The sequence below is a fragment of the Diabrotica virgifera genome, chromosome 8 (genome assembly GCF_917563875.1).
Source record: "Diabrotica virgifera virgifera chromosome 8, PGI_DIABVI_V3a".
Taxonomy (NCBI): Eukaryota; Metazoa; Arthropoda; class Insecta; order Coleoptera; family Chrysomelidae; genus Diabrotica; species Diabrotica virgifera.
The window spans coordinates 60,150,645-60,439,002 of record NC_065450.1 but is presented as its reverse complement, the minus strand read 5'-3'; the positions used below and the strand labels follow the sequence as shown (position 1 = coordinate 60,439,002).

General features: G+C 33.2%; 4 protein-coding genes across 5 annotated transcripts; 2 read left to right on the top strand and 2 right to left on the bottom strand.

Annotated features, from left to right (window-relative positions):
- The first annotated feature begins 103,904 nt into the window (after positions 1-103,904).
- LOC126890164 (protein GVQW3-like) lies at positions 103,905-105,008 on the top strand. The gene is made up of 2 exons (XM_050659017.1): positions 103,905-104,258; positions 104,998-105,008. The coding sequence occupies exons 1-2, from the start codon at positions 103,916-103,918 to the stop codon at positions 105,006-105,008; spliced, it is 354 nt and encodes a 117-aa protein (XP_050514974.1). The 5' UTR covers positions 103,905-103,915.
- Positions 105,009-109,828: 4,820 nt separating this feature from the next.
- On the bottom strand, positions 109,829-271,063 carry LOC126890389 (uncharacterized). 2 transcript variants are annotated; one of them, XM_050659284.1, is made up of 5 exons: positions 270,782-271,063; positions 163,218-163,273; positions 120,766-121,030; positions 116,535-116,841; positions 109,829-110,913 (listed from the first exon to the last, which is right to left on the bottom strand). In XM_050659284.1, the coding sequence occupies exons 1-5, from the start codon at positions 270,821-270,823 to the stop codon at positions 110,084-110,086; spliced, it is 1,500 nt and encodes a 499-aa protein (XP_050515241.1). In that variant the 5' UTR covers positions 270,824-271,063; the 3' UTR covers positions 109,829-110,083. The 2 variants fall into 2 exon arrangements, with proteins under 2 accessions (XP_050515241.1, XP_050515240.1); XM_050659283.1 differs by lacking the exon at positions 270,782-271,063 and adding an exon at positions 244,033-244,343.
- Positions 189,563-191,700, top strand: LOC126890390 (uncharacterized). Its single transcript, XM_050659285.1, has 2 exons — positions 189,563-189,703; positions 190,666-191,700. The coding sequence occupies exon 2, from the start codon at positions 190,936-190,938 to the stop codon at positions 191,485-191,487; it is 552 nt and encodes a 183-aa protein (XP_050515242.1). The 5' UTR covers positions 189,563-189,703; positions 190,666-190,935; the 3' UTR covers positions 191,488-191,700.
- LOC126890388 (uncharacterized) lies at positions 193,441-196,857 on the bottom strand. Its single transcript, XM_050659282.1, has 2 exons — positions 196,626-196,857; positions 193,441-195,940 (listed from the first exon to the last, which is right to left on the bottom strand). The coding sequence occupies exon 2, from the start codon at positions 195,919-195,921 to the stop codon at positions 193,528-193,530; it is 2,394 nt and encodes a 797-aa protein (XP_050515239.1). The 5' UTR covers positions 195,922-195,940; positions 196,626-196,857; the 3' UTR covers positions 193,441-193,527.
- Positions 271,064-288,358: the final 17,295 nt, after the last annotated feature.

Sequence of the window (288,358 nt, the reverse complement as noted above, 5' to 3'; positions counted from 1 at the left end):
GGCGCGCCACGAAATGCTACGTACTCTCTACGCTACTTTACGGAGTAGAAGGGTGGACGTTAACAGCAGCATAAAGAAGTAAGCTGCTCTAGAAATGTGGCTGTATCGACGCATACTGAGAATACCTTGGACAGAGAGAGTGACCTCAGGCACCAGGTGACAGTGAACACAGAGGTATTGAGACGAATGGGTAAAGAGGTGGAATTGTTAACAACTGTTAAAAGGAGGAAAGCGTCATACCTGGGCCATGTGTTCCGTAATGATAAGTACAGTCTGCTACAGCTTATCGTGGAAGGCAAGATTGAAGGTAGAAGAGGTTTGGGCAGAAAGAATAAATCCTGGCTGAGAAACTTGAGAGAATGGTTTCAAATACCAGAAGCTGCGAACATAATACATGCGGCACAAAACAGAGAAACTTATCGTTTGAAGGTCGCCAACCTTCGGTAGAAGACGGCACATAAAGAAGAAGAAGATGCAATCAATGGTCACAATTATTTATTGAATCTTGCGAAGAGAAAAGGATTAGCAAGCACGTTATTATACACTGACCAGCAAAAAAGTGGCCACCTTATAAATTTCCGAAAATAAAAATTCATTGGAAGTTTTATGAACTGTTTCATATTGTATACTCAACATCTTTCATTTTTAAAACAAAAAATGGCCATTACTGCTTGATTCCTTAATATAGATTATTTAATTAGAAAGGTACAAAAGAAAACAGTGTAACATCGAATCAAATTACAAACAATAAAAATTACGAGTGAACTTAAATTGTCTAATATCGGGTGTTATGCACTAACTAAAACATCAATAACCGTTTGCATACGATTTGAAAAGGAGAGGAGCTAATTTAAAAAAAAACTTCAGGAATACGTTAAGATTCTTCACGAAGCATGTTTTGAAGTTCTGCAAGACTTTCTGGCAGGCCTGGTTGACTTCTAAACTTCTAACCCTAGGATGAAGTTCATCCCAAAGACGTTCGATGGTATTCAGATCAGGGCTGCAGGCTGGCCATTCTAGACTAGAGAATAGACGAAGCAACGAAGCACTAAAAAGCCCAAAACCTAGGAATTTTGTGCAGTAAGATGAATCGTCATGCAACTTTTTGCATTCGATTCGAGAGAGTGTCAATTTGCAATTTTGTGAACTAAATTGATCTCCGGCAAAAAAATTTGTGCATGAGAAAATGCATGTTCAAACTGCATCTCGAAGAGATGGAAAATGAAAAATTTAGAACTCAGGAAATATTGAGCAAGCAAGCAAGCAATTTGATTCAACCCGACCTGTGGGAGATGTCCACCCTATCGAAAAAGTACATTCGGGTGTAACAATTCATTGGGGCGAGGTGTTTTGACCCGACAGGGATCACCCCACCTCGCTCCAATGCCCCAGGCCATCCCTTTCCCCCCCATAGCACGCTGATGCGCGATGGTGGCACAACTATCGTAGCCAAATGCTCTTCACAATGGAATCCTGGGTAATAAGATTCCATGTGGTACCCTAATCGAATGCAAAAAACTAGGCCAGCGTGAAGCGCTCTTTGCCTTTATCTTCTTAATTACTTATCCGCGGAAATAAAATTGCTTGCTTGGGCCCCAAGTCATTGTACCAAGCCCCACTGAGCTCAGTCCAATGGCTTGGAACTTAAGAATTTTATGATTTTTTTTGTTTTTGTGATTTTTTTTTGGTGGCTTACGCCATTTTAAAAATTTTTTTATATCTGACTTACCTTAAAGGTGATCGTGGTATTGGACCTACGTGTGTTACGTTTTCTTCGGTACTTGTTTTCGAGCTACGAACCGTTCACTGTTTACACTATTTTATTTATTTATCCCACTTTACAATATTTGTTGTTTTAGACGTTTGTACTTCCACCGGTGGAAAGCGTCGTACCTTAGCATCTCTCGCAGTATTGGGCTTGGGTGGTGCTCCAGTTCTGCAAATTTTACCCTGGCCTTGTCTGTCATCATCTCCGTGACTCTTACTTGCTGTAGTTCTCTGAAGAGGAATCGTTCGGCTACGTATTTTGGTACTTTGGCTGCTTCTCTTAGGCTGTTGTTGTGGACTACCTGTATCTTCTTTTTTGTTGTACTACACACGTGTCCCCATGCGAGAGATGCGTACGTTAGTATCGGAAGTATTATGCTATTTATGAGCCTTATTTTAGTCTTCAGTCCTAGTTTACTTCTCTTTCCTGTTAGTCCTCTTAGTGTTGCTCTTGCCATGTTGGTTTTTTGGACTGTGGCTTCTACGTGTTTCTTGAAGGTTAATCCTTTGTCCATGATGACTCCTAGATATTTGGCTTCGTCTTTCCACTCGATGGGGGTGTTCTGCACCGTCAGTTGTTCTTCTGGCTGTTGTCTTCTTTTCTTATATAGTACCGCTTGCGTTTTTTGGAGTTGATGGCTATCTTCCACTTTATACTCCATTCTTCTATGTCTTCTAACGCTGTTTGCAGATTGGTCACTGCTATGTCTACGTTTCTATGTTTGGCCGCTATCGCCGTGTCGTCTGCGTAGAGGCTCATAATGGTACCCGGAGTTCAGGAAATATTGAAGGAAATGAGTTCAATTTTTATATCTGGGGGTTTTGGAGGTCAGTAAACACGAATTTTATGACGGCGATGGTCTCCGAGATACCTGGTGCCCAGGGTGGAGCTCGTCGCCTGAGACGATCGAATAATTCGCGGGACGATCGAATAATTCGCGAAATGAAAATTTTATCGAAAAACTGAAAAATACGTGTTCAATATTTTTCAAAAATCTATCGAATGACACTAAAGACGACCCCCCACTCCATCCCCAGGAGGTGGGGTGGGGGTAAATTTAAAATCTTAAACTGAAACGCTCATTTGGTATTACAGATTTGGATTGCTTACGTGAAAATAAGCAACTTTTACTTTAGAATTTTTTTCGAATTGTGGATAGATGGCGCTATAATCGGAAAAACGATTTATTGTGATACCATAGGTAAATTATAGAAAGGGTCTAATATCTCGAGAAATACACTTCCAAATAAAAGACCAAAAAATACGTATTTAATATTTTTCAAGAACATATTTTTCGAATAACATCAAACACGACTTTCCACTCCACCCCTGGAGGTGGGATGAGGGTTAACTTTAAAATCTTAAATGGGAATACCCATGTTTTATTGCAGATTTGGATTTCTCATGAAGAAATAAGTAAAATTTATTCGAAACATTGTTTAGAATTGTTAATAGATGGCGCAAATAAATACCTAGTGTTTTTCTGATTATAGCACCATGCGTCCATAATTCGAAAAAATGTCTCGAATAAAAGTTACTTATTTTTACGTAAGGAAGCCAAATCTGCAATAAAAAATGGGGCTCCTATTTAAGATTTTAAAATTACAGCCCACCCCACCTCCAGGGGTGGAGTGGAGGGTCGTGTTTTATGTTATTCGATAGGCTCTTAAAAAATATAAAAGACGTATTTTTTGGTATTTTATTTGGTGTATTTCTCGAGATATTTGACCGTTTCTATAATTTACCTATGATATCACGAAAAAATCGTTTTTTCCGATTATAGCACCATCTATCCACAATTCTAAAAAATGTTCCGAATAAGAGTTGTTACTTTTACGTAAGTAATCCAAATCTGCAATAACAAATGGGGATTCTATTTAAGATTTTAAAGTTACCCCCACCACACCTCCAGGGGTGGTCTTGTTTAGTGTCATTCTATAGATTTTTGAAAAATATTCAATACGTATTTTTCAATTTTTCGATTCAATTTTAGTGATGAAAACTTTTTTGTAAAAACTTACAGTTTTTGAGTTATTTATGAACAATCGCTTTAAAGCATGCATTTTCTTTCACAAAAATTTAAATATTTGATCTTTAATAACTCAAAAATAATTGATTTATTTTAATAAGATTATATAACAAATTTTGCTTAGAATTTGTCCCTCTCTCGATTTGTGGGGTTATTTTTAATAAAGTAATTTTCACCCCCGAGAAGGGGTGACATATACCCCAGGCTAAAACCGCAAGTTGTTATTGTCAATTCGTGAAAATGAATGGAGATTTACCGAAATCGAAGGTAATAGTTGATTTTTACCTTCAGTGACTGCACTATAGAAAGAAAATGACAATTCAATAATTGAGATGCGTATATTTTGCGAGCTCATAAATTATTAAACGATATCTAGTCGCCAAATAATTAATTTAAATTATTTTAAGTACAACTCTCTCTTAAGCCGGGAATATGGGATGGTTTTCTTGCGAAGAGGTTGTAGCTCAATAATCGAAAGGCGCCTGATTTAAGAGTTTATTCTTAGAATATAAGCTATACGAATTAAACTACTATTAACTTTTTTGTAAAAACTTACAGTTGTTCAGTGATTTACGAAAAACCGCTTTAAAACATGCATTTTTTCACGAATAATTAAAATTTTTGATGTTTAATAACTTAAAAAGTATTGACTTATTTTAATAACTTTATATAATAAATTTTGCTTATAATTTGTTCTTTTATAGATTTGTGCAGTTATTTTTTATAAAATAATTTTCACCCACGAGAAGGGGCGGTATCCACTCTCAGAGTAAAGGCGCAAGGTGGTACCATGTCACCTTTGTTTCTTGAAGTATCCTCTAACCACTGACCAATTTTCGTGAAAATCGATGAAGGTTCACCGAAATTGAAGGTAATCGTTGATTTTTACCTTCAGTGACTGCACTATACAAAATAAATTGCAATTTACTGATCTAAATGCGCTTAATTTGGAAGCTTATAAATTATTAAATGCTATGTAAAATTATTAAATGATATGTAGTCGCCAAATAATTAATTTAATGCATTTTAAGTACAACTTTCTCTTAAGCCGGGAAGATAGGGTGGTTTTCTTGCGAAGGGGTTGTAGCTCAATAATCGAAATGCACGTGATTTAATAGTTTATTCTAAGAGTATATAAGCTATAGGAATTATATACGCAATACGATATATTTTAAGTTTTCTCAGCATTTTTCTCTTAAGTTAAATCAATTAAAGGGTTGTTTGGGGGTGAAGGGGATGAGCTCAAAAATCGAAACTATATAATTTCAAGAGCTCATAAATAGCTCGTACTTCTGCCGCAAAAACCGATTCAATATTCCTATTTTTAAGTAGTTGGGGGGCTGCCCCCCCACTAAAGTATTAAATTCCTGCTCAGTGGAACGAGCTCAAAAATTTTTAGTTTGCGGAATATGAAAGCTCATAAATAGCTCATAAATCAGGGCTATTTGTTTTTTAATTTTTGCAAGTGGGGGGGGGGCAGCTCAACACGGGTGGAAATTTTTAGGGTGGGCACTTTTTTGCCGATCAGTATAGTTAATTTTTTATTTGCAATTTCTCTCGTATCAACTACATATTATAGCATAGTATACCAGACATTAAGGCTGCGTATGATCATGTGAACATTTGTCTATTTTATAAATCATACAATAATTTAACATTCCCACAGATTTCATAAATCTAACGTTCAAATTCATAAACAACAGAACCATCTTCATCAAAGACGACGAAGGAATGTAAAACAAAAGACCAAAGAAAATAATTATACACTACTTTCTAAAAACACGTATCTATTCACCAAAGTGCACGTTAAAAAAAGAACCGAAATCATATCAAAAACACTTTTGTACTAATCATGGCATTACCGACGCAATAAGGTTTATATGTAAGAAGTGAGTTTCTAACTTTGTTTTAAACACTTGCAAGATTTACTCATGGGAACCAAATGTTCAAAACTTCGCACATTACACAAATTTCATTTATCTAGTTTAAACACCTCGAAGGCATTGTTACAATGCTAATTTAATTTAAAATTATTGATTGTTTACTATTCAGTTCAGCGAAGTTGTAGTGAACTTGCTTTTAATGAAAATTCAACTACTATAGGTAATGAAACGAAAACAACATATTGTAATATTATAGTGGTAGACATGAAGATGGTTGCTTATTTTATACTTCAATCTGGAAGTTCTATGAAGTGACTAATACATATTTTGGAAAACTGTTTCGTCCAAACAGTATTAAAGTACGGTTTATTATGTCGAATTTCTTCTATAATACTAGTTCAGTCATTTAGTCAAAAAAAGATACCTGGAAAAAGGTTACCTGGAAATTTTCACCGGAGTTTTAAAAATTAATAATTATTTACTGAATAATAACAGTTTTTTGGGAATATCTTCTTTCCTACGCATTTTGTTATTTTGCGTATTTTTAAAAAAACATTAATCACAAAATCAAACTAGAAAACATTTATGTACTAAAATTTATGTATTTATAATTTTTTCTATAAAATCAATAGTATTCGCGTACCGGCTTGAGAAAGTATTATTCATCTACACCAGGGGTCACCAATTGGCGGACCGAGGTCCGCATCTGGACCATAGGCTAGTTTTGTGCGGACCGCAATTAAATTGAGAATAAAGTGTTTTGAAATTTTAAAAATGTTTTTCCATGAAATTGTGTACTATGTTTTGCTCAAAGTGTATGTACAAAGCCGGTTTTTCAAAAATGAACTTTATTAAAAATCTGTACAGATCTCAGCTAACAGATGAATATCTCAACTTCCTAATGAGAATCAGTTGCACCAAACTCATTCCAAACTTCAGACAGGTTGTACATTTTTTTACATAGGTAAGAAACAATTTTTTTAAACAAATTCAAAATTACCTTTTTGCTCCAAAAAATGTATTATTAGGTTTTTTTGGGTGATTTTAAACAAAAAAGGTCTCTTGTTATTTTTCTCAAAAGGAGCATCTAGATAGTCCATTATTTCTTTTTCTTCTGCGGTGGATTTCTCAGAAGGAAATTGTTTAAATACATTTTTTAGATATTCCGCGATGATATCGGCTTCTTCTTTATTACTTCTGGCCGATGTATTTTGAATGACTTACTTGATTGTTTAACTAGAAGTTTATAAAAGAAATCAATTATTTGCACATTAAAGTTCGTGTCTTTTAATTTCTAAAACGATATCGACAGATAGATATAGACAAAAAGAAAGTACCTAGTCTTCAGGTATAGCTTTTCAAAGCACTTTTTGTAATTTATTTTTACTTCTTTTTTTTTAACAACCTTCTTCCAATTTCTATTAATCAATTTTATTTTTGTTGTATTTCCTTGGCTCGTATTACAAAGAAAATAATTGCGAGCTTGGAAAGTATGCAGAAATTACAAATCGAAAGCACGAAATTCGAGCTTAATTAAAGCTCATTCCAATCTATAGCTGTTGACGCCACCTAATAATAAAATTATAAATGGCGGCATTTTATAATCAACTCTACATCCATTCAAATATTCAAATGGTTAATAACCGGGACGTGAATTATTTGCTAATTATGATTTGTCAATAAATAACACATACTCTGGTTAAATCTGGACAATATTATTTATAGTAGAAATAATATAAGTAGTATCTATGAATTCGACGTCAATATTTCAAATTTAATAAAACGTTTTTCTATTAAAAACCGTATAAGAAATACATTCACTATTAAAAAGGAATCATTAAAAACGCCAAAATAATGATAGATAAACTGAACTCATTGTAGGCCAATAGAAAAAGAAAAAAAGCAGTTGAAAAAATCTATATTTATTTAAAAGTTTAGGGCCAGTTGTTCGAAAGCTAATCAAAAATGATCATTATCAAATATTTAATTACTGTCACAACTGTTAATGTCAACTTTGATTCGGTTGCTGAAAACATAATTATTGATTACAATTATGAAATTAGTTAATCAATTATGTTAATAATTGTTATGGTAATTGATTAACTAATCTCATATTTATAATCAATTACGCTTTCAGCAACCCAACCAAAGTTGACATTGACAGTTGTGACAGTAATTAAATATTTGATACTGATCATTGTTGATTAGCGTTCGAACAACCGGCCCTTAATTGGTGTATGAGGGATACCTGATAACAAATCATTGAAAAAGTACAGATGATTTTGCTTCGACTTTTTTTAAGCAAGCATAAAAAGTAAAAAGTAATAATTTGCCTGTAAAACATTTCTTATACAGACATTTTAGAGAAAATGGTTCAAACAGAAGTCGTAGATCTTCATAATTGTTATTTATGATATAAGTGTTAAAAGTACACGTTTAAGGCACGCATGTGAAAGTATGCAGAATTAGCGATAGCGAGTTCTGCAATTCACATGAGTGCCTTAAAAATGTACTTTTTAACACGCATATCATACAATATTTTTTTTCTACAACCGTGTTAAAAATGCAATTTTTAGCACTCCATACGAGCGTTAAAAATGCTACTTTAAGGCACTAGTGCTTTAAAAATTAAGGCACTGCAGTTCGTAATGACTGTATATGCAATTTTGATGTAATGTCAAAAAAATATAAAATTGGAATGTCAGTCAAGTTCAAGTAAAAGTTTTTATAGATATTGTCCTCTAATTACGTTTGTAGAAAAAATATTGTATAATATGCGTGTTAAAAAGTACATTTTTAAGGCACACGTGAATTGCAGAATGAGCGATAGCGAAACTTTCACATGCGTGCCTTAAAGGTGTACTTTTAACACTTATATCATAATTACCTATTCTACAATAGTTATTTATGATATAAGTGTTAAAAGTACACGTTTAAGGCACGCATGTGAAAGTTTGCAGAATGAGCGATAGCGAGTTCTGAAATTCAGATGAGTGCCTTAAAAATGTACTTTTTAACACGCATATCATACAATATTTTTTCTAGAAACGTAATTACAGGACAATATCCACAAAAACTTTTACTTGAACTTTACTGACATTCCATTTTTATATTTTTTTGACATTACATCAAAATTGTCTATACGGTCAATACGAACTGCAGTGCCTTAAAAATATTTTAAAGAACTAGTGCTTTAAAGTAGCATTTTTAACGTACGTATGGAGTGCTAAAAATTGCATTTTTAACACTGTTGTAGAAAAACGTAATTACAGAACAATATCTACAAAAACTTTTACTTGAACTTGACTGACATTTCATTTTTATATTTTTTTGACATTACCTATACGGTCAATACCAACTGCAGTGCCTTAAAAATTTTAAAGCACTAGTGCCTTAAAGTAGTATTTTTACTCTCAAGAGTTTCAAGTTCAGGCACTAAAGTGTAAAATATTATAACATTTATTATATAAAATATTATAACACTCCTCTCCTGTGTGTATTTCTGACCACTCACTTATTACTGCTCACATTCAATTTAATCTAACACCACTTTGCAAAAATAATCTCGTAACGTATGCCACTACTGATTTCTTTACTGTTAATTTTGTTTTTTCCCAGATAGACTGGCAATCTATTTTTCTTAATCACCCAGATCCATCGTCAATGTGGTACTCTTTTCTTCATACTGCTATTAAAACAATTTCTGATAATACAACTGAACGACAAATATACAAAAATCGATTAAAACCTTGGATTAACCTCTCAGCTATCCGCTTAATTCGACATAAACGAAAGCTTTGGCGAACGTATAAACTTACTGGTTCCCTGTATGATTTTCTCGCTCACCCTAATTTTTCTAACAGAGTCAAACAATCGTTGCTAAAACTAAGAACAGAATATGAAGAATCTATCATATCTAGTGGTAACAGTGAAACAATTTATCGGTACATTCGCACATCTTTATCTTCTAAAGTCTCCATACCATTACTTCAAAAAGATGATGGGTCCATATGTTCTTCTAATAATGAATCTTCGGAATGTTTATCCTTATTTTTTTCTCAGGTTTTTACAGACGAACCAAATGACACCATTCCTCAAATAATGAGTCCACGTCTCCTTACAACTCTTGATAATATCTCTTTCACTCCAGATGTTATTAAACAACATTTGTCGAAACTACGCAATAATTCATCACCTGGATTAGATGGACTAACTTCTTTTTTCCTTAAACAGTGTGCAGAGTCTGTAGCCATACCTATATCCTTTATAATGAATACTTCTTTTAATCAGGGTTCTCTTCCCTCGTCATGGAAATTGGCTTCGGTTACTCCTATATTCAAGAAAGGAAATAAACTTGACTGCAATAATTATCGTCCAATCAGCCTAGTTCCTATTGTCGGCAAGGTCATGGAATCCATTATTTCTGAAGCTATGTCTGAATTCCTCCTTCAAGAAAATGTCATCCCTCACCAGCAGCATGGTTTTATCAAGGGTCGTTCAACGATCACAAACTTACTTCATTGTATAAGTGACTGGTCTTCATCTTTAAACAATCGACATCCTGTTGATGTAGTCTATTTAGATTTCTCCAAAGCTTTCGATCGTGTTCCCAAACGTCGATTACTAGCTAAATTGGATCACTATGGTATCCGCGGAAAGTTAAACTTTTGGATTCAAAATTTTCTATCAGACAGGTACTTCCGAGTTCGTGTTGGGGAAGCTTATTCACTGGACAAACCAGTCAAGAGTGGAGTTCCACAAGGATCAGTACTTGGACCACTACTATTTTGTATATACACTAGTGATCTTCCTCTTGTTGTATCCAGTAAGGTTTCCATTTACGCAGATGATACTAAATTATATGTGAATCCAGTTATTGACCAACATGTTCTTCAAACCGACCTTGACGCAATATTCAAATGGTCCTCAGAGTGGTTACTTCCACTGAATATTGAAAAATGCGTCTTACTACATATTGGCAAAAATAACCCATTACTACCGTACTTTATTAATGGGCATCCCATAGAGTCAGTAACCTCCCACAAAGATCTTGGAGTGATAGTTAACAGTAACTTAAATTGGTCTGACCATATAGTGTCCGTGTGTAAACGTGCAAATTCTAAACTGTTTCTAATCCGCAAATGTTTTACACGAATATCTCTAACCTCAATGAGTAAACTTTACTCTATATACGTCAGACCTATTCTTGAGTTTGCAGGACCAGTGTGGAGTCCAGATCTTAACCGTGATAAAGTCTTACTTGAAAATGTTCAACGTAAAGCCACAAGACTGGCATTTGGCCGTGTAAGACCTAATTATGAAGACAGACTATCCTTGGCTCATCTAACAACATTTGAACATCGACGTCTTCGAGGTGACCTAATTATATCCTTCCGTATTTTAAAATATAATTTTGGAAACCTTAACACAATATTTACGCTAAATCTAGACGAAGATTAAGAGGTCATCGATATAAATTAAAGAGGGAACAGACGACAACAAGATCCAGAATGAACTTTTTACCAAACAGAATATGTAACATCTGGAATAACTTAGATGAAGACACCATATCGGCAACTAGTGTTAACATTTTTAAAAATAGACTTGATAATTCTTTATTTTCTTTGCAAGACTAAATAATTTTAGGACGGCATTATTTATTGTTTCAAAATTTTGTTTGAAATTGTAATCTTTAAAATTTTTATTAGTTTTATAACGATATTTTTCTTTGTTTTGAACATTATGGGAGCTTTACAGGATTGAATTGTTTTAGGGCGACATTGTTTTATTGTTTCAATATTTTTATTTGATGTTTGTTAATTTTTAACTTTATTCTTAATTTGTATTAGTTGTAAAATGATATTTCTCTTTGTTTTTGGGCATAATAGGAGCTCGCTCCTCTGCCCTTATTTGATTTATAATAATAATAATAATAATAACAGTTGATGCTTGGGTTGCAGATCACTTAATATTTTTATGTAAATAATTATGATCTAAATACCTATTCCACAAAATATAATCAAACAACTGTAGAGTTTTATTTTTTTTTTCTCGATATCGATATTTTCAATAATATCGAGGCAAGCGTATCGACAATACAAGAGTATTCTATTGATTTCAGATAATGAGTATCGTATCGACATTAATATTGCTAAGGTATGTATTGTATCGGTATGGTATTGGTTTTTGATACGATATCAATATAATGTCGATATGTATTTTTTATCGAATATCGTGAAGCTCTACTCAAAATGGAAGGAGCAAAAGAGTAAGTGGCGCAGTCGTTCTGACTTTGAGTTCTTTATATGGTACCGGAAGCAGATCCCAAATAGACATAGCATGTAATCAAGCGAGAAGAATATGCAACAGTCAGAAAAGTTTTAAATCGAATAAAAACGAAAAGTATCGGAAATAAAGGGTGGAGAATAGTAGCCGAAGACACATTAGATTGTAGGATTCTTTAAAGACGGCTTCGTCCTCTGTTACTTATCGGAAAATTTCTAATTAATAAAGACGTAAATGCCTTAGTGCTTTACTCATGCTGACAGTCATTAAAGAGAAAGCAGTAAATGGGACAATCTGAATAAACAATTAGATTCTGTTTAATCTGCATTGCAGCGTTTTAAGTAAAAATAAAATAATTTTGGGTCAGTTGATTACCAATAGTAATCGAGTGAAATAATTTATTAAACTACCAGTTCTATGTAAATTCTATAGGGCCTCATGAATAGAGTGTCCCAATACTTAGTAACGTAGTCCACGTAGGCAAGTTTTAATGTACATATATATTCCACGCGTCAACCCACATGGTAATTGAAAACAGTGCCAAGTTAATACAATTATTATTTCTTTGTTTGAAGTATCAATAGAGAAAGCCGAGAACCTGTTGTTGGCATTTCCCAACAAACCATTTGACTGCAGCTTGTGGAAACTGAATAGAAAACAATCAATAGCTAATCCCAAGTTTAATTAGCAGGTAAACAAAGTTTCCGAGGCGTGAAAACTAGCATCATTGTCGAACGAAACTCATGTAAAGCTCTATTTTTATTTCTTCTTTATGGGTGGTGGAATTGAAATTGGTAAATTTCTTAACAGTTTGATTGTACATTGTTGCATAAAATCAAGTAGGTAGGTGAGATATATTTATCAAAACCGTAAATAATTAAACAAATTCTCGATGTATTTAATTTGTTAAAGAGAACTTAGTATATAAAACTATAAATCAATCAAAAACAAAAACAGAACAAGATAGCAGAACTCACAAACTCACTGTTTAAGGATTAAGCAACTTTAAAGCTGAAAATCGCCCCCACCTATACTTCCGGAATGCAGACGCTTCGAGGGGAAGCTACTCGTCACAACCATAGAAGAGTGGGTGGTCACAACTCTTAACTTGTTCCTGGTCTTCTGAAGAAGACAGTCGTGTCTTCGCTACGCAGTAATACGCGCTATCCTTATGCAACGTGGAGAGTTAAGGTTTGATTGACACACATTATTTGTTGCCAAATTACATTGTTGCTGTTATATATCAAATACGTTTACTTACAAAACACTGTTATATATACTATTTGTTGGGAATTCTTATCGTTTGTGCCGAACTGTATTTAATCTTCTGTCGCGTGGTGAACATTTTAAGCAGTGAGAACATTTTTCGATTGTTTAAACATTATTCACTTTATCGTATAGTTGCATTTTTATCACTAATTCAATTTCATTTGTTTTTGTTAATGATTAAGTATTAATTAATAATATTTCGTTAATATTATTTAATGAATGACTATTATTGCGTACAATTTACTTGTTGATTATAATAATATTGGTATCAATTCCATTATGTTATGTATTTTATTACTGATTTTAATTTTCAATTTTCTTTATTAACATACTAAGTCCAATATAATGCATAGTGTCTGGTTGCATTTTGTATGCTGTTATTTTCTCTCATACTCAACCATAGCAATCGGAATTTCAAATTTCTTGAATCATAGTGTGTTTTCACACCTTCGAGTGCCTTCGATCATAGGCAGGTACATAAACGTTTGCTTTGTATTGTTCTTGTATACCTGATGATTAATTTATTCACGACCTGTGATGGTTGGTATCGGGTAAGAACCTATTACATCTTCCTAAATTTAGTGTCCGATATTTAGAACGTCCTGAATTCAGGATAGTGTAATCGCATTTAGTCAGTTAGCATCCTAATTAGGATGGTTTTCGACATTGTGAACGTTGGTGTTATTGTCGCTTTGTATAATCAAAAATAATTATCCTCAACCTTAGATAAATATTTTTGTATCTTTTGTAACGTACCATATTTTAGTTTTGTAGATCTTACTGATTTAAAATTAAATGTGTATATGGTGTTCTGTTTAATTTCACTTGTTTTAAATAGGGCTTACTATAGTCTACTTCCTAATTTCTTTGCGTGTTTCAATATAGATACTCCATTTCCCAACAAATCATTGGAGTGCAACTTGTGGAAACTGAATTAAAAACAATCAATAGCTAATCCCAAGTTTAATTAGCTGGTAAACAAAGTTTCCGAGGCGTGAAAACTAGCATCATTGTTAAACGAAACTCATGAGCTCTATCATTATTTCTTCTTTATGGGTGATGGAATTAAAAATGGTAATTTCTTAACACATTGATTGTAGATACATTGGTGCATAAAATCAAGTAGGTGACAAATATTTATCAAAACTGGAAATAATAAAACCAATTTTCGACATGTAGTATGATAAAATTGATCCAAATAATGGCATAACCCAGACATCCAAAGTGAAAGTTATCCTCTAACACCAAATTGTTCTATATGGTCCACATATTATTCAGAAAAAAGTCACACCATTTTGAGCGTCGGGTTTGGGGGGAGAGGGGGGAGAAATCGGTAAATTCGTAGTTTTTTACGTTTTTCGTCAATATTTCTAAAGCGATGCGGTATAGCATGAACCACCTTCTATTCAAAAATGTTCTACATTAAATTTGAAATAAAAAAGTCCTGTGCATAATCCTTCTAAAATGAACGGTTCCAAAGTTACGGAGGTAGTATAGTGTAATTGGTCCAAAAAAACGCCTAATCCAGACATCCAAAGTAAAAGTTTTCCTCCAACACCAAATTGTTCTATATGGTCCACATATTGTTCAGTAAAAAGTTACATAATTTTGAGCGTCCGGTTTGGGGGGAAGATGAGAGAGAAATAGGTAAATTAGTAGTTTTTTTAAGTTTTACGTCAATAGTTCTAAAACTATGCTTTAGCGTAAACAATGTTCTATACAAAAATGTTCTACATAGAATTTAAAACAAAAAAGGTCCTATACATAATTGTTATAAAATCAACGGTTCCAGAGTTACGGAGGGTGAAAAGTGGAGGTTTTCGATACTTTTTATATTATTTGGACAATTGATGATTTTGGGTGGTGAGGTTGACGTTTCTTCAAGGGCTTATCACTAACTTACCATCGGCCATTGAGATAGCAAATTTTATTTACAAAAAAATTTCTTTCATCAGTAAAAATATTATAAATTGCCCAAAAATATAAAAAGTATCGAAAACCTCCACTTTTCACCCTCCAACTCTGCAACCGTTGATTTGATAACAATTATGTATTGGACTTTTTTGTTTTAAATTTTATGTAGAAAATTTAATTATAGAACATAATTTATGCAAAAGCATAGTTTTAGCAATATTGACGAGAAACGTAAAACAACTACAAATTTACCGAACCGACTTCTCCCCCATCTCCCCCCCAAACCGGACGCTCAAATTGGTGTAACTTTTTACTGAACAATATGTGGACCATATAGAACAATTTTGTGTTGGAGGAAATCTTTTACTTTGGATGTCTGGGTTAGGCCTTTTTTTGGACCAATTATAATATACTATTAGTCTGGGCTGATTATCGGAGAATAGGCCATTTTTGGGAAAAGTTATTTACCAGCAATTTTATTGCTGGAATCGAATCTTATGATTGTGTATATTAATAATATAGGTATGCAAAGTCTGCAGATAGTGTGCTACTTTTTTTATAAACAAAATGGCGCCCGAAAATCGTGTTTTTTTCAATTTTTGCTCTATAACTCCAAAGATTTTAACTTTACACCAAAAACACTCAAATAAAAATTCACCACAATTAAATTCTGCATAGAGATGTGTTTTTCCGATTTACTTCGACGAAAACTTTCCCGGGAAAAAGCGGGTTTTTCCAACAAAATCTTTAATTTTCAACTAAACTTTTAGATAAGTAATTGTTAATCAATAATTAAATAACTTGGTAATGTAAAAGCCCTTTTTGTATAGATTATAATTCCAGAAGCCGATGGAAATTACATAAACAGTTTAGCAACAATTTAATTGTTAATTAAAAATTTACGGTCACTATAATAACGACAATAATTATCATGCATAAGAATAACTATGATTTTTTCATAAAAAGACACTATACCTATCTAATGTACTTTACAGAATTGAAATTGGACTATTTAAGTGGCCTCAGGAATATTTTAAAATTATAAAGAATTTTTTGGCTTAAAAACAAATAGAATATCTCGGGAAATATTAAACTAAATTAAATTCTAAAAACGGTATTCGAAAAACAGCGGTAGGATCCTTCTTTTAAAAGAAAAAACGTTTAATTCCTAGTTCCTAGATAGTAATTCCTAGTAGTTCCTAGATAGTTCCTAGATAGGTAGTTCCTACCTATAGCTAGGAACCTAGTAGTAGTTCCTACTAGGAATAGTAGGAACTACTATCCTAAATAAACTTTACTAACTAAATATCTAAACTTTATATAATATACGAAAAATGCTTGTCCGACAAATATGTTGAGCATTTTAATAAGCCCGACACGTAGAACATGTTAAATGACAGGAATTATGTTGGTGGTAATAGCAGTCTGATTTTTGCATGTGAGTTTAATGAAAGGTTAATAAATCAATTTGAAGTTATGTCCGACAAAATACATGGGATGTTTTCGTAGTCTGACGTTCGAAACCTGTACCTTGTTCCACAATTAAAACTTCCCCTCTTCCAGTGTTCCCGTACATGAAAGTTTGTCCGACTAGACACCGTTAAGCTATTAACAAATTTTTTGGTTTTTGGATTTGGTCGATCTAGCTGAGATAAGCACGATTTAATAACTCATTAATTGTCATAACTTAAAGTAGTTATATTTCATGTCATTATGCAAAATAACGAAGTTTTTTTAAACATTTATAAATTACTGCAAATATTAAGGTATTTTAGAATTATCTCGGCACGTTGTTTATGTATTTTATGAAGATCTACGACTTCTGTTTGAACCATTTTCTCTAAAATGTGTTTTACAGGCAAATAATTACTTTTCACTTTTTATGATTGTTTAAAAAAAGTCGAAGCAAAATCAGCTGTATTTTTTCAAGGATTTGTCATCAAGTATCCCTCGTATACCATTTAAAACTTTTAAATAAATATAGAAAAATTTTTCAGCTGCTTTTTTTGTCTATTGGCCTACAATGAGTTCAGTTTATCTATCATTTTTTTGGCGTTTTTAATGATTCCTTTTTAATATTGAATGTATTTTTTACACAGTTTTTAACAGAAATACGTTTTATTCAATATGAAATATTGACGTCGAACTCATAGATACTACTTATTATATCACTTCTATAATATTGTTTGATTTAACCCGAGTATGTTATTTATTGACAAATCATAATTAGCAAATAATTCACGTCCCGGTTATTAATCATTTGAATATTTGAATGGATGTAGAGTTGATTATAAAATGCCGCCATTTATAATTTTATTATTAGGTGGCGTCAACAGCTATAGATTGGAATGAGCTTTAATTAAGCTCCGATTTCGTGCTTTCGATTTGTAATTTCTGCATACTTTCCAAGCTCGCAATTATTTTCTTTGTAATACGAGCCAAGGAAATACAACAAAAATCAAATTGATTACTAGAAATAGGAAGAAGGTTGTTAAAAAAAAAAGAAGTAAAAATAAATTACGAAAAGTGCTTTGAAAAGCTATACCTGAAGATTATTTTCCTTTTTTCTAAATCTATCGTTATCGTAGAAATTTAAGAAAGGTAGTTTTTTGTACAAATAAGTGATTTTATTTAAATACGTCGTTATTAAATTATAAAAATTTGTAATTTTTATTTTAAACAATTACATACAAAAGCGATCACAATATTAAAGAAAGTTTTGCTTATTTAAATATAATGATTAGAGAATAAATAACAAATTTTATAGCCAGAGGTAAATATAAACAGATAGCAATAAGACCAAAGGAAGAAATAAACAAGAGAATAATCATGACGGGAAACATAGAGAAGGAATTGGAACGAATACAAATAGCCGTGATAGAAGCGGCAGCCAAGGCATTGGTAAAGCAGAAAACGAGAAGAAAAAACATTGGTTTGATGAACAAAAACACAAGAACGAATGAGAGAGTATAATTTTGAGTAGGTAACAGAATTAGGGCAGGGTAATAAGAGAAAAATACACCCTGTTCGTGACACTTCAGCAACCAGGGTACTGAAGCGTTTTTTCGACAAGTAATACCTATAGGAGCAAATTGTAACTATTTCCTGCTTAGGATCTGGCAGCCATTTTTATTTATAAACAATTAACTGTCAAAAAATGGCATTTTTCCCTTTTTTTTTCAAATCAATGGAAAACAGTGAAACTTATGATTTTTTTAGTACAAATATCTTTGAGGTTATGGAAAAGTTTTAAAATGACATATTACAAAGTTTGATATACTCATTTATTGTTAATATAATTGCGAAAAAAACCGGAATTTCAAAAAAAATTATTTTCGCAATATCTATTGTAAAAATTAGTGTACAGCTTTGAAATTTTTGTCAAATGAGGGTTCTTTGGTGCTTAATATGTGATAAAAATTTCAAAGCGAATCATTCAATTGTTTAAATTTTATTCAAATTGTTTATCCCAGAGAGCATTTTTTTGCAATAACATAAGTCAGAAAAAAATGACGTTAGAACCGTTCCACAGGTGTAAAATGAAAAAGCATGAGCTATATTTTCAACCTGGTTTAAAAAAGTGAATAAAAAATGCATTTATTAGTAATAAATAATTATGCAAAAGTATCGTAAATCTTTCCTTATAAACTTTTTGAATAACTTTTTTCAAAAAAATTAACTTTTTTTCCCTGTTTTAAATGCACAACTACCAAGTAATGTTATTTTTATCATAATTGATAAAAACTTGTAATAAATATATATAATTTGTTATATAACAAATTAAAAAGTTTATAAGGAAAGATTTACGATACCTTTGCATAATTATTTATTACTAATAAATGCATTTTTTTATTCACTTTTTTTAAACCAATTTGAAAACATAGCTCAAACTGTTTCATTTGGCACCTGTGGTATGGTTATAACGTCATTTTTTTCTGACTTATGTTATTGCAAAAAAAATGCTCTCTGGGAAAAACAATTTGAATAAAATTTAAACAATTGAATGAATCACTTTGAAATTTTTATCACATATTAAGCACCAAAGAGCCCTTATATGACAAAAGTTTCAAAGCTGTACACTAATTTTTGCAATAGATATTGAGAAATTAATTTTTTTTTGCAATTCCGACTTTTTCCGCAATAATATTAACAATAAATGCGCAGGAAATAGTTACAATTTGCTCTTATAGGTATTACCTGTCGAAAAAACGCTTCAGTACCCTGGCTGCTCGAGTGTCATGGAGAAACCCTTATTACCCTGGACTAAATTTGAGTAACAGAGAAATAGATCTGTTGTTGAAAGGTAACAAAGCAGCAGGATCATTAAAGACACCGTTAAGGGCAAAAAACGTGTCTGAGAAACTTGAAAAATGAACCAGAAAGAAGAAGAAATCTAGATATTTGGGAGAGAAAAATCTTAAGAGACGTTTTTGGTGGTATTAAGGACAATGTGCTAATGTAGACGTATAAGGGATTCAAATTAAGACAGAATATCATGGCACAGAGAATTAGATGGTTGAGACATGTTTCACGAATGCCACAAGAAAGCAAGCAGGATAACAGGGGAAGAAAAGAAGATGGAGGCGAAGGAAGTAGTTTGATGCCGTCCGTACTGACATAGAAGAAATGGGAACAAGGAACTGCAGAAAAAAATGGAATAATAAAAGGGAAAATAGGGAAAAATCTTGTCAAAACTATTAAATCCAAGCCCTCAAAGACCAGTAATGCTGTTATGGATAAAGGTATATATTATTATATATTATATTACTATGTTATTATATTGGAATAAGCTTTCATTAAGCTTGGATTTCGTGCTTTCGATTTGTAATTTCTGCACACTTTCCAAGCTCGCAATTATTTTCTTTGTAATACGAGCCAAGGAAATACAACAAAAATCAAACTAATTACTAGAAATAGGAAGAAGGTTGTTAGAAAAAAAAGAAGTAAAAATTAATTACTAGAAGTGCTTTGAAAAGCTATACCTGAAGAGTATTTCTATTTTGTCTATATCTATGTGTCGCTATCGTTTTAGAAATTAATAGGGAAGGGAAGAACAGGAAGTTTAATGTGCAAATAATTGATTTATTTTATAAACTTCTGGTTAAGTAAACAAGCAATTCATTCAAAACACATGGGCCAGAACTAATAAAGAGAAATCCGATGTCATCGCGGAACATTTAAAAAATGTATTTAAAAAATTTCCTTCCGAGAAATCCACCTTCTTCTTCAGGTGCCATATCCGCTACGGAGGTTGGCAATCATCATAGCTATTTTAATTTTTGACGAAGTAGCTTTAAATAGTTGTTTTGAGCTGCATCCAAACCATTCTCTCAGGTTCTTCAACCATGAAATTCGTCTTCTTCCGATGCTTCTTCTGCCATATATCTTTCCCTGCATTATGAGTGGTAGGATACCATACTTCTCGCCCCGCATCACATGTCCGAGATACTGTAGAAATCCACCGCAGAAGAAAAAGAAATAATGGACTATCTAGATGCTCCATTTTAAACGGACTTGCCTATACATAAATTTACTGTAAAAGAAGTCAAACACACTGTAAAACATGAAATGAATATAAAAAAGGCACCTGGATTTGACTAATTTCTGGAAAAATCATACAAGAATTACCTGGAAAACGTTAAAAGCTCATAAATTTAATACTCAACGCAATGCTACGGAAGAGTTACTTCCCCTGCACCTAAAAGGTTGCACCAATCATCATGATCCCCACCTGAAAAAAAAACCGAAGGTCGTCTCCTCATACAGGTCAATAAGCCTGTTCCCAATCTTGTCTGAACTTTTCCAAAAGCTCTACGTCAAGAGGTGATAAAGCTGGTTCCAGATCACCAATTTGGATTTCAAAAAAGCACGAAACAATAATTGAGAAGGTACACAGATTAGTTAACCAAATCTACATGGATTTGACAGGTAAAAGATATTGTTCTGCAGCCTTCTTGGATATATCACAGGCATTTGACAAAGTGTGGCATAGGGCCTACAATTTAAATTGAAAGCCCCCTTACCCTATCCCCACTATCTACTACTAGAATCTTACCTATCAGACAGAGATTTCTTCGAGAAACAAGGGAGTCAACTTAGTGCATTACATCCAATATATTCTAGAGTTCCTCAAGATAGCGTCTTGGGTCCTATATTGTTCTCCTTTGTACAACTGATCTGCCAAGACCAATAACCATCTGTATCAACATTCGATGATGACGTGGCTGTCTTGGACTCTCACACCGATCCGGCCTCAGCCTTAAAGAACCTCCAGACAAACCTTAACAAAATCCAAAAGAGGCTAAAAACATGGCGTATATGAAATAAAATCTATACAAGTGACATTTACTTTACACAGAGAAACATGTCTCCAATAGCAAAAATTAACAACTGCAGTCTCACAAGCTGATTGTGCTAAATATCTTGACATGAAATTGGACTACAGCTGGGCCTTAAATTTAGCAAAATATATTGGAGCATTGAACGCAAATGTAAATGATTATTTGACAATAAATTGGTGTTATCTAAGACCGTTCTCAAACCTGTATGGCCCTATGATATACAACTTTGGGGAACCGCCAGTAACTCCAACATTGACATCCTTTGATAGAATATTTTTTGATAAACACCAGAAAATATTATTATTCTGGTTTTTGTAATTTTGTAGCATTTAGTTTTACTGTAACTCTAACCTGAAGATGCTGTACCAATTTTAGACAGCGAAACTGGTCGTTGGAGTATTACAATAAATTATTGAGAGTACGTCTCTCTTTTTTATTCAGTTACCTACCATGAACTTGCGGAAGGCAGTTCAATGAGGCTGGAATGAAGAAATCACCCTATTATTGTTTAAAAAAGTAGACAAAAAAGATCTGAAAAATTATAGACCGATTACCTTGCTTAATGTTATAGTCCAGAAAGACACTGCGCATCCGCTAGGAAAAATATTCTGATTCGGATTTTTTGCACAATCTTACTCAAAAAGGGCTCCTTTTAACAAATTTGCATGTTGCCAGCACAAAAAGGTGATCAAAAATTTTTTAAAAGTTTTTTTTTGTTTTTTCCTAAAATTATTTTGCTTGCATGGAAAAAAGTTTTTTTAGGTTTTGTAAACCATTCCAAACAGAAAAGGTCCTTAGTGACTTTTCTCTAAACATGATAGTTTTTGACATATAAGCGATTAAAAATTGAAAAATTGCGAAATCGGCGATTTTTAACCCTTAAAAACTATTAACGTAAAATTATTTTATAGAACACTGAAAAACCTAAGAAGCAACAAAGAAACGAAACTGAAACAAATAATGAACAAGGAAGGAATAATAATAAATGACGATAAAACAATAATGGAAAGATGGAGGGAACATTTCCAGCTGTTACTGAATGGAAATCAAGTGAACACAATGGAGAAGGAAAGCCACATAAAGAGAGTATCCATAAGAAACACGGAAAATCCAGAAACTATAGAAAAAGAAGAACTAGAAGAAGCAATAAGAAAGATAAAGATTGGAAAAGCACCAGGAAGCGATGAAGTAGCACCAGAAATGATGAAATATATAGGAATAAAAGCAAAAGAAAAATTGTTATACATATATAACCTAATATGGAAGAGAAAAGTAATACCCAGAGAATGGACAAATGCAGTAATTATACCTATATACAAAAAAGGAAACACAAGAGACTGTAAGAACTATAGAGGTATATCACTACTATGTGTAGCAGCAAAAGTATACGAAACCATAATAGAAAGGAAAATCAGAAAAGAAATAGAACATAAATTAGAGGACGTACAAAGTGGATTCAGGAAAGGACACAACACACAAGACCATATATTTACCATGCAACAAGTAATAGAAAAAGCATTAAAGAAAAATAGAGAAATATACCTGAGCTTTATAGACATGGAAAAAGCCTTCGACTCAGTCAAAAGAAAAGATATATGGGAAAGTCTAAAGAAGAAGGAAGTGAGCGAAGAACTGATAGAAGCAACAAAGAGTATATACATGAAAACAACAAATACAGTAAGAATGTTAAATATACAGTCAGAACCATTTGAAACAACTCAAGGAGTTAGACAAGGGGGAAGTCTCAGCCCAGTGCTATTCATAAATGTAATAGATGAGATAGTGAAAGAATGTAAGAAAACTTTCAAGAAATACTGCATCGGTTGGAACAGAATGCAAATGATAAACGCTGAGATGTGTATATTTGCAGACGACATAGTATTAATTGCGGAAACAGCAGAAAAACTGAAATACAACTTAGAGAAATGGAATCTAGAAGCAAGCAAATACAACTTAAACGTAAACAAAGAGAAGACTCAGATAATGAAAATATCAAGGAAACAAGGGACGGAAGATCAAATAGAAATAATGATAGACCAACATCAATTAATACAGACAAATTCATACAAATACTTAGGAACAGTAATCAACAACAAAGGAGACATAGAGGACGATATTAACAACAGAATGGAAAACACAGGAAAACTATTCCAAGCACTAAATAGAGGATTCCTTAATAACAAAGAAATATCAACAAAGACCAAGATGACAATATACAAAACAATATATAGACCTACGGTGACATATGGAGCAGAAAATTGGATATTAAACAAAAGACACCAGAGCAGAATACAGGCAGCAGAGATGAAATACCTCAGAAGAACGATAGGAGTAAAAAGAACAGATAGAATCAGAAATGAAGAAATAAGAGAAAGACTCAAAATCAAGCCGATACTCGACTCAATCAAGAAGAAAAAATTGGCATGGTTCGGACATCTAACCCGGATGGACAATGATAGACAAGTGAAAAGAGTGTGGGAAGCCAAACCAATAGGTAAGAATAGAAGAGGAAGGCCCATCAAAGAATGGAACAGTGACATTTCGCAGATACTGCAGAGTAAGGGTAAGACTTGGCAGGAAGCAACACAGATGGCATCCAATAGGAAGGAATGGAGAAAGTTCGTTAAGAGCTAGGACAATTCAGAAGATTGTAAAATATTGTAATTTATTGAATTGTAATTTAATGAATTGTATTATAAATGGCCCTACACCGAAAGGTACTAATGGGTCTACTGATTAAGTAAAGTAAAGTAAAGTAAAAAACTATGTGAAAAACTGAAAATTTGAATGTTGCCAAGATAGGTAGATATTCTTTAAACATCGATTGATGAAATCCCGAAGAGTTTTTTGTAATACAATATTCAAAACTCCTTTGTTTTTTAATTGCTAATCAAGCGTGCGCGACACTATTTTCCATCGACAGTATGGTGCAAATGAAAGGAATAAATTCGTTATTTCGTAAACCGGCGACTTTAAGTAAAATCCCGAAACAGGTGGATTTTTATTTTTAAGTTGTGATATTGTGGCATATATGGTATACTAGTGACGTCATCCATCTGGACGTGATGATGTAATCGATGATTTTTTTAAATGAGAATAGGGGTCGTGTGCTAGCTCATTTGAAAGGTTCTGAAATAAAAATTTTTTATTAAATTAAATTATTTGCCAAAAAAGAAGTAGAAGGACACCCTGTATAAATAATTATGTAAATGTTTACATTACTGAATAGAGAATTGAAGAACCTTTCAAATGAGTTACCACAAGACCCCTATTCTCATTTAAAAAAATCATCGATTTCTCATCACGTCCAGATGGATGACGTCACTAGTATACCATATATGCCACAATATCACAACTTAAAAATAAAAATCCACCTGTTTCGGGATTTTACTTAAAGTCGCCGGTTTACGAAATAACGAATTTATTCCTTTCATTTGCACCATACTGTCGGTGGAAAATAGTGTCGCACACGCTTGATTAGCAATTAAAAAATAAAGGAGTTTTGAATATTGTATTGCAAAAAACTCTTCGGGATTTCATCAATCGATGTTTAAAGAATATCTACCTACCTTGGTAACATTCAAATTTTCAGTTTTTCACATAGTTTTTGAGGGTTAAAAATGGCCGATTTCGCAATTTTTCAATTTTTAATCGCTTATATGTCAAACACTATCATTTTTAGAGAAAAGTCAATAAAGACCTTTTCTGTTTGGAATGATCCAAAAAACCTAAAAAAACTTTTTTGGATGTAAAAAAAATATTTTTAGGAAAAAAACAAAAGAAAACGTTTAAAAAATTTTTGATCATCTTTTGGTCCTAGCAACATGCAAATTTGTTAAAAGGAGCCCTGTTTGAGTAAGATTGTGCAAAAAATCCGAATCAGAATATTTTCCTAGCGAATGCGCAGTGGCTTTCTGGACTATTATGTATAAATTGTTAACTAAAATATTAACCAACAGACTAACTCCTAAATTCGACAATTATCAAACCAAAGAACATGCAGGATTCAGAAAAGGCTACAGTACATGTGATCACCTAATGACAATGAAGTTACTTATTGAGAAAATAAATGAATACCAAATACCCACATGTACGTCATTTAAAAATTTTGAAAAGGCATTCGACTCCATGGAACACGGGGCAGTGAAGCAATCACTACACAATAGCAGAGTAGATTACAAGTATACAGAACTAATCTGTAATATATACAGTAAGGCCACAACTACGATCCAACTTGAACAGAATACACACCCCATACCTATCAAAAGGGGCGTTAGAGAGGGAGATACGATTTCGCCGAAACTCTTCAACCAAGCACTAGAAGACATTTTCAAGAGATTGTAATGGGAAGAATATGGAATCATCATTAACGGCCAATACTTAAATCACCTAAGATACGCTGACGACATCGTCCTTATCGCTATAGACAAGGAATAACTACAAATAATGATACAACAACTAGACCAAGAATCCAGTAAAGTTGGATTAAATATGAATTACAGCAAAACAAAAGTACAAAAGTGATAACAAATCAAGAAGATGAGTTAAGAATCGTAGTTAAACAAAACCAAATAGAGGAAGTGAATAAATACATATGCTTGAGACAAATAATAAAATTGAACACAGACAACCAAACAGCAGAAATTAAGAAACGAACGAAGTTAGCGTGGGCTTCGTTTGGCAAGCTCAGCTTCATATTAAAGAATAAAAAAATACCCTCAATATCTTAAAACGAAAATCTACGACCAATGTATTCTTCCGGTCCTTACATATCGATGTCGAACATGGACGTTCACAAAAGCGAATATGGACAGAATTGCGAAAACACAAAAAACAATGGAAAGACAAATGATCAACGTAAGACTGTCAGATAGAAAAAGGAATTCCTGGGTACGAAATATCACAAAAGTTAAAGATGCTACTCGTCAAACAGCTAAACTAAAATGGAAATTCGCCGGTCATACGATTAGAAAAAAAGACGAAAGATGGAATATAATTATTACATAGTGGAGACCATGGACATATAAACGAAAGAGATGGAGACCACAGATGAGATGGGTAGATAACCTAAAACACCAAGCCGGCTCAAAATGGATAGAGAAAGATGGAGAAGCGAAGGGGAGGCTTATGTCCAATATTAGATGTCGCAAGGCTAATAGAGACCATGAACTCACATTTGCGACCCATTCAACATTTGACGAAAAATTATTTTTATAAAAAAATTGTTTTGTTTTTGTTCTATTATGCAATGAACTTCATATACAACTCGTATACTATGGCTACTTTTAGGCTAAATAATTTTGATGTAATTATAATATGCACTATGTTATTTACACTAAACGTGTTTGGAATTTTCGTACTCATTTGTTTGGATTATATAAATACTAAATCTACATATTTACTTTGGTTTAATCAGTTGTTAACTAAAACAGATTTTGCTCTCAATGGACTGTAATTTGCACAAAAATATAGGTAAACCTACTCCTAAATGCAATATTATGTTATTATATACGAGATATTCAATAGTAAATTCACAATATTATTCAATTTCCAACACATTTGTCAACTGAAATATTTATGAATAAGTTATGAACAGTTTAAAAAAGAAATAGAAATTAAGTTCAACTGTGAAAAATAGATATAGAAAGTCTATAGAGAAATCTAGAAACAATAAATATCCAAAAGATTATAAGCAGGCGTTGAGAGCAAAAAATTTCCGAATTATGCCAATAAAAGCGATAATGGCACTAAGTTGCCTTCAACATGCATACCTCTCCCCATCCGTAATTAAACATAGCTCGCTCAGGTAGACCCCGAGTTACCAATGAGCAGCAGAATAGATATATCGGAGAAATTCTTCTATATTTGTACCAGCCCTACAAAGAGACTTCAGATATGCTACAGGAGCCACATTATCGTTGGTTATAATAAGAACAATTTTAGAGTCAGGTTTGAGTAGTCGTCGACCAATAAGAGTTTCTCAGCTACAACCTAGACATGCTTTGCAACGCCTGCAGTAGCTTTATAACACATACAGCTTCCTCAACAATTTTGGAATTTTGTGATTTTTTCAACCGAGACCAGAATCTGTTTAAATAGTGATAGCCAGCGAATTCGTGTTTTGCGACAGCCAATAAGACCACCCGTGTTGAGCTGCCGCCCCCCCCCCCCCACTTGCAAAAATTAAAAAACAAATAGCCCTGATTTATGAGGTATTTATGAACTTTCATATTCCGCAAACTAAAAATTTTGAGCTCGTTCCACTGAGCAGGAATTTAATACTTTAGTGGGGGGATGAGTCAGGCAGAATTACGAGCTATTTATGAGCTCTTGAAATTATATAGTTTCGATTTTTGAGCTCATCCCCTTCACCCCCAAACAACCTTTTAACTGATTTAACTTAAGATAAAAATGCTGAGAAAACTTAAAATATATCGTATTGCGGATATAATTCCTATAGCGTATATACTCTAAGAATAAACTATTAAATCACGTGCATTTCGATTATTGAGCTACAACCCCTTCGCAAGAAAACCACCCTATCTTCCCGGCTTAAGAGAAAGTTGTACTTAAAATGCATTAAATAATTATTTGGCGACTACATATCATTTAATAATTTATAAGCTTCCAAATTACGCGCATTTAAATCAGTAAATTGCAATTTATTTTGTATAGTGCAGTCACTGAAAGTAAAAATCAACGATTACCTTCAATTTCGGTGAACCTTCATCGATTTTCACCAAAATTGGTCAGTGGTTAGAGGATACCTCAAGAAACAAAGGTGATATGGTACCACCTTGCGCCTTTACCCTGAGGGTGGATACCGGGGTGAAAATTATTTTATAAAAAATAACTGCACAAATCTATAAAAGAACAAATTATAAGCAAAATTTATTATATAAAGTTATTAAAATAAGTTAATACTTTTTAAGTTATTAAAGATCAAAAATTTTAATTATTCGTGAAAAAAATGCATGTTTTGAAGCGGTTTTTCGTAAATCACTGAAAAACTGTAAGTTTTTACAAAAAAGTTAATAGTAGTTTAATTCGTATAGCTTATATTCTAAGAATAAACTCTTAAATCACGCGTCTTTTGATTATAGAGCTACAACCCCTTCGCAAGAAAACCATCCCATATTCCCGGCTTAAGAGAGAGTTGTACTTAAAATAATTTAAATTAATTATTTGGCGACTACATATCGTTTAATAATTTATGAGCTTGCAAAATATACGCATCTCAATTATTGAATTGCCATTTTCTTTCTATAGTGCAGTCACTGAAGGTAAAAATCAACTATGACCTTCGATTTCGGTAAATCTCCATTCATTTTCACGAAAATTGGTGAGCGGATTTTGATGCTATCAACTTTTTATGGAGCTCATTTTTGATAGGTATTTCTAAGTACTTTGACAAGTATTTAGTACCTAAGTGTTATAAAATGCATCTCTTTCCCGTTATTTAAGCTTGAAACCTTAGATTTGAACAGTCGCAGAAAAAAATATAGGTACATTTAATTACCAATAACTTACTTTAAATTAACATTAAAGGGTTTTTCAAGAAAGCAATTTATTATATTTTTTATTAGCTTTAATTTTAGTGATAAAAACTTTTTCGTAAAAACTTACAGATTTGAGTTATTTATGAAAAATCGCTTTAAAGCATGCATTTTCTTTCACAAAAATTAAAATATTTGATCTTTAATAACTCAAAAAGTATTGATTTATTTTAATCACATTATATAACAAATGTTGCTTACAATTTGTCCCTCTCTCGATTTGTGGGGTTATTTTTAATAAAGTAATTTTCACCCCCGAGAAGGGGTGACATATACCCCAGGTTAAAACCCCAAGTTGTTATTGTCAATTCGTGAAAATGAATGGATATTTACCGAAATCGAAGGTCATAGTTGATTTTTACCTTCAGTGACTGCACTAGAAAGAAAATGGCAATTCAATAATTGAGATGCGTATATTTTGCAAGCTCATAAATTATTAAACGATATATAGTCGCCAAATAATTAATTTAAATTATTTTAAGTACAACTCTCTCTTAAGCCAAGAATATGGGATGGTTTTCTTGCGAAGGGGTTGTAGCTCTATAATCGAAAGGCGCGTGATTTAAGAGTTTATTCTTAGAATATAAGCTATACGAATTAAACTACTATTAACTTTTTTGTAAAAACTTACAGTTTTTCAGTGATTTACGAAAAACCACTTCATAACATGCATTTTTTTCACGAATAATTAAAATCTTTGATCTTTAATAACTTAAAAAGTATTGACTTATTTTATTAACTTTATATAATAAATTTTGCTTTTTAATTTGTTCCTTTATTGATTTGTGCAGTTATTTTTCATAAAATAATTTTCACCCCCGAGAAGGGGCGGTATCCACCCTCAGGGTAAAGGCGCAAGGTGGTACCATGTCACCTTTGTTTCTTGACGTATCCTCTAACCACTGACCAATTTTCGTGAAAATCGATGAAGGTTCACCGAAATTGAAGGTAATCGTTGATTTTTAATTTTAATTTACTGATTTAAATGCGCGTAATTTGGAAGCTTATAAATTATTAAATGATATGTAGTCGCCAAATAATTAGTTTAATGCATTTTAAGTACAACTTTCTCTTAAGCCGGGAAGATAGGGTGGTTTTCTTGCGAAGGGGTTGTAGCTCAATAATCGAAATGCACGTGATTTAATAGTTTATTCTTAGAGTATATAAGCTATAGGAATTATATCCGCAATACGATATATTTTAAGTTTTCTCAGCATTTTTCTCTTAAGTTAAATCAATTAAAGGGTTGTTTGGGGGTGAAGGGGATGAGCTCAAAAATCGAAACTATATAATTTCAAGAGCTCATAAATAGCTCGTAATTCTGCCGCAAAAACCGATTCAATATTCCTATTTTTAAGTAGTGGGGGGGCTGACTCAGCCCCCCCCACTAAATTATTAAATTCCTGCTCAGTGGAACGAGCTCAAAATTTTTAGTTGGCGGAATATAAGAGCTCATAAATAGCTCATAAATCAGAGCTATTTGTTTTTTGATTTTTGCAAGTGGGGGGTCAGCTCAACACGGATAATAAGACCTGCACAACTAGCACATACGCGTCCCATACATTCTTTCGATGGTGGCAGTGTTATTTTTGGGCAGGTTTTATGGAAGCTGGACACACAGAATTACTAGGTGGACTCAAGCGGTTAATACACTACTATGAGACAGAAGGTATTCGCCGTTTGCTCAAATTATTCTCATACCTAAGCCATGGAAAGGCACTCAGGTGCCTTAATACAGGCCAATAAGTCTGCTTCCGGTTTTATCAAAAATATTTAAAAAACTTATTCTTAAGCAATTGTCCCCAATAATAGAATAAAGAAAACTAATATCCCCCCAATGCCAGTTTGGGTTCAGAATACAACAGGGAACAATAGAACAAGTGCATAGACGAGTAAAACACATGAGAAGTGATCTAGAGAATAAATGGTGATGTACTGCAGCATTACAACATACAATACAACATACCAGAGGTCGATACAGGTTATAATTGCCTTATATACTAGTCCAGTGTAGTGGGATGGTCACTGATGTCAAAATGGGCAGTGACACCGCGCGAAATACGAATAACCTAAACCTAGTGTATAACACTGGACATTAGTCAGGTCTTCGACAAGGTATGGCGTACTGGTATCCTATTTAAGCTAAAGAAAAGCCTTTCTCATCCTTTCCACCAAATCCTAAAAATCTATATTTCTAACCGACACTTTCTTGTCAAGCAGGATAATGAATACACAAGCCTAAGACCAATAAAAGACGAAGTAGTAAAGGAAGTTTCCTGAGACCAGTTTTGTATGTACTTGCTCTATACTTCTAACTTACTGAGAAGTAACATACAATGTGTGCAACTTTTTCTGATGACACCGCAGTACGAGCTTCTCACCATGATCCAATCACAGCGTCCAGAGTCTTATAAAAAGACCTGAACAATATCCAAGTATGTCTTCATCATCTTCATCCAGCCTTCTTCATCCAAAGTTGAACATAGACCTCCCCTAATTTCTTCCAGTTCTGTCGGTCTTGGGCTTTCTGCAACCAATTCCCAGCAATCCTTTTGACGTCGTCTGTCCATCGTGTAGGTGGTCTACCTCTACTTCTTCTGTCTTCTCTTGGTCTCCACACTGTAATTTTTTGAGTCCACCTCCCGTCATTCATTCTGGCTACATTGCCCGCCCAATTCCACTTCAGCGATGCTACTCGCTCTATGACATCTGTAACGCCAGTCCAAGTAGTGACCGTTCCATTCTTCTTTTGGCCACTCTAAGTTTCGTTGCTGTGGCCTGGGTTAACGGTAATGTTTCGGCGCCGTAAGTCATGACTGGAAGCACACATTGGTTGAACGTCTTCCTTTTCAAATAATTTGGCAAGTTGCTCTTGAAGATGTCTGATAAAGCTCCATATGCGGCCCATGCTAAGGTGATCCTTCTCTGTAATTTGGCAGTTTGATTGTCCCTGGCAATTTGGATTTCATGCCCTAAGTATTTATATTTATGGACCAATGCTATTTCGTTGACGTCGACTTTTGGATTTTCGTTTGGTACCAGGTTTGTCATGTATTGTGTCTTTCCAAAATTTATGTTTAAACCAACTTTTTTACAGGCGGCATCTAACTCAGTAAGCATAGTTCTAATCTATTTTAAGTTGTCTGTTATAAGAACTATGTCGTCTGAGAATCTTAGGTGGGAGAGCCTTTCACCGTCGTCATTTATTCCTTTGACTTCCCACTCCAATTGTTTGACAGCATGTTCAAGTACTGCCGTAAAGAGTTTGGGAGATAACGTGTCTCCCTGTCTAATTCCTTGTTCGATTTTTATAGATTTGGTATCTTTGTGAAGTCGGACGGTCATGGTTGCATTATTGTATATGTTCGCTATCAGTTTGGAGTACCGATAATCTATACGACTTTCCTCCAATGCTCTCATTATGTTGTTAATTTCTATCGTATCAAATGCTTTGCGAAAGTCTACGAAAGCCAGGACCAATGGTCGGTTGTATTAGATTTTTCTATAATTCCTTTTATGCAGTGTAGGTGGTCGTTAGTGCCAAAGGTTTTCCTAAAACACTCCTGTTCTTTAGATTGGAAAAAATCCATTTTTGTTTCCAGTCTATTTGTTATTATTCTTGTGAATAACTTGTAGAGGTGGTCTAATAGGCTTATGGGCCGGTAATTCTCGAGGTCTGTTGGATCGCCTATTTTGTGTAATAAGATGGTAAGTGCACTGTGCCATCTTGTAGGTGTTTCACTTTGGTGCAGACGTAAGTTGAACAATTCCTGTATGTTGTTTAAAAGTCTGTCTCCTCCAATCTTTTGCGGCTTCTATAACGATATTGTCTTCTCCCGGAGCTTTATTTTTTTTCATTTTTCTCAATGCCTTCCTGATTTCGTCTGTTGATATATCAGGCATCAAACCACTTTCATATATCCATAACATACATATAAATTACTGATATCATCATCCACAGACATCCACATTATATAAATTTTCATCTACATACAACCCACCACCATATTTCTACATATGACTATTCTCACCCTACCTATTCAATCTGTGATTACCAACAGATAACACTCATCTATAGTAAAACCAAATCAAAAGTCTAATGTTCTTTCTGAGTCCCGTTCATGTTCCTTTCTCATTAATTTCCTCACAGACCGGGCAGCCTGCGAGGTCTTTATGAATTAGTCGCATAAGTTTGAGCTTGTGCTTTCTTAATGATACATCCCCCTAAATTATTTAAGACATTTTTACACCTTAGTCACCCACATTGTAATTTCTTTTTTTTTTTAACTAACACAAATTCCAACAGCTACCAATAAGTTAAATAAATTCGATAACTTTAAATCAACACAAAATTGCTTTTTTAAATTTTAGGTCTCTTGACAACAAGATTTGATTACTGACTTTAGTTCTCGAATACAAACATTTATGCAATGTGGTTTACCTAACCACCTTCACTGACATTATACGTTAATATATTTTTAACTACAACATCTAGTTTACTAAATTTTTTCTACAGCCGTGTTAAAAATGCAATTTTTAGCACTCATAGGAGCGTTAAAAATGCTACTTTAGAAAAAAAATTTAAAATGTTTGTAGAAAAAATATTGTATGATATACGTGTTAAAAAGTACATTTTTAAGACACTCATGTGAATTGCAGAATTCGCTTCGCTCATTTTGCAAACTTTCACATGCGTGCCTTAAAATTGTACTTTTAACACTTATATCATAAATAACTATTAAATGATTATTTTTCACAATAGAGTGTGTTGTTGCATCATTTCTAACTTTAACTGTACACCATAGCTGTATTACCATCATTTCTAATTACATCATTGCTAAATTTAACTGTACACCATAAATTTTAGCTGTACACCATAGTCTTTAAATATCATAGGTTAATTTTTTAACTTTCTGTGGAACTGTTATTTCTGTCATATCATCGTTCGGAAGTCTATATCCATTTCATTGTCACATGCTGCCATAATTTCACCATGTGAACAAGTTAAACCACAGCTCAGATGTTACCTGGGGCATATTAGTAAAATACTAATCCATGCTTAAGTTAGCATTTTCAACCGATGTTTCCTTGACGGATTACTTGTACAGGGCTTTGACCCACATATTTTTGTAAAATCATATCTTGGTGTTTAGCATGTAAATTTCACGTGAGTATAACCTACAACTTTTCTTAACCTTAGTCAAAATTTCAAAATCTTTGCATTATTTTACCAGGCCAGGTTATATTCATTTTAGGTAAGCAGTGATGATGATTGGTAAACCAATCGAAAACTAGTTTTTTGATTGTGATGTAACCCTTTTTAGGGATTTTAAATACCATCATCATCACTCTCTTTGCCTTATCCCTATGCGGGCTCGGCTTCCCTAATTGCATTTCTCCACACAATTCTATCTTGGGTCATATCAATGTTAATCCCCTTTACCAACATGTCCTGCCTTATCGTCTCCCCCCAGGTCTTCTTTGGTCTTCCTCTCCTACTCCTTCCAGGAATCTTCACTTCAACTATTCTTCGTATTGGATGATTAACGTCTCGACGTTGAACATGACCAAACCATCTTAACCTATGCTCTCTCATTTTGGCATCAATTGGTGCCACACCTTGACTTCCCCTAATATACTCATTTCTAATTTTATCCTTCTTTGTCACTCCACTCATCCATCTAAGCATTCTCATTTCCGCCACATGCATTCGTTGTTCCTCTTTCTTTTTCACTGCCCAACATTCAGTTCCGTACATCATAGCCGGTCTTATGGCTGTTTTATAGAATTTTCCCTTCAGCTTCATTGGAATTTTTGTGTCACACAACACACCACTCGCTTCTTTCCACTTCATCCATCCAGCCCTAATTCTACTGCATGCATCTCCATCTATTTCTCCATTACTCTGTAATAACGATCCTAGGTACTTAAAACTATTGCTTTTCACAATCATTTCACTATCCAAAGATACCATTTTATTTGTAGTAGCTCCATCTTTAAATGAACATTCCAAATACTCTGTTTTTGTCCTACTAAGTTTTAAACCTTTTTCCTCCAGAACTTGTCTCCACTGTTCCAGTTTTTGTTCCAAGTCTCTTTCACTATTTCCTACTAACACGACATCATCAGCATACATTAAGCACCATGGAATGTTACGCTGTTATCTGGTCCAAAACTAATGAGAATAAATACGGACTAAGCACAGAGCCTTGGTGCAATCCTACTTTCACATGAAATTTATCAGTCTCTCCCACACCTGTCCTAACACTAGTCGTTACTCCCTCATACATATCCCTCACAATCTTTACATATTTACCAGGGACTCCTTTCTTATTGAGTGCCCACCACAGAATCTCTCGAGGAACTCTATCATATGCTTTCTCAAGATCAATGAATACCATATGAGCGTTTGTTTTTTTACTCCTGTATTTTTCCATCAACTGCCCTATAATGAAAATTGCATCTGTTGTTGATCTACCCTGCATAAAGCCAAATTGATTCTCGGATATTTCGGTCTCTTCACGTATCCGTCTATCAATTACTCTTTCCCATATTTTCATGGTGTGGCTAAGCAGTTCTATAGCCCTGTAGTTTGTACATTGTTGTATATATGTCCCTTGTTTTTGTAAACAGGTACCAGTTTACTGCTTCTCCATTCGTCTGGCATTTGTCCAACTTCCATAATTCTGTTAAATAAGGGATTTTAAATATATGCGTTTTATAAAGGATTTTACTGATTTTGTATTACATGGTAGGTATACAGACAACTACAGGAAAACTTTTTCCTTGTGGATTTTTATAAAATTATGTACGACGATTGAAGAGATTCAAAATAGTGGACTTAGCAACAAGATCCGAATAGTCTATAAGAATTGAACTTGTTTTAAATTGTTTTGATTTAATTTAATTAAAGAGAATGACCAATGACTCTCCCTCCACTGGTTAAATTTTTAATTTTCAGTCAATAAATTTACCTATTGTTCTTTAGTCCAGAAAGCCACTGCGCATCCGCTAGGAAAAATATTCTGATTCGGATTTTTTGCACAATCTTCCTCAAAAAGGACTCCTTTTAACAAATTTGCATGTTGCCAGGATCAAAAGGTGGTCAAAAATTTCCGTTTTTTTTTTGTTTTTTTCCTAAAATTATTTTCTTTGTATGGAAAAAAGTATTTTTAGGTTTTTTGGATCATTCCAAACAGAACAGATCTTTAGTGACTTTTCTCTAAAAATGATAGTTTTTGACAAATAAGCGATTAAAAATTGAAAAATTGCGAAATCGGCCATTTTTAACCCTCAAAAACTATGTGAAAAACTCAAAATTTGAATGTTGCCAAGGTAGGTAGATATTCTTTAAACATCGATTGATGAAATCCCGAAGAGTTTTTTGCAATACAATATTCAAACTTCATGGTGCAAATGAAAGGAATAAATTCGTTATTTCGTAAACCTGGACTTTAAGGAAAAATCCCGAAACAGGTCGATTTTTATTTTTAAGTTATGATATTGTGGCATATATAGTATACTAGTGACGTTATCCGTCGGGGCGTGATGACGTAATCGATGATTTTTTTAAATGAGAATAAGGGTCGTGTGGTAGCTAATTTGAAAGGTTCTTCAATTCTCTATTCAGTAATGTAAACATTTACATAATTATTTATACAGGGTGTCCTTCTACTTCTTTTTTTGTCAAATAATTTAATTTAATAAAAAATTTTTGGACACCCTGTATAAATAATTATGTAAATGTTTATATCACTGAATAGATAATTGCAGAACCTTTCAAATGAGCTAGCACACGACCCCTATTCTTATTTAAAAAAATCATCGATTACGTCATCACGTCCAGATGGATGACGTCACTAGTATACCATATATGCCACAATATTATAACTTAAAAATAAAAATCGACCTGTTTCGGGATTTTTCCATAAAGTCGCCGGTTTACGAAATAACGAATTTATTCCTTTCATTTGCACCATTGTCGGTGGAAAATAGTGTCGCGCACGCTTGATAAGCAATTAAAAAACAAAGGAGTTTTGAATATTGTATACAAAGAATATCTGTCTACCTTGGCGACATTCAAATTTTCAGTTTTTCACATAGTTTTTGAGGATTAAAAATGGCCGATTTCGCAATTTTTCAATTTTTAATAGCTTATTTGTCAAAAACTATCATTTTTAGAGAAAAGTCACTAAAGACCTTTTCTGTTTGGAATGATCCAAAAAATCTAAAAAAACTTTTTTCCATGCAAAAAAAATAATTTTAGAAAAAAAAAACAAAAAAAAAACGTTTAAAAAATTTTTGACCACCTTTTGGTCCTGGCAACATGCAAATTTGTTAAAAGGAGTCCTTTTTGAGTAAGGTTGTGCAAAAAATCCGAATAGAGAACTTGTATAAAATTTTAAATTCGAAAAAACTGTTATAAATCACAACAGAACATAATTTAAAGCATGTATCAAATATTAAAAAGTTTTGTTTGGCTTTCGTTTGGCCCCTAAAGATGATTAAAAATTCAAATTAAAACAGGTGGTCCAAAACGCGTCGTGACGTCATTCGTTTAAATTATGTTTACATTCTTCCAAAAAATAAACAGAATTTAAAATTAGACATTATAAACGTCAGTAGAAAATACAATGTAACCTCACAAGTGTTTTTGATCGTTTGAACTATTTTAAATGTCATTTAATAGTGTCAGTGTCAAAACGAATGCCAAACCTAATAGGGAACTTGCACATTTTTTTATTGCATAATAATATTCAGTTTCCTTTAAAAATAAGATTTCCAAAATTTCACGCCTTAAAACCTCATAATAACAGAAGTACAAATTTAAAATCTATATATTTTTTTTGTTTTCTGGCCTTGGGTTAGAGAACATTTAGTCAATTTAAAATAGTTCAAAGGATCATTCACTTGTGAGGTTACATAACTGTATTTTCTACTGACGTTTATAATGTCTAATTTTAAATTCTGTTTACTTTTTTGGAAGAAGGTAAACATAATTTAAACGAATGACATCACGATGCGTTTTGGACCACCTGTTTTAATTTGAATTTTTAATCATCTTTAGGGGCCAAACGAAAGCCAAACAAAACTTTTTAATCTTTGATACATGTTTTAAATTATGTTCTGTTGTGATTTATAACATTTTTTTTTAATTTAAAATTTTATGCAAGTTCCCTATTAGAATATTTTTCCTAGCGGATGCGCAGTGGCTTTCTGGACTACTTAGTTAAGGACAAATTGTAAAACATATGACAAAAAATAAAATTAAAACGTTTTTTCTATAATATTTCAATATTGAATGGCAAAATCAAGTCGAAAATACGAAACTTAAATAATATATAATCACAAAGCCTGTATATTATCTTCCGTTTTGTCTCGGTGGCCTCTTACCAATTATAGCATAGCTGCTGTAAGCTAGGTCTTGAGCATTTACCAAAATTAGCCGCCACTTAAAAGTTCTAGTTCCAAGTGGCACTTGGTTTTATCTGTTGTACCCGAACTTTTGTCGTCTCGTTGTTGCTTTGCAAATGAAAACTCGTTTTGTCGACAGAATAACATTTGAGTAGATATTAAAGAAAGATTTTCTTCTGTACACTCAAAAAACAAAATTTTCGTATGGGTATATAAACTTCTTTCGCCAACACTTGCAAATTTAAATTTACATTTATTTTAGTATACGATAATGTATTTATGTATATGTATTAGTCCAGGAACCGAAGCTTTTCACCTCGCAATTTTTACGGAATTGATCGATTTGCTTGAAGATTTGAGAACAAGTAGTGGATAGTCCAAGGATCAAAATCTATATCATGCCAAAAGGCGCTTTTATCATGGGGGTGGTCGCCACCCCATCTCGGGGGTGGAAATTTTTTATTATATTTTGACCGCAAAAGTTCATAAAAACGTTCATTTTAAGTAAAAAATGTTTTATACATTTTTTTGATAAAATTAATAGTTTTCGATTTATTCGCTATCGAAAGTATTAGTTTTCTATCGAAAAAATCAATGTTTCTCGATATTATACTCATTTGCGATTCACTCAATTTTTGCCGCAGAAAACATTTTTTCAAACGAAGTTCTTGAGAATTAGATAACCTGCCATTTCATAGTTAAACATTTTTTCGTATCTCTGAATCTTTCTATTCTGAAGAAAATGGCATATTTTACAAAACTACAAAAATTCGTTATTTGTTTTAACTCCAGTTTTTTAAAAACTAATCATTCTAAGCCAGGTAAACTTCTGGAATCTATTAATAATACATAAATAAAAAAGAATGAATAGGGCCAATGACTAAAAACACTGCTAACTTACATTGTTATGCTTCCAATTGGATTTCTCCTTTTTTTTTCAAAAAAATATTGATTTTTTAACCGTAACTTCTTTATTTTTTACTCTAAAAAGTTTGTTAAAAAATAATTTTGTAGGTTTTTACAAGATCTATAAGGCTATTAATACTAATTCCTTTTAAAATCATCAGCCGCAAAAAGAGGTGACTTTGAATGTGTTGGTAAAGGTGGTTTTTGCATGTTATTACAAGTTTTAATTGTCAATAGCTCACTCAATTTTTGCCGTGGAAAAAATTTTTGCAAACCAATATCTTGGTAATTAAATAAGTTACAATTTTATTTTAAATATGTTTTCCTGTCTCTGAAACTAATCTTTCTATTCTGAAGAAAAGGACATTTTTTACCAAACTACAAAAATTCGTTATTCGCTTTTAACTCCATTTTTTAAAAACTAACTAATCATTCTAAGCCTGACATTCTTTTTATTATACGTCACTTAATTTTTAAGCTAGAGACTACTTTTTATTTCTGAAGATAGATATTTTTTAATACCTTAAATTAGTTTAAACAAGTTATCCAGGCAAAATGCATAGTTTTCCCGTCTTTTGACTTACAAGAAATGTGTGAAACTACAGTATTTAGCATTTGACGAAGAAGAGCTAATATAATAAACTATAGCTCGATTACTATTAGTCTTAAAGAAAATTGAAAAAACGGTTTTGTTTATTTTTTCGAAAGGTACATATTTGTTAAGCAAAGTTGTTTTGATAAAACGAAAAGTTTTTGAGTTATTAGCAGAAAACTGATTAAAATCATTGATTTTTTCGATATAAAACTAACACTTTCGATGGCAAATAAATCGAAAACTATTAATTTTATCAAAAAAATGTATAGAATGTTTTTTGCTTAGAATGAACGTTTTTACCAACTTTTGCGGTCAAAATATAATAAAAAATTTACCCCCGAGACGGGGTGGCAACCACCCCCATGGTAAAAGCGCCTTTCGGCCCATATAGATTTTGATCCTTGGACTATCCGCTGCTTATTCTCAAATTTTCAAGCAAATCGATCCGTTCTGTAAAAATTGCGAAGTTTTGACCTATTTTAAGCTTCATTACTTGGACTATATAATTTACTGTCCTAACAGGCGAAGAGCACATCTCAAAAAACGCTTATTTCTCGAGATACTGATCACGGATGGTGTATGGCTAATTTTGGTCTTACTTTATGGTTTTGATGGAGCTGAAAACGAAACTGAAGTTTATTTAGAATTTTAAATGGATGAACATTGTCAAAAACCCAATTTTATCCTAAAACTAAAAGAAGGAATCACGTTTCTTGCGTTTAATTCATTACAACTCTGTTCGGATTTAACATTTTTTCTGAAATTTTTATAGCATATGTTTTCCATCTTTCTAAAGACACCTATTGCAAGCCTTCAGTCTTATTCTAATAAAATTTATGATTTTTTTAAAGTAAAAGGTGCATATTCGTGAATTGCAAGATTAAATCGCAAAAGTTGAGTGACAAAATTTTAAATTTAGCTTTTTAGCGTAAAATTGCGATTTTAACAATGTTCCCCTACTTAAAATTCATTTTCGTTTTCAGCACCATCAAAAGTATAAAGTGCAAACCACCAAAAGTCAGTATCTCGAGAAATAAGCGTTATTTTGGGGGTGTATAACGTCGGCACTAAATGTTGCACCAATTTTTGTCTATAAAACAATTTAATCAAAAACTCCCCAGAAAACTTCTTTGTACACAATATTTTAACACGAACGTTTTTAAGTAGCTAAATTTCAAATTTTGTCGCTTAACTTTTGTGATTTAAATTTTGCAGCTTAACTTTTGTGATTTAAATTTTGCAATTTTTACAATTTACGAATCTCTACCTTTTATTTTAAAAAAATCATAACTTTTATAAAAGTAAGACTAAAAGCTTACAGCAGGTCACATATTCTTCAGAAAGGTGAGAAATGTATACTATAAAAATTTAGAAAAAATATTAAAACCGAACAGAGTTGTAATGAGTTAAACACATAATAAAATTTGATTTCTTCTTTTTTTCCAATTATAATTCAAAATAACCTTATTTTCGTTTTTATCACCATCAAAAACATAAGGTATGACCAAAATTAGCCATTTACCACATTGTGGTGGAATAAAAGCCATTGCACTAAATTATCTATGACTCAAATGCTTTTTGCCTTCAGTGCCCAGTCAGCTATCCTAATACTGTCATAGTCATAATATTATTCTTGCTTGTCATCCTTCTCGTTGCCCCGGTATGCAGAATAGGGTCATCATATTTCGGCTTCATGTTCAATGTACAACATAAAGATATAATAATCCTATTCGGTTAAAGTTACTTTTATTCATTGACAGATAAAGCCAGACACTTTTTTTTCTAAGGCTTCGATTATGATCGCGACCTATTAAAACTACAGGATGTAACAAAAATACAGGTCCTAAATGTAATCACATATTCTGGAACCAAAAATAGTTCGACTAAACCTTAGTACTTACCTTAGTACAAATGTGCACACACAAAAACTTACAGCCCTTTAAAATTACAAAATGAAAATTGAATTTTGCCAATATATCGAAAACTATTGGAGATTTTTTATTGAAAATGGACATGAGGCACTCGTATGGCAGGTAGTATATTAAGAAAAAATTATAGAGAAATTTTGTGGGGGTTTTGTTCCTTTAACCCCCCCCCCCCCAAACTTTTGTGCACGTTCCAATTTAATTATTATTGCAGTGCCATTAGTTAAACACAATGTTTTAAAAACTTTTTTTGCCTCTTAGTACTTTTTCGAAAAGACAGTTTTTATCGAGATATTTTGAATATTTGTCAAATCCACCACATATTTGTATATGGTTAAGTACTATTATGGAGACTTGGTAATAATATGAAAATTTATTTATGATTTACATTTTTAGGTATATTTTAAACAAAATTAAAAAAGAAGCCACATGACGATAAAAGGTGCCTTATCGAAAAAATACAAAGAGGCAAAAAAGTTTTAAAAACACTGTGTTTAACTAATGGCACCGCAGTAATAGGTTAATAAGAACGTACACAAACATTTGAAGGGTTTAAAGGAACAGCACCCCCATAAAATTTTTGTGTAAACATATTTAAAAAGAAGCCGCAACTCGACAAAAACCATATTATCTAAAAAATATAAAAAAGCAAAAAAGTTTTAAAAATATTGAATTTAACTACTAATGGTACTACAATAATAATTTAATTGGAACGTACACAAAGGTTTGGGGGGTTTAAGGGAACAAAACCCACATAAAATTTTTATGGGGTGCACAGATTTCACTATATTTTTTTAAGATGTTCCTGCCATAATAATTCCATATGTCCATTTTCAATAAAAAATCTCTAATAGTTTTCGATATATTCGAAAAAATCGATTTTCATTTTGTAACTTCAAAGGGCTGTAACTTTTTTTATGTGCATATTTGTACTAAGATAAGCTAGGTTCATTCGATCTATTTTTGGTCCCAGAATATGTGATTTAATTTATGACCTGTATTTTTGTTACACCCTGTATAAATAAACTATGTACCTTTATATTTTGCCATTTAAAAGACAACAATGTTTTAACTGTTATGGCGACAAGCATACGGGTGAAAATATTTGATTCATTTTCGACAAAAATTTTTACTGAGAAGTTGGACATTTTAATCATCCGAAGTTTATGGAGTAACATTGGAGAACAGAGTCAGATCTATACAAAAAGAAGATGATGAATTATTTCCTTTAAAGTTATGTATACGCTCTGAGCTTCGCTGGTGTCGCTCCTAGCGATTACTAATTCAACTTTCACCGGTAATTTTTAAATTTATTATTTAATTGTTATCGCTTAATATTTACAACGCTAAAAAGTAATTAAATTGTAATAGATTTTTTTAAGATTTTGCTAATCATTTTGACGTTCTATTGATGAAATGTTAATTTCTTACTTCGGATACTTTCACAATTATCGTGTAGATGGCGCCAAGATTAATGGAATAATTTATAATTACATATTACAAAACATTAAAAAAACGTAAATTCAGTATTTTAAACGTAAGTATATTTAAGGTAAAAATATATACCACAGCTTTGATCAACTAATATTTTTTATAATCAATGTTTTTAATTTTAATTTTGAAATTAATCACTTTGACATTTATGTAAAATTTCCGGTAAACGTTTACAGACTTGCCACTACTGGCGCTCGCGAATTTATAAATATCCCCTCTACGTACGAGCTCACAGCGTATAGCTTCTAAATAATAATAAAAATAGTCTCCCGTTTTATACCGCTAACGCATTATATAGGCCTACGGTATAGAAGGCAGGTAACAGAGGGCCAGTGCTGCAACGCTTTAACCGCCTATTATTACCCCTGGTTTTACCCAAGGTACTCAGTTTTATTCAGGACCTGGGGCATATATACATTTTAAAAATTTCTATTCTGCGTTCCGCAATCACTTTGCAGTGTGGGCAGCATATACCAATATAAAACTTATGGAACCTTGCAGCTCAGTGTTGCCGGTTTTAAGAGGACGAACTTAAAGTCCGTCTAAATAGAATATTCCAGAAGTCCAAAACATCTTGATTTGAAAATCTGTGGGTTTTATTATTTTTAAATAATTCATAGATAGGTACTATGAAAGATATTTATACGATATTATAGTATATTGTACAACAAGAGAGAAAAAAGACATATTTCTCAAGAGCGCAGAAGTTTCTCTGCCGCAAATCAAGCGAGAGAGAAATAATATGTCATTTTCTCTCGTGTTGTACACTGTACTTTTTCGATGGATGCGTTTTTGTCAAGAGTTCAAACTTCAAAATTAAATAATTTAGGTGCTTTTAGGTATATTATAATATGCCTAAATTGAAATAAAATACATATATACACATAGGTATTTAATATTCTTAATATTTATATATTTATTTATTTAAAATTATAATTCACAGTTGAAGAGTCTTAAAAGGTAATTTTTGATAAGTTTTGACAAGTTTGAACACATTTTGTTTGACAGAAATAATTATTGTGTTTGCATTGTGCATGTTACCATGGAAATGGCGATCATATGTATGTAAACCGGCGGTGAACCCGTGAGAAAAAATATTTCTCACTGCAATGGCCGACTTTTCTCACTGCCTGAGAAATTGTTCGTTTTGAATGTATGTAAGTAGTGAGAGAAGTTGCACATTGTATAGCATCCATAGAAAAAAGATATATCATTTGAATATTAATTATAATCAGCCTGTGATTAATATTATATTTAATAGTTATTTATGATATAAGTGTTAAAATTACAATTTTACGGCACGCATGTGAAAGTTTGCAGAATGAGCGAAGCGAATTCTGCAATTCACATGAGTGGCTTAAAAATGTACTTTTTAACACGTGTACTTTGTACACACGTAAGAAGTTATATTTCTATTATATGATTTCAACGAAATAAATATACTTTCAACAGGTTATTTGTATTTAAAGATTAAATTAATTTTTACTTACAACTTTCCAAAAAATTTTATTAAAACAATACTAAAAATAAAAAAAGTTAGATAACACACGGATTCGAACCAGGGACCTCTCGATCTCCGGTCGAACGCTCTACCACCGAGCTAAACTCCCTTTGCTTTGAAAGGTTACAAGATTTCTCATACATACTGACAAATTTAATAGACCAAGTGAGGTATAAAAATACTTTAAAATTTATTTAATATAAATATTAATATCTCTTGGCAACACTGTTGTTCATAAGAGTCTGTACTGAAAGGTGACCGTGGAACGCAGTATAGATGTTCTCGCCGGGGCTGGGTTTCGAACCCCGACCTACCTGCATGGAAGTCGGACATACTACCGTCTGAGTTATCGGGGCTCAACCTAAATAGCTTCTAAATTTGTTCTAAAAATAAAATAATACATAATAATATGTATTTAAAAATAGCTGTGATATTTTACAAATAAATATTTTTAATGATTGTCTTAAAACCATAAGAACAGACCCTGATAAGAAGAAATGATCTTTACTCATGGTTTTTGGTTCAATAATAATATTTGAATAATAGTCACTATCTATACGTCTTGGTAGATGTAGCTATGTTTTACATGATCTTGAGGTCTTTGAGCCTTTGTTTGCAAATCAATAGTTTGTTATCTACGAAGAAAATTCTTTCATGACATTTAGTTCAATTTTTGTGTCCTAATTCATCAAGTTCTCCCTATATACAGTTTATAAAAATTTATTTCTCTTTTATTTTTGTTGTACTTTTTTAAACACCACTAAGTTTTTTTTTCAAACTAGTTTACTGAGTATTATCTATGAATATTAAACGGAAGTTTAAAAAACATATTATTTCAGAAAAACCATAATCAGCATTTGGTCCAATATTTAGTTTATTAATAATACAGAAGACATTACACTATAAAATCAAATAATAAGTAAGTAATATTTAATTATACCCTTTATATTACTTATAATATAATATATGAAGTATATTGTTTTCTTGGTGTATTTGTTCGCAGTATATTTAATATATATTTTAATAGTAACATCAAAACTGTGCATGTGTTGGTATTACGTTGGAATATTAAAAATTTGGGATGTAAAAATGCAGTTTTACAATTTTAATAAAACAGGTAATAAACGCCGATATAAAAATGTACTTTAAAAACAAAAACAACAGTAATGTATTAATAAAACAAATCATCTTTTTTTATTATTGCGATAATCAAAATAAATAATATATATTTAACCTTTCACCGAATACATGTGAAAATCATGCGTGGAGTGGGGCAAGGCTGCATTTTGCCCCCCCCCCCTAATTTTCAATCTTTACTCTGAAAGAATATGTATCGAAGCTTTGAACGAAACTGAGAAACTGAAAAAGGTATTCTATTAACCCTTATCCGGGCAAGGTGGGTCCAACAGGCCCGAGACGGCAATTCTTTTATCATAAACTGATAAAAAAAATTTATTGAATTTTATGCATCACTGAATTTATTTAGAAGTATGTTTCCTTCAACATAGTCATGAGCTATTCAAAATATTTATTATCATTTTTGAAATTATTGCATCCAAAGAATTTTGTCACGTAAAGGGGCAACACGGGCCCGTCGGACCCTATTTGTGTTTATACCTAAAGTCTAAATCTTTGTTACAGAAGTTAATCTGGCAGTCAGGTAATGTTTTCGGGGATTACCTAAACGACTTTTATGATTCCGGAAATCCAATAATAAAGTCTAAACCTGTAACAAACAATGTAAACATCTCTTTGATGTGAACATCAAAGAGATGCTTACAATAGGTGTTGGTGTTATATCTATTCTAAATGAATTTTAAAAACTGTTAATCATTGTTGGAATGCAATAATATTGTTAGGTAGGTACCTATACATATTTTGAAATAAATAATGCATCTGCTATCAATCGTTTGATATCGATGTTAGTGTCGACAACTAAGTTCCTAAAATTAGATTGAATTACAGTGAAAGTAGATAGTGCGAATAAAATGTCCCGAAAAGCACTATCAGCTGCAGAACTGCAAGATATTGCTAATAATTTATGGGATTTCAATGATGAAGAATCTCCTGAAGTCGGTGGTATTGAAAGTGGCTCTGAAATTCAAGATCATTTTTCGGAAGCAAGTGAAGAGGATGATCAGCAAGTATAATTGAGTGATAATGAAAAAGAATGTGTAGCTACAAGTTCCCAGATTTCAGAGTGTGTAATTTTTGAAACTAAGGATGCAATTAACTGCAAGAGTCAACCACAACCGACAGGACGTATGCAATCTTGCGACATAATAAAAAGCAAAACGCACTAAGTAATGTTAGCCCCTGGTCAAAGTGTAGATGATTCTGTTGATTCCTTTTGTTTGTTTGTGAACGAAATTGTGAACGAAATTTGTGTGAAGTGTACAAATGAAGAAGCCGAAAAAGTTCTGGGGATAGAGAACTGGAAATATTGCGACTCTACAGAGCTATATGCCTTTAGGACTACTACTAACTGCAGGGCACCTGAGTGCCAACATCCATAATGTAGATATACTTTGGAGTAAGTCTTATGGACCTACTATATTTAAAGCTACCATGGGGTTAAAACGATTCAAAATTTGCTAAGATTTGTTCGATTTGACGATAAGGACACGAGGTCTGAACGAAGAAGGAACGACAAATTAGCAGCAATAAGCGATGTGTGGAAACAAGTCAAACAAATCTTTCAGAAATACTATTTACCATGAAAAAACATAACGGTAGATGAGCAACTTGTTACGTATCGAGGTACTTGTCGTTTCAAGCAGTATATACATACCTTCAAAGCCAGATAAGTATGGCATGAAAATATGGCAAATCCTTCAGGTAGATCGCACCCTCAAGATCAGGGGTGGGCAAAAGCCGGCCCGCGGGCCGGATCCGGCCCTTTTGCTTACTCTATCCGGCCCGTTGAAAAATTCTTTTCATCAAAGTTCTTTGTCTAAATGCTTTAAAATGATATTTATAGCATTTGTGTCAAAAATGTTTTGGACAGTGTAGGGAAATAACTCCACCAAAAAGATTGGCGGGTACACAGCGTTCGTTCACAGTATAGTCTTCCGGCCCGGGAGACATTTTGAAAATGTAATTTTGGCCCGCACTTAAAAGTATTTACCCACTCCTGCTCAAGATAGACCGCATACTATAGTAGCACCTTTTATTAATCTAGACAATTTAAATTTAACTTTAGTAAAAAATGAAAAAATAATATTAGAAATATAGGGGTAAATATGAATAGTACATTCACCGAACTGTGGTGGGCCCAACGGACCCAAGTTGCCCGGTTACGAAAGTAAAATGTATTGCCCGGATAAGGGTTAAACGGGTACCGGCTAAATAACATCACGTATGCAGATGACGTCGTCGGTCAGATTAGCCAAGCGGACCGAGGCGCTCAGTCGAAAAATCTAGAGGAAATGCGATCTAAGTTCGAGCCCCAGCCCGGTGAATAGAAAAATAAAAAGGCTGACATCTTCTTCTTCAAGTGCCGTCTCCTAATCGGATGTTGGATATCATCATCACTATCTTTACTCTATCCACCGCTGCTCTAAAGAGTTCTATAGAACTGCATCTACGTGTCCCTTAAATTCTTTAACCATGACACTTTCCTTCTTCCTATACTCCTTCCGCCTCTTATCTTTCCCTGTATTATCAGTCTTAGCATTTCATATCGCGGTCCCCTCATTACGTGTCCCAGATATTGTAACTTTCTCGCAATACTTCCGTGTTCGTTTTCTTCTGTGTCCATGCTATTCTAAGCATCTTTCTGTAACACCACATTTCAAATGACTGTAGCTTATTTATGTGTTCTTGCTTTAATGTCCAGCTTTCAAGTCCATATTGTAGTATTGAGAACACGTAGCATCTCAAAGCTCTTACTCTCAGTTCTAAGCTAAGGTCTTTGTTGCAGAGAACTGTTTTCATTTTTACAAACGCATTTCTTGCTATTTCTATCCTGGTCCTTATTTCTGTTGTTTGATCACTTTTCTCTGAAATCCAGGTTCCTAGGTATTTGTATTTATCAACCCTTTCTATCAGTAAATTTCCCAAATGTATGCTTGTTTGTACGTTTGTTTTCTTAGTTATTATCGTGTATTTGGTTTTTTTTTATATTCATTTTTAGTCCATATTCTTCACAGAAATTGTTTGTTTTGTTTAGTAGTAGTTGGAGTTGTTCAGCAGAGCTTGCCATAATCACGGTGTCATCTGCATATCTTATGTTGTTAATAGATCTTCCGTTAAAAATTATTCCTTCACTTTGAGATAGCAATGCTTCTTCAAAAATGGCTTCACTATATGCATTAAAGAGTAATGGAGACATAATACATCCCTGCCGAACTCCTCTCCTGATTTTAATGTCTGGACTGGGTTCGTTATCTATTACAATTTGTGCTCTTTGATTCCAGTAAATGTTTGTTATTATTCGTAAGTCCCTTTTTTCTATGTTTTTTGTCTTTAGAATTTGGACTAATTTTTCATGTCTTACTTTGTCAAAAGCTTTCTCAAAATCAACGTAACAAACATGCACATCCACATTCATGTCCATGCATCTTTGAGCTAACACATTAAAAGCAAATAACGCCTCTCTGGTTCCTAGTCCGTTTCTGAACCCAAACTGACTATCATCTATTCCTTCTTCTAGTTTTTTGTTTATACGACCATGTATTATTTTCAAGAATAATTTGAGAATGTGACTTATTAATGATATTGTTCTGTATTCACTGCAATCTTTAGCGTTTGTATTTTTAGGAATAGCACAAGAGGTTGAGAGTAACCATTGTTTTGGTATGTGTCCTGTTTTGTACACTGTGTTAAACAAGTCTACGATAATGTCTAAGGTTTCATCATTTATGCATTTTAAGCTTTCTACTGGGATTTGGTCTGGACCTACTGCTTTACCATTTTTGCTGTTTTTTAATGCCGATTTAATTTCTTCTTTTAATATTTTCAAAACCGTATCATCTTCTACTTCGACTTCCATCTGCTCTGTTCCATTGGCTTTGAACAATTCATTTATGTATTCTGTCCATCTCTTTAATTTTTCGTTAGTACCCAACACAAGTTTCCCATCTGTATCTTTTAGTATTCCCGGTTTTCTTTTTCTGTTGTTCTGAGTTAATTCCTTAATTTGTTTATGTGTGTTAAAATTATCATGTCTTTTCTGGTGTTCTTCAATTTCTGCGCATTGTTCTTCTAACCATTGTTCTTTAGTCTGCTTAATTTTGGATTTTATTTGTTTATCCACATTTTTGTACATCTGATTATCTTTGTTTTTATGCTGACGTCTTTCTTCCATTAAATCTAAGATTTCCTCCTTCATCCATTGTTTCTTTTTGTATCTGGTTGGTGTAAGAATTTCTTTTTGACATTTATCTATTTCTGTCTTTATTAATAACCATTTTGTCTCTGTTTCAGTATTTTGCTGGATTTGTTCTTTAACATTCATTAAACGGTTATTCATTTCATCTGTCAGGCGTTGTTTTATGAGTGGGTTTCTTAGTTTATTTGTATCGATTTTTACCTCTGTTGTTCTGCGTTTTATTATTTTCATTTTGAGCGTCATTTTGGTCACTACTGGGTTGTGATCTGATCCTATGTCGGCACCTGGATAGGTTTTTGAAAATATAATTGCGTTATTGTATCTTTGTCTAATCAATACATAATCTACATGGTTTCTTACAATTCTCCCTTCTTGATCTGCTGGTGACTTCCAGGTATATAGTCTTCTCTTTGGCATTTTAAACAATGTATTAGTTATGATAAATTAATGTTTTGGCAAAATTCGATAAGCCTGTCGCCTCTTTCGTTTATGTTGCCCAGATCATATCCTCCTGTACATTCTTCTACTTTTTCGTCTCCAACTTACTTACTTACTTAGTCCTAAGCCTTTCTACCTTTAGGTGTAAGGCTGTCGTCTCCAACTTTTCCGTTAAAATCTCCCATTATAACTGTAACATCCTGCGTTTTAATGGATTTTAAAATATTGTCTAGGTCTTCGTAGAAAGTTCGCAGTCGGAGCATAAACTTGTATTATGTTTAATTTGGGTTTATTCTGATTTAATTGTAAGAGGATAATTCTGTTGGAGTATGGAATGAAATTTACTACAGCTTTATCAATGTGTTTGTTTAGTATTATCCCGACATCATATCTGTGTTAACCGTTTTGACTTCCTGAATAGTATATTGTTTTTTTGTTGATTTTCATCTTTCCTGAGTCGGGCCATTGGACATCGTTGATTCCTAAAATGTCTATATTCAGCCTTTCCATTTCTTTGACGGCATTATTTACTTTTCCAGCTTGATCTAGACTTCTAACATTCCAAGTCGCTACTTTGCAAGGTTTTCGCATGTTGACGACCGGGGAGGCCTTGCAGTCTTGTGAGTTTCCTCCTCTGTCGGATCTTGTTTTCCGAGTTTCATGATCAGTAGAGTGTTTGGTTATGTTGTTAGTCATGATGATTAACTAGGGATGCTCTATGAGCCTTTAATGCATTGATTTCCCGTTGCCTTATGCATCTCTACGCCGTTGACCATGCCTGGTTCGTCCGCCTTTAGAAATTATTTCTCATTTCTAGGACAAGAAGGTGCCCTTCCACTTACCGACTCTTTCACCCTAAGCTGTTGGTCAGTAAGTGGGGGATTGCTTATACCGGCAATCACTCGGACGTCAGCGCCTCGTTTGTTATCTAGCAGGATGTACCGGATGATCATGATCGAGATCATCTCACGGGCAGGTGAGGTTGAATTTGAATAGGAGAGGCTATGTATTGTGCATCACTATCCCTTACATTCCGACGTCATAGGCTGACGTTATAGTCTAAAATTCTAAAAGAATCTACGACTTGGTTTGGAATGACCTGGTGACTGATTGGCCTATGGAGGAGCTGTACGGCAAGGGATAAGGGCTTGCGGCTCGGTGACACTTCTCTATAGATCATTACCAGAAGAAAGTTGACACCTAAAAGCGGTGTATATATAGGCAGATGACACCATATTCTTACGGACAACCTAGAAGACCTACAAATCGTCATGAACAAAATCACGTATTTCAGTCGACAATATGGACTCAATGTAAACGTGTACAGAGGACAAAGCTTATAATCATAACAAAAGGTTAACTCTATATCAACCAGACCCCTGTAGAAAAAGTCAGGCACTACAACTACCTCGGCACCAAAATATAAGTGAAGAATGGGCCAAAAACCAAGAGATAAGAGCGCGGATCGGAAAAGCTGGCAGCTTCAACCGTATGGGGGCCATTTTCAAGAGCCACAACCTTTCTGTTGGTATAAAAGTAAGAATGCTGAGGTGCTACGTCTTCTCTGTCATTTTTATGGTGTTGAAGCATGGACCTTGAATGAAGATATGTGCCGAAAATCGGCTCACAAGTGAGGAGGTCCTTAGAAGAATGGGGAAGAACCTAGAGGTACTAACTACCATCAAATCTCGAAAGTTGAAATACTTTGGACACATTATGCGAAATGAATTCAGATATGACCTCGTACAAGCTATCCTGCAAGGAAAAATATTTGGAAAGCGAGGTCCAGGAAGAAAAAGAACATCCTGGTTAAAGAACCTCAGAACCTGGTTCAACACAACATCTATGCAGCTGTTCCGCGTTGTTGCAGACAAAGTGAAGATTGTCATGATGATTGCCAACATTCGTCACGGTTAGGCACATCAAAAAGAAGAAGCCTTATTTGATTACACCAATTCACGCTGATTTTTACCGACATTTTGAACCATTGTTAACTACAACTTTTTCTGTTATTATCAACATATCGTTTTTTATTAGAATCTCCTTATAGTTGTTAATAAGCACATTTCCTCATTCAAGTAACTCGTAGTATTCTTTACGGAGCATTTATTTCACTTGATAGGAATAACAAAAAAATACCAGTTTAGTCTTTCCTAAGTTATTCTTGATAGACAAAATGTTGATGTGCAATAGTGGCACAAGTCAAAATAAGGGTTGGATTTAAAAGGTATGTGTTAGAATTCATTAAAAGCTACCTAACGCTCTCCCACATACACCAAAATGTATGTTTTTCAAAAATCCACACCCATGGAGTAAAAGATAATTATAAAACAAAATTATTGCCACTCAAACTTTAAATACCTTCTTTGGAAAATTACCAGTTTTGTGTTATGCCACTGTTGTATAAAGCCAACGTCTATGGACTCACAGAATATAATAGATTATTGTGGCATGTTTTATAAACTATTGTATCGCTTATTCAATGAACTGGTGATTTAGTTTAACTTCTTAATGTGGTTGTATAACTAAAGACCTAACTGAACCTCTCTTAACGTCTGTATTGATTATAACAGTGTGACTCAATTAATTCCAGTTTGTTGAAAGGCGGGTCGCGTTATGTAAACTTGCACCAACCCTAATAACTTATACGACTGTTTATAGTCGGCAGTTTGTTATTGTTATTATGTCGCAACTCACTGCTGAGAGTTACAGCATCCATAGAATGGTACCAGGGAAGTAGGGATGGGAAAAATCTACCGGTTATAGCCTAAAACCGGTTTTTACATTCCGCAATAATTGGTTTTTCTGGTGGTTTTTTTGTCCCGGTTATAACCGATTTTTTCTTTTTAAAGTAATAAAAAATCTTCACCCACCGTGCGCGAATGAGAAATTTTAAGCTAAACAAAACCGAAACCGATTTGACAAAACTGATGACTGATTTATAATTTCGATCCAAATTGGCTAGTTCCAATCAGTCCCCTTTTCCATCTCACTACGCAGTCTTCTTCTTCTTCTTCTTCGTCTAGCCATTCACCAGGGGCGTAACAGAGGGCCCCGTAGCATGAAGCTTGCGGGTGGGCCCCAATCGCTTAAGGGCCCCATATTGTCATCTGATATTATGTAAAAATCTGTTATTGTTATATTATTTTTACGTTGTCTGTTTAAATTTAAAAACGTAAAAATTTCTAACTAGACGTATTTGCTAAGTGAATCATCTCATAATATCTAGAATCTAGAAACTTAATCCCTTCCGGCCTACCGAAATTTTATGGCAGCGACAATAAACTATATAATGCTTTGTACGTGACTATTGAAAGATATTAGAATTGTAGAATTGCAATTTGACGAATTTAAGAACAATATTTTTAAAGTAATTTCATATTGGTTGTTTGCATTGAATGTTATTTATGTTTGTGTTGTTTTACGGTTATAGTTCCATCAGTTTGGTACGCATTTATTTAACAATTTATTTAACAATAATTATTATTGACGACTTTTCTTGTGTAATCATTGGACAATCTCTCAACAGATAAACGGTAAGATAAGGAAATTATAACACTTACGCTTTAGGGAAGTCAATGTAGAAAAACTTGCATTGTTTCGGTTTCGGAAAAAATCAAACAAGCTTATATTTTTCTAAAACATTTTCTGTTAGTTTATATATCTTATCTTAAAGTGAAAAGTTCTACTCACAGATGCCTCTAATTGTTTATTAATTCTTTAAACAATAAAACTGTTTTATATTAAATAATTTTAAAAGATATCGGTGAATTCATCATTTTATTTTGTTCAAAAATGTTTCTATTTGCTTTTTGATTATGCTGAATTCGAATATGTCATTAAATCAGGGCCATAAGTACGATGTTGGGGGCCCCGGGGCAAACGTAATCTGGGGGCCCCCTACCGGGGGTCTGGGGTTATTCACCTAGCAGAATAAGTCCGGGAAAATTGATATTTAACCACTTAAAAACGCATTTTAATGTACTCCATGACTGAAGTTTTCTGTACCTACCTACATATTGCTATTTTAGTTGACCAACACAAAAAAAATTGAAATCACATTATTTTAAGCTAAATATTTACCATCAATATAACATCTTTTCTGTTTTATTTAAAAAATATACAACATATAATGTTACTTACATTCTTCGGCTATAATGTAGGTTTTTAATCGCGTTATATTGCCTATAGGCAGTATAACGCCATTACAATCGCGGTGCCCCCTTCGTCGGGGACCCCGAGGCACTGCCCCGGTTGCCCCAATGGTAGTTACGGCCCTGTCAGACATTACAATTTGAAAATTCAAAATAAATTTTTTTGAGCAGTTATACAGTATGTCTGCGTGGCTTCGAACCATATGGGAAACATTTTTATTAGCAATTTTACGAAAAAAGTTATTCTTCATGAAATGCTCTGAATGGTCTTAATCTGAGATTCTTTATAAAATTCTTATCAGATTCTTTATAAAAAGCTCTGCATTATCTCAAAACGAAGATTCAATCGTAATATATCACATTTTACCAACTTTATACGAGGTATGTCGAAAAATATGAATTTCTCTCTAAGAGTTTAACCTTTATAGTTCACAATATTTCAACTAGAATGATATAATTGCATATCTAAACATATATAATAATTTTTAATTGCGAACAACTTTTTATAATAAAATTTTTCAATATTATTGTAAAATATAAAGGTGGTATAGGTACTATTGAGCGAAATTAATATTTTTTGATATACCTCGTATAAAACGTTCGATAATGCGAACAATAAAGGTAACCATGAGACCACTTCAAAGCAGTGTCTGATGCTGTATAAGCGTAATCAAAATGAATGTATACGTTGTTTCATAACCGTCGACGAAACATGGTTCCACTGGTATCCACCAGAGACCAAGGAACAGTCGATACAGTGGACGTCATCCCGCGAACGTGCTCCGAGGGTGGCGAAGACTGTCCAATCGGCTGGAAAGGTGATGGCCATAATTTTCTTAGATTCACAAGTTGTGATCTATATCCACTTCCTGGAAAAGGGCAAAAGGATCACAGGGCTTTACCAGTGCCGGATTTACCACTAGGCCGACTAGGCCGCGGCCTAGGGCCGCAAGCAAAAGGGGGCCGCAGCGTTTTGTAAAAAAAAACTTGTTTGGTAAAAAATTTTTACCAATTGAATTGAACTCAGTAAACAATTTTTCAAATAAGAGACTGGCAATTCTACTAAACACGTGGTACGGTATTTTACAACGTTTTGACAAGAGTAGCAAAACATTAACTGCTACAGACTTGAATGTGACTTGCAACATACAAATCTCTAAAGGAGTATGCATTGAGTCTGAGAGACAACTTTGATTCCTATGAAAAAAGAGGAAAAGAGTTGTCTAAAAATGAAACCTATATTCTTGAAATAAAAAGACGCCCGAAAAGAAAAGCTCTCCCTGGCTAAGACAAAGAAGATAAATCCACTGAACCCCACTTTAATGGCAAAGAAAACTTAAAGATTCAATGTTGTAATTGACACGCTTTATTCAGAATTGAATGAAAGGTCCGAAGTTTATTTCAGTCTTAATGAAGATAATGGATTTAAAACAACTTTTCATCAATTTCCAATGAAGAAATCGGGGTAAACGTTTCTATTTTGTCTAAAAAGTATCAAATCGACATAGATGGCGACTTTGGAGAAGAGTGTGTACAGTTCAAAGGCTTTGTTAAAGGTATATTTGATGAAGAAAGAGAACCTCATGACAACAAGATTACCAAGCCTCCGAGAAATACACTTTTGGAGTATCTGAAAATCATTCATGAAAAACAGTTAACAACATTTCCGAATATGAACACGGCTTTGTGAATTCTACTATGAATGATGATATCTAATGCATCTGGAGAAGGATCATTCAGCGTGTTGAAAAGAATCAAAAACTACTTGAGTAACTCGACTTTTGACGAAGATTCTAGATTGTCTAGTTCGGCCAGTTTTGTTTCAAATGCTGAGCTTTTTCAAGCCTTAGCCAAGCCGCACACCAAAGAAACATGAAACGAAAAACATGAAACATGAAACGAAAAACAGGTTTCATGAAACTAAAACACTGCTAAACAAATCTCAAAGTCCGCCTACCAATGAAACGAGTGTGATTCATGCTCATGACACATTTTTATTTTCGGAGAGTTTCATAAATGGCCGGACGTATATTTGTTTAGCAGTGGTTTATTTCCATGAAACTTAATTTACGTTTCATGTTTCTTTGATGTGCCTTAGACTTTAAAAATTCGATCAAAGATTTTGCAGCCAAAAAAGCTAGTAGCTAAGTGAGTTTTCGGAGTTTTTTTTTTAGTGAATTTGATGGCCTTGGCCGAGCCAATTAGCCAGACATTTTGTTATTTTAAAAATAAACAAATTTGATTTTTCAATCAGAGGAATTTTTTCTGTATTTCTAACTCTAAATACATAACAAACTAACATTATTATCTACAATTATTATCTAAATAATACTCTATTTTGGTTGTTCATTTTTTTTGTAAATTTTTATTTTTTTTTGTATTTTTTTTGCATTTTTTTTGCATTTTTTTATATTGTTAATTTGTTTTTTTTTATTAATTTTTTTATTGTTATTTTTTATAAATTGTTTTTTTTTTGTACTACGCTAAGACGTAAACCCGATTCATCCTCGCGGAGGTTTACATCTTCTTAGTTTTTTTTTGCTTTTTTTTTCTTTTTTTATTTTTTCTGTTTTTTTTTTTTTTTTTTCTTTTTTTTTTCGTTTCTTTTTCTCCTTTTTTTTGTTCTTTTCTTTTTTCAATTATAATATACAATAATTACTTAAATCTACAGGATTATTTAAAACAAAATAACAACAAAACAATCATGTTTGTTTTGTTTTAACAAACATGCCTGCTTTGTTTTAACAAAATTTCTTAAATACAGGGTAAATTTTATTGCTACAATCTATATTTACAATTTTTGATATGTTCGTTTTTAAATTGTTTTTAATATATTAATATCTTCAGAAAATATCAAATTGTTCAGGTAGACGGGAAGTGGAATTTTTAATATATTAAGATTATCATAAAATTTGTTTATATTTACTGATTGATGTGAACATTCGAGGAGAATATGTAGTAGATTACCTTCTTTTCCACATTCACAGTTAGGTGACTCTGTGAGACCCAGACTGTACATATGAAGGGGGGTAAGAGCATGATTACATCTCAATCTATTTATAACTCTTATAAAATGGCGATTTGATACAGAATGAAACCATCTTTTAATGGGAATTTCAGGTCGCATTTGTTTGTAATTACTACCAGTTCTCGTGTTTCGATAATATCTTTGCCAATTTTCTTTTTGGTGTCGTCTACTAATAATATCAATATCCGAAATGGGTAGTAAGTTCATGGGAAGTTCTTCGCCTATTTCTAGGGCGGATTTGGCTAGCCTGTCTACTATTTCGTTACCCCTAATGTCTGCGTGTCCCTTTATCCATGATATAATGATGTTTTTTCCTAAATTTGCAATTTTATTATAAAGAGTCATAATTTCCAGTTCTATATGATTGAGTTGTTGGTACTTATGTACGTTAGTTAGTCTATCAACGACACTCTTACTGTCTGTAAATATTATGCAGCTATAGGGTTCGTTACTAAATATGTGTCTTAAAGCAAAAAGTATCGCTATCATTTCAGCGGTGTATATCGATGATTCACAAGGCAATTTGAATAATTTTTTAAATCTACTTTGAATATTGATTATTGCACATCCTACTTTGTTTTGTACTTTGGATCCATCTGTATAGTAAAACTGATAATGTGGCCATTTATGAAGTATAAATGATTGAAAAACGGCTGGATTTAAATTAATATCCATAAAAAAAGTATTAATTTGTTTTGAGAAAATTTCTTCTAATACATGGGAATACATAGGTGAAACTTGATTTTCATAAGTATAGAAAGTACTTCGGTATTGAGATATTTTCAAGTAACTATCTACAAGAAGGGGACATTTTTTCTTTGTCCAATATTTATGAGTTAGATCTAAAATTGATAACTTATGTATATCCTGCAGATAGTTTGTATTTTTTCCTATGGTTCTAGTAATAAATTTATCACTTAAAAACTGTCGTCGAAATTCCAGGGGTGGTTCTATCGCCTCAACTTCCATTATATTAACGGGTGTAGACTTCAAATATCCAAGATAAAGTCGAAGACATTTATTTTTTTGTATTTCTAATTTATTCAAATGTGTGTTTGCAGCAGTTCCATATAGATGACAACTGTAATCGAAAATAGGACGAATCATAGTACGGTAAAATAAAAGTGCTATATTTGGATCGGCACCCCAATTAGTTCTACAAAAGGCTCGTAGAATATTCATTGCATTTTCAGACTTTTTTATGATATGATGCATGTGATCCTTCCATAGAAGTTTTCTATCCAAATAAGTACCGAGATATTTTATACAATTTTTAATAGGATATTGAATTTGACCTACTGCCAAATGACCTTGTGGAATTTGACGATTTCTGGAGAAAATGCAAATTTCTGTTTTAGATTCTGATATTGCTAAACCAATATTTTGATAGTGATTAAGAACAGCCTTAATTGAGACAGTAAAATTATTTTTACATATTATATTTTCTAAATCAATATTATATAAAATATATAACATTGGACTTAATATGCTACCCTGTGGTAGTCCTATATTTGTAAGACGTGAAGTGGAGATGGAATTGTTGATTTTTAAAACCGTCCATCTATTAGTGTACAGTGTCCTCAGAAATCTAGCTAAGTTGATGGGAAAACCAATGTCTACTAGTTTTTTATACATAATGTCCAAATTAACGGTATCGAATGCAGAAGAGACATCTAGAAAACCAGCCATAGTATACGCATTATCAGTAAAGTTTATTAGTATAGATGAGACTAAGGAAGTTATCGCATCTTGAGTTGATTTTGATTTTCGAAATCCATACTGCGATTTTGGGAAAATATCTTCTTGCTCTAACCAGTGTTCAATTCTATTTTTTATTAATCTTTCTAACGTCTTTAGGAAGCAAGAAGCTAGCGATATTGGTCTATATGAACTATAAAAATTTTCTGGTTTTCCAGGTTTTTTAATAGGTATTAGAATATATTCCTTCCAACTCTCTGGAATTTGTGACGTGTCATTCCAAATTTCATTAAAAATATGTAATAATGATATTTTATATTGAAGTGGTATATGGTATATCATGGAATATGAAATATTGTCTTTACCTGGAGCACTGCTATTTTGTTGACTAAGTACTCGATCTAACTCCCACAATTTAAATGGTTGTTCTAAGCCAAACTTATCCCTTGAAACTGTTTCGCTGTATTCTGGAAAATATTGGGAAGGTACCCACTGAGGAGATATTTTATTATGAAATTCATCTAGCCAGCTTGAATTTGGATTTATTGGAAACTTGTTGGACTGTTTGCGGTTTTTAAAGGCGTTTACTTTCTTCCATACTTCACTGATTTTTGTTTTGGAGTTAAGGCTTTCGCAGTACTCTATCCAATTCTGTTTTCTCTTTTGCTTGAAGAGTTTTTTTGCGACAGCATCAAGTCTCTTAAATTCAAATAAATTATTCCTTGTAGGGTTTTGTTTATATTTTCCGTATGCAATTTTACGGTTATCAGCAGCAGTTTTACAACTTTCGCACCACCATTGGTTTGAAATTTGTCTCTTATGTATGACGTTAGATGAAAACTTCGGTATTGCTAAATTGGCTGCTTTATTGATGTTTGCTATTAACTGTTGATAATTACCGGGAGAATTTTCAGCTTCTAGTACAGATGTGTATAAGTCCCAATCGGCCTTGTTAAGATTCCAGATCTTGTGAAAGTTTTCAGTTGGAGATGAAGTTGTATTATCTGTTTCCATGTTTATAATAATCGGAAGATGATTGGATCCATGAGGATCTTGTAAGACACTCCACGTTAAAAAATTTGAAATATCTTGAGTACAAAATGTTAAGTCAATAGCAGATGGACTGTTACTAGTTGCTAATGTGGGCGACCCATCATTCAGACATATCAAATTACAATGATCAATACTTTCTAAAAGTTTTTTACCATAATTGTCTTCAATTTTACAGCCCCATGCGATACTGTGGGCATTAAAATCGCCACCAATAATAAAAGGTTTAGGAATATCTGTAAAGAATTCCAACCATTGTCTTTCAGATATCTGGGTTTTTGGTTCAATGTATACTGAGACAATAGTAATAGGATTTTTGTTTCGAAAAATTTGAACTGATATACATTTATGAGTGAAAGGATGTCTAATTTTAAGATTTATTTCTTCATATCTTATGTTTGATTTTAATAAAATGGCAGTTCCACCATACCCATCTGCACGATCTGATCTAAAGCAATTATAACCTTTAAAATTATAATAGTATTTTGATTTAAACCAGGTTTCTGAGAGTAATGCTATGGAAATTTGATTTTGATATAGCAGATATTCTAAATTTACTTTATTAGCTACTGCTGAACGACAATTCCATTGCAGCATATTCATATTTGTGATGTCTGCGAATTTGAAGACAAGGGTTGGTTTACATGATTACTAATTAATTGAACTATTTCTGACTCTGATACATTAAAATTGTTTGTATGTTTTATATTATTTATAATATTGAGAACTACTTCTAAAACTAAACTTATTGTTGAATTTAATTCCTCTGATTGTGATTTTACTCCAACTGAGTTTTTTAAATAATGTTGACTATTAAAAATTCCTCCCGAGACAAAAGATGAGTTTGGGTGAGAAAGAATTTCTTGTCTTGAAATTTCAATGGGATTAGGGCTAATTGGCCTGTGCCTTTTGTTTGGGCTTGAAGATGTAGGAGAAGAAAACATGTAATTAGTAAAATTATTTTTATACGATTTGGGTTGTAAATTCTGGGTCTACGAAAATTGGGGTTGAGAAGAATGAGCCTGTATTATGCTATATGGGGTAAGTCCAGATTGAATCCGTTGGGGATAATTTGTCGAGGAAATTACACTATTTTCCATGGCAGAGGTATTAAGAGCGACTATGTTGGCGTATGTATTTTTTGGGACCTGTTTATTTGCATCAAAGAAATTAACATTGGAAGAGCTCATGGTTTCCTTCACAATTTTTTGCCTTTTAAATTCTGGACAAGAAGATAAATTAGTTGTAAGGTGATTTCCTTGACAGCTAAAGCAACGTGGTAGGTAGTCAGTACTAGTACAATCTTTTGTGGTGTGGGATTCCTGACATTTACTACATCTCGGTCTACTTCTACACTGACCACCTAGGTGGCCGAAACGGAGGCAGTTATAACACAATAATACCTTTTGTTTGTAGGGTTCTACTTCCTTAATAACCTTATTAATAGAAACATATTTTGGCAAAATCTGAGATTTAAAAGTGACAATGCAATACTTAGTGGCTACATATTCTATTGACTTACCTTCACCTGTAATTTTTTCTACTTTACGGTTTATTCTTTTGACGTTAGAAACTTCAAAATTGCAATGTTGATCAAATGGTTTTATTTTATCTTTTATATACGCATCCGAAAAGTCTTGTTCAATATCTCTAATGACGCCCTGTCTATGAAGAATAAATTTTGGAATGTACAATACAAAGTTATTTTTAACAAAAATGTTATCATTTTTATGAGTTATTAGAAAATTCGCTGATTTATAATCTTTTAATTTGATTCTAATCCTATTCCGACCTATAGAATCAATACTAATAATTTTGTTATCTATTTGCGGGAAGTTAGAGAGAATTATATCTCCGATTTTGAGAGCATTTAATTTGCCTTTGAATTCAGCTGTATTATTTTCAACATAAATATGGTATGGCCCTAAATCAGTACTTACATACAAAAATTCCTCTCGTTCTTTTGACATAATATTGTCGATTTTATCATTTGTTGACGAATTTTGATTAATTAATAAATTATTATCAGTACTTACCGGATTATTTTCATTGCAAATATTATTTTTATTAAAGGTTGTCACCTGTCCGACTGGATAAATATCCATACTTACATCTTTAATTAAACTTATCTTTTTTTTGAGGTATATCTGGGGGTACAGGGTCAGGGGGTTTCCCCCCGACTTGCAGGTCCATTTAATTGGTTTTGAACACTCTATCCAAACTTCCTTATATACCACCAAATTTGAACAACTATTTTAAGACACAATTTTAATCGGATACTGTTTAATTTGGTTTTACTCTTGCCGATAAACACGTCTGAATCGTAGGTGAACTACAGTAGAACTTTGATGAAAAAAAAACGCTAAAAACTAATATTTTCTTCGGAGAAATTTAAAATATTGGTTTTCACTTTTGACGTTTTTTTGACATTCCTTTTTAGAGTTTAGATATGATATTTATTATAAGAGAATAATGAATAATGAACTGTAGTCCAGAAAGCCACTGCGCATCCGCTAGGAAAAATATTCTAATTCGGATTTTTTGCACAACCTTACTCAAAAAGGACTCCTTTTAACAAATTTGAATGTTGCCAGGACCAAAAGGTGGTCAAAAATTTTTTAAACGTTTTGTTTTTGTTTTTTTTTTAAAATTATTTTTTTTGCATGGAACAAAGTTTTTTTAGGTTTTCCGGATCATTCCAAACAGAAAAGGTCTTTAGTGATTTTTCGCTAAAAATGATAGTTTTTGACATATAAGCGATTAAAAATTGAAAAATTGCGAAATCGGCCATTTTTAACCCTCAAAAACTATGTGAAAAACTCAAAATTTGAATGTTGCCAAGGTAGGTAGATATTCTTTAAACATCGATTGATGAAATCCGGAAGAGTTTTTTGCAATATAATATTCAAAACTTCTTTGTTTTTAATTTCTAATCACGCGTGCGCGACACTATTTTCCACCGTTGCATGTGTATACAGTATGGTGCAAATGAAAGGAATAAATTCGTTATTTCGCAAACCGGCTACTTTAAGAAAAAAACCCAAAACAGGTCGATTTTTATTTTTAAGTTATGATATTGTGGCATGTATGGTATACTAGTGACGTCATCTGTCTGGGCGTGATGACGTAATCGATTATTTTTTTAAATCAGAATAGGGGTCGTGTGGTAGCTCATTTGAAAGGTTCTTCAATTCTCTATTCAGTAGTGTAAACATTTACATAATTATTTATACAGGGTGTCCAAAAAATGTTTATTAAATTAAATTATTTGATAAAAAAGAATTAGAAGGACACCCTGTATAAATAATTATATAAATGTTTATATTACTAAATAGAGAATTGAAGAACCTTTCAAATGAGCTAGCACACGACCCCTATTCTCATTTAAAAAAATCATCGATTACGTCATCACGGCCAGATGGATGACGTCACTAGTATATCATGTATGCCATAATATCGTAACTTAAAAATACAAATCGACCTGTTTCGGGATTTTTCCTTAAAGTCGCCGGTTTACGAAATAACGAATTTATTCCTTTTATTTGCACCATACTGTCGGTGGAAAATAGTGTCTCGCACGCTTGATTATCAATTAAAAAACAAAGGAGTTTTGAATATTGTATTGCAAAAAACTCTTCGGGATTTCATGAATCGATGTTTAAAGAATATCTACTTACTTTGGCAACATTCAAATTTTAATTTTTTCACATAGTTTTTGAGGGTTAAAAATGGCCGATTTCGCAATTTTTCAATTTTTAATCGCTTATATGTCAAAAACTATCATTTTTAGAGAAAAGTCACTAAAGACCTTTTCTGTTTGGAATGATCCAAAAAATCTAAAAAAGCTTTGTTCCATACAAAAAAAATAATTTTAGAAAAAAAAACAAAAAAAAACGAAAATTTTTGACCACCTTTTGGTCCTGGCAACATGCAAATTTGTTAAAAGGGGTCCTTTTTGAGTAAGATTGTGCAAAAAATCCGAATTAGAATATTTTTCCTAGCGGATGCGCAGTGGCTTTCTGGAATACTGAACGATCTAGAAGTTTATTTGTTTTATTCTTATGCCTGGTTACACCAACATATCTTAAGCTTAAGGCGTGCATTGACGAAACATATGCGTTGCACCATTGAGTCTTAAATCAATGTTCAGCTTGCCACAATGGATTGTCATGTGGATTGCATTGGTAAAAATTGAAAATTATGGTGCAACATACGTGTCACTTAAATCGGCCCTATCTATAAGATGAGCTGGGTTAAGCTGGAGCTTAAGATTTTTTGGTGCAACCAGGCATTAATATTTTTATTTTTCAGTATCGTAGCCTATTACTAGTACATTTCATATTGTTTTGCTTGTTCTTTTACTTATAATGTCATTTCAACTCGGCTTTTTTTAGTTTTTTGTTGTCATCTGTACTTTTCCCTCCGAATGAAACAAATGGTATTTAATTTTAACAATTAACTACAATACTAATTTTTATAATATTATAATCATTTTAGCAATATTATTAATTTTACAAATAACTGTTGTTTGCTAACATTTTGAATTATATAGTTTCTATCTTCTTCTTAAGGTGCCTTCTCCATTACTGAAGGTTGGCTATTACTACAGCAATTTATTGTTCTCTATCTTGAGCGGTTCTTAGTATTGAATGTGTGTCCATGCCTGTCCAGTCTCTCACGTTCTTCAGCCAGGAGCATTTTCTTCTTCCTGTACCTCTTCTTCCTTCCACTTTCCCTTCCATTATGAGTCGTAAAAAGTTGTATCTTTCTTCTATGTAAATTATTTCCTAGATAACTCGTTTTTATGTTTTTTACAATATTTAGGAAGTCTCTCTCAGTCTCCATTCTTCTCAGTACCTCGTTTTTGGTCACCTGATATGTCCAAGAGATCTTCAGTATACTTCGAAAAACCAACATCTCAAAGGCTTCTATAAATATAGAATTCTTTCTATAAATTTTCTTTTTCGAAATTTCTGTAAATATAGAAATTATTTGAAAATTATTTGAAATTTAGCCAAATTTGCAAACCAAGATTATTTAATTAGTAAATACATTTCAACATATTTATGTCCGTATTCAAATAAAACATTAAAGGCATTTCTATTCATTTATGTTATACTTTGTATTACGATTACGAGTTTTAAAAAAGAAAATTAAAATAAACATTTTAATTATTATTATTATTAAGTCTTTATGCTTTAATCACATAATCATGAAGTTATCGGGGACCGCTCGGGGTAATTTGGCCTAGGGCCGCAAATACCCTAAATCCGGCACTGGGCTTTACTATGCCGCATTATTGGCCCGATTCAACGCAGAATTTCAGAACAATAGCCCGAATTGGGGAAGAAAAATTACTGTTCCACCATGACGACACGGTTCGACTCACTCCTTCGCTATCGCTATGACAAAATTGGTCGAATTGGTGTTTCATCCAACGTATTCTCCAGATTTGGGCATGTACTATTTATTTTTGTTTCCAAACTTAAAAAAGTCACTAGAGCAATAAATTACATAAATGCCACAAACAAATAGCTTCAGAACAATATTAAGACTCTAAGTAACAGAACAAATATGAACCTATAAGACCTTAATAAGACCTGTTGTTACATGTGGGATGGAAACAACGACGATTAACAAGAAAGAGGAATATAGCCTTCGGAAATTTGAAAGTAAAATAATGATATCAATACTGGGCCACAATGTAACAAGAGAGGGAGAAATAAGAATGAAAACAAATGCGGAAATTGAAGAAACAAAAGAAACAAAATATAGTCAGATAAATAAAATCTCTTTGCTTAGAATGTATAGGACATATACAGAGACGCCCACAATCAGATATGTTGAGAAGAATAACTAGCTGGACACCTCTATGGACCAGATGTAGTGGAAGACCTAGAAGCTGGATGGTGTAGAAGAAGGCATAAGAGCAATGAATGTGAAAGACTGGATCGTTCAATATAGGGACAGAAAGAAATGGAAAATATTCACTACAGCAGCAAAGATACACAGCAAGCTATAAATAAGAGGAGTAATCCACCTCACCCAAGAACAGGATTTTGAACGCCAGGGCGTTATCTATAATCCCTAGGGATTGTAATGCTTAATTTTCTTGTTCTTCTTCTTTTTGTGTAGACATGGCTCTGTCTGTTTTTTCAATCTGCCTCTAGTAAGTTGTCGTTCCATCGTTTTCGTGGTCTTCCTACTGATCGTCTTCCCATTGGGGAACCGTCTCTCGCTGTCCTTACTAATCTATTTGTTGTCATTCGGCTTATGTGGTCATTCTCTTCTATTCTTCTGTTTCTTACCCAGTTATTAATGTTGTCCACCTTGCACCTCCGTCCTATATCTGTACTTCTACCTCTGTCCCATAGAGTCTTACCATCGATTTTTCGAAGGGTTTTCATCTCTGCTGTTTCGAGCAATATTTTTGTCGTCTCTGTGTCGGGTTGTGTTTCTGCCGCGTATGTCATTATTGGCCTGATGACTGTTTTGTAAATTCTGCCTTTACTCTATTCACTTGATCTTTCACTTCTGTTTCGAGCCTTCCGTAGCTGTGATGTCTAGATATTTAAACTCCATCACTAGAGATGCATCAAGTCAAACTAGGTTTGATTTTATTCAACAAACTGTACTTGACTTGAAAACCAAACTTTTTTTGTAAAAAAGTTTGACTTGACTTGATTTCGATATCTTTAGGTTTGACTTGAAATCAAACTTCTTCAAACAGTTTCAAGTTTGAAGATCATATTGCGCAACGTGTCTATTTTCAATTCTAATTGAGAGCGTACCGACTTTTGATTCTTGACTTGAAAGTAAGTCAAACTCAAGTCAATTTCAAACATTCAAGTCAAACTTCTGCAACTCTATCCATCACTTGTTCTATTATCTGACTTTCCAGTTCCAATTTACATCTTATTAGATTTGCTATTATAACCATGCATTTTGTCTTAATGCTTAATAAATGAATGAATTTATCAAATTACAATAGGTATAGACAAGAAAGATATTTTAAATTTTCTTCTGCTTTCATAATATGAAAAGTACGCTGTCACTGGTAAGATTTGCATGTCGAATTCAAACGTTTACCCTTCGCATATTCCCCAAGATTAGGCAACAAACAAATTAGTAACCGTTTATCCCTCTTACTCTTAGACCAAAAAGCACACATTGTGTAACAATGTGAACGGCCTCCTTTGTAAGAAAGAAACTTGGAGAGGAGATTTCTTACCTTTTCTTAAGATTACTGCTTTCGAGAATATTTTATCTTTGTAAAAGATAGACTGAAAATCCTTTTATTTAATATTTTAAAAGCCCTTAATGCTTAAACTGCATGATATTATTTTGAAAACCATTAAATTAGAATAAAGTACATAGCCAAAATATTTTATTATTATTATAAGATAGTTTCCTTTTGATAATAGAATTTAATATACAGGGTGATTGATTAGTAGGGTAAATCTCAATAGCTCCGCTATACTAATAGATAGCAATAAAAGTTAAAAACAAAAATTTTAGCCACCTTTGAGCTTCACATTACAAAATTAGTTAGAATGTTACAGGGTGTTCGACAACACAGTGGCAGACCAAACTTATGTTTTTTTAAATGGAACACCCTATATTTTATTTTAAATTCGAAATTCTGTTAACTTCTCCATCACAAAAATATAAAGGTTTGTTATGTTATACAGGGTATTTACAAAGTTATAACCAATTTTATATGAAAATCGTAACAAGTTCAACTCCCTGTATAAATAAAAATAAGCAAAACAACAATGGTTTATTAATGCCATATTTTTTAACGTATTGTCAAAACTTTCAAGAATGGTCGATATTGCTAATTTTCTTTACATCAAATACAGGGTGAGTCAAAACGCAAGTACATTATTTTCTCAGTAATTTTAAATGGAACACCCTGTATTTTATATCACTATTAAAAAGTACCATTACCGTACTTTAATTTTTAGATAACATTCCCCATGTCTAAATGTATTAGTTTTCGAGATATTTTCATTTTTCAATGGACCAGTAGCGTGGCCACCCAAATCACCAGAATTTAATAAACTGGACTGATTTTTTTGGGGTTGCGTTAATAATGAAGTTTATAAAATACCTCCAACAACAAAGGATGAGATGAAAAATAGAATACAAAGTGTATTTCGATGTGTTAATTTACAAATGCGCCGTAGAGTAAGTAGCTCATTCAATGATCGTTTTTAGGCGTACATAAATGTGTTAGGAGATAATTTTGAGCACCTTATGTAATTAAATATTAAAAATATTTTATTAAAAGTAGCTTCTAATGTTTTCAAACAAGTTTTTTTTTGCAAAATGTATTACTGATAAATTATGTTTCGTTCTTTATTTGTTACATTGTTACATTTACATACAAAAGTAGTGTTTAATTGTCTTCACAAAATATTGTATTTTGTGTTTGTGTGTTTTTTTGTAAAATTTATTACTAATTTTCTTTGTTTATTTGTTGCATTTACATAAAAAGATAGTTTTTAATTGTTTCAAAAATGTTGCATGTTGGGGTTGTGTTTTTGTTTGTAAAATGTATTACTAATGAATTATTTTTATTTCTTTATTTGCTACAGTGTTACATTGATTACCGGATTGATAATCGGTAATCTTTAATTGTCAATTCACTCATGGCTTACTTAAAATTTAGATAAATTTAAACACCTAAAATAATTTGCTCTGAAAAATGAAAATATCTCGAAAACTAATAAATTTGGGCATAGGGAATGTTATATAAAAATTAAAGTACGTTAATGTTACTTTTTAATAATGATATAAAATACAGGGTGTTCTATTTAACATTACTGAGAAAATATTGTACTTGCGTTTTGACTCACCCTGTATTTGATATAAAGAAAATTAGCAATATCAATAATTCTTAAAAATTTTGACAATAAATAAAAAAGTATGGCATTAATAAACCATTGCTGTTGTGCTTATATTTATTTATACAGGGAGTTGAACTTGTTACGATTTTCATACAAAATTGGTTATAACTTTGTAAATACCCTGTATAATATTACAAATTATTTATATTTTTGTGATGCAGAAGTTAACAGGATTTCGAATATAAAATAAAATATAGGATGTTCCATTTAATAAAACATAAGTTAGGTTAACACTGTGTTATCGAACACCCTGTAACATTCTAACTAATTTTGTAATGTGAAACTCAAAGGTGGCTAAAATTTTTGTTATTAACTTTTATTGCTGTCTATTACTATAGCGGAGCTATTGAGCTTTACCCTACTAATCAATCACCCTGTAGAATTATTTTTCTTTAACCCGGCACCTGCCACGTGGCTTTACAAGGCGCCAACTGCCACGTGGGGTGCTCAAAGCACCCCTTAAAAATTCTCTGTGATCTACTTGTTTAAAAAAACAAAATAATGCGTTGAGTAACACAAGAATATAAAAAAAAACATGTTTTGTTAACTTATTAGCCACTAATACGTTATAAAAGTTAAAAATTAAAATAAAAAAAATTTTATCAGCAAATTAGCAAGTACCAATCCATAATAAATGAAGTCAAGTAAAATATCTAAAAAAATTAAGATTTAGTGAGTATAGAGTCTATATTAATAATTTAAATCAGTTAGTTCAATAAAAAATGTAAATTTGACCTGTTTATCAAAAATACAAAAAAAATAAAACTTAAAGTGCCCGATGATGACACCCCAATTCGACTTTAGAGCTATAAGTTCGGAATGACACTAAATAACCACTTCAACACTAACACATCTATATGCTATATAATATTATGGAAAGCTACTATGACACACAGCTCGGTTACCAAACTTGAAATACCAAATATTTAATAAAAATGTGTTATGGGGTGCTGGTAGCACCCAACGTGGCAGGTGCCGGGTTAAGTAAGTATAAATTAGATAGATAGGTAACAAACAAATTATATTATATACTAAGAATTTTCACAGTTTTCACTGTGTTTTTTCACTCAACCGTTCTCTCTACTTCTTTCTGTTCTGCCAGTACCCTTCGATCTTCGGGGTCTGCTTCTCTTCCTTCTTCTTATCGGGCTCCACTCTGTTATTCTATTTATTCAACGTTTTTTGTCTTTTCTGACTTGTCTGTACCAGGTTCTCTTTTATTCTATGTAGTCTATTATATCTGAGGTAAAAACGGCAAACAGGTGTATGTTTTCAAAAAAACTTTTGATAGTGTGTAAAAAATATTTTATTATCAGCTAAGTACTTTCGACCCATAACGTGTCATCATCAGAGCTTCCTAAAAGGACATATTTAAGATAAGATTTTTTAATATAAAAAATAAGTGAAAAACTTACGTCCTCTTATAAAACCTTCATAGAATAGCAATTGCTAAACAACACAATAAAAAACATGGATACCGGGCAAAAGCCACAGATATAGGGTATAATAACCCTTTAAAGTGAATAAAACCACATCTAAATTCTTTTATTAATTAGTGAGACAACATGGCTGAGTCAAACCATTTTGAGCCCACGTGAACAGCAGATCAGCTGAGGAAGACTGTCATTTATTAAAATGATAAAGAAGGAACTACAATCTGATGCGACCTCTATGTTCATAAATATTAATTAAAAATTGAAAATGACTAAAAAGCCATGTATAGGTTAAATGAAATTAAAGTTAAGATACTAAATTTTAAAGTTAAATTTTCAAAAAAATTTTCTATTATTACTGTTGAAGTGAAATGTTAACGTGTATATTAAAAGTTATCAAAATTCTTCCAAAAAACAAAACTGTTATAGTTTGACCAAGTGTATAAGAAGTTAGATGAAATCATACCTAGGAGAAATATCATTTGATCAGCTCAGAGTTCGAAAGCTGTTATTAAAATTAAAAATCTTCTTGATTAATTCAGACAAATAACAAATATTTACTTGTTTACAAATATGTAAAAAATGAACGAGAACTCAAGAATACCTAAAAGTAATGTTCAAAAAACTTTCATAAATTGTTGGGTATACTTGGGTATACAAACTTACAATTTAATTGAATCTGGGTGTTAACACAGTTTTGGGGGTTTCTTTTCATTTCTCTACTTATTTCTAGATCTTCTAGTAGATTCATTTTGGTATAGTTATTATAAGGTATGTTGTGTAAGATCCTACTATCTCTTTGTGGACTAAAGCTATGTTTCGATGCATGTAAATGATGACCAAAGCTAGATTTATCGATATTTGACATATGCTCTTTGATAGGAGTATCCAAAGGTCGCATCGTTCTACCCACGCCACGTAGGTCACAGGGCATTCACCACATGACAATTTATAAATGCCACTTTTTGAAGTTTTTTTAATTTTGTCTTTAGTATGAGAAAAAATTGACTTGATGTTATCTTTGCATTTAAATGAAAGTTTTAAGTTAGGAATGTTATTTAAGATTTTTGCTATATTGTCTGAAGGATAACCTATGTATGATATAGATCTATACATAAAGTCGCGTTTACACGATGGCAATTGGCGAGACAATTGTCAGAAGACAACTGACCGGCATGAAATTATTGTCTTCGTGTAAACACTTCAGGCCAATTGCCTTGTTAACTGCCCTCACAATTGGCCCAAAATTCAGTTGTCTCCGGGAGTAGACTGAGGACAATGAGCTGCGCTCAGTGAGCCCCCCACCACTCGAAATCTCAATTGTCGCGACAATTGGCGCCGTGTGAACGGTGTTGGCCAGTAGTGCTGTCTTGTTTTTTGCCAGTTCCCTCTAGATGACGAGCAGTCGGCCATGTTTTAGCTGTCTACTGCCATGGCAATAGTTGGCCCCGTGTAAACATCTTCTCTTTCAACTGGACTGGCCTCCGACAATCCGCAACCACGTGATGACAATTGTCCAATGACAATTGTCTCGCCAATTGCCATCGTGAAAACGCGACTTAACTGCTGAGTTGGAGTTGTCGGGGGTCGCAATATAAGCTAGAGATCTGTTTCTTTTATTTCTTAATTTGTTGAGAATGTTATCAACCAAAGTAGATGAGTAACCGTTACTGTCTGCAAGTTGTTTAATAATATCCAATTCAGAAGTAAAATTTGTATCTGATAATGGTAAGCTAAGTAAACGATGGATATAGCAATAAAAAGAAGACATCTTCTGTTGAAAAGGATGATTCGAAGATCTAGGGATAGTATGGCCAGTCTGAGTTGGTTTTCTAAAGACTGAAAAACTTAAATTGTTCTCTACTCTAGTTAATGTTAAGTCTAGAAATTAATAGAATTGTTAGACTCCGTTTCTAAAATGAAAGTTATGGCTGGATGAAAATTATTGAGTGAAACTAGAATATTTTCTGCATCTGAGGAATTTCCATCTATAATAGCTAACACATCATCCACATATCTAAACCAATACAAGATTTTTTGTAAAGGATTGTGATTTGAAGAATTATTATCAAAGATATTAATCTCAAGGTTGTTAAGGAACAGATCTGCTAGAAAAGGTGATAATGGATTTCCCATTGCAAGGCCTTGTGCCTGTCTATAAATAATGTTGTTAAAAGAAAAGAAATCTTGTGATTTTAAGAAATAACAACTTTGATATTTTAGATAGAAGCCCTTTAAATAAATTAGTTACCAACTTAAAAGCTACCTTATCTAAACATAAAAATTTCCTTCTTTTACATAAGATGAAAGTAAAAACCTTCATTTTGTCAAATCCTCAAATACCAAGACTATATGGTTTGCCAAAGATTCGTAAACCAAATGTTCCTATGAGACCAGTGGTTAGTTTTTATAACACTCCAGTTGTGACACTGTCTAAATTCATTAATACCATTTTACAATCTTCAATATCTTTGCAACCTAACTATTCTGTTAAAAATTCTACTGATCAAGTTAATAAATTGTCAGTTATAAATTTACCCAGAGATTTCTTTCTAGTTTCATTTGATGTTAGTAATTTGTTTACGAACGTACCAAGAGATGAAACCATTCCTATAGTGTAGAATTTACTTATTAACAATAACATTAATAAAGATACAATTTCCCACTTATTGGGTTTACTTAAATTTGTTTATCACAAGATTTCTTTTCTTTTAACAACATTATTTATAGACAGGCACAAGGCCTTGCAATGGGAAATCCATTATCACCTTTTCTAGCAGATCTGTTCCTTAACAACCTTGAGATTAATATCTTTGATAATAATTCTTCAAATCAAAATCCTTTACAAAAAATCTTGTATTGGATTATATATGTGGATGATGTGTTAGCTATTATAGATGGAAATACCTCAGATGCGGAAAATATTCTAGTTTCACTCAATAATTTACATCCAGCCATAACTTTCACTTTAGAAACAGAGTCTAACAATTCTATTAATTTTCTAGACTTAACATTAACTAGAATAGAGAACAATTTAAGTTTTTCAGTCTTTAGAAAACCAACTCAGACTGACCATAATATCCCTAGATCTTCGAATCATCCTTTTCAACAGAAGATGTCTTCTTTTTATTACTATATCCATCGTTTACTTAGCTTACCATTATCAGATACAAATTTTACTTCTGAATTGGATATTATTAAACAACTTGCACATAGTAACGGTTACTCCCCTACTTTGGTTGATAACATTCTCAACAAATTAAGGAATAAAAGAAACAGATTTCTAGCTTATATTGCGACCCCGGACAACTCCAACTCAGCAGTTATGTATAGATCTATACCATACATAGGTTATCCTTCAGACAATGTAGCAAAAATCTTAAATAACATTACTAACTTAAAACTTTCATTTAAATGCAAAGATAACATCAAGTCAATTTTTTCTCATACTAAAGACAAAATTAAAAAAACTTCAAAAAGTGGCATTTATAAATTGTCATGTGGTGAATGCCTTGTGACCTACGTGGCGTGGGTAGAACGATGCGACCTTTGGATACTCGTATCAAGGAGCATATGTCAAAGATCGATAAATCTAGCTTTGGTCATCATTTACATGCATCGAAACATAGCTTTAGTCCACAAAGAGATAGTAGGATCTTACACAACATACCTTATAATAACTATACCAAAATGAATCTACTAGAAGATCTAGAAATAAGTAGAGAAATGAAAAGAAACCCTCAAAACTGTGTTAACACCCAGATTCAATTAAATTGTAAATTTGATCCTATTTTTAAGAAATTTCTTTAGTAATTTTGGTTTAGTATACAGTATACCCAACAATTTATGAAAGTTTTTTGAACATTACTTTTAGGTATTCTTGAGTTTTCGTTCATTGTTTACATATTTGTAAACAAGTAAATATTTGTTATTTGTCTGAATTAATCAATAAGATTTTTAATTTTAATAACAGCTTTCGAACTCTGAGCTTATCAAATGATATTTCTCCTAGGTATGATTTCATCTAACTTCTTCTACACTTGGTCAAACTATAACAGTTTTGTTTTTTGGAAGAATTTTGATAACTTTTAATATACACGTTAACATTTCACTTCAACAGTAATAATAGAAAAAATTTTTGAAAATTTAACTTTAAAATTTAGTATCTTAACTTTAATTTCATTTAACCTGTACATGGCTTTTTAGTCATTTTCAATTTTTAATTAATATTTATGAACATAGAGGTCGCATAAGATTGTAGTTCCTTCTTTATCATTTTAATAAATGACAGTCTTCCTCAGCTGATCTGCTGTTCACGTGGGCTCAAAATGGTTTGACTCAGCCATGTTGTCTCACTAATTAATAAAAGAATTTAGATGTGATTTTATTCACTTTAAAGGGTTATCATACGCTATATCTGTGGCTTTTGCCCAGTATCCATGTTTTTTATTGTGTTGTTTAGCAATTGCTCTTCTATGAAAGTTTTATAAGAGGACGTAAGTTTTTCACTTATTTTTTATATTAAAAAATCTTATCTTAAATATGTCCTTTTAGGAAGCTCTGATGATGACACGTTATGTGTCAAAAGTACTTAGCTGATAATAAAATATTTTTTACACACTATCAAAAGTTTTTTTGAAAACATACACCTGTTTGCCGTTTTGACCTATTTAGAAGTGTGTACAAGTCTTGCAGTCTTTTCCAATTTGTTATATCTGAGTTCATACTCATTCTTTTCTTAATCTCTATGTTATTTATTTTATCTCTTCTTGCTTCTCTGGAGCTTCTCCTTAAAAATTTCATTTTTGTTGCTCTTATTTTGTTTTTGGTTTTCTTATTTGTTATCCAATTTTTACACCTATAATTGAGGATACTTCTTGTTTTTGTGTTATATATTCTTCTATTTGTTTTTATACTGATGTTTTCATCCCACAGTACAGGGTTCAATAATTTTCGTATGCAGTCTATTGTTTGTCCTAGTCCATTTTCTATGCATCTTCTTCAGTTGTTGCTTTGTTCGATATTATGAAACCTAAACACTTGTACTTGTCTGTTCCTTTGACTTGTTTACCTGGATCTATCTCTAGCTGTTTTATTTCTGTATTCTCTGTTATTAGGTATTCAGTTTCCTTTCCGGTTTATCTCCATTCAATTCTTTGTGTATTCCTGTTCCAGTTTCCTCATCATAAAGCTGAGGACTTCGTCTTGTACGATTACTATTTGGTCGTCAGCAAATCTTAGGGTACATATCTGGACCTCGGAGGTTAACTACACTATGTTGAGATGGTGTTGTTTTGTTTTTATTCCTTTAACTCAGCTCTCCAAGAGCTTTCTAGAGGTATGCTACACTTGGTACTAATGACCACGAAAACGAAATTACCAAAAAAATATAACACCAAGTTCAAATAATTTGAGAGGTAAAAAGCGCCATGTAAACTTGGGTGTTTTTACCTCACAGTTACTAACTGCATGCTGATGGCAAACAACACTATGTTGACTTAGCGCACTGAGCACATAGCAGCAAGCGGGTCATTGTTAACTGTTTTTCTTAACAGAAATAAATCTCTTTGTTTTTATCTATTTGTTTTTAAAGTACATAGTCGTTGTTTTTATAAAAATCGAGGCTGTTAATAAATACATTGTAGTAAACAATCAACAAATATTGTGTACCTTTTCTTAAAAATTGGTGTTTCTATTTCGAATGGTATTATACACATAGTTTCAAAAGTTATGCATCACTTAAAATTATTATGCTAAATTTAAAAAAATTATAAAACAAACAGAAATAACAACAACTATTATTAAATGTTATTATTTTGTTGAGCCGCAATATTATGTCACCAACACATTGACAACATTGTTGTTATTTCTGTTTTCTTTCAAGAGTCAATAAATACATATTGGTTCATTAATAATAATGTTCTATTTGTGGTAAAATATAGACAATTAAATGGACAACCAAACAACATACCTTGTGTCTGGTACATACAAAAAACCTATTTAGTATTACAATGGTATTACCTCATAATAGCCATTTTTTTTAAATCTTTTATAGTGCGTCTAATAATTTGGCCAGAGACTGTATATTACGAAAAAATCAGAATCTGTTCAGATTGTTATCAATGTTAAACAACTGATGTTAGCTTTTAGTGAAGCGTTTTAAAGAATTCTTCGAATTAATTTTATTTTTTTATATAATACAGCTTGATAATTTTACAACGCTATATTTTTCAGCCAACTTTTGTGAATTTAAATCAGACTTTTCACTTTTTCAGCTATTATATTTTTATTATGTTTCTTAGCGACAAAGGTTTCCTATTTTACGACATATTATAGAGCTTTAATGACTTTGTGTTCGCCGACACCGACCCTAATTTATTATGCAGGTTATTTTTATTCTTATTTTAGATAAATACGATAAGTACATCGTAACACACCGACCAAAATACGTAAGACACCGACCCTAATTTATTATGCAGGTTATTTTTATTCTTATTTTAGATAAATACGATAAGTAATAAAATACAGGGTGTCCCGGAAAATAGGCGTTCCTTAAAGGTATATGTAGAAGGCACCATGTATGACAAAAAATTCTTATAACATTTTTTTCTAAATGCAACCGTTTGACCAAAAAATTAAAATACATTTTGGTATGCTTTAAATCTGACAACTATGTGCGGTACGCAAATTTTTAAGCATAGACAGTCCCATGTAAATAGATAGAAAACAGATAGTAAACATATAGTTTTAAAGAATCCTGTTTAGTGTTAATGCCGAAAATGTTTTCGAATCGTGAGTGTATTACCTATTATGTTATTAAGTTGATTATTTATGGAAGATCACTAAATGGAGAGGCATACTATAATTAATTTCTTTCAAAATATTTTGCCGGTATTTCTCGTCGTATGAATGGTGTTTGTGAAATTGGGTTACTTGGAACATTTATTTGGTATAATAATTATTTTCAAGTAAGTACAACTTAATTATTTCAGTTCACAAGTAAACAAATTACTGAGACATTATCTGGTGTACTTAAATTTCCACTGTAAACTATGTAATTCAGTTAAAGCCCTCAGCAATACTCAGCATTCAACACATTTAAACCTTACTAAATACATAATACTAGTTCAGTTAAAAGATGTGTAATTCGTTTAAAATTATGAAATAGGTGTTTCAATACATTTCAAATGAAAATAATTTTAGTCAACAAATAGTAAATACATAAGTACCTACTATTAGGTTGGATTATTTTAAATACGGTAAATCACAATCACAAACGAGTTCTTATTATCCGTTATTATTCCGTAGTGCGTACGATGTTGCCAGTTTATTAAAATTTCCAAACATTAAAATACAGGTATATGGAAAACAATGTTATTTTTTTTTGGAAACGGTTAACTTTAGAAAAAAATAGTATAGGACTTTTTTGTTCTAAATTGTGTATTCTCTCCATAACTTAAAGGACGCACTATTTTCCGGGACACCCTGTAATATTGTTTATTTCGCAATATTGGGTATTATCAACAGGTACCTATACAAAAATATTTTGGCCGATATTAACTGGTAAATTTCTATGAAATGGGTTTTAAAAATAATGAGATTATTATTTGGCCGCCTCCGTATTATATAAATGGCCGTTAGTACAGGTTGCCGATTTTGACAGGTGGCCGTTAACACAGGTTTTACTGTAATAACATTTAACTAAAATAAAAATTTGTTTCATGGGAAGTACCTAGCTAATTTTTTTGGGCTTAAATACCTTTAAATTCATTAAAAATTTTATAAGTATAGATCAAACCCATTAGAGGTAAACTGCACTATGTCACTGTAAATTACCATTAATTACAGTAATGAGGACAAATATCTTTTTATTAGTTGGATTGTATAAACTAGTTATATGTCATGATTAAAATACGATCACATTGTCTTTAAGACCGAAAGATACCTAATTATGGAATATATAAGATTTTTAAAACATTCAGAGGTAAACTGCACTATATCACTGTAATATAACATTAATTACAGTAATTAGGGCAAATTTTAACATTTTATTAGTTGTATTGTACAGACTAGTTATATGTTATTATTAAAATATGATCACATTGTCTTTCAGAGCGAAAGATACCCAATTATGGAATATATAAGATTTTTAAAATATTCAAACTGCTCTACTAAAAAGTTGCTTAAAATAACAGTGTAGTTTACCTCCGAGGTCCAGATAAAGGCATAGGCATTTGTTTCTTACTGGTACTTCTTTTTTTTGCACTTTTGTTTCCATGGTTTCAGGGTTTTTCCAGGAATGTGTTGAACAGGGTGGGTGGCAATTTCTTCAAATTATTCGGTAGCCATGTCTAGGTCCAGTGTATCTTTCCTTTGTCCCTGCCTTATCACTAAAGACTGGATTATATGCAAAATGCATATGCATATATATGCTGCATATTTCTCATGTTTTTCATAAATGCATATGCCTTGCATATTTGGAGATTTAAGAGCATATAAATGCATATTTTGATGGGAATTTACTCTACCCCATTTAAAAATAAGGTATATATTAGTAACATCAACATCCATTAAAATAAAATGTGAAAGTAAATATTTTGCTGTTAAGCTCCTTTGTTGTTGTACCCATAAACATAATGGGCGTTATTTATAGCTGCAGGTATCATTATCCGGATATTTAAGATTTATAGACTTCTCAGAATTTACAAATTACCTAAGTAAATACCGATTATATTTTGAATAACATTACAAATATTACCTGTACTTTCTGCTGGTGTCGGCCAACTATGAATTATTCTGGGAAAACCAACCAAAACGAAATTTTAAGCATTTTAAGGGTAGGATAGATTATTTTATTTTATGAATGGTTAGTCTTAAATCAATCGCCGATTATTCAACTTTTGTGATTGCAAGTTATTGACTATACTGTGTAAAAAAATCATTTTATTATTATTGTGAAAATGCCTAAAGTAGCAAGGGAAAAATCAAGTCTTCTCAGAAGTTGGATTGGAAGTAACAATCATCTAAAAGTTATCGACAGTGAAAGTATGTTTTGCACCATTTGTGATAAAAAGGTAAGTTCTCCACTTCAATAGATTTTTAAACTTATCAAACTTCTTTGCACATCTATGTGTCTGTCTATTCTAAAATGACAAACCGTCCCATTTCTTCAAAAACTGTTTTTTAAAGTTCGCAACGGTTTGGCTTATACAGAGCGAGGTGTTGAGAGTGGCCCACCCTGTATACTACGGTACACTGACTGTACTTTATTGTTTGACGATTTCAATTTCACTTTGAGAAATAAAAAAAAATTGGGGGAGGTTTAAAAAGTTTGATCATTTTAATGTAGGTATCTATTTACGAAAACATCTAAAACATCATTATCATTATATTCCAGATTCCATGTCAAAAGAAATTCCAAGTAGTTCAACACATAAAAACTTCACTTCACCAAACTAAGCTATCAAAAAATGATAATAAACCTCGCCAGCAGATTCTACAGAACAGTTTGCAGATTCAGAATACGTCAGTTGGGCAAGAAACCTTTGCAAAGGATTTATGCCATTTTTTTTTGAACTGCAATATCCCTCTGCACAAGTTAGAACATAAATCGTGTCAAAACTTTTTAAAAACTTATTGCAAGATTAAAGATAAACCAGCTCAAATACCAAGTTCTTCAACTCTTCGGAAAAAATATGTCAGTGCATGTTACAAAGATGTGATGACGAGTATTAAAAATCAGTTAAAAGCCGAATATCTTTGGATTTCCGTCGACGAAACAACGGATACAAAGGGTCGACAAATTGCGAATCTAATTGTTGGAGTTCTTAACGACTCTGGCGATTTTAAAAACTCATACTTAATTAGTGTAAAATGTTTGGAAAAAACAAACTATGCTACAATAGCTAGATTTGTTAACGAATCCCTAACAAATTTTTTTTTACCTGATCAAGTACCATTTGAAAAAATATTATTAATGCTTAGTGATGCCGCCTCATATATGATGAAAGCTGCATCCAATCTTAAAATCTTTTTCCCTAATTTAATTCACTGTACATGTTTGGCGCACGGCCTAAACAGAGTTGCAGAGAAAGTTAGAATTGAATTTCCCAATGTAAACACCTTAATAAATAATGTAAAAAAAGTATTTCTGAAAGCACCACTACGTGTACAGGTATATAGGGAGATGCTTCCCGATATTCCTTTACCACCAGAACCAGTATTAACCAGATGGGGAACTTGGCTTAAAAGTGCTATATTTTTATCTGAACACTACGACGACATCAAAAGCGTTATTTCAAGTTTTGATCCGACTTGTACCGCTATTGATAACTGTCAAAATATTTTTAAAGAAAAGTCTATTAAAAATCAATTGTTGTATATAAAATCGAATTTCGATATCATTGAAAGTTCAATTACAAAATTAGAGGCTCAAAATTTATGTCTTCACAATAGTATGTCTATTGTTGATTCGGTTAAACAGAAAATAACAAATCTGAATGGGGAAATTGGAGTAAAAATTAAAGATAAACTTGATGACGTTTTAAACAAAAATGAGGGTTTCACTTTATTGCGTTCAATAAATAATATAATCAATTTTGGAAACTTCGATGAAAATATTAATATGGATCCGTCTCTAATAGCAAAGTTTAAATATGCCCCAATTACATCTTGTGACGTTGAGAGATCTTTTTCTGCCTATAAACAAATATTAACAGATAGAAGACATAATATTAGTTTAGAAAATATGAATCAATATATGATTATTTATTGTAACAATAAAAATATGTAAATTTGTTTTATTGTACTCTTTTTATAATATTAGTTTAGAAAATATGAATCAATATTGTAACAATAAAAATATGTACATTTATTTTATTGTACTCTTATTTATCTTGTGGTCAAAATAAAATATTTTGCCGTTTTATTTGTCACAAAACCTGAAGTTAAAAAAATATATTAAGAAATAATAATACAATTTGGTTTAAATTCAAACCTATTTATTTATTTTTATTATTTTTTATTTATTTATGTATTTAACGTAAACCATAAAATTATTCATATAAAAATAAGTGCATATATAAATGCATATTTGCATGTTAATTGTGCATATTCAGCTTGTTTTAAAATGCATATTGCATGCATATTTTAGACATTTTTTAGTGCATATTTTCCAGTCTCTACTTATCACCCCTTTAGCCCTCCCTTAACAATATTCTAGATCTGCTTGATATGCTTTCCAGTGCATTTTAGAAGGTCATTATAAGCTACCTTTCTGGTTAATGTTGTTCGGAATCATTATAAGGAAGGTCTGCCGATCTGAGAATTACTTCCTTCATGTTTCCTCTTGAAGATCTAAGAAGAAGACAATGAAACTTGGCATATCGTCTATATATGTATAAGCTTCTTATAAATGCTCGATAAATCTCTTATTTGGTCCTGGTGAACCGATGGTTGGTGTATCAAACTCTCTCATAGTTTTTCTCAGGTTTTGCTAAAGCTTGAAGCCTTAATAGGCTGACGGTCATCCTTCATGTCTTTTGTAAGGTTGTGATTTTAAAGAATAAAAGATCCTTTTTCCAAAAAATATCCTTTTTCCGCTTATTCTCTTAGACTGTTATGTTCAGAGAGATGTACAGTATATTCACATAAGCTATGCACTAGATGTAAACATTAGTTGACAGCGAAGCCTTCATCAGGAATATAGAGATGGCTTTTTCATTCAGTTTTTGAAAATTTTTGGTAACAGTTACTTGTATAATCGCGTAAATTATTCATTAATTTAATTAATAGAATTATTTTTTCAATATATTCGTATTCAGTGATTACAATAATTTATATACTGTGCAATAAAAACTTATTCTCGAGAAAAGACAAAAAGTAATGAAGTGATTTTTATAATATACTGTTATTAAGGAGCGAGTAGATAAATTTTGAACAACTTTAACAACTAAAGTCGTTGTTTACATGCACTGCATGTCTTACTGAAATTTAGTATATATTGCCAGCTATCTGACTACCTCTTGAGAGGGCTTTTTAATAGTCGACGAGTTGTTTGATGTAATCACTAGCTCTAATCCATTTCTTTCTATTCTTGTAATAAGATTAGAACAAAAAAATTAATGAGTATATTACTCAATAATTGACAATGATAAGAGGTTCTTTAATCTGAGACAGTGATGTAATTATTTTTAATTTTTTACACCTCTTTTATACAAAACTATACCTGTTGCTGTAAAAACTAAAATAACAGTTTTATGATCTAGGAGGTATTGTAAACCTGCAATTTTTGGAGTAGGTTCTCCACGGCAATCCAGCTTTTCACACAATCCTTTCACGTCCCTTGTCTTTTTCGTTATTCATGTGGCGTTACTATATAGTCAACGAAAATAAAATGGCATTCCGTGTGTAAACGTTGCCGTATGGAAATAAATGAGCTAACATATCGCAAATATCTATATTTCCTTAGAAATTTAACCTTTTTCTATTTTCAATACCATCGAATAAAATCTGTAAGCGATAAGTTATTATACAGTGAGCACGTAAAGGTTAGAATGAATTTATTTTTTCATAAATGAGCAATTTTGGAAATAAATCCCGAAATAGGTCGATTTTTATTTTTAAATTTCGATTTTTTTGGCAGATATATCATACTATTATAGTGCCTTCATCCATTTGGCCATGATGACATAATTGATGGTTTTTTTTAATGAGAATAAGCGTCTTGTGATAGCTCATTTGAAAGGTTGTCAATTCTCTATTCAGTAGTATAAACATTAACATAATTATTTATACAGAGTGACCAATAACATTTTTTTTTAAATTAAATTCATTGACCCAAAAAGAAGAATGAATGTAATTTATTTAATTCAAAATACATTTTACTGCGTTCAGAAAGCAGGCAACAATGTTTATTTGAAAAATTAACTTTGCTTTTCGCTTAAATTAAATGTTCAAACTGCCAAAAGGCAGGTGGATGGCTAGTAAACAGAAAAACATATTTCACAAATAAATATTTTTTTGTTCGCTAACTTCAATGTTAAAGCTGCCACCCACCTGCCTCTGGGCAGTTTGAACACTGAATTTAAGCGAAAAAAAAATTATTTATCAAATAAATATTTTTTCCTGTCTTCTAAGAGCAGTAAAATATATTTTAAATTAAACAAATTACGTACATTCTTCTTTTTGTCTCAATTAATTTATTCCAGAAAAAAAAATTTAGACACCCTGTGTAAATAATTATATTAATATTTATATTACTGAATAGAGAATTCAAAACTGTTCAAATGATCTCTCACAAGACCCCTATTCTCATTTGAAAAGAAACATCGATAAATTTTATAGATTATTTCATTCATAGGAGATTCTGGCCAATAGGAAGCTACAGAAATCTAAATTAAATCGATAATTTTTGATAATTTCCCGTCATCAAGTATATTACGTCAGATGCCCTTCGTTGCTACGAAAAAATACATTCAGTGACATTAATGACAATTAATGTTTTAAAAATTATAAAAGTGATGACTTTCAACCGTCAAATTAATATTTATAACAACTGTTTGTTTAATTGTACTAATTTGTACTTACATAAATAAATTACAATAAAATTTTGGTTTTGAACAGTTTTATTCATGAAATAATCGCAACAAATTGCACTCGATCTCTAAAATTAATATAGAATTTTAGAGCTCTTGTGCAATTACTACTGATAATCCCATTTCACATGATGGGAAAAATTTTCTTTTAATTATCATCCTCGAAATATATTATAAAATATATACATGTGAAGGAGTCTGCCTCTTTCCAATCTGATCACAAATTTTATTTATGAGAGCATGACACTACAATTACTCCAGGGAAATAAGGTTTTTGTCGGAACACTTGAGCAGCCAGGTTGCAAATGGGTTTTTTGGGTACTATATACCTAATACATTATACATACAAAAATTCCCGTCACAGTTCGGACGAGAATTTTAGTTATTAACAAATAAAGGTCAAAAATGGCAGTTCTTTGTTTAAATCGCTACAGGTAAAAATAGGATAATTAAATATCTTATTTATAATATTCTTCTTTTAGTAGATGAGCCAATGTTTAAAACGGCAGTTTTTTAATTTTAGTCTGATCATTTGTTGCTTCGAAAATTGCAAAATAAAACTAAAATTTCGAAAATAAAAAATTTGCTATAACTTTCGCGAAAGTGACCTTAGGACTTTTATATTTCAAAAAAAGTTGAGTCAAAGAGTCCATATACTGCACAAAAAATTATAAGACGATTCGTCAATTAGTTGAAATTTTATTCAATTTGTTTATCCCAAAGAGCTTTTTTTTGTAATGTTATTGTTCAGAAAATAATAACTATATAGAAATTCTGTGAAAACCACATGAAAGAACAATAGTCTTGTTTTCAAATTATTGAAGAAAATCATTAAGAAGTAATTTTTGTCACTACGAAAGCATTTTACTAAAGTAGAATCATTTTTGGCTTGAAAACAATTTGAATAGCTTTGTTAATATTGACTGTAGAGTAAATTTACCTTGGAATTTCAAAAGCTGGTAATTTTACACAAATTTTCAAAAAAAAAACTTTTCGCCTATGTTAATTACGGTCAAAGTTAGCCACTTTTATTATTTAATTCACAGTTACTTGAAATAAACATAAAATTCTCCTGTAACAGTGTTAGTTACCATACTACTCCGAAACAGCTTGGCCGATTTTTATGAAATTTTACAAGTGTATCCTATGGGACTGAGAATAGGTTTTAATCTATTTTTCATATCCATAAGTTATAAGGGGGGTTTGCCCCCCTGACATTTTTTATTTTTTTTTTGACAAAATTGTCTATCTTAATTTTATATGATTAAAAAATACATACAACCCTTAATTTACACTTTTCCATCACCAACCTCTATTTGTTAATACCCATCTATATATTTACATCTATAAAATTCTCCTGTCACAGTGTTAGTTGTCATACTCCTCCGAGACCGCTTGACCGATTTTTATGAAATTATATATGTATATTCGGTAGGTCTTAGAATCGGTCGTAATCTATTTTTCATATCCATGAGTGATAAGGGAAACTCCTCCTAACATTTTGAAATGTTAGGTGGGGATTTACTTACATAACGTACTCTACAAGACTACGAGTACATACAATTTAAAATAATTATGATCAAAATCCATCAACAAGCTCTGGAGATATTAATGGCATCATATGTTTGAAGAATCAGTTTCATTTTTTGGATGCACGGATTTTAATAATTCATTTCCACCGACCACAAATCGATTTCGTTAGAACCTTATTTTTAAAGCTTTATTAACAACTCTGTTGAAGTTTAAAGTTTACTCAAACTTTTACACATAAACTATATACCTTCAACTTCGAAATGGCGCTAGTTGGGTTGCTTAATTGTTATAAACAAAATAGCTGTCAATTAAATAAAAAAAGTGGCTAACTTTGACTGTAATTAACCTAGGCAAAAAGTGTTTTTTTGAAAATTCGTATAAAAATAACAGCTTTTCAAATCCCAAAGCAGTCTTAATCTGCAGTCAATATTAACAAAGTTATTCAAATTGTTTATGAACTAAAAATGACCCTACTTTATTAAAATGTTTTCGGAATGATAAAAATGACGTTTTAATGATTTTTTTAAATACTTTCAAATCATGACTTTTCTTCTTTCATGTGGTTTTCACAGAATTGCTATTACATTACTATTTTCTGAACAATATTATTGCGAAAAAGAAGCTCATTGGGATAAACAAATTAAATAAAATTTAAACTGAGTGACGAAACGTCTTAAAATTTTTTGTGCATTATATGGACTATTTGTCTCAACTTTTCGTGCAATATGAAAGTCTTAAGGTCATTTTCACAAAAGTTATAGCAATTTTTGTATTTTCGAAATTTTAGTCTTATTTTGCAATTTCTGAAGCAACAAACGATCGAACCGAAATTAAAAAACTGCCATTTTAAACCTTAGCTCATCTACTACGAGAATAGTAGTATAAATAAAATATTTAATTGCCCTATTTTTACCCGTAGCGATTTAAACGAAAATACTGCCATTTTTGACACTTATTTGTTAATAACTAAATTTCTCGTCCGAACTGTGACGGGCATTTTTGTATGTATAATGTATTAGGTATATAGTACCCAAAATACCCATTTGCAACCTGGCTGGTCAAGTGTCCCGAACATGGTATATTTTTGCCTTATTTCCCTGGAGTAAATACATTTACTATCAAACTGTAAAGAAAGCGAGAATCGACGTCTCTTACCCTCTGGTTAATTTATTCACGAACTGTGCTGGTCAATCTATTGTTTTCTTTTAAACTATTGTTTCGTTTCTAAGATTTTGACTGTTTTGTATTATTGAATTGAATACTTTTCCTTGACTGTAAATAAATACTATTTGTTTTTGTATCTTTGTCACCTCACATGTTTTAATTTTGTAGGTCTTAATGATTTATAATTAAATGTATATATGATATTCCTCATTTTATGTTAACATAGGTAAATAAATCTGGTATTAACTATAACAGTCACAGTATACTTATAACGAGAAGAAAATATAAAATTTTATAGATAATCCCATTTCACATGATGGGCAAAATTTTCTTTTTATTATCATCCCCGAAATACATTATAAAAGATATACCTGTGAAGGAGTCTGCCTCTTTCCAATCTGATCACTCCTCAGCTAAAATAAAATTTAATTTATGAGAGCATGACACTATAATACATTTACTATCAAATTGTAAAGAAGGCGAGAAGGAACGTCTATGCAACGTTATATCCTGTCTATTTGTATTCCGCCGATAGCGTTTATGATATTTCTATATAAGCTCTGCAAGTTATGATACGCTCTTGCAGCTACGATAACATCTTTTAAACATCTTAAAAATATTGAACATTTAGCCTTTTATGCCCCGACTTATATGGCTCGTAAAAGTGCAGTTATTCGTGTTTTACAAATATTGAGATTATTGTGAACGGAATGAAAAATATCAAATTATTCCAAGTGGCAGGAATCCTATTATCAGATACCCCGGAGCTGCAGGAAAGATATGAATATTCTTGAATAGTGAATTCGTTTCAAAGAAACCCCTAAAGGTAACTAGCAAAATATTGTTAGAGCAAAAAAACACGAGTTTGTGATAAACTTTTTAGCATACAGGTTGCATAATATGAAACAAAGACTACAAAAAAAATCATTTATTTAGAAATATGTTACTATCAATACTGATATATTGCATTATACACTTTGTATTTTCGATGGGAAATAAGCTACAATTTTACCAAAAAAATGAATTTATTAACGTTTCGACGCCCAAGTCGGGTGTCGTTGTCAAAATACAAAATAATACTAAATAATCAAAAATGTTTTTGCTTAGTAAAAAATTCTTCTAATAATTTATTTATGGCTCGTATGTATTATGGCATGTATTATACATTTTAAAATGTAATATTAAATATTATATATTATAAAAATGCCACTAGGGAATAGCTTCAGAACAATACACTTTGTGTATAAATGCAATAATTGGAACAATTTTTATTTTATACATACATATACATTATTAAATTTATCGGGGCATTAGAACAACTAATGCATTTAGCTGCGAATATAAACAACAGCTTCTTTTCCTCCTAACCCATTGGAAGGAGTGTAGTGTTAAGACTTTTTGCACACCCCGTGCAGACGGCCAGGGTTTTTCGTTCTCTCCTTCCCTGTGATGTCATGTATTGTCCGTATTCAAAGATACCTGTCTCTGGACATTTCTAATGCATGCATAGGTATTTTGAATATTCCAGAAATTTGGTACTCCAGACACAACGTAAACATAAAAAAATTATAAAATCCCCATATGATAGAGCCTGAAGCACCTGCCCCAAAGAACATCTATTTCATTAAGAAAAAAACCTACTAACAAAAGTTTGGACTAAAAACCATTGTCATTTATAAACAAGAAATCCTACAAGATTGAAGAAAATAAACAACAAAACACTAAAATCATTCCAGAGACACTCACAAAAAGAGAGACAACAACAAGATGACAACAATGTAAAGGATTTAGGAGCTCAGAAAAATTAAAAAATATAGGAAAAAAAATATAGGAAACACCTACAAAATCAAAACAACATTCAAAACAACAAACCCTCTCAGATCTATCCTGTCCAAAAGCAATCCCAACGACATACAAGAAAGATTCAAAAACCGCATCTATTAAACATTCTGTGAATGCTCTACGTGGGGGTAACTACAAGACCATTAAGTGTCAGGTTAAATTAATATGAAACATACATCAAGAGCAGAAACTTCAAGATATTCCACACACGCAAATATACCTTTTTTTCATCTTTAAAGAGGGGGGGTTTGGAATCTTCAAAAGACATCTCAGTCCAGAACGCCGCCTGACTGACCTTAGTGCAGGATTCATTATTCGTAGCCCCAGCGATAGTTCCCGAGGTACTTTAAAATCACTCTCTCGTCGTCGAGGCTACGCCGAATGCCTACCTGCTAAACCAGACCCTCCTCTGTCATCCAGAAGGTCGACATCGCTTCCGAAGCACTTTACCTTCATTTATCCACAGACTGTAAGCAAGGATGCCCTTCCTTTTCCCCGATTCCCCCTTTTTTTTGGTCCCAAAATTAGGTTTTTGTTTGTATGTTTTCTTTTTTTTTTTCTTTTTTTTTCTTTCTTTTTTTTTATTAGAGCTGCTTTACCAAGTCTGTCTCATACAATCTAACTCACCTATTCGCCTCTCATCAAAACTTATTCCCTCTACCTTCTACTTACAATATATTTCCCTCTCACCCCTATCGTTGGTACAGCTGCTTTTCCTCCTCTTCTTTCTTCTTGATCAGTACACGGATATAATGAACTATTTTAAATGGAAAATAAGCCACAATTTTACCAAAAAATGAATTTATTAACGTTTCGACGCCCAAGTCGGGTGTCGTTGTCAAAGTACAAAATAAAACTAAATATACAAAAATGTTGTTGCTTAGTAAAAAATTCTTCTAATAATTTATTTAATCTGACTCATTTATATAGGCAATTCAGGCATGTATTATACATTTTAGAGTAGAAGACTTTAAAATGATATTGCCAATATTAATGAGTTGCGTTCCTGGGGCGACTTTACTAAAAGATATTTCATTCGATTACATGAAACTCAACCCCAACTCAAGAATATCCGCACAAAAAAACATAGCATGTGATCTGTCTTTAAAAAGACAACAAATGCAACGATGGCAGTAAAATTCTCGCGCTAGAGATTCCATAGTAAATCACGAGGGAAAACCAGGAAAAAACCTCGTGATACTATCCCGACATCGTAAGTATTTGGGCTTACATTTAGTTTACTCTCAAAATTAATACCAAATTCTGACTTTAATATATGTATGCTATTTTAAATTATAAATAATATTAATAATACATAGATATTATATAATAGTGGAGTCACTGAAGGTGGATATGAGCTATTACCTCCGATTTCGTTGAACCTCCATCGATTTGCATGAAAATTGGTGAATGGATAGAGGATATCTCAAGGAACAAAGGTGACATGGTGCCAACTTGCGCTTTTACCCTGGGGGTGGATGCCACCCCTTCTCGTGGGTGAAAATTATTTTATTAAAAATAACCCCATAATTCGGTAGAGGGACCAATTTTAAGCAAAATTTGTTATATAAAGTTATTAAAATAAATCAAAACTTTTTGAGTTATTAAAGATCAAAGATTTTAATTTTTCTTGAAAAAAAATGCATGTCTTTAACTAATTTTTCATCAGTAACTCAAAAAGTGTAAGTTTTAACAAAAAAGTTATCAATATCAAAATTGAAACTAATGAAAAATGAAATAAACCCCTTACTACAAAAACCTTTTAATGTTAAGTAAAAGTGAGTTATAGGTAATTGAATTTTTATTTTTTTCGGCGAGTAAAAAACTCTAAGTATTCAAGCTGAAATAACGGGAAATTGATGCATTTTATAACATAAACTTATTAATTATGTGTCAAAGCACTTAAAATATCTATTAAATGAGCCCCCGAACATGTTGATAGCGTTAAAATTTATGCTCAAAAATTTTTTCAAAATTTATCTTTTAAAAATTTTTCCAAAAAATGTTATTGTTCGAATAATTATTCGAACATGGAAAATATTTTGAAATATTTTCAATCCTAGCTCCATTTTTGATTGCAACACTGTCAACAGTGCCAATATGTACAAAGGACAAGTTTAGTGTTAGTTTTTAATGTGTGCGCCTAAAAGACATGTGCCTTAAAATAACTTTCTATCCCGGTACCTCCCTCACCCTCCAAGTACCAAGAGGGTAACTCGCCCGTTAAAGAAAAGGGCAGTGTGGAATCAATCTAGCTCAGGGCAACATCTCGTCGCCCCACTCAAGTGTATCAGTACGAGATCTGGGCAACACACCGTTGCCAGACTCGACGCTAAAAAGTGAATCCGTCAAGGATAAAGTAAAGTGTGAATCGTGAAAACTTCTCTCTCGATCTGTTATACGTCCTCCAGGGACAACAGAGTTACGAGCAACGCAACAGTTCTCTATCTCTTGCACCTTTAAAGTGTCAGGTAGCATCACTCACCTGTTTCTCAAGCCCAAGTAAGACGCAACACTCTGTTGCCTTCAACCACACCATCGCCACATCGTCTCCAGACTGGATAGTGGAACTGGAACAAGTGACTTTGGACAGACAATATAGTGCGTACATGGACTGAAAGACTCATTGGTAGCTCGTAAGTACTTTTTGTAGTTTTGTAGTAGGTATTTTGTTTTCTCTGGATCAATGCTAGTGTTGCATCCACCCATTTATGTTTTATGTATGTTTTTCTTACTCTACTTTGTATATATTTCCTCTTAATAAAATGTTAGTACTCATGGTAAAAGCTCCATTAAACCTTAGTGTTTAAAAATCCCTCTTTCACCCCCTTTATTACAGATACAGGTAGATAACCTCATACATTACATTTAGAACCAGCACCTCTTTAGTAGTACAGTCTCTCTCTCTTTGTTAGGACGATCTTTATGACGTCCTATTGTCATGTTGTGATAGGTATTATCTCAACAGTTATTGTTTTCTTTTAATAACTCCGTTCGTGTTTAGGATATCAGGTTTACCTAAAAACTGTGTGAAAGCTCACTCCAAGTGCTATTTAAGCACGTTAAATCTAATCTTTTAAACCCCTTACTTTTTTAAAAATAAAAGGTTAAATGACCCCGGTTGCATGGTTTCCACAGCAAAATTTAAGATTTAAACGTTTCTATCTCGGTTATTTTTTCCCTATGGAAATAGTAAGACAGGTAAAATATTTGGCACAGAAAAAACTAAAATTTGACCATATATAATTTTTTACGTATATTGAGTATTTTTGGAGTTATTATCAAAAGAATATGAGAATTACAATAATTTTAAAAACTATGATTTTTTTAAATTATACCTTTTTTTTTTGAAAAATATGCATTCTAAACCGGTCAAAATTATCGAAAACATTACTTATGCTAATATAAAGAAGTTCTTGTAAGTATTACTATGAATTTTAATTTTTGTGGAAATGGCGTATGCTTTATTTTTCACTTGTTCCTAAAAAATTCGAAACGGTTCTTTTATTTTCATTATAACTTACTTAATTTTGACTCTATTACCTTGTTCTGAAGCTCATTTGATAGGTATTCTGAAGTACTTTGGCAAATGTTTAATAGGAATATTTTATACATTGCATCGTTTTCCCGTTATTTAAGCTTGAATATTTAGATTTGAGTACTCGTCGAAAAAAATACACATTCAATTGCCAATAACTCACTTTGAACTAAAATAAGTTTAGTTCTTTATGTGAGCAGTGTATTTAATTTTTTATTATCTTCAATTTCAGTAATAATAGCTTTTTTGTAAAAGCTTATAGTTTTTGATTTATACGTGAAAAACCGATTTAAAACATGCATTTTTTACGAAAAAATAAAATCTTTGCTCTTTAATAATTCAAAAAGTGTTGATTTATTTTAATAACTTTATATAACAAATTTTGCTTATAATTTGTCCCTCTATCGACTTATGGTATTATTTTTAATAAAATAATTTTCACCCCCGAGATGGGGTGGCATCCACCCCCAGGGGAAAAGCGCAAGTTGGTATCATGTCACCTTTATTCCTTGAGGTATCCTATAATTAGTCACCAATTTTCATGAACATCGATGGAGGTTCAACGAAATCGGAGGTGAAAACCTTCAGTGACTGCACTATAAATAAAATTAAAATATAAAATATGTACTAACTCGATATGTTAATGACTAACTAATCGTGGTATTTTCTTTCTATTAACTTCCTCTTTTAGTATGGGTAACCACATCCTACTGCATTCTACCAAGGAATTTGCGACACAATTGTTTTTCATTTAGCATAATTAGAGCCGCTTCTTTGATTTTTCTCTTTTTACTATCTGTTTCTTTCAGGACTATACTTGAATCTCTCCACTGAACTCTATATTCATTATCCCATACACGGATATAGTTGTGTATACTAGTCCAATCAGATTTATTTTCAGTCATTCTCTCAATCATTTCTCGCACTGTCACAAAATTCACACCTGTCTCTCTTTCCATTCTGTTCCTTTCTATTATCCATCTGTTGCACTCTAGCATCGTATGTGTAACGGTGTCCGGGTGTCCGCAGTATAGACATTCATCAGTGTCAGCCTTTCCAAACCTAGAGAGGTAGACTCTAAAACACCCGTGTCCTGTGTGTCCACGCAAATATACCTGGGATAACGATATCTGAAACGACGGAATGATGCATCAATATTCATGAAAGAAACAGACATGAAAAAGAGAAAAGTCAAAGAAGCAGCATACTATTTATCGAAGAAAAATGTATAGCAAACAACTTCAGCAAAATCTAGCAGGCTTTAGTTGCCAATACGTGTCAATACTAAGGGAAGTAAAAAAAAAGAGTAAGGATCGCATTATTTCGCCACAGATTATACCAGGATAAGTACAGGTTGTTTTGAAGAATTTAGAAAAAATAATATTTCTTGTCTCCTGCTTGAAAAATACTTCGTGTTGTTTTTAGGAGATTTGGCCTGAAGTGTACTTTCTGGGTAGTTGTGACACATTTTTGAAGTGATTTTTCTGCAATTGAAATAGCATTCTTTATTTTTGGAGGAAATAGTACAAAGCATAGGTACATTTTTTTAAATACTTTTTCAAAACCTGTAAACTTCTTTTTCTTCATCTCACCGAACCGGAGTGGCCTTGGTTGACTGCACAACTCGCTTCTATCTCGAACAGTCGTCCATGATGGTTCGGTCAGTGGGTAGTACCATTATTCTTAAGTCTGACCATATATTGTCTCCCCATCGCATTCGTGAGCATTAGTGTTGCCCAAAATCGGTCTTGGTCTTGCAGTCTTGGTCTTTTTCTTGCGTTTTAGCAAGACCAAGACCAAGACTGACCGTTTGAGCAAGAACAAGACTAAGCCTGCGAGACTCTTGCGTCTTGCAGTTTGAGTGTCGTTTTATGGAATAATACAGGGTGTAACAAAAATACAGTTAATAAATTTAATCACATATTCTGGGACCAAAAATAGTTCGATTGAACCTAACTTACCTTAGTACAAATGTGCACATAAAAAACGTTACAGCCCTTTGAAGTTACAAAATGAAAATCGATTTTTTCCAATATATCGAAAACTATTGGGGATATTTTATTGAAAATGAACATGTAGCATTCTTAAGGCAGTAGTATCTTAAGGGTGGGGGGTATGGTTTGAAATCAACATATCAAGCACATTTTTGTGATATTTTTTTCGAAGCTATGGTAAAATTATTTTATTAATAAATTAAATAAACATATTAAGTACAATTCAAAGAATATTAAAAAAAATTCAATCCAAAATATTGAAAAGTAAGCCATTGGCGACAAATTTTGGCAGGCAGCTCAAAAAAAATGGATTTTTCGGTGGACATCAGAACTCATCACTGGACCATACGAAACAAAAAATTCAAAAAGATTTAATTGGCTTATGTGTTTCACGAGGTAATAACGTCGAGTATTTTTATTTTTAATGATTTTTGAATTTTTGGTATCACTCAGAAATCAAAAATACGAAATTTTTGATAAAAATGTTGTGAAAAGCAACAGATTTAATATTGTTTGAACAAAAAATAAGCACCAAACGAAAAATATCTCGACGTTGTTATGTCACGAATTTCTAAAGAAAATCTATACAAAATTTCAAGTAGATCGGTCAAGTAGATTTTCAGTTACGATGTCCACCGCATTTGAAAAAGCAGTTTTGAGAAAAATGCGTTTAAAGTTTTGACAACTGCATCTTCATCTTCTGATTTGTCTGCCAAATCGTAAAGTGATGAACATTGGAAAATGTTTTTTGAATTGCGGAGTAATCTACAAAAGAGACGGCGAACAGTTGTTTAACGTTTCTCACTGCGCTCAAGCGTGCTGGCACAAAGCCGCGGCAACGCGAGTCGAAGGTAAAAATATTTAACACGCTGTATTCTGGTAATTTTACTCCGATTATTTTGAAATTTTCAGGGACTATTCTTGAAAAAGTATGCACTTTTGTTTGAAATAATAAAAAAAATTTAATATTTCAAACCATACCCCCCCCCCTTAAGAAAAAATTATAGTAAAATTTAGACACCCCATAAAAATTTTATGGGGGTTTTGTCCTTTAAACCCCCCCAAACATTTGTCTACGTTCCAATTTGGTTATTATTGTAGTACCATTAGTTAAACACAATGCTTTAAAAACTTCTTTGCCTCTTAGTACTTTTTCGATAAGTCAGTATTTGTCGAGATATTTTGCATATTATTTGTCAAATCCACCACATATTTGTATATTACTAAGTACGATTACGGGGGTGTTGGGGTATTTTATAGAGGTAGTACCTTTTATGAGAACGGCCACATCGAGCGTAATATACGGGAGATGGTCCGAAGTAACTGGTCCTCATAAGACATCCAACTGTCACTTATGGCTCCACGTGCCACACCCTGGGCAACTGCATTGGTCTTTTGGCTAAACTAAGTGAGGGTAACCACCGAGCGATTGCCGGTATAAGCAATCTCCACTTACTAGCCAACAGCTTCGGGTGGATGAGCTAGTAAGTGTTAGGGCACTCTTTTGTCCTGAGACTGAGAAATCGGTCTCGAAGGCGGATGAACCCTACAGAATGGTCAACGGCATAAGGGTGCAGAAGGGAACGGGGAACCACTGCATTAAGGACTCATAGAGTACCCCTAGTAGTAATCATCATGGTGGACATGCAAAGGAGAAGTACTGATCATGGACATCGGATACCAAGATCCGGCAGAGGAAGACAAATAGATAAGTACAAGGCTTCCTCGGTCGTAAACCTGCGAAACCCTTGTAATAAGAAAAAGACAACCATAAAAATTGCTACGTGGAATGTGAGGAGCTTATTCTCTTCGGGAAAATTAGATAACGCCGTGTTGGAAATGGATCGTTTGGGTATATACATATTAGGCATAAGCGATACACAATGGCCAGGAAATGGCAAATGCCCCACAACTAATCATGGTATGTTTTATTATGCCGGAAGTGACACCACAACCCATCGATACGGAGTTGGAGTCATCATCTCAAAAAAATGGAAAGATGCTGTAGCAAATTTTACTCCATTCTCAGAGCGCGTGATGTTAATACAACTGAAAGATAAGAAGAACATAATAAACATCATACAAGTGTACGCTCCTACAGCAGACAAAGACGAAGAGGAAATAGAACAATTCTATAATAACTTAGAAGAGGTGATGAGAACAACAAAGAGACAACACATTAACATAGTAATGGGCGATCTGAACGCCAAGGTAGGTCAGGGTAAAGTTGGAGAAAATGTCGGTGAATACGGCTTAGGTAATAGAAATGAAAGGGGTGATCGTTTAGTTCAGTTTTGTCAAAGCGAAGATTTAATAATAACTAATACATTCTTTAAATTACCCCCAAGGAGACTGTATACGTGGACGTCACCTCAACACACACAAGAAAAAGTAATCAGAAACCAAATAGATTACATAATGGTGACAAAAAGATACCGTAATGCCGTGAAATCTACTAAAACTTACCCTGGAACTGATATCGGTTCGGATCATAATCCAGTAGTATCTGTGTTAGAAGCTAGACCAAAGAAAATGAGAAAAACCATCATGCCAACGTTAGACTTGTCAGCTTAAAAGTGAACACCGACGACAAACAGTGCGCGAAGAAATCAACACCGACCTCAGTGTAGCAGAAAACCAAATCCGCAGAACAGAGAACATAGATGAAAAACTGAAGTATATAAACACTATAATAAGAACTACGGGAAAGAAACACCTAACCAAATCTCCAAAGAAACATAAGGTGTGGATGACACCAGACATACTAGAACTAATGGATGAAAGACGCAAATTGAAGAATAATTCAGAAAAATACAGAGAGGTTGATAAGAACATAAAGCAAATAATAAAGAAGGCCAAAGAATCATGGATTAAAGAACAATGTGTAGAAATGGAAGACTATGAAAGAAAGTATGACACATTCAATATACATAAAAAAGTAAAAGAACTTTTCAGGAACAGGAACCCAAAGAAGACATCAAATAAGTTTGCTTAAGGACAAAGACGGAAATATTATTGTAGACTTAACAGAAAAAATTAATAGATGGAGTGAATACATAAGAGAATTGTTTGAGGACAACAGAAATAACATTGACAAGGTAAATGGTGAAACGGGACCTGAAATCCTAAAATGTGAAGTAGAAATGACACTTAGAAATGGCAGATAATGTTCTTTAAAATACAGTCAAGTTTATGTCATTTATTTGTTTTTTTGTGTTTTCACCATGTTTTAGCACAAGTCAGGTTATTAAATGCAAACGTTTATTAAGAAACAGACTGACTCCCGTGGGACATGGTAGATAGCCCAGTTAGTTAGAGTATAGGCAGGGATAGTTTAGATCGTGGGTTCAAACCCACCTAATGTGAGTTATTTATTAATAAATAGCAATATGCTAGTGGGTAACTGCGAGACTTGCAAGACCAATACTGGGATTGAAATACCAAGACCAAGACCAGGTGTACTGGTGCACCAATACCAAGACCAAGACCAAGACTGTCCAAGTCTCGTCTTGGTCTTGCATTTGGGCAACACTAGTGAGCATCCTAAGGGCCTTTTTTCTGTGGGGTCTTCCTCCCAGATGAACTTGGCAAGGCTATTATTAGGGAGTTTATGGACATGGCCAGCCAATCTCAGACGTTGAGATTTAATTTTTTGGAGTACGTCGCTCAATCTATACATCTGCTTGACCTCAGTATTTGTTCCCATTCGGTATTGGTTGCTATTAGGGTCGCGATAAGTTCCAAAGATTCTTTGAGTATTTTTATCTCAAAACATCTGAAGTTTTCACCTGTAAACCAAATGTCAAAAGTTTAATTTTTAATTTTTGCTCCTTAATCGTGCCGATGTTTTACACGTAATGTTTATACATATTTGAAAATATTTCTTTTAGTATCAGACAAAGACTTCAAAATTATTTTTTAACAATACACCGTTTTAATTGTATTTTAATTTAAATATAAACTTAACTTTCGAACTACGCCGTATAACAAACGCCATTCTTATAAAACATAATCTTCCCATTTTGGGTTTTGTTACGCCCATGTTAGCTACTGGGATGTTACTGTTCCTGCAGTTTCTTGAATGTGGCGGAATGCAAGTTAACTGCAATCTAGAAGCAAAGCTCATACGACTATAAATGTCAGATTATGATAACGTCGTCGCAAAATGTGAGTCCTGTTTTTAAGTCTGTCTGTCGCGGTGATCGAGGGAAGCCTTCAGGAAAAGAGACCGGGATATCGTATAAAATTTATGCATAGCTGTGCAACTGCGCTATGGAACGAGATGGGGCGGAACAATTTCACTACGAAAAATTAACTGTTACTTTGGAAGTGTTCAAGCAATTTTCTTTTAACATAATGTCCAATATTTTAGCATAATGTTGCATTATGTAAAATATTTGTTAATGGCTAATGCCACCATATATTCATTATGTGAACAACTGAATTTTGGCTCAAATGGTACCTCGATCAGAATACATGTGATCTTGTGCATCCATGTTCAAGTTCACAATAATTATAATCTGTTTTCATGACGGATCAAGTTTAAAGGGATTTTACCCGTATATTTTTGTATTTTCGTTACTATGTTCAACATCTTGTCAGCACATCAAAGAGTGTCAATATATATCGGAAATAATTGTCACAGCAAAAATTAGAATGGAAAAGGAAGACCTGAACATCATCGGAGTATACGGCCCAGAAAATAACAAGCCTCAAACAACAAGGGAAATCCTTTATGACGAATTACAACAAGTAGTAGATCACGTTAGAGAGAAGATGATAATACTGGGGGATTTAACGCTTGAATAAGTAACCAAGTAATACCCGGAATTAAGCAAAAACACAATGAAAATGTTAAAAACGAAAATGGAGAACTGATGATAAACTTCTGCACAAATAACGAACTTAGAATAAACAACACATTTTTTGAACACAAAGACCAACACACATATACATTCAGTAACACCCGTGGACAAAGATATACGATAGATTGTGTTGTAACCAACAGAGATATACATCCATCAAAAATAATTAACGTAAGATGCCTCAACTCAGCAGATGTAGGTAGCACCATACCCTAGTATTATGTAAAATAGGAATTATTATGAAATATTTCACACCTAAGAGGGCAGCACCAACACAAACAAAAATCAAAGTCGAAGGACTACATACAGAATCCACAGAATACTTATACAGGAAAAGAATATCAGAGAAAATTGGTGACAATGGAATACAGTCGAACCCCGATTATCCGTGCTCGTCGGGACCGAAGGGTGGCACGGATAATTGAAAAGCACGGATAATCCGAACATGTATTTCTTATGTATAATACATATGTACGTATACACATATGGGCCATTCCACGAACATACGCATGTTTTGGATTACTTCGACAACGAATATTTTACTGTGCAACATAGGAAATACGAAAGTAAATGGCGCTAATAATTATTCCAATAAACAACAATATAATTTGCAATTTACTTTCGTTCTTCTTATTTTGCACAGTAAAATATTCGTTATAGAAGTAATCCAAAACAGGCGTATGTTCGTGGAATAGATTTACGATGACGCTATTTTGATAAATCCTCAAAACCGCAACTTGAGTAATAGTAAATCATAACACGGATAATTCGCAGCACGGATAATCCGCACCCGGATAATCGGGGTTCTACTGTATTACAAAACGATAACATCGATGAAAGCTGGCAAAAACTCAAAGATAACATAATCGACGCTGCAACAGAATTACTTGGAGAGAGAAAAGTAAGGAATACTCACATATTAAAGAAGAAAACCCCGTGGTTTAGAGAGGAAGTTAAGATAAAATGCGAAGAAAAGAAGGAAGCCTTTTTACAAAACAGAACAAAACAAACACAACAAGCATACAACAACTACAAACGAATCAGAAACGAAACGAATACTTTAGTGAGGAAAATAAAAAGAGAGCACTGGCAGAGTTTCTCAAAACAGATGGAAAACGACTTCTACGGAACACAAAAAGAAGTATGGAGAATGATCAGAGGGCAAAGATAGGAGATGAACGAATTAATAAAAACGAAACACATTCAGAAGGCAACATGGGCAGACTACTTCCGATCTTTATTTGCTAAAGGCGACGATAATGAACCACCAACACCTGAATTTGCGACAAACGAAGAAATAAACATCGAGGAGGGAGAGTTAAAGGAAGCATTAAGAAAATTAAAAAATAGAAAATCTCCAGAGGAGAGGACAGAATATCGAACGAACTCCTAAAGTACGGAGGACAAGATCTAACTAAACAACTATTAAAACTAATACAAAAAATAATAGAACAAAACAGAATACCACAAGAATGGAGATCAAGCATCCTAATACCTCTCTTCAAAAAAGGAGACAAATCAGACCCGGAGAATTACAGAGGGATTAACTTATTAAACACAACATTAAAATTAACAACAAAAGTGATAACAAACAAATTGAATGAAATTATAACATTAGAAGAAGAACAACAAGGTTTTAAGTCGGGAAGGTCATGCACTGACGCTATATTTATAATGAGGCAAGTTCAAGAGAAATCGTTGGAATACAACAAACCGGCATATTTATGTTTCGTCCTTAAGGAAGCATTTGACAGCGTCACATTAAAGGACGTTATCCACTTGTTATACTCGAGAGAGGTACCTCTGAGAATAATTAAAACGATAGAAAACATTTACCAGAACAACACAATAAAAGTAAAAATGGAAGATGAACTAACTGACCCAATTGAAGCCAACAATGGGATAAGACAGGGGATTCCTTGAGTCCTTTATTGTTCAACCTGATCATGGACGAAATAATAAAAAAAATAAGAACTACAAAAGGACACCAAATGGGAGAAAAACAACTTAAAATTATCTGCTATGCGGACGATGTAATACTAATCTCCCAAAGTGAAGATGATTTACAACGTATGCTGCACCAATTCAACATAATCGCCAGAAAATTTAACATGTTAATTTCCTCAAAAAACACAAAATGCGTGGTTATAACAGTAAATCCAATAAGATGTAAATTGGAGCTGGAAGGCCAGATAATAGAATAAGTGATGGAGTTTAAATACCTAGGCATCACACTGTCTAGCTACGGAAGGCTCGAAACAGAAGTGGAAGATCAAATGAATAGAGCAAACAGAGCCGCAGGTTGCCTGAATGACACAATATGGAGAAATAAAAATATCGGAAAAGAAATGAAAGGCAGAATTTACAAAACAGTCATCAGACCAATAATGACATACGCGGCAGAAACACGACCGGACACAGAGAGGACAAAAAGATTGCTCGAAACAGCGGAGATGAAAACGGAGATGGAGTTCCCATTAACAAACTTATGTATTATACGGATGACAATGTCATCTTAGCCGAGAATATTGAAGATATTCTGGTGTGAGACCGTAGAGACTGGTGAACAGAATAGCTGTGTATAACCGAGCATACGGTCTAAAAATGAAAATCAAGAAGAAAATATTTATGATAATATCTAAAATTCAAATAAATAGCGAAAATCTTCTCATAAACGTAATCAATGTCGAACGAGTAGACCACTATGCATATCTTAGAACAATGATAAATTTTACATATGATTACTTCCAGGAAATTAAATAGAAAAGACTAGAGCAAATTTTAACAAAATGAGAAGAGATAGATTTGACGTTAGAGCTAAGAGTTAAGCTGACTAGGTGGTACGTTTTGTCGACTTTGTTTTATGGAATGGAAGCTTGGACCTTGAATGCGGTATAAATAGAAAAACTGTAATCATTCGAGTTGTGGGTGTATCATTCGAATTCTAAAAGTATCATGCACAAAACATGGTAAACAAACAAAGGGTTCTGAGAAAGATCAATGAAGAAATGGAAGTCTTAAATACAACCAAAACCAGAAAATTGGAACATCTCGGACACATTACACATAGAAAGAGATACACTTTACTTAAACTGATTATACAGGGAAAGATGCAAGGAAAAAGAAGCATGGCGAGACGTAAAATAACATAGCTGTGCAACCTGAGAGAATGGTACGGCTATACATCAAATGAAATTTTCACGGATTTCACAAAAGATTTTGTGTTACGTAGATTATAGCTATTGATTTTAAGATATCACTCATACTTTAAAATTTAAGATATCACGTTTGTCCTTAAAAATCATTATATTATAATGACATTAGTTGTAGCGCTATCTATTTTGTTTTCTCTTTTTTTTTTCATCTCAGTTGTTTCGCTTGGAGTTCTAGTTTTTGTGTCCTTGAAATTGTTTCATATTTCCTACACTATTTTTCTCTTATGGTTCGTTACTGATCACTATTGTTATTCTGTCAGTGAATTGGGTTTCTGATTCTTCTTTTCTTTTCTTGAATAAGTTGTATCTTTTTCTTCTGTTCGATTTTCGATTTTTGTTCCTGGCTAATTTGTTTGATTCCACATCTTTTACTTGTAAGATTCTAAAGACCTGTGGCCAGATTTTCTCTTTATGTACTGGATTAGAGTTTACTCGGGCCTCCATTAACTTAGAGAGAGCCAAAAAAACGATTTTTAAATATTTAAAACATGGATTAAATGAAGAATATTCATCCAGGAGCATCGGTATGGTGTTTATTCTTACAACGATGACTTTTGTTTTCATCCCTATTGGTTCCAATTTCATTTTCTTAATTTAATCCTTCATTTTCATCCCTATCTACAGTTGCGTCATTGTGCATCTGAAACAAGATCTAAAATGGAGCGTATTTCAATAACGACGCAACTACCCTGTAGTGGATCAGCACATAGTTAAAATACAGTTTTGTCGTTTTATATCATGTGTACACAGTATTCAAGTGAATTACGCCATAAATAGAAATTGACAAAATTTTCAGTTAGGTACGACATTGTTCTTCCGGGACGGCGACATATTCATTTACTTATTCCAAGTTTGAGCGTTCTGCTGTAATATTGAGATTTTTGTTTTGGTTGGTCGTAGTTTTAGTTTTATTATAGTTTATATTTAATCGTATTTTTCTTGACTCGTTATTCAAAGCTTCAGTCATTTTTTGTATCTAATTCTTTTACTAAAAATTTATGAGTATGGGCAAATACGATGGACTGTAAAACCATCTAATGTATTTGGTATGGGCTCATCACAAATAGTATGGTTGTTCAATAAGTTTTGCGGTTCGATAAGAGTGAACTTTGCTACCAGCATAAATCTTTTAGGTTATGTTGGTAGACTCTTCATATGAACTTGTGTGAAGTTGCATGCCAATCTGTCAATTAATTATTTGTTTCCAAGCTATTTATTATTGACGTTTCACACTATTTATCAAAATGGAAAAAATCAAGTATCGTGCAGTGATTGAATTTTTATTTTTGGAAGGTTTAAAAGCAAAGGAAATTTATGAACGAATGTTAGAAGTTTATAAGAACTCTTCCCCTTCAATTAGTACAGTACAAAGATGGGTTGCTGAATTTAAACGTGGTCGTACAAGCCTAGCAGGCGATCCACGTCAAGGACGTCCAAAAACAGTAACAACCCCAGAAATCGTGGAAAAAATACAGGATATGGTATTGGAAAATCGTCGAGTGACTGAAAGAGATTTAGTAGAAGCCCTAGGGATCTCATTGGACAGTATAAGCAATATCTTGACTGAAGTGTTGGGTTTCAGAAAACTGTGTTCATAATGGGTGCCGCATTCTCTAACAACGGAACAAAAACACATTCGAATGCGACTTTCTCAGCAGCATTTAGAGCGTTTTCGAAAGGATAAAGTGGATTTTGTGCATCGATTCATCACTATGGATGAGACTTGGGTCTATCACTATGATCCTGAATTAAAACAAGAGGCTAAAGAGTGGTGTGAACCTGGTTCCTCGGCTAAAAAACGAGTTCGCGTCCACAAATCGGCTAAGAAGGTGTTAGCATCAGTTTTTTGGGATGCAAGAGGAATTTTGTTTGTGGATTACTTGCAAATTGGTAAAACAATAAATTCTAAATATTATTGTAACCTCTTAGACCAGCTGAAGGAAAAAATTCGTGAAAAAAGACCTGGTTTGCAGAAGAAAAAAATCCTCTTTCATCAGGATAATGCACCGTGTCATATGAGCATTTTAACAATGGCTAAAATCCATGAATTAAAGCTCGAATTGTTGGAGCATCCACCTTATTCAGTAGATTTGACCACTAGTGACTTCCATCTATTTCAGTACTTAAAAAAATTTATGCGTGGAAAGCGCTTTCCATCAAATGATGAAGTCATAGCAGCTGTGGAAGCCTATTTTGCAACCCTGCCAGCAGTGGCGACGCGTGACTTTTTCTAAAGTGTTACCAAAACCAGATGCAAAAAATCTTATTAAAAAAAATTAAGATATGGCTAAATGTATAATAGCTTCAATAATATAATTTTGTATAGATATCACTTGAAACCCTCGAAGAAACAGTTGATGTTTCTAGATGTTGGCAAAATTTTTGATCTTTTTTGGCAATTAATGTTAACAATTCCCTGTAATTGCCTCGAATGTCAGAGCCGTCGCCCTCAAAATGACCACGAAACGCTAATTCTTGTTTGGCCAAAAAACATACGGTATCTATTATAAGTGAGCTAAGGATATACCTATCTATTTTTTTTTTTGACAAACTCATTATGTTTAGCAATATTTGCTTTAAAAGCTTGGTTAAGAGAACTTTCGATTCTTGTTTTGCCAAACTGAATTAAATTGGGTATACATCTTACATGTGGGTAACAGAGAAATTTCATGTCTCTTTTTTAAAATTCTAAAACTATTTAAATCGTGAACCTGGTCCACCCATTTTTCTGTAGAAACCAGAAGACATGGCCAACAATACAGTCTATTTTTCTTGCAACCACACAACCAAGGATTTTCACTGTACCAACTAAATTTAAAATATCGAACTAGTTTTTTATTCCTTTTTTAAATTGTTTAAAATAGGTGTTTCATTTTCAATAATATCATTTTTTTTTCAATCAGAATTACTTTTCAAGTAGTTGATCGATTACGCAGCGACACTCATCCATGGTGAACTGCACGTACACTTTTTATAGGTACACTTCGCGTCAAAAAAAAACTGGTACAACTCTTATAACCGAAAATCGTGTTTTTCAAGTTGTGTAAGTTGATCTTGTCACAAGTGTCATTCCAATTTCTAGGGCAACGTTGCCAGTTCAACGAAAATATTATATCAAATTAGGTAAAAACCGGGCTGTGCGACAGACCGCATTTTTTAATATACTAAAAACTAAAACAATTGTAATTTTCCGTCATCTCAATTAAGTATCCATACATTGATTTGTGTTTTATTATAATTTATGAAAATATTTCAATTCACAAATAATGATAGATAATAAATATTGACATGACTTTAAATTATTATGTTTAATGTCAAATCGAGAGGTGTGATTGGTTTCTCATAAATTGTAGGACAAAACTGCATTAAGTTGTGTAGAACAAATAAAACACACTGGAAAAATTAAAAATTTAATTTGAAATTATTACAAAATGAATCACTTTTACAGTGAACAAGTGTGTAATTTAAATATATGTATTACACTTCGAAATATACATTTTAAACGTAATTTTTTGTATTTAGATTTAGTGCAATTCCGTTATCTTTGATGGCAACAACGAAGTGATTCACGAACAATAATTGTCAGTCTGAACACAGGTTTACATTGGGAAAAAAAGTGTACCAGTTTTATATGACGCGAAGTGTACTGTAACCAAATTTAAATCTGGTAACAGCACTACTGATATACACAGCGCGCTTACGCCCGCCAGTCTCTCCTTCAAAATTTTCAGACACTAGCCGGTCCCGAGCGAGCGACAACGAGATAACCATTCATTGTAACCACAAATGAGACCGGTAACAGAATATAATAAATTGCAACTGAGTCACATAAACTCGCCAATATGTTCGTGTGTCTACGAGTAGTTGGCTATTTACTGAATTAGGTACTATTACACATAATATAATAATTGATGGACAAATTATTAACAAATAATTAACAAAATTTTAAACCAAAAACTCCATAAGAAAGCCCTGAAATTAGTGTATCCACCACCACAGAAAGAACCCAGTACCTTCTGCTCTCTCACATATACTGGCAAGATAACAACAAAAATAGCCAGATACATAAGAAAGAAAGAAATGACACCAGCCTTCAGAACTAACAACAACTTAAGTAAAAATATTAAGAACAATAAAAGCCGAAAGAGAAAGCAACTACAGAATGGTGTGTACAAACTACCTTGTGGTGACTGTCCGAAAACTTACATCGGTCAAACTGGCAGAACCTTTTACAAACGGATAGCAGAACACAAAAGGGCTTTCAACAATAGAAAAACAGACACTTCTACATACGCACTTCACCTTCTAGATCATAATCATTCTTTCAATGAAGAGTTTCAAATTCTGCATATCCAAAATAAAGGCCTTAAGCTATCTTTTTTAGAATCTATGGAAATTAATAAATTGAAAAATACAGATATAATTCTGAATGACCAACTCGAGACAAACAGCTCCCCACTCCTCAACCTCTTCAGTTAAAGACTTAAAAAGGTAAACACATTGTAAACTATATCACTTGAGAAAGGCACTCTGCCGAAACAGCTGTAGTCACTTAGTTGTAATAAATTTTGTGGAAGTATAGAAAATAAACGTTTTCAGTGTTTTATTGTTACATAATATAATTATATATTTCTATTGGTAAAAATATAGATAAATGGAATTATTCATCATCATAAAATATTTATTTGCAAGATTTTTAACTGTTACCAATGGTAACAGTGGTTACATGGACGCTTCGCCAGTGCCTGCCAGATTCTCACTTCAGGGATGGAATTTGTAAATTGAATTCTCGTTGGAACAAGTGTATTGATGTTCTATAAAATTGTGTTTTTCTTATCGAACCGCAAAACTTATTGAACAACCTAGTATTAACCAAATTTTTTAAATATGTCATCGGGCGCCTAATTAAAATGTTCTGGTGACATGATGTCGCCTTGCCTAACTCCACGCCAATGTATTTTAGTTTGCTCAGTTTGTTCCATAAGCCTGACCGATGTTGTTGCTTTGTTATGTAGAGTAGATAGGTATACAGGGATACGCGCTCTAATAACCGGCAAAATAACGCAAAAGTTGGAAAACATAATACATTGCGAAACAAAAAGAGCTGAAAATAGTGGAGGTTGAAATTATCGTTATAAACGTATAATTAACATTACATTACATAGTTTCCCATCTTTAGACGTCTGTGACAGGAGTATTTTATAAAATTCTACTGTCACAGTGAGAGTTGTCATACTCCTCTGATACGTCTAAAGGTGGGAAACTAAGTAAAGTAATGTTAATTTTTACGTTTATATCAATAATTTCCACCTCCACTAGTTTTATTTCTTTTTATGTCACAACTTATAATTTTTTTCCATCTTTTGCGTTATTTTGCCGGTTATTAGCGCACTCATCACTGTATACAGTGATGAGCGCGATAATAACCAGCAAAATAGCACAAAAGATGGAAAACGTATTAAGTTGTGAGATTAAAAGCTGGGAAATTTGTGAGATTAAAAGCTGGGAAATACCACTGAATTTCTCAGCTCCACTAGTTTTATTTCTTTTTATCTCACAACTTAATATGTTTTCTATCTTTTGTGCCATTTTGCCGGTTATTAGCGCACTCATCACTGTAGACAGTGATGAGCGCGATAATAACCAGCAAAATAGCACAAAAGATGGAAAACGTATTAAGTTGTGAGATTAAAAGCTGGGAAATTTGTGAGATTAAAAGCTGGGAAATACCACTGAATTTCTCAGCTCCACTAGTTTTATTTCTTTTTATCTCACAACTTAATATGTTTTCTATCTTTTGTGCCATTTTGCCGGTTATTAGCGCGCTTATCACTGTATATCTATAATCTACTGCTCAATGGATGCTCTATTGTAGCGAATCCTTTTTCAAAATCCAAGCCATATTTTATTGAGCAATAAACACAGTGTATTACCTGGCAATCCCCCACAGTTTTAATTAGTTTGTACTTCAGTTCAAGACACCATGGTAAAAGGTAGGTTACAATTTCCCGTTTCTTTCCCATCTCTACATAGCTATCAGCGTTATTAGAGTTGGTTAGAAACGAGCGCTTGCAAAAAAACGAATATTTTTAAGGAAACTCATTTGAGAAAATTTCGTAATTTAGTTGAAACAAGGCGCTTTGCCACAGTTGAATTACTCGGAAGATATCAAATTAAACTTGTACCTGAGTTGAAGAGAAGTGTTGACTTTAATTTAACTATTATCATATTCTCGCAATACACAATGAATTTATGACTTAGACGGCGCTACGCAAATATTTCAATCTGAGTTTTATCTAAGTACTTGGCTTTAACTACTTGGGGCTATTAATTTTACGATGAAGTAATCCAAGGAATTAAAGGATAGTCGAGATATTCTTTGAAAAAACCAAAAAAAGTAGTCACAGATTATTAATTTGATTATTTTTATTAAGTTGCCAGTATCTAGAAAATTATTTAAATATTTGATGGATTCGACCGTTACTTGGTGAAAGTTAATTTTATCCAACAATAAAACACTGAAAATGTTTGTTTTCTATACTTCCAAAAAATTTATTATAACTATGTGACTACAGCTGTTTCGGCAGAGTACCTTTCTCAAGTGATTTAGATTTAGTTTACTATGTGTTTGCCTTTTTAAAGTCTTTAACTGAAGAGGTTGAGCAGTATGGAAACAAACAGCTGTAGTCACCTAGTTATAATAAATTTTGTGGAAGTATAGAAAACAAACGTTTTCAGTGTTTTATTGTTAGATTATTCAAATATGGCTATATACAATTTTTATTTCTTGATGGACCTGACACAGCCTAAATGGGAAACAAAACATGAGATAAACTTTATACAGGGCATTCATAAAGTGTGGAAACGGTCTATTATCTCATGACGTAATTATTTTCAGAGTTAAAGCTCTGACAGGTCGATGTTTATTTTTGACTGCTGCAGTAATCTTACAGGGAACGTAGAAGGAAAACGCTGACCAGGAAGAAGAAGGATTTCCTGGCTAAATAATCGTGGTGTTCAAACACAACAAACACCAATCTGTTTAGAGCAGCAGTGTGCATAAGACAGATTGCCATGGCGGTTGTCAACATCCGAAACGGATAGGCACTACCAGAAGAATCGCCATAAAAACAGTCAGGTTATAGAAATAAAATATATTAAATCTAAATCGGAGTTTATTAAAACATTAGAATAAGGTTATCTTTCGGTTTTTTTTCAAAAACAAATTTAAAGTTAAACTATTCTTAGAAATTTTCTTAAAACTAATTATATACAAAATGTAACAAACAACAAAAAAGACAACAAGAATTTCGATAATAAAGTAGGTAGCTCCCTTGTGTTGCTAATATTTACAAAAATTTAGATACTTAGATTTCATAATATCAACCACCTAGAACGAATAAAAATAATATTTATGTCATGATTGCGCTATTGATGTTTTTATCTTCAGATCTGACTTTATTGTCATCTAACTTTTCACTTGCATTTTCGACTTTGACATATTCCTCGATAGAGTTTGCTAAATTTTTTTCGAACTCAACCAGCGAAGGAGTAAGCGAAGATTCATTGCTATCAATATGTCTTGGTACAGTATTTTCGTTCTTGTCTTTGATTTGTTTATCGGCCATGCTGAATTTTTCTAAGATTTTTATTAAACTTGAGTGTTCAATTTTACTGTCTTCTTCTTTTGGTACGTGGCTGATAGGTTTTCTCATAACAGGTTCTTGTATGGGAGATGACGGAGGTGTGATACTGTGCGGCTGAGTAGCTGGAGTATTTGTGGATTTGATCAGTTCGTTATTTCTTTTACATGCTTCTTCTGCAGCTTCTCTGTTAATCTTTTTGACGAGAGACTCAGCTCGTCTAGGCTTGGGTTTAGGAGTTAATTTTTCTATTTCTTCTTCTGTTACGATCATGCCTTCTAGGCCTGCTAATACGGAATCATCATTAACAACTGGTTTCCTTGGTCTTGGTAAACTAGCATCTTTTGGATTATAATGTTCAATTAGTCCTAAGTCCCAGTCTTCTAAACCACCAAAGGAATCATCGCTTTCAATATCTGTTGGTGCTTTTCGCGGACGTAATTTCTTCAGTTGCTGTGGGAAAATGGATCCAAAACTTCGGCATCTTGTTATGTACGTATCCAACTTTCCCGTAGAGCCTGTTGCAGTCTTTTTGTGGTCTACTGGTAGAGATATTTCTGAAGGATGACCTTTTTTGTCCGTCTTTAGAGAGGATGGCCCTAAAACAAAAAGGGGATTTAGTAATAGTTCACAAATGATGAAATTATATGGAAACGATACATTAGATTCACGTAGAGACCCACGTCAGTAGGTATTCATGTTATTTACCTAGAATTAGATGTTATGAAATATTTGTATTTATTTATCATGTATGAATGATATCATAAATAGAGCAGAATTACAAAGGACTAGAAGAAAGACCAGAAACAGAAAATCCAGAGACATTAAATTACCAATACACAAAAAGGGAGACAAGAGAAACTGTAATAATTACCGAGGTATTACCATATCAAGTATCCCTGGGAATGTATTCGCAAGAATAATAGAGACAAGAATAAAAACCCAACTAGAAATAACTATGGAAAACACACAGAGTGGATTCAGGAAGGACAGAAGCACGCAAGACCTAATATTCACATTAAGACAAGTTCGAGTCGACAGACACATAATAGAAGCAATAAATGATATGTACAAAAATAATACAAATACATTAAGAACCAATAACGGGGAATCCAGAGAATTTACTACAAGTCAAGGCGTCAAACAGGAATGCGTGCTGAGTCCACTGCTATTCTCAGTGGTACTGGATAAAGCGATAAAGAAAGCCAAGGGAAGAATGAGAAAACTAACAATAGGTTACTGGCAAATGAAACGAACTCAATTATCGGAGCTACTATTTGCAGACGACATGGTATTGATAGCAGAAAACAGAGAAGACTTACTGAACAATCTTGAAATCCTAGAAGAAGAACTATCAAACATAAATATGAAAATTAATACCGAGAAAACAAAAACAATGATAATTTCAAATACGAGGAAGACACACGCAATAGAATTAGACGGGAAACAACTAGAGCAAGTGGAATATTTTAAATACCTAGGAGTAATAATCGAATCAAATGGCAAACAAGAGATGAAAATAAACGAGAGAATGGGACGAACAGGAAGCTTATTTAACGCTATGAAAACAATATTTTTGGGGAAAAAAGAGATACCGGAGAAAGTAAAAATGGCAGTCGTTAAATCAGTTGTTAGACCAACAATTATGTATAGCAGCGAAACATGGACATTGACGAGGAGACAAAAATCCAGAGTCAATGCTATGGAAATGAGGTTCCAGAGGAAAATAGCAAACAGAAAGAGGACAGACAAAATACGAAACGAAACAATTGGACAAAACCTAAAACTAGAACCAATCGCTGAAAAAATAGTGGAGGGACAACTTAGATGGTTCGGACACGTCTGTAGAATGTCGAACGAGAGGCTAACAAAACGAGTGTTCGAAACGAGAGTGCAGGGGAAAAATAAAAGAGAAAGACCAAGGGTTATGTGGGTAGATGAAATCAGGAAAGAAGTCGAGAAGAAGAGATTGACATTGGAAAGTGCAAGAAACCTAACGCAAGATCGGAAAGCATGGAGACTACAATGCCAAACTCAACTCCACCAGCCTTACACCTAAAGGTAGAAAGGCTTAGGACTAAATGAAAAAAAAATTTATTGTATTTATTTACCATTGATATTAAGTTCAAATTTAAGCCATAAGGTTTTCAATCGAGTTGACTAGAAAATTTTCTCGTATCTTTCAGATATCTACGGTATCCACAAGGATTGATCTCCAGGGGGAATATTTCTAATTTATCAAGCCATTGGTGACCTAGATGTTGGAGTCTATCCCAAAAATGTATATTTTTTGACATCGAGAGCAGTATCACGTTTTGAATTATCTCAATTTTTTTTTATTAAAACCCAGTTAGTTGTCTAGAAGGTTCATTGGAATGAGACCAGTATTATTAGATACGACAGTTTTTACCATCATCTGGATTGTGTCATCTGACATTCTTCATTGTCCTCTTATTGCTTTTTCAAGACAAGATATCTCTGTACTTGATTACACGCAGATTATGGTTTTAACATTAGATGTATGAGATCTGGTCTATTATGTGTCACTAATTAGTCTGTAAGCATAGTAGGGTGTCAAATCATTCTCAAGCATACCATGTAAAGATGGCTGGTTTAGATGAGTTTGAATTGTTTAACCATCTCTTAACGAATTATTTTTCCTACTGAGTTATTCCCTTCCTTATATTTAGTTGCATCAAATGCCCTTGGTAAAATGTTGGGTGGTTTCTTAAGCTTGAGACATCCATATCATCACTTAGAATTTTGCATCTAAGGATCTTTGACAAAATATTCTAAGTAATTTTTGAGTAGAATAAGCTAAATGACAAATAAAAAGGCAGGCTTCGGGAAAAGTTTTTCAACAGCGTCCACTCGACCGTCTTGAAGAATCCGAAAAACGAACAATTATCCTATTTATGAAACCTAAAACTCTCACACTCTCCAATGAATTTGAAGACAGTCGTTCTTGCAGCTAGAACAGGTGAAGGTGGCTACCACGCCACCACGTTCATCCGCTGAGATTATTTTGAACGATTACTGGCTTATAAAGGCATCTATCATCTTTTGCAGCCTATTTGCAGTTGGTTGCCCATTTGGCTAGTGTATCCGTAATTTAGTTAGTTTGAACCCCTACATACCAAGACAAGTAATTCACCACCTTGTTTTTTATCACTTCCTTTGTTTTATACTATAATATGTTCGCAATCAATATATTATATAGCCTATCAATATATCATTAGGTACCATCACCATCCGAGTATTCTAACAAACATATAGCTGCCTAACAACTTTTCTATGGGGAAAAACAACTTTTCTATTTTTTATTATCCATTACCCGATTATTGTAGTCACTAATATATTGCTGCAGCAGTGACCTACTGCTATTATGTCCTGCTGTTTTACCAATATCTAAAATATATTTTTAAGTCACAGAAAAAATGTATGTTTATGTGCTATAATCGTTCCAATTCGGCAAAGGTTCGAGAGGTCTATAGTTGGTAGTAAATTTATCACATGCCATATTGACTATATTTCTATTATCTACCATGCCGAGATTCCAACCATGTTCTGTTCTTTCAAAGGCTCTTAGAGTTTTCCGATCTATTTTTTGTTTATTATTTACCAGTTACTTTGGCGAGTAGTTGTTTTCCAGTACCTATTTAATATTTATTTATTCGCTTAAGATTTGTCACTTGTTTTCATTGAATGAGCTTGAAAAATTGTTGTTTCAAGTTTTGAAGCGTTGTGTGTATGTGCGAGCCCCTCTCAATACAGGGTGTTTCATTAACAATTGTCCATATAGTAACTAGAGAAACCTTAGCACAAAATACGAAGATTTAACCTAAAATACTTAAATAAAATGTGGTTCCTTACTGAGTTACAGGGTGTTTTATCTAAAAATTTAAAAACTATTCTTGCTCAGCATTTTAAAACTATTCGACGTATCCTTTTCATACTTGGCAGGAAGTATATGTACTGTACAGTCTACTAAAGTATGTTAAACAAACGTTTCTGGCTATTACCAGAGGCGTACGACGGGGGAAAGTGAATGGTTGACCCTTTCCAAATTGTACGCCACTGGCGAAATTGCTATTTTAGTTCAATTTTTGGATTCTCCAATACTTTATATGAAAATAATATATTCTTCATTCGTAACGATTGAGTCATTAGTTTTCGAGATCTTTGAAGTTAAAAATGAAACGACACTGTTATTTTGATTAATGTATTGTGTCGCTTTATTTTTAATTTCAAATATCTCGAAAGCTTATCATTTTATCGTTTACGTTATGAAAAGTATATTATTTACATAAAAAGTATTGCAAAATCAAAAAATTGCACTGAAATAGCAATTTCGTCAGTGGCGTAGAATTTGGGAAGGATTAACCAGTCACTATCCCCTGTCGTACGCTTCTGGTAGTAGCTAGAAACGTGTATTTAACTTAATTTAGTAGGGTGTACAGTGCCTACACTTCCTGCCAAGTATGATAAGGATACGCCAAATAGTTTTAAAGTACTGGGTACAAATAATTTTTAAATTTTAATCATATGAATATTGAATATATCATAAATTAATCAAAATAACTGTGCCGTTTCATATTTAACTTCAAATATCTCGAAAACTAAGGACTTTATCGTTACCAATGAAGAGTATATTGTTTAAGTAGAAAGTATGGAAGAATCTAAAAATGGCATTAAAAAATTAATTCCTTCAGTGGCGTAGAATTTGAGAAGGGTCAACCATTCACCATTCCCTGTCGTACGCCTCTGGTAGTAGCTAGAAACGTTTGTTTATCATCATTTAGTAGGGTGTCTAGTAGTCGCACTTTCTGCCAAGTATGAAAAGGATACGTCGAATAGTTTTAAAATGCTGAGCAAAAATAATTTTTAAATTTTTAGATAAAACACCCTGTAACTCAGTAAGGAACCACATTTTATTAAAGTGTTTTAGGTTAAATCTTCGTATTTTATGCTAAGGTCTCTCCAGTTACTATATGGACAATTGTTAATGAAACACACTGTATATGCATAATTATGAAGGTATTTTATAATTTTACATAATTAAACTTAATTTCCTGTATATAATTAGTTTCCATATGATGGGTAATTTAGACTTACACATGCACTTAAAATTGGTTGTAGACATTATCATATTAAATATCTTTGGCATATAATTAAACTGTTATCCTAGTATTTATTAAGTACCGTCGAATCTTCATATTAATTATTTGTTCGTCAGGGCTGTGTATTTCTCCACTATTATTTAATATATACCCCTAAAATTTCTTTCAAAATGCCCTCGAAAATATTGAGGAAGGAATAAAAATCAACGGAGAATACGTAAACAACTTAAAATATGCAAACGACACCGTTATTATTGCGGACAGTGCTCAAGGTTTGCAACAACTTTTGAATGTTATAACTAAAGTCCGGATTATAAGCATTTCTTTTTTTGCTTATAATTAGGATTTTTAGTAAAAATGCTTATTTTAAAGATATGTTGCCTATCTTTGATTGTTTTACTTCTTATGATAAACTATAGTTAAATGTCATGTATTTTTTTGTACTTCCTGTCTTAAGCAAAATTCTATGAAGTATACAGAGGTATAAAACTCTAATAATTCAATACACCATTAGAATTTTAATCGATTAGGCCTAGGAGATAAACGAGAAAACCCATCGTTATACCTGTCCATGTAATTATGTATATTAGTATATTGTCTATATTTTCTCTGGTTATATTTTTTATTGTTATTTTGCATAAGCAATAGAATCGTTTTTGTAATTTTGTTTATTGGATATATTCCTTAAAATGTCAAATTGGAATGTAAGTTTACTTTTCGGTTGACCCTCTTCTTCAAAATCAAAATAACTTTCAGGTGCCTACACCTTGCAAAAGGAGTAAGATTGAATAATCGTTAATAGTCCAATAATAACGTTATTACGCAAAAGTTGGTTTTCAAAATAACTCTATAATGATTAATCTATAGAAATGAGCCCAAAAAACAGAAAACGCATTTTAAGCAAAGGCTTAAACCAACTCCCGCAGGAGCTTAAAATTATTGGGTTTAAGCCTACACTTAAGCTTTAAATTGAAGTGGAAATACAGGCATCTAAGCTTAAGCTCAGGCTTAAAGTAAGCTTTGGCTTAAATGCGGTTGTAAATACTGGCCCTTAGTTTATTAGGTAGTTATCTTCATGTTTTTTAATAATTTTATCTTACCTTTATTATCATCTTTAAATTCGGAAACAGTCAACTTCAATTCATCGTAATTAGGAAGCGAATACACTGATAAAGTCTTTTTCCTTTTCAAGCTCTCTTTTCCGTCTCTTAAATTAATAAACTTGTCCGTTTTGTTATCATTTTTATCGTTTACATGGTTATGTTCATGGTGGTGGTGATGATGATGGTCCCTATTGAAACTGGCTTCATCGGCATCGCAAATCGGACATCTGTAGTCTATGGTCTTTTTGACAAACAGTGGTTCTTCTACTTCTGTTGGTGGTTTCGGAGGAGTAGCTTCTACTTGCTAAAAAAAGTAAAACCGTTTAAAGCAACTATATTTTATGTATAATTCATTAATCAAGACTAAGTAACAATTTAAAAAAAAATATTTATCAGGCTAGGATCGAGTCAGTATTAACGTATAAATTCAGAGGCGTGGATTATAGAAAACAAGACAAAAACTTTTTTAATTATAAACCAAACCTTAACGGAAAATATAGCTAGAAATTGGTAAATTACGCTTCGAAAAATCGATGGTAAGACATTGTGGGATAGAGCTAGAAGTGCAGATACACGACGAAGATGCAAAATGGACAACATTAATAACTGGGTGAAAAACAGAAGTATAGAATGGAACATAAGCCGAATGACAACAAATAGAGCATGCCGTCACGGCAAGAGACGGTTCCCCAAAAGGAAGACGATCAATGGAAATACTACGAAAAAGATGGAATGACAAATTACTGGAGGTACAGTGAAAAACAGACAGAGTCATGTCCATGTCTACATAAAAAGAAGAAGAAGAAGCAGAAGAAGAAGAAGAAGTCTTAGGCTATATCCGCGCCGGTGTATCGAGCTCAAATCTGCAATAACAAATGATCAGTTTAACATTTATTGATATCCGATGTGCCGTATAGTGTCTCCACCAAAAATAGCGTCACAAATGAGCATAATGAATCTTAGAATTTTTTCAAAAGTTCCCTAGATTTGGGGAAAAATATGTCAAAATGACTCGTTTTTGCAAAATGACCCGTATTTTATGTTAAAATGTTCCGTTTTTTATGTTAAAATGCTCCGTTTTCAGTAGACCTGGGAAAAATATTATTGTGAGGCAGAGTGCTCTTGACCCATTTACTATTATTTAGAAATTTTACTCATTGAAATATAGTCATGTCAGCATAAACCGAGAAATAATTATGGAAAAACTTGAATATATGGAACAAGATTTTAAACGATAGATAATGACAAAAGGCAAAAATAAAACATAGTCGTTTTAAGTATTAAAACAAAGTTAGGACAGTATGCGGCAAACAGGATAAGTTAGATGTAAAAATAGGAAAAGGAAATCGGAATAGAACAAGTAAAAAACTATCAATACCTTTTTAGGAATGTAGATATAATAAAATAGAAAAATATACACAGGATATAGGATACAAAAAGCTCAGAAGGTTCTGTCATGTAATAATTACAAAATTTTAGGAAAATAAAAACAGATGACGTGTCCAAATTAATATACTGTATATGTATACTGTATTAACTTTTGGACGTCAATAATTATGGGTATTAACAGAGAGGCAAAAAATCTTTCTTTGTACAGGCTGTATAAAAGGAGTAGAAGAGTCAAAGGCCAAAGGCGTAACTAAGATGGACAACATATGGAACACAACGATAAATGAAAAACCTACAGATAAAATCAACACTAGAATTTATTAAAAAACGACAATTTAGTTGGTGGGGTCATTTGTAAACAATCAGTGAAGGAAATTTGACAAGAAAAACTACAAAAGGGAGCGAAAAGAGGAAAATAACGACAAAGGATACTGAAAAAATCATAAAAGGCTTAGGTCTGGATCCCGCGTATGAAAAAAAAGTTGATTAATAGTAAGCTGAAAATTTGTTAATAGCTTAAGGGTGTCTAGTCGAATAAACTTTGATATGTGTGAACACTGGAACAGGGGTAGTTTTAATTGTGGAACAGGTTAAAAATTTGGAACGGTCACAGCACGAAAACGGCACATTTATTTTGTCCGACAGAACAGACTTAAACTCTTCGAACAGAGATTAAACTCTCATGCAAAAATCAGACTGCTATTTATCACCAAATGGGCGTTTTAATGAATGGAACATGTAGAATATGTCAAATGACAGGAATTATGACAGGTAATAAATAGCAGTCTGATTTTTTCATGAGAGTTTAATCTCTGTTCGGAGAGTTTAAGTCTGTTCTGTCGGACAAAATAAATGTGCCGTTTTCGTGCTGTGACCGTTCCAAATTTTTAACCTGTTCCACAATTAAAACTACCCCTGTTTCAGTGTTCCCATATATCAAAGTTTATTCGACTAGACACCCTTAAGCTATTAACAAATTTTCAGCTTGCTATTAATCAACTTTTTTTTCATACGCGGGATCCAGACCTAGCTCATAAATAGCTCACGTGGCTTGATTTAAAGAAACCTTTTATTCATTCGCTGGATTCAAAAGCAACAAAATTAAATATTTTTAGTTGAACATCCCAGCCTCTTATCTCTCAAACATCTCGTTGCGAATGAATCATAAATTATAAAATACCTAAATTTTTATTTGAGGTCTAGGGTCGATTTTTTTTTTCAAAACACAATTTTCAATTAAAGAAACTAAATTGTTTTGGTACGTTATAGACAAAATAAACTAATTATACGTATAATAAATCTTATCGGTTTTACTAATACTAGTGATTGGTCTCTATTATTTAATATAAATGCCAATATATTTAACGATGTCAACAAAATTCCTGTATGAGTAACTTCATTGCAAAAATTTTATTCTAGGAATGATTCACCATTGTTGATCTGATAAATATATTACTATATGATGTTTTTTTTTTCATTTTAAATCCCTATATTTTTAAAAATTGTACACCCTAGAATACACAACTATCTTGTGCAACAAAGAATTGACACACAATTTAGATTTAGAAATGCACTGGGAACGAGAGAAGCCCTGTTCGCCGTAAATGTACTTGTGCGAAGCTAGGACAAAAAATCCCCGAACAAATAATACCCAGACAAAAAATCCTCACAAAAAATGCCGGACAAATTATCCCCACAAATTATCCCTGGACAAAAATTCCGCGGACAAATTTTCCCCGGACAAAAAATCCTCACAAAAAATGCCGGTCAAATAATCCCCACAAATTATCCCTGGACAAAAAATCCCCGGACAAAAAATACCCGGACAAATAATCCCCGGACAAAAAATCCTCACAACAAATGCCGGACAAATAGTCCCCACAAAGTATCCCAGGATAAAAAATCCCCGGACAAAAAATCCCCGGACAAATAACATTTGAAGATAAAAAATCCTTACAAAAAATGCCGAACAAATAATCTTCACAAATTATGCCTGGACAAAAAATCCCCGGACAAATAATCTACGGACAAAAAATCCTCACAAAAAATCCCGAACAAATAATCCCCACAAATTTTTTTGGACAAAATATCCCCACAAAAAGCTGGGGCTCTCTGCTTTCTGCTTGAAAAGTCTGCTTTTTAACTACTGTTTCAAAACCTTTCAAAAGCTATGTCAAAACCCTGTGTTCTGCGTTTTCATTTGACACAACATTAAACATTCTTAATAGGCCAAAGCTTTGAATGAATGCATACAGATAATAGGCCGTGTTTTGAACATGTTATTCAAAGCAGAGTGAGCAAAAGATAAGCAAATAATTACAACTTGATTCCCACAGCCTTAGCTCATTCCCCATATCTACCACGATTTTTGAAAAAACACATTTTTTTGTCATGTAAAATTTGAAGTTTTCGGCATGGAATTGGAATTCGAAATTTGGTAAAATTTCGGGAAAACTTTTAAAGGGCTATTCGGCAGCAAATATTTCTTGGGGATTTTTTGTCCGGGATTTTTTGTGGGGATATTTTGTCCAAAAAAATTTGTGGGGAATATTTGTCCGGAATTGTTTGTGGGGATTTTTTGTCCGGGGAGTATTTGTCCGGGGATTTTTGTCTGGGGTTTTATGTCCAGGGATAATTTGGAGGGATTTTTTGTCCGGGGATTATTTGTCCGGACCCCCTATTTGATAAGCATACATCCGTTTATTTCCTCCTTCCAAATGTCACTATTAAAAGTGAAAAGGGGGAGGGGAATTTTGGTTTGGATTTAACATCGAACTGCTGGCATATGCGTACGACAACGATCTTATGATCATAAAAAATGTTATAAATTCATTTTTACCGATTTCTTTGACTGAAAGGCTTGCAGTCCAGTTTTTGCTACTGCTTCGATTTTCTCTCTTAAATTCTTCTTGTGTTTTCTTGGAGGAGGCGTGGGTGTTCCTTTATCGTTATTAAAAATGAGATTAAGTTTTGGATTGTGAAGGTGAATCGGATGGTCCTCGTTATCAGGTACTTCCAGATCAACTTCAGTCCAGTCGGAGGATTTCGAAAGGGGTTTTGTGGTTATTACATTGTTTTGTTTTTCGTTTGGAATCTTTTCCAATCTGTAAGAAATAAAAAAATTAAAATGAGTGTATTTGTTTATTCACATGATGTCCGCATTTTAAAATAGGTATATAAAACAGGAATAAAAAAGCGCTGAACGCCGTAAAAATGAGTGGCGCATACAATATTCCAGCTACAAAAGATCTGATATGAATATTACGTGGCGCGAAAATGTATTTTCATTTTAATGGAAAATAAAATTTTTAATTTTATTTTAAAAGATTTTTCCATATCATTTGTTCAATTTGAAGTAAAACGCGCCACAAAAGAGTAACTTTGATACAGTTTGAATTTTAAAACTCTTTTGTGGCGCGTTTACTTCAAATTTAGCAAATATTATGGAAAAATCTTTTAAAATAAAGCTAGAATTTTGTTTTGCATCAAAATGAAAATACATTTTCGCGCCACGTAATATTTATATCAGATCTTTTGTAGCTGGAATATTGTATGCGCCACTCATTTTTACGGCGATTAGCGGTTTTTATTCTTGTATCAGGAGTTTTTCAAAGTTATTTATAAATTAAATGTATGAAGTTGAATGCAATGTTTCTCGATTACACGTTAAGCTTTATAAATGGTCGCCTTTGTCACATTACTTCCCAAATGATCTAGTGTCCATCGAATGTACACTAGCTTTTTTTCTATTCGAAATAGATTGAAAAAAAATATTGGGATGGCCGGTAAATAAACTCAGATTGCCCGTTGCCAGATCAAATTTTACGGTAACCACTACAACTACATAAACCATTTCGGGAATAATCGTTAATTGGATTATACTTATTCCGGTGGGGATGTTGACGGAATAAATTGAATAAATGTAACAAAACGAACGGTAAATATTTTATTTATTTTGGTACAAAAAGGTATAGCGCTTGGGTTTCGGAAAAGGGGGAATTAATTGAAATGAATGTAATAAAACGAACGGTAAATATTTTATTTATTTTGGTACAGAAAGGTATTGCGCTTAGGTTTCGGAAAAGGGCCGAACGATTGGTGTGTGAATCGTTCACCAGCTGTGTCGTGACTAAAAAGAAAACCACAACGATAATCTGCTGATGTTTCTTCCCTCTGACCAGATGACAATAAATCATTTAGGTCTGGCGTATACTTTTGCAGTTTTAAGAAAACGCCCTTGAATGCATTAGTGAGTTGTTGACAAAATTGTCTGATATAGTACTTAATTTATGAGGGTGCAGTTTGTTACACCGCACAAACGAGAAACAGATGGTGAAGGATACATTCCGTTTTTATTTACACGTGAATTTTGAATGACTAACATCGTTTCGATTTTGAGAAATAATAATTAAAAATTAAGAAAAAAATAAAATTAGCAGAAATAGTAATTATAGCGTAATGCTATATACTTGTGTAGCTTAATACCTTCTAAACGGCTTAACCGATTTTGATCGCTAAACATATGTTTGAAACGTATGGACAAGTAGTATCTGATACATCTAAGGCCAAGTATGATAACTGAAGCTATTCAGGAATTATTGAGCTTGAAAAACTGTTTATTTCCATAGAGAATAGATTTGATCATACTTATGAAGCACATAACTCGTATACACCGTTAGATTCGTCTAGAGGCCTTCTACAAACGCTCAGTTATTGGCGCAATTCGTAGGTTGAAATTTTGAGTAATTGTCGGAAAACCAAAATTTTCAAAGTTTAGTTTTTCAGTTTTTCGGCTATACTGAGCTGCGTGTATATCTGATCGTAACGTCTTACAAACCATTTGAAATCTTAACTCAACACTATTGATTTGGTGTATTCGCGGTTCTCCTATCTCTTCTTGAACCGAAGATATAAGCTCCCAAAAAAGATGCCATTTTGTACCTACCAAGTCCTATAGCTGGCTTATTAGTGGTCAAAAGTCACAAACTACACCGGTTCTGAATCGGCCTGGCCCCCTCTTCAAACACAGAAAAAAAATTCAGATCGGTTTAACTTTTCCAGTCACATACATACATACATATCCACAAACATTTTCCCTTTTTTAAATAGAAATTGAGTCATATTTCTGAGCGCGGTAACTTTTGAATGGTATAACCGATTTTCAAAATTAGACATGCGTTGCAAAGGTAATGTTCAGTACTATTAGAAGCCGCAAAGGTCGGACTTAAATTTTCGAAGTTTTTGGGAGTTTTGCGGACGAGAACGAAAAACAGACCCTAAATAGGAAGGGCCTAAAATCCACACCCTTGGACCAAAATGGATGGTTGACATAGGAATAGGTGAATCTTTTCCTGAACTTTAAGATAGGAGTTGGCCCAATTTTCAATTCAGTCAGATTTAGAAAATCGAAAATTTCGTGTATATATAGTGTCGCGTGTAGGGGGGTGTGGGTGTGCGCCACTGGCGAGAACTGCCGTTCTCTGGTAATTGGAGTCATTACCAGTTTTAAATCAACCAAACTCAAAACTTACTGTTTAGCTAATCCATGTCGATTCAAGCATATTTAAGTAAAGATTTGACAAAAATATTAATTAACACTAAATAATTTGAATATCTGATGCTTTCTTTTTAAGGATATAGGCGCACAATGCCGCCTGTCAAAATTTTCAATGTGTTTTAAATGTATTCATTTTTTTCGAATCCTGAGAAAACTCATAAGTATTTTAGAAAAATTTAAAGGCAGAATGAAAGATAACATTATTACTGAGGCCCGAAAGTCCCTGAAAACTTCTATAGTGTTTATTTTAATAAGTTACAGGGGTGAAAAAGAAAATAGAAAATTTGGTGTGACATTTAATTTGAAATATCTCATTCAAAAGAAACTTTTTGGTTATTCTTGGGGACTATCGGCCCTCGGTAATAATGCAATCTTTCATGATGCGTTTAAATTTTTCATTAATATTTATTAGTTTTCTCAGGATTCGAAAAAAATAAATACATTTAAAACACATTGAACATTTTGACAGGTGACTTTTGCGCCTATGGTCTTAAATTGAAAAGTTGATACTTTTCTATATTGAAACAGAATGAATGATTTGTAAAATTTTATGTAATAGATGTGGCATTTAAAAAATAATTTAAATACATGTTTTTCGACTTTCAACAACTAATAAAGTATTCATCTGAAATATCAAAAAGTTTTGTACAGTTTATTTCAAAGGTAAGGTGAATTACAATGGTAGTGAAACTACACGAGAATACCAATCCCATACAAATTGGCAGAGGAGTAGGGGAGAGTCGGCTATTGGTGCGCACCTAAGGCAAATTCAGGATATTTCACAAGCTTGAAACATTTCAGTTTCCAAATTTTTTTAAGATATACTTCAAAGGCTTAGGTATATTGGTAGGGACCGCATTTAATGAATGTTTGAACAGTAGAAGAGTGAGAGGCGAAATTTTCAATTAGTGTAATTGCCCGACCTATTCGGCTAATGATGCGCATATGTCGGATAACTGTGCGCAATAATAGAACATAAAAATGACATTCAAAAATGTAGCTTATTGAACGTAAATATTAAAGGAACAAACAGATATACGGAAAAAGTTAAGAAATCAAGTTACAGATATTTAATCTAAGTATTGCAGAAGTCACAAATAATATATCCTTCTGGACTATCCTGTCGTATACACATGGAATGAGACCATTGACAATATATCGAACACTTGCACCATACCTCGTCTTTTTTGCTACCATCACCACAATACAAAGAAGTCATTTTTATATAACACGAGATCTTCCAACTCATCAGCATGGCATAGTCCACTTTCTAAAATAACTTCGGAGCTGTCATGTTCAAAAATTTTCCTTTTTGTTCCTTTTTTCAATTTCGTGGTTTTCTCATTGCCTCTTTCTCTACTTTGACGGTTGTTTAACGCCTATTTACGTTCTACGACGCAGCCACAAAACGTAAAAAATGCCTTTATATATCTTCCCGGCTAATGGTGCGCAATGCGCAGCATTAGACGACGTTACACTTCACCATATAACACAAAATTTGATAAAAACAAAAAATAATCGAGCAAAACTAACTGCATCAGTGTTTAAAATAGTAAATAAATAAAGGATATAAGTACTATTTAAACTATATTTCTGTCAAGAAAAAAAGTTATCGCTTATTTCTCAGTCACACAAACAATATCATACCACGCGAAAACATGTAAACGATAACTGCCAACCGGTAAAGTATCTCCCGATATTCGTTCTTGTCGGATAGAGATGGCAGTTGCTACTAGATGGCCCGACAATATAGTTTTTGCAATATTATTAAATAGGAGATTAGAGATTTTGATGCGCACAATTACCCGACGCGCTCCATTAGCCGACTCTCCCCTACGGCAGGGCAATATTATGTCACCTAAGCTGTTAATCACCGTTCTGGAATACGCCTTTAAAATGCTTGATTGGAGGGAGAAAGGTTTAAATATAGATGGACAAAATCTAACTAACTTTCGTTTCGCAGACGATGTAGTTCTACTGGCAGACAATGTACAGGATATTAGAATAATGTTGCAAGACCTTCAAGAAGTGTGCTCTCAGGATGGGTTAAAAATTATCATACCTTAGACAAAGCTAATGACAAACCTGGTCCCCAGTGAAAATATTGTCATTAACGACTGGAAAAGTACAAATATCTTGGTCATGAAATACGAATCACGAGAGACAGTCAAACGTGCGAATTGAAACGAAGAATTATAAGGCTGATTCTCACTGCCATGCAAGGCAAGTGCTCGGTATGGGCATATGGGCAAGGCATCGGCTCGGCAAGATACATTTTACTTAAAATCTTATGAACTTCACAGGATTAAATTCACGCTATTGCCAGGCACCGGCAAGCGACGGGCTTTGCATGCGACGTTCTTTTCGAAACAATCTTTGCCTAGCATGTGCCGTGAAGGTCACGACAGTGTGAATACCTTACCGGCAAGCAATCTGCAATATTGGTTATTTAAAATCAGTTTTATAAAGACGATAGAGAAAAGAAGTATTTTGTTTTTGAAGAGGTCCCTCATTATGCGCCAATGTTTCTTCTTCTTTTGGCATTATAACTCTGGATGGGTCTTTGCCTGTCTTTACCTTGCGTACTTTTTCTCCATTGTCTTATGTTCATGGTTTTCATGTCGTCTTCCACGTCATCCATCCCTCTCGTTCTGACCCTTTCTTTTTTTTTCGCCTTCCTATCGGCTTCCATTGTAATATTTTCTTTGTTGTTTATTAATTGTATTTTCTTTGCACATGTCCCAGCCATGACAGTCTTTGACTTTTTACAAATTGTACAATATCGTAACCTTCATTCAATTCATTAACCTCGTTGTTTCTACTGACTCTCCATGTGCCGTCTTCCTCTTGCACCGGGCCATATAATTTTCTCTCAAATGTACTAAGTTGAGCTCCATCAGTTGCTTTGGCTCGATATTATTGTATAATAATAATAATAATAATAATCCCTTTTCATCCTAAACCTAGTAAGCGAAATGGCACGTGCTGTACAAGAGTTTAATGGAACAAACCCACTTAGCAGACCACCGCTACCACGAATAAACTCTTGTAAGAGACTAGGTATGCTGTTACAAATTGTGAACACTGAAGTCCTACCCAATTATGTCGTAGAAGCCCACACATTAGAGTATCTGCACATGCTAATCTACTGTGCAGCAACAGCAATTGCTAATGTAATGGGCATTAAGGTCAGAACACGACAGGGTACTGATAACCGAAGGACTGGTAGCAGAATTGCACCCTGGGAAAAAAGACTGCTCGGAAAGATTGAATTGCTGCGTAGGGATATTGGTCAAGTCACAGAATATATACGAGGTGTAAGAAGTACAAGAGTCATCAGAAGAGCTGAAGAAATAATACGGAATACTGCAAGACACTCAAGATACGATCCAGAAAACAACACAGCTCAACAGTGCCTGGATACATTAAAACAAAGACTCTCAGTTTATTCAGGACGACTAAGAAGGTACAAAGTGAGTAACAACCGAAAATCCGACAATGCCCTTTTTGAGACTGCTGAGAAAGCGTTCTATCGAAAACTCAATTCCACCGTAGAAAATCTCGATAAGTCTTATCCAAGCCAAGAAGAAATCCATGACTTTTGGGGAAATCAACTTTTCACACCAGCTGCTCTTAACAACAATGCTGGATGGATAGAAGATACGACACAGAACTGCCAACACTACACTACTACTCTCTACGAACCCTTCACCACTGAAGAAGTCTCAAATATCATCAAAGAGCTTCATAACTGGAAAGCTCCTGGACCAGACGGAGTTCAAAACTTTTGGCTCAAGAAGTTTTGGAGTGCTCATGAATGCTTATCAACACTAATTAATTATGTTATTTCTAATCCGCAGGATATACCATCATTCCTAACTCAGGGAACCACTTATTTAATAGCGAAGGATCAAAATAACACCCAAGATCCAGCAAAATGCCGCCCAATTACTTGTCTTCCAACTTTGTATAAATTGGTCACATCCTGTGTAGCCCAGCGAATCTACCAACACTGTGCTCTGAACAATATCATAGAGCCTCAACAGAAAGGATGCGCTAAGGGTTCCATGGGTTGCAAAGAACAACTTATCATCGACTCAGTCATTTCTAATCAAGCATATTCCAAAAAGAGGAACATATTTACTGCTTTTATAGATTACAAGAAGGCCTTTGATTCAGTGCCGCATGAATGGCTTATAGATATATTGAGAATATATAAAGTCGATGATAATATAGTGACATTTTTACAACATATAATGACAGAGTGGAAAACTAGAATTCACCTTCAAATATCTGGTGAAAGTAACATCGAAACTGAAAATATCGCAATCAGCCGGGGCCTGTTTCAAGGAGATTCGTTGAGTCCTCTGTGGTTCTGTCTAGCTATGAACCCACTATCTCAGCTATTGAACTCCACAGATGCAGGTTTTAGCATCAAAAATAACAACAATGTGGTGGCGAAGCTTAATCATTTATTGTACATGGATGATTTGAAATTAATGGCTTCCACTCGAAACCAACTCGATGAGATGCTAAAAACTGTAGAAAATTTTTCTAATGATATTAGTATGCACTTCGGACTAGACAAGTGCCGTATTTTAAATATAGTCAGAGGAAAAGTACAGCCCGGAGGATTCGATATGCAAAATGGCCAGAACATCGAGGCCATGGGTGAAAACGATATTATGTATAAATATCTTGGAGTAAAGCAAGCGCGGAAGATTGACCATAAACAAATGAAAACAGAGATAACTACTGAGTTTATACGAAGGGTAAAACAGCTGCTTCGCTCACACCTTAACAGTAGAAATTTGTTTAAGGCACTAAACACCTACGCATGTTCCGCGCTTAGCTACTCATTTGGTATTGTTAAGTGGACAAAAACAGATATAGAAGCTCTACAGCGAAAAGTACGACCACACCTCACAAAGGCACAAAAACACCATCCTAAAAGTGCAGTAGAAAGAACAACATTACCACGGAATCTAGGAGGAAGATGACTTATGGATATAGGTGAGCAATTAGATAAACAAATTGCTAATTTAAGAACTTATTTTCAGATGCAGGCTGAGACATCTACTCTACATCGCGCTATCTGCGCAGTAGATGACACAACACAGATCAAACTGAGGGAACCAGAAATGCGCATAAACCACCTTACTAAAGACGAAAAAGTGCGCGCCTGGATGGGTAAACCTCTGCACGGGCGACGTCCCAATGAGGTCAGCCAAGATTATGTCGACAATATAGCGTCGAACTACTGGTTGACATCAGGAAAGATGTTCCCTGAAACGGAGGGTTCGTTACTGGCCATTCAGGATCAGGTTATACCAACCAGAAATTACCTGAAATATATCATCAAAGACCCTCAGGTTCAAAACGACAGATGCCGATATGGATGTCAAGCCCAAGAAACCATCCAACATCTTACAGGGGGCTGCCAGGCATTTGCTGCAACTGAATACAAGGAACGGCATGATGCAGTGGGAAAAATCCTTCATCAAGAGATAGCTATCAAGCTGGGACTTCTCCAAACAGACCATCACCCGTATTATCAATACGTCCCTGAGAGTATGCTTGAGGATGGCAACTACAAGCTATACTGGGACCGCACTGTGCTCACAGACCAAACAGTAGCACATAATAGACCAGATCTCGTACTAATTAATAAATTAACAAGACAAACAACACTAATTGATGTGGCGATACCTAACAACAATAATCTACGTAGTAAATTTACTGAAAAGATCTCCAAATACAGAGATCTAGAAATTCAAATACGAAAGCAATGGAGAATGGAAAGTACCCAGACGATACCGATTATTATTTCTACTACTGGAGTCATTCCGAAGACCCTCCTCGAAAGCATAAAAAAGCTGGGTCTGAAAGAACATCTTTATAAGACCATGCAGAAAGCTATACTACTCGCGACGGCCAGATGCGTACGAAAATTTTTGAGAGATACACCTGCATTCCAAGTCACCTAGGGCTCGATAACACGGAAAGAGTCCCACCAGAGCTCAATCCTTTTGATACCGTAGGTATCTGGGATGAGTCAATTTTCCCCTTAGAGGGAGTGTGAGCCGTATGGCTAAATCTGGATCCCTTTTCATCATTGCTCAGGTTTCACAACCATTACGGTCTAATCAATGTTCTGTAGATAGTTATTTTGGTTCTATTGTCTAATAATTTCGGTGTCATCAATCTTTTAATAACATACCCCTCTGGAAATACGTGCATTAATTTCGATCCTTACGGAATTCTTCTGATTTCTGTACCCAGATATGTGAAGGCATCCACACGTTCAAGAGTATAGTTGTCTATTGTGATAATTTTCATTGTCAGGTGTTCTTTTGACGGTCATGCAATTCGTTTTTGCTTCGTTTATTTAAAGCTCCCTTTTTCATGCTTCAGGATCAATGTTTTTGAACGCTTCAGTTAGTCGTGTAGTGTAGAACTACATCGTCTGCATATGCAGTAATTTGTACTGTATTGGTGTTTCATTGGTTTTTCTGATAAGTGACTCAAGAACTAGGTTGAATATTATGGTTCAATATGCAGCCATAAGTTGTTAAATTCATCCACTGTCATTCGGTTATATTTAAAAAAATTTGTCTAATCGTCTAAAAGTTCGGAGTGTAAGGTTGCAAATTATCCTTCTTTTGTGTATTTAGCATTTTAAGCACCCAACAACGTCTTTGTCTATTTCTGCAATATTTGTTTCCATTTACTGTTTCTTCGTCTAATATTAGAGCAATTTTTATTAACGTTTAATTTCAACATTGTTCACTACACAAAGCAACCAACACGCGGCAAGTCTTTCGCAGTGTGAAAACTCCGAAAACCTTGCCCGTGCCTTGCCGTTACCGGTCCGGTTCTTTGTACGTCTAATGAGAATCAGGCTTATCCTCTCATGCTGGGCCGCATACGGTAAACTCAGGGACGTATTCAACAGAGATCTTCCAATCTGCTTGAAACGGAAAGTCTTTAACCAATGCGTTTTGCCGGTTATGACCTATGCTGCTGAAACTCCAATAACATTGGGTGCGTTCGGACGACCATAGCGGCTGGCTGTCAGCAGAAATCGGCTGAGTGGTTGTATCCAGCCGGGATAGGGAAAGCTTAGTAAATCTCTCAGCGGCTGGCTTCCAGCGGTGACGTCTGACAGCTACTGCTGGCTCAGCTGTCCAGCCGCTGTGGTCGTTCGAACGCACCCATTAACAACCGCATCTGCTAGGAAGCTAAGAATTGCTCAACGTAAAATGGAAAGGTCGATTTGGTGTGTCATTGCGGGACCGTACAGATGTTGTATATCAGGTAGCTAAACTTAATGGATTTATGTTTTCCCAGAACCAATGATACAGTAGACTAACATCAAGAGCGGCATATTAATGGGTATGTTCGCCACATGTCAATAGTTTAGCCGACATAAATATTACTTAATAATTATTACTTTTTAAAAAAGGGCAGATGGTAATAAATTGGGATGTCAATAAAAAAAATTAATGGAACTGGTCCGGTCATGTGGCCCGTCTGACAGATGGGAGATGGACAAAGAAGTTGTTCGAGTGGAGACCAACAGCCGATAAAAGAAGTAGAGGAAGACCACCCAGGCGATGGACGGACGATATAAAAAGAATTACCACAATTTGGATTCAAAGTGCCTAGGATAGAAGACAGTGGACGGAAATAGGGGAGACCTATATCTAGCAGTGGATGCAAAGGGCTGATTGATGATCGTGATTTCAGAGGTTGTCTAAAATCGGTACACTGGTTTACGAATTTTTTTAATTAAAAGAGGGTTCAATTCTTTTTATTTTGTTAATGTAAATAATTTATTAATCTGTTATTGTAGTTTTTTTTGTACAGTTTCAATATAGTGGATATTTTTTCAATCACTAACAATGCTCCTGAATTATTCTGCTTTGTAATTACTCCCGTATTAAGTTTCAATCATCATCAAAAACTGAATTGATCACCTTGATTTTTTCATATTCAAATTTCAGTATATTCGGTACCAGCTGCAATGAAATTGTGTTGAGTTGCAAATTAAAAAAAGTGCTGATAAATCGCGGTTTGTCTGTAGACCAATAATAATTATTGTTATATCGGGAATCGGGATATAATGTCTACTTGGATACAATTTCAAAATTTCAGCAAATTGCTAAATTTTTTGCATTGTTTATGAATAGTAAAATATAGAGAACCCTATTTTTAGAATATAAGTTAGAATACATAGATTTATAGTCTTAAATTATAAATATTTACTCTGCCAAATTAGGTCCACTCTAACGATTAAATTTTAAAAATTCAGACCTGCATGGTTGACGTAATTTTAAATCGAAGCTTTTATAGTTACATTGTATTAATTTTTATTTATAGTCAAACGAAAAATCATCACGACACGTGAAATAGATAGAAGAGTCAATTTACTCAACAAGGAGAGTCCGTTAAACAAATGAAAATATTTCATTTAATAATTATAAAACCAAACTTTATATTTCTAACCTTTTATTTATATCATACGTGTTCGGAATATTTCATAATTTTTATTAGAATATTGTACCTATTATAATGGAATAGTGGTTGATATTCACCAAAATATTTTGCTAATTAATATTTTTTTACCTTTATTATGGCATTTGGATTGAATTATCAAATATGACAACGTCTGTGCGACGTTGCCAATTTTTGTCATAAGTTTAATTTATGTTTGGCGTTATTCTGACAAAACGGCAGTGTTTTCTATTATTGATTTCACAAACGATGTGGAGTTAATCCAATATTATAATTAAGAGGAAACAGTAGCGATCAACAGGTAGCGAAAACGCGTTCTAAGATTGCGGCTGTAATTTTGAATATTTTTTTGAGATATTTGGCACACGTATTCATAATATAATAAAGAATGGCGGTACAGAGCCCAATTTGAAAAATATATTAATATGTGGAAATTACTCTGTAATTAAATACAATATTAAAAAAACGAGCCTGTACCGCCATTAAGAAGAACAAAAAAATACACTTTCTTCAAATAAACCTTTTTATCCGATGCCTAGATTTTGTGTCATTTTGGAACTACTAAAATTTTTTATTTCATTAGTAGTTCCAAAATGACACAAAATCTAGGCATCGGATAAAAAAGTTTATTTGAAGAAAGTGTATTTTTTGTTCTTTTTAATGGCGATACAGGCTCGTTTTTTAATATTGTATTTAATTACAGAGTAATTTCTACATATTAATATATTTTTCAAATTGGGCTCTGTACCGCCATTCTTTATTATATTAGGAATAGGTGTGCCAAATATCTCGAAAAAATATTCAAAAGTACAGCCGCAATCTTGGAACGCGTTTTTGCTACCTGTTGATCGCTACTGTATCACCTTAGTCGGCCACTCACGATACTGCGGCGTTGTTCAATCTTGTCGTATTCGACTAATTGACAAACATTTTGATCATGTGTGCATCCAACGAAATCGTTACCAATTTATTACCACAGAGAGACTGGCCTGTCTGTTGCAGTCCTGCAGAATTGATCATCGACGATCTTGTCGAACGACACCGCAGTACCGTGAGTGGCCGGCTTAATATAGTTCTTCCACTCTTCCCGTTGTTCTTGCGTCACGATTTATTTTCAAAGGTGTTAAATCAAAAAATAAAGTGAAACGTACGTCAATGTGTAGATAAGTACTGTCAGAGTGTCAGTGGTAATAATTAGGAAATGGCTATAATCCCGTGAACGTATTTTATAAAGTTATCTTATTGAAGTGTTTAATCTTTTTTCGTTATTGAGGAGATCGATGGACTCAATATAGGACCTATAAAGCTAAATATAGAACGGTAATAAAGAAATTAAAAAAGAATCACAACAAAAAAGTTAATATTGTTAAAAATATTTAATATTACCTAAGATTGAGAATCAAGTATATTCAAATGGGAAATAAGCCACAATTTTACCTAAAAATGATTTTATTAACGTTTCGACGCCCAAGTCGGGTGTCGTTGTCAAAATACAAAATAATACTGGTATTATTTTGTATTTTGACAACGACACCCGACTTGGGCGTCGAAACGTTAATAAAATCATTTTTAGGTAAAATTGTGGCTTATTTCCCATTTGAATATACTTGATTATAAAAATGCCACAAGAAAATAGCTTCAGAACAACATTAAGATTGAGAAATTCAAAACTATCGAGTGAATTAGATAAATAAATTATTAATATTTTTAATATATCGTACCTTTGGGGAAACAGTGATACAAGTGCAAATTTTTCACAAATTGATTTATCATCACTACGATATTATTAATACTCGTCTTTGTCTGGGGACCCAAAAGTCAGTATTGCAACTCTTCCTTTATTTAATTGAAATATTATATTTATTTTTTATAAATATAAAACCAAATAAACTTTATTGATTTATAAAAACAAATAAACAATGAATGCAAATAAACCAATAAACTGCCACTGTCACTGAAAATTATAAACGTCAAAATTCATAAGCTATCAAAGACATTCTCTATTGTTTATCCTTGTTTTACTTATTGTGATTTTTATGGAACACCGGCTGAATTTTGCGATACTATGGTTTGTTTTTAAACCAAGTGGAGTAAACTAAAAAGACAGATTTACACCCAAGAAGGTCACTAGAAAACTTCGACGGAAAATCATACATATGATATTAAACTAATACGTCGTTAAAGAGTTCTAAAAACAACTGTTTCTGATACAGGGTGTTTCATTGGGAAACGGAAATACTTTAATGGTGAATAGAGGTCACCGAGCCGGTTCTAGATATACTACATTGTTTTCCCTACCGACTTTTATAACCGAGTGACAGGGTGTTTTATGGATTTTGCCCATTTCTTTCCTAAGCCATAACTTTAAAACCACCCTGTATATTTTTTTGATATTTGGTACACGTATGTCTCATTCAAAACCCAAACGACCGACATACTAACAATAAGAAAAATCCAGGTCCGGATTAACAAAAAATTATAAAGTAATTGTGACCTTAAAACAACACCCTGTATATTCAAATTTTGAAAATCTGTTTGCATATTTGAAAAGAGCACAAAAAACTAAGTTTAATGGTTCGTTTCAAGTTTTCGGCCAGACAATTTTATGACTTTAATTTTGATATTTTATTGAATTTTTTAAGAACTCTGACATTAAAAAGCAGGTATTACTAACTTTTAGTTATAAATTATTAAAGTTAATGAATAAATACTCATTTTAAAAATAATCAATACTTATTTACCACATTGGAAGGACCCAATTACTAATGACAAGAAAAATCCAGGTTCGGATTAACAAAAAAATATAAAGTAATTGTGATCTTGAACCAACACCCTGTATATTGAAATTTTGAAAATTTGTCTACGCATTTTAAAAGAGCATCAAAAACTGCGTTAAAAGGTGCATGTCAAAATTTTTAAGCAGATAATTTAATTACGGCAATTTTGAAACCATATTGATTAATTCTGTCAAGGTCACAAGAAGCTGCCAGAAAAATGAAGAACAATTAAAATGTAATAAGAAAATCGATTCGAAATCTTTTAAAACGAGCAAAGAAATGCATCAAACAAAATGTCGGACATTTTGAGCAACTGTTATTTCTAGTTCAAATATTTTTAATTTATGTTAAATTGTTGAATTGTTTAAACAATTTTTTTTTATTAGATATAGCTGTTTTTTTTAATTCTTTACTAAATCATTAAAATATCCCAATTCTCGCAATTCTAATTTTTAATGATGTGCATACAGCTACAAATACAGAGAATCCATGAATCCAGCGTAGTAAATAAGTATTAAGTATTTTTAAAATAATATTGATTCATTAACATTAAATTATTAAAAGTTAATAATACATATCTGGTTTTTAATCTCAGAGTTCTTTAAAATTTCAATATAATTTCAAAATTGATGTAATTAAATCAACGGCGAAAAAATTAAAATAAGCCTTTAATCACAGTTTTTCATGCTCTTTTAAAATGCGCAGACAAATTTTCAAAATTTCAATATACAGGGTGTTGGTTCAAGATCACAATTACTTTATATTTTTTTGTTAATCCGGACCTGGATTTTTCTTGTCATTAGTAATTGGGTCGTTAAAATGTGGTAAATAAGTATTAATTATTTTTAAAATGAGTATTTATTCATTAACTTTAATAATTTATAACTAAAAGTTAATAATACCTGCTTTTTAATATCAGAGTTCTTAAAAAATTCAATATAATTTCAAAATTAAAGTCATAAAATTGTCTGGCCGAAAAATTGAAGCGAACCATTAAACTTAGTTTTTTGTGCTCTTTTCAAATATGCAAACAGATTTTCAAAATTTGAATATACAGGGTGTTGTTTTAACGTCAAAATTACTTTATAATTTTTTGTTAATCCGGACCTGGATTTTTCTTATGGTTAGTATGTCGTTCGTTTGGGTTTTGAATGAGACATATGTGTATCAAATATCAAAAAAATATACAGGGTGGTTCTAAAGTTATGGCTTAGGAAAGAAATGGGCAAAATCGATAAAACACCCTGTAACTCGGTTATAAAAGTCGGCAGAGCAAAAAATGTAGTATGTCTTGAACCAGCTCGGTGACCTCTATTCACCGTTAAAGTATTTCCGTTTCCCAATGAAACACCCTGTACAGGGTGTAACGAAAATACAGGTCATAAATTTAATCACATATTCTGGGACCAAAAATAGTATGATTGAACCTAATTTACCTTAGTACAAATGTGCATATAAAAAAAGTTTCAACCCTTTGAAGTTACAAAATGAAAATCGATTTTTTCCAATATATCGAAAACTATTAAATATTTTTTATTGAAAATGGACATATGGCATTTTTATGACAGTAGCATCTTAAGAAAAAATTATAGTGAAATTTGGACACCCTATAAAAATTTTATGGGGGTTTAGTTCCTTTAAACCCCCCAAACTTTTGTGTACGTTCCAATTAAATTGTTATTGTAGTACCATTACTTAAACACACTATTTTTAAAACTTTTTTGGCTCTTAGTACTTTTTCGAGAATTCAGTTTTTATCGAGATATTTTGAATATTTGTCAAATCCACCACATATTTGTATATGGTTAAGTACGATTATGGAGACTTTATAAAAATATGAAAATTTATGTGTGATTTACATTTTTAGGTATATTTTGAACCGTAATAAAAAAGAAGCCATATCTCGATAAAAGTTGCCTTCTCGAAAAAATACAAGGAGGCAAAAAAGTTTTAAAAACATTTTGTTTAACTAATGGTATCGCAGTAATAGTTTAATTGGAGCGTACACAAACATTTGGGGGGTTTAAAGGAACAAAACCCCATAAAATTTTTATGTAAACATATTAAAAAAGAAGCCGCAACTCGATAAAAACTGCCTTATCGAAAAAATACTAAGAGCCAAAAAAGTTTTAAAATTAGTAAATTTAACTAATGGTACCACAATAATAATTTAATTGGAACGTACAGAAAAGTTTGGGGGGATTAAGGGAACAAAACCTCCATAAAATTTTGATGAGGAGCACAAATTTCACTATAATTTTTATTTAAGATGCTTCTGCCGTAAGAATGCTACATATCCATTTTCAATATAAAATCTCTAATAGTTTTTGATATATTCGAACAAATCGATTTTCATTTTGTAAGTTCAAAGGGCTATAACTTTTTTTATCTGCATAGTTGTACTAAGGTAAGTTAGGTTCATTCGAACTATTTTTGGTCCCAGAATATGTGATTTAATTTATGACCTGTATTTTTGTTACACCCTGTATAACAGTAGACTAATAATACATATTATATAGGGTGAGGCAGATAACTGGCCTATTAGAAATATCTCGAGAACTAAAGGTAACAGAATCATAAAAATTGGAATAAAGAAGTTTTGAGGGATGATCTATTAAATGAAAATATTTTCACCTCTTTGCAACTTCCGGTTATACCGGAAGTTGCTTATAACTTGGTTTTTTTAAATGGGACACTCTCTATACTTTTACATTTTTGGATTCTCCTCAATATCTTCTTTCTTAAAATATGAGATTTTGTAATATTATACAGGGTATTTTACAAGATATTTACGTTTTTTTATTAATTTCGTAGCAATATTCACACCCTGTATAATTGTAATAGTTTGACATTAAAAACTCTGCTTACGTTCAAGTGATTTTTAATATAGTCTGTTATTGTTAAGAATCATTAGTATGGCTAATTTTGAAATTTTATTATACAGGGTTGGTCGAAACTCGGAATGAATATTTTCTGAGTTTTCTTAAATAGAACACCCTGTATTTTAGTATTGTAATGAAATGATATTTCATAGTACTTTTTTATTTTATAAGTATTCCCTATACCTAACTGCTTTAATTTGTGAGTTATTGGTGATTCAAGCTAAACATTAATTGCAACAAAAAATACGTAAAATTTTATTAGGTTGGCCGTGAAAATATTCAGTCACAAATAATTTTTCAGAAATAAATACATAATAATCCAAACTGATCCTTAAAATTACCAATAATGGTTTAGCTATCAAAATACCTACGTAGTTAAGATTGTTGGTGCGACTAACAAATAAGCAAAAATTAAAGCAGTTAGGTATAGGGAATGCTTAAGAAATAAAAAAGTACCATAACATATTATTTCATTACAATACTAAAATACGAGGTGTTCCATTTAAGAAAACTCAGAAAATACTCATTCCGAGTTTCGACCAACCCTGTATACTAAAATTAAAGATTTAAGTATACTAATGATTCTTAACAATAGCAGACTATATTAAAAATCATTTGAAAGTAAGTAGAGTTTTAGTTGTCAAACTACTACAATTCTACAGGGTGTGAATATTGCTACGGAATTAATAAAAAAACGTAATTATCTTTTAAAATACCCTATATAACATTACAAATCCTCATATTTTAAGAAAGAAGACATCGAAGAGAATCCAAAAATGTAAAAATATAAAGGGTGTCCCATTTAAAAAACCGAAGTTATAAGCAACTTCCGGTATAACCGGAAGTTGCAAAGAGATGAAAATTTTTTCATTTAATAGATCAACCTTCAAAATCCCTGTATTCCAATTTTCATGATCCTGTTGCCTTTAGTTCTCGAGATATTTCTAATAGGCCAGTTATCTGCCTCACCCTGTATACATATATTAAACTAATACGTCGTTAAATAGTTCTAAAAACAACTGTTTTTTATATAACAGTAGACTAAAAATCTAAAAATTAATTAACCTATAAAATGACAGAAGTGTCAAAATTTCATAAATGCCATTAGTGTCAAAATTTCATAAATGCCATTAGTGTCAAAATTTGGTAACAGTGACAAATCCACAGGGTGTCAGGCGGTACCGTGGTCGAAAAATTGTTTAAGCATTTTTTTGTAACAAATTTACAAAAATAATTTTTTCACTTCGAGTTCAATTTTTTTAGTTCATTTGGGTCATTCTGAGCAAAAAAGGTCTCTTGTGATTTTTCTCAAAAATTGATTGTTGTCGAGTTATACGCGCTTTAATATTTAAAAAACGCGAAAATGGCCATTTTTAAGGCTAAATAACTTGGTTAAATTATTATTATCAAAGTCAGGAAGCGACCAAATCTAAATTTACCGTCCCCTCTACAAGATCCTGAAGAAATTTGTGTCATTATTCTATTACTAAGCGGTTATTTTTAATTATTAACAATGAGCGCTAAGTGCATATTAGGCAGCCATCAATGGTGAGTGCGAAAGAGATGCACCATTTCTTCCGTCCAATGGTGCATCTCACTCGCACTCACATAAACGGCCGCCTCAATACGTTCTTAGCGCTCATTATAAATAATTAAAAATAACAGCTTAGTAATAAAATAATTACAAAGATTTCTTCAGGATCTTGTGGGGAAGGGGGCTTTAAACTTTGATTTAGTGACTTTCAGACTTTCATAATAATATTTTTAACCGAGTTAAGCCTTGAAAATTGTCATTTTCGCATTTTTCAAATTTTAAATCGGGTATAACTCGACAACAATCAATTATAGAGAAAAATCACAAGAGACCTTTTCTGCTTCGAATGACCCAAATAATCTAAACAAAATTGTCCGAAGTAAAAAACCTGTTCTTTTAAATTTGTTTAAAAAAAATTGTTTAAACAATTTTCCAACCGCGGTACCGCCTGTCACCCTTTGGATTTGTTATAAGGACCTCTTTTTGAGTAAGTTTGTGCAAAAAAATGAAATCAGAATAATTTACCTAACGGGGGCGACGATACAGTCTGGACTATTATGACTTAACAAATGACCTGAGAGAATAATAACTTTGATTTTAATATATTTTTAATTACTTTTCCTAATGGCATACGGCTTTTTCGCACGGATTTTAAATACAAAGCAACCAAAAAAAGAAATGCTGCTTCTGCCAAAAGTATTTTGTAACAGTATATTAATAGGCCTGGATCGCGCGTACCGAAAAATATTAATAGCAAGCTGAAAATTTGTTAATAGCTTAACGGTGTTTAGTCGGACAAACTTTGATCGTATGGGAACACTGGAACAGGGGAAGTTTTAATTGTGAAACGTGATTTTAATTGTGTAACGTGTCATCTTGATAAGTTTATGATTGTGAAAACTAGCAGAATTTTTTTTTAAGTTTATTCAATAGAAAACTTTATACAGGTTGTCCCAAAAGTAGTGGAACGGTCGAATATTTCGCGAACTAAACATCGGATCGAAAAACTGAAAAATACATGTTCAATTATTTTCAAAAATCTATCCAACGACACCAAACACCAACCCCCACTACACCCCCTGGAGGTGGGGTGGAGGGTAACTTTAAAGTCTCAAATGGAAACCCCTAGTTTTTCTTGAACATTTGGATTCATTACGTAAAAGTAAGCAACTTTTATTCAAGACATTTTTTGGAACTGTGAATAGATGGCGCTATAATTGAGAAAAACGATTTATCCTGATACCATAGGTAAAATTATAGAAACGGTCTAATATCTCGAGAGATACACTTCCAAATGAGAAAACAAAAAAAAAAGGTTTTTAATAATTTTCGAAAACCTATCGAATAACACTAAACATGACTCTCCAACCCACCCCCTGGAGGTGGGGTGGGGGGTAACCTTAAAATCTTAAATAGCAACCCCCACTTTTTATTACAGATTCGGATTCGTCATAAAAAACTAAGCAACATTTATTCGAAACATTTTTTAGAATTGTTGATAGATGGCGCTTTAATTGGAAAAGTACGATTTATTAGCGCCATCTATCAGCAATTTTAAAACATGTTTCGAATAAATGTTGCTTAATTTTTCATGACGAATTCGAATCTGCAATAAAAAGGGGGGTTGCTATTTAAGATTTTAAATTTAACCCCCACCCCGTCTCCAGGGGGTGGGTTGGAGGGTCACTTTTGGTATTTGTCGATAGGTTTTCGAAAAATATTAAAAACCTATTTTTTGGTTTCTCATTTGGAAGTGTATTTCTCGAGATATTAGACCGTTTCTATAATTTACCTATGGTATCAGGATAAATCGTTTTTCCCAATTTTAGCGCCATCTATCCACAGTTCGAAAAAATGTCTTGAATAAAAGTTGCTTACTTTTACTTTTCCTCATGGCATACGGCTTTTTCGCACGGATTTTAAAAACAAAGCAACCAAAAAAAGAAATGCTTCTGCCAAAAGTATTTTGTAACAGTATATTAATAGGCCTGGATCGCGCGTACCAAAAAAATATTAATAGCAAGCTGAAAATATGTTAATAGCTTAACGGTGTTTAGTCGGACAAACGTTGATCGTGTGGGAACACTGGAACAGGGGAAGTTTTAATTGTGAAACGTGATTTTAATTGTGTAACGTGTCATCTTGGCAAGTTTATGATTGTGAAAGCAGGATGTTTTTAAGTTTATTCAATAAAACTTTATATAATACATTAACATCACAGACAAAAATATTGCATATTTTATTTTTGAAGTATATATATCTTTTTCCTTATAAAAAAATTTGTACTTTTTATTGATAAATAAGTTGAGCTGAACTATCCGACGTATATTCATTGTCAAGTAACTTGTATATTGCAGTCACAACTCATTTGTAGAGAAATTAATTAAATAGTCTGATTTTGCTTATAACATTTAAGTAGAAAAAGAAACAATAACGACAATAGAACAATTTTTTACGGCAATATTGTAACAATTTAGTACCTAGTATTTTCTCCTCTAGCTCTAATGATTGCCTGTATCCTTCTAGGCATGCTCCGCAGAATATCTTGGATGGATTCTTGCGGAAGTCGATTCCATTCTTCCTGTGCAGCAATTATTAATTCTGCAATTGAGTTTGGAGCTGGATTTCTTGCCCGTATACGTCTTTTTAGGATGTTTCGTATATGTTCTATGGGATTTGCATCAGGGCTCATTGGTGACCAGTCTAGATCCTCAACTCCAACATCCTCAAGATATTGTATGACTGTTCCTGCGGCATGTGCACGGGCATTATCATCCATTAGCACAAAGTTATCATACCCAATGAAGCCGGCATAAGGAAAAACATGCTCTTCAAAGATGTTCCGTATGTACCAGTCAGCATTAAAGTTATACTTTATATAATTTCAACGAAATAAATATACTTAACTGTTGATATTTGCATTTTATTTAAATATTAAACTAACTTTCTTACCTACCACTTTCACAAAAATTTTTATTAAAACTACCAAAAATTAAAAAAAAAAGAATGTGTGTGTATACTTCTGTGTGTAAAAAAGAATGTGTGTAAGAAAGTATACTTCTATTATATTATTTCAACGACATAAATATACTTTAAACAGTTAATTTTTATTGTATTTAAATATTAAACTAATTTTAATGCTTACCACTTTCCAAAAATAAAAAAAGAATAGGTATGGTCTGGATTTGAACCCAAGACCTCTCGATCTCTAGCCGAATGCTCTGCAATTAAAGTTACGAGCTCCCTGTATATAGTTTCTCAGACATAATGACAATTCAGGGTAACAAACAGACGAAGTGAAGTAGAATATTTAATAATACTTATCGTTCTCCCGAGGAAGACAAATCCAAAGACACAAAAAATATAATAAATATATTTACTAAAAACACTAATATATTCTTTTCACACTTTTTTTGCACTAACATACACATAATTTCAAACATTTACCAACTAACGCCACGGGATTTGAACCCGCGACCTCTCGATCTCTAGTCCAATGCTCTACCTCTTATCTGTTTCCTCTCCAGAGTTCGGAGCCGTTTTTTAATTCTGAACAATTCATTGCAAATAAGTACATACTGTCTGTGTGCACATGCGCGCAGAATTATGAAATTTTACTCTCAATCGCGCCTAAAGAAGTATAACTTCAATAAATAAATGAAAAAAATACTTACCATTTCAAAGATAAAAATAAACAAATAATAACGATTGAAGATAAAATATGCAATATTTTTGTCGATGAGTATATTATGAAAAAATGTTTGTCCGATAGATATGTTGTGCATTTTAATAAGTCAAAGTTTACGACACGTAGAGACGTAGAATATGTCAAATGACAGGAATTATGTTGTTGGTAAATAGCAGTCTGATTTTTGCATGAGAGTGTAATGAAACGGTAACAAATCAATTGCAAGTTCTGTCCAACAAAATACATGGGACGTTTTCGTAGTCTGACGTTCGAAACCTGTAACCTGTTCCACAATTAAAACTTCCCCTGTTCAGGGCCGCGCCGTCCACGTATGCAATGTGTGCGCCGCACACAGGCGCCAGAAATTAAGGTGCGCCACTAGAGTTATTAAAAATTTTTTACGCGAGTCAAAATAACACTTACCCATTTACCGACCTTCCCATCCTGTAATATCTTAACTTCAAAGGCAGACACATTACGTATTGATTTACAATCTGCATAAACAAGAAAAATCTTGTAAAGACATGCAGCCAAAAAATTTTTAGGAGATAATTTACATTCATATGCTCAGTCCACATATGGTATGAAGTTACCTTACTAATATGGTATTACTAATATGCAGCTTACCTTAAATGTTGTACAAGAGTTAAAACAATTTTTGCTCGAGTTTCGGACAGATAGCAAATTTAATGATGTTATTAACAACCACATAAGGGAGCGTTTAAGTATTACGTAACGCAATTTCTGAAGATTTTTAACCCCTACGTAACGCACTCTTATGGGAGTTTAACTATTGCGTAACGCAAGTTTTGAAGATTTTTGACCCCCCCCCCTCAACCTGCGTTACGTAATACTTGAACGGTCCCTAAGAACAAGATGTAATTGGGGACAATAAAATACAAATGACTGAAGAGGAAGATGCCTTAGACCAACTAAAAATAGGTAAAGTTTCAGGTATAGATTAATAAGATGCCGAGTTATTGCAATATCTGGGAGAATTTGGCAAAAAGGAACTTTATGAACTGTTAAACCTAACATGGCAAACTAAAAAAATACCAAGTGACTATAACATGGCTATAATACTGCCTAGGCACAAAAAAGGAGATTCGAGAGAATGTGTAAATTACAGAGGCATATCACTGCTCTGTTCAACATTAAAAGTCTACGAAATTATCCTAGAACGTACGCTCCGGAATTTAGCCGAGCCTAGATTAGCAGATATTCAAAGTGGTTTTAGGTCAGCACATAGCGTCCAGGACCATACCTTCACTCTACAGCAGATCATCTAAAATGCAATACTAAAAGATGAAACAGTATATTTGGAATTCATAGATATGAAAAAGATTTTGACTTAGTGAGCAGAGAGAGAATATGGCAAAGCTTGACAAATAAGGGAGTAGATATGGAACTGATAACCTCAATTCAGAGTTTGTATTGCAACACCATAAATCAGGTAAGAGCAGGCAATCTTATTTCCAGCAAATTTACGAATAATTACGGAGTCAGACAAGGAGGGGTATGAATCCCACTCCCACTACTGTTTATCTGTGTATGTGGAATTGACGAAGTAGGTAATTAAAAAATGCTGGCCAAAAAAATATACCATGGGATAAAGAAACCTACAACAAATAAAAATCGAAGCCTGTGTGTTTGCAGATGATATTGCTATTGTGAAAAGGACTGAAAAAGCTCTGGAAGGAAATATAAAAATCTGGGAGACAGAATTAAAAAAATACATTATAATAAATATGGAAATAGGAAATAGTGAAAGAAACTTAGAACAAAAACTGGAACAAGATCTGGAGGAAAAAGGTTTAAAATTTAGTAGGACAAAAACAGAGTATTTGGAATGTTCATTTAAAGATGGAGTTACTACAAATAAAATGCTATCTTTGGATGGTGACATGATTGTAAAAAAGCAATAGTTTTAAGTACCTATAGGATCAGTATTACAGAGTAATGGAGAAATAGATGGAGATGCATGCAGTAGAATTAGGGCTGGATGGATGAAGTGGAAAGAAGCGAGTGGTGTGTTGTGTGACAGAAAAATTCCAATGAAGCTGAAGGGAAAATTCTATAAAACAGCCATAAGACCGGCTATGATGTACGGAACTGAATGTTGGGCAGTGAAAAAGAAAGAGGAACAAAGAATGCATGTGGCGGAAATGAGAATGCTTAGATGGATGAGTGGAGTGACAAAGAAGGATAAAATTAGAATGATGTCAAAATGAGAGAGCATAGGTTAAGATGGTTTGGTCATTTTCAACGTCGAGATGTTAATCACCCAATACGAAGAATAGCTGAAGTGCAGATTCCTGAAAGGAATAGGAGAGGAAGACCAAAGAAAACCTGGGGGGAGACGATAAGGCAGGACATGTTGGTAAAAGGGATTAACATTGATATGACCCAAGATAGAATTGTGTGGAGAAATGCAATTAGGGAAGCCGACCCCGCATAGGTATAAGGCAAAGAGAATTATGACATTATAATAAATATGAAAAAAAAAACAAAAGTGATGGCAATATCCAACAAAGAAATTAACCTAAATATTAAAATCCAAGGCAATAAAATAGAACAGGTAGAGATATTTATATACCTTGGAATAATTTTAAATAAGAAGGGGACACACGAAGATGAAATTGCAAATGATATTAGAAGATAATTAAAAGTAAAAACATTAAAGGAAAAAGTTCATGAAAAGAAATTAAAATGGACTGGACACTTATTTAGAATGGATGACAACAGACAAGTTAAAATGACATGGGGAGCGGGGCCGACAGGGAAAAACAAGAGAGGTCGACCAAGGAAATCCTGGAATACAAGTGTGATGAAAATATTGAAGAATAGAGTAAAATCGCGGCAGGAAGCCAAAGAATTAGCTAGGGACAGGAAGAAGTGGCGTAAGTTCGCAGAGAATAACGAACAGAGAATAACTATGTTCGCAACAACATCGATTATGTATGTATGTATTGTTTGGTTGTTTACAATAAATAATTGTTCATTTTTATTCAGATGGTTTTATTTAATGAGACATTTTTTAAAAAATTGCGTATGTTTGGGCGCCATTAAACATTTTGCACAAAGGCGCTACCACGTGCTGGCGCGGCACTGCCCCTGTTCCAGTGTTCACATACATCAAAGTTTGTCTGACTAGACACCGTTAAGCTATTAACAAATTTTCAGCTTACTATTAATAAACTTTTTTTGGTACGCTGGATCCAGGCCTATAATATTCCGTAACATATTCTAATTAGCTAACAACTATTTTATATAATTAAATAATAATCCGTACGAAAACCAACAAAACAAATGTGAAAGTGCTTTTGAATTACAAATGACAATGGAATATATTTGACATCCGAATTCACCGGAAGCATCATTTCGACATTAAATACCAGTGGCTTTATGAAAAAATAAGCACCAGCTTTAAATAATGTTAGCCAGCTAGTTTCATCTAATAAGGATTTTTGTATTATCTGCTTTGAAATGTTTATTTTAAAACAAACAAAAAATAAAACTTGTTATGCAAAACTAGTGAGCATTAATAGGTCACTTTTATTTAACGTAATTAGAAACAAATGAAAACAAATTAAGTTTATGCAATTTTTTGAGGGAAAAATTTTCGTTTGATATTACTTATCTCTGCTTGTTGTTTGTAGAAGAATCCGAGAATATAAGAAGAGTATGACATAATATAGAAGGCATAAATATATGGATAACAAAACGGAAATAGTCATGCAACGAACACATTATGAAAATGGCAGAAGATAGGATAGTAAGAACAGCATGAGACAAATCGCGAAATGGTCAAAGAAGCATTGATGGTGTGATAATTTAAACACTGTAGGAGGCTAATATCAAAGAAGAAAATTACACATACTGTCTACATCGACACCCCCATCGAACAAGGTTGTAACTCAAGTTACATCTATTTTCAGATTTCAACACAGGCGAAGTCAGCAAAAAATTGCGCACACGTCAATATAAACGACATAGTTTAATTCTCAATAGTTTGGCTAATACTCCATTGACAAAATTTTTATTGTAACTTACGTGTGCCATTTTAGCGTGAAAAAGGCAGTAACACTGGATACTCCTTATGTTAAATATTTACTTTCTTTATACTTGACGATTAACAAGGTTGTTAAATGAGTTACAACTTTCTTGCACGTATGTTTAATTTATTAAGTATTTAGACATATGGTGTATTCTTGTTCTCATGATCATTTTTCAGTGCGTCACAGTTTTTCGATTTCTCTCTAATGCATTAAGTTAGATGAGACGGAAAAAGCGGTAGCTCCGTGATTAAACACAAAAATAATGCAGCATTACAATGGTTATATACATAAGATGTCTATTCCTAACCTACGTTTGATTCGTTGATATTTAGAATGCGCGTTTTTTCTAGCCAATCAAATACTCGTATTACGAACATTTGACGAAAATTACGAAGCAAGCTTTCAATCCTAATAGCAAATAATTAATATTGAAAAATATCAAAAATTACTAAAAGATTTTTAAATTGAAAACTTTCTGGTACATCCCCATGTATACACCTCCAAGACTTCTACAATTTGCAAGTCATATGGATGCTGCAGTAAAGACGATAGGGAAGGAATTCTAAACTTTGCAATTCAAATCCCCCGTCTGCAGCCGGTTAGGAACTGAAAGATGCACCATAGTTACTCTACTGAGTAATAAGAAAATAAAATAAAAATGTGTGTACCATTTTTATATATTCGGCTGCAATACGAAGGAAAAACAATCTTACTTTTTAATTAGAATAAGGAGTGCAGCCAGTCCCTTTAACTGCAATTTTCTGCTCTTATTGGAGCTTCATCAGAAGGAACGTAGGCACTGTTCTCCTTAATCCAATCAAATCGCATCGAAATGTTTTTCCAAATATTGCAGCCAAAATGATGGTATTGGGTGGCTAGCGCCATCTGGCCGTAAAAATACGAAGCAAGCTTTCAATCCTAATAGCAAATAATTAATATTGAAAAATATCAAAAATTACTAAAAGATTTTTAAATTGAAAACTTACTGGTACATCCCCATGTATACACCTCCAAGACTTCTACAATTTGCAAGTCATATGGATGCTGCAGTAAAGACGATAGGGAAGGAATTCTAAACTTTGCAATTCAAATCCCCCGTCTGCAGCCGGTTAGGAACTGAAAGATGCACCATAGTTACTCTACTGAGTAATAAGAAAATAAAATAAAAATGTGTGTACCATTTTTATATATTCGGCTGCAATACGAAGGAAAAACAATCTTACTTTTTAATTAGAATAAGGAGTGCAGCCAGTCCCTTTAACTGCAATTTTCTGCTCTTATTGGAGCTTCATCAGAAGGAACGTAGGCACTGTTCTCCTTAATCCAATCAAATCGCATCGAAATGTTTTTCCAAATATTGCAGCCAAAATGATGGTATTGGGTGGCTAGCGCCATCTGGCCGTAAAAATACGAAGCAAGCTTTCAATCCTAATAGCAAATAATTAATATTGAAAAATATCAAAAATTACTAAAAGATTTTTAAATTGAAAACTTACTGGTACATCCCCATGTATACACCTCCAAGACTTCTACAATTTGCAAGTCATATGGATGCTGCAGTAAAGACGATAGGGAAGGAATTCTAAACTTTGCAATTCAAATCCCCCGTCTGCAGCCGGTTAGGAACTGAAAGATGCACCATAGTTACTCTACTGAGTAATAAGAAAATAAAATAAAAATGTGTGTACCATTTTTATATATTCGGCTGCAATACGAAGGAAAAACAATCTTACTTTTTAATTAGAATAAGGAGTGCAGCCAGTCCCTTTAACTGCAATTTTCTGCTCTTATTGGAGCTTCATCAGAAGGAACGTAGGCACTGTTCTCCTTAATCCAATCAAATCGCATCGAAATGTTTTTCCAAATATTGCAGCCAAAATGATGGTATTGGGTGGCTAGCGCCATCTGGCCGTAAAAATACGAAGCAAGCTTTCAATCCTAATAGCAAATAATTAATATTGAAAAATATCAAAAATTACTAAAAGATTTTTAAATTGAAAACTTACTGGTACATCCCCATGTATACACCTCCAAGACTTCTACAATTTGCAAGTCATATGGATGCTGCAGTAAAGACGATAGGGAAGGAATTCTAAACTTTGCAATTCAAATCCCCCGTCTGCAGCCGGTTAGGAACTGAAAGATGCACCATAGTTACTCTACTGAGTAATAAGAAAATAAAATAAAAATGTGTGTACCATTTTTATATATTCGGCTGCAATACGAAGGAAAAATAATCTTACTTTTTAATTAGAATAAGGAGTGCAGCCAGTCCCTTTAACTGCAATTTTCTGCTCTTATTGGAGCTTCATCAGAAGGAACGTAGGCACTGTTCTCCTTAATCCAATCAAATCGCATCAAAATGTTTTTCCAAATATTGCAGCCAAAATGATGGTATTGGGTGGCTAGCGCCATCTGGCCGTAAAAATACGAAGCAAGCTTTCAATCCTAATAGCAAATAATTAATATTGAAAAATATCAAAAATTACTAAAAGATTTTTAAATTGAAAACTTAATTTGATTGGATTAAGGAGAACAGTGCCTACGTTCCTTCTGATGAAGCTCCAATAAGAGCAGAAAATTGCAGTTAAAGGGACTGGCTGCACTCCTTATTCTAATTAAAAAGTAAGATTGTTTTTCCTTCGTATTGCAGCCGAATATATAAAAATGGTACACACATTTTTATTTTATTTTCTTATTACTCAGTAGAGTAACTATGGTGCATCTTTCAGTTCCTAACCGGCTGCAGACGGGGGATTTGAATTGCAAAGTTTAGAATTCCTTCCCTATCGTCTTTACTGCAGCATCCATATGACTTGCAAATTGTAGAAGTCTTGGAGGTGTATACATGGGGATGTACCAGTAAGTTTTCAATTTAAAAATCTTTTAGTAATTTTTGATATTTTTCAATATTAATTATTTGCTATTAGGATTGAAAGCTTGCTTCGTATTTTTACGGCCAGATGGCGCTAGCCACCCAATACCATCATTTTGGCTGCAATATTTGGAAAAACATTTCGATGCGATTTGATTGGATTAAGGAGAACAGTGCCTACGTTCCTTCTGATGAAGCTCCAATAAGAGCAGAAAATTGCAGTTAAAGGGACTGGCTGCACTCCTTATTCTAATTAAAAAGTAAGATTGTTTTTCCTTCGTATTGCAGCCGAATATATAAAAATGGTACACACATTTTTATTTTATTTTCTTATTACTCAGTAGAGTAACTATGGTGCATCTTTCAGTTCCTAACCGGCTGCAGACGGGGGATTTGAATTGCAAAGTTTAGAATTCCTTCCCTATCGTCTTTACTGCAGCATCCATATGACTTGCAAATTGTAGAAGTCTTGGAGGTGTATACATGGGGATGTACCAGTAAGTTTTCAATTTAAAAATCTTTTAGTAATTTTTGATATTTTTCAATATTAATTATTTGCTATTAGGATTGAAAGCTTGCTTCGTATTTTTACGGCCAGATGGCGCTAGCCACCCAATACCATCATTTTGGCTGCAATATTTGGAAAAACATTTCGATGCGATTTGATTGGATTAAGGAGAACAGTGCCTACGTTCCTTCTGATGAAGCTCCAATAAGAGCAGAAAATTGCAGTTAAAGGGACTGGCTGCACTCCTTATTCTAATTAAAAAGTAAGATTGTTTTTCCTTCGTATTGCAGCCGAATATATAAAAATGGTACACACATTTTTATTTTATTTTCTTATTACTCAGTAGAGTAACTATGGTGCATCTTTCAGTTCCTAACCGGCTGCAGACGGGGGATTTGAATTGCAAAGTTTAGAATTCGTTCCCTATCGTCTTTACTGCAGCATCCATATGACTTGCAAATTGTAGAAGTCTTGGAGGTGTATACATGGGGATGTACCAGTAAGTTTTCAATTTAAAAATCTTTTAGTAATTTTTGATATTTTTCAATATTAATTATTTGCTATTAGGATTGAAAGCTTGCTTCGTATTTTTACGGCCAGATGGCGCTAGCCACCCAATACCATCATTTTGGCTGCAATATTTGGAAAAACATTTCGATGCGATTTGATTGGATTAAGGAGAACAGTGCCTACGTTCCTTCTGATGAAGCTCCAATAAGAGCAGAAAATTGCAGTTAAAGGGACTGGCTGCACTCCTTATTCTAATTAAAAAGTAAGATTGTTTTTCCTTCGTATTGCAGCCGAATATATAAAAATGGTACACACATTTTTATTTTATTTTCTTATTACTCAGTAGAGTAACTATGGTGCATCTTTCAGTTCCTAACCGGCTGCAGACGGGGGATTTGAATTGCAAAGTTTAGAATTCCTTCCCTATCGTCTTTACTGCAGCATCCATATGACTTGCAAATTGTAGAAGTCTTGGAGGTGTATACATGGGGATGTACCAGTAAGTTTTCAATTTAAAAATCTTTTAGTAATTTTTGATATTTTTCAATATTAATTATTTGCTATTAGGATTGAAAGCTTGCTTCGTATTTTTACGGCCAGATGGCGCTAGCCACCCAATACCATCATTTTGGCTGCAATATTTGGAAAAACATTTCGATGCGATTTGATTGGATTAAGGAGAACAGTGCCTACGTTCCTTCTGATGAAGCTCCAATAAGAGCAGAAAATTGCAGTTAAAGGGACTGGCTGCACTCCTTATTCTAATTAAAAAGTAAGATTGTTTTTCCTTCGTATTGCAGCCGAATATATAAAAATGGTACACACATTTTTATTTGACGAAAACTTCGTCCATTTTGGCCATTTTTTAGAAGTGTCAAAGAGTCAAGTGACGGTTATTATTCAGGTCAGTATTTTGTGTACCTGTCATTTTGAAATTCGAATTCGACTTCCCTTGTGTTTCACAACGTTTTTGTGCATTATTTTGTGTTTTGGTTTAGAATTTAGTTCGTTAAAAGTTAGTCATTGGCGTGAGGAGACTAGAGACATTCGAGATGTACCGAAGAGTGCTAAAAATCTCATGAGTAGATAGAAGAGCCAACGTGGAGGTAATGAGACTTACGCATAGGGAACGAGAAGAACTAACAAATAAGAAGAAAACTGAGATATATGGGACATATGGTGAGAGATGTATATCTAATACTCCAGGTCATTATGCAAAAAAAAGATCCATAGTAAGGAGACGTAACTCGGCTGAAGAACCTTAGGAACTGGTTTGGATGTAATAACAATGAATTATTTAGAGCCGCGGTTTCAGAAATAAAGATCTCTCTGATGATTGCTAACTTTTGAAGCGGAGACAGCACCTAGAGAAGAAGATAATAACACAGTTTATGGATAGTTTTGTGTCATTTTTTAATGTTTCCATATTTATAAATTTAATTAACAATATTGTTTACTTTTTAATTTTATTCCCCTTTATAAAAAATACCTACATGTTAACATATTGTGTAAAAATCAAATCTACTAAATTACTAATTAGTTTAATTCCACAAGCTTTTCACCTATGGCGAAGTACGATTCTGGCATCTGTCAGATTCGTCAATAATTACATGAAATAAGTCGCGACACACCCAATACAGTATGTGACGTCATAATTAATGACGCACTGAAAAATGATCATGAGAACAAGAATATCTCATAAAGTCAATTTATCGAAATGAAAATAAAAAAAGGATTTAAAGACTTTTTTCCATTTTGATAGTTGCGGTGGACAAAATAAATATAGAATAGTTTTTGCTACATACTTCTATATAGTGAGACAGTGTAATAATATTAACATTACACATGTATTTTTCGAAATAGCACATTCACAAAACGAGGGTGATTCAATGCATGCCTTTATAGAAAAACGGAAAAAACATAAGTCGTATATGCTCCAGACCAATGGATAACCATGATACGATATGCAAAAGCATCAGGCAAGCCTAAATCCGTAACTGAATTAAATCAGAACCAAATTCGAAATTTTAACCTATTTAAGAACACACATGTTAATTTTGAAGTAGATATTAATAGTAAAAGACTAAAGTAATCAAGTAAAATTGTCTAGAAATAAATATTTACCGATACGCAATAAAAATGCGAAAAATTTGAGATATTTTATACCATGATTTTTTCCTAGTGATAGAATATTATTGTTATTGTAAAATTTATAATTTCCAATTAAAATTGTGAAAACTGTTAGTTGACATTTTGTTTAAATATCCCTTAAAAACTCATTTTCTCCTAGCTATACTGCAAATAACTCAGAACATACAACCTTTTAATAGTTAAACGGGAAAAATAATTAACACAGAGAGTGTAAAATGGTTGTTAGGCGACTTACAACCTTTTTCTACGAATACTTATGTTTGATATCAAGGCTGTATCTCAATCAAACTCAAGATTTTCAATAGTTATTAAAATTATAAAACATACATCTCACAGTAATCCTTTATTATGATATAAATATCATATCACTTTAGTGTAAAAGAGTCTAATCATTTCGCTACAAATTTTTAAAAAGTCATGTTTTCGTTTTTTGCCTCTCCTGTAAAATCGCTAAAACTGAGTTACAACCTTGTTCGATGGGGGTGTCGACATGTGGAAATCAGAGACAAATAGAGATGAAAGGAACCTAAAAAATGAGTAAAGATATTCTTCAAGGGTTATTTAGAAAAAAAAGCTGCTCCAGCAATAGAGACTGAGCAAAAATAAATAAACAGAGGCTTACTCAAAACTGAACTAAAATCTGTAAACTAAAGATAAAAAATCTTGAGTTGATCTATGAAGAAAGCTGTCATTACAAACTGGCAAGAGACTCAATTTATATTTATATAAAAATCATAGAGAAATAAAAAATTTGTGAAACTGCTAAAATAATTTAACGAGAATAATAAAATAAAATGGGTTGCCTTCTTATTAGATGAAAATTTACTATTTTTGTTAGGAATAAGCAACAATTGTACTTTAAAAAGTTTATTTGACTTTTCGATATTCGAAGTTGAATTATAAACGTCAAATAAAGTAAAATTCTGGCTTATTCCCAACAAAAACAGTAAATTTCAGTAAGATTCCAAGTAAATTACACCAGAAATAGCTTCAAAACAATTAGAAAAGAAATTAATAGTAATCCATCAAAAATCATCAACACCATAAAATAATAGTAATCACAAAACTACCAGCAACCACAGAAAAAGAAACAATTGAAGGAACTCAGGTATCACGATTTAAGAAAAAAATAAGGGAAAATTCTACAGCAATATGTGTCGTTTCACAATGGGAACATCTGTCGACTACAGAGGATGCCCCTCACAGAGAAGAAGTTATGCACAAGCTGCAGAAGTTAAAAGGTTACCAAAAAAAATGGTCAATGTACTACCACAGTATATAGAGGTTACCTCTTTATACTGTGGTACTACTACAAATGAAGATACAGTTGAGTCCACGAATCTTTACCCGTGCGTCATCATTTAAAAATTTAAAGCATACGAAATAAGTCGGAAATTTATTAAACGTAACAGCAAGTGACAGAAAGTGGGTATTACTCCGATCACGGTTTATAGTATAAAATTGGACGTGGTCAAATAAATAGAATGTCAAATTTAAGTTTTGCTTTAAAATTTTGATGCATAATTACAGCTACATGTGAAGTAGCTTAATAAATTATTTTATTATCATTGATTAATAAATAAATAAACAATTTATAAAAAAATTCAATTACATATTTTCTTTTTGTTATTTTATTCACTTTGACGGAACATTAGACACAAGCATTCATTAACTGTGTCAATGACGTTAGCTTTGTATATTGTCAAAATTAATCCTAAAATATCATAAACTTACCATAAAATTTCAAACTCCAATATAAAATTAGATGTGAAAACAACTGTTTGTATACTATAAAAAACTTCAAAATGCCAAAATTCGACAAAATAACAGCAAAACATTCAACGAACTGACAGCCACAAAAGTAAACAAACCAAAACGTCAGAAATTGTACTTAAAATATGTGAAAACGTCCCGTCTTTTTTGTACCTATCTCTTTTCAATGTAGTGAGTCTAGATAGTTCATAAAAATAACATGTGTTTTTACTTAATAACAGGCGGTAGCTGGTTTGTCATTAGTTTCATGCGTGGAAGAGAAAGATGCTAGATAAAAAGTATGTGTTTTATCTCGCCAGGTATTAATGACGCACGGGTAAAGACTCGTGTACTCAAGTGTACCTATTCAATCAAACGTACTGCAATTTGCTCTAGTGCCCCTAATGCAATTATTGACTCATTGGCTATATGGAAAATATTAAAATCCCAAGGGATGGGAAGAACACCATACGTCTACGACTAGGAGAAAATGGAACATGGAAGAAAAAGCTGAAGGGACGGAAAGCTTCCTAGAATTGGACTTCAGACTAAACTATTATCTGGAAGAAGATATTGAGTGCATATAAGAAGCAGAAAACAATCAAAGACCACTATCCAGTGCTCAAACTTCCTTAGAAGTCGAAATATCAAGAAAATGCACTAAACGAAAATATCAGCCGATATCATAGGGCACTAAAGAATCTGCCTAGAAATGAATGTTGGCGATCAGCATGGCTACCCTAACATTGCTTGCAGGTTTTTAGAATAATCCGGTTGCAGACGTATTGCACCACTTTCTCAGGTTCTTAAGCCACGATTTTCTTGTTCTTCTTGTGTGTGTCTTTCACAAGCCATATCTCAACATTAGACACACGATCCATCCATGAAATTCTTAACATGTGTCTGTAATATGACATCTCGAAAGCCTCGAGCTTTCCTAAAGAAGCGATAGAAAGTGCCTAAGCTTCTACTCCGTATAATAACATATAGGCGAACCAACAAAGCACTAAAAAGCCCAAAACCTAGGAATTTTGTGCAGTAAGATGAATCGTCATGCCACTCTTTGCACTAAATTTGAGAGAGTGTCAGGCAAATTTGTGAACTAAATTGATCTCCGGCAAAAAATTTTGTGCATAAGAAAATTCATTTTCAGAGTGCATCTCGAAGAGATGGAAAATGAAAAATTTAGAACTCAAAAAGTATTAAAGGAAATGAGTTCAATTTTTATACTTGGGGGTTTTGCAGGTCACTAAACACGAATTTCATGACGGCGATAGTCTTCGAGGTACCTGGTGACGAGGGTGGAACTCATCGCCTGGGACGATCGAATAAATCACGGGACAATCGAATAATTCACAAAATGAAGATTGGAAAGAAAAACTGAAAAATTCGTGTTCAATATTTCTTAAAAATCTATCAAATGACACTAAACACGACCCTCTCACTCCACCCCCTGGAGGTAGGTAACTTTAAAATCTTAAATGGAAACCCTCATTCGTTATTGCAGGATTGATTACGTAAAAATAAGCAACTTATATTGAAGACATTTTTTCGAATTGTGAATAGCGCTATAATCGGAAAAAACGATTTAACGTGATACCATAGGTAAATTATAGAAACGGTCTAATATCTCGAGAAATACACTTCCAAATAAAAACCCAAAAAATACGTGATTAATATTTTTCAAGAACCTATCGAATAACATCAAACACGACCCTCCACTCCACTCCCTGGAGGTGGGGTGGGGGGTAACTTCAAATCAAATAGGAATCCCCATGTTTTATTGCAGATTTGGATTACACATGAAAAAATAAGTAACATTTATTCGAAACATTTTTTAGAATTGTTGATATATGGCGCTAATAAATAGTGTTTTTCCGATTATAGGGCCATCTATCCATAATTCGAAAAAATGTCTCGAACAAAAGTTACTTATTTTTACGTAACAAATACAAATCTGCAATAAAAAATGGGGGCTTCTATTTAGGATTTTAAAGTTACCCCCCACCCCACCTCCAGGGGATGGCGTGAAGATACGTGTTTGACTTTATTCGATATTTTTTTGAAAAATATTAAACATCTATTTTTTGGTTTTTTATTTGTGGTAGGGGAGCAAAGTATGCTAAATGTGCAGTCACTCGAGCGCTTTGGGGACCTATTGGGTTGTGATTATTAGGTCCTAAAACCAAAAAAAGTTAAGTAAAATTTTCCATTTTAGCGGGCGCTTGCCATTTTTTAATTTAATTTTCCATTTCCATTAATCGTTTTTTCCGAATATAGCGCCACCTATCTATAATTCGAAAAAATGTTTCGAATAAAAGTTGTTTATTTTTATGCAGAGAATTCAAATCTGCAATAAAAAATGGGGGCTCCCATTTAAGATTTTAAAGTAACCCCCCACCCCACCTTTGTGGGGGTCTCGTTTGGTACCATTCGATATATTTTTCAAAAATATTAAATAAGTGTATTTTGCAGTTTTTCGATCTGATGTTTATTTTACTAAATATCGCGGGATTTGTATTTAAAATTTAAAATTTACCCCCACCCCTCTCTGGGAGGGGTCGTGTTTGGTATCTATCGATAGATTTTTGAAAAATATTGAACGTGTAGTTTTTAGTTTTTCGATCTGACTTTCATTTCGCGAAATATTCGCCTTTTTCTTGTGAAACTTTGTGACTCACCAATTCCCTTACGCCCCGCTCAAATCGTCGGATTTTTTAAATATACACTGTTTTGCATATACTTAACTTACCTTATCTTAATCTGACAATTTCGAGTATTTTTAAGGATAGATTTTTTTTTTCGGGCCCCCCTAAACGAACTCCCCTGTGTTAAGAGCCAATATATGGCAGAGGTACATCTGCAGGGTACCACGTTGCTCCCCATATGATAATCTGACGCGCTCGAGTAACTGCAAAAATCCCCGCTTGGGCTCCCCTACCATTGGAAGTGTATTTCTCAAGATATTAGACCGTTTCTATAATTTACCATTATGTTTAAGTTTTCTCCATTTTTGAGCTTGTATGTAGTCATACAATTTGGTCCACGCGCTCTATTCTTTTTCGTTTCGTTCAATGTTGTCTCTACTTTAAAATTACAAATGTTTTACATTATAGTTTCGTACTAATAACTTTTAACATAATATGAAAGAAAATGAACTAAGAAGCTTAATTCTCATAATTAAATATTGCGTAGTTGTTCTCCAAAGAACACGCAGATAATTTATAAATATTTACCGATTTAAAATTAGCAAGCTTATGAATATTTACTTTGTAAATTTATAGGGGCTCCCTTTTAAATCCACACCATTCTTTCAAATTAAAGCTAAATTAAAAGCGTATTAGAGGTCCGTGCCTATTCATAATAAATTCTAAAATAAAATTTACATTCTGAAATATAAGATAAATTTTTAGATTTTCAAAGTTTTTTTAGTTTTGTGCTATATAATAGGAAGTGATGGGAATTTGAAAGGCGTTATAACCTTATAACAAATTAAAGCAAAAGTAAGGATTATAGTGATTTGAAAATTTATACAATTAGATACAATAATTTGATGCTAATTTACGTTTGACTGCGTTTTTTCGAACTCTACGTAGAAGGAGGGGAATATGCTAGAAATAGAAAGCTGCAATATACTATTTATTATAATAGACATCGTAAGAGACCTGGAAAGCGCAAAGCTACGTTTACCCAAAATTTACGTCTTTATCCAGTCTCTTGTATTATTGTTTTACTTTAATCTGAAATAACTTTAATTAAATCAGCTGACAATACATAAGTACTCACAATCATCTTCTTCTTCTTCTTTTATATAGGCAGTACTGCCTGTTTTTCTTCAACGGTGCTTTTTATTCTGCCCCTAAGTTGTCATTCCATCTTTTCCTTGGGCGTCCTATACTTCTTCTGCCTAACGGTGACTTGTCCCTGGCTGTTCTTACTATGCTTGATTCAGACATCCTGCTTATGTGTTCATTCCACTCTTCTTTTCTGTTCTTGACCCAGGTATTTATATTGTCTACCCCACATATGCGTCTGACTTTCTCACTTCTTACCCTATCCTGTAGTCCTTTTCAAGCAATCCTTCTTAAGATCTTCATTTCGTTGGTCTACAGATATTTTCGTGTTTTGCTTGTATATGGTCTTGTTTCGGCCGTGTAAGTCATAACTGGCCTAATAACTGATTTTATATTCGGGCCTTTGTTTCCAATATTAGGTGTTTGTTTTTTCAAATTGTGTCGTTTAGCATCCGGCCTTTCTACTGGCTTTAATTATTTTGTCTTTTACCTCTTCTTCGATATTGTTGTCGGCTGATAGATTAATTCCCAGGTATTTGAAAGTCATTACTTGTTGTATACTTTGATTGTCTAACTCCAATTTGCATCTAATAGGTTCTTTGGCTATTACTAAGCTTTTTGTTTTTTGGGCTGATATTTTCATATTCATTCAAGCAATCATCATATTCACACAATCATCTTAAGCTGTAGAAATATTAACTGGATATTGACCTGTGTACTCAACTCTTGAATAAATGAGGGGCTTCATTGCTCCATACATAGCTGAGAAGAAACTTATATTTAGATTTACTTGGTCCATAACTTTGGAATTACGTTTGGGCTAACAATGGTTTGATTTAAGAACTAGCTGAGACAAACTCAGGACTATCTTCGGATTTACACTAGAACCAACATAGGCTATACTTGCACCGTAATTAAATAACGGCTTGAACGATGAAAAATAGGCGAAGAAAACAAAACATAAAAAAATAAAGAAATACGAAAGATATTGAAAATATCTTCCCCTTTGACAGGGGCTCAGAAAACACACTAGGCGACCTTCACTTCATCTAGTACAGCATAAAAATAAAATTAAATCTAGAAGATATTCCTTTTTATAGAAAAATATATGGAGGGAAATACCCTTACTTTGGTGTGTGGTCAAAATTGGACGGAACTATAAGGATGATCCTTAACAGGATATTTTCTTAAGTAATAAAACGGTAAAAGTTTTTCATCCTAATAAAAATATTTAAAAATGTTTTTAAAAGATATGTAATTGAAAAACTTATTGGACCATTTTCCTGGTAAGACCTCCATGGCTTCTAAAAATTGCAATTCACAACCCCGTCTGCAGAGCGTGGTAAATTCCAACGGAAAATGGATCTAATTGCTCGATAGGAGTAATAATAATAGAAAATAAAAATGTATACTATTCTTATTTAGTTACAATGCGAGGCCAAAACTGTCTTAATTTTCACTTAGTTCAGAGAGCGCAAACAGCACTCTAATCGACGATTTCGCCTCTTTTTAGAGGCATAATCAGAGAGGCATAGGTTTGCTTATCTCTGACCCAAGTGAAAATCTTCAGCCAGCTACATTTTTACATTTTTATTTTCTATTGCATAGTATTATTCCTATCTAGTAACTAGGTTCATTTTCCGTTGGAATTTACCACGATGTGCAGACGGGGTTGTGAATTAGAAATTTTAGAATTCCCTCTTTTCTTCGTTGCAGCATCCATCTGGCTTGCAATTTTTAGAAGCCATGGAGGTGTTGCCAGAAAAACAGTCCAATAAGTTTTTCAATTAAATATCTTTTAAAAATATTTTTAAATATGTTTATTTGGATGAAAAACTTTGACTTTTAGGTTCATTGAAGTTTATCATTCTTAACGGTTGTTTTGTTAGAAAAGTACTAGCGGCCAAAAATTATCTCGAAAGTAAATATTTGTAGGAATTAATATGTATGTACAGGGTGAAATAAAATTTAAAAAAATAACGAAATTGGAAAATTGAAACATTTTTGACACCTTACACCAAATTTACCTACTAGGTTTGTTCTGCACTTCTTTAAGTGCCGTCTCCTAATCGGAGGTTGGATATCATCATCACTATCTTCACTCTGTCTACCGCTGCTCTGAAGAGTTCTATAGAACTGCATTTAAACCAGTCCCTTAAATTATTTAACCATGACACTCTTCTTCATCCTATACTCCTTCCGCTCTTATCTTTCCCTGTATTATCAGTCTTAGCATTTCATATTGCTGTCCCCTCATTACGTGTCCCAGATATTGTACCTTTCTTATTTTTATTGTGTTTATTATTTCGCATTCTTTCGCCACCTCTCGCAATATATCTGTGTAAGTTTTCTTCTGTGTCCATCTTCTTCTTCATGTGCCTATCCGTGACGAATGTTGGCGATCATCATGGCAATCTTCACCTTATCTGCAGCAACGCGGAAAAGCTGCACAGATCTTGTGTTGAACCAGGTTCTGAGGTTCTTTAACCTGGATGTTCTTCTTCTTCCTGGACCTCGCTTTCCAAATATTTATCCTTGCAGGTTGGCTTGTAGGAGGGTATATCTGGATTCATTTCGCATAATGTGTCCAAAGTATTTCAACTTTCGAGATTTTATGGTGATTAGTACTTCTCGATTCTTCCCCTTTCTTCTAAGGACCTCCTTATTTGTGACGCGATTAGTCCATGGGATTTTAAGAATTCTCCGATATAGCCACATCTCAAATGCTTCAAATTTTCGGCACATATCTTCGTTCAAGGTCCATGATTCAACACCCTCAAGGTAGCGACTTGGGATCTATATTTTTTCTCCTTTATACAGCTGATCTGTCAAGAACAAGAACCACCACTGTAGCAACATTCGCTGATGACACAGCGGTCTTGGCATCCCACACCAATCCGGCCTCAGCCTCAAAGAACCTTCAGACAAACCTTGATAAAATCCAAAAGTGGCTAAAAAGATGGCGTATTAGTGTTAATAAAACGAAATCTACATAAGTGATATTCACTTTACACAGAGAAACATGTCCACCAATAAAAATCAACGACTGCTACCTCCCACAAGTTGACGATGCTAAATATATTGGCATGCATTTGGACCGACGGTTGACTTAGAAGAAACATATATTCACCAAAAGAAAACAGCTAGGCCTTAAATTTAGCAAAATGTATTGGCTGATTGGACGCAAATCTAAATTATCATTGGATAACAAAATACTGTCGTATAAGGCCATTCTCAAACCTGTGTGGACATACGGTATACAACTTTGGGGAATCGACAATAATTCCAACATTGACATCCTTCAAAGATTCCAAAACAAAGTGTTGCAAACCATCGTCGATGCACCTTTCTACATCCCCAACAGGTTCATTCTACACGACGTCAAGTTGGAATCCATCAAGGAAGTGATCTACCAGTTCAGTGTTCGTTACAGTGAAAGAATGTCAGTGCACCCTAACATGTTGGTCAACCGCCTAAACGTGCCCGATGTCAACGAAGTGCGTAGACTTGGACGCCTGCTGCCTGCCGACCTGTCTACAGGATTCAGATAAGTTTTAGCTCCTAAGGACATATAGACACCAATAAGTACTCTCGTTGCCAAAAAACACTAAATTTAAATTTAGCTAGTTCTTTAAAGGAGAGATACTCTACATGTCAAGCTCACATTTGTCAAAGCAAACGCTTATTGCCCTTCCGGCAGATTGCAGAATCCATTAGGGGTTATAAAAAAATGATTCAACGCCATAAAAAGGACAGAGAAGACCTAGCATCTCAGTATTCTTACTTTTATACCAAGAGAAAGGTTGTGGCTCTTGAAAAAGACCCCCATATGGTTGAAGATTGATCTAGCTTTTCCGATGTCCATATTCCATGCTATTCTAAGCATCCTTCTGTACCACCACATTTCAAATGAATGTAGCTTATTTATATGTTCTTGCTTCAATGTCCTGTCAATATCCCAATGTCTATTGCATATACATGCATAATGGGCACCTGCCACGAAATCCACGATGGTATCATATGAAAAAGCTTTGTAATTTTTAAAAATTTCAATAAACAAATTCCCAGATATTGGAGCAAAGATATTTTGTTTTTAGGTTATCCTCTTATCACGGTTGCTTAATTTTTATCGCCGCAAAAAGTGTCGTCAAAGAAAACATCAAACATAATATATTTCATCTAAGGGTGATGATAAACAACTGGTGTATATGAAAACCTTATCATTTTTGAGTTATTTATGGAAAACCGCTTTAAAACATGCATTTTAACCACGAAAAATTAAAATTTTTGATCTTTAATAACTCAAAAAGTATTGATTTATTTTTATAATTTGTTATAACAAATAATTGTCTAGACTTTGTCCCTCTATCGATTTATGGGTTTTTTTAATAAAATAATTTTCATTCCCGATAAGGTGTGACATCCATCCCCAAGGTAAAAGCGCAAGTTGGCACCATATCCCTTCTTTCTTGAGATGTATTCTCACTACTCACCCATTTTCATGAAAATCGATGGAGGTTCAACGAAATCGGAGGTGAAAACCTTCAATGACTGTACTAAGATGCATAATATATAGAATAAATTTAATCTCCTTACTAGACAACATACCGAGAATAATAATATCTATTAAAAGTTACATGCCGATAATACAATCCGCTTAACAGTTAAAACTATGTAGAACTAGTTACCTTTTGACTTGTTTCTGGTTCAGCTGCGGATCCGATTTCCAGGAATTAGGTCGAATCTACAACAAAGAGAACACTGTTATTTCTCACATGCAGAAATTGCAATCAGCGGTGATGTTAATAAGTGCTCGTTTCTAACAGATAAGTGATACTTTTGGAGTTAAATAACGATAACGGTCTCGTGGTTCTTGTGGGAGTATAGCTGTAGGCGGAGGTGCCTATTTTTCTTGGTTAAAGGATTGTTTCTATAAATAACCACTTGAAGAAAATTGCTGTTTTAATTATAAATATAAAGACTTGCATAATTCATACTACAATACTCAGTGACATTAGAAGTATTACACTCAGAAGGAATAATTTGCTGAACTTAATTTTTTGGCAACAGAATGATTATATTCCCATTATTGGAAGCATTGTATGATAACAGGTTATATATGGTGAAGGTAGCGGGTAGGAACTCTTTAAATTCTTGAAGATAGTCCTATCGGAGAAAATGAATCAATCCCTACCCTCCTCAGATTCCGGGGGTTTCCTGCATGACCAGGGAATCTAGTAGTTGTTGACGGTCCCTTGTCCAGGGTTACGGATGAAGTCCACAACGGCAGACACGGCGGAAAAGCGGATCTTCGGTACGGTGTGGATAGCGGAAATGGCAACCCTCGTTTTTAGGGGTAACATAGAATCGAATTACTCACCGAATGATTGCCGGAATAAGTAATCCACACTTACTGGCCAACGACTTTGGGCAGATGAGTTAGAAAGTGGTAGGGCACCCTTTTATCCTGAGTTTGGGAGATAGGCCCCGAAGGCGAAGGAACCAAATAATGTTCAAAGGCATAAGGATGTAGAAGGCAAGGGGAAACCCTACATTAAAAATCCATATGGATATCGCTAGTACAATCATCATGGTGGTAGAAACCAACAACGGCGCCTCGGAATAGGAAGCCAACATCCAGCAGGGGAGGAAAAGACCAGGCCTTTCAGGTCGTTAATCAGCGAATTTCTTAACACAAAAGCGGAGACGAGAGAATAAGACTGTCCAATACTAAAATTGGAAACTGAAATGTTCAGAGCATGTTTCAGCCTAGTAAGCTGCACAGTATCGTTCAAGAGATGAACAGGTTTAATATTGATTTATTGGGTATCAGTGAAGCCAGGTGGCCTAACTCAGGCTGCTTCTTAACAGCTGAAGCCACAATATATTATTCAGGTAGCGAGGACAACCAAAATAGACTTGGCGTGGCAATAATTGTTAATAAAATATCCAATAGACCAGTGAAAGGGTTTTTCCCCATCTCAGAAAGAGTAATGTTACTACAGTTAGAGACATCTCACGCCACGTTGAACCTGATACAAGTATATGCTCCTATACGACGAATGTCAATGAAAACGAACTAGAATTATTTTACCAGCACGATGGTATCTTCGATATCGAAGAAGCACTAAAAACAAAAACTAGAGAAATCACAATAGTCCTAGGTCATTTCAATGCAAAGATTGTAAAGGGGCAAAGCGGAAGTGTGTAGGAAAATATGGTCTGGGAAATCGCAATGAGAAATAATCCATTGAAATGTTACATTTCTTAGAGGAGTCAATTTTATTTTTTTAATGTGTAGGGGGGTTCAGTAGAAGCTTAAGTTCAAGTTTTTGGGGTCGCCACCCTTGTCCCCCGGCCGCCATATTGGAAAAAAGGCTGCAAAGGGATATCGCGCTGTATCTCGTAAACTAGCAACCCTACAGAAAATTTAGTTACACTTAAAATGTAGCAAATTAAATTTTCTACAATTTTACATCTATTACTTTTTATCGTCAAGTGGCCAACAAAAAAGTTATAAACAAAAATAAGAGAAAAATTTGTAAGAAGTTTCCTTTTGGAGGTTATAACTTTTTTTCCGTTCATTTCACAATAAAATAACATAGTAGTTATTTTGTAGAGGATTCTTAAATAAACAATTTTCACTATAAAGTTGTTTAATTTTATTTATTATCTATGGTAGGGGATAGGTATCTATGGTAGGGGAGCCCAAGCGGGGATTTTTGCAGTTACTCGAGCGCGTCAGATTATCATATGGGGAGAAACCTGGTACCCTGCAAATGTACCTCTACCATATATTGGCTCTTAACACAGGGGAGTTCGTTAAGGGGGGCCCGAAAAAAAAATCTATCTTTAAAAAAACTCGAAATTGTCAGATTAAGATAAAGTAAGTTAAGTACATGCAAATGAGTGTATATTTCAAAAATCTGACGATTTTAGCAGGGCGTAAGGAAATGGGGGAGTCCCAAAGTTTCACAAGAAAAAAGCGAATATTTCGCGAAATGAATGACAGATCGAAAAACTAAAAAATATGTGCTCAATATGTTTTAAAAATCTATCGAATGATATCAAACATGACTTCCTACGGAGAGGGGTGGGGTGTAAATTTAATATTTTAAATACGAATCCCGCGATATTTCGCGAAATGAACATCAGATCGAAAAACTGTAAAATACACTTATTTATTATTTTTGAAAAATCTATCAATTGGCATCAACCACAACCCCCCACTGAGCTGAGGTGGGGGGTTACTTTAAAATCTTAAATAGGAGCCCCCATTTTTTATTGCAGATTTGGATTCCTTACGTAAAAATAAGTAACTTTTATTCGAAAAATTGTTTCGAATTATGCATAGATGGCGTTATAATCGGAAAAAACGATTGTTGGAAATGGAAAATTAAATTAAAAAATGGCAAGCGCCCACTAAAATGGAAAACTTTACTTAACTTTTTTTGATTTTAGGACCTACTCTTCACAACCCAATAGGTCCCCATAACGCTCGAGTGACTGCACATTTAGCATACTTTGCTCCCCTACCACTAGGTTTTACAGCGCTCCAAACTTGACCAGATTCTCTAATTCTTATAGGAATACAATAAAAACAATATGTATTTACTATCAAAATTACATTATGCCGACCACTAAAATCAAATTTAAGGTGAATGACGAATTTTGGTCATTTTTTATGTTTTCGAGGCCGCTGAATCCGAATATGAAGTTTATTTTTATCTAGAGTTGGTGGAACATGTTCAAAAGTCAAATTTTATACAAAAATGCCAAAAATTAATTTTTATGATTTTTCAAATTTACCTCGCTGTATCTTTGGTCGCTGTACATATTTCCTTTTGAAAATTTTACTGTCATCTTTGAGGTATGTAGATAACAATGAAATTTGTCCAAAATGTTTAAACGCATTAAAAAAGGAGTTGTTAATTTTTAAACATTTTGTCACCATATTTCGTTAGTTTCATGTTTAGTTAAAAAAGATGGGTGACAAAGTTTTTAGTTTATAATTTTAACCAACACAGCAATAAAATATTATTCATGAAGAAGTTTTTTGGGAAATTTTAAGTTAAAATATACAATAGGAAAAAAGTTATGTTACTTCATAGACAAGCGGCACACCCCAAAAAACGCTTATATCTCGAGATCCTGGTCACGGTGTGGTGGATGACTAATTTTGATCATACTTTATGATTTTGATATCAAAAATCGTTTTTTGTTCTTCTTAAGAATTTTGCATTTTGCAGTTGCGTCATTCTTCTTCTGGGCCGGCGAATTTGTCCTCAAACAACTTCTTGGGCCTTTTCTATATATGCTTAGGGTTATAAGTTTTATAGTGGGGAGAGAGGTCAAAAATACATTAATAATAGCATAGGAATGTTAAAATCATAATAAATTGTATGAATAAGAAATATATATAGATAGGAAAGTAAGTCTAACGTCTTTTTTTTTTATTGTATCCCTGTGAGCATTCGAGCATCTGGTCAAGTTTGGAGCGGTGTAAAACCTATATAAATAAATAGAATTAAATAACCTTATAGTGGAAATTGTTCGCTGAAAACCCCTCTACAAAATTGATATACTATTACTTTATTTTAAAATGAACTGAAAAAAAGTTATAACCTCCAAAAGGAAACTTGTTAAAAATTTTTTATTTATTTTTGTTTATATCTTTTTTGTTGGTCACTTGACGATAAAAAGTGATAGAAACAAAATTGTCTAAAATTTAATTTTCTATATTTTATGTTTAATTAAATTTTCCGCAGGGTTGGTAGTTTACGAGATATAGCGCGAAACACCTTTGCACTCCATTTCCAAGATGACGGCTGGGGGACAAGGGTGGCGACCCCAAAAACTTGAACTTAAGCTTCTACTGATACCACCTACACATTAAAGAAATAAAATTGACTCCTCTAACAAATGGCCTAAATGTATGGCCTAAAGAATGTAACATTTTAATGGCCTAAAAGGGAATCGTCTGCTCCAATTTTGCCAAGAGCAGAACTTCATTATTACAAACACAGTTTTCAAGCTACCTAACAGACGACTGTATACATTATGATCGCCCGCAGATTCATTGGATAAAGTAGTTAGGAACAAGATAGACTACATTATGATAAACTAAAGATACCGTAATGCTGTTAAGGCCGTGAAAGCATATCCCGGAGCAGACGTGGCCTCAGATCACAACCCACTTATCGCCAAAATTACACTCACACTTAAAAATATTAAAAGACATCAGAGAATTGCTACACTAGACATAAGCAAGCTTAAAGAACCCAACGTAAAATGCCTTAAACACGAACTGTATATGAACTATAGAAAGCTGAATATAGACACCAATGATATTGAAGAGCACTGGGAGCGACTAAATCATTGCCTACATTACCCAAAGAATGGTTAACGTCGATCTTTATTTGTCTCCCTAAAAATAAAAACGCAAAACTTTAGCATTTATATCCCATATTATGCTAAAGTTGCTACTGAAAATCATTCATAACCGAATCGTAAGCTGGACATATTAATGATAAGCAATTTGGATTTCGCAAAGGCCTATGATCTCGTGAAGCTCTTTTTCACTTAACATACGTATACAAAGTTTCCTGGGTGTCAATCAAGATATATATGCGTGTTTTATTGAACATAATAAAGCATTCGACAAAGTACGACATGAACAAATTAATACATTGCCTGGAATCAAATAAGATAGACTAAAATGACCTCAAGACTATATCGAATTTATACTATTAGCAACGAGCAAAAGTACCTGTTAGCAATCAGCTGTCAGAGTAAATTGAAATCAGACATGGAGTGAGACAGGGATGCGTGTTGTCGTTAATTCTTTTTAATGCCTACTCGGAAGAGGTCTTGAAAAAAGCTCTTGAGGGTAAAACAACTGGAATAAATGTAAATGGGTTTCCCATTAACAACATTAGATATGCGGATAACACTGTCATCTTAGCTGAAAATGTTGGGAATCTTCAGAGGCTGGTGACCAGAATAGCGGAGTTTGGACAAGAATACGGTCTAACAATGAACGTGAAGAAGACAATTTTTATGAGAATATCGAAAACTCAAAGAAATAACGAGAATCTTCATAAACGGATCCAATATCGAACGAGTCGACCAATATGCATACCTTGGAACAATGATCAACTCTACAGGAAATCAAAATCAGAATAGAAAAGTCTAGATCAAATTTTACCAAGTTAAGAAAAGTGACCTGCACAAGAGATTTGAAGTTAGAGCTAAGAGTTAGGTTGGCTAAGTCCTACGTTTTCTCGACTTTGTTTTATGGAATAGAAGCTTGGACATTTAATGCTGCATCAATGAAAAAACTAGAATCATTCGAGCTGTGGCTGTAGAGAATAATTCTGAAAATATCGTGGACAGAACACGTCACAAACAAAGAGGTTCTGAGAAAGATGACATATTACACGTGGAGAGAGATACAAGTTGCTCCAATTGATTATGCAGGGAAAGATGCAAGGAAGAAGAAGCATAGAGAGACGCAGAATATCGTAGCTGCACAACCTGAGAGAATGATACGGATGTACATCAAATGAACTTTTCAGAACAGCCGTCTCTAAATCCGAATAGCTATGATGATTGCCGACATCCGTCACGGAGATGGCACTTAAAGAAGAAGATGATAGCAATCAAGGAAAAATAGAGGTTAGGAGAAGCGTAGGAAGGGTAGAGTAGGAAGTGTAGGATACGCGTTTCCTGGTTGAAGAACCTTAGAGTATGGACTATCTGGAGAACAAACCCGTTCTTTTGCTTTATTATCTTATACTATACAGGGTGAGTCATGAGGAACTGTACATACTCCTACCTCGTATAGAGGCTCCTATGGGGAATAACAATTCTTCTTCTTCTTCTTCTTCTTTTATATAGGCAGTACTGCCTGTTTTTCTTCAACGGTGCATTTCATTCTGCCCCTAAGTTGTCATTCCATCTTTTTCTTGGGCGTCCTATACTTCTCCTGCCTAACAGTGACTTGTCCCTGGCTATTCTTACTATCCTTGATTCAGACATCCTGCTTATGTGCTCATTCCACTCTTCTTTTCTGTTCTTTACCCAGGTATTTATATTGTCTACTCCACATATGCGTCTGATTTCCTCACTTCTTACCCTATCCTGTAGTCCTTTTCCAGCAATCCTTCTTAAGATCTTCATTTCGTTGGTTTCCAGATATCTTCGTGTTTTGCTTGTATCTGGTCTTGTTTCGGCCGTGTAAGTCATAACTGGCCTAATAACTGACTTATATATTCGGGCCTTTGTTTCCAATCTTAGGTGTTTGTTTTTCCAAATTGTGTCGTTTAGGCATCCGGCCGTTCTACTGGCTTTAATTATTTGGTCTTTTACCTCTTCTTCGATATTGTTGTCGGCTGATAGATTAATTCCCAGATATTTGAAAGTCATTACTTGTTGTATAATTTGATTGTCTAACTCCAATTTGCATCTTATTGGTTCTTTGGCAATTACTAAGCTTTTTGTTTTTTGGACTGATATTTTCATATTCATTTCTTTTGCGTTAATGTTGAACTCGTGCAATAATCTTTGTAGGTCGTCTTCGCACTCTGCTACTAACACGGTGCCATCAGCGTAACAGAGTATTTTTATCTCTCTATTGCCCATTTTGTACCCTCTTTTCTTCTTCACTTGTTTTAATATTGCATCCAATTTTATGTTAAACAGTAGAGGGCTTAGTGAATCTCCTTGCCGGATTCCTGTGTTTGTTTCTATGGGTTCTGTTATTATTCCATTGACTTTCATCTCTATTTTATTTCTTACATATATGTTTTCTATCAGTTTTATGATATCCAGTGGTAAATTTTTCTCATATAGAAGGTGTATCACATCTTTTAGTTGGATTCTATCAAACGCTTCCTCTAGGTCTATGAAACACAAAAAGGCTGGTTTGTTATATTCTAATGATTTCTCCGCTATTTGCCTTATCACAAAAACTGCATCGTTACATGATCTTCCACTTCTAAATCCTTGTTGTTCATCCGATATATTTATGCACGCCATTATTTTCTCCATAAGTATTTTTGTTGTGAGTTTCAGTATAGTGCTCAGTAAATTTATCCCTCTATAGTTACTGGGGTCTGCCCTATCACCTTTCTTAAATAACGCTATCATTTGAGTGGTTCTCCATTCTTCTGGAATTCTTCCTGTATTTATTATTTTACTTATAAGGATATTCAGTTCTTTGTGAAGTCTATCTCCACCGTACTTTAAAAGTTCATTAGCTATTCCATCTTTCCCAGGAGCTTTTCGATTTTTCATCTTTTTTAAGGCGTTCTTTATATCTTCCTCTTTAATTTCTGTTTTCTCATCCGATTCTAATCGTGGTGTTTCCAGTTCTTTGTGATTAGCTGTTTGATAAAGGTTTTTTAGGTAAGTTGTCCATGTATTTGTATCAATATGTTTTACTTCTATCAATTCCTTCATCTCTGCTCTTTGACCTCTTATCATTTTCCACATTTCCCTTTGCATCCCATAAAAGTCGTGCTCCATCTCTTTTGAAAATGCTTCCCAATGTTCTGTTTTCTTCCTTCTTACTATTGAGTTTAATTCATTTCGTACTCTTTTATATTCTTCATATGTTTGTCTCGTTCTTTTGGACTTGTATTCTAGTTATATTTTCTTTTTTTCTTGGCATTTTATTTTTATTTCTTCACAGAACCATGGAGTTCTCCTTTTCTTTCGTATATGTTTACTTATCTTACGTTCTCCAAGTGCTTCCGTTGCTGCCATTTTGATATTATCTCTGATCTTCCTCCAACTTTCTTCTATGTCTTCATCCGGTGTAATGTAGTTTTCATTCAGTACTTTTTGCAATCTTCTCTGGTATAGATCTCGTGTTGACAAGTCTCGTACCTGTTCTACCTTTATTCTTGTCTCACATTCAACAGGGTCTTCTTTCCTGTTTCTTTGTAGCTCTATTCTGATTTTTCCAAGTACTAGGTTGTGATCGCTTCCAATATTAGCTGCACTTAAACATCGTATGTCTAGTACTTGAGAGTGGTGGATGTTTCTGTTTGTCAATATATAATCAATAACGGATCTGTGTCCTCTTGTATTTTGGAATGTATATTTTTGTTGATCTTTGTGTCTGAAGAACGTATTGTTTATTCGAAATTCGTTCTGAGAGCAAAAGTTAATAAGTAGTTCCCCATTTTCATTTTTGTTGTCTTCATTGAATCGTTGCTTTATTCCTGGTATAATTATGTTTTGAATTAACAATTGACCATTAAAAAGTGTCTGCTCCCCTTGTTTAATAATATACAGGGCGAGTTTCGCATTTTGACAGAAATTTATATTCGTCATAATTTTTGAACCGTCAGATCGATGTGTCTCTTATTTTGGTCAATCGTTACACTATTACCACCCAATCAACTGATTTAGTCAAACTAAAAAAAAATCAGGTCCGGCTTTAAAAAAATTAGTTCGTTTAGGTCTTAGAAAAAATTTCACCCTGTATACGCTTTTTGAAAACTCTAATATAAATTTTACAAATTAGACAATTAGGTAATTAAAATGGCATACTCATTTTTTTCCCTACACGATTACTTAATTTTTTATAAAAAAATCAAATTTGACTATGAATAATTATTAAAAGTTTGGTGAAGTGAACCATAGATTTAAAAAAATTAACTTTTATTACAAAAATTAATTTGTTTTAAACAAATATTTAATTTGTGTTACCACCCAATCAACTGATTTATTTCAACTAGAAAAAAATCAGGTCCATCTTTAAAAAATTATTTCTTTGGGTCTTAGAAAAAATTCCACCCTGTATACGCTTTTTGAAAACTCTAATATGAATTTTACAAATAAGACAAATAGGCAAATAAAATTGCATATTTATTTTTTCCCCACACGATTACTTAATTTTTTATAAAAAAATCAAATTTGACTATGAATAATTATTAAAAGTTTGGTGAAGTGAACCATAGATTTAAAAAAATTAACTTTCATTACAAAAATTATTTTTTTTATCAAATATTTAATTTATGTTACCACCCAATCAACTGATTTATTCAAACTAGAAAAAAGTCAGGCCCGGATTTAAAAAATTAATTCGTTTTGGTCTTAGAAAAAATTTCAACCTGTATATGCTTTTTGAAAACTAATATGAATTTTATAAATTAGACAAATAGGCAATTAAAACGGCATATTTATTTTCTTCCCCACACGATTACTTAATTTTTTATTAAAAAATCAAATTTGTCAAAATGGAAATTTTAACCTAAAAATGAAAAAAAAATTAAATCACGGTAACTCGCTACAACTCTGTTCCATTTTAATATTTTTTTTTCTGAAATTTTTACAGCACATATTTCTTACCATTGTGAAGACTATAGAAATTGTTGTAGACTTCTTCTCGTAAAAGTTGTGAATTTTTAAAAATAAAAGGTGCAGATTCGTGAATTGCAAAGTTAAATCGCAAAAATTAAGTGAAAAAATTTAAAATTTGTCTATTTGATCACGTCTAGGTTAAACTATAGAGTCCAAAGAGAAGTGTATGGGGAGTTTTAGATCTAGACGTGTTATACAAAAAAAAATGGTGAAACTTTTAATTTTAAGAAAAACGTTTAATTTTTTTTATTTTTATGGTAAAATTGCGATTTTGACAAATTTGATTTTTTAATAAAAAATTAAGTAATCGTGTGGGGAAAAATAAATATGCCATTTTAATTGCCTATTTGTCTAATTTGTAAAATTGATATTAGAGTTTTCAAAAAACGTATACAGGGTGAAATTTTTTCTAAGACCCAAACGAACTAATTTTTTAAAGCCGGACCTGATTTTTTTCTCGTTTGAATAAATTAGTTGATTGGGTGGTAACATAAATTAAATATTTGTTTAAAAAAATTTGTTTAATTTTTGTAATAAAAGTTAATTTTATTAAATATATGGTTCACTTTACCAAACTTTTAATTCGTAGTCAAATTTGATATTTTTATAAAAAATTAAGCAATCGTGTGGGGAAAAAATAAATACGCCATTTTAATGGCCTATTTGTCTAATTTGTAAAATTCATATTAGAGTTTTCAAAAAGCGTATACAGGGTGAAATTTTTTCTAAGGCCCAAACGAACTAATTTTTTAAAGCCGGACCTGATTTTTTTCTCGTTTGAATAAATCAGTTGATTGGGTGGTAATATAAATTAAATATTTGTTTAAAAAAATTTATTTAATTTTTGTAATAAAAGTTAATTTTATTAAATATATTGTTCACTTTACCAAACTTTTAATTCGTAGTCAAATTTGATTTTTTTATAAAAAATTAAGCAATCGTGTGGGGAAAAAAATAAATATGCCATTTTAATGGCCTACTTGTCTAATTTGTAAAATTCATATTAGAGTTTTAAAAAAGCGTATACAGGGTGAAATTTTTTCTAAGACCAAAACGAACTGATTTTTTAAAGCCGGACCTGATTTTTTTCTCGTTTGACTAAATCAGTTGATTAGGTGGTAATAGTGTAACGATTGACCAAAATAAGAGACACATCGATCTGACCGTTCAAAAATTATGACGAATACAACTTTCTGTCAAAATGCGAAGCTCGCCCTGTATATTATTAAACAATGGGAGCAGATACTTTTTAATGGTCATTTGTTATTACCCATAGGGGCTTCTACACGAGGTAGGAGTATGTACAGTTCCTCATGACTCACCCTGTATACCATGATATATCATAATATATAGCAGGGGTCACCAATTAGCGGACCGCGGTCCGCATCCGGACCGTGAGCTAGTTTTGTGCGGACCGTCAATAAATTCAGAATATACCTAGTGTTTGGCAATTTTGAAAATGTTTGGCCATGAAATTGTGTACTATGTTTAGCTCAACTTATGTGTGCGAAGCCGCTTTATCAAGAATGAACTTTATTAAAAATCGGTAGAGATCTTACTTAACAGATGAATATCTTAACTCCCTAATGAGACTCAGTTGCACTAAACTCACTCTAAACTTCAGACAGGTTGTACATAAAAAATGCCATTTTCCTCTCTGATAATTTAATTTTGTAAAGAGTTTTCCCCCTTATTGTTATACTTACTAATCATTAATTTTGAAATTAAGTAAGCTGTAATATAAAATTGTCATGTGCATTTTTTATATGCATTTTCTCTCTACTATATTTTAAGTAGGAGTACTTTTCAGATGTGCATTTAATTAAAATAATTTTCAGATTTAATAAGTTTGCAACAAACACCTTGTATTGAAACTGATGTAGAAAATATAACATGTTGATTAGCATTTTGTACTATGATTATTTATTTTAAATTCCTCAGTTTCCTTTCTACAAAATTGAATACGTCTAAAAATTTCATTAGCATTCAAAATATAAATTCCTAATTTTTAAAATATTCTCAGTAACAATTAACAATACTGCTTTTTTCAAAATATACTGATAGTAACATTAAAACAATACACAATGAATTTATATTTTATTTATTGTACCAAGCGCGGCTCCTCCTTAGGGTCAATTGGTCAATGACCCCCCTAAAATAATCTCATAAAAATACCAATTTTATTAAAAATATCTTTTATCTAAAACTTCACTCTGAAATATAAAATTCTCTCTCAGCAGTCTGCATTGGCAAAACAAATATAATAGATATAATAACGTCGCGCCTCGCGCTATACACAAGCCCGTGGCTGGGCCGTATTTTAAATTGTCTATATACAGTTCTTATGGCTTATGGACAAATGCATGTAAAATAGAAAAGAGACGGCAGATAGCAATTTCGTGGGCGAGAGTGGGAGTGACCTTTCCGTCGTATACCTCTAGTAGAGTCGACGGCCTCACGTTTAGTTAGTTACCGTCTGCTGACCGCACTTCACGGCAGGTCTATATCGATCGCGGCGTATTTGCGTAATTTATTTTGTTTTGTTGGATTTTTTTGTGATTGTAACAAAAACAAGATGAGTGTTGTTGACGAAATAATTGCCTTAAAATCTGCTGGAACACTAAATTATGAACGGCGGCTTGAGAAAAAAGAAAGTGGTCGACCAAAACCAAACATGAATTTAAAACAAACAACAAAGGATAGGGGTAAGGACATTCAAAGATATTTTAAAGAATCAATGTACAATTTGTGTGATTGGATTTGTGGCTGCAGTGTGAGAAATGCATTTTTTTGCTATCCGTGTTTACTGTTTTCGAATGACGCTGTATGGGCGAAAAATGGAGTAACTGACATTAAGCATTTAAAAGTGAAAATTACAAAACATGCCTCTTCAACTACTCATATAAATTCATCAATGAGTTACGCAAGTTTAGGACGTGTTAACATAAGACAGCAACTTGATAGTGTATATCGTAAATCTGTGCATGACTTTAATGAATTGGTATCTAAAAATAGGTATATTTTAAACAAACTAATCGACTGTGTAAAATTTTGTGGAGTTTTCGAAATTGCATTGCGCGGTCATGACGAAAGTGACAGCTCCAATAATCGTGGAATTTTTCTGGGCCTTATCGATTTTGTTTCTGAACTGGATTTAATGTTTAAAGAACACATTGAAAAAAGTACAGTATTTAAAGGAACATCGAAAACAATTCAGAACGATATTTTAGAATCAATGTTAGCCATTGTGCATACTCATATCATGAAGGAGATTGGCCAGACAAATTTTGTGGCCATTCAAGTAGATGAGACCACAGACAGCTCCAATAAAACGCAGATGATTATCATATTGCGATATGTATTAACTGGTATTGTACATGAAAGATTTTGGAAATTTGTTAACCCCCTAGGTACTACAGCACAACATTTAACTAATGTAATATTGGAAGAACTTCAATTATTAAAAATTAATGAAGCACCTGAAAAATTGATTGCCCAAAGTTACGATGGTGCATCAGTCATGAGCGGTAAACTGGGAGGAGTACAAACAAAAATTAAAGAAATATACCCAAATGCACACTTCATTCACTGCTATGCCCATCAATTTAATCTTATCCTCCAAAAAGCGGCGAGTCAACACAAACCGATAAAAATATTTTTTGCAAATTTACACGGATTTTCGTCCTTTTTCGGCCGATCTCCAAAACGTACGATGGTTCTGGATAGAGTGGTTAAAGTAAGGCTACCTAAAGCTGCGCCTACTCGATGGGCTTTCAATACAAAATGTGTTGAAATTGTATACACTTATAAAGATGATTTAAAATCTTGCTTAGAGGAAATTATTGATGAGGAGCAAGATGGTAACAATATAAATCAAGCAACTGGTTTAAAAAGACATTTGGAAGATGAGCATTTTTTATTTTGGTTAAATTTTTTCCATAAAATAATGCCCCATGTTGATATATTGTTTAAACAATTGCAAATGCGAGACATTGATGTTATATCTGTCAAAAATTGTATCCTGTCTTTTAACAACAATATCCAAATAATTAGAAATACTATTTTGGAATCAGAAGTACCAAGCACATCAACAGCAAAAAAAAGAAAAACTACTGCAGAGGATCCAAAGCGACGAACTGCACTTGAAATTTGTGATATTATTATATCTGAAATAAATCACAGGTTTAGTTTCAATGATCATCTCATGATTTCACAGTTATTCTACATAGAGAAATTTGAAGCATACACTACCAACTTTCCGCAAAATATTTTAAAAATGGTGACGGCTAATTATCCCACAGTGAATATTTCCAAACTAAAATCGGAACTTGAAGTCTTATATTGTCGTGAGGATTTTCGCAATAGTGCTGGTGCAGTAGCCATACTTCAGCTTTTTATTAACATGAATTTGTCTGAAACATTTTCTGAAGCAGTGAAGTTATTAAATATTTTGTGCACACTCCCTATGACAACCGTGGAAAGTGAGAGATGTTTTTCTACTTTAAAAAGAGTAAAAACATTCCTGCGTAATACGATGGGACAACCTAGACTTAGTGCCTTGTCTATGCTGAGCATCGAGAAAACGCTTGTCAAGAGCATTCCAAATTTCAATGAGAAGGTCATAGACTATTTTGCAGAACTAAAGGATAGAAGAATTGACTTAAAATATAAAAATATTTAAAGTAAGTTTCGTTTTAATAAATTTACAATTTATTATACTATAAATATTCCTATCTATATATCAGTCAATAACCTGTTCATACCATTTTTCCTATATTTTTTAAAAGATTTACTCTAAAAAAAGACAAATTTAATTTTCGGAAAACTAGGGTAAATAGTATTGAGTTTTATCTAAGTCTGTATTTTTTATCTAAAATATAAATGCTAAAAGATCTTTTAAATACTTTAAAAAATCAACAGTTTGAAGTTTTCAAACCAAAATGACCCCCCTGAAGATTGACCCACGAGCCGCCGCTGTATTGTACCAGGAAAACTTACAGAAAAGTATACAGTAACCAAAAAACAATCAGATAGTATTAGTTTTTCTGTCCAAATTAGTCTATGTTTGAGGCCACTTCCATATGAAAAATGTTTTTGACTCGATTTCTTTGCGGATTCCTGTTAAAAAATGTCAACTTTAAACAAATCAGAAGGGTGCCGGGTGAAACATTTTTTTAAGCAAATTCAAAATTACTTTTTTACCTCGTAAAATGTACTTTTAGGTTTCTTGGGTAATTATAAACAATAAAGGTCTCTTGTCAGATTTCTGAAAAGTTGACAGTTTTCGAGTTACCTATAAGCGATTTAAAATCTGAAAAATGTGAAAATATGCATTTTCGATGCTTGAAAACTCTTAAGTTTTAATAAAATGACAGATGTTTTTGAAGATATTCTTCTTTAGCGGCGAATCAATTGAGGGTAAAATTTGATTGATCCGCGCGCATGCGCACACCGACAGTATGGTATTAGTTGTTATACGGGCTCTGATTGGGTGTTGAAATTTTGCAATGATCTGTCAATAATTGTTCAATATGGAGGTTATCGGTAAACAAAAATATTGTATAATATTAGTTTTTATTGATGTGTGGACAGAAATAAAATCAAATTTATAATTATAGTGACTTTTTAAATAGTTTTGAAAAGCCGCAGGTACGTAATTCTAAATGGTTCAGTTGGAAATACCTAATAGTTTCAATACCTATCTATTTGGAAAATGTAAACAAAATAATGTAGTTACCTATTAGTAGGCAATGCTTTCATTTACATAATCTGATTACGAACAAACTTTCTACAAATCTTCATCTCATATATCGTTTTCTTACTCTATATTTTGTTTTATTTTATTTCGACAAAAATCAAACTAATAATTTTATTAAATTCATATAAATTTATGGTGTAAACGTTTAGTTTGTGTATATTCCCACATGACGTATACGAGAGTTTGGTGCAGTTTGAAATGGCGTCAACTTTCGTACGGCGCGGTAGACGTGAAGTGGGTTCAAGCCCCAAGCAAGTTATTATTTTTTTATTTTTCTTTTATAGATTTTATGATTGTAAGTATATTATTATATAATTTTTGAAGATATTCTTCTTTTTTGAAAGTGGTAGATAAGAAAGTTAGTTTGATTTTTAAATAAAATAAGTACAAATAACCTTTTAAGTATATTTACTTCGTTTAAATTACCTATTATATAATAGAAAAATATCTTCTTACGTGCGTACAAAGTACACACACATTCTTTTTTTATTTAAGATGACCCAAAAATGCTAAAAACATATTTTCTCGTGAAAAAGGTGATATTTTGAATTTGTTAAAAAATATATTAAACAATTTCTGCACAAAAATTTCGTCCGGCACCCTTCTGATTTGTTTATAGGGGATATTTTTTAACAAGAATTCACAAAGAAACCGAATTAGAACAGTCAGACAAAGGCAGCATAAATCCGGACCCCGGAAGTGGCATAGGTTTTTGAAACTGACCCTCAGGGAAACTAATTGGTGACCCCTGATATATAGCAATACTGATCTGTCTTCTAAATCGCAAACTTTGTTTAAAAAATGTAAATTTTGTAACATCTGCCATAGTTAGTATTACATAACTAAAGATTCCACCGCAAATAAGCGAGTCTAATAAATTGTCAAGTTAAAAAGATAAATTGCTTTACAGCAAATGTTAAGACTTTCTACCAACCATTGTTCTGTGTGATAGCACAAATAATAACTCACTCTTACATAGTTTTAAATGTAGACAACAGACTTATTTTCCAATTATAATTAAAATACAAACCGATGCAATTTTAGTAAATTTTATTAGTAAACTATATTTTAGCACCTTTGACTGGTGGATTTCTGTGGATTATGTTTGTTGCATTTGAAATATTTTCTAGTAGAACACCAAATGGAAAACAAAAAAATATTAAAAAGACCGATATGTTTTTGTACACATTTAGTATGATATAACTAGACTAAAGCCCAGACATACAAAGTGAAAGATATCCTTCAACACCAAATTATTCCATGTGGTCCATATATTGAATGGTCCACATTCATGCGAGATTGTCCATAGAAAGTTCAGTGTGGGTTTCTCCGTACCAGTGATTTTGTAGAATAGGGTGGTGCGAAAAAAGTCAAGTTGATAATTCCGTCTCGCTATAGTGCGGAAAAGTTGCGATTGGTAATTACAAGAAAAGCAAAAAAAGAATTATTCAAATCGGACTTTATCTTCCGATCCCGCAACGGACCTAAAGATTATGAAAAAAATGAAATTTTACCTTTTTTTCAAAACATTTTATATAAACTCCATGTACGTTTTATTTATCGCTATAGTAAAATTTATTTACAGTTTTCATGGCTGGGTAATAAAAAAAATAGTTTTACGCATTTAACGAATATCTTCCGATCCCGCAAGGTCAATCAAAATCTATAAAAAAAAATGAAATTTTTGAATATTTTGATAGATTAAAAAACATTTAGTTATCTCATTTTTCTGTTACATTGTGAAGCTCTTCGCTTGTTTAGATATTGTATGACAATATATAAACAACCCAGAACTCACAACGAGGTGGTGGTTGCACTTGTAGGTCCACTAACACCCTTCTCTCCCACCAACCAATAAGTGTGTGTTTTTTGCATTATTTACATATATGTACATTTTTTTTATTTGTTTGTGTCCAGCTTTTAAACGCCAACTTTGTATTGTGATTTGGTGGTAAAATCTGGCAGCATGGACCTTGATTTAAGTGTTGCCCTGATGAATCCATCTCTTGATTGGGGCCCACATACATTAGATATTAGGCGATGCTTCCGTGACCAACTCTACGCACCGCTCGTCAGCTTGCCTGTAGCAGGGATAGTTTTGTACATTCCAGTCTGGCATCTTGCCCGATATAATGCAATAACTTATATCTTCATTTGAAACTCTCGAAAAAGTGATGGAGAAGATAGTTTTGCAACATTTCAGTCTATTATTTTAGTTTAGTCCTGTGCTTCAAAAATTCAAGTAGTAGGAAGAAAGGAAACACATTAGAGAGATAGGGCTAAGGAGAGCGTTAAACGCCGGATAGACTAAAGCCAAGGGCTAAAGTATTGGAAATTTCATTCATCCTACTTTAAATTTTGAAGCACAGGACTACACTGAAATAATAGACTGGAACGTAGCGAGACTATCTTATCCACCAGTTCCTCGCAGAATTTCAAATGAAGATATAAGTTCCTGCATTACATCATGCCAGACTGGAATGTACAAAACTATTCATGCCACCTGTGGCAAGCGGTCGAGCGGTGTGGAAAGTTGGTCACGTTGGTTGCATCGTCTAATGTATGTGGGTCGTGGATACCAATCAAGAGATGGATTCATCAGGGCAACACTTAGATCAAGGTAAATGCTGCCAGATTTTACCACCAAATCACAATACAAAGTTGGCGTTTAAAAGCTGGACACAAACAGATCAAAAATAAATGTACATTTGTAAGTAATATAAAAAACACACACTCATTGGTTGGTTGGAGAGAAGGGTGTGAGTGGACCTAGAAGTGCAACCACCACCTCGTTGTGAGTTCTGGGTTGTCATACAATATCTATTGTCATACAATATCTAAACAAGCGAAGAGCTTCATAATGTAACAGAAAAATTATATAACTAAATATTTTTTAATTTATCAAAATCATCAAAAATTTCAAATTTTTATAGATTTTGATTGACCTTGCGGCATCGGAAGATATTCCTTAAATGCGTAAAACTATTTTTTTTATTACTCAACTATACAAACTGTAAATAAATTTTACAATAGCGATAAATAAAACCTACATGGAGCATAAATAAAAATTTTTGAAAAAGATAAAATTTCATTTTTTTTTTCATAATCTTTAGGCCCGTTGCGGGATCGGAAGATAAAGTCCGATTTGAATAATTCTTTTTTGTTTTTCTTGTAATTACCAATCCCAACTTTTCCGCACTATAACGATACGGAATTATCAACTTGACTTTTTTCGCACCACCCTACTGTAGAAGCCTCTTGAAAGTGAGGTTGACCTTCCTTCAACGGCTTATCGGTAACATACCACCGGCCATTGAAATAACAAATTATATTTAGAAAACTTTAAAATTTAAAAAAATTTAAAAAAATTAGTTTCCTCAGTAATAATATTATAATTTACCCAAACAATATAAAAAAATATGGAAAACCTCCACTTTGCACCCTCCGTAACTCCAGAACCATTGATTTCAGAACAATTCTGTAAACGACATTTTTCGTTTCAAATGTAATGTAGAACAATTTTGTATAGAATATTGTTCACTAGACCGCTTAGGTTTAGAAATATTGACGAAAATGTTAAAAAAACTACTAATTTACCGACTTCTTCCCTCCCCCTACCCTACAAACCCGATGCTCAAAATGGTGTAACTTTTTACAAACACTATGTATATTACCATATAGAATAATTTGGTGTTGGAGGATATTGTTATTTTGGAAAGTGTTATTTTGGATAATGGGGTTAGGCCTTTTTTTGGACCAATTATAGGTACTATACTACCTCCGTAACTTTGGAACGGTTCGTTTTAGAAGGATTGTGCATGGACTTTTTTTGTTTGAATTTTAATGTAGAACATTTTTGTGTAAAACATTGTTCACGGTAAACCGCATAGTTTTAGGAATATTGACAAAAAACTACTAATTTACCGACTTCTCCCCCCCCCTCCAAACACCCCACAATATGTGGACCATACAGAACAAATTTTTATGGAAAACTTTCACATTGGATATCTGGGTTATGCCGTTTTTTGGATCAATTATATCATACTAATTTCTGACAAGTGAAAAATGGGAAATAATCGTATTTTTAAGAGTGTAAAGTTAATTTTAAAGTGTAAGGTTAACCAAGAGATCCATTTCGTATATATTGATCTGAGAAAGGCATACGACATTGTACCTTTGGTAAAGTTATGTGAGACAATGGAGAATATAATTATAAACATAGAATATTGTTCTGAAGCTATTTCCTTGTGGCATTTTTATAATCAACTATTTTCAATGGGAAATAAGCCACAATTTTTGGGCTTCGAAACGTTAATAAAATCATTTTTTTGGTAAAATTGTGGCTTATTTCCCATTGAAAATAGTTGATTATAGACATAGAAATCAGAAAAATAAATAAAAAATTTTATAAAAATACGACCACGAGAATTAAACAAGGAAACAAACTCACCGAAGGATTTCTGACAAATAAAGGGCTCAAACAAGGATCTCTCTCCAACACTTTTTAAATTATATTTGGAACAAGCTCTTAAAAATTGGAAACGGAAATGCAAGAACCATGTTCTCCCACTAAATGACCATACACTATATCCTTTTTGTTTCGGAGACGACCAAATACTAATAGCACAAGACTACGATGATATATGTTACATGACAAGAAAGCTAATAGAGGAATACAGAAAATGGGGCCTAGAGATCAACATAGGAAAAACCAAATATATGAATATCGGTGGAACGCAGCAGGACTTGATACTAGAAGGGGGAGAAACAATCAGTCAATGTAACGAATATAAATACCTGGGTATGAAAATCACGAATGATGGAACGCTGGACGGAGCCATTAAAGAACGAAATACTCAGGACAGGAAAGCAATTACGCTCCTAAACTCAGTACTCTGGGACAAGCAGATAAACAACCAAAACAAGAAAAAGATATATAACGCCGTAGTGAAAAGCATTATAACATACAGCTGCGAAGTATGGCCTATGAAGGAAAAATCAAAACGAATGTTAGAGGTCACCGAAATGGATTTCTGGAGAAGAGCTGCAGGAAGATCAAGAAGAGAACATGTCACCAATGAACGGATACGAGGAATAATGAAGGTCACACATACAATAAATGACGAAATCAACGAAATACAACTACGATGGTTTGGTCACGTACAAAGAATGCACGAAGACAGAATCCCAAAACAAGTACAAAACTGGAAACCGCAAGGTAGAAGAAGAAGAGGTAGACCGAGTAAAACTTGACAGGCAGGAATAAACAAAGCCATGGATGAAAGATGTCTGCAAGTAGATCAATGTGCGGACAGAGAGGAATGGCGAACCGGTATCGGAAGACAAAAAACGTTGTAAACCGATAATATATAGAAAGTTATTTTTAAATTCCCAGCTGAGCGCTTTCGGCTTACAAAGCCATCATCAGAGTTATGCCACAATAAAGAACTCTAATAAGAAACTGAATTTAGATTAATTTAACAAAGTTTAACTTTAACTTCTTTTCTCTATATACTATTTGTTCTTGAAGATGGTGTATTTTGGATTTAAAGGTATTTATGTCGTGTTGCTTCTATGTTGAAATAGTATTTAAGAGTTTTTTCTTGTACTTGTAAATTCTTTATAAAAAATATTAATTTTGAAATATATTTTTTTTATAATTAGCACGTACAGTACATTTTATATTCTAACTGTGTCTAATATTTATTTCTGCAAATACTTTTTTTATACAATTATGGTGTTATTAATTGTACTTATTATGGTGTTAAGAAGAGCGTATTATTTCTGAGCCATACACTTTTTAATTACAATGATAACTTTATTCGTGATTTAACATTTTTAACAGACATAATAATTATTATTATTATTATGGTTGATGAACTCAATTGAATGAACTGAATTATTATAGTATATAATGAATAAATTACGCTTATGTCTAGACTGGCAGGTTTTCTGAATTGGAATTAAAAAAATCACAGAGATTTTATCTATTCTAAAAAATTGTGATTTTTCGTTTTTGATAACATTTTTTTTTTAGATTTGTCTAAATAGGTACCTACATAGAATTCTGAAACAAGCTAATTGGAGTTCTGATTTTGGGTTTTAACCAATTTTCAAAATATAGTAGAAGTGGTTTTTTGTTAAATTTTTAAAACCAAAAAAGCCAACATTTTGGTGTGTAAGTATAATGAAATAGTAAAAACTTAACTTAGATTTTGTTAATAATAGTACATTGTTTACCGGGTAGGAAAAGCTTAACATTCCTGGACGACTGTGAAGATTGCTAAGTCGAGGCGCAAGCCGAGACTTAGCAACACAGAGTCCAGGAATGTGGCTTTTCCTACGAGGTAAAGATACTATTTTTCCGCAAATCGTTTAAAATTCGACAGATATTGATTGATTTAAAAAAAAAAACGCGATAATTTTATTCCCAATAAATGGTGCTTTGAAATTCCTAATAAAATTACTTGGGTTACTATGGAAACGTATTGAGGTTGAATTGTCAAACTTGACGCTTATAAATTTAATTGCTGGTGTTCTCGAAAGTAAAATGATAAGTGATGATGAAATTTCCATTCCTGGGACTCCTCCAGAGCTGGTTGAGGCAGTGAATACTGCTTCATTAGAATTATTGCCAAAGAAATCAAGAGAAAAGTACGAAAATGCATACAGATTTATATGTTTATAATTCCTTATAAGCAATGTGTTTTTTATCATTTATGTAGAACACTAACAACTGTACGGAAATATCATTTCCTTACAGTAAGGAAATGACATTTCCTTACAGTAAGGAAGTCCTGACTTTTTCTTCAAGAAATTTTGACAGGAATGTCAAAATTTCCCTGCGATTTGCGGAAAATAAGTTATTTTTATCACGTTCTTTAACATTAGCACAACTATTAAAAAAATAATTATTTTTCTTTGTTCATATTTTCATATATTATCATGATTTGCAGACGTATAAGGATGATCTAACCAACTAAGTCTCTTTGTTCTGACGATTTGCCTTATTACTGGTTTCCGGTACAGCTCTCTGATCTCTGCATTTATTCGTCGTGTCCAAATGTCTTTTACTCCCCCGAATATCTTCCTTAGGGCACTCCGCTCGCAAATGTTCAACATATTTTCTTTTTTATTCATAACCAATGCTTCGCTTATGTAAAGAACTGTGGGGTAGATCACTATTAGTGATCAATTATGATTAGTTTTAGTCTCAATTTTGCCTCTCTGGATATGTTTTTTGCTCTTAGTAGTTTGTGTGAGGCTCCAACACTCTTCCTTTATCTTGAAATTCGCTTCTCAATTGCATGATGTTCTTCCCCTTTACTTGTTAGAGTAACTCCTAGATACTGAAACTTCGTCACCTTTTTCAAGCACCTTTACTCTTGTTGTTTATGGTATTCTTCAGTTGTGTGTCTTCATATATGTGGTCTGCCCCATTTCCATATACTTCGTTTTTTGCTCATTAATCATCAGTCCATACTGCTTAGACTTCGCATCAAAGAGTTTGAAAATCCTCAGTAGTTCCCATTCAGTTATTGCCATTAGCACTACATCGTCCGCAAAGGCTAGATTCTGGCTTTGATGCTGTTGTCATCACAGGTCATACCTTTCGTTCGCATTCCACTCGCTCTCAATATTGCCTCCAACAAGAAATTCAAGAGTACTGTAGACAGCGGATCTCCCTGCTATAATCCCCTTTTAACTTCAAATTTTCCTGTTTGGCTTTCTTCTATCCTTACTCTATTGTCGGTGCTCATTAAGGTCATTTTTACTAGTCTTATCATCTTTTCCGGAATCCCAAGTACTCTTATGGCCTGATACAGACGCCTACTTATCACAGAATCGTAATCTTGTTTGAAATATATATTTTAAGAGGAGCTTTAACTGTCGCTCGTACGTATTGCTCTGAATCATTTTCAACACGATTACTTCTTTATTTATATTCATATTCTCATCATTTGCCAAGGCGTATAAGTTTCCGTTTCTTTCTCTTTATTAAAATAAATTAGACATACTAACCCTTTATTTAAAAGCATATTTTAATTTAAATATACAGCTTCACATAAAATAGCAATAAATTTGTATGATTTATTCGAGTTTTATTACAGTACTTATATTAACACTTACTTATATTTGATTTTATCTCAAAGTGCAACGGGATCGTCTCGGCAAATGCTGCTAGAAAGCGGCAGGTAGGAATTATCATAAAATTGTGATTATAAAAAAGTTTATTAACGATGGTCCAATTAATTAAAGTAACAATTTTAGTACCATATCATCATAGTGTACCGTAATTGGGTATAAAATTCTATATTAGTCGATAAAATGGTTTTTTTTTTCATTTGCTTAATGAAGACAACTTACTTTATTGTTATTTATAAACTCCATTTGACGTCTACTTACTAGTTTAAGAGCCGTATAGAAAAAATTTGCTAATCATTTTAGGTACCGTCAGAGTCTACAATTGAGTGTACATAACCTTAATTTGTTTTGGAAAAAAGCGTATAACTTTTTTGGAGATAGCTGCAGATCTATTTTTTTTTTCTATTTTGTTTATTTTATCAAACACTATATTAGTTCTAGTATTTTTCAGATTTTTCAGTAGGGCTCGCCATCTTCAAAAATCCGAAAAGCTATTTTTAGGGTTTTTTTTAAGGTTTGACCATGTTTCTTCCATTTTTGAATGTCCTAAAAAACTCAGTTACTTTAATTTATATATAACATATAAGAAAGCTTGATTTCATCTATTACCAGAGAACGGCAATTCTCGCCAGTGGCGCACACCCAAATCCCCCTACATGCGACACTATATATACACGAAATTTTCGATTTTCTAAATCTGACTGAATTGAAAATTGGGCCAACTCCCATCTTAAAGTTCAGGAAAAGACTCACCCATTCATATGTCAACCATCCATTTTGGTCCAAGGGTGTGAATTTTACGGCCCTTCCTATTTAGGGTCTACTTTTCGTTCTCGTCCCCCCCAAAACTCCCTAAAACTTCAATAATTTAAGTCCAGCCTTTGCGGCTTCTGATAGTTCTGTTCGTTACCCTTCCAACGCATGTTTAATTTTGAAAATCGGTTATACCATTCAAAAGTTACCGAGCTCAGAAATATGACTTAATTCTTATTTCAAAAAGGGAAAATGTTTGTGGATATGTATGTATGTATGTGTGTGGAAAAGTTAAACCGATTTGAATTTTTTTTCTGTGTTTGAAGAGGGGGTCAGGGCTGGTTCAGAACCGGTATAGTTTGTGACTTTTGATCACCCATAAGCCAGCTATAGGACTTGGTAAGTACAAAACGGCATATTTTTTGGGGGTATATATCTTCGGATCAAAAAGAGACAGGAAAACGGCAAATACATCAAATCAATAGTGTTGAGTTAAGCTTTCAAATGGTGTTAAAGCCGTCAGGATCAGACATACACACGGCTCAGTATAGCCGAAAAACTGAAAAACTAAACTTTGAAAGTTTTGGTTTTTCGACAATTATTCAAAATTTCAACCTACGAATTGCGCCAATAACTGTGTGTTTGTAGAAGGACTCTAGACTAATCTAACGGTGTATACCTCATATCCGGGAAAATTCGAATTTTTAAGTTATAGGCTTCATAATTATGATCAAATCTATTTCCTGTCGGGAAAACGGTTTCTCAAGCTCAATAATTCCTGTACTAGCTTCAGTTATCATACTTGACCTTAGATCCATCAGATACTACTATTCAATACGTTTCAAACTCATGTTTACTGATCAAAATCGGTTAAGCCGTTTAGAAGTTATTAAGCTTCAAAAGTATAATCCAATTAACGATTATTCCCGAAATGGTTTATGTAGTTGTAGTGGTTACGACGCTAAATTTGATCTGGCAACAGGCAATCCGACTTCATTTACCGGCCATCTCAATATTTTTTTTCAATCTATTTCGAATAGAAAAAAATCTAGTGTACATTCGATGGAAACTAGATCATTTGGGAGATAATGCAACAAAGGTGACCATTTATAAAGCTTAACGTGTAATAGAGGAACATTGCATTCAACTTCATACATTTAATTTATAAATAACTTTGAAAAACTCCTGATACAAGAATAAAAAACCGCTAAATGCCGTAAAAATGAGTGGCGCATACAATATTCCAGCTACAAAAGTTCTGATATGAATATTACGTGGCGCGAAAATGTTTATTCATTTTGGTGCAAAACAAAATTCTAGTTTTATTTTAAAAGATTTTTCCATAATATTTGCTAAATTTTAAGTAAACGCGCCACAAAAGAGTTTCAATATTCAAACTGTATCAAAGTTACTCTTTTGTGGCGCGTTTAGGTACTTCAAATTTAGCAATTATGGAAAAATCTTTTAAAATAAAACTAGAATTTTGTTTTGCATCAAAATGAAAATACATTTTCACGCCACGTTAAGGCGCGTATCCACTGAAAAGTTGGCAACTTTTGTGTTTGCAACTCTTCCGAAGTCACCAACTTTTGTTTTTTATCGTTGTCCACATCTAAACATAAAGTTGTCAACAATAATTTAGGAAACATGTTAGTTGGCAACTGGCAGTCTCCATCAAGACTATTGTGTTGACAAAATGGGGTCGATTGATGACGATATTATCTTAGCAGCTGCATCATTTATTATTTTGAGTAAAAAAAAGAAACGAAAACATAAATATTGGGTACGACCAAGCCTCATAGGAAGAAACACACATGGAGGAATTGAGTTAATAAATGCTTTGAGAAAAGATGATTTGTTAGCAGGACGTATTGAAGACGGACAAATAAGAAACTTTCTCCGTATGACTGATTCCGATTTTGAGTGGCTGCTCAATCTTGTTGGACCAAAAATTACAAAAAATGACACTAATTTTGGAAAAGCCTACAAGCTACTGAACGCCTACTAATTACTTTAAGATTTTTGGCTACCGGAGATTCCTACACTTCATTAATGCATTTATTTAGGATTTCAAAGCAAGCGATTTCAAAAATTGTACCAGAAGTATGTATAGCAATATGTGAAGTTCTTGGCGATCAAATAAAAGTAAGTGTATTCTATTATTATAAATATTTTTGACGGTTTCTTTAGCAGAGCAAGTTTGGTAAAATATTCAATTTTTGTTCCCTGGGGTCAGGTTCGATTCGTTTCCAAAAATAACTGAAAACGCATTTAGAAAGTTTTTATTTAAGAAACTATTTTAATGCAAATCATATGAAACATCATGGGGTACACATTATTAGTCTAATATATTAGCAGTATTTATAGCTTCCAGCAGAATACTAGATGCAGCCAAACTTGTTTCCTGTTCTGTTTGTGAATTTGTGAGTGGTATATCCTGTGTTTGTTGTGGGATGTATTGTGATGAAGATGGTAATGCATATTGTGGCGAGCGTAGTTCAGGTACTGTTTGAGATTCTGTCACTTGTGGTATGTATTGTGGTGAAGGGGATGATACATATTGTGGTGATAGTAGTTGATTGTAGTGTGATGTGAGTGATGATGTGTCATCTGGTGATGAAAGAGGTGGATGTATGGGAAAACTGGAACTTGATGAATGTGTTGAAATTGGAGTCATTTGTCCAGAATGTCCAGTAGCAGGATAGTCATATTTTCCGATACTTGCTTGAAACAAAATATTTGATATTTCATGCTCCACCACATTTTGAGCATAACTTGATTTTAAAGCTTCCATTTTCATTGCAACATGCTCCCCAAAGGCACTGTATTTATGGAGATTTTTCTTAGCTTGAAGTTCTTTCAATACGTTGTAAGCTTCCTCTTGCCTTTGGTCACCAGTTGAAACCTTCCTTTTTGAACATTTAGTTTTTTTCCCAATACAAGGCGCTGTAGACGGACCTGGTTGTGAATTCAGTGGTTCTGAATCCGATGATGGTGGGACTATTGTATTACTTGTATTTCCCTCATTTGGTAACAGATTTTGATTTTGGGAGATTTCTGCCTCAACTTCTTCCGACCCAGAATCCTAAAAATATATTTTTTTATAGATGCCTGGAACTGCTGAAGAGTGGAAAGTAGTGGCAACACAGTTTAATAATCTATGGAATTTTCCACAATGTACAGGAGTTATGGACGGAAAACATATTATGATTCAATCACCAGAACACAGTGGAAGCGATTACTTTAATTACAAATCGTTTTTTAGCATTGTGCTTTTTATTGTTGCTAATGCAAATTACGAAGTGTTGTATATGAATGTTGGCTGCCAGGGACGCATATCGGATGGTGGTGTTTAAGAAAATACCCAGTTCAAAAGAATGTTGTCCGAATGTAAACTTAATCTACCTAATAATGAAAAGCTTCCTGGTAGAGCCATGGCTGTTCCTTATGTTTTTCTGGGTGACGATGCTTTTCCATTGTCACCAAATTTGATGAAACCTTATCCAGGTACCCAAGAAAAAGGATCACAGGGAAGAATATTTAATTATAGACTATCAAGAGCGCGAAGGGTATCAGAGAATGTGTTCGGAATATTATCTGCACGATTTCGAGTTTTCAGAAAAATAATGTTACTTGAACCAACGAAAGCGGAGACAATTGTGACTGCTTGTATTTGTTTACATAATTATTTAAGAAAAAAAAAATCAAGGACCACCTACACTCCACCTGGAACTTTCGATTCTGAAGACAAAGACAGTGGTAATATTATTTCTGGAGCTTGGAGGAACGAGATGCAAAACAATATGCCATTCCATAGTTTCGATAAGAGAGCTCGGAAATCAAGTAGTGCTGCGAAAGATGTGAGACAAGAATTTGCAGAGTTTTTTATGACCGAACAAGGGAACATTCCTTGGCAAAATGACTATTAACAAATTATATAAAGTAACGAAACAAACAGCAAGAAAATTAATTAATGCATTAATAATATTAATTTTATGAAGTTATTTTATTTTTTTTAAGTTAGAAGTTAACTAACTTTCTACTAACTGCTAAATTACTAGAATATGATACGTTATGATCCTCTTTCAATCGTAGTTATTCATAGCTTATAAATCGTAAAATAAATACAATATTGTTGCATACTTACATGTTTTTCATTTAATCCCTTTTCAAGGCATAACTTAGGTTCATTTTTGTCTGATAAAAATAGAAGTCGTTGGTACGCAAACCACTTTGTGGTATCAGAAGTAGCTGAACCCGATTTATTTTCTTCTTTTAATTTCTTCTTCTCTCTGAAAAACTGTGCCGTCAAATTTTTTATTTTCCTTTGTATTTCAAGTTCGTGTAGCCCCATCACATCACTGATGGTTTTCCAGGCATCCTTTTTCTTATTTTTATTTTTATAATTTACGTCTTTTGGATTCCATAGTACACTTTGGGTGTGATATAAATCAATTAAGATATCAATAAGTTCATTTGTCCACGTTATTACTACAGACATGTTTCTGTTTACAACTTATGTTTCCAACTGAGCGACCGTCCCCACAAAGCCGTTAAAATGTCGACAACACGCGCATTCCTTTGATGTTACCGCCAAAAAGAGAAACAAGGTTCTTAACATTTGTTTGCAATTTTTGTTGGCAACATGAACATATTTCGGAAACTTTTGTCACCAACGCATGTTGACAACACGAAAGTTGCCAATTTTCCTTTGGTGGAGACCCGTCTTTAAGATTCATATCAGATCTTTTGTAGCTGGAATATTGTGTGCGCCACTCATTTTTACGGCGTTTAGCGGTTTTTTATTCTTGTTTTAAATAATCGAGAAAATCCCCAAAAACCCCATAAAAACAGTTTTTCGAAATTTTGAAGGAAGGAGGTAGTGAACGGAAAAAATTTGAAAAAAATTTGAAATATTGTGTTTGATAAAATACACAAAATAAAAATAAATAGAGTTTCAGCTATCTCCAAAAAAAGTTATGCGCATTTTTGTAAAAAAAATTTTTATTTGGTGTTATGAGGCACAGGTCTAGAAAAAATAGATATGTTTTATAAAAACCTCAACTAGTCGTGGGATTTGTTGAAAATTTAAAATTGATTGCATAGGCATTGGAAAACACAATATTATGATTAATAATATATATGTACTCATAGGCGCGCTAAATGTTGCCAAATCAGTCAGTTAAATTCGATTCTTATTATTATAGATAATCGATTTTAGTAGTTCCCATGTGACTCAAAATCTAGGATAAATAGAATAAAAAGGATAATTTGAAGAAAGTGTATTTTTTTGATCTTCTTAATGGCGATACAGACTCGTTTTTGTAATATTTTATTTAATTATAGAGTAACTTCCACATATATGTACTAACATATTTCTCAAATTGTGCTTTGTACCGCCATTTTTACCATATTATGTATGTGTATGCCAAATAACTCGATGAAATATTCAAAATTAAATCTGCAATATTGGAACGCGTTTTCCGTCTTGATGACTCGCTGATGTAGCCTCTTAAGGAAGATAACGTAAGAGCACCGAATTCCGACCGGTTATAAGTGGTATATATAAAATTGTTTGAAAGATCAATTCCGAATCATTGAAATTTAAAGTAATTCTGTCTATAAGCTATTATGCATTATTAATTCTTACTAGAGCCAAATTTATAATAATAACAGTAGTCATTTCAACAAAATTGCTTATTAAAGAAACCAAATGCAAAAATTTCGCAAATAGCCGTTTTCCGTCCACATTAATGATTTTTTCCCAATTCCGTCCACAAGAGTACCGTTATCCGTCCTATTTATTTAGTTATGACAAAAAAAACCCATTATGAATAATTTTTAAATAAATTTGCAAAAAAATGGCCAAAAAACAAAACAAATAATTTAAAAATAAGTTTTATTTAAGTACAAAGTTTTGAAACGAACTTAATGACTGCAAATGAATTAAATAATAAAAAAAAAAGACTTCATTTTTTTAGGTTTTCAATTTCTGGAACTTCATAGGCGCCGCGTTTATTTATGAGTGAAGGTCTCGCAATCTTACAAACTACATCATCAAAGTCATAATTTAAAATGTCATCTCTATCTGGCCATTTCCAGTACTTTCCATTCATAGTCATACTTTTAACTCTCAAAGTATCATTGCTTCGTTCCAGAACTACACCAGGGAAATATTCACTGTCGTACTGAACCAACACAAAATCGTCCTTTGAATATATTTCTATATTCTTTTTATTTATGTTTTCCGTATTATTATTACCAGTATCTATGCCTGGTGTGTGTTTTGGAGGACACTTTTTCTTTTTTGCTTGTTGAATCTCTGTTTTTGCTTTCCTCTTTCGGATTCGTTCACATTTCTCATTTTCTTTTTCCTCTTTTTCTTTTTTGAGTCTTCGTTGATGTTCCATAAATTCATCACTTATAGCTACTGTAGGATAAATCTTTGGTTTTTTCCTTTCCTTGGTGTCTTCTGTGCTATTATTTTTTTTCTTTGCAGAACTTTCCGGCCAAAATAGTGCTTTTTTGAAAGGTGTTGGATATTTACTATTATTCTCTGATGTTGTTGTAATTTGCTTAAGTGGGGTTTTTTCTTGATTTTGTACTTGTCTTTTTTGATCAGAATAAACTATACCTATTGAATCATCTTTTAATGGGCTATTACAAGGAGTTGTGTTTACTATTTTGTTCTTAGGTGGTGTTTTTTCTTGGGGTGAACTTACTGCTAAATAATAGTCTATATTCTCACAATCATTGTTCTTGGATGCTGATGGACCAGGTTTTGGCGAACTAGAATTGCTATTCTGTGAAGGAATTAAGACCAATGCTCCATCTGCTTTGACTGTAGCTTCAATTGTATCATTATTGCAAAACCAAAAGTTTTCATCGAAGTGTATGTCAACAATGGTCTCGTTAGCAGCATTAATTGGCAAATTGTTTTCCAAAGTTTTATCATGATCGACATTTTGTGGATGAAGACTCTTCCAGAAATCATACAATGCTACATATTTTTCTTCTAGTTGGGCCGCTGATTCAGCAATCCTAAAACGGTTAACAACCTCTGGCTTTAAACGTATCTCTACCTCTCGAAGTAGTTTAGAATCATAAACATTAACAGTTGTAGTGGATGTTGATTCAGTTATTTTATCATCAGAATCTTTTTGTTCTATTGGTTTTATTAATTTTGAATAATCAATGCGATTTTCGTTAAACGGAAAGAGTCCACATGATTCAAATGCACTTTTTATTATCGATGTACAGACTGTAGCCTTCAAAGTTTTGTCTAAGAGTTTTGCAAACTCAGCCCGTTGAAGTTTTCTTCCGTTATTCTCCATACGCCAAGATCGAACATCTTTTCGCCAGTTATTTTTAATGGGATAAAAAACACCAACATCTAACGGCTGTAATCGGTGAGTTGCGTTGGGGTAAAATGCTGTTAAAATAATACCTTTTTCTTTGCAGAATTCAGTAATAGGCAGATTGATGTGGGAAGAGTGTCCATCCAGAAACAATATCACTGGGAGTGGAACACTGTTCTTTTCCAACCAGGGAAAAAATACATTTGTAACGTATTCATAAAATGTCTCACTTGTCATCCAACCAGATTCAGAGTGCCCAACTCCCCACTGGTTTGGCATGTTCGTTATTATTGCAGCTGACACATACCGTTTGTAGGGATACAAAACTAATGGCGGAGGTACAGAACCATCAGCTCCAACAGTTAGCAAAACTGTAAGACATTCTTTTTCGTCATTAGCTATGCGACTGTATACCTTTTTTGCACCTTTTCTAACCAACACTTGTTTTTCTTGAGGGGATAAATAGAAACCACTTTCATCACAATTGAATATTCTCTTGGGGTTTTCAAGAATGTGTAAAAAATTCATTTTTGTCATATAATCCCGAACTTGGGTAAACCAATTTCTTATATTTTGTTCCGTAACTGCGGCTCTACAAGAAGATAGTGATTGTGGAACACGTTTTGAAATTTCTGGATGACGAGCGAGAAAACCATTGTACCATTTTTTACCAGGTATGTAATTTTTAAATGGGGTTTTTCGTTTCAAATTTTGAATTAGTTTTGAAACAGAATCAACAAGTTGAGATCTTGTTACCGGGAATCCCACGTTACCCATTTCGATTATCCATTTTATAATCAAGTCTTCTTCGGAACTGGACAAAACTGTTGGCCCTCCAATATTGCCCGGAGTTTTGTACTTTTCTTTCATAGTATCTAACAAAGTACTTTTAGGCACATTGTATATTTTGGAGGCTTGTCGAATACTTAAACGTTTCAAATTAATATCTTCTATAGCTTTTTGGATATTCTCTCGGGGATACTTCATCCGCTTTTTGTATACCATAGTTGCAGATAATAAAAAACTGAAAAAAAAATATTTTATTAGTTTTTATTTTATGGGGTCGGTAACAGGAGTTTGAGGTAGCTCTGTCCGTCCACCATGGACGGATATAGGACAGAAGGTTCCTGTGTCCGTCCAATTCCTTTAAATGAGTTTTACTAATTAGATAGTCATTTTTATCATACTTGATAATACAAACTGAGAGGAAGAACTACCATAAACATTTTTTACAAATAAAAACTAAACCAAACTTACACATTAAATCTAGAATAGGTAATAAATGCATCATTCTTGGGTTAAATTTTAAATTGAATTTTCGAATTCACTTAATAGTTGACACTAATTTTCTTAAAATGAGTTGTACCTATAATAGGTCGTATTTAGGTTTTTAAACGGAGCAAAATATATATTATGGTTAAAATATGTCGGATTATATTATTTAACTAAGACTTATATTTACAAAGCGTTTGAAACTGAAGGAGTTAATCCCTAATACCGTCCGCTAGGACGGTATCAAGAACCCCTTGATATTCTGCATTACCCTATTCCGTCCACTTTAATTTCGGTAATAAAATCTATTGTTCGAAAAAAATTACAAAAATATATGTATATTTACAATAAATAAATATGAAAGATTCTAATAAATAAGTAAAAACATAACTGTTAAACGTAGTATCTATAAAATATGGAAAATAAGTATTCCTTACCTTTATGTTTTTTTGGAATCAGTATAGCTTAAAACAAGACATGCACTTGCAATGAACTGAATCGCACTGACAACAGTAAACGTAAAATGTCTGCGTGCTAAAAGTAGAATGAGTGGGGATATAACCTATCAAAAATTCTACTCGGCCGTCTGATTGCGACGAAACTCTGAGGTATAGAGCGCAATTTCTTTGTCGGACGGAATTGGGAGACCGGACGGTATACGGTGCTTTTACGTTAACTCATTTCTTATTACGCCGGCAGTGCAAAATTGTTTTTCTGCACTTTAATAAAGTAACTCTACAATAATTAATTATATACTCGTAGTTTTATAAACTGCTGTCATACGCTGAAAATATTACAATTCATTGTTCTTTTCTAGACTTCTTACCCGTCTTATCGCATAGTTTTTTTGCAATATCTAGGTTAATGTACTGCTTGTTTACTATTTTTATGTTTGCGTTTATTTGCTTACATTTGATCTAAAACAGGATATTATTACTTTGTAATAAAAAGCGCTAACGTCAATACAGACTTTGCAATTTAAACATTATTACAACTAAATTTTATATTGAAGGCGAAAATTATTTTCAGTTCTATTTAATAAACTTCTTCTTCTTTACGTGCCATCTCCGCGACAGAAGTTGGCAATCATCATTTCTATTCTGATCTTAGATGCTGCTGCTCTGAATAGTTCGATTGATGTGCATTCGAACCATTCCCTCAACCATCAGCTTCTTCTCCTTCCTACACTTCTCTTGCCCTGGATTTTCCTTTGTATAATTAATTGAAGTATGTTGTATCCCTAATTACGCATATCATGCCCCAGGTATTTCAGCTTTCGTGTATTGATGGTTTCCAATATTTCCATTCTTTTGTTGACTCTTGTCATGACTTCGTTGTTTGTTACATGCTCGATTCATGATATCTTTAGGTTTCTTCTATAGACCCACAGTTCAAATGCTTCCAACTTTTTAGCAGTCGACGCGATAAGTGCCCATGCTTCTATCCCGTAAAGCAGAGTCGAGGAATTATAACACCTTGCCAGCCTAACTCTCAAGTCTAATTTCAGTTCTCTTGCGCAAAGTACCTTTCTAATTTTATTGAAGTTTGTTCGTGCTTTCTCTATTCGAACTTTGATTTATTTGGAGTAATCGTTTGTGTGATTCATTATTGTGCCAAGATGGTTGTAGTTTTCAACTTGTTCTAAAGTTTTGCCGTGAACTGTCAGGCTTTCATAATTATTTTGGGTATATTTCATCCTCATAAATTTAGTTTTCTTGACGTTTATTGACAATCCATTTTATTCTCCATACTCAACTATCTTGTTCATTAGCTTTTGGAGGTCTTGGAGGTTCTTTAATTTTTTCTACCATGATACTGTCCTTCTTCCCACACTCCTTCCTCTTTTATATTTCCATGTATTATCAATCTTTTACATTTCATATTGCTGCCCACTCATAAAGGTCCCAGATATTTCAATTTTCTTATTTTTATTGTGTTTATTATTTCGTATTCTTTGCCCATCCCTGGCAACATTTCCGTGTTCCTTTTCCTCTGTGTCCATGCTATTGTGGTGCTGTAACACGACATTTCAAATGGCTGCAGCTTTCTTATGTGTTCTTATTCCAGTATCCAGCTTTCAAGTCCATATTGTAGTATCGAAAACACCTAACCTTTCACAGCTATTACTCAGAGTTCTAATCTTAATTGCAGAGAATTGTTTTCACATTTACAACTGCATTTCTTTCTATTTCTATCCTAGCCCTTATTTCTGTTGTTTAGTCATATTTTCTGAAATCAATTACCAGGTATTTATTAAACCTTTCTATCGGTCGGTGTCGGTACATCTCCCAAATATGTGTTTGTTTGTATATTTGTTATTTGTGATTTTCTATGCCTTCTTATCTTAAAGTTTTTTTTATTCATACCACCATGTATTATTTTCAAGAATAATTTGAGAACATTACTTATTATTAATGATATTGTTCTGTATTCACTGCAATCTTTAGCATTCTTGTATGTTTTAGAGATTTTTTTATTTCTGCGGAATTGTTCTTTTAATCGTTCTTCTTCTTTCGTTTGCTTCATTTTGTATTTTATTTGTTTATACACTTTTTTGTACATCTGGTTATCTTTGTTTCTATGTTGATAGTTGATGTCTTTCTTCATTAAATCTAAACATTTTGTATCTGGTTGGTGTCAGAATTTCTTTTTGACTTTTATTTTTGCTTCAGTATTACTGCTTCAGTATTTTGTAGAATTTGGTCTTAGCATACATTAATCAATTATTGATTTCATCTGGCAGGCGTTGTATTATATGTGGGTTCATTAATTTACTTGTATCTATTTGTGCATCTACTGTATATTTATGTATATATTCAGTTTTACATCGTCTTAAGACGTTGTCCGACTCCCAAATGCCACTGTATTCTGTCCTGAGTTATTTCTTCATTTAGAGTCGAGTGCTAATCGCTATCCTAACTCCCAGATTCCAGCTTTGTGGTGGTCTTCCTTGTTTTTTCTTCTCTGGGGGTTACTACATCATAGTTTTTTTAGGCAATCTTTCATCACCCATTCGGCTCACATGCTCATACCATATGAGCTCTTTTCTCTCAATATCCTCAACTATAGTGCCCTCTATACCCATTTGTTGTTTTATTAACTCTATTCCTTATTCTTTTGGCTCTTGATATTCTCATCGATCTTCTGATGGCATCCATTTCCGTAGCTTCGACCACGGAAATGTGAAAATGTTATGGAGGTTTTGTTCCCTTAAATCAACACAAAATTTTGTGTATGTTCGAATTATTATTTTTTTTATTTACAAGGGAAAGAAACAAAACCCACACAAATTTCACTGTTATTTTTTAAGATGTTCCTGCCATAAGATGGTTACATGTTCATTTTCAATAAAAAATCTCTAACAGTTTTCGATATACGAATGTCGATTTCGATGGTCTATTAACAAAAATACAGGTCATAAATTTAATCACATATTCTGGGACCAAAAATAGTTCGATTGAACCTAACTTACCTTAGTACAAATGTGCACATAAAAAAAGTTACAACCCTTTGAAGTTACAAAATGAAAATCGATTTTTTTCAATATATCGAAAACTATTACAGATTTTTTATTGAAAATGGATCTGTGGCATTCTTGTGGCAGTAGTAGCTTAAGCAAAGATTATAGTAAAACTTGGACACTCCTTAAAAATTTTATGGGGGTTGTGTTCCTTTAAACCACCCCGAACTTTTGTGTACGTTCCAATTTAATTATTATTGTAGTACCATTCGTTAAACACAATGTTTTAAAACATTTTTTGCCTCCTAGTACTTTTTCGAAAAGTCAGTTTTTATCGAGATATTTTGAATATTTGTCAAATCCACCACATATTTGGACATGGTTAAGTACGTTTATGGAGACTTAGTAATAATATGAAAATTTATTTATGATTTACATTTTTAGGTATATTGTGAACCATGTTAAAAAGGAAGCCACATCTCGATAAAAGGTTCCTTATCGAAAAACTACAAAGAGGCAAAAAAGTTTTAAAAACACTCTGTTTAACTAATGGTACGGCAGTAATAGCTTAATTGGAACGTACACAAACATTTGGGGGGTTTAAAGGCACAAAACCCCCATAAATTTTTTATGTAAACATATTAAAAAAGACGCAGCATCTCGATAAAAACTGCCTTATCGAAAAAATAGAAAGAGGCAAAAAAGTTTTGAAAATATTGAATTTAACTAATGGTACCACAACAATAATTAAATTGGCACGTACACAAAAGTTTGGGAGGTTTAAGGGAACAAAACCCCATAAATTTTTTAGGGGGTGCACAAATTTTACTATATTTCTTTTTTTTTTAGATATTCCTGCCATAAGAATACGACATATCCATTTTCAATAAAAAATCTTTAATAGTTTTCGATATATTCAAGAAAATCGATTTTCATTTTGTAACTTCAAAGGGCTGTAACTTTTTTTATGTGCATATTTGTACTAAGGTAAGTTACGTTCAGTCGAACTATTTTTGGTCCCAGAGTATCTGATTTAATTTATTTATGACTTTAATTTATGGCTTGCCTTTTTGTTACACCCTGTTTATTTAGGCTCACTGCGTACATTTTTGATAAAAATAACTATGAACTCAAATATAATATTGGAATTATACAGTGCATTCATAAAATGTGGAAATGGTCTATTATCTCATGACTTAATTATTTTCGGAGTAAAAGCTCTGACAGGTCGATTTTTATTTTTAAATTATGATTTTTTGACGTATATCCCATAATAGTGACGTCATCGATTTTGGCGTGATGGCGTCATCGATGATTTTTTTAAATTGGAATAGGGGTCGTGTGGTAGCTAATTTGAAAGGTGATTCAATTCTCTATTCAGTAATATAAACATTAACATAAATATTTATACCGGGTGGCCAAAAAAGTAATTTTTGAATTAAATTAATTGCCGCAAAAAAAAGAATATAATATGTAATTTATTTAACTTAAAATACATTTTACTGCTGTCAGAAAAGAGAAAAAAATGTTTATTTGACAGATAAACATTGCTTTTCGCTTAAATTAAATGTTCAAACTGCCAAGAGGCAGGTGTGTGGCTGTTTGACATTTAATTTAAGCAAAAAGCCATGTTTATTTATGAAATAAACATTTTTTTATATTATGTGGCATCAGTAAAATGTATTTGGAGTTAAATAATTTACATACATTCTTCTTTTTGCTTAAATTATTTTAATTCAAAAATTATTTTTTGGCCACCTTGTATAAATAATGATGTTAATGTTTATATTACCGAATAGAGAATTTAATCGCCTTTCAAATGAGCGACCATACGACCCCTATTCCCATTTAAAAACATCATCGATAATGTCATCACGCCCAAATTGATGACGTCACTATTATGTACTATACGTCAAAAAATCATAATTTAAAAATAAAAATCGACCTGTCAGAGCTTTAACTCTGAAAATAATTAAGTCATAAGATAATAGACCGTTTCCACACTTTATGAATGCACTGTATATATATGTTTTAGCATCTTTGTTTACATGGAATATGAAAGAATTCTATAAGTAATCAAACAATATCTAAAATTAGACATTGCAGAATATTATCTATTTTGGTCTTTGTCCTTGTTAAATTATCGATTCTCGCATAAATTTACTTAAAGCTTGCCAAGAATTCAAGTTTATCGTTACACGATCAATATAAAGTGTTTCAAATTAACACTCAAAAAAAATATATGTAATACCTAGATCTCACGTGCGATATGAACGCGAAAACAAAGATTGTATTGTAAATTGGTTTTGCTAAAAAGTTCATTCTCCTACTAGATCTGTTTGACGCCATCAATCGGCTATATTTATATTAATGTTGGCATGACTTTAAAAATAGTAAAAGGAAATTTCCAAAGGAAAAATGTCTAAATCAGTCTCAAAAAACCATTTAATAGTTATTTTTGTACCAAGTCTGTAAAGTGATTTTTTATCCAACGAGTCTGATATTACGAGAAGAGAGAGCGTAGCGAGCGAGGCGAGTAACAGACGAGTTCGATAAAGACTCTTTACTGACGTGGTGCATACAAAATTTGATCGCCAAGATAATTTGATATTGGTTACTTGCACTTGCTTGCATAACACTTACTTGCAATTTACAATTAAAGAACTTTCTAAACTTTAGACGTAATAGACGTAATAATAATGTAGCGTGATTAGTGTAATTACTTCTAATTACAATAAAACTAGCGGTTCGTAATTTATATACGACTTTATTTATATAAGTTACAGACGAATTTATCTTATACACTTTAGCTTAAGACTAAACTCTAATAACAGCGCGCTCCGCTTAAATAGCCAATAGGTCCCGTTCTCGAAATGTCTACATATCCCTCGGCCTAATGAATATTCTGGAGATCTTCACTCACAGCGCCGTCGCTTCTGTGACGTCACGGCTACTGTTATTCCGACGGTTGGAATTCTCCCAAGCCGGGGACTGTTTATTGCGCCGATTCGAAACTCTTTCGTTACACTGCTCCCCTCTTAAGATCTGAGCGTCCCGATCAGCAACTCTAGATGAAGGCCCAGGATGGCGGAATCTACACGACTCTCCAGCTTTGCATACACCCTTCAAGAAGAAATAACAGTCTACTGTCTTTGAAGGATCCGACATCTTCGGGTTCATGCAACACACAGTAATTCGTACGCCAGTTTCTCTGAAGACCACCTCAAGCATGCTTCTCACAATCTTCCAATCCAGATTTTCTACTGCATGGCCTATTTTTGGTAAAGCCAAATCTTTGATGTCATAATTACACACGATTTTCTTCAAATTAGTTAGAGCACGCCATATGTTCTCGTAGCTTGGCGTGTCCGTATAAGACTTCCTGGTCACCATATACAGCAAAGATCGAGGACCATCTTCCAATCTCAGTACTCTTCCAATTTTAGGTTGTTGATTTCTTAACTCGTCCAGGCGGCCGAACTTTCTATTGAATACGGACGAGATTCCTTTAGTCATCTCGAGGTCTTGGGCAACACAGTGGGCTAGAGAGACGTTTTCTGGAACACCAAACAGATCTTGCTGAACTTCTGTGGTCACGCCGAATCTAGCACTCTTTCTCGCTGCGTAATTTGACATAAATTGATTAAAACTTGGCTGTGCGGCGTCTTTCATCTCCTGTTGGAGGACTCGGGCTTCTTCTGTTTCATTTGAGCCAGCATATGGTGCAAGACGATTTATGTGAATAACTTTTGGTTTACCGTTTGGCAACTTCTTAATTCTGTATATTACGTCATTTATTTTCTTCTTAACTTCATACGGACCTTCCCATTGTCTTTGCAGTTTAGGACACAAGCCGCGACGACGTTGTGGATTATAAAGCCAGACAAGATCACCTACTTCGAAGCTTTCATTCTTGCATCGAGAATCATATTGATCTTTCATTCTGTCACTGGCTATCTGGATGTGTTGTCGGGCAAGTTCATGAATGTTGTTCATTCGTAACTTCAGGCGGTCGACGTATTCTTCGCCTGCAACATGTTCCTCAGAAGGTCTGCGGCCAAACTCTAGGTCGCAGGGCAAACGAACTTCACGACCCAACATCAGGCAGGTTGGTGTTTGACCTGTAGTTTCATTCACGGCCGAGCGGTAGGCCATCAGGAATAAATGAATGTGTTGGTCCCAATCTCGCTGATGTTCAGATACAACTTTGGACAAGTGTTTACCCATCGTTCGGTTCATCCTCTCGACCATTCCATCTGATTGAGGATGCAGGGGTGTTGTTCTGGTCTTATTGGCACCAATCAATTTACAAACGTTTTGGAAAAGAGCTGACTCAAAGTTTCGCCCTTGGTCGGAGTGGATCTCCAAGGAAACACCAAATCGGCTGAAGAATTCTTTAACAAGTACCTCTGCAACGGTAGCAGCTTCTTGATTTGGTAATGCATAGGCCTCGGTCCATTTCGTAAAATAATCCATGGCTACCAGGATGTATTTATTTCCAGCATCAGTTTCTGGAAATGGACCTGCAATGTCGATTGCTACTCTTTCCATAGGACTGCCAACATTGTACTGTCTCATGGGTGCTCTCTTTTTACCAACTGGACCATTACCGGATGCACACAGTTCACATTTCTGGCACCATCTTCTTACATCATCTTTACAGTTCACCCAATAGAACCGTTCTCGAACCTTTTGCAGAGTCTTCGTAATACCAAAGTGTCCACCTGATGTACCGTCATGCAACTGACGCAATACTTCTGACACTTTACTTTTAGGTACAATCAACTGAAGCTTAGATTCTGTACCATCATCGTTCTCAAAGGTTCTGTACAGAAGATCATCTTTTAGTATCAGGCAATTCCATTGGCTCCAGTAGGACTTGACTTCCGGACTACATGCACTAATGTTTTGCCAACTAGGTCTCTCACCTCGACGCATCCAATCCAATACTCTTTTTATACATGGATCGTCTTCTTGGGCTTCTTGTAACTGTTGTGGCTGCCATTGCTCATTAACGACGGTAGTTCGTCTCACAGGGCAAAGCTGTTCATCTACTTTAAGCCGGTGATTACAACTTTCACTGCATGGCCGTATCGAGGAAGCATCTGTATTTGAACCAACTCTTCCAGCCCTCTTCATGCGTCTCTTCGGCATCGTGTCACGAATCACCCTCCGTACCATTTCCACCAAACGTTCATCTTTTCTCTTATCGCCTTTTTCCACGGTTATTACTCGATTGTTTCGTGAAGCTTGGCTAGCTGCTTCGTGTTCCAAGGCAATAGCAAGTGCTTCATCTAAAACTTTCGGCCTTGCTAGTCGTAAAGCTTTCTGTAGTTCATTATCTTTCAGCCCATTGACGAAGGTATCTACTGCAATTTCTTCTAAAACGCTGTCTGGCACCTCTGGATAAGCCAACCGCACCACACGAGCCACATCTGCTTCAAATTCTTGCAGATTCTCACTTGCTCGTTGACTTCTACTTCGCAGTTGTGCTTTGTATACTTGTTGTAGATGGGCATCTCCATAGCGTTTTTCTAGACGAGTGAACAAGGTCTGGTAACAATTTTCTTGACCCTTAGGAATTGATCTTAATATATCTGCAGCATCACCTCGCAAAGCAGCAGTCAAGGAAACAGCCTTTTCCTGTTCGGTCCAATGATTGGCGGTCGCAATAGCTTCAAATTGTCTAAGATATATGGACCAAGAGGACTTTCCATCGAATGGTGGTAATTTGAATCTCATATTATGCGACGTTTCGTCTCTCGGTAGTTCATCTTTCACTAAAGGATCTAACGTTGCTGCATTAACTGATGGTTGTACTTTTGTATCGGTTATCCTGCTCTCTAGCTGTTTGATCTTTTCTTCTACGGTCTCTACACTTTTCTGCATCTTATCGAATGTTCTAGAAACTTCTTCAAATTTCTCATTGTTCTGTTTACAAACTTCTTCTAGTTTTTCGTTGTTTTGCCTACAGACCTCTTTAATTATTTGAGAAGTCTCATTGAATCTTTTAGCAACATTTTCGAATTTCTCGTCGCTTTTTCTACTAACTTCTTCAAGTTTCTCGTCGCTTTTTCTAGAAGTTTCATCGATCTTTTGAGAAACACTTTCAAATTTCTCGTTGTTCTGTCTAGAAGTTTCATCGATCTTTTGAGAAACACTTTCAAATTTCTCGTTGCTTATCTTAGAAGTATCATCAATCGTTTCAGAAACAGTTTTTAATTTCGATAAGATTGCTTGTTCTGCTGACTGGAAGTGGAACGTCTCTGGATCATCTCCGTTCTTCGTTAGGACTTCCTCGAGTCGTGCTTGTAGAACTATCTTGAGCCCACTGCTGTCCAGATCCCGTTCCTCGAGCTGTTCACGGAGCTGTTTTACTGTAAGTTCTCGTAGCAACATCTTTGGTCGGCACACACGTACTTTCCAAAATGTCTTTTAAAAGTCTTTCCGAATACCGAACAATCAACGCACTTTAACTATTCCCGACGAATAAAGTCCAAAAGTCTTCTAAAGTCTCTCTGTAATTCACTTATTTATATCGCACTAAGTTAACCGAACACCGACACCAACTGTAGCGTGATTAGTGTAATTACTTCTAATTACAATAAAACTAGCGGTTTGTAATTTATATACGACTTTATTTATATAAGTTACAGACGAATTTATCTTATACACTTTAGCTTAAGACTAAACTCTAATAACAGCGCGCTCCGCTTAAATAGCCAATAGGTCCCGTTCTCGAAATGTCTACATATCCCTCGGCCTAATGAATATTCTGGAGATCTTCACTCACAGCGCCGTCGCTTCTGTGACGTCACGGCTACTGTTATTCCGACGGTTGGAATTCTCCCAAGCCGGGGACTGTTTATTGCGCCGATTCGAAACTCTTTCGTTACAATAATTTCATGACAGTCATGACAGATGACTCTTGCAAGATGGCCGCTTTCGATTTTTAATCGATAGTTATCAATATTTAATAACTACTAAATCGGTAAAGTTTTAATTTATTTTATTTGAATATAATTAAAAAATACTACACAATTACAATTTTTGACATAAATTTAATTAATAACATTTGTACAATATTTTTAATAATTAAAGTAAATAAATGTTCATTCAAATAAATAATCGATTACTGCCATCGTCCACTTTACATTCACTCTAGTTAGTTTGATTTATAATCTCGGCAGGTAAAGTAAAATTCTTCTTTCAGTACAATAAAGTGATACTTTACTGCCGCAAATGAAGGCAAATGAGTACAATAATGAATGACTTTAGTGACGTTGGCGAAAAAATATATTTTATTTATATCTAATTCATATACATATTCTTTACTTTTAAAGGGGGTGTAGAGCTAGTTCGCGTCCGCAGTAGAATACTGGACGTGCATCCTGGGTATTCTAAATCAGTGGTTCCCAACCTTTTTCCCATGATCGCCCCCTTAGACAGGTTTCACCGGCTGTGAATACTATAATCGCCCCCCTCCCCAATTAAATTGAAACAAAAAATTATTCAGTACAATATTAATTTATTTTTACATTTCGTAAAATGATACATGGTAAGTCATCATTCAATCTTCGCTTGTCCACTGCTGGACATAGATCTCTCTCATAATTTTCCCTCTATTTCGATCTTGTGCCTCTTGCATTTTGTCCACGTGTTGGTGAACATGGTTGGTAATAATTGTTAATTTCTCCCTTGGGCCTGGTGATACTCACATAATTTCTTTATGTCTGGCTCAATGTTCGTTAATAGCTATGTACCTCAAATCCCCTCCAAGGTGGAGGCAATATGTTTGAAGATCCTCAGAATAACCACATGATGATTTCTGGGGAATTTGGTCAGACCTCCTCTCTGTATATTTTCTTCAAAAATAAATAGTTTGTCAATGAATGCTCCGACTACTCCCTTCGCTTTGGCCATATTTATGTTCTTCCTTTGTAATTCCAGATTCGTTCCATTTAATTTTTCAGAAATATCTGATAGTTAAGCGATGTCATTTCGCTTCTCTTGTAGTGCTGTACTCAGTGTGGGGTCAGTAGTTATCAGAAATTCGATAATAGTATCCATGATACTGCATAACCGCCGTAAGCAATTCCCTTTCGAAAGCCAGCGGACTTCCGTATGTAGTACTGTAGTAGCAATGTATTAAATATCTCATCATTTTCTTTACAGAGTGTCAGAGTGTACGAAATATTCCATCACTCTTTGGTTTTGCTTTAATTTTATTTACCTCATCTATGACAAGACCAATATTTACATATGAAGCACAGACATGGACCTTCACGAAGGAAAATATGGAAAGAATGCCCAATACTCAAAGGGCATTGGAAAGAAAGATGCTGGGTATCAAGATAAGTGACAAAAATAAAAATATATGGATCAGAAATAAAACCAAAGTGAAAGATCTAAACACACATGCAGCTACTCTCTAGTTAAAAACATGATAAAACAACAGACAAAAAGACGGAAGATGTAATGAAGCGACAACCTTGAATGGTGCATCTCACTTGCAGACATCATTGACGGCCGGCTAATACGTGCTTAGCGCTCATTGTTAACAAATTATTAATAGCAGCTTCGTAATAAAATAATGACAAAAATGTCTTCAGGATCTTGTAGGGGGACTTTAAACTTTGTTTTGGTTACTTTCTGACTTTCATAATAATAATTTTTAACCAAGTTAGTAAGCCTTGAAAATGGCTATTTTCGCGTTTTTCAAATTTTGAATTGCGTATAACTCGACAACAATCAATTTTAGAGAAAATTCACACGAGACCATTTTACTCATAGTGGCCCATAGAATCTAAAAAAAAAAGTTTGTAGGAAGTGAAAAAATTGATATTTTGAATTTGTATAAACAAAATAAACAATTTTCCGACCACGGTACCGCCTTGTACCCTGTGGATTTGTTATAAGGACCACTTTTTGAGTAAGTTTGTGCAAAAAAAAACGAATCGGAATAATTTACCTAACGGAGGAGAGCATACAGCTTGGACTACTACCTCTTTAATGTATATCATAGACAGAAAATAAGTTCAGTAACACCTACGATTTTCAATGTTTAAATTTTTTTATTGCCAGTTAGTGAAACTCATTTTCATACTAATTGTCGGAGTTTATTATATCATAAATAAAGGTTGAGATCATTCTCTTTAAATACGCCCAACCTTGACTTTTGATTACTCTACCTCTACCTAGCCTATGAATGCTAATCATTACTGTGTATTACAAACCGCAGTGAATGTAGTTATGTTTTGTTTTGTTTTTGTTTGGAATAATAATTCTAATTTTATATATATATTATTTTAGTAGTTGAAAATTTAAACTGTTAACTACTATGATTTGTTTTTAAACCGGGAGGAGTAAACTAAATAGACAAATGCACATCCAAGAATGTTACTAGAAACCCAAATATCAAATACCGAATCACCAAATACATCTTCTTTTTTGGTGGATCATATCGGCCTTTGACGGCAATCCTTACATATTATATTATAACTAATACGTCGCTAAAGAGTTCTAAAAACAACTGTTTTTTATATAAAAGTAGACTAAAAATCTAAAAATTTAAGGAATAACGCAGAAAACGCAAAAAATCGCCGATGTAACTTAATTAACCTATGAAACGCCAGTAGTGTCAAAATTTCATAAATGTCATTAGTGTCAAAATTTGATAACAGTGTAGTAAACTTGCCTGAGGTTGGACCAATTACAAACAAGCATTGCGGCGCGGTAAATTTGAATTACTCCTCTTCGTTTAAAAACAAACCATAATTATACTGTAAAAACACATGTTTTCTCCCATTATTTCCACAATTTCTTGGGTATTTCGTTACGTTATATACGCATGTATGCATATTAGGGCTGTTTTTATAAAGATTTAATTTAATAAAGAAATAAGAATTTTAATTTTTTGAAAATAGAGGTAGAGGTCATATTAAATATAATTTATAATTAGACGTATTATACACAACCCCCCCTCCCGGCATTAATTTGAGCTCATTACATTGGGCAGGAACTTAATATTTTTTTACTCAGCCCACTAATGAAACATGAGATATTTAATCGATCTTTGCAGCAGAATTACGAGCTATTTATGAGCTTTTTGTGACATACTATTATGAGAAATTATGCTATTATGAGAAATGCGATATTTATGTGCGGTATCCGGTGTGATCGTATTACAAATGAAGACATCCGTGAAAGGTGCGGTATTGGAAGGACCAGACTTAAAACGAAACAGTTATCGTGGTTCAGACATATGGCGAGAATGAGTGAAGGTAGAACTGTAAAGAGGGTATGGAAAGCGGTATCCGACAACAAACGACGAATAGGCAGGCTAGTAAGACACGGAAAGCAAATATTGGAAAGTCTTGCGCAAAAAGAAATATTGCGTAGAGAGAAGGAGAGAGACTAACTACTGACCGAAAGGCATGGAGACGTCTGATTTCTCCACTTATCTCCACAAGAGGAAGTAAAGAGAACAAGAGATATTGTCATGTAGCCTTTTTGGACATTAGCCAAGCTCCCGACAAGATATGGCACACTGAGGTATTCTATATAAAATTTTCCCGACGAAGCCCTGTCCGAGATATTCGAAGTTAAGTCTGTTATTCCCCAAGTCAGAGGTATTAGCATTGTTTTATATTTGTCATTAACTGCTGACTTACCAACGACCAGATTAACCACAGCTGCCACATGTGAGGACGACACGACTGTTCTTGCGTCACATTTGACCACGCATCCTACATCACAAAACTTGCAAATGAATCTGAACAAAATTTAAAAATAGCTTACATAGAAGCATGGAAAAGCAAAGCAAATGAAGCAAAATTATGCCATGTGATATTTATAATGCCACATGAAACTGGTCCTTCTATTTATTAAAATGTTAGTCAATTAACACAAGCACAATCCACAAAATATTTAGATATAGGATAGGATAGAGGACTGAGGCGGAATCATATCATGAGTAAAAGAAAACAACTTGGTCTCAACCTGCCTAAACTTTAGTAAATGATTGGCAGAAACATACGGGAGACAATTATGGAGTACAGCCAGTAATCTGGTAGGTAGTAGATAGTATGGAGTATAGCCACCATGGAGTACAACTTGGAAATTTTGCAAATATTCAAGATTAACATTTAAAAAAAACGACCTGGTTTGGTATTGTTTGCAAACTTTATCAGGAACAAAATAATTAATTATATGCGTTATTTTTGGGACACACGATATTATGTACATTTTCAACGTTCACCATAAGTTCAATATAGTCCCTAATTGTTACGCCAATTATAATTAAAATCTTTGAATAGTGACCTCGTTTTCTTTTAAACTGGGTGTTCGTTATAATTTGTTCTCATAATAATATATTTAATAAAAGAATTTTTTTAAATCATTTTTAAACTTTTAGTTTGATTTAATTCCATTATTTATTATTCATCAATTATTATTCATAAATATTGTATACAACAACTTTATAACAAGAATGTTTAGCAGACATTGGTAACGACCAGACAAAATAATAGATAGGCAAAAATAAGCGGAACTAAATTATAGAAAATGAGAACAATTTCTTTAATATACCATCTGTTTCTGTAAATAGACACATCTGCTGTAATAGTTGCATCTAATGAATGCTTTTTAACATATCGTTATCAGTGATAAAATAATAAATTGCATATTGCTTTTAAATAACTGTATTTAATTTGCATCATAAGAAATGTAAACATTAAAATAATGGTACTCTTCAACTACATTACTCTGGTACTCGAAAATCTTTTTTTGTGTTCAAAACCATTACATACCTCTGGCAGTAGTACTGAGTAGTGCGATCAACCAAAATTTGCTGCCCCTCTGTTGTCCGCAAGCAGTACTGTATCGTCTGCGTATCTGAGATTACTCGCTTTTTCTTCATGTGCCTCAACCTCTAAGGACATTGGCGATCACCATGACCGATTTTACTCTGTCTGTAGCGGCAGGGCCGCCGAGAGGGCGGTACAGCCGGTACATTTTACCGGGGCCCGGCGATGTAAGGGGCCCAGTGTCGACCAGACCAAAGACGTAATTTTTCCCGTTTGTTTGCTCTTCACTTTATGTCCATAATTCGTTTGATTTGGTTTAAAATTTTAACAGCAATAAATCACATGAATCAAATACTACAGTGCAGTCAGATAAAACTATGGTATGGATATGGAGATTAAAAATATATCATTGCTTCTAGAAAATTTACAAAAAATCAGAAGAATCTATGTTGAAGAATCTAAATTAGTTACCAGCAATTATGGAATAAATCCAGAATTTACATGAAATAAAGAAAAACGGCGCAAAAAGCCTGTGAGATTTTTTGATGATTTTGCCTGGGCCTAGTAGTGATGCGACTGATAATTTTGAGCCCGATGCAATATTTCGCTAGGAAATATTTAATATTGGTATATAATAAGCAATTTAACCAGAAGATTTAATGCGGAAAATAAAATTCATTCGCTATTTAACATTTTATGGATATTCCGAGATAAAGATGACGACAATATTAAAAAGAAAATTGATATATGTATTGCGATAGTTTTATACAGAAGACATCAGTGAAGAAAGCTTCTTCTTCTTCTTTTTATATAGACATTACTCTGTCTGTTTTTCAATGTGTCTCCAGTAAGTTGTCATTCTATCTTTTTCGTGGTCTTCCCACTGATCGTCTTCCTATTGGGGAACCGTCTCTTGCCGTCCTTACTACTCTATTTGCTGTCATTCGGCTTATGTGGTCGTTCCATTCTACTCTTCTGCTTTTCACCCAGTTATTAATGTTTTCCACCTTGCATCTCCTTCGTATATCTGCACTTCTAGCTCTATCCCACAGCGTCTTACCATCGATTTTTCGCAATGTTTTCATCTCTGCTGTTTCTAACATTCTTTTTGTTCTCTGTTTTGTAAATTCTGTCTTTCACTTCTTTTCCGATGTTTTTATTTCTCCATATTGTTTCATTCAGGCAACCTGCGGCTCTGTTTGCTTTATTCACCTGATCTTCCACTTCTGTTTCGAGCTTTCCGTAGCTGCATAGTGTGATGCCTAGATATTTAAACTCCATGACTTGTTCTATTATTTGACCCTCCAGCTCTAATTTACACCTTATTAGATCTGCTGTTATAACCATGCATTTAATCTTTTTTGGGGAAATTAACATGTTAAATTTTCTAGCGGTTATATTAAATTCGTGCAGCATACGTCGTAAATCATCTTCACTTTGAGAGATTAGTATTGCGTCGTCTGCATAGCAGATTATTTTGAGTTGTTTTTCTCCCATTTGGTATCCTTTTTTGTTCTTACTTTTTTTATTATTTCGTCCATGATTAAGTTGAACAACAGAGGACTCAGGGAATCTCCCTGTCTTATCCCATTGCCAGCTTCAATTGGGTCAGTGAGTTCTTCATCTACTTTTACTTTTATTGTGTTGGTCTGGTAGATATTTTCGATCGTTTTAATTATTCCTAGAGGTACCTCTCTTGCGTACAATAAATGGATAACGTCCTTTAATTTGACCCTGTCAAATGCCTTCTTAAGGTCTACGAAACATAAGTATGCCGGTTTGTTGTATTCTAACGATTTTTCTTGAATCTGCTTCAGTGAAGAAATGAGAGATGAAATTTTTCATTTGAGAGCGATATACAAGGATAATATTAGTGAATCTCAACTTTCTCTAATAGATTTGCTTAATAAAATTAAACATCTCAAATTTTACTCAATATTTACTTTAAATTTTAAAGTATTTTTATACCACACTTGGTCTATTAAATTTATCCGTATGTATGAGAAATCCTGTAAGCTGTCAAAGCAAAGGAAGTTTAGCTCGGTGGTAGCGCGTTCGACCGGAGATCGAGAGGTCCCTGGTTCGAATCTGTGTGTTATCTAACTTTTTTTTATTTTAGTATTGTTTTAATAAAAATTTTTGGAAAGTAGTAAGTAAAAATTAGTTTAATATTTAAATACAAATAACCTGTTGAAAGTATATTTATTTATATATATATATATATATATATATATATATATATATATATATATATATATATATATATATATATATATATATATATATATATATATTTTATATCACTTAAAACTTTTTTGACTTTTTAAAAAATATTTTATTTTGAAAATACAAGAAATAAAGTTACATGAATGAAATCTAAATTATTACGAACAAATATTAAACACCGGCAAATGGTTTTATATGATTTACAAAATGCTGAGGTTGTGAGAAAGCCTGGACGTAGTAGTTCTCGCTGACATTGGCATTGAAACTGGATGCGTCGATTCAGATGGCTGACACCTGATATCTGCTGATGGGAAATAGGTAGGTACTTCATTATTAAGGCTAGTTGGTACAAACGGATATAACAGCTCCCCTTGTTAGAAGGAAGTTGACGCGTGGCAGCAACTTTCAGACTGTTTGTTTGTTGGTATTCAGTTGGATCCTCTCCTCTTCGTCTATGGAGTCACTTAGGTGGATACTGGGTCTTCGTCTTGGAAGGATTTTCTTCCAATTCCTGGCGAAAGCTGTCTCTGGGTGTCTTGGTGGAGAAGGTGGATGGTCATTGTCATTGGTATTGGCAATTCCTATCTTGAATCTTCTCTTGGATCTGCATTTACATAAGATATAAATAACGACGAGAGTCACAATGACTGTTATCGTTAGGATTGTGAACCAGCTCATATGTTTATTGACGAATGGTTCATTGATTAATTTGTCGAGTTCTTCAGAATACTGATTGAGTTTGTGATGGGCTATTTCGAGGTCTTCAGTGTTGATCTTGCTAAGCTTTAGTGGTTTTAAGTCGGGAAGATGAATCTTATCTGGGAAGTGATTGCAACAATTGAATGGTATTTGAACTGGATGACTTTTGTACGTAACATTGTCGTAAGCGTCGATCAATTTTTGTGAGTGTACTCTTGTACTTCCAATAAAGGCATCGCACGTGGGTTGTAGTTTGAGCACGTGGTTGGTATTGATGATTTCTGACTTGACTTCTCTGGATTCGCATTTGATAGTAATAGGCAGTGGGTCAGAAACTGTTATGAGCCAAAGGTTCATGCTGATCTTCTGAACGTTGTAGTCTTTAGCAAATACTACGGAAGTCTGGCATGTTCTGGGAAGGCGTTCTTGTCGCTTCAGGAGTTGGGCTTCGCATACGGCGTCGCTGTCAATTGGGTATGGAAGTATATTGTAACATATTTTGGTTCTGGCTCGAAGAGTTTTGCATGACTCAAGACTATTTATTGTAAGGTATAACAATGAATCATCGTTTCGCGCAATATATTTATGTGTTGTTGTTAAAATTGAATGTAAACCTGTTCGATTATCCATTATTGGTATTGGATATAGACGATATAAAGTATATTGTTCTGCATCAGTTAAAGGAATATTTAAGACAAACACAATTCTTGTGTCTAATTGATAGGCCTGTAATTCGATAATATCGAGATATTGAGGGAGATTTGAAGTATAGATTGATAGGGGAAGATTATTTTTCTGTAATGATTGTGATATATGCCTAAGCGATTCAATTAAATCAAACGGGGTGATGATTGAACTATGTAATATTTTTAATCTAGCAAAAGTTATAGCATTTACTATATCATTTAACGAATCTTCGATAAATGAATAGCTTTCCATTAGCAATTCACAAAAGTTCAGCATATCGATTTGAGATTGATAGAATTTTAATTGGTCAGAGATATCCATTATTGATTCTCGAATTTCTTTAATATCATTGTTGAATGTTTCCTCATCTATTTGTAATTTTTGGGTGGTCGCGTTGAAACTCTTAATCACGGAGGTGGTAACCGATATTTGATTTTTTAATAGGTTTTCGATTTGATACTCATCGCGGGTTATCTTATTTATACATTCATTGAAATATTCACCGTCAGAAGAATCTAAGTTTCCGGTTATTGATTTCCATATCGAACCTATACCGTTAATAAGCCCACGTTTTTCTCGGAAAGCGTATTGTTTCGTATCAGCCATTATTTCTGTATATTTAAGATTGACGGAACTAGATATTTGTTTGAGGAGACTTATGTGAGTTTGGACTTCAGATTTGAATGCCAGCATTCGAGGTACATTTTCTTCAATAGTATCTAATAAATTGTCTAAGATTCTGTCATTTTTGTCGATAACATCTCTGATTGGTTGCATGTCTTTGTATACCAGGAGGGTCCATTTGTCGTTTGAAATTTTGAGATTGGTTTCTTCATGAAAGAAGACTCCAACGGTGTTGTTAATTGGGGTTAACGTATACTGGGGGTAGATGACTGGAATCAGTCCGAGGAATCTGAAAGAAAATTACTCATGATAGGGTTTTAATCTATCAAAATTCACTTTCATTGTTCTATTTGTTCGTGTATTCAACAAAGTAGCAGAATTTACGTGGATTTCTTGTATTTCGAAAGGGCCATTAAATTTATTTTGGGATTTGTCTTTAATCTGTGATTCTTTGACGTAAACTTTATCACCTATTTTATATTCTGGAGGGTTTGATGACACGTGCTGATCGAATCTCTCTTTAGCTTTTTCTTTTTGTCTTTTGGTTTTGGCTCGTGCCACTTTATAAAAATATTGCATACGATTACTTAAGTCCCTAACGTATTTTGATATAAGGGCTTTTTCATTGTAAAGTATTTCGGGTGGTCTAAAAGAAGTATGTCCAAAAATCAATTCGTAAGGTGTAAATCCATGGGTTTTATTTTTAGTGTTATTATAACAAATAACTGCATAAGGCAGAACATTGAACGGATGTTCATCGGGATTTTCAGCCTGATTGGCTCTAATCATTTCACTTAGGGTTGCGTGAAATCTTTCGATAGAACCGTTAGATTGTGGGTGGCCTACACTTGAGAAAGTTAATTTTATGTCGTATAATTCACAAAGATCTTTCATTAAATTATTGTCGAATTCACGTCCATAGTCACAGTGTATGCGTAATGGAGTGCCATAGTGTTGGAAAAAGACAATAAGATTATTGACAATTGATTTAGCTGTTTTGTCTTCAAGAGGATACGCTTGGGTAAATTTAGTGAGCTCGTCTCTGATAGTTAGAGCGTAATTTCTAGTAGGGTATTCGAAAAGATCTATGTTAACTCTTTCGAATGGTGTTTTAGGTGTTTCGGTAATGACTAACGGGTTGCTTAAGTTCTTCCTACATATCTTCACCTTTTGACAGATTTCACAATTTTTTATAAAATTTTCTACATCCTTTGTGATGCCTTGCCAATTATACTTTTCTTTTATTCTTCGTATGGTCTCATTTATTCCCCGATGGAGATTGCTTTTACCACGGTGATAGTGATCCAATATTGGGGGTATTTCGTCTTGTTCTGGGGTTTTAATAACATCTTGACATATTCTGATTTTTATTTCTTTATCGGCAAAGATAAACGAAAATATTTCTAGAATTGGTAATTCGAGCTGATTTTCGACGTAATAGATTTGCGATAGGTCAAATTTATCTTGGTCTGCATAAACGATATAGAATAAGTGTTGTACTACTGTTTCGGGATCAAAAGGAAGGGGAATGATAAAATATTTCCGATTTTTGACAGTTTTACTAGTAAGTATGTTAAGCTTTGATAGGTTAAAATCTATTTCATTTTCATCAAAAATGTCGTCTAAAATTTTGTGATGCATTTCTTCCATTTTATTTTGCCTAAGGAAGGTAATGATGTTTTTATGCGATTTATCTAGTAGTTGATCGTTAGAAATTTCGATTTTAGAATAATCAATGAGTGATTTAGTTTTATACAGGTCGACAAATCTATTGAAATGTTCGGTGATCTCTTCTTCATTGACTTCGTTTGGTTCTTCGTCAGATTCCGTATCATTCGAAGCTAATATTGATATTTTCTTATGGAAATTCGCGCATTCTTTGAAGTGATTGATTTTTATTCGAGAAAGGGCGTCCGCATTTTTGTTGGTTTTTCCCGGTTTATGAATGATTTTATAATTGTACTCCTCAAGCTTGAGGCGCCATCTAGCTAGTCTGCTGCCAGGGTCTTTTATAGAAAATAACCAGGTGAGTGGACGGTGATCAGTTACTAGGGTGAATTTTCTTCCGAACAGATAGGGTCGGAAATGTTTTACAGCCCATACGATAGCAAGGAGTTCTCGCTCAATTGTCGAATATCGTGTTTCAGCACCACACAGGGTACGTGAAGCGTATGCTATAGGCAAATCTTTGCCAATGGGGCCTTGGGATAAAATAGCGCCGACGGCGAATGCACTGGCGTCTGTTGTGAGAACAAATGGTTCCTCAAAATTTGGATAAATTAGAATCGGGTCAGAAATTAAAGCGTTTTTCAAATCTTCAAAAGCTTGCCTACAATCTGGGTCAAAATTGAAAGCAACGTCTTTTTGAAGTAGTCTAGTGAGAGGTTTGGAGAGTTTGGCAAAATTAGGGATAAAACGACGATAATAACCGGCTAGGCCTAAGAAAGATTTTATGTCTTTGGGTGTTTTCGGTTCAGGAAATCGTTGGATACAATCAACTTTTGAAGGGTTAGGCTTGACGCCATCTTGGGTTATGAGATGTCCGAGGTACGCTACCTCTTTTCTGAGAAATTCACATTTATCAGGCTGGATTTTAAGATTAGCGTTTCGAAGACGTTTGAAGACTTCAGTAAGACGGGAAATGTGGTCGTGAATGGTAGGAGAGTATACTATGATGTCGTCCATGTAGACAAGACATCGCTCGTTTAAAATACCTAGGAGAATGTTGTCCATGACACGCTGGAATGTGGACGGTGCATTTTTGAGTCCAAAAGGCATACGAGTAAATTCGTAATGTCCGTTTTCTACGGAGAAAGCTGTTTTAGGAATGTCTTTGGGATCGATTTCGATCTGATGGAAACCGGAGGCAAGATCTAGAGTTGTGAAATATTGACATTTTCCAAGTTGGTCTAAGAGATCGGAGATATTAGGGAGAGGGTATTTATCGTCAATGGTACATTCATTGAGTTTGCGATAGTCTATTACTACTCGCCATTTTTGTTCTCCAGAGGCGTCCATCTTTTTTGGGACAACCCAAACAGGACTTGACCAGGGCGACGTGCTTTGTCGGAGGATTCCTTCGTTGACCATCTTATTCACTTGAGATTTTACTTCCTCTTTATGGACCTGAGGATATCTGTATGATTTCGTAAAAATGGGTTTGGCATTATTGGTTTCAATTTGATGTTTGATCTCACTGGTAAAGGTGAGGTTGTCTCCCTCTAAGTAAAATATATCTTCGTATGTTAAGCAGAGATTTGTAATTAGTTCTTGTTCTTCCTCGTTAAGATGTTCTATTCGAAGTTGAGATTTGATGTTGTTAGTTCGGTTGATTTTATCAGGGCAATAATTTATAGAGTCATCGTTTGACTGATAATTTAGGACAGGGTGGTTCGAGTAGGGTTCAATTTGGATATCGGAAAAATCGATGATTTTGGGCATTGCGTTTGCGTTTACTACGGATGTCAGAAATTCACCTTTTTCATTTACGTGTACTAACGCGTTGGGTATATGGACTTTATCTTTTTCTTTTCTATACAAAATTGCATCTGTATTCGACAGATGACACGTTAATTTAAATATTTGCTCGGTTCTGGGGTCTATTTTAATTTGATTTTGTATTTGTTTAGGGGAATCATTGTTATGGGAATCAGTTTCTACTTTGTAGAGAGGTAATGTTTTAAAATTCGTGATTAATGTTTTGTTCTTGATGTCTATTGAACATTCGTAATGTTCAAAAAAATCGAGGCCTAAGATTCCATCAAAATCAATATCTAGATCATAAATGAATACCTTATGGGGGTTTCCTTTTTGAAACGGGACTAAAGTTGATTCAGTGACAAGAAGTTTTTGGTCTGTAATACCTTGTATGGTAATACTTTCGGGAAAACGCGGTTTGAAATTTTTCGCGGTATTCTCTTTAAAGATGGAGATACCAGCACCGGTATCGATAAGTAGTTTAAATTTGTTTGCTGCGTCTGTTATGTAATAGAGATTTTTGGAGTTTACAGCAAGAATTCCTGATCTGGAACATTCAGAGACGGGTTCATGTCGTCCAAATTTAGAGTTTGGATCTGGTTTTCTATTTGAGACAAAGGTTCGCTCATTGAAATGGCATTGTCTGGTGGGTGGTTTTGATTTGGAACTGTGAGAAAATCCTGATAGTCTTGGGTATCAATTAAATCGATGGATTCATCGAATGAATGGTAGAAATCAGGAGGTGGATAATTATTATCGGAAAAATCGTCATACTGATAGCTTTCAATTGGATCTGAGGTATAATCATTAACATAGTCAGGTTCATAGTTAACGAAATGAGCTCTCTGTCTATCGCTCGAAAAATTTGGATTCTTATGAATTACAGAAGGGCGTATTTGTGGGTTATTTTGATTGAACTGAGGTCTTTGTTGGTCGTTAGGTCTAGTGTTTTGATAGTTATTATTCGGGCTGAAGTTTTGCCTCTGAAAGCCATTATTTTGGGCATTATTGAAGTTTTGATAGCTACTGAAATTTCGAGTATCGTTAAAATTCTGGGAATTATTTTGGGAATTTTGTCTAGAGCGACATTCGTTGTTTGAGTGGCCAATGCGTCCACAAAAGGTGCATCTAGGTGGTTGAAAGTTCGGTCTTCTAATGGGTTGATTATTTTGATTGGGTCTTGGAGGATTGGGGCGATTGGTTTTCTGTATTTCGAAATAAGATAATTGTAGCTCTCGTCTGATGCGGATCTGAGCTTGAAGAAGGTCTTTTGGATTACTAGCACGAACAATATGTGCAATTTTTGGATCGAGGCCGGTCAATAATGTATTGAGCGCCATTGATTCGATTAGTACGATTTGGGCTTGTTTCTCTTCAGGAGTGAGGTCAGATTTCTGGATATTGGCATGCATTTTTGCATTAAGGACTTGGACACGATTGAGGAATGTAAGAGCCGATTCATTTGAAAGTTGTTTTACTCTCTGTAAATCTTGTATGAGAGAAGATAGGTCTCTAGTGTCTCCAAAGTGGGAATTAAGAAGTTGTTTGATTTCAAGATACGATAATGGATTTCTAGAGCTTATGAGCTGCGCTGCTCTTCCGCGAAGTTTATTTTTTATGTGAATTACTAATAGTTGTTTTTGATCACGCGTAGACATATTGTAGGCATAGTCACAAGCATTTAGAAAAGTTTGTAAAAATATTTGATCGCCTTCAAATTCGGGTACGATCGAAAATATTTCGGATAGTTTATAAGGTTCTACTTCGGGTTCATTCTCGATATGAGATACGGGGACTGCGGGGCGAGAAGTGTTACTACTGTCAGTCATGATGATCAAATAAATTTAAATAAAATAGGTAATCAATATATCAAAAAATATAAAAAAAAATGGTCAAATAAAACAATTTAAATATGGAATAATCAATATATCAAATAGTAAAAATAAAAATGGTCAAATAAAACAATTTAAATGTGGAATAGTCAATATATCAAATAGTAAAAATAAAAATGGTCAAATAAATCAATTTAAATATCAAATAAAAATCAGAAATAATAAAAAATATACCAGAAAATGTTTTTATAACAACTGTCCGATTAGCGAAATGTGCGTGTTTCAGACGTGTATATAAGAACAATAGTGAAAATAAAGGAATGACGATTAACAGAATAAACGTCAAATAGTTAAAAGATAATCAGAAAAATATTTAGTAGTTGTATTTAATATTTAAAAAAATGTTCTTATAATAACCGCCCGATGAGCGAAAAGTGCGTGTTTCAGGCGTTTATAACAACAATAAATAAAAAAAATTTGACGATTTACAGTATAAACGTCAAATAATGAGAATAAATATGTACTTGTTTTTATTGATTTTCAGTATAATCAATATTGGAATATCGAACAGTATTCAATAATAATAATAATAATATTGTAAAATAATGTAATAATAATATACGAGATGATTCAATATTAGACTTACACTAAATCCAAAAACATCTAGTCGTCTTGTTCTCGACAGCGTCTCTACCAGGGGCTTCACCAGGTGTTCCTAATCCGTAGATATCTGCAAAGTGATGACGGCTCTGCCTTTTGGATGGTTCGTTTCTGAATTAAAGGATTGGAATCCACCGTTGTTAGTTAGGCCTTTCCGTGTTCTAACAACGTTTCCAGATCCTACTGACTGCGCCAATTTTTATATCACTTAAAACTTTTTTGACTTTTTAAAAAATATTTTATTTTGAAAATACAAGAAATAAAGTTACATGAATGAAATCTAAATTATTACGAACAAATATTAAACACCGGCAAATGGTTTTATATGATTTACAAAATGCTGAGGTTGTGAGAAAGCCTGGACGTAGTAGTTCTCGCTGACATTGGCATTGAAACTGGATGCGTCGATTCAGATGGCTGACACCTGATATCTGCTGATGGGAAATAGGTAGGTACTTCATTATTAAGGCTAGTTGGTACAAACGGATATAACATATATATATATATATATATATATATATATATATATATATATATATATATATATATATATATATATATATATATATATATATATATAGTATAACTTCTTACGTGCGTACAAAGTACACACACATTATTTTTTTAAATATACGAGTTTTACTCCTTTGCAGTAATTTTAGCGTATTTTCTCCCGTATTTAAACATACAGTTACAGTAGAACCCCGTAAATCCGAACCCCGCGAATCCGAACTTTCGGCAAATCCGAACCAATGGAAAGTGAAAAATATTTAAAAATTCAAGACAAAAACTTAAAAACATGTTTATTATACAGAGTAAAGCCAGAAAATTGGACAATGTAGGATTACTAGGACGTTAACATTTAAAATTTCTTAAAAATAAATATTATACTTTAATATATAGGTTTATAAAGTGTTTATAAAGGTTAAACACAAACTTACTTTGGTTCTCTCGTAGTCAACTTGAGTCCAAAAATATTGTCCACACTCTTGCGAGAACGTTTGGCTACTCAAAATCACAATGAAAGCTTTGAACTACTAGCTAAGGCTAACTTTCGGATAATCCGAACTTTTCGAAATCCGAACAGGCTGTCCCCCCAATTAGTTCGGATTTGCGGGGTTCTACTGTACTTTACATTACTGATGCCTCATGCCACCCACCCAAACCTGCAGCCTTTCTGTTTTGAGTCTACTCACCGTAAATTTTAAAAAATTAAATCACTAATTATAAGAATTGCCGATCGAAAGTTTATTGCGTAAACGAAACGTGTAGGAGTAGGTTCAGAAGTTCGAGCAAGAATACATAATCGTGTTACCCAAGCCAAGTACAATAGTCCATTTACTCACGGTTTTTGCTGTAAATTTTAAATAATTGCTTGGATTGACATGAAAGGTATAAACATAGCTAACATGTCAAAGAAAAAAAGTGGCATGCCGATGTGTGCTTTTACCCTGGGGATGAGTTTCACCTCTTCTTGGGGGTTAAAAAAGATACGTTCCAAATAAGTCCAGAAATGTATAAATTGACTAATTCTAAGCAACTTTTGTTCTATAGTGTTTTTCACTAAGTTAATACTTTTCGACTTATTTGCGAGTGAATCATATGTTCATTTTTCAACAAAAAAAAAACAGGTTTTTAAACGGTTTTTCTCAAATAACCAAAAAGTAAGTATTATTGTGTTTTCAATTTAGCAATCAAAAGCAAAATAAAAATTAAATTAAATTTTTTTTTAAATAACGCGGGCACATAAATTTGATACACCCTGTATATTGAGCTGTAAATATTTATTAGAAGTTAGTTTGGATGTATGAGACTTTTGTGAATAATTAAAGTGAAAAGGACGATGTATTTAGATTTAAAATGGAAAAAGATTGTTTACTACGGGAACTATAGAATCCACAGGTAGATGTAATTATCACTTTCTGGGAAAGTGGTTTAAAAGAAAGTTTGGAATTTTAATATCTTTGTTTCAGCCCGAGTAAATATTATAGGGTTCTCCGAAAGTAATTAGGATGGTCGGAATAGTTTTGAAAATGACTGTTTGTCGAATGGAAAAGTGGATGTTTCTGATTCTTGGCAATGTGGAAGGGGCAAAGTGGATTGGATGATTGAGAGAGTTTGAAAAAGAAGTCATTATGTTTTTGGTACCGCTGAGGAGCAGTTCGACGTTTTCGTGAATAGATAGTTAGCAAGTACCAGTGGTTGTTTGATAGTGGAGAATAGTGTTGAAAAGTGGAACGAGAGACAGATCAAATTGAGACGAATCTTTGATTCTGTATTATTGTAAGAAGGAGAGCAGAGAATTTTTGGAGTTTTGTGTGAATCGAGTACGTGTCAAAAGAGGCCCGGCTTGTTGGAGAATTGGTGCTGGTATGCTGACAGTTTTGAAGCTGGAGAACGGAGAGGGCTTTGATGAGTAGCCTTTAACATAGTCAGCGAGGGAGAGCTGTTTTAGGTCACGAGAAGACATCAGAGTGAGTGAAGCAAAAGGTCAGTCAATTTATGTGAAAGAGATTTTTATGTTCGGAAACTAAATTTTTTAGTAAAAAGCATATGAATTAAAATTCCAATATTTCAAAAAGTAAATAATAAATATAGGTAATCTTGCGAATACATAAATTTGTTTTGTTTAGTTTGTTTTACCAAAGTCATCGGGAATAAACCGATAAATTGTTTTTTTTTAACTAAAATAAATTTAAGTGGTAAAAATTTCATTAGGACATCTGTGTCCACAGGTTTTAGATTTGATAGATTTTAGAGTATTGATTTTGATAAATAAAAGACAATTCTGTATTTTTATTTTAATATTTTGCTTTATTTCTTTTCCCTATTTTATCCCGATTAGGATCAACTAAGAGATACTGAACCCACAAGAGAAGATAAGTATAACGTGAGATAATTTAGATTTTTTTTAATAGTATAAAAAGGCACTCTGAGATTTTTTATTCATTTTTATGTATGATTTGCGACAATTAAATAATTAATCAAATAAATAATAATTAATATAAAATTAATAAGAAGCAGATCATAACAGTATATTGTCGAAAAAATATTCGTAGAAAAAATATAGACTAAAAAAAGTGAAATAAAATGTATGTAAGAGGTCTAAGAGGAAGCAGAGTTGTAGCTAATGAAAAATAGGTTCATATTCAAATAACCAAAAAATGAAGCACTTTTTGGAGAAAACTCATTAAAACTTTTCTAAATGTGTTTAAAAAAGTATACTTTTGTTTTTGGTTTAAGCTTTTAGCATCAAAAGTAAGCAAGTTATGCTCAAAATAAAGTTGGTCACTTTTTTTGGTAAATAATCGTGAAAATCAACCCCTTATTAGCATCCCAGCTGAAATCGTTACTGCTTCACAAATTACTTTACTTATGTATTTTTTAGAGTTCCATTGGTTCAAAGTGCTTATTTTTGAAAGAGCTCTACTAGTTGAAAGAGCTCTACTAGTTGATAGAGCTTGAACGAGTCACTAATCACGAGTGCAAATTTTGAACAGCCATATCTTAACCAATTTTGTCTTACAGAAAAACAAAAAATCCAAAATATTCAGAAAAGCATAACCTACATTTTTTACGCTTTGTGATTTTTGGTATCACTAATAATAATTTTTAAGTTATTTAAAAAAATCTTTTTTTATATTAAATTTAAAAAAATACAGACTTTAAAACAAATTTTTTTAAAAAAATAATCACTTTAAAGTGATGAAATTTACAGATCACGTAAATAAAACATGAGTAAAGACATTTGTAAAGTTGTCACGATTAATTTCATTTGAAATGCTAATTAGGGGGTGATTTTCCCGATTTTTTTACCAACAAAATGGAATTAAATTTATTTTGAGTGTAACTTGCTTAACTTTTGTTGATAGAAAATTTTAAAAAAATAAAGCTTTTTTTAAACATTTTTAAAAAGTTGAAATGCATTTTTTGATTATTTCTCGAAGAAATATTCGATTTGGAATTTGAAATAAATATAAATTTGTATAGCTACAACTCTGCTTCTGCTTGGTCTAGAGACTTCATACATAGAGGCCATTTGTTTTACTTTTTTATGAGCTATGTTTTCTTAAGAATGTTTTTTTTAAGTATTATTATTTTTTGAGTTATTTACGAAAAACCGTCTATAAACGTTTTTTTTTTTTTGTTTAAAAATGAACATATTCACTTGCAAATAACTTAAAAAGTATTGAGTTAATGAAAATGAAAAAACACTATAGAACAAAAGTATCTTGTAATTAGTTATTTTATCCACTTACGGACTTATTTTGAACATATATTTGTTCACCCCCGAGAAGGGGCAAATCTCACCTCCAGAGCAAAATCAAACATCGGCACAATAGCACTTTTTTGAAGTTATACTCCTTTAGGCGCGATTGAGAGTAAAAATTTTCATAAATCTGCGCGCATGCGCACACAGACTGTATGACGTTTAGTTGCTAATCTTTCAAATTATGTATCAGCGCAAATAAGCCATTAAAATAATATATTAGTGTTTTTTAGTAAATGTATTATTTATTATAATTTTGTGTCTTTGAATTTGTCTTCCTTGTCACCGTGATGTGTAATTATGTATATCTGAAACGTCAGTAACATGCGCCTTGATGGCCTGGTTGGTAGAGCATTGGACCAGAGATCGAGAAATCGCGAGATTGCGGGTTGAAATCCCGGACGATTAATTTTTTTTTGGTTATAAGTTTTGGTTAATTTTTGGTAATTATTGTTAATTTTTTGTATTGTAACTGTTAAGTATATTTATTTCGTTGAAATTATATAATAGAAGTATAACTTCTTACGTGCGTACAAAGTACACACACATTCTTTTTTTTCTTTGTCATGTTAGTTATGTGTACACCAAATTTCATGTCAATCGAAGCGGTTCTTTAAAGTTAGAAGCAAAAAACCGTGAGTAAATGGACTATTACCCAAGCCAAGCGTATGTAAATCTGATGTTGACGACGTTATTGATATCGTGCTGATTACAACTGCATTTAAAGGTAAATTGGGGTTAATAGTGCTATTATGAAAAAGCACATTCGTGTGGAAAATTGAATGTGTTTATTTTTGCATAACTAAGTGTAGAAATGATATGTGTTCTTATCAAGTGTGTTGTTAACATTAGAAAGGTATTTGTTATAACAGTTTTAAATTGGATCATTCATATGACATTAAATTTGATCTTTGCGTGACATTGATCAGATTTTCAGTTTTTGCTGTCATAATGGTACACAGTTGTCGAATGTTCCAAAAAGTAGAGAATGTAGGGAAATTTAAAATTAATGAAATTAAATTTAAAAAATCTGGTTATTATTCTGGATATTATTCTGGTAAATTCTAGTGAAAAATCTGGTGTCTGGAGGCCTCAGTGGGCTGGCAGTCTCATTTAGTACGTGGGTTGTGCTTCTACGGGTGGGGCGAAACCGAAATATTAAATTTTTTACCACTCTTTTGCATAAATTAGACTGAATTTGGATGACAGCATGGATTATGTTGGCTTTGTTGGCGCTGTAATTTTTGCCTTATTCGTATAGTTCTGTCATTTGAAATGTGGCTAAATAAGCTACAGTCATTTAAAATGTGGTGTTACAGAACGATGCTTAGAATATCATGGACCATAGACACAGAAGATATGGATAGAAGAAGAAATCCCCCAACAATGGAAGAAAAGTATAATCTGCCCTATTCATAAAAAAGGAGACAAACTGTTGTGTCAGAATTATAGAGGCATCTCTTTACTTTGTTCGGGATACAAAATATTCACAAACATCCTTAATCGAAGACTTCAACCTCTCACGGAAAAAATCATCGGGGAATATCAAGCAGGGTTTAGGCAAAATAGATCTACCATTGACCAACTATTTACAGTTAGACAAATACTAGCCAAATCATGGGAATATGACATGGACGTTTACAATCTCTTTGTAGTTTTTAAACAAGCCTATGATTCAATAGATAGAACAATTCTACCTAATATATTGGAAGAATTTGGCATACCATCAAAATTAATACGACTAGTGCAAATGACAATGACAGAAACAGAAGCACAAGTATGTATTCAAGGACAGATCACTGATGCGTTTACGATAACGCAAGGACTGAAACAAGGCGACGGACTGGCTCCAACGCTTTTTAATCTTATTCTTGAATATGTAATTAGACGGTTGACGGTAAGCGGAAATAACATACTTACAAACAAATCTACCCAATTAGCAGCATACGCGGATGATATAAACATAATGAGCAGAACAATGAATGCAGCGGAAGAAACCTACGTTGAGTTGAAACAGAGTGCAGAAGCAGTAGGGCTAGCAATAAACACAAATAAAACAAAACTACTCATACAAACCAAATCAAATAGACCGGCGCAACAACACTTTATTGACGATATAGAACATGTGAATAGATTCACGTACCTAGGAATGGATCTGGTTGCAAGCAGTGAAGAAGAACCGGAAATAAATAGAAGGCTTGTGCTGGCAAATAAAGCATATTTCGCGATGGGCCACATATTCAAATCGCGAGACGTACACCGGAAAACAAAACTCCGGGTATATAAAACAATAATCAGGCCCATAATAAGTTATGGCTGCGAAACATGGGTGGTGACACAGAAATCTGCCAATGCATTAGATGTGTTTGAAAGAAAAGTATTACGTAGGATACTGGGCCCAATAAGGGAAAATAACAACTGGCGAATTAGGTATAATAGAGAAATATACGAGCAATATAGCGAACCAACTCTAGCACAACACACTAAACTACAGAGATTACGGTGGGCAGGGCACGTGGTCCGCATGCATGAGAATAGAATCCCCAGAAAACTGCTGAATAAAAGAATGCAGGGAAGAAGACCGGTTGGAAGACCTAAAAAGAGATGGGAAGACGATGTCGATGAGGATGCCAGGAACTTCCTGGGAACGCGTTCATGGAAAAGAACAGCGGTAAATCGAAATGATTGGAGAAGCTTATTGAAGGAGGCCAAGGCTCGATTTGGGCTGTAGTGCCATTGGATGGATGGATAGACACAGAAGAAAATGCAGACGAAAGTATTGCGAGAAATGGGCAAAAAACACGAAATAATAAACACAATAAAAATAAGAAAGTTTAAATATCTGGGACACGTAATAAGGGGATAGCAATATGAAATTCTAATACTGATAATACAGGGAAAGATAGGAGAAGGAAGGAGTATAGAAAAAAGGAGACTTCACTGTTGAAGAATTTAATGGACTGGTTTAAATGCAGTTCTATAAAACTTTTCAGAGCGGAGGTAGATAGAGTAAAGATAGTGATGATGATATCCAACCTCCGGTTAGGAGACGGCACTTAAAGAAGAAGAAGTATAGTTCTTAAAAAAACACGACCAGAAAGAGTCTAACGGGTTATATCGCTCAGTATTAGTGGCCAGTTCATAGAAATAAGTACTGATAATGTCACCAATCCAAAATCCCCACCAAACAGTGACTTTTTCGGAACTAAAAATACAAAAGTTGGTTCTAAAATATCCAGAAAATTTTAGAAAAGCATTAGCAAAATCTGACCTACTAGTGACTACCGCAGACCCAGATACAACGTTGGAATACACAAAGAAGTGGATCACTGAAGCCGTCAACAACACAAACTCCAAAGAAAAAATACATAGAAAAAAATATAGGTTATAATATATAATATCCCATGGCAGCCAAGTACTTCTCACTATCATCAATGAAAGACATAAATCTAATATCTACCATAGATTTCCCAAGATCAATGCGGATCCGTCCCAGTTAGGGAACAAACACATTTTTAATATTCGTTCAATTATAGAAAAATCCCGAGAATATTGAAACACATTTTTGCTTTGTTGACTACTTTAGGGCCTTCGACGACGTAAACTAAGATGAAATGGGGCCATTTTCTTAGGGAATCGGATACGTCAGAACATCTAATCTATTTATTACAAGAAATATTTGTCAATAATATCGCTAGTGGTTTCGAAAAACTTCAAATTGGAATCTGGGAATTCGACAGGCATTATACATTAAGGGAATACATAAAGAATCAAGTTTTAAAGGAATATCGAGATGGAGCAACTATAATGAGGATGAAAAAACAAAAACCTACGGTATCTTACGCTATCTATTGAGAAGGTTATATTGGAACCTTCAGCAGAAAAATTGGAACAAATTATGAATAAGTTGGGCACGGAAAACACGGTTAGTACGGAATATTATAATTTTATTTGAAAATAAATATATAAAAAAAATCAAAAAGTAATTATTATGAATAGAAATAGAAACAACTAAACAGAGACAAATATGGCAGGGTACAAAATGGTCAGACAATTAATTACTCAGTCTCCGTCATCATTAACAGTGTAGGGTACTAAGACGAGATCCATCTAAACATCACATTGGCCAGATCGGCAGCAGTCAAACTACAAAAATATGGAATAACACTGACGTTACAAATTACACAAAATTGTGCCTTAATTTCGAGCATTTAAACGAGCATCAATATTTTCTATTGTCGTCTATGATTTAGAAACATGGACTAACAAAAAGCTGATTCGAAGCGTATAATGGCATTTAAAAGGTGGGTCTACCGTAGAATGTTGCGCATAGTATCGACCGCATCTCGCACAAATACCTACCTAATTTAATACTAGAAGAACTTGGCATAAAAACTAGACTTACCACAACTATCAACCAAAATATACTTTTAAGATCTTTTAGACATATAATTAGAAGAAGAGAAGGCATGGGACCAATGATAGTTAAATGTAACGTTCCGGACAAAAGATCCAGAGGAAGCTGTCCAGCATGGGTAGTCAGGGCTGCTATCCATTAGGCAATATAGGCAGTTGCCTAGGACAGCAAATTGTAAGAGGGCGGCAAAAATACTGTACAAAAAATATTTGTATATAAAAATTAAAATCGAATAACAAGTATGTATGTTCATCCATCAATGAAATAGAAGTGGGCATTCATTTCTAAATAGAATAAAACAAATTGCATTCATAACAAAAATAAAACAAACATAACATTCTGTTCTTAATAGTATTCATTCAAAAAGAACGGAAGTCATAAATTTAGATTATTAGGACGCCGCGCGCCGGCAACTCGGCAAAGGCGGTGGGCCATTGAACACTTTAATATTGCACATTTTGCAGAAACTAAAGATTAGACTTGTCTAGAGTAGGACATTGAGTTAAGTAGAGTTGGGATTCATTGGGATTCATTGGGATTCATTAGAGTTGCTATTATTTTTTTATTTCACTGCGTTTCCTTGTTTTATCCAAATATTTGATCGATATTCCTCTCCTAGCAATATATTTTCACGGTGTTCTTCTTATTTCTTTAATTACCATTTTTCTTGATATGAGTCGTAATACCAACTATAACTTTAGTAGTATGTAATAATTAAAAATTGACCATAGAGATTTTTATGACGCATATTAACATTTTAATTTAGATATTGCAACTGATGTGCAATGTTTCTCCTTCGAACCGTTAGAAAACCGTCCTTATAATGGATAACTACGTTTTATTCCCAAGCATTAATAAACGCTTTATTTGCATTTTCAATGTTTCCTTTACACAATAGATAAAAAGGTGAGATAGATATTTCCCTATTATTTACTTGGTGAAATATAAATATTTATGTACGTAACGTATTTGCGGTGGGAATGCCAATTGCCAGTGCAAATAAATACGTAACTCTTGTTGATCAGAGAAGTAGAACATGTTTAGAGTTTAACACTGTTAACACTTGGTCAAATCGAAGGTCAGTTATTGAAACATTTTATGGTCAAAATTAATACTGTCAATAAAATTCATATTCTACCAGACCAACACAATAAGCCTTCGGCCAGACGACCGAATTTTTAAATTTTCTTAAAAGTCTTCCTTTTTCTCCATGTAACTCGAAAATGATAAGAGATACGAAAAAAAGATATCAAACAAAAATGTAGGGTTTTTCAGATCAAAATTTCCTTATTATTTTTCATTACTGTATCTCTTATCATTTTCAGGTTACATGGAGAAAAAGGAAGATTTTTAAGAAATTTTAAAAATGCTCTCTATAATTTGATCTTTTTATTTTCAAAAACCATTCACTTTAAACCCGTCCAAATTTCTGAAGATAGAAATACCACTATAGTAAAAGGTATTGTAGAAGGAAAACGATGCATTTACATTTTGGTGGATGGGGGTTAAAATTACTTCTCGTTTTCTCTTAAAACACATTAGTTATCAATTTTGCTTGCAGCATATCTCGCTTAGTTTTAATGTAGTGGACCTTTAATATAGCTCATTTTAAAGGTCTTTTCAAGCACTACAAAAGGTACAGGTAGCGTTATCCACCTAAAATCGACCGTTTCTCTGTTATTTCAAGTTAAATACACCAATTTGAAAATGTACCAAAAACAAACTATTTTCACCTACCATATCCCTTTTTGTATTATAACTAGAAGAGTTATGGAGGCAAGTGTCTCTTTGTTTTCTATAACTTTCAAAAATGTTGAATATAGTTTTTTTAGTTAGATGCATAGTTTTTAAGGTATTCGCAAACACCTTTCGAGAAGGCCAAGGTCAATGAAAATGGCCAATTTTCAACCACGAATAACTCAAAAAGTATCGAGTTTTCAAAAAAAAATTATAGAACAGTTTTTGCTTAGAATTAGGTTCTCTAGCGAATTCCGTGATAATTTTAACCAAAAAATTTTCCACCCCTAAGAAGGGGTGGGATCCACCCCGAGATAAAAGCACACATCGGCATAGGGCAGAGTTTGAGTTAGGAGATAAGTAGAGGCTAGGCCCAAAATTTCATTAAAATCCATGCAGTAGGATAGAATTCGGAGGTAATATCCTATTCTTGCTCCCATTGACTGGCGTAATAATATTACGCTTTTATTGTATCCCAAAATCTTGTTAGTCCAGAAAGCCACTGCGCATCCGCTAGAAAAAATATTCTAATTCGGATTTTTTGCACAATCTTACTCAAAAAGGACCCCTTTTAACAAATTTGCTTGTTGCCAGGACCAAAAGTTGGTCAAAAATAGTTTAAACGTTTTTTTTTTTTTGTTTTTTTCCTAAAATTATTTTTTTTGCATGGAACAAAATTTTTTTCGGTTTTTTGGATCATTCCAAATAGAAAAGGTCTTTAGTGACTTTTCTCTAAAGTTGATTGTTTTTGATATATAAGCGATTAAAAATTGAAAAATTGCGAAATCGGCCATTTTTAACCTTCAAAAACTATGTGAAAAACTGAAAATTTGAATGTTGCCAAGGTAGGTAGATATTCTTTAAACATCGATTGATGATATCCCGAAGAGTTTTTTGCAACACAATATTCAAAACTCCTTTGTTTTTTAATTGCTAATCAAGCGTGCGCGACACTATTTTCCACCGTTACATGTGTATGCAGTATGGTGCAAATGAAAGGAATAAATTCGTTATTTCGCAAACCAGCGACTTTAAGGAAAAATCCCGAAACAGGTCGATTTTTATTTTTAAGTTGTGATATTATGACATATATGGTATACTAGTGACGTCATCCATCTGGGCGTGATGACGTAATCGATGATTTTTTTTAAATGAGAATAGGGGTCGTGTGCTAGCTCATTTGAAACGTCCTTCAATTCTCTATTTAGTAATATAAACATTTGCATAATTATTTACACGGTGTCAAAAAAATTTTTATTAAATTAAATCATATGGCAAATTGACAAAAAAATTAAATTATTGGACACCCTGTATAAATAATTATGCAAATGTTTATATTACTAAATAGAGAATTGAAGGACCTTTCAAATGAGCTAGCACACGACCCCTATTCTCATTTAAAAAACAATCATCGATTACGTCATCACGCCCAGATGGATGACGTCACTAGTATACCATATATGTCATAATATCACAACTTAAAAATAAAAATCGACCTGTTTCGGGATTTTTCCTTAAAGTCGCTGGTTTACGAAATAACGAATTTATTCCTTTCATTTGCACCATACTGCATACACATGCAACGGTGGAAAATAGTGTCGCGCACGCTTGATTAGCAATTAAAAAACAAAGGAGTTTTGAATATTGTGTTGCAAAAAACTCTTCGGGATATCATCAATGGATGTTTAAATAATATCTACCTACATTGGCAACATTCAAATTTTCAGTTTTTCACATAGTTTTTGAAGGTTAAAAATGGCCGATTTCGCAATTTTTCAATTTTTAATCGCTTATATGTCAAAAACAATCAACTTTAGAGAAAAGTCACTAAAGACCTTTTCTATTTGGAATGATCCAAAAAACCGAAAAAAATTTTGTTCCATGCAAAAAAAATTATTTTAGGAAAAAAACAAAAAAAAAACGTTTAAAAAATTTTTGACCAACTTTTGGTCCTGGCAACATGCAAATTTGTTAAAAGGGGTCCTTTTTGAGTAAGATTGTGCAAAAAATCCGAATTAGAATATTTTTCCTAGCGGATGCGCAGTGGCTTTCTGGACTGTCAATATCTTCAATAATCCGTTGTATCGGCTATATTTAATAATTTTTAAGAATTAATCAGGTTTTTAGTGTTTTAAAGTTAGTAGCTTTTTTTGGCCTAGAACTAGTTTCTGTAATTAGTGATATTCAAAATTCGTTATTAGTTTAACATTTAACAAAGTTTTTAGATAAATATGAGTATTTTGTTTGTGAACCAGTTTTTATTCTTTTCTGTAATGAACTCATATAGAAATCAGTAATTCGAACTAATATTTTAATTTAATTTTGATTTGTTACTTTGACTAAAGCATACACAGTAATTTTCACGCCTGTATCTATCTGAATATCTTTATGTAGATCAGTGGCCAAAAGTTCACATAGAATAGGAAGAATTCTTCTGCAAAGAATTTGGCTTAACGAAATAGATCTAGAAAGGCTGGATACTCTCGTCTTTACTGCTCAATGGGGAGAGGCTTAACAATCTAAGATATCAAAAAAGAAAAACATGCGCGGATTTTCTGACCATTTTTTTATTGTAAAATATGAATCTTATAAGAATGTAAACCGTGATATTTTTAACAATACTACGTAACCAATATGTTTCTAATTTGCTAGTGTCTGAAGCCTTTGGGAGGCATGGAAACCAGCTGTGATTTAGAAGAGGCTTTGACACTAGAGAGGCATTATATACTATACAAAGACTCATAGAACTGTGTCGAGGTATCAACTGTGGCGTATCATAATATGTCTGGTTGACTTTGAGAAAGTCTTCGACAAAATACAACACAGAAGGCTTACGAACATAATTGAGGAACATAGAAATAGAAGATCAGGATGTGAGAATCATTACAAATTTATATCGATATCAGAAAGCCATAATTCGAGCAGACCAACAAAAATTTAAACAGATTCCAATAAGAAGAGGAGTACGACCAGGAGATACCTCCTTTACTTTTTAATATGTGCCCAGAAAAGATATTTCTACAGCCAGGTTAGCACCCTACTGATAGACGTTAAAACCATAGCTCACAGAAACAGGATTATGCCTCGGAACAGGAATGATTTCATTACGACGACCAACGCGAGAAAAAGGATAACGAATTTATGGAAAACGAAAAATATACTTCGCATCAGTACTTGGAATGTGAAGTCTCTAAACACAAGAGAGCAGGAAATCACAAAAGAGCTTGTAGAAAAAAATATACACATATGTGCACTACAAGAGACCAAGAAAAAAGGAAATGGTCAAATTATATGCTGGATGACTATCTGATGATTTACAGTGGTGTTGCAAAAGATAGAAGAGCCAAGGAAGGAGTCGCACTGCTAGTTCACAGAAAATTTGTACACCAAGTACAAGAGTACCGATATATGTCCGAAAGAATAGTTAGTGTAAAAGTCAAACTGGATGTCAAACCTCTGAACGTGATAGCGATCTATGCACCTGAGAACAACAGAGATGCCACCATAAGAGAAAACTTCTATGAACACCTTCAAAATGTAATAAACGAGATCCCAAATGATCAATATATAATCATTATGGGTGACTTTAATGCCCGTATTGGAAATGACACAGTTTCGAGAATAAAACAGCGATATAATGAAAATATCAGAAATGAAAACGGAGAACTTCTGACGGACCTCTGCAGCATAAATGAAATACGATTTAACAATATATTTTTCCCTCACAAAGAACAATACAAATACACTTTTGAAAACACTAGAGGACAAAGATCTATGATACACTATATTCTGTCAAATAAAGAGTTACACCCGTCTTTAATCTTGGATGTAAGAGCACTAACATCATCAGAAATAGAAAGCGATCATAAATTGGTATTGTGCAAAATCAGAATGAAAACACATATATGTGATAACAAAACAGCAGTATACACCACCAAGATTAAAGTCGAAAGCTTATAGGACGACTCCACAAGATACCTATTCCAAAAAAGACTGAAAAAAGCAGCAACATGTATATATCACAAAAAGTGACGGAGTCGAAGAAAGCTGGGCAAAAATTAAGTCTAATATCTTGCCTCAGCCAAGGAAGTTCTTGGTGAAAGAAACATTAATAAAAATAAATCGCTTCCAAGACGAAGAACTCCATGGCTTTGTACAAAAGTGAAGGAAAAATGTAAAGAGAAGAAAAAAGCTTACCTAAAATACATGTCAACTAAAACAGAAGAGGCATACGATAATTATAAGAAACGAAACACATCCAGTAGTAAGAAGAATAAAAAATAATAATAATAATATCGTATGGCATTTTTGCCGGGGAGATCCTTTCGGATAGTTCCAGCGCCAATTACATCTTTAACCCTGTTTCAAGTAACTAGTGTCGATGTACACTAGCCCAGGGGGACCGACGGCTTAACGTACTCTCCGAGGCACGGTGAGACGGCTCGTGTCATTATTGGAAATGAAAATGGTTTGTCTTTGGCAGGGATCGAACCCACGTCTACTGGCGTATGAGGCCAGCGTTTATGCCGTTACCCACGGCCGCTCAGAAATAAAAAATGATCACTGGGAACGTTTTTCGAAAGAAATGTAACATGATTTTTATGCTCTCTAAAAGGAAATATGGCGCTTTATAAGAGGTCAAAGAACGGAGGTAAAGAAACTAATAGAATCAAAACACATAGAAAAAGATACATGGATTGACTATCTAAAAAAGCTCTATGAAGAGGAAGAACAAATGATGCTAGAACCGGAAACACCAGAAATTACCACAAATGAAGATGTTAATATAAGTGCACAGGAAGTACGAAAAACACTCGAAAAGCTGAAGAACAGAAAAGCTGTAGGTAAGGATGGAATACCAAACGAATTACTGAAATATTGTGGAGCAGCAATGACATAACAATTAACAACATTAATTAACAAAATCATAAAACACAATAAAATATCGGAAGAATGGAGAACGAGCGAACTAATTCTACTATTCAAAAAAGGAGATAAAAAGCAGCCAGAAACTACAGAGGTATCAACTTGTTAAATACTACCCTAAAACTTACAACTATATAAAATCTTACAAGACGTAATGCATCAGAGGATAAGTTTAGCAGATGAACAACAGGGTTTTCGTACTGGAAGATCGTGTACAGATGCAATATTCGTCATAAAGCAAATTACTGAGAAATCACTAGAGTATAATAGACCAGCATTTCTATGTCTGATTGACTTAAAGAAAGCATTTGACAGAGTAAGACTCAAAGATGTAATCCATCTTCTGTATAATAGAGAAGTCCCTCTAGATATCATAAAAACTATTGAGAACATCTACCAAAACAACAAAATGGATGTCAGAATAGATGGACAACTCACAGAACCTATAGATATAGGCAGCGGAATAAGAGAGGGAGACTCATTAAGTCCTATGCTTTTCAATTTAATCATGGATGAAATCATCAAAAACGTCAACAAGGAAGAGGATATAGAATGGGAAACAAAGAAGTAAAAATACTTTGCTACGCAGACGACGCAATATTGATAGCCCAAGATGAAGATACTCTGCAAACATTAGTCCACAGATTTAACATAAGAGCAAAAGAATTCAATATGAAAATTTCATCTCAGAAAACCAAAACAATACTAATCAGTAAAGAACCAATCAGATGCAAAATAGAAATTGATGGTATCAGTATTGAACAAGTAGTGGAAGTAAAATACCTTGGAATTACATTGTCAAGTTACGAAGACCTAGACAAAGAAGTGAAAAATTAAGTACAAAAAGCAAATAGATTGGCAGGATGCCTTAATAACACTATATGGTGAAACCGACATATTAACACTGAGATGAAGTCAAGAATTTATAAAGCCAGTGTAAGACCAATAATGATATATGCATCAGAAACAAGACCCGATACAGCCACAACACAAAGACTACTGTAAACGGCAGAGATGAGAGTACTGAGAAGAATTATAGGAAATACACTGAGAGATCTAAAGAGGAGCGAAGATATTAGAAGACAATATAACGTAGTAACAGTGTATAAACGAATGGACACTAAATAGAAAAAAAGAATGGAACAACCACATAACCAGAATGGGGGAGACACGTGTGGTCAAAATAGCACGAGATAAATCACCAATCGGTAGAAGAAGTATCGGCCGACCGCGCAAAAGATGGAGATATCAATCCGCCTTCCATAGAGATATCAATCCGCCAATGAACAAGCAGAATTGCTTATAAAGAGGAAGAAGAAGAAGAAAAGATATTTAAAGATGCACTAAAATACAACAATGAACAGATGAATGCTACAGATTAATATATTATGAATCCTTAAGCCAAGACGTAGTTTCAAACGCAACCAATCAAGAAAGGCTCCAGTACCCACCACTGAGGAAAGTGTCCGTGAACAGGGCCAGAAAATTCTTCCACCAGGCCATAAGAAGGTTCCTTAACCCTAGAAGGACCAAGGAGGGTTAAAAAGTGTCCACAACATTGCATTAGATCCGATTTTCTAAATACCTTTGTTCCTAAAAATCTCAAATAATAAGTAGTTGTCTGTGTACTACTGTCATATTAAATAGTATAATTAGCATTTCTATAATTTAATTCATTTCCTCATACTTTTATAAAAACTTGACAGTGGACTATAAATAATCCCCTTGAATACCTTTATGAATATTTTCATCTATTTACTACTTCCGGTTATATCGGAAGTTGCTTATAACTTCGTTTTTTTAAATGGGACACCCTGTATATTTTTAGATTTTTGGATTCTCTTCGATATCTTCTTTCTTAAAATATGAGGTTTTGTAATGTTATACAGGGTATTTTAAAAGATAATTACGTTTTTTTATTAATTTCGTAGCAATATTCAGACCCTGTAGAATTGTAGTAGTTTGACATCTAAAACTCTACTTACGTTAAAATGATTTTTAATACAGTCTACTATTGTTCAGAATCATTAGTATAGCTAAATTTTTAATTTCGGTATACGGGGTTGGTCGAAACTCGGAATGAGTATTCTCTGAGTTTTCTTAAATGGGAATGGGATTAGATAGGGAAGAATTGTTGGAACTTATGAGAGATTTGGGCTGGAGGGAACTGGTTGGATATGCAAGGGATGCATGGAAGTATAGATACAATCTAGTGTTGGAATATAACTATTAGACTCATGACATTCTATTCTTCTTCTTCATGTATTGTGCCTCTTCACCAGTTCTTAACCGATTTTGAGCTTGTAATCACGACATTCTAATTAATAGGTAAAAGTTAATCTATACTTCTCAATTAATGCTTTATTAAATCTTAATTAATATTTAATTTAATTGTGTTTATATGTTTATTTTAGTACATAATACTTTATAAAATGATTCTGGTGCCTGGTATAAGCTTATCCCAGCAAGGGAGTTTCACTGGAAACTATATCATTTTTTTTTTCATATTCATTAGTTATATTTTTTATTAATAATTGTTAATTTTATTGTTAGTTATAGATAAAAAAATGTTGATTTATATTTTGGCCAACCCCCCAGAAGAGCAATGGTCATGGGGGAAAATGTTTTATTAGGTGAGCTATTATGTTACTTTAAGCAGTACTGTAGTTAAAAGCAATAAACATTTCTGAATCTGAATCTGAATCTGAATCTGAGTTTTCTTAAATGGAATACCCTGTATTTTAGTATTGTAATGAAATGATATTTTATGGTATTTTTTGATTTCTTAAGCATTCCCTATACCTAACTGCTTTAATTTGTGCTTAATTGTTAATCGCACCAACAATCTTAACTACGTAAGTATTTTGATTGCTAAACCATTATTGGTAATTTTAAGGATCAATCTGGATTAATATGTATTTATCTCTGAAAAATTATTTGTGACTGAATTTTTTCAGGGCTAATAAAATTTCACGTATTTTTTGTTGCAATTAATGTTTAGCTTGAATCACCAATAACTCACAAATTAAAGCAATTAAGTAGGTATAGGGAATACTTATAAAATAAAAAAGTACCATAAAATATAATTTCATTACAATACTAAAATACAGGGTGTTCCATTTAAGAAAACTCAGAAAATATTCATTCCGAGTTTCGACCAACCCTGTATACTAAAATTTACAAATTAGCTATACTAATGATTCTTAACAATAGTAGACTATATTAAAAATCACTTGAACGTAAGCAGAGTTTTTAATGCCAAACTATTACAATTCTACAGGGTGTGAATATTGCTACGAAATTAATAAAAAACGTAAATATCTTTTAAAATACCCTGTATAATATTACAAAATCTCATATTTTAAGAAAGAAGATATTGAGGGAATCCCAAAATGTAAAAATATACAGGCTGTCCTATTTAAAAAACGAAGTTATAAGCAACTTCCGGTATAACCGGAAGTTGAAAAGAGATGAAAATATTTTCATTTAATAGATCATCCTTCAAAACCGCTTCAATCCAATTTTCAGGATTCTGTTGCCTTTAGTTCTCGAGATATTTCTAATAGGCCAGTTATCTGCCTCACCCTATACCGGGTGTCCACTTATATTTTCCCCCATTTTAACTGCCTATAACTTCTAAACGGCTCAAGATAGAAATATGCGGTTTTCGCTGAAATGTTTTATTTTAGTAAAAGTTTTGTCTGAATGGATTGAATTTTTTATATCGCTTTTAAATACGAAAATAAAAATGGCGGATTTTTGAAAAAAACGTTGTTGACTTTTTTTAATGGAACACCCAGTATATTTTTTGTAAATTGAAAGAAAATTCATTCACCTATCCAGCGATGTAAAGTTTTTCAAAATCGGTTGTCAAATCACTGAGTAATTAATTTTTAAAATGAGAGGTGCAACGTGGATATTACATACCTAAATAACATAACTAAGCAAATTGATATTATGTTGTGATTTCCACATTGCATCTCCCATTTTAAAAATTAATTGCTTAGTCATTTGATAACCGATTTTAAAAATGATTATATCGCTGGATAGGTAAATGACCGTTTTTTAAGTTTTTAGGTAAATGACCATTTTTTATATCGCTTTTAAATAAAAAATGGCGGATTTAAAAAAAACGTTGTTGACTTTTTTTATTAAAACACTCAGTATATTTTTTCGTAACTTAAAAAAACGGTCATTTACCTATCCATCGATATAAATTTTTTTAAAATCGGTGGTCAAATGACTGAGCAATTAATGTTTAAAATGAGAGATGCTATGTGGAAATCACATAACATAATATCAATTACCTTCGTTATGGTATTTAGGTACGTGATATCCACGTTGCACCTCTCATTTTAAAAATTAATTATTTAGTGATTTGACAACCGATTTTGAAAAACTTTATATCGCTGGATAGGTGAATGACATTTCTTTCAATTTACAAAAAAATATACTGGGTGTTCCATTAAAAAAAAGTCAACAACGTTTTTTTCAAAAATCCGCCATTTTTAATTTCGTATTTGAAAGCGATATAAAAAATTCAATCCTTTCAGACAAAACCTTTACTGAAATAAAACATTTCATCGAAAACCGCATATTTCTATCTTAATCCGTTTAGAAGTTATAGGCAGTTAAAATGGGGGAAAATATAAGTGGACACCCGGTACCTATATTATAGCCGGTATCAAGCGACTCGTGTATTTGGCGAATAACCGTTACTTGCGTATACTTGCCATGTCGTGTGAGTGGGTTACCTCGTACAATTATGTTACTCGTTGGTTTTTCATTTGTGGTCGGTAGAAATGACTAAATAAACCAAGTCATAACGTATACTGCCACCTGCGACCATCCTCATGTAATGCCACAACTTTTGCATTATTTTAGGGAGTCATACTTACACGATTGGGAAACATTAATTTAACAGTGATCTGAATTTATTAGAATAAACTAGTCTAGTCGCAACATAGAGGGTCCCGTGTACACTTTTAGGTCGTCGCGATTTGATGGTGGTATTATAGGTTTTTTGCGTCGCTGAATCCAATGGAAGTGGCCTGGAAGACCAAATGTGGTGCGTTTAATTGTTATTAACAAATTATGGTAAAATTAGGTATTTTTCAGGAATTACTAAAAGCCCTGTAAATAAACTGATAGTGTTAAGGTCTTCTCTGGTGTATTTTTGGCCACTGAATCGAATGCGACTAGTCGCGATTACTTAAAATGTGTTCTTATTTTGTTGTTAACAAAATAATTGTTTATTCGCCGAAAAGCTCGAAATGCGTTATCTACAGCAAGTTTGTAGTCTTTTTCTTAGTATTTTTATAAGCTAAATCGATTGTCACCAGTCGTGATAGCTTAAACCACGTTCCGACTTTGTTATTAATAAATTATTGCAAAAATAACGGTTTATATTACGTTTACTCACGGTTTTTGCTCTAATTTTTAAAAAACCACTTGGAATGACATGAAATTTGACATGCATGTAGCTAACATGTCAAACAAAATAAGTGATATGGTGCCGATGTGTGATTTTACCCTGGGGGTGAGTTTCACCCCGTGTCGGGGGTGAAAAAAGAAACCTTTAAAATAAATCCGAAATTGGATAAACTGATTAATTCTAAGCGACTTTTGTTCTATATAGTTTTTTCACTAAGTTAATACATTTTGAGTTAATTGCTAGAGAATATGCTCATTTTTCAACAAAAAAACCAAGTAACTCGAAAAGTATTGACTTAGTGAAAAAACTGTATAGAATAAGAGTTGCTTAGAAATAATCAGTTTATCCACTTCCGGACTTATTTTAAAGGTTTCTTTTTTCACCCCCGAAAAGGGGTGAAACTCACCCCCCAGGGTAAAAACAGACACCGGCACAATATCACTTGTTTTGTCTGACATGTTAGTTACGTGTATGCCAATTTCATGTCAATCCAAGTGGTTTTTTAAAATTTAGAGCAAAAACGTGAGTGAACGTACTATAAACCGTTATTTTTGCAATAATTTATTAATAACAAAGTCGGGACGTGGTTTAAGCTATCACGACTAGTGGCAATCGATTTAGGGTAAGGGTATAAAAATACTATGAAAAGGACTACAAACTTGCTGTAGATAGTACATTTCGAGCTTTTCGGCGAATAAACAATTATTTTGTTATTAACAAAATAAGAAAATATTTTGAGTAATCGCGACTAGTCGCATTCGATATAGCGACCAAAAATACACCAGAGAAGACCTTAACACTATCAATTTATTTACAGGGTTTCTAATAATTCCTGAAAAACACCTAATTTTACAATAATTTGTTAATAACAATTAAACGCACCACATTTGGGCTTCTAGACCACTTCCATTGGATTCAGCGACCCAAAAACCCTATAATACCACCATCAAATCGCGGCGACCTAAAAGTGTACACGGGACCCCCTATGTTGCGACTAGACTAAACGTGAAACTTATCGGACCTGCAACTAAGAAACAATATATATATAGTATCTTTTTTGCCAAATGTCAAAAGTTTGTGTCTATGGTGACATGATCAGTTAAAAGCATAAAGTCTTAAAGGTACCGTTTTTATTTTTATGAATGATTTTTTTCCTTCCCATTAAAACAACTATACACTGAAAAATTAAAAAAAAAACATACAAAATGCAATTGTCTGGATTTTTTCGACCAAGATTGTATTTTGCTGACAACAAAATATAAACAAAAAAGTGACAAACTACTTAATAGTAATTTTACTTGTATACATAAAACACTTAAAATAAGTATTCAGTAATTTTGTAATATATTAAGCTAATAATAAAAATGACAAACCAGTTATTAGCTTTGCCTGTGGCTTTGCTCGGTAATGCATACCTCTCTCCTTGCGAACCTAACCTTATAAAGTAAATTCAATCCGATGACTAACCCCCGAACCATTTTCTTATTCATCATTGAAATCTCTGAAGAAACTGGTTTTATGTTTATGTTTACAAATATTCGCGCAACTCTGTCTTAACAAAATCATTTGAATTAGCTTTAAAACTCACATGGAATCTGTTGATGATCCTGTCGAACTGAGAGGGTGATTTGCTAGCGTTATCCACAGCATCCTGCGATTTCTTTTTGCACAATTTATTCCCCATTTCGGACACAAGTAACTAGCACAGAACAAAACAAAACAAAATCACGGTCGGCCGCGGTATTGCGTAGCGACCAAAACAAAACAGTCGAAGTCGGCTTTGAATTCGGCCTCGCACACTGGCTATCGAGTGGCCGCGTAGTCGACCTTAGCTGAGCCCAACAACAACAACTACTGACTTGACTCTGTATGTTATTTCCTGTGAATGGACAGGTGAGACTGAGTCGCTCACGTGTGTTTGGTGCATGTGTACGAGGAGGAGATTCTTGATGAAATATATCATAAACTAATAACAGTAATAAAAAATTTGAAACGCTACTATTGAGCGCATTAAATCTAATACGCACAAAATTGACAACCAAACAATTAGTCTTAGGTGAGGCAATGAAGCAGTGAAAAGCTCAAACCTACCAAATCTTTGCAGTTGGATTCATCCCAATAAAACTTGTTGCATTCAATTAGTAAGAGCCTTAGGAAACTTTGTTAACAAAAGTGATGATCAGTGCCGCCGAGAGGGCGGTACAGCCGGTACATTTTACCGGGGCGCATATTTACAGATGCTAGCGTGTGTAGACACCAGAGTGTTGAAATCGGTTAGGGTTTGGAAAAACAGTGATTTATAGATGCTAGAGTGTATAGACACCAAGGTGTTGGAATCAGTTAGGGTTTGGAAAACCAGTACATTTACAAATACTAACAGATTTGGACACCGGAGTGGTGAAACCAGCTAGCTTTTTTAGTGGGTATACATGCATAGATGCTAACGGCTATTGACACTGATTTTTTACAGTATGGTGCAAATGTCTGGAATAAACTTATTATTTCGGAAGCCAGCGACTTTAAGGAAAAATCAATATGTCAAATTAGTGACGTCATCCATCTGGGAGTGATGACGTAATCGATGATTTTTTTAGATAAGAATAGGGGTCGCGTGCTAGCGTATTTTAAAGGTTATTCAGTTCTTTATTAAGTAATATAAATATTAATATAATTATTTATACAGGGTGTCCAAGAAAAAAAAAATTGAATTAAATTAATTGATACAATAATAAGAATGTATGTAATTTATTTAATTCAAAATACACTCTACTGCTTTCACCAAACATAAAAAGTTTTTTGATAAATAAACATTGCTTTTCGCTTAATTTTAATGTGCAAGCTACCACCCATATGTCTCTTGGCAGTTTGAACATTGCATTTAATAGTCTAGTAAAATAAAATTACACTAAATGTAAATCAAAATGTAAATTCGTACAGGTTGGAACAAATTTTATATCAAAGTTTAGGTGGGTACAAAAGATATTTTCAAGAAAGTATCCAAATCATACAAGGGGATCATTGTTTAAATAATTAAAAAGTGGTCATTTTTGCAAAAAACTTACTTTTTTAACTGCTGAGGTCATTCAATTACTAATGAAGGTGTATAGGAATGTTTTCTGCAAAGTTGAGGGGTCAATTTTTCACATAAGACTTACAAAATTAAATTTGACCCCCTATTTATTTAAATAATTATACATAAATCTTTAAAAACAAATTTGCAAATAATTATTTTTAGCGTTTTAAATAAGCACTATAAAATATCCTATTTTACAGGAGAAGTTGCGTTATGTAATCAGTATTAATAAAAAAAAAATTGGTCCAAAAATATGTAATATTTTTTGAGATATTGAATTTGTTTATTAAATGTTACTCTATTTTCAATTGCAAAAACGCGGTTGTTGCCAAAGAAGTATTCACCTGTATTAAATCTTATTCTTTTTATTTTTTGTATATTTTCGATAAATGTATTGATAAATTCAAATTTCAATTAAACTTCCCCCTAAAATGGCATTTGAAAATTATTCAAATTTTTTTATAATTTGTTTTTTTAATAACGTCGCGGGGATTAAACACTTTGAAATACCGTTTCGATAATTGGATTCCTGGGAATTTTTCATTAATTAACAAATTTTTTTGTCTTTTTTCCTCTTCTTTTTTTTTCTTGGAATTATATTACTACGGGCCCTTTTTGGGTTAAGTTTCATTAAGAATTTCGAATCTCTAAGTTATAGATTCTAGACCTAAAAATATTAAGATTGGTCTAAAATCACTTAAATAAAATGTGAATACTTACTGAGTTACAGGGTGTTTTATTTAAAAATTTAAAAATTATTTTTACCTAGTACTTTCAAACTATTTGACGTATCCTTATCATACTTGGCAGAAAGTGTGGGTACTATACAGTCTACTAAATTGTGATAAACAAAAGTTTCTAGCTACTACCAGAGGCGTACGACAGGGGATAGTTAATGATTGACCCTTCCCAAATTCTACGCCACTGAGGGAATTACTATTTTAGCGAAATTTTTCGATTCTCTAATACTTTCTATGTAAATAGTATACTCTTTACTGGTAACGATTAAGTCATTGGTTTTCGAGATATTGGACGTTAAAAATGAAACGGCATAGTTATTTTAATTCATTCATTCATTCATGTTAAACTTCCAATATCTCTCAAACTGATGACTTTATCGAAACCAATAAAGTTATTTACATACAAAGTATTGGAGAATCGAAAAATTTCGCTAAAATAGTAATTCACTCAGTGGCGTAGAATTTGGGAAGGGTCAATCATTCACTATCCCCTGTCGTACGCCTCTGGCACTAACTAGAAACGTTTATTAATCACAATTTAGTAGGGTGTATAATAGCTACACTTTCTGCCAAGTATCATAAGGATACGTGAAATAGTTTTAAACTACTTGGTAAAAATAATTTTTAAATTTTTAAATAAAACACCCTGTAACTCAGTAAGTAGCCACATTTTATTTAAGAGATTTTAGTTAAATCTTAATATTTTTAGGCCTAGAATCTACAATTCAGAGATTCGACATTCTTAATAAAATTTAACCCTAAAAGAGCCCGTAGTAATATAACTCCAAGAAAAAGAAGAAGAAGAAAAAACGACAAAAAATTTTTGTTAATTAGTAAAAAATTCCCAGGAACCCAATTATTGAAACGGCATTTCAAAATACTTAATCCCCGCGACGTTATTAAAAAAACAAATTATAAACAAATTTGAATAATTTTCAAATGCCATTTTAGGGGGGGGGAGTTTAATAGAAATTTGAATTTATCAATACATTTATCGAAAATATACATAAAAATAAAAATAATAAGATCTTAAGCAGGTGAATATTTCTTTGGCAACAACCGCGTTTTCGCAATTGAAAATATAGTAACATTTAATAAACAAATTCAATATCTCGAAAAATATTAAATATTTTTTGACCAATTTTTTTTTTGCTTAATACTGGTAACATAACGCAACTTAGTCTGTAAAAAAAGATATTTTATAGTGCTTATTTAAAACGCTAAAAATATTTTTTTGCAAATTTTTTTTTAAGTTTTACATACAATTATTTAAATAAATAAGTGGTCAAATTTAATTTAGTAGTCTTATGTAAAATATTTTCTCTTCAACTTTGCAGAAAAAAATCCCATAGACCTTCATCGATAAGTGGATTACCTTAGCAGTTAAAAAAGTATTTTTTTTGCAAAAATGACCCCTTTTTAATTATTTAAACAATGATGCCCTCGTATGATTTGGATACTTTCTTAAAAATATCTTTTATACCCACCTAAACTTTGATATAAAATTTGTTTTAATCTGTACGAATTTACATTTTGACTTTTTTTATTTTATTAGGCTATTAAGCGAAAAGCAATGTTTCTTTATGACATAAACATTATTTTTTGTTTTCTGACAGCAATAGAATGTATTTTAAATTAAACAAATTACATATATTTTTTATATTATTTTTCTTTTTGTGTAAATTAATTTAATTCAAAATAATTTTTCTAGGACATAATAAATAATTATGTCAATCTTTATATTACTGAATAGAGAATTGAATAAGCTTTCAAATGAGCTAGCACACGACCACTATTCTTATTTAAAAAAATCATCGATTGCAGCATCACTCCCAGATGGATGACGTCACTAGTAAGATATATATGTCAAAAAATCATAATTAAAAATTAAAAATGGAACTGTTTCAGGATTTTAACCTAAAGTCGGTGGCTTCCTAAATAGTGAATTTATTCCAGACATTTGCACTATACTGTATAAAATTAATGTCAATAGCCGTTAGCATCTATGCATGTATAACCACTAAAAAAGCTAGCTGGTTTCAACACTCTGGTGTCCAAAACTGTTAGTATTTGTAAATGTACTATTTTTCCAAACCCTAACTGATTTCAACACCCTGGTGTCAACACACGCTAGCATCTGTAAACGTACTGTTTTTCCAAACCCTAACTAATTTCAACACCGTGGTGTCAACACGCGCTAGCATCTGTAAATGTACTGTTTTTCCAAACCCTAACTGATTTCAACACCGCGGCACACCGTGGTGTCAACACGCGCTAGCATCTGTAAATGTACTGTTTTTCCAAACCCTAACCGATTTCAACACTCTGGTGTCTACACACGCTAGAATCTATAAATGTACTGTTTTTCCAAACCCTAACTGATTTCAACACTCTGGTGTCTACACACGCTAGCATCTCTAAATATGCTACCGGGGCCCGGCGATGTATGGGGCCCGGCGTCAACCAGACCAAAGACGTAATTTTCCCGTTTTTTTGCTCTTCACTTGCGTTTAATTAGATAATACTCGGGTATATTTAATATTATGACCTTTAATCGATTTTGTTTAAAATTTTAACATCAATAAATCACAGGAGTCAAATACTACGGTGTAGTCAAATAAAACTATGGTGTGGATATGGAGATTAAAATATATCAGGGCTTCTAGAATATTTACAAAAAATCAGAAGAATCCATGTTGAAGAATCTAAATTAGTTACCAGCAATTATGGAATAAATCCAGAATTTACATCAAATAAAGAAAAACGACGCAAAAAGCCTGTGAGATTTTTTGATGATTTGTCTAGTAGTGATGCGACTGAAAATTTTGAGCACGGCGCAATATTTCGCTGAGAAATATTTTTTAATATTGTCATATAATAAGCAATTTAAGCAGAAGATTTAATTCGGAAAATAAAATTCATTAGCTATTTAATATTTTATGGATATTCCGAGATAAAGATGACGACAATATTAAGAAAAAAATTGATATGTGTATTGCGCGAGTTTTATAAAGAAGACATCAGTGAAGAATTGATAGATGAAATTTTTCATTTTAGAGCGATATACAAGGATAATATTGGTGAATCTCAACTTTCTCCAATAGATTTGCTTAATTAAATTAAACATGTCAAATTTGAATCGTTATTTCGTTAAGAATATTTTGCACATTACCGGTGACAGTCGTAGAAGAAGAAAGATCCTTTAGTTTTCTTTTCCGCATAAAAGTTTGTGAATTGAGAATGATTTGGCAATATCATGCAATTTTTCGAAAATTAGAGACACTTTTGCCAATAAGAAAATTCGAAAAGCACCTGTATTATAAATATTTTCACTGTTATAAATATAACCAAAATTTAATAAAATTTATATTTGAAATGTTTTTTAATATTTATAATTTTATTTCTATAAAAATTAAACATCCACGAGGGAAAAAGTTTTCCTGTAGTTGGCTGTATACCATTTATTACAAAAACCATAAAATCCTTTATAAAAGGTATATTTGTTAAAATCCCTATACAGAGCTACATCACAGAACAGAACTAGTTTTCAAGCGGTTGACCGATCATCATCAGTGTTTGCTTGAATATAACATGCTAACCACCAAATAAAAAATATTTGGGTAAAAAAAATCCGTCATAGGAACATAGAAATAAGATGTGAATTTAAACATGGATGTTTAAAATATCCAATGTTTCATGCTCTAGTAGTCTAAGCCAAGCCGCACACCAAAGAAACGTGAAACGAAAAACATGAAACATGAAACGAAAAACATGTTTCATGAAAAGAAAACACTGCTAAAAAAATCTCAAAGTCCGCCTACTAATGAAACGAGTGTGATTCATGCTCATGACACATTTTTATTTTCGGAGAGTCTCATAAATGGCCGGATATATATTTGTTTAGCAGTGGTTTATTTCCATGAAACGTAATTTACGTTTCATGTTTCTTTGATGTGCGGCCGGGCTTAGAGCTATAGCCGAAAAATCATCGTCATAAGTAATATGGAATTTGGCATGTGAAATGTGTCTATTGCATATTGATAATTATGACCCCTTTCATGCTGACACCTCAGTGGATACAGGAAGTAGCAATAAGGGATGAAAGGGGAAAGTTAGTGTAGTATTTAAAGGTTTTCACCTCCTATTTTGTTAAACCTCCATCGATTTGCACGAAAATTGATGACTAGTTAGAACTTAGAACATACCCTGTGGGAGTTCTTGTTGGAGCTAGGGGAATAGTTGGTTGGGAAAATACAACAATATAATACCATAAGAAGCATTATGAGATATGCCGCAGAAATTTGGGTAATCAACAAAAAAACTCCAGTGACTTGCTACCATACAGTCATGATGTTAATTAACAAGTCAAATTCAAGCTCAATGGTACCTATAGACGGAGAGCTATAGCCGAAAAATCATCATCATAAGTAATATGGAGTTTTTCCTGTGAAATGTGTCCATTGTATATTGACAATTATGACCCCTTTCAGGCTGACACCTCAGTGGATACAGGAAGTAGCAATAAGGGATAAAAGGGGAAAGTTAGTGCAGTCATTAAGCGTTTTCACTTCCTATTTTGTTAAACCTCCATCGATTTGCATGAAAATTGGTGACTAGTTAGAGCATACCTCAAGAAACAAAACTGATATGGTGCCACTTGCACTTTTACCCTGGGGGTAGATACCACCCCTTCTCGAGGGTGAAAACAATTTTATTAAAAATAATCCCACAAAGCGATAGAGGGACAAATTTTAAGTAAAATTTGTTATATCATGTTATTAAAATAAATCAATACTTTTTGAGTTATTGAATATCAAAGATTTGTCTGTTTAAGAGCACATGCGTGAAGTTACTGATGATAAAAAGAACATATTAATTAATTGTATGTTACTATAATGAAACCGGACTATAATGAAAAAAAAATTCAATTAAATATCAAAATAATATAAAAATAATATTTTACTAACATACAATTAATTAACATGTTCTTTTTATCATCCGTAACTTCACGTATATGCTCTTAAATAGACAAATCTTTGATCTTAATAACTCAAAAAGTATTGATTTATTTTAATAACATGATATAACAAATTTTACTTAAAATTTGTCCCTCTATCGATTTGAGGGGCTATTTTTAATAAAATAGTTTTCACCCTCAGGAAGGGGTGGTATTCACCACCAGGGTAAAAGTGCAAGTGGCAACAAATCAGTTTTGTTTCTTGAGGTATGCTCTAACTAGTCACCAATTTTCATGCAAATCGATGGAGGTTTAACAAAATAGGAAGTGAAAACGTTTAATGACTGCACTAACCTTCCCCTTTCATCCCTTATTGCTACTTCCTGTATCCACTGAGGTGTCAGCCTGAAAGGGGTCATAATTGTCAATATACAATGGACACATTTCACAGGAAAAACTCCATATTACTTATGACGATGATTTTTCGGCTATAGCTGTCCGTCTATAGGTACCATTGAGCTTGAATTTGACTTGTTAATTAACATCATGACTGTATGGTAGCAAGTCACTGGAGTTTTTTTGTTGATTACCCAAATTTCTGCGGCATATCTCATAATGCTTCTTATGGTATTATATTGTTGTATTTTCCCAACCAACTATTCCCCTAGCTCCAACAAGAACCTTCTTCTATTATATAAACGATTTCTTTTTCCAATTTGGGTTTTTTAATCAAATTTATCTATTTTCAATAAATGAAAGAATATTGCCACCGGTCACCTATTACTCTTTGTTTGGCTATTTTTCTTTTGACAATTTATCGGTGCTGTCTAATGCATCCTTTTAGACTAAGAGTCGTTATATTATAGGTGAAATTTCCTAATCATTTTAGGCACGACAAGAGCCTATAACTTAAATAGTAGTACCTAAAAGAAAACGTTTGAACACTGACTGTGCCGTCACTTTTCAGTGCCACATGCGTCGACAGTGGCGCATCAAACTTTCCACTTATGGACGGGATAAATAATTTAAAAGTTACCCTCCCTCACTACCAGAATTCAATTTTTTTCATTTTTTTAAGTTCTATGTGATATATAAGATTCAGAGTAATTTTAACCCACCACCCCCTTCCCCCTGCCTCCGCCATCAAAAAGTTCATTTTTCGTTTTCATTTTTTTGGTGGAATGCAATCAATTTTAAAATTTTAAAAAATTCACACGCATAGTTGAGGATTTTATAAAACATGTCTATTTTTTATAGATCCGTAGGTTGAGTGTACATAACCTCAAAAAATTTTAAAAAAATTTTGTTTTTGGAAAAATCCGTATAACTTTTTTTGGGGATAGATGCAGATCTAATTTTTTCTTAGTCTTATGTATTTTATCAAACACTATATTTCTAATTTTTCAGATTTTTTCGTAACACTGGCCACCTTTAAAAGTCCAAAAAACTGTTTTTTAAGGGGGTTTTTGGGGGTTTGAACGTGTTTGTGTTTTTTCTGTTTTTAAATGTTCTCTAAAGGACTCAGTTACTTCAATTTACATATAACCTATAAAAGAGAAATCGATTTGATCTTTTATGAAGTCTATAAAATAGGAAAATCCCCAAAAAAAACCATAAAAAACAGTTTTTCGGATTTTTGAAGGTGACGAGCCTTGCGGAAAAATCTGAAAAAATTATAAATATATTATTTAATAAAATACTATAACAAAAGATTATGAAAAAATTAGACCTGCGGCTATCCTAAAAAAAAGTTAAACGCTTTTTTCAAAATTTTTTTTTTATTTTTTGAGGTTATGTACACCTAACCTACGGGTCTGTAAAAAATAGACATGTTTTATAAAAGCCTCAACTATGCGTGTTAATTTTTGAAATTTTAAAATTGATTGCATCCCACCAAAAAAATTTAAAATGAAAAATGAAGTTTTTATGGTGGGGGCAGGGGGAAGGGGTGGTGGGTTAAAATTACGCTGAATCTTATGTGTTAACCATATAGAACTTAAAAAAATGAAAAAAATTTAATTCTGGTAGTAAGGGAGGGTAACTTTTAATTTATTTATCCCGTCCATAAGCGGAAAGTTTGATGCGCCACTGTCGACCCATGTGCCATTGAAAAGTGACGGCACAGTTTTCAAACGTTTTCTTTTAGGTTCTACTATTTAAGTTATAGGCTCTTATCGTGCCTAAAAGGATTAAGAAATTTCACCTATAACGGCTCTGAGTCTATTTCTTCTTCTTCTTCTTCAGGTGCCATCTCCGCTACGGAGGTTAACAATCATCATAGCTATTTTAATTTTTAGGCAGTAGCTCTAAATAGTTGTTTTGAGCTACATTCAAACCATTCTCTCAGGTTCTTCAGCCATGAAATTCGTCTTCTTCCGATGCTTCGTTTGCCATCTATCTTTCGCATCTATGTATGTCCCGCATCACATGTCCGAGATACTGTAGCTTTCTTCCTTTAATTGTAAGTTCAACTTCCTTCTCTTTACCTATTCTTCTTAGTATTTCATTGTTCGTAACTATATCTACCCAGGAAACCCTCATAATTCTTCTATAGGTCCACATTTCAAACATCCTTACATAGTTATAATTTAAGACCATAAATTTCTGCGCTCACCTTCTACCCCAAAATTGAACAGGTGATTTGTCACCTAGAAATTTGTAAGAGCAGCAGTATATGTATACTTTTCTACCAAAAAATGTATTGCATGAAATTATCTAAGTAGCCACACATTTAAATATTTTTTCAAGAATTTGGGTTAGATTTAAGTGTTTACCTTATATGTTTTTTCATGTGTGTAAAGTAATTTAGTCTTACATTCAATTCCAAACGAAGTGTTTGTGCAAACTGGACTAATTTGATTTACTACTGCATCATAATGTAATTATCAGCACGTGAAATCTGGATCTCATATATGTAATTAAAGTTAAACAGAGATTAAAGTTATCATACGAGAGAGAATAATTAATGGTCCACAGCGGTGCTAAAAATTACTAGAGTTTAATATATGAAAGCAAATAATATATTATATGGTATAACTTATTTATACAGAGCTAAAAAACTTTTATCTACTCTATCTCATATTATGTATAAGTTTTTAGTTTGTGAAAACTGTCATTATAGATAGCAGTGCGTGAAGGGTTTAAAGTGTGCGTGAAGTAACAATGTATTTTAAATGGGATTTACTTTTTCGCACTGTTTTTTGGCACACTTTCATATAATCAAATATCCTTAACTTTCGCGTTGTCATGGTGATGACATGTGAGCAATAAATTACGACAAAAGTTTTGACAGTTTTGTGGTTTGAAAGAAGTTAGAATTTTTAAATGTCAAAGTTCTAAAAATTGTAGAATAGAAATGAATTCCAGTGACGAAGAGTTACAGTTTATTTATTTGTTTATCTTAGATAAAATATTGTATGAAACTGTGCGTGAGGTACTTTTTGCGTACTTACGCTATGTATACCACTCGCTCCGCTGTCGCTCGTGCTCTAAACATCGCGTGCGTTCGCAAAAAGCATACTTCACTGTTTCATAAATAACTATTATTTTGTTTCTACACTAGCTTCCATTTAATTTTAATTTTTTGTTTAATTTTGATTTTTAATTAAAAAAAATTAAATGTGGGCAGGACACGTTGCTAGAATGAGAGATGATATGTGGACCAAAAAAAAAATCTGCCCCTAATAATTCGCACCCCAAATAAAATTTATCATTAGCGCTTTACCATTTACTTTAAATACTTATTGTTTATATGATCTGTAAGTTTGACCGGTTCGAAGTTCTTATTTTTGAAAAAATTTAAAAGTTTTTTTATGTTTGAAAAATGCCTTTTCACTTAAAAGGTATTAGTGATACGAAAAATCTCAAAGAGTAAAGAAATGTAGGTCTTGCTTTTATAAATATTTTGGCTTTATTTTGGTTTTCTGTCAGACAAAAATTGGTTAAGACATGGCTGTTTAAAATTTGCATATACTCGTGATTAGTGACTGGTTCAAGCCCTTCAACTAGAACCCTTTTAAAAATAAGCACTTTGAAGCGGTGAAACTTGTAGGTCGTATAAAGAAGTTGAGTAATTTGTAAGGCGATAATGATTAGTTTCATTTGGGATGCTAAATAGGGGGAGATTTTCACAATTTTTTACCAAAAAATGTGATTAATTGTATTTTGAGCGTAACTGGCTTAGTTTTGATGCTAGAAACGTTTGTAAAAAATAAAGCTTCTTTTAAACACTTTGAAAAAGTTCTAATGAGTTTCCCTGAACAGTATTTCATTTTTTGGTTATTTCACGTTGAAATATTCGATTTGGAATTCGACCAATAAGAAAAACTTTTCATGAGCTACAAGTTTTCTGTTATTGAGTCGATAGACTTCATTTTTGTTTACTTTTTTTTATAAGCTAGATACATTTTTGCTAACAATATTCTTTTCGATCGAATACTTACTCTTTGAACTGACCAGACGAATGGAGAAGCAGTATACTGGTACCTGTTTACAAAAACAAGGGAGATATACAACAATGTACAAACTACAGGGCTATAAAACTGCTTAGCCACACCATGAAAATATGGGAAAGAGTAATTGATAGACGGATACGTGAAGAAACCGAAATATCCGAGAATCAATTTGGCTTTATGCAGGGTAGATCAACAACAGATGCAATTTTCATTATAAGGCAGTTGATGGAAAAATACAGGAGTAAAGAAACAAACGCTCATATGGTATTCATTGATCTTGAGAAAGCATATGATAGAGTTCCTCGAGAGATTCTGTGGTGGGCACTCAATAAGAAAGGAGTCCCTGGTGAATATGTAAAGATTGTGAGGGATATGTATGAGGGAGTAACGACTAGTGTTAGGACAGGTGTGGGAGAGACTGATAAATTTCATGTGAAAGTAGGATTGCATCAAGGTTCTGTGCTTAGTCCGTATTTATTCTCATTAGTTTTGGACCAGATAACAGCGAAAATACAGGGTAACATTCCATGGTGCTTAATGTATGCTGATGATGTCGTGTTAGTAGGAAATAGTGAAAGAGACTTAGAACAAAAACTGGAACAGTGGAGACAAGCTCTGGAGGAAAAAGGTTTAAAACTTAGTAGGACAAAAACAGAGTATTTGGAATGTTCATTTAAAGATGGAGCTACTACAAATAAAATGGTATCTTTGGATGGTGAAATGATTGTAAAAAGCAATAGTTTTAAGTACCTAGGATCGGTATTACAGAGTAATGGAGAAATAGATGGAGATGCATGCAGTAGAATTAGGGCTGGATGGATGAAGTGGAAAGAAGCGAGTGGTGTGTTGTGTGACAGAAAAATTCCAATGAAGCTGAAGGGAAAATTCTATAAAACAGCCATAAGACCAGCTATGATGTACGGAACTGAATGTTGGGCAGCGAAAAAGAAAGAGGAACAGCGAATGCATGTGGCGGAAATGAGAATGCTTAGATGGATGAGTGGAGTGACAAAGAAGGATAAAATTAGAAATGAGTATATTAGGGGAAGTCTAGGTGTGGCACCAATTGATGCCAAAATGAGAGAGCATAGGTTAAGATGGTTTGGTCATGTTCAACGTCGAGACGTTAACCACCCAATACGAAGAATAGCTGAAGTGCAGATTCCTGGAAGGAGTAGGAGAGGAAGACCAAAGAAGAGCTGGGGGGAGACGATAAGGCAGGACATGTTGGTAAAGGGGATTAACATTGATATGGCCCAAGATAGAATTGTGTGGAGAAATGCAATTAGGGAAGCCGACCCCGCATAGGGATAAGGCAAAGAGAATGATGACTTACTCTTTGAACTATTTGCGAAAAATCGCCTGAAAAAGTGTTTTTTTTTTTGTTGAACAATAAACATTTTTTATATAACTCGAAAAGTTTTAAGTTGACCACTTCGGTGGTGACACTGAAAATTACACGGTATCGCCATATTTTACGTTGATTTACTGGGCTGCAACACATGTATAGGTATTTGTTACACATGTCGCATTTAGTCATTTTTTAAAGGGGGCCTTATTTCCAATTCTGCGGGGGGTCCGACGAAGTTTGTTACGCCACTGTCCCATATAATATTTTTTACGCTATTATTAACATTATAAAAAATTTATTTTATTTTTTATGATTAATAAATGTATTAAATAAATAAATGAATATGAATTAGGACAGAAGGTATATATTGTAAAAGTATATACATTAGAAAATAAAAACGAATTGTAAAGGAACGGAAAAAATATTACACTTTATATTAAATAAGCTTCATGAATACAAGTTTATTCTCAGTGTATGTGAATTGTCGCATTTTATAATGGTAAACATTAATCAGTGAGGCGCACATCTGATTGGCAGTGAACATGTGTTTATTATTATTAAGCTGTTAATTTTTTGTATAACATACTGTGTTAAATACTTTCATTGATATTTTGCTAATGAGTCGTATAAGGTAACATACTTACAAAAAAAAGTAAGTAGAAGTTTTCAATGCTAAAGTGACTTTGACACAATTCTGTGCCGTATAAAGAATAATAATTTATTATTTGCGATTTTGTTAACTACTGTTTTTAATGTAACAAGATGAACGTCCGAGGTACGTTTTAAACCAAAAGCTATATTACATTACATACAATACAAATGTTTAATAGAAGAAGAATATTTATTAGGTTTTGTATCTTCCTCTTCAGTTACAAGACCGTTATCGATCGTTGGGTAGGTATCATATTAGCTACCATTTTTGCATTTTTTCAGTACCATGGAATTTGGCAATTTTAAGCGCTCGACTGTAATTCGGTAAGGTTATTTCATGAATAAAACTGTATTTATTAATAATTTTAACTAATATTTGATATCTTCGTCTGAATAGTCGCTAAACCAGCTCATGCTGTTCACTTTGACGAGCTCTCGTGTCTATTGCCAGGCAACAAGTTTTCAAAAACCTGTTGCATTATTTTCAATTTATTCTCACTCTCTTGTGATATTATTGTTGAAAATTTTTTGACTGAATGTAAAATGCTGCTTAAAATACAATTTTAACGTTTATTTTTGTTACAGCATCTATTTTGATTGTCATGTTTGAAAACATATTATATTGTGAACTATTAAATGTATATAAATACATTTAAACTATTATTAGATCTAACCAAAACATTAGTAAGAGCATTTTTAAAATTTTTTGGTTCTATCAGTGGACATTGACACAGTTTCCTAATTATATTGTTTTTAAGAAAGCAATTATCCGGAAGTGTGTTAATGTAGTAAAATGAACTAAAAAGATAAACATTTGAAGGAATTAAGTGAAACATCAGTGAATAATCATTCAAACAGGAAAAAATGTCAAAATTCATTATGCTTAATTTGAGATATTATCAGACCTACTTATACAGGGTTTAACAAAAAGGCAGGTCATAAATAATTAAATCACATATTCTGGGACCAAAAATAGTTCGATTGAACCTACCTTACCTTAGTACAAATGTGCACACAAAAAAAGGTTAAAACCTTTTGAAGTTACAAAATGAAAATGGAATTTTTTCCAATATATTGAAAATATTGGAGATTTTTTATTGAAAATGGGCATGTGGCATTCTTATGCCACATGCCCAGGAAAAAAACATCAGGAACAAAAATAACAGTCAAATTAGTGCACCCCAAATTTTATGGCGGTTCCTTAAACCTCCCACATATTTTTGTACGTTTCAATTTAATGATTGTTGTGGTACCATTATTTAAATACAATGTTCTTAAAACTTTTTTTGTAAGCCAGTTTTGATCGAGATTCGGCTTCTTTTTTAATATGTTAACATACAAATTTTATGGCGGTTTTGTTACCTTACACCCCTCAAGTGTTTGTATACGTTTCAATTAAATTATGATTGTGGTACCATTAGTTAAACACAATGTTTTTAAAACTTTTTTGCCTCTTAGTATTTTTTCGATAAGTCAGTTTTTATCGAGATATGGCTTCTTTTTGAATATTTTTCAAAATATACCTAAAAAATCAAAATTATAAATAAAGGGCCTAGCCGGGTAAGATGATGAAAAGTGCCCCCAACTCGATTCGAATTCCATATAGGTCGCCGTTTAGCATATATAGTGAAACTAACTTTCTGAAATTTTTAGCCCCCTAGGTGGTCATGTGACCCACCTAGAGCCTAATTAGGGTTTTTATGTTTTTATGTTTTATCTCAGCCGCATCGAGAACTAGCGAAAAACTTTAAATAAAAAAGTTGTAAGCTTTAAAAAATTCCGACCGAAAATTTTTTTTTTAATATTTGGCGGGAAATTTAAATTTTAGAACGATTTTAAGATTTTAAATGAGTATAAAAAAATAACTAAGAGATTCGTTTTCACGAAAAAAATATATAACGTGTATTTTTACATAATGTTTCACCCTGAATTTTTTCAAATTTTTGATATTGATGAAACGAACCTTTAAAAATAAAAAACCGCATTTTTTCGGTTTTTTTCGTTTTTGATACGATTTTATACATGTTTTTCAAAAAAGGTAATACCGTCACTGGAGTAGGTAAAAAACTGAAAAATAATTGGGGATGGCTTAATAAAATTTTTTTCATCCAAAAATCCATTTTCAAGATACAGGGCGTTGAAGAAAACAAAATTTGACACATTTTTTGCGATTTTGCCGTAACTACTGGCAACATTGTAATAAAACTTGGCGGGTTTCAAGAGGTAGTTATTGTGAATGTTTTGACATACAATTAAGGATTTGATATTCATCATTGGCGCGCTTAGGGATAATGGTCTGAACTTTTCAAAGAAAAAAAGATAGTACGCCACTGACATATTTCAAATTAACAATCATTGTTGAATTCCTCGTTCAATTTGCGATAAAAAAAACTATCTTCTCATCCAAAACGCATCCAAAGTATTCGAATTAGTTTTTATAATGGATGTATGAGTTTATGTAGATGTAGAAACTACTAATATAATAGTATTTTATTTCATAGAAGTTCTAATACTTTGTAAGGGTTAAGATGTTTTATTTTTTGAATAAAAATGGCGCGTCGTATGAAAAAATAGGAGGATAGATTTTTTGTCACAATTTGAACGAGGAATTCAAAAACGATTGTTAATTTGAAACATGTCAGTGGCGTACGATATTTTTTCTTTAAAAATTTCAGACCATTACCACTATGCGCGCCAATGATCAATATAAAATTCTTAATTGTATGTCAAAAAATGCACGACAACTACCTCTTAAAAATCGCCAAATTTTATTACAATGTTGCCAGTAGTTTCGGCAAAATCGTATAAAATGTGTAAAATTTTGTTTTCTTCAACGCCCTGTATCTTGAAAATGGATGGCATTACAAAAAATTTTCATTAAGCAAACCCCAATTATTTTTCAGTTTTTTACCTATTCTAGTGACGGTGTTACCTTTTTTGAAAAATATGTATAAAATTGTATCAAAACCGAAAAAAAAAACGAAAAAATGCGGTTTTTTATTTATAAAGGTGCGTTTCACCAATTTTAAAAATTTGAAAAAATCCTGGGTAAAATATTATGCAAAAATACACGTTATATATTTTTTTCGTGAAAATGAATGTCTTTATTTTTTTATACTGTTATTTTTTTATACTCATTTAAAATTTTAAAATCGTTCTAAAATTTAAATTTCCCGCCAACAATTTAAAATTTTTTTTTTCGGACAGATCTTTTTAAAGCTTACAACTTTTTTATTTAAAGTTTTTCGCTAGTTCTCGATGCGGCTGAGGTAAAAAAATAAAAACCCTAATTAGCCCCCTAGGTGGTCACATATGACCACCTAGGGGGCTAAAAATTTCAGAAAGTTAGTTTCACTATATATGCTAAACAGTGACCTATATGGAATTCGAATCAAGTTGAGGGCACTTTTCATCATCTTAACCGCCTAGGTAGGCCCTTTGATCGTTTTCGAGTTATAAGCAATTTAAAATGAAAAAAAGAAACGAAAAATGGCGATTTTCTAGGCTTAATAACTCGGTTAAAAGTTATTATCATGTAAGTCAGAAAGTGACTAAATCAAAGTTTACAGCCCCCCTACAAGATCCTGAAGAAATTTCTGTCATTATTTTATTACTAAGCTGTTATTTTTACGTAATAATAATGAGCGCCATGCAGGTACTAGGTGGCCGTCAATTGTGAGTGCGAAAGAGATGCCATTACGACAGTCCAATTGTGCATCTTACTCGCACTCACATTTACAGCCGCGTCAATACGATCTTACCGCTCATTATTATTACTTAAAAATAATAGCTTAGTTATAAAATAATGACAAAATATTGTTCAGGATCTTGTAGCATGGGCATTAAACTTTGATTTAGTCACTTTCTGACATTCATAATAATAACTTTTAAGCGATTTATTAAGCCTTCAAAATCGCCATTTTTCGTTTTTTTTCAATTTTAAATTGCTTATAACTCGAAAACGATCAGCTTTAGAGAAAAACTATGAGAGATCTTTTTTGTCCAGAATGGTCCAAAAAATCTAAAAAAAAATCCGGGCCAAAAATATTGGTTTTTTCAGTTTGAACAAAAAAAAATTGTTCAAAAAAATTTGGACCACTTTTTGCGTGGGCAACTTCTGCTAGTCTTCCTCGAACATTCAATGTGTCTTTGTTTATTTCTAGTGAATCTTTATTGTGATTGTACTAAAAGTATAATGCATGGGACTATTTAAAAAGAGAAATAACAAATAAAAAGAAAAAATTCAAAACTACAATAAAGTTGAAGCTTCCTGTAAAAACTAGATGGAGTTCAATCCTTAATTGTATAAATAACATTATTGCGCCTAAAAATACTTTACCGATGCTTACGGTCATAGATGGGAAAAGTTTAAAATTTGCACGGAATTTTAAACAGAACTGTTGAAATATTTTGGATGAATTTGCAAAAAGTAGCAGTTGTGCTAACACCAATTGTGAAGTGGATTAGGATTAGACTTTATTGGAAGGCAATATGTTTGAAATATCCCAGGTTTTCGAGACATTTAAGCTCGACAACCTGGGATAATTTAAACGAATGCTTATCTAAATTAGAAAAAAGGAAAAATGGCAGTGAAACTTGTGCACTATGATGCAACTTACTTGATTCTTCTTTAAAAGGCAAAGCCTCACTGGTGAAGAGCATATTATATTAGCTATGCAGTGTATAGACAAGATATTAACCAAGCATCCCAAATTTATTGACAAAACAGAAAACATTTTTACAGAACTAACAAAGTTCTGTGCAAAATCAGACCTTTGGTCAATGGATTTTATTTGGCTTTCAGCACGATCAGTAGATTGTATAAGCTGGTGACAAGGAATGCGCACCAAAACTTCTTTAAAAGATTTGGCATTTACAATACTGGGGTTACCAGCTTTCTACGCTGACACAGAGCGTAGTTATAACTCATACTTTTTCATCCATAATAAAAGAAGAAATATACTGACTATAGATAGAGCAGGGAAGTTAATGTATAATAGAGTCTTTCTATAACTCATGTGTTGGAACCAGTTCAAGACTCTAGATCCATATCAGAAAAAGAAAGATTAAGCGAGACGAAGAGAGACTCTTCGTTATATTCTCTTCATAATACAGAGTCCAGCAACAGATTTTTTTCTGTAGTAAAAGCATAACAATAAGTAAAGCTAACTAATGATTTGTATAATTTATAATAATAATTTTAATAAAAATGCAATCTTCGATAAGTTTCCGAAAGTTTCCAATATTCCCGGAAAGTTTCCAGAAACTTTCCGGCATTCGAATCTTCCTGGAAATTTTAAATCACTACCTACGGCCTATGCCTATCTAAATTAAGATTTCCTTTGGTGATTCCATATTTTCCTTTTAGGTTGTATCTTTATGTGTCTTGTGCTAAATTTTGTTATTTTATAAAACATTTTACTATACCTTCTTTCAAATGCAGTTATAAACATATGAATTACAGTAAAATTTCTGCAAATTTTCTAATTATAGTACCTAGATTTTTGTAACTGAAACACAATAAAATTCTTCAATGAGCGTAAAATGTACTGTGTGTACAAACAATGGTGGAAATACATTAACACAGATTATATGCGACTCTGAAAGAAAATCATACTCAAACCTTGTAATCTACACGAAGGTCATGAGAATCACAACATTCCAATTTTATATATTTCTTTCCTTTAATCAGTATAATAATTGTATAAGACAATGGGTGGAATGCATAAAACGTAGTACCTGCTAATGCTTCAAGTCAAGTATGTACTACAGTTTTGAAGATTTTACTACACTTACAAAGCATTATTACACTTACAAATGCTTTGTAAGTGTTTTACTACACTTACAAAGCATTTAATGGTTTGCAAGTGTAGTAAAATCTTCAAAAATGTAGTACATACATACTTCAAGCATTATAGTCCGTTCTTTAACGGTAAAATATTGCAAAACCTCTAAATTTTAAAGAACCGCTTGGATTGACATGAAATTTGGCATACAGATAGCTAACAGTCAAAGAAAAAAAGTGATATTGTGCCGATATGTGCTTTTGCCCTGGGGGTGGTTTTCACCCCATCTTGGTGGTGAAAAAATATTCGTCCAAAGAAAGTCATGAAATGGATAAACTGGCTAATTTTAAGTAACTTTTGTTCTATAGATTTTTTTCACTAAGTCGATACTTTTCGAGTTATTTGGCAGTGAATATGTTCATTTTTCCAACAAAATAACCACGCTTTCAGACGGTTTTTCGCAAATAACTCAAATAGTACGTATTTTGTCGAAAAAACATTCTGAGCAAAAATATATCCTGTAAAAAATTTTAAAAAATGGTATATATATCACGTCTCTACACCTAGTAGAAGCAGAGTTATAGCTAATGAAAAATAGGTTCATATTCGTCAAATTCCAAATGGAATACTTTAACGTGAAATAACCACAAATGAAGCACATTTCGGGGAAAACTCATTACAACTTATTTAAAGTGTTTAAAAAGCTTCATTTTTGTTTTAAAAAAAAATTTCTAGCATCAAAATTAAACAAGTTACGCTCAAAATAAAGTTAGTCCCTTTTGGTTTTGGTAAAAAAATCGAGAAAATCACCCCCTAATTAGTATCTTAAAGGAACTTAATCGTTACGACTTCACAAGTTTCTTGACTTGTGTATATATTGTTTATATGATCTGTAAGTTTCATCGGTTCAAAGTCCTTATTATTGAAAGGGCTGTAGTTAAAATGGGTTGAACAAGTCACTGATCACGAATGTATGCAAATTTAGAAACATCAAATCTTAATCAATTTTTGTCTAACAAAAAAACTAAAAAATACATGATATTCAGAAAAGCAAATTTGACTTTTTTTGTTTTTCGAGATTTTTGGTATCTCTAACAATTTTTAAGTTATTTTGAAAAAAAGCATATTTTTGAAAATTTAAATTTTTAAAAATTTGATTTTGAAACCAAATTTTTTCAAAAATAAGCACTTTGAATCGATGAAACTTACAGATCATATAAACACAACATAAGTAAAATAATTTGTGGAGCGGTAACGATTAATTTAATTTAAGTTGCTAATTAGGGGGTGGTCTTCCCGATTTTTTTTGCAAAAACAAAAGGGACCAACTTTATTTTGAGCGTAACTTGCTTAAATTTAATGCTATAGACTTTTTGTAAAAAGGGAAATAAAGCTTTTTTTAAAAACTTTAAAAAAGTTATAATAGGTTTTCCCCAAAAAGTGCTTAATTTTTTGGATATTTCATGTCCAATTATTCTATTTGAAATTTGGTAAATATGAATCTATTTTTCATTGGCTATAACTCTGGTTGTACGAGATCCAGAGATCTAACACGTACACCATTTTTTTACTTTTTTATAGGCTATATTTTTGCTGAGAACGTTTTTTCGACAAAATACTTATTTTTTGAGTTATTTGCCAAAAACCGTCTAAAAATGTGGTTATTTTGTTGAAAAATGAACATATTTACTTGCAAATAACTCGAAAAGTGTTGACTTGGCGAAAAAGCTCTATAGAACAAAAGTTACTTAGAATTAGTTAGTTTACCTAGTTCCGGACTTATTTTGGACATATATTTTTTCACCCCCAAGAGGGGGTGAAAGTCACCCCCAGGGCAAAAGCACACATCGGCACAATATCACTTTTTTTCTTTGACATGTAAGCTATACGTATGCCAAATTTCATGTCAATCCAAGCGGTTCTTTAAAATTTAGAGCAAAAACCGTGAAAGAATGGACTATTAGCAGGTATTACGTTTTATGCATTCCACCCAATGTCTAGTAAAAAATGTGAATATATCTGGTTTGTTGGACCATGAAAAGAGTAAAGGAGTACTAAAAACAATATCAATTTGTTTACTACCGTTTTTATTTTTAGGATGAGGGACTTTATTTAGATCTATTACACCATTTTTAAGCTAGATTCTATATTATTAAGTTTCCGACAGTGCAAAAGTATGGCGGGTACTACTTTAAATAGTACGTTAGTTGTACTTGTTGAAATATGTTTTTTTTTTATTTTTTATTATTGATAACAAAACTTCAAACTTGTCTCTTGCAACAATTCTAATAATATGAATAAAAAAGCCACTGCTAGATAATTATAAATTATAATCAATAAATATAATAATTATATTACTCGGATAAGGTAATATGAATAAAATTCATATTCATATTACATGTTTGCTTTTGATGTGTTAATAACCATTCTTCCTTAATTTTCTCAAAAAAAAATTGTTAAAATTATACCTCTATAACAGAGGTTCCCAACCAATGTGCCGCGGCACACTGGTGCGCCCTGAAGTCCCCGTAGGTGTGCCGCGAAATTTCATTATACTCACTATCGTTATAGAGATTATTTACCCAAGTTGCCGTGGCTGAACCAGTTTTTAAGTTAGTGTGCCTCCATAAGCGTAACCAGGGGTGATTTTGGGGGTTGTAACCCCCTCCCCCCGAGACCTTCAAAAGGTTGTAACCCCCCTTAGGATCATCCTGGTTACACCTCTGTGTGCCTCAAGCTAAAAAAGGTTGGAAACCACTGCTCTATAACCAAATTTTACATTGACAATATCAAGTCATAAATTTTATACGAACATGTCTTGTTTTTACGTAATTTAGTATACAGTGAGTAACAGTGAGCTGATTTTTCGTCTCCGTAAAACCTCTCAAAATCTCCGAATAATAGTAAACGAGACCATGCAAAAGGAAAGGTTAAAGTAGTCAATATCACCAAGTAACTTTGAAAGAGTGGAGAGTTTTAAATACCTCGGAGCATCAATCACTGAATCACTGCAGATAACGATATCACGGAAGAAATTAAAGGGAGAATTCAGGCAGAAAACAGATGTATGTATAGCCTCCACAATACTATTAAATCTAAGAGCCTACACGAGCATCAAAGTTCAGAATATATAAAACAGTGATTAGACCGGAGCTCATGTATGGATGTGAGACGTGGAGTCTGACTAAAGACCAAAGCAATTGAAAAAAAATTTAGATGTTTTGAGAGAAAAATCCTCAGAAGAATCTTTGGTCCTTATCACGACCCTAATAGCAACCAATACCGAATGAGAACAAATGTTGAGGTCAAGCAGATATATAGGGCGAGTGACATAGTCCAAGAAATTAAATCTCAGCGTCTAAGATGGGCTGGCCATGTCCATAGGCTCCCTAATAACCGCCTTACCAACTGATCTGGGAGGAAGCTCCCACAGGAAAAAGGCCCTTAGTTAGAACGCCCACGAATGCGATAGAGAGACAATATATGGTCAAATCTAAGAACAATGGGGCTACCCACTGACCCAAATATCATGGACGACCATGATGGAAGCGAGTTGTGCAGTCAGCCAAGACTCAACCCGGGTTGTAGTGCTACCAGAAGAAGAAGAAGAAGAAGAAGAATATCACCAAGAATGATTACCTTAAGCTTAGAAATAAAAGATTAAATACACAATTACACAGATAAGAACAATATGGACGAGTTCTTAAATCAATTACAAAACACGCTATATATGTACAATTAAAGAAATAGATCAAAGAGTATTCATAACACGAAACTGGACCTTTAAGATACGAAATGGTATAAATACATGTCAGGGATCGATGGGAGAAAACGGAGAAATGAAAAGAAATAAAAACGGAGATAGGATCATCTAATTCTGTATTGCCAATAATATGAAAATAGGAAATAGAAAAAAGCATCATAGATTGGCTAACATATTCGTAATACCTAGAAACAAAGACGAAGTAAAAGTAATAAATAAATCAGAAATAAACACAACATAGACTAGTAAAAAAGAGGGCTAACTAGGTGGCAGGCGTCCATGTTTGGGGGGCACCAAAATGAGCTTTTTTCTGCTGGTGTTATACAAAATACTAATTTTTAAAAAACCGAAGGGCGGCACCTTATACCCTAGTACCGGGACTAAGTTTCTTACTCTCCAATTTGTTTAAAATGCTTCATTTGTTGATGGGAGATGAAAAAAGCGAAAATTTACAGTGTTTGGCCTAAATAATATGTTAATAACTAATCCAAAAAATATATAAGATTTTGTTATAGATGTCCATACCACTCAAGAAATCTATCGTGTGCCTGGTCAGTGTCAGCCTGATTTTAACTATTACGATTTAAAAATGGCGTTTGTTGTTAACCATTCGTCCAAATATAATCAGCGTGCGGTCATATAAAGTTCAACCAGCTGAGGGCAGGGTTATGTTAACATTTTTTTTTTCAACCATGAAGTACCCTTGCTCATAGAGTTTACAAAACCTAGAGTACATATCAACAGAAACCTATATAATAAAACTTTGAACAAGCATCATCAAGCAATATTACGAAAACATCCAGAGAAGCTCTCACGTGGTGTCATTCTTCTGCACGACAATAGGGAACTTGACATTTTTTTATTTATTTATTATATTTGTCTACATATAGAAACAACACATACCAAATATCAACCCTAAAATAGCAATATTTTTTACAGTGAACATTTAAAGTTATGAGCGCCAGCTATCCAACACGAAAAGCGCAGCACGCTATGTGACGTCACGCTGCTCGTTCCAGGATAAGAGAACAACGAACTGGCAACACTGGAAGATTGTTTGTATTTAAAATTGACAGTTCATTGATTTAAAAACATTGTGTTTTGAAGGTTAGATTTTGTATAATTTCTTTTTATCTGTGCTTTAATAATATTGATAATAATAATGGAAGCGACTTCCGATCACCTGTTAACCACAAAAATATTAATAGAAAAATGTAACGAATACAAGTTTCCAGTTTTTATAGCATTTGTAGACTACGAAAAAGCTAACGACACTATAGAACACACGGCCGTAAAAAACGCAATGCAAAATTGTAGAATAGACAGCAGATATATTAACTTAATAAACGAAACTAAGAACCAAGCTACAGGTAGATACTACCTAAATGAAAATGAATACACGAACCTTGTATCATTAAACAGGGGAGTCAAACACGGAGACACTCTATCACCCAAACTGTTCACCTTAGTTTTGGAGGACGTGTTTAAAAATCTAACTTGGAAATATAAGGGAATAAACATCCATGCCCGCCACCTCAGTAATCTACGATTAGCGGATGACATAATCCTGATAGCTACTGACCTACAAGAACTGCAAATCATGCTTTCAGAACTACACACAGAATCTTCTAAAATAGGACTGAAAATGAATTTAAACAAAACAAAAGTCATGCACTCCGAAGAAACTGTGACAATAATAAACGACAAATTTATAGAAAAAGTTGAAGAATATTATATACTTAGGACAAAAAATAATACTAAATGGGGAAATTCAAGCTGAAGAAATGAAAAGAAGAAGAAAGTTAGCATGGGCAGCATTCAGCAAACTGAACTATATACTCAGAAATCAGCAAATTCAACTACATCTTAGATCTAAAGTTTTTGATGCATGCAATATTCCGATATTAACATATGGGGCACAAACATGGACAATCACAAAAAAGAATATGAACATATTTAGAGTCACTCAACACGCGATGGAAAGAGCAATGCTTGGCATATCACTTAAGGACAGGAAAACAAACACATGGATAAGACAGAAAACCAAAGTCACCGATGTGGTACAAAAATCATTAAAATTGAAATGGGAATACGCTGGACATGTAGCTAGGAACGATCTAAACAAATGGCACAGAACAATTCTAACCTGAAGACCGAACCAACACAAAAGACCCAAAGGCAGACCTCCTATGAGATGGACAGATGATCTGAAACGAACTGCCTGGAAAAGTTGGCTACAAGTAGCGTACAACAAAAAACAATGGAAAGGAAGACTTAAAGAGGCTTATGTTCAGATGTGGACGTGAATGGCTAGACGAAGAAGAAGAAGAAGAAGAATGGAAGCCAAACAAAAATAATACTACAAATATTGTATCGTTTCCATGTGTTCAAATACCACTTATAAAACTCCCTGAATACTATTTATTCGTGTATATTAAGATCAAAAACGTCGTTTAAAATGGTTAAAGGCATGCAAAAGAAATGAGAACGATATTTCACAGAAGACATGTGAGGATCATTTTAATGTGAGTATAAAAGTCAGACTCTATTTTCATCTACATATCATTATAAGTAAGTACTTATTTTATGTTCACTTCTTTGCTACACAATGCAATAATAATATAATGTAATTACATAATATATCCATAATAATATAATATATTATATTAATGCAATAGGTGTATTTACTGTAATATTACAAAGAACCTTATCTTTTTAAAACTAATTATTTTTAATTCTTTACGATTTTATGATTCCTTATGATTTTATCACATATTATTCATAATGTACCGTTGCAGTGTTGCAATACTTATCGCTTTCGCCCGTTTATAGGGACGACCAACAAACTGTCTGACGTCACAACCGATTCCGCTCGTTAAAAGAATAATTTAAATTCTGCAGTTTTTAATTACTTATATTTATTTCATAATAATAAAATATGAGTTTTTTGTAAACTGGGGTTCTTTTAACAGCATTAAATAACGTTTATCAGTAATATTTCCGGAATATAATTTCTATGCAAGTTCCCTATACTCGGCCTTATGTCGTCAAAATGTCTACAATGAAAGAAATGGAAGATATTAGAGTATCCACCCTATAGTTCGGATTTATCGCTCTGCGATTTTCACATCTTTGGGACCACTGAAAATGGCGTTAAAAGGTAATCGTTTTCAGTTGGACGAAGAAATACAAAATGCAGGAAAAGAATTATTCTTCGAGCCGCAGCCAGAAGAATTCTTTAAATAGAGTACGCATTGGTTGGTGAAACAATGGAATGGAATATGCCTTAAAACTAGTGGTAATTATTAGTAAATATGTTTGCCAACAATTTTTTTCTGGATCAAAGATGCATTTCAATTATTGAACATGCCTTGTATGATTATTTTTTTATATTGAGCTTTCAATAATCTTAGAATAACATGGATCTCACTCAATGTATGTTCATACGTCACTATAAGCAGCAATATATTTTTCTCCACTTCGAAATGAATTCGATGAAATCTATTTAGGACAGCAGTTGCTATTTTTGTGTATAATCGATTAAAAAAGCAATGCAACTCACCTCGTCCTCGCCTACTACTTGATCTTTTAATGACACGTCCATAATTTTTGACAGTACGTTGTTGCTATGTCGTCTCACCTGAACGTAACAACTAATTTAATTTACCTCCGAAATTACGTACCTACAACAACAAACAAACAATACACTACTGAATAAGGTAGAATAATTTCATTAGGTAATGTCAGGCTACAACGAAAATATCAATGACTTCACTGGCCAGTTGAATGCTAGCGGCACGAAATCGTGGAATTTATCAAAAATGTTAAAGTGTGATCACTGCAGAAAAGATTCGCGTGCGTGAAGGTTTTGTTTTGATGCGACGTAACAAATGGCTATATATAATTTGTATTAAGTATATCAAAATAGTCTTATTAAAAATAGTAATAGATACACGGTGAAAAATTCCCGCATAATAGATTTTACACAGTGTGTCTCAGTAAGTTGGAACAATAAAAAAACCTCTAAAATGTATCAATTAACTAACCTAAATGTGTTGTATCATTTTTCCATCCTGTAGTGTAGAAGGTTTTAATTCACGTCTTCTCTCTTCAATCCTGACCCCCCGCAGGGAGTGTAGTGGTCGACGTGATGTCGTGTATTGCCCGTCTCCAAAGATCTCTGTCTTGATCATTTCTTTTAACTCGTGCATAGCTCTTTGCATATTCCTGTAATTTGATCTATCCATCTTGTTGAGGATCTTCCTCGTGGTCTTCGGCCTTCCACCTTGCCTTGTATAATTCACGTCTTACAAACCTTCAAAAGAGAGCATTTCAAAATATTCGAACGAGGATAAACAAAATCTAAATGTTTATTTACTCAGATAAATTGCTTGTTTATATTTGGAGATGGCTCTGCTAGTTGCCTCTAAAAAGTGAGATTGGCTCAACCGGGAGAGAGAGGGTCGAAGGTTAAAATAGCTTGGATCGTCGCGAGGAGAAAGAGAATTGAGATTTCCCATTTTAGATCTTTACGGAGTCGGGTCAAATTCAAGAGTCAGGCTGTACTGGCGAAAACTTTGCCAACCTTTACCGATAAAGTATATCTTAGGCAGTTTTTTATACCTATTTCAAAGTATGGAAATCTGTTACGATGTTTATCCTGTTTCCTTGTTATGACGTCCATTATGTTCATGGATTTCTACTTTGGTCCAGAATCAATCTCGGGATGCAGTTTACCCAGTTATTCCTGATTGCAGAGACCCGCATATATTTCAACGATATAATGGCTAGAGTAAAAGAAAATTCAAAATTCACCGTGTGTTTATTTTATTTTTGATATTCCTGCTAATTATTAAAAAATGCAAGAGCTGAAATGTTCGAAGAATTCGCGCATTATAGACTGTACACAGTGTGTCTCAGTAAGTTGGAACAATATGGAAAACTTTTTTAATTAAAGATCTTCTGAAACTGTTTTCTTGTGGCATTTTTAAGTTAGATATTATTTTACATGAGATGCAATTTGGAATGAAACTTCAAAAGTGTGGAACATGAGAATCACTTCAAATATCTTGGTGCGGAAATAACAAGCTATGGAAATCTCTCAAAAGGGGTCAGAGAACAAACAATGAAAGCAGCTAGAATCTTAAGATGCCTGAAAGAAATCGTATGGAAGGAAAAATATCTAAATACTGAAAGCAAAGTCAAAATATATAATCTCTATCCTACATTTCCTACATTTGATTATCCTACATTTGATTTCTATGGAATGGTCCCAATTTGCATTGACGTTCGTACCAAGGTAGATGTACGCTTTTGCTCTTTCTATTTGTTGACCGTTCACCATTCTGCTAAAGATTAAAAATTACGAAGACGAAGTAGTTTTCAATCCTAATAGTAAATTATTAATATTGAAAATATTAAAAATATTACTAAAAGATTTTTAAATTGAAAACTTATTGGTACACTTTCCTGGTGACACCTCCAAGACTTCTACAATTTGCAAGTCAAATGGATGCTGCAGTGAAGACGAGAGGGAAGGAATTCTACACTATGCCAGTCCAACATTGTTTGATTTGCTTGTCTAGATAATTGCTAAGAAGAAATGCGTTCAATGTGCGTCCCCGTTTAGGATTTTGTCCTCTTCAGGGTGTGTCTTGAATGTATTGTGTGGCAGTAAAAGCAAACAGTCCAAAAAACACACTGGGGCAAGTGTCGTATCCTGGTGTTTTTCCTTGGTTATGCCGGACGGTGGTGTCCAGAAGGCTAAAAGTCAACAGAGAAGAAAGTTTTGATGGATTGTTGTTGGTTCCATAGACATTTACGTGTACTGTCCGTGCTTTGCTCTCGACCAGTCTCCCTAGAAACCATTGTACAACGACAGGCGAACCTGCGTCCCTCGTGGGCGGTCAGGAGGTGGCTTTTGAGCGTAGCGTGGACAGTGAGCGTTCGAGTGGAGAAAATAGTTGCGGCTATTTTCTTGGGACGAACAGGTATAATTGTGCAATGAAGTTGGAAAACCGCAAAAAACCAACTTCTCCCTGTTCGGGGTAGGGAAGAGGATATGTTATAGGTGGGTACGGAAGGCTAACGGAGTAGCCTCAAGGATGTTTTCGTACTCTGCCGGGAGTTCGTCAATGCATGTTTGCATTAGAGCAGACGGTAAATGAATCTTTTTGTGTTTGGGCGTTCGGCAGAGTACGTGGCCGGAAGATGAACAGGAACATTTGAGAGATTCTTGTGTGTCGGAGGGGGGGGCCGTTGATTACTTTGATTGTGAAGTTCCTGTTCAGAGAGTTTATTCTCTCGGTGATTTTGGGGATGTCTCTACACTATGCAATTCACATCCACCGTCTGCAGCTGGTAAAGTTCCAACGGAAAAATGCACCTAGTTACTCTACGGAGTAATACGACTATAACGTATGTCATTTTAGAGTCACATTATATTCCATTTGATGTAACTCAGAGATTGTCAAAAATCTAGTAGTTATTTCTAATAAATATTTATTTATTTTGTATATCAGTTATTTCTTATTATTCCCTCTATATTTACATTTATTTATAAATATATTTAATATTTGACAGCAGTGTAAGATACCTGGGAGAATGATCGAAGATCATTTTCCTGGCGCCCATGATTAGTTAGTTTGATTTATTTTGTTCGTCTTTAGCAATTATTCATCTTCATTCATTTTCAGTACATTATTCTTATTTTATTATTTCACCTTTTAGTCATCATTACTATCTACTTAGAGCTACTGTTCTTCGACAGGCATGCAAACGAGCCGTATCCATCCTTGAGTGTCAAGTTGTTCTCTTGCATCTCTTGCATTGTTATTTTCATTTTTCTCTTTTCCTTTTCTGTTGGAGTATATCTTTCTTTTTACTTTCACTCCAACAGAAGTTTTCTTATACTTGTTATATTGGCGTATTATAGTCGTATTACTCCGTAGAGTAACTAGGTGCATTTTTCCGGTGGAACTTTACCAGCTGCAGACGGGGGATGTGAATTGCATAGTGTAGAATTCCTTCCCTCTCGTCTTCACTGCAGCATCCATTTGACTTGCAAATTGTAGAAGTCTTGGAGGTGTCACCAGGAAAGTGTACCAATAAGTTTTCAATTTAAAAATGTTTTAGTAATATTTTTAATATTTTCAATATTAATAATTTACTATTAGCATTGAAAACTACTTCGTCTTTCAATGCCAGATGGCGCTAGCCACCTACTATCATCACTTCGGTTGCAATGGGTGGGAAAAGCTCTCGATGCGAATCAGTTAAAATATGGAAAACAGTGCCTACGTTCTTTCCGATGAGGCTCCAATAAGAGCCGAAAATCGCGATTCAAGGGACTGGACTGCACTCCGTATTCTAATTGAAAAGTAAGATTGTTTTGCCTTCGAATTGCAACTCAATAAAAATGGTATACATTTTTATTTATTAAAAATTATTTTTAAACTTTTTTCTGTTTCAAAAAGTATATGATACTTTTGTGATTAGTGTATATAACCAAACTATTCAATTCATAAACTGTGAATTCAGCAAAATTTACTACATTCTGTGCTAGAAAAATAACACTAACGAATTGGAACCGTTTTGATCAGCAGACTCGGTCACTGGTAAACTTTGTCCATTGTTGAGGATAGTATTTCCCCGGATAGAATTACTCTTTTTCGACGTCGTAAGTGTTTGCTGTGGGATAAATACACCCGCCGTGTGTTTGGTTCAGTGCCTTTTCAACGTATATACTCTGAAAATTCGAGGGATTTCGAGTCCAGACTGAATTACACGCTCTCGCTGGCAATCTATTCTCTAAAAACAATAAGATTGGAAGTTGTACATCCGAGTAAAGTTTTTCAGAGGAAACTTAATGAGTACGCCTAATTGTCTGCACATAAGAACTGAATTAAAGTTTTTGCGTTTTTAAAAATTGTAAAAATGTATTTGTTGAGAAGAAGTTAATATCTAGAACAATAGGATGAACATGAAGAACATCCTAAAAGAGAGAGAGGTGTAAAATATAGGATCCTGTTAGCAAAATATGAGACTTTTACCTATAATATAGGGATGTCTGAACCCTAATAGTTCAAAAAGCTTTTTCAATGGTACTAACAATTTATTATAGAGAAAAACAAAATTGAGCACAAGAAACTAAAAAATATAGAGAAAACAGGTTGATCCAACAAATGGTTATACAAAGAGAAAACAAAATACTAGGTATAACTACAATAAGTACTTACTAGTGTAATGAGTCCTTCAAAAGTACACTATTTGTCTATTAAACTTCAGTGGCACGCAGATCCTGACCATAGTGGTGGAAGAACGTGGCAACGTTGGTTGAGCTTAGGGTACCAGCAAGAGATGCGAACTTTTAACACTTGTTTACAGAAACGGGTACAAAACCTGCAATTGATTACTTTTACGAGTGGAGCCATATTGATCGGCAACCTCAATAGAGAAGGCACTTGGGAGGAGGATAAGTGGAGTAAAATCCGGACCAACTTTTAAACATAAAATACGAAGGAGAGAAGAAGTAAAAAAATGTCAACTGTGAAAATTATTCTAATTATCAAAATAATCTCCTTCAGTTACAACGATCACCGATACAACTATTCCAATGCTTTTCTAATTTTTCGATGCCGCTATTGTAAAACCATTTATCTTTTCCTTCAAAATAGACTTCAGTTTTGACGATTACTTTGTCATCTGAGCAATACCTCTTGCATTAGATCGGAAAAAGGTAACGATCGCTGGGGGCAAGATCTGGACTATACGGTGGATGCAGAGACCATAACCTTTCCGGAGGTGTGCTGCGACTTAGTTTACTTTGGACGACTTTTTCCGAGTGCTGTACCTACACTCAGATGACTACCGAGTTTATTCATAGGTCCGACTTATTTCGATTAATAAACATGTTCAAACAGCCCCGAGACTCATCAATTCTCTGTGGTTTTTGCTCTGGTATGAGAAAACGTGGCTCCCATTAAATTTGGAAAATAATTTTCTTATACCCAAATGATTGTATATTACAGGGTGTTTCAAAAAGGTATGTCATAAATTAAATCACGCATTCCGAGGACAAAAATAAATTGATTGAATCCAACTTACATTAGTCCAAAGTGTACACAAAAAAAGTTACAGCCCTTTGAAGTTACAAAATGAAAATCGATTTTTGAAGTTATACTTCGTTACGCGCGATATGAGGGTAATTGTAAATGTATCATAGGTACCTACCAAAATACATAGTATGTAATATAATTTGAACTATCATTTGAACCTACCAAAATACATAATATGTAATACTTTTATTTACATAATTTGATTACCATTAAAATTTCTATCAATATTCACCTAATATATTGTTTTCTTACTCTATGTTTTGTTGTATTTTTTCAATTCTAAATCATTTCAATTCAAAATCAAAATAATTTGATTTACATAATGCAAAAATGTCAAAAGTTTAATCCGTTTAGTTAGTCGATCTTCGCACATAATGACACACTGTCTCCGTGGCGAAGCGTTTAATGCGAGTGAACCCCAATACAACGCCAATACCAGCCGCGCTGGTAAGTTGGTTCAAATCCCAATAGAAACTTTTATTTTTCTATTTTTTTTTATACATTTTATGATTGTAAGTATATTTATTATATAATTTTATTTTCATAAAATACGTATTTAGTTAAAAAATTTTCCGACAATTAATGTTTAGAAATCATTTGTGGCATTTTTAGTGTGTTTTATTCTTTTATTATTTTAATTTTTGGCACTGTTTTAATAAAAATGTTTGAGAAGTAGTAAGTATAAATTAGTTTTATATTTAAATAAAATATAAATAAAATTATATTAATTTCGTTTATAATCATATAATCATATAATAGAAGTATAACTTCTTACATGCGTACAAAGTACACACACATTCTTTTTTTTTTCATATATCGAAATCTCTTAGAGATTTTTCATTGAAAATGGACATGTGGCATTCTTATGGCAGCAACATCTTAAAAAAAATTGAAGTGAAATATGTGAACCCCATAAAAATTTTATGGGGGTTTTGCTCCCTTCAACCTACCAAACTTTTGTGTACTTTCCAATTAATTCATTATTTTGGTACCATTAGTTAAACACAACGTTTTTAAAACTTTTTTGCCTCTTAGTGAAAATTCTGCACTTTAATAACTTTTGAGTATCAGCTGTCATGCAATATTACTAAGCGATTTTCATAATCATTTTCAGCGTTTTTTTCTATGTTTTAGAATAACTGTCTCCAGGGCCGCTTTATCCATTAGGCAATATAGGCAGTTGCCTAGGGCGGCACATTATGAGAGGGCGGCAAAAATACTATACAAAAAATATTTGTATATAAAAATTATGGATCTGGGTTCTGTCATTAAAGAGTATGAAACTATTTCAAATTACTTTACCACAAGGAAGCCAAAAAATTGTGCCCAAATAAAACATAATATAAACAAATAAGAAAGAGAAAAAAAATTCAATTTGACGAGGGGGCCGATGATGAACTAAACTTTTCAGCCAGTGATGAGATGAAAATCCACACATTTTATACAGTGCGTCCATTAAGTAACGCATAAATTCATTATTTCGTAAACCGACGACTTTAAAGAAAAATCCCAAAACAGGTCGATTTTTATTTTTAATTTCCGATTTTTTTGGTATATATATCATACTAGTGACGTCATCCATCTAGGCGTGATGACGTAATCGATGATTTTTTTAAATGAGAATAGGGGTCATGTGATAGCTCATTTGAAAGGGTATTTAATTCTCTATTCAATAATATAAACATTAACATAATTATTTATACAGGTTGTTCAAAAAACATTTTTTTAATTAAAATAAGTGAGATAAAAAGAAGAATATATGTAATTTATTTTAAATCAAAATGCATTTTACTACTGTCAGTAAAGAAAAAAAAATTTGACAAATAAACATTGATTTTCGTTTAAACGAAATGTTCAAACTGCCAAGAGACAGGTGGGTGGCAGCTTTAACATTGAATTTAAGCGAAAAACAATATTTATTTGTCAAATAAACATTTTTTTCCTGTTTTCTGACAACAGTAAAACGTATTTTGAATTAAATAAATTACATACATTCTTCTTTTTGTCTCAATTATTTTAATTAAAAAAATGTTTTTTTGAACACCCTGTAAAAATAAATATGTTAATGTTTATATTAGTGAATAAAGAATTGAATACCCTTTCAAATGAGCTATCACATGACCCCTATTCTCATTTAAAAAAATCATCGATTACGTCATCATGCCCAGATGGATGACGTCACTAGTATGATATATATGCCAAAAAATCGGAATTTAAAAATAAAAATCGACCTGTTTCGGTATTTTTCCTTAGTATCGCCAGTTTACGAAATAATTAATTTATGCGTTACTTTATGGACGCACTGTATTATAATCGACACTCTGATAAGAGACCTGAATAGACGTCTGGAATGTTATCGACTTATTTATCAACGTTTTCGTCTTATTAAAAGATTGTCCAAAATTAAGCAATAAAGAAATTATTAAAGAAGCTGAAAATCTGATACAAAATAAAGACGACCAAGATACATCATTCATACATGAATGCATTCAGTTACAGCAGGGGTGGGCAAAAGGCCCCTGATGCGGCCCTTTTGCCTACTTTATCCGGCCCGTTGAGAAATCCCGCAAACAATTTTTTTAAAAGCATAGGCGCAATGCTTTTTAAATGCATTTTTTTTTCGAATCCTGAGAAAACTAATAAGTATTTTTTTAAAATTTAAACGCTGAATGAAACATTACGTTATTGCCGAAGGCCGAAAGTCTCTGAAAACTTCTATGTATATTTTAATAAATCACAGGGGTGAAGAAAAAGAGAAAATTTAATGTGTTTTTTAATTTCAAATATCTCATTCAAAAGAAACTGATTTTTTATTCTCGGCTTTCGGTAAAAATGAATTTGCGGCACTCGGTAATAATGTAATCTTTCTTCTGCGTTTAAATTTTTCAAAAATACTTATTAGTTTTCTCAGAATTCGAAAAAAATGAATGCATTTAAAAAGCATTGGTGCGAATTTTGCGCTTACGCTCTTCATCTCTTTTATGCGATTTTGTTGAAATCAACAGTATTATTGTTCGTAGTGTTCAATGAAGTGAATCTCTACTGCTTTTCTTAAAAGCATCTTCGGCCAGGATATTTGTCGTCCACCAGGACCCTTTTCCTTCGATTTTACCCTTTATAATCAGCTGCTGCAACAACTTACAACAACTTACTTATCATTTCTAAGTATGTGCGCTTTCTTCTTGCTGAATTTCTCCTTTTAATGATGGTCAAAAGTTATCTGTTTCTTTTCCATTCTGTGCAACACCATTTCGTTAGTAATATGATCGGTCCATGGTATTTTCGAAATTCTCCTAAAAAGTCACATCTCAAAAGCTTCCAGCTTTCTCATTAAGTCAGCATTAACAATCCAATAAACGAGAATAGAGTGGACATACCATTTTTATTATTATCACGGTTTTTTTAAAGGGTTCTCTGCCTTCCGGTTTCCAGCTTCGTCCGTCCGTCGTTGAGTTCGCCAGGGTGAAGGTTCCTTTTGACACTAAATTCTGAATGCCACAGAGCTAGGATTGTTTCGGCCCTCCTCTCTTCTTTCCCTTGGCATCAATTTTAAAATTTGTTTTTTCAGCCTGTCGTCGTCCATTCTTTCTACATGACCATGTCAGATCAGTTGTCTCCTTTGAATTTCGTCGATGATGCATGGTTGACTTGACATAACGTTTTATCATTCGATATCAGATTTGCAGCTTGAATCTTTGGTTACTCAGAAATTTCCTTATCTTCATAAAGGCTGCTCTTGAATTTCTAAATTTCATTTTTTTATCTGGCTCCTTGTTATGGCTTAATATAATGGACCACATTAAAAATTTCGTAATTTTACTGGGAACAAATTGTTCGCATGTACACTGTACTGTACACCCACACCCAACTATGACATTAGTATTATACAATGGTCTAGTTATACAATGGTATTATCTATTATTAACAGTCAAATGTCTTTGTCCAAATTCTTTAAAATGATACTTACTATAGTATTGTTGTCAAAAAAATTTCTTGGGCAGAGAAAAACCTCCTCCAAAAACATTAGCGTGTGCGCAGCGTACATATTGGGTACGGTATAGGTCTGCGGCCCGGAAGAGATTTTGAAAATTTCATTTTGGCCCTCGCTAAAAAGTATTTGCCCACCCCTGACCTATAGGGTCATTTGGATACCACAATAAAATCACCAATTGACATATCTTAATATTTAAAGAAGAGTTCGTGCAGTCACTGAAGGAGGATATTACCTCCGATTTCGTTGAACCTCCATTGATTTTCATAAAAATTGGTGAGTAGTTAGAAAATACCTCAAGGAACAAAGGTGACATGATGCCAACTTGCGCTTTTACCCTGGGGGTGGATGCCACCCCTTCTCGGGGGTGAAAATTATTTTGATTAAAATAATACCATACACCGATAGAGGGACAAATTATAAGTAAAATTTGTTATATAAAGTTATTAAAATAAATCAAAACTTTTTGAGTTATTAAAGATCAAACATTTTAATTTTTCGTGAGAAAAATGCATGTTTTTAACCGATTTTTAAAAAAGTTAGTATTACCAAAATTAAAGCATATAAAAAATGAAATAAACTCCTTACTGGAAAAACCTTTTAATGTTAACTAAAAGTCAGTTATAGGTAATTGAATGTATATTTTTTTGGACGAGTACCCAAATCTAAGTATTCAAGTTTAAATAACGGGAAAATGATGCATTTTATAACATAACGTTATTAAACATTTGTCAAAGTACTTGGAGATATGTATCAAATGAGCCCCCGAACAAGTTGATAGCATTAAAATTTATGCACCAAATATTTTTCAAAATTTATCTTTTAAAAATTTTTCCAAAAAGTTGTTTTTTCATCCATATACGAACACATATGTGTCCAATTCTTTGATTGTCTAATCAGTTGTCTTCATGGGCGTCCATACCCATGGGCAGGGGGGGCGTGCACCCCCCCTAGCTTTTCGAGTGCTGTAAACTATATATGGTTATCCAAAGTATACAAAATATAATGTGCAACATCTTCACATCTGGCCCTCCCGGAAAATTTTTATATGGGCGCCCGTCGCCCGTGGTTGTCTTGCTCGTTATTTTGTTTTGCTTACTAGTATCCATTTGATTTTTGTAATATCTAGTTTGAGCCAATATTAAAATTATGCACTTGTTCTTTGTATTTTACTCAGCAGAGAATCACACTCTCGCCGAAGTCGATCGAGGTTCAACAACTACGAGAGTGTAGACGGCCACCTTGTGTAACTTTGCCTCACTTCGTTCTACTTCCATTCTCTGCCGGTCTGGCGTGTCCAGGTCAAAGGGATCTTTGTCGGTATCGCACTTCCTCGCGAAGTAGAACGAGTGTGCAAAGAGGGTACTTCGGACTTCGGTCAACTTTGGCGAAGTAACTTCGCCGAGAGTGTTGAGCCCGTTTTAGATAAAATAAATTAATGGGTATACCTAGTATTAACTAATATTATTATCTTTTATTTATCTTTTTAATGCGCAGAATAATGAAGCGTTTTAAATTATTATCATATTCAATTATGTTCAAAATATTATTGGATCTGTGAATTATTTTCATTTCAAAATTTTTTCACCTTCAATTTCTGTCTGACATCTTTGATAGTCAGAATATACTAACTAGAATTGAATGTTCAACTACTGTAAAATATCGACATTTCATCTGAACGTTGAGCACTTGGTTAGAAGATGGCGCCAAGTACTCAGAGTGATTAGTAAAAATATTTCTAAACAATATAATATAAATTATGATATATTATTCTACTATGCAGACACTGGAGGCAAAACTATGATTACCTCCGATTTCGGTGAACCTCCATAGATTTTCATGAAAAGGGGTGAATGGTTAGAGGATATCTTAAGAAACAAAAATAATATGGTGCCAACTTGCGCTTTTACCCCGGGGGTGGAGGTGGATTCTATCCCTTCTCGGAGATGAAAATTATTTTATTAAAAATAACCCCATAAATCGGTAAAGGGGCAAATTCTAAGCAAATTTTGTTATTTATATAAGGATATTAAGATATTTGGTATATCAATAATTTTACTAACGATCACAGATTTTAATTTTTCGTTAAAAAATGCATGTTTTGTATCATTTTTTCACAAATAACCTAAAAACTGAGTTTTTACAAAAAAGTTAGGTATCATTATCCAAATTGAATCTAATAAAAAATCGAATAACTTCCTTAGTTGAAAAACCTTTTAAAAGAACTGATTTCTGTTCATTAAGCCATACTTTATTCCATAAGATTGATAAAATTTATAAGGAATTATGCCCTTAGGTAATGTATGACATTCCCATCACGTGGGATGTAAAGTGAGTTGTTTTGTCTCTACATGACGACAGTTAGATGGCAATTAACTGTCGTCATGTTAGATGTCGTCTAAAGTGTTAAGTCTGAGCTATTCCCTTGTATGGAAAGTATGGACCTTTAAGACCAGATCGTTAAACTTGAAAATTTTGAAATGTGGTATTTGCATATGCGCACTGTCAGTGGCGGCTCGTGGCCTTGGAGACAGGGTCGGCAAGGTTTTTTGTCTCCTCATATAGGTATACCATCAAACTAAAAGGCTTAAATCATCATAGGAGATTTTGTTGTTTTTTGTTTTTTTTTATTTGATGTACTTGACATTCTCTCTTGTTTCATGGTGTTTCGACCATACGTGTTGATTCTTTTGAGACAAGATAAATCCCGTTTATTTGAGGTAGAAATTGGTGGTAGTGGTGATAAGATAATTGATGAACAGTTTGTTATAATGAATTGCAGTACTTACTACATAGAATTATACATACATATTTTGTAACTTATCCCACTGTCTGAAAATATTTGGATCGGCATAATTTTTAAGTACCTAACTTGTTATAATAAATATCTTGGAAATTCTTTGGAAAACAGGTCAAAAATTTGCAAATCTTCAAAATTCGAAAAACGAGTATCTATTTGCGTATATTAGTAGGTATCCAAAATTTCAAGATATACCTATTCGTTTTTCGAGATATTTATCATGTTGTTGTCTTTTTTGGAATGGTTCGGAAATATCAAGCGAGTCCAAAATGTCACTGCGTATATATTGGAAACTACTATCATTACGAAAATCTCTGAGATTTTGCACCAGCTTTCGTATTCTATTTTCTGAATAAATAATGTCAGTTGACTGATTTTGAACAATAATGAATATCTTGGGCAAACTCTGTCTTAAAAATATTTAAAAGAATTTAAATTTAAAAGAAAGTTCTCAAATCGATTGCTTCACGGATCGAGGTATGGCCAATTTCAAAATCAAAATAAAAATCAATAATAAAATCAAAAACTTCCAAAAGCTGTTCACGAAAATCTGCTACAGATACTAAAACTACCAGATATAATCTGCTTAGATAAAACTAACCGTTCGCTTTTTTTTTTTCGAAACAAATTTGTTCTAAAGCAGTAATCTGTTTAGGTGAGCTAAACGCAAGAAAAGACGATATTCTTTATTTTTTTACACGTATCATGCAAAACTAAATTCATTATATGCGCATAATAGTGAGTAAATAAAGCTTGTGATGCAATATGTAGTTTTAACTTTTGCCTGGAGACCATGCAATTCACCACACATCACAGCAACGCCGTCATAAGATTGCCCCAGTTTGCCCTACCAATTTATTTTTGATATCAAAAAATTTTAAAAAATTCTTTAAAACATCAAAAATATATTCTGCCTTATTGCTTTTACTCACGTTTCTAAAACCTAAAAACCTCTCATAAATATTACCACGTAACGACGTAACGCGTATCGAACAACAATAATTGATAATTGTGAATAGCGTTACCAGGTGTCCCGATTTGCGCGGGACGTCCCGATTTTCAGGGGTCTGGGGACGCGTACCGATTTGTACCTGATCGGGACACTAAATGTCCCGATTTTCACCCACGAAAACCAATTTCAGGAGGACTTGCAGTGAATTTTATAACTATGTTATAAAAACAAGGCACTCCTAAAAGCGGCAAAATCGAATAAAAAATATAATTTTAATAAAAGATAAATATGTAATTTAGTTAATCTACGATTTTTTTTGTAAGTTCGTCTGATTGTTATTATTTAGGATTAAATACAATACGGCGATGCCGTGTATTTTCAGGATCAACTCCGAATTGCATGAAAATTTGGACAACTTGTGCCGTTGGTTGCTTTTACTCGGGGGGTGACAGTCACCCCTAGTTGGGGTGAAACATCGCGCGTTTAAAATAAGTCCGGAGATGGATAAACTGGCTAATTCTAATCAATTTTAGTTTTATAAAATGTTAACTTAGCTAATACTTTTCGAGTTATTTACGATTGAAAATGTTTATTTTCCGACAAAAAATTCACGTTTTCAGACGATTTTTATTATACGATAAAAAATTAAAAAAATTGTGAACTCGTAAAGTCTATAGACCCAGCAAAAGCAGTAGCTCATGAAAAATACTTTCTTATTCGTCAAATTCCAAATCAAATATTTCAACGTGAAATAACCAAGAAATGAAGCACGTTTCGGGAAAAACCAATTAAAACTGTTTTAATAAAGCTTTATTTTTATGTTTCTAGCATAAAAACTAAGCGAGTTATGCTCAAAATCAAGTTGACTCCTTTCTTTTGGTAAAAAAATCGTGAAAATCTCCCCCTACTTAGCACCCCAAATTAAATTAATCGTTACCGCTTTACAAACAATTTACTTTACTTATGTATTTTTTACATGACTTAAACGGCATGAACGAGTAACTAATAACTAATCACGAGTATATGCAAAATATGAACATGAACAGCCATATTTTAACCAATTTTTGTCTTACAGAAAAACAAAATGAATCTATCATATTTATAAAAGCAAAACCTACCTACTTTTTACTCCTTGAGATTTTTAGTATCCCTAATACTGTTTAAGTTATTTTGAAAAAAGGGCATTTTCCAATATTTTGGGAATTTTTTTTACTATAAAACCAATTTTTTTTCAAAACTAAGCACTTCCAACCGGTAAGCCTTACAAATCGTATAAATAATACACATGTAAAGTAAATGGTAAAGCGGTAACCATTAATTTATTTTTACGGTGCTAAATAGGGGAAGATTTTCACGATTTTTTTTACCAAAAAAAGGGGCCAACTTTATTTTGAGCGTAACTCGCTTAGTTTTAATGCTAGAGACTTTTATATAAAACAAAATTAAAGATTTTTTAAACTTTAAAATTGCTTAATTTTTGGTTATTTCAAATTGAAAAACTCGATTTGGAATTTTACGAATAAAAACGTATTTTTGATAAGCTACAACTTTGCTTTTACTGGTTTTATAGACTTTCTGAACATACAATTTTTTGCTCTTTTAAAAGCTATATTTTTGCTAAGAATATTTTTTTCGATAAAATTACTCGAAAAGTATTGACTTTTTGTCAGTATTGAGTTTAAAAATTATATAGAATAAAAGTTGATACATTTTGGGACTTACTTTAAACGCGCGTTTTTTTACCCAAAAAGGGGCAACTGTAACTGTCACCCTCCAAGTAAAAGCAACCAACGGTACAAGTTCAACTATGAAGTAGACAGTAAGTAGAACCTAAAACCAGATTTTCATGCAATTCTGAGTTGACTCTGAAAATTCCACTCCAAAACGGTCATTTACTGGGCTATTGTTTATTTGTCCCAATCTACAACCCTAAATCCCGATTTGTTTTTGCTTATGTACCGATTAAAAACAAATCGGACCTGGCAACACTAATTGTGAATGACATGATAATCAGAAGTTTCATCTACTTCCAGCGAAAAGCAAATGGTTTTCTAAATCTCAGATTCAATAACGTTATTCAAAATTTAACTATTTGATTATATGTATTAGTTCATTCTGTATTACGAATACACTTCGAATCAGAAAGTAAATATTTCTAAAACAATTTTATTATTTGCTCTATAACTACTTTGATTTTTAACAAATGCTTCGATCCATCATGTCCACTACATGATAATTCCTGACAACTTAAAAAAATTACAATATCAATAAAACGACGTAAAACGGCGTGATTATTTTTGACAATTTCTGCCGATGCGATCTGGCGATGCACTACCGACCGGCAGATTTAAATATGCCGTACCTGCTTACGGAGAGAATGTATGTTCGCTTGCTCATCGACTTGTTATTTCGTTGAGTTTTACGTGTAAATCATCAGCTGCGGATGCGTTGGGTACGGCTAGCCGAAAAGTCAGATGAATGGCTCGGATCATTCATTTTTTGAGAAGTCTGTTATGCGCAGGGATCACTTAACGCTCGGATTGATCAAATCCTTTTAAAAACCATGAATAAAATTTAGTCTGTATTATCTGACAGATTTTTTTTTACTTCACAGATACAAATATTAAAAAAATCTAAATGTGTGGGTCGGCACTGCCGACCCTGCCGACCCTGACAGGCCGCCACTGCGCACAGTTATGAAATGTTTCGAAATTCTGCTAAAAATAGATTGATTTAATCTTAGACTATCTGCAGATCTCACCTGACAAGACAATGTGCCGTGGATTTCTACGAAGAAATGCACGGTACTGTAAGAAGAAGAAGGAAACGTTTGATTTTATTATTAATAATATGTATTTATTTTACGAATAAAAAAAACTAAATAGAACACTTTGATAATGAGATAATGTATTGAGGAGAACCATGTACACAATGCTAAGACAGCTAAGAATAATAATGACAGTCAGTTATTTGGGAGATCTGCAAACAATGTAAGAATTGAAATAATTATTTCCAATCTCCTATAGGAGCCGGAACTTTAAGAAGAAGAAATCGAGACAATTTGTTAAAATTTGATCTAATTATATTCAATCTAAGCCAATAACGGGTCTTTTCCAGTCATATTAGTAAAAACTCGTAATATATCCTTAAACGGAAAGAAGTAAAACCAACAAATATTTTCTTACACTGTGAGAATGTCGTTATGAAGTTAATTAAAAATATACAGGATGGTTAATTTAAAACGTAACTTAATATCTAATCTCAAACATTTTATTTGAGGGTAGAAAGCATCAATACGAGAAAAAAAAGAAATACATCAAGGACTTTGTTGAGGGGGAAACATTTTTATGCAAGAATTACAGTTAAAGTTTTGCTTTACCAAGCCATCATTCCCCCGAACTTTCCAGATTGATGGCGTAAGATTAACTTCTTTTTCTTCTTCTGGTAGCACTGCAATCCGGGGTGGGTATTGGCTGACTGCACAACTCGTTTCTATCTCGAACAGTCGTCCATGATAGTTGGGTCAGTGGATAGCCTCATTGTTCTTCAATCTGACCATATATTGTCTTGTCGTGGGCCTTCTTCCTGTGGGGGCTTCCACCCAGATCAGTTTGGCAAGGCGGTTATTAGGGAGTCTATGGACATGGCCAGTTGATCGTAGACGCTGAGATTTAATTTCTTGGACTACATCGCTCGCCCTATACATTTGCTTGACATCATCATTTGTTGTCATTCGGCATTAGTTGCTATGATTAGGGTCGTGATAAGGTCCAAAGATTCTTCTGAGGATTTTTCTCTCAAAACATCTAAGTTTTCTTTCAATTACTTTGGTCAAAGTCCACGTCTCACACCCATACAAGAGCACTAGTCTAATCACTGTTTTATACATTCTGATCTTTGATGCTTAGGCAGAGCAAGAACGAAAAATGGGAAAAGCAGTGTACACGAATTAATACATATATCGGAGGTAGGAAATCCACTGAGAGCTGGAGAATTCTTAGAAATCTACGCAAAGAGACAGGAAAAGAACTTATAACTGCAATATCACCGAATGAGTGGAAGGAGTATTTCAGCGACCTACTGACACAAAAAAGAAAGGAATTCGAAACATCAGAACCATCCCAGTACACAGTAGGAGTAACAGGATCTCCAATAAGACTACCCACCAATGAAATAAAGAAAGTATGTACCGAACTAAAAAACGGTAAAGCGCCAGGACCTGGGGAATTCCAGCCAAGTTGATAAAAAACGGAGCTCCAAGACTTTACGAGCACATAAGG

Coding starts and splice junctions, on each gene's coding strand:
- LOC126890164 (XM_050659017.1), top strand. CDS start 103,916: ATGGAAAAAATCAAGTATCGTGCAGTGATTGAATTTTTATTTTTGGAA.
- LOC126890390 (XM_050659285.1), top strand. CDS start 190,936: ATGTTGTCCGAATGTAAACTTAATCTACCTAATAATGAAAAGCTTCCT.
- LOC126890388 (XM_050659282.1), bottom strand. CDS start 195,921: ATGGTATACAAAAAGCGGATGAAGTATCCCCGAGAGAATATCCAAAAA.
- LOC126890389 (XM_050659283.1), bottom strand. CDS start 244,128: ATGGGGAATAAATTGTGCAAAAAGAAATCGCAGGATGCTGTGGATAAC. Junction 116,842..120,765: donor CCTTTCAGTCAAAGAAATCG/GTAAAAATGAAT, acceptor TACTTTTTTTAG/CAAGTAGAAGCTACTCCTCC. Junction 110,914..116,534: donor ATTTAAAGATGATAATAAAG/GTAAGATAAAAT, acceptor TTTTTGTTTTAG/GGCCATCCTCTCTAAAGACG.